The 243,793-nt window shown below is 45.6% G+C and overlaps 8 protein-coding genes across 11 annotated transcripts; 3 read left to right on the top strand and 5 right to left on the bottom strand.

The window, feature by feature from the left end:
• The first annotated feature begins 4,541 nt into the window (after nt 1–4,541).
• On the top strand, nt 4,542–36,490 carry LOC132576558 (aldo-keto reductase family 1 member B1-like). 2 transcript variants are annotated; one of them, XM_060245806.1, is made up of 10 exons: nt 4,542–4,868; nt 12,834–13,001; nt 14,931–15,047; nt 19,702–19,779; nt 21,004–21,126; nt 30,378–30,484; nt 32,020–32,101; nt 32,251–32,334; nt 33,523–33,605; nt 35,768–36,490. In XM_060245806.1, exons 1-10 carry the CDS (start codon nt 4,803–4,805, stop codon nt 35,808–35,810), a joined length of 951 nt encoding a protein of 316 aa, XP_060101789.1. In that variant the 5' UTR covers nt 4,542–4,802; the 3' UTR covers nt 35,811–36,490. The 2 variants fall into 2 exon arrangements, with proteins under 2 accessions (XP_060101789.1, XP_060101790.1); XM_060245807.1 differs by having other exon boundaries at nt 4,757–4,868; nt 12,844–13,001.
• Nucleotides 36,491–48,040: 11,550 nt separating this feature from the next.
• Nucleotides 48,041–62,226, top strand: LOC132576557 (perilipin-3-like). The gene is made up of 6 exons (XM_060245804.1): nt 48,041–48,352; nt 49,370–49,452; nt 57,293–57,557; nt 59,331–59,518; nt 60,573–60,701; nt 61,673–62,226. The coding sequence occupies exons 2-6, from the start codon at nt 49,390–49,392 to the stop codon at nt 62,018–62,020; spliced, it is 993 nt and encodes a 330-aa protein (XP_060101787.1). The 5' UTR covers nt 48,041–48,352; nt 49,370–49,389; the 3' UTR covers nt 62,021–62,226.
• A 1,449-nt stretch (nt 62,227–63,675) lies between these two features.
• LOC132576559 (aldo-keto reductase family 1 member B1-like) lies at nt 63,676–89,798 on the bottom strand. Its single transcript, XM_060245808.1, has 10 exons — nt 89,692–89,798; nt 86,607–86,774; nt 81,727–81,843; nt 78,768–78,845; nt 77,466–77,588; nt 76,235–76,341; nt 74,603–74,684; nt 71,761–71,837; nt 70,047–70,136; nt 63,676–63,747 (listed from the first exon to the last, which is right to left on the bottom strand). The coding sequence occupies exons 1-10, from the start codon at nt 89,755–89,757 to the stop codon at nt 63,705–63,707; spliced, it is 951 nt and encodes a 316-aa protein (XP_060101791.1). The 5' UTR covers nt 89,758–89,798; the 3' UTR covers nt 63,676–63,704.
• A 6,962-nt stretch (nt 89,799–96,760) lies between these two features.
• On the top strand, nt 96,761–115,704 carry LOC132576563 (aldo-keto reductase family 1 member C3-like). Its single transcript, XM_060245820.1, has 9 exons — nt 96,761–96,854; nt 103,638–103,805; nt 104,182–104,298; nt 105,285–105,362; nt 106,724–106,846; nt 110,135–110,244; nt 111,114–111,279; nt 113,937–114,019; nt 115,611–115,704. The coding sequence occupies exons 1-9, from the start codon at nt 96,768–96,770 to the stop codon at nt 115,651–115,653; spliced, it is 975 nt and encodes a 324-aa protein (XP_060101803.1). The 5' UTR covers nt 96,761–96,767; the 3' UTR covers nt 115,654–115,704.
• Nucleotides 115,705–117,571: 1,867 nt separating this feature from the next.
• USP18 (ubiquitin specific peptidase 18) lies at nt 117,572–139,970 on the bottom strand. Its single transcript, XM_060245803.1, has 11 exons — nt 139,676–139,970; nt 130,780–130,959; nt 129,702–129,798; nt 128,642–128,787; nt 128,057–128,136; nt 126,202–126,348; nt 125,517–125,612; nt 125,094–125,264; nt 123,508–123,639; nt 121,270–121,319; nt 117,572–118,552 (listed from the first exon to the last, which is right to left on the bottom strand). The coding sequence occupies exons 1-11, from the start codon at nt 139,917–139,919 to the stop codon at nt 118,504–118,506; spliced, it is 1,392 nt and encodes a 463-aa protein (XP_060101786.1). The 5' UTR covers nt 139,920–139,970; the 3' UTR covers nt 117,572–118,503.
• A 19,464-nt stretch (nt 139,971–159,434) lies between these two features.
• Nucleotides 159,435–179,088, bottom strand: LOC132576553 (tubulin alpha-8 chain). The gene is made up of 5 exons (XM_060245801.1): nt 179,019–179,088; nt 170,371–170,593; nt 168,607–168,755; nt 163,397–164,077; nt 159,435–159,780 (listed from the first exon to the last, which is right to left on the bottom strand). Exons 1-5 carry the CDS (start codon nt 179,019–179,021, stop codon nt 159,487–159,489), a joined length of 1,350 nt encoding a protein of 449 aa, XP_060101784.1. The 5' UTR covers nt 179,022–179,088; the 3' UTR covers nt 159,435–159,486.
• Nucleotides 179,089–183,513: 4,425 nt separating this feature from the next.
• On the bottom strand, nt 183,514–195,758 carry LOC132576555 (tubulin alpha-4 chain-like). Its single transcript, XM_060245802.1, has 4 exons — nt 195,537–195,758; nt 194,091–194,239; nt 188,080–188,760; nt 183,514–183,822 (listed from the first exon to the last, which is right to left on the bottom strand). The coding sequence occupies exons 1-4, from the start codon at nt 195,562–195,564 to the stop codon at nt 183,529–183,531; spliced, it is 1,152 nt and encodes a 383-aa protein (XP_060101785.1). The 5' UTR covers nt 195,565–195,758; the 3' UTR covers nt 183,514–183,528.
• An 11,747-nt stretch (nt 195,759–207,505) lies between these two features.
• PEX26 (peroxisomal biogenesis factor 26) lies at nt 207,506–219,754 on the bottom strand. Of its 3 annotated transcripts, XM_060245798.1 has the most exons (7): nt 219,655–219,754; nt 218,860–219,031; nt 217,722–218,170; nt 215,357–215,497; nt 212,937–213,250; nt 210,567–210,713; nt 207,506–208,635 (listed from the first exon to the last, which is right to left on the bottom strand). In XM_060245798.1, the coding sequence occupies exons 3-7, from the start codon at nt 217,946–217,948 to the stop codon at nt 208,538–208,540; spliced, it is 927 nt and encodes a 308-aa protein (XP_060101781.1). In that variant the 5' UTR covers nt 217,949–218,170; nt 218,860–219,031; nt 219,655–219,754; the 3' UTR covers nt 207,506–208,537. The 3 variants fall into 3 exon arrangements, with proteins under 3 accessions (XP_060101781.1, XP_060101782.1, XP_060101783.1); XM_060245799.1 differs by lacking the exon at nt 219,655–219,754 and having other exon boundaries at nt 218,860–219,260; XM_060245800.1 differs by lacking the exon at nt 219,655–219,754 and having other exon boundaries at nt 218,710–218,939.
• Between the last annotated feature and the right edge of the window lie 24,039 nt (nt 219,755–243,793).

Here is a 243,793-nt window from a genome sequence, read left to right as displayed (position 1 = left end):
GAATTTTATAAAAAATTCAATCTTTCCCTGGTACCTCACCTTACCACTGTTTGCAATCTTGTTCTGGACTCCGGCTGTATGCCTCCCTCCTGGTCCCAGGCGAAAATAGTTATGATTCCCAAAAAAGACAAAGACCCATTAAATGTTAAATCTTACCGCCCCATTTCTTTACTAAATAACGATTATAAAATATTTACTTCCATTTTGACTGCTAGATTGAACACAATCATAGGGCTCTATATTCACACCAACCAATCAGGATTTATTCCGAATTGCGATATCACGGACAATACTAGACAAACAATTAACTTAATTCAATATTGCACTTTTCAGCCATACGACTCCTGCATTCTTGCCTTAGATATAGAGAAGGCCTTCGATAGTGTAGAACCTCTCTTCCTTAAAAAAGTCTTACATCACATGGGTTTCGGACCTAGGTTCAGAACGGTTATAGATTCTTTGTATTCCTGTCCATCCGCGTTTATACAAATCAATGGTCAACAGTCCCCTTCACTTATCCTAGAAAGAGGGACTCGTCAAGGGTGCCCCCTATCACCACTGCTATTCGCCATTGTCATAGAGCCCTTTGCAAATTTGATACGGCTTTCTTCAGAGATCTCTGGTATCTCTGTCCAAAATTCTACTTTTAAAATAAGTTTATTTGCCGACGATATAGTCTTATATATTACAAATCCACTACAGTCTATTAAAGCCGTTTCCTCTCTCCTGTCTGATTATAGTAAACTTTCAGGTCTTTCAGTTAACCACTCGAAATCAATTCTCTACCCGATTAAAATTTCTGATACTTCTAAAAAAGACATAGTTGCAAACTACCCCTTTCATTGTGTCTCTGATTCCTGGTCCTATTTGGGGCTGAAAATCCCCTTAAATATAGCTGGCCTATTAAAAACTAACTACACGGCCACGGCTTCTGAGATTACTACCACGCTCAAGCAATGGGATAAGTTGCAACTATCCTGGATGGAAAGAATCCATGTAATTAAATCCTTTATTTTTCCCAAGTTTTTATATATTTTTCGGGCTCTTCCTATTGAGATCTCTCAGCCTACTTTAAAATCCTGGCAACAAATACTGACCTCCTTTATCTGGAAATATAAAAAGCCTAGAATCAAAGTTTCAACTTTATGTCGATCAAGACAAAAAGGTGGCCTAGCAGTTCCCGACATTGCAAAGTATTATAAAGCTACTATTTTATCCCAGATGACCAAAATATTGTACCAACATCCCCCGCCGCCGTGGACGCCCATAGAGGAAGCTCACTTTACCCCACTGAAATACTACGAACTATTATGGCTCAAGAAAAATGAACGCCCACCGTGGCAATTCATGAACCCATTCCTCAGGGCGCTCTTGTCAGTATGGAATTCGGAGCGTCATTTTCTGGCTCCAGGACTCTCTACTATCTCATCTTTTATAGGACAAAAATATTTCCTTCCTGCCCAACTACCCTTTTCTTTCAAGGTCTGGAGAGACTCCTCAAAAGTTTTTTTCTTTAATCTTCTTTCATCTTCTAAACAACTTCTACCTAAAAATGATCTAGACCAAGTTTTGACTAAGCCAGCACCTTGGTTTGAATACTTTCAAATCAGGCACTTTCTTCAGGATCCTAAAGTGATCTCTTCATTTTCTCGCCCTTCATCTGACTACGAACATCTGGTTCTTCATTTTCACAAAGAGAGAACGCCTAAAAGTCTCATTTCACGGCTGTATCGAATCTTATTGTCTAAACTCGAAGCAACCTTACCCTCTTACACCACCCAATGGCATAAAGACTGTGGCATCATCCTTTCTCCCGACCAATGGGACTCTATACCATTATAAATATATCTCAACAAAACTTTAAATTGATAGCACGTTGGTACCTTACTCCTAACCAGTTCTCCCATATGACCCAGTTAGGCTCTTCAGATTGCTGGAGAAACTGTGGGCTCAAAGCCTCTTATTTTCACTGCTGGTGGGACTGCCCCAAAATCAGACCATTCTGGACCTCAATTTGTGCCCATCTCTCCTCCCTAACTGGGGTCTTGATCCCAGATGAACCAACAAGGATACTTCTCAATCATTGGTCCGATACCCGTCTTTCATCTTCTAAAAAATCCTTGATAGTTAAACTCCTGACAGCCGCTAAAACCACGATTGCGCAGTCCTGGAAAAACTCATTGAATTTGACACTTGACAACTGGCTACTTAAAGTCTGGGAACACATTGTAATGGATAAAATTCAGGCAGCCATAGACCACAAAGACCCATACCAAGCCTACGCTAAATATCTGGCAACTTGGCTTCCCATTCTAGAAAAGCTTGACACTGATCCATTTTATGCTAACTCTTATTCTAAAAATAAAATGTATAAGGATTTCCTTTTGCTATAAAATTCTCTTAACAAGTTAATTTCAAGTTATTTAAAGTGTATTATATCTTCCTTTTTCCTTTCCCTGATCTTATTTTATTTTCAAATACTGTGTTATTATAATTATAATTACTATTACCTTCAGTTTGTATTTTGTTTTTAAAGGTTATTTTTGCTCTGTATTCTGTCTATTAAGCTTACGATGTTATTTCTGTTAATCTTGACGGTAAACTTCTTGCGCTATGGATTGTAAGCTACTTTTATGCCTTAATAAAATGTTTAAAGTTAAAAAAAAAAAAAAAGAAAGTGACAAGGAAGAGGGCCTTCTCGATTACAGCACCCCACTGGTGGAATCAGTTGCCAGAAGAGGTACGGGCCTTGCAGAGCCTTAACCAGTTCCGCCGGGCCTGCAAGACCACCCTCTTCCAGCTGGCTTTTTAATGTGGAATGTTACCGTCGTCATATAAAAACTGTGTTATATCAAGATCGTAGCACCAAATTAATCTGTGGTTTAAATTGTTAGTTTTAACTGTTGGTTTTAAATGTAATAGTATATTTAATTAAGAAATAGAATTATGATGTAATTGGGGTATTTTATTATTATGTCATTGTAATACTCGTATTTTATGCTATGTAAGCCGCCCTGAGCCTGCTTCGGCGGGGAGGGCGGGATATAAATTAAAAATTATTATTATTATTATTCACCAATATCACTAGGCTTCACATTCCATTCATAGCAGCAATGGAGTATCCACACGGGGATATTCTCCGTATTTTCCTCTGTATCCCATCATAGTCACCATTTAACTCTTCCATGCAGCCAGAGGGTTTTTAAAAAGCCATAGTTATTTTGCTATAGCATTATAATACTACAGTGATATAACAACTACCAATTTAAAAAAAAAGCTGGCAAAAACTCTAGTGGTGTGGGACAGAAACAAGGAGATAGGATGGGAAAATGGCACCAGTATGGGTGGGGAGGTTCACAAAACAACAGCTTCTTATTAACATGCTAGGTAAGCCCACTTTGATATCAAGCTTTCTGGAAAGAAAGATTGGACCAACACCGGTTTGGAAAACATGGGATCAAATCAGAACAGACCATGGAAGAAGACATAAGGAGGATAGCAAAATAATGTGACTGTTTTAAAAAAAATCCACTCTAGTTTAAGTGCCAGGGTAAAGGAAAATATTCCTGTTGAAGCAGTCAAATTTTACATGTTTCTTGCCTTGGCTGAGCATGGTTCAAACCCATCCCTAGACAGCCAGCTGGATCTCTGGCCATTAATGCTTCCAAAAACTTGAATGTTTTGCTTTTGTTGGGGATGCCTAGCTTGTGTAGTTCTTTATCCATACGCCAGAGGTCTGGTAGTGCAAAAAAAAAAAATCCTAGTACTAAAAAAAAATCCTGGTAGGTCTCTTTTGGAGACGCTGCCTTCAGCACACACAACTTGTGCTGCTCTGAATACATATGTGCTTTACCTTCCTGCATGAACACTCATTCTTAGTTGGGCTGCGGAGAGTAATATACGATAGCATTTGGAAGCCTAGAGGGGACTATCTCCAGAACTAGGAGTATGACAAGGGAATGCAGAAAGCGTTTACATTCAGGCTTCACCCCAAGAAACATCAAGAATTCCGACACATCCTGGAGTCTCGGGGGGCGGGGTGAAGTATGTATACGCCCCTTGAGAACAAGAGAAGGAAAAAGATGCACAAACACAGGATACCAGACCCTGTGGCTTCAATTCACGGCACGCCGTTCTTAGAGAGCAAAGTTGCATAAGACACCCCACGTTGCAGCATGATTTCCTTCACCTTCATTGAAAAGCAGTGGCCTCTACATGGACCTCTTTGGCAAAGCGAGGGAGAGAAATTGGCTACATGGCCTGGGGATCTAAAAACTCTCGACCGTTCATTTCATTTTTTCACACACGTCTCTTTTCCCATCGGTTAATCGTAAAATGATTTTTGCACGGCTTCTTTTTTTTTAATGGCGCAAAGTTTTGGTGTGGCGTATTTCCCTCGTTTCCCTTGAACAGCACATTCTGCATCCGGTTGGTGCTTACTTTGATATTGAAAGCTTTAAAAAAAAAAAACCCTAGGCAGTTACAAGATTTGCAAATTCAGAATCCCGCATGAACCTGAACGCAATAGGATTGACCCCAGCGCAACCGCGACGCACGAGAGCGCGCCATGCACCTCACAAGCTCCTGGCGGCCTTTTCAGCACAAAGCGGCTGCCCCAAACAATATGGGGGAAAGCGGGCGCCCAAAAAGACTTATTAGCAATGCAAAATCTGCCCCCGACTCCAGCCTAGCGCCTCCCGGGGCGTGGCCAGATCTAATAAAACGGGCTCGCTTTGGGGGGCGGTGTCGTTTGCCGCTGCGTTTCCAGGCCTAGTACTGCTGTGTGTCCGAGGTGAGAAGCCATGGCCAAGTATGTGGAGCTTTACACCAAGGCCAAGATGCCCATCCTGGGGCTGGGCACCTGGAAGGTGGGTGTTTGCAAGCGCGGCGGTAGGATGCGTGCTTGAGGAGGGGGGTATTGCATCAACCATCCGTTCTTCTGTTCCTTCGGACTGCATTTGCCGATCTCTCTTTCTGCTTCTCGCTCGCTGCTTCTCTCCAGCTGTCGCTCCCTCGACACAAAGCTTTCGATTGTGTCTGCAAGAAACCCCCCCCCACCACCACTGAAATAATGGCTTTCCTTGTGCTTGCAGCGTCTTTCCTACGAAAGCAGGGCGAACCGCTAGGCTGGTAGGAATTGGTGGCTTAATTTGAAATCTGCTTTCTCTGGGGTCCCGTTTGCTGGTTTCGCTTCTGTATGGGCTCTGTTCATATGCCAGTGGGAATTGGGGGCGGCAGAGAAGAGCGGGGGAGAAATTCTATAAATACTCTTTTCTGGTATACTGCTTCGATAGTCCAGCTCTACCTTTCAGCAGTTCTGTTTCCCCTGCATAGTTAAGTAGTGTTGCAGAAACGAAATTTCATTTATCGTCCCGCCTGGTCGTCTTCTCTTTCTTTTCTTGCTTTGACAGCTTTCTTTCTTTCTTTCTCTCTCTCTCTCTCTCTACAATGATGCTTTCAGCTTTTGGGACTGTTCCAAGGTGGCACATGTTTCCGCGAGGAGCTATTGAACTTGGTGAAACTTGCGGCATCCTCCCCCGTGCATTTAGCAGAGTCAGAAATCCAGCAAATAAAGAGTTGAACTTCTGCATATCTCTCAATTGTTAGGAGCCCAGGGTCTAAACAGGAGGAAAATATGGTAGCAACACAGCCTGGTCTTATGCAGTAGGGTTGCTAACCTCCATCTCCCAGGGCTGCAATTACACCAGTCAGCTTTCCTGGAGAAAATGGCTGCTTTGGAGGGTGGACTCTATAGTATCATGCCCTTGCTGAGGTCCCTGCCTTCCCCATGCTCCATCCCCAACATCTCCAGGTATTTCCCAACCCAGTGCTGGCAACTCTACAGATGGGGTCTGGAGACCTGGAATTACGGTACAACTGTTTCCTAGATTATATAGACCAGTCCACCTGGAGAAAATGGCTGCTTTGGAGGGTGGACTCTATGGCATTATGCTTTGTTGAGGTCCCTCCTTTCTCCAAACCCCAGCTTTCCCAAACTCCACCCCCAAAATCTCCAGGGATTTCCCACCTCTTGAGTTGGTAGCCCTAATTATCCATGTTTACTGGAAAGAAAAAAAATGACAGTTCAGTTTGCCTTTTTGTTGTTGTTATGCTGTTTTCAAGGAGAATACTAAAAACAGTGAGAGCTAGATCTTTACCCTTAGAGTGCTATCAATAGCATTGAGTCAATTGTTCTGCAAAGAAACTGTATTTAAAAGCAGATCTTCACGTTCCTTTTATTTCTTTGACAGAAATATTATAAATACTCTTTTTTTTTTAGAAAATTAAACATAGAATGCTTGGGACAAATAGTGAATTATGTACTCAAGGAGCAGCTAGGTTAACTGGAGATAAAGTTTCTAGAAAGTTCATTGTGTTTCCATTTATATTCCTGGGGCAGCTTTCATTTTCTTCCAGATAACGGGTGTGTGCACACATCCACTTTTTGTACAGGCCTACTCCACCCACAGCCAAACAAGATAAGAGAGCCTCAAATGAAAAGAAAAAAAAATGAAAGATGCCTGCTGTATACTCATTAGCCACCTGATTTCATCAGAACATGGAAGCTAAGCAGGTTTAGCCACATTTAGTACATGGATGGGAGACCACCATGGAAGACTGGGGTTGCTGTTGTCATCTGCTGCTTTGAAAACCCCATGATCCTGGGGTGGCCAAGCCATGAGTCCCTTGTGATTTGATTGCATGTGCTTATTTTCTTAATCCAAAACCCCCCAAAATCTCATCTCTATATTCATTTGGGATCTCTCGAACACTGCACGTGTATAAAACATTTGATCGTTTATCCAGAAATACTTGGATAACTTTGACATTTTTTCTGGTTGACAACTCTTTGTAAACCAGCATTTCTGGATTGGTGAGTGACTGCTGCCAATATTTTTTGCTATTAATATTCTGGCTGCAGTTTAGCAAATCTTAAACGATTCCATGAAATGTTTGTTATGAACTCTTGCAAAACTTCCAGGGAGCCATATACAGAGAAAACTTGGTTGCTCATTTGTGCAATGAAGTTTATAATTTTATCCCCAAAAAGTCTAATACTGACGTATTTGTACCATGTAAGTTTTTTAAAAATCCTCCAGTTCTGGAAAACACCTATTTTAACCCATATTGGTCTAAAAGTAGTTCTGTTTTACACAGGGATCGCTTGGTAGAAAAATAGGTGGCGGAGCTCATCCAGGGATTAGTATGTAGCTGCACCTACTATTCAGTGGGCAAGGTGGGGAAGAGGAGGTTCAGGAGCTGTGCTCCTGTGAATCTGAGGCCTGGTTTTACAAATTAAAAAGAGCATTTGCAAATGGATTATAATCTAACACCATAAAACACAATGTTGATAGGAAACAGCAGGGGAAATAAATAATGCCAATAAAAATGAAGTGCTGTGAACATGAAAGGAAAAATAATATCTTACTGATTGCCAGTATAAACATTTCTTTGGGTGCTGGAAGGCTGAAGAGAAGGGGTAGATATTGAGAATTTTTGTGGCTATCATAACTATCATAACATACAGGAGGAACTATGTTAATAGAGTTAAACTGTTGTATGTCATGTGCAGCTAAGGTTGACAACCATTGCCTAGCAACCAGTGGGAGGAGGCAGGAGCAAGGGGAAGGAGGTCACACCATTTGCACACCATCACTTCCTCTGCAAACCTGGAAGCGTTGTCACTCCTTCGCTGTGCCATTTTACCATAAGATTTTCGGGGGATGCTATAGTGTCACTTTTGAGTTTGGTCTGAATGTGGCAGCATAGCAGCACACACACCAAGCAGCAATGAGAACAGCAGATGGACAGTGGGAGGTCTGCTACCACATGTACCCCCTACCTTTCTTCCCGCCCCCCCCCCCCCCACTTTTTGCAAGTTCCCTTCTCCCCAGTATCATGCCCTTGGTAGTCAAGATTGTAGGTAAAAACCCATAGTGTGTCACCTGGGTTCTTCAAAGATTGTAAAGTGGAATCGTTATGTTAGTATTTAACTTGCAAGTTGTTTGATAAGATATGTTGTACATCAGGGGTCTCCAACCACCGGGCCATGGACCAGTATTGGTCCATGGACTACTAGCAACCGGGCCGCAAAGCAAGGCAGAACAGCCCCGCCGCCCCTTTCGCCTGGGACCCAAGCAGACAAAAGAGACAGTGCGACCTCGCTCCAAGGATGCCTCCCCTTGGTGGGACCTCCATTAACCAGCCACAAGCCCTACCGGGCACTGTTCTCGCCTTATATTTTCTTGGAACGTGGGACAGGTGCCATATTGAGGAGCAGAGCTCAGAAAAGCCACTCTACTCTGACCTCAGTCACCAGCCAGAGAAATAAAAGATGTTGGGAAATTTTACTTGGCCACTTTCTGGAAGAACATCATGGGAAGTTTCAAGTTTTCAAGTTTATATCAATTTATATCCCGCCCTTCCCACCGAAGTGGCTCAGGGCGGCTCACAGCATATAAAATCTAACATAAATTTTGAATTTAAAACATCTTACACAGTTAAAACAATAAAATACTAAAACATATAACAGCGGTCTATCAGAACTACACTCAGTTTCCAATGCCAGTTAGTTACAGGCCAGCCGGAAGAGGGCTGTCTTACAGGCCCTGCGGAACTGGCCAAGGTCCCGCAGGGCCCTCACCTCTTCCGGCAGCTGGTTCCACCAGAAAGGAGCCATTACAGAGAAGGCCCTGTCCCTGGTGGATTTCAGGCGGGCCTCCTTTGGCCCGGGCATAACAAGCAGATTTTGAGATCCCAATCTCAGTACTCTCTGGGGAACATGTTGGGGAGAGACGGTCCCTAAGGTAGGCAGGTCCTAGGCCATATAGGGCTTTAAAGGTAATAAGCAGCACCTTGTACCGGACTCGGTATATTATTGGCAGCCAGTGCAGAATCCGGAGCCCCGGCCGAATGTGCTCCCATCTTGGGAGCCCCAATAACAACCAGGCAGCGGCATTCTGCACTAACTGCAACTTCCGGGTTCAGCACAAGGGCAGCCCCATGTAGAGGGCATTGCAGTAGTCCAACCTCGAGGTAACCGTTGCATGGATCACCATTGCTGGATCGTCACGCTCCAGGAAAGGAGCCAACTGCCTCACCCGCCTAAGATGAAAAAATGCGGACTTAGCAGTGGCTGCTATCTGAGCCTCCATCGTTAAAGAAGGCTCCCAATAGTACCCCCAAACTCTTGACCTTGTGCGCCGCTGTCAGTGGCGCACCGCCAAAAGCTGGCAGGGGGATTTCCCCTCCCGGACCACAACGACCCAAGCAAAGGACCTCTGTCTTCGCCGGATTTAGCCTCAGCCCGCTCAGCCTGAGCCACTTAGCCACGGCCTGTAACGCAAAAGCTGGCAGGGGGATTTCCCCCCCCCCGACCACAATGACCCAAGCAAAGGACCTCTGTCTTCGCCGGATTTAGCCTCAGCCCGCTCAGCCTGAGCCACTTAGCCACGGCCTGTAACGCCCAGTCCAAATTTTCTGGGGCGCAGGCCAGCCATAAGCAGATAGAGCTGGGTGTCATCAGCATACTGGTGACAACCCAGCCCATACCTTCGGGCAATCTGGGCAAGGGGGCGCATATAGATGGTAAATAACATCGGGGAGAGGACCGCCCCTTGAGGCACTCCGCAATCAAGCATGTGAAGACCGGCCTGGCCCAGCCATCAACTAGAAAAGCAACAATCTCAAGGAGTTTTCTTCCCCTTCCCTGATAGAAATCCTCCTATTTCAATTGCCAGTTGCCGTAAGGCTGGAGAAGGAAGGGGAAGGCAAGCAGGCTTTGTCACTGGCCAGAAGGTTATAGGATAGATACACTGCTACACCACATTAACCCCTGTGAGCTCAACTTGGCTCAGTTGCATTATAAATTCTAAATGTCTGATCTCCCTTCTACCTTTTTCCCCTTCACTTTCCTCCCCTTGTATGTCTTTGTCTTTTTAAATTGTCCATCTGTGTCTAGTTCGGGGGTTGCCAAAATTGCTTAAGAGCCGCATAGAATAAATGTTAGATGTTTGAGAGCTACAAGACTTGAACATCAAATGTTTGAGGGAAGGCAGGCAGGCAAATAGATGGGGAGGGAGAAGTGGAAAGAAAGCAGCATTAACTTTAAATACATTTTCCAAGCTGCTGCCTGGCTTCGCTTGGAGAAATTATTTAAGGAGAGAAGTACCTTCTCCAATTCAGCCGATGGGGTGGTAGGGACTTTGAGAGCCACACAGTATGTGTGCAAGAGCCACAGTTTGCCTACCCTTGGTCTAGTTATTGATGTAAGTCATTTGGGGGAAAGATTTGTCGAAAAAGTGGGATATAAATAATACATAGGGTTGGATTTAGCCCACTTTTCTGCTAGTGAAAAAGGAGGAGGGTGTTCCTTTTGATCCTCCCAAAGGGCTTTTTGAGGGGATGTGGGTCCAGAAGGGATAAAAGTCTTGGGGGACAGAGGCTGTGATAAGGAGGGGAATTGGGGGAGAATGAGTGAAAAAGTTGTCTGAATCCAACCTGGAGAGATACTAGTTGAGACTGAAGAATGGGCTGAAGAAAAAATGTCAGGATGAAGGAAGGGACAATATATATTGGCTGCTGGATGAAAGGGGCAGATAAAGTAAAGAGACATAAATAGGGGAAAGGGCCTTTGGGCCAAACTTGAATAAACTGATCAGCTGAATGGAGAAGATTCATGAAGGTGCACAAACTCTTTCAGAGAGACCTGTCTTCTGTTCTCAGGGACCTCTGGTCAGAACCCCGCAAAGCTTACAAGCATGGTTTGAAAATAGCTGATGCAACAATCTTTTTTTGGTTCTGTACTTGGCATTTCCTTCCCGGAAATTAGTTTCCATGTACAACGCACAAGTTGCTCATGCTTCAGCCTAATTTAGTTTATCATTTGCATCATATATAAAAGGGGAAAAAAACTAAGGGAGAAAAAGGGATATTATTCCTTCCTGCAAACTATAATCTTTTCTTTGCTCTTTGTTCTTCTCAATAAATTACAGTTGCAGAGCAACCCCAGAGGCAAATACCTGCTGTTGATTAGCACAGTGACAGGGAATCAACTAGACAGAGTCTCTGGATGTAAGGACCATCTGTCCTAATCAGTGTCTACTTCTGGTTCTAATTCCTTAGAATAATACTGCAGGCTTCAGATTTTAAAGGTGAAGTCTAGACATCCTTTGTTGAATGGGCCTGCAAAGTAATTGCTTTGGGTTGTTTATCCCTGAGGTGTAGCAAGACAGGTCTGGACTAAAAGTTCCAGTAAGCACTCGATGTTTTAAGCTTACTTGTAGAAGAAGAGGAGGAGATTGGATTTATATCCCACCCTTTATTACCCAAAGGAATAGCTTACAATCCCCTTTCCCTTCCCCTCCCCACAACAGACACCCTGCGAGGTAGGTGGAGCTGAGAGAGCTCTGGAGAGGATCAGCTCTGACAACTTGCAGTTGACTCAAGGTCACATCAGCAGGTGCATGTGGAGGAGTGGGTAATCAAACCCAGTTCTCCCAGATAAGAATCCGCGCACTTAACCACAGCTTTCTGTGGCCCCCTTAGATGTGAAATGAAAAGTTCATGCTTAGCAGGCTTAAGAACATAAGAGAAGCCATGTTGGATCAGGCCAATGGCCCATCCAGTCCAACACTCTGTGTCACACAGTGGCCAAAAAAAAAGGAGGTCCTCGAGTGGGGCTAGAAGCCCTTCCACTTTGCCCCCCCCCCAAAAGCACCAAGGCTTTAAGACAAGGTTAACCACATGTGCCGTTGGGATACACATTTTTATCTTTCATACATTGGAACACCCTCCTAGAATGTCTGTGTGAAGCTACCACACTGGTTTCTTTTAGGTCACTCTTCAAATACACCTTCTTCCTTAATATCTTTGGCATACTTCCCTTAGCCCTTCTCCCCTGCCGAAGCTAAGCATAAGAACAGGCAACCAGAATGAACATTGTGTCCTTTCCCACACATTTATCTCTGCCTTTGACTTTCTTCTTTTTAGGACAGAGCTGCCAACATCATCTAGTTTGACCCCAATTGATGACACATTCTTTGGTATAACTTGCTATTCTTTAAGCCCATGCGTTTAGGATCATTTCTCTGTTGGCTTCAGAAACCTATGATTAGATGCTCAGATCACATCTCAAGGTTATACAGGAAGGAAGATACACACCAATTCACAATTAAGATGGCCTTTTAAAAAGATAGCTTCTGTACAACAAATGAAGAGGAGTTGGATTCACTTGGGGTCTCAGAGCAGCTTACAATCTTTATTCCTTCCTCTCCACAACAGACACCTTTTGAGGTAGGTGGGGCTAAGCGAGCTCTTGAGAGAACTTGTGACTGACCCAAGTTCACTCAGCTGGCTGCATGTGAAAGTCTGGGGAATGAAACCTGGTTCTCCAGATTAGAGTCTGCTACTTTTAACCACTACACCAAGCTGGCTGTCATGGAGACGTCTGGGCAAGTTTTTTTCTTTCATATATGATGGAAATGGTTAACTAAATCAGTGTTGACTTTGCTGTGTATACAACACTGCCATATATGGTGTTAGACCATTGGTCTATCAAAGTCAGTGTTATCTATTCCGAGTGGTAGCAGTTATTCAGGATCTCAGGTGGAGGTTTTCCACATCACCTGTTTCCTGAGCCATTTTATGTGGGAATGCTGGGGATTGAACCTGGGACCTTCTGCATGCAAAACAGTTGCTCTGCCTCTGAACCAGGACACCTCCAAGATCCTGTACCTGAGGCAGGATTATTATAAAAGGTTTGGAGTGAAACAAAGATGTTTGACAAGATAACCAAATGAGATAATTGAACAGGGTTTCTCTTGATGGTTTAGTCTCCCCCAGGGAAAGTAGCCGATGCCGTGAAGAAGGCCATCGATGTGGGATATCGCCACTTTGACTGTGCCTATGTATATCAGAATGAAGATGAAGTTGGCAGCGGGATCCAAGAGAAAATCAAGGCGGGTGTTGTGAAGCGCGAGGACCTGTTCGTTGTCAGCAAGGTATTTATTTTGTATTATTTAAATCTGTGCCCCTTTGCTCTGCTGGTTTAGCTGCAGCACAGTCCCAGTCGGAGTTCTTGCTCAGACATCAGCTGTGCTTACATCTTGTCTTTCTACAACAAGATCTTCAAGGCAGCCCACAAAGGTTTAAAAAGGAGAATCATAATTTTTTTAAAAAAGCTCAGAAAGATAAAAACTGTTTGTATCATAGCCAAATGAGCAAAATACCTAAACAGGAAAAATCCTTGCAAGGACATCAGACACAAAATCCTCTCTGAAAAAAACTCAGAAGTGACTTAGAATGCTGAACAGCCAGTGGGTTTGGAAGCAGCAGACATCAAACATCAAGGCCACAGAAAGCGGTGGAAAAGAGGTTTCTGCCGACATGTAAACATTTCCAAAGCAAACCTGATAAATCTGGCTCCAGAAAAGGATCCAGTTTATAGTGGAAGATAGCCTCCTTGCAGTGGCATTTTACATTTGGGTGGGTATGTACACATGCACCATTTATGAATGTATAGGCCTTCTCTGAATTGAAGCTGTGGAGGAGGGAAAACAATTGTTGACAGTTTGTTAACAGGTACTGTTTTGGGATGTAATGGCTATGCTTTTTATTACAGTGTGGAGTTTTTACTTTACCCCTAAGATTAGGGAGCTTGGGAATTCCTTTAATGTGTCTGTTGCTGTCAAATGAGATTAAAAAAAAAAACCTGGGGACAGAGAGGAAAGAAATGTTTGGCCTACAAGGCTTGTGGTTATCCATTCAATAACGGAGTGTGACAGATCTTTCTGGGCATGCCTTGTTGAGACTATTCCATTGTGTAGGAATGGACAGACAGGCCGTTAATTTGTTTTTAAACAATTCTTTGTTGCTGCTCTGGGTTGTCTAGACCCTTTGCAGGTATCTGTTGCCTATAATAAATTTGAGAGTCAGCATGGTGTAATAGTGAGAGTGTCGGACTAGGCTATCGGAGACCCGGGCTCAAATCCCTACTCTGCCATAGAAGCTCAATTGGTAATCTTGGGCTAGCCACATTCTCTCAGCCTAACCTACCTCTCAGGGTTGTTGTGAGGGCAAAATGGAGGAAAGGAAGATGGTACATTGTTTTGGGTCCCCACTGGGAAGAAAGGCACGATATAAATGAAGTAAATGAAATAAATACATAAAAGAAAATCCAAGTCAATGCTGTTCTGAAAATTTCCTGAAAAAGGCAGCTCTGCTGTTTCAGAAATGGGAGCACTTGCTATACCCATGACCAAAGCTTTTTTTTGTAGCAAGAACTCCTTTGTATGTTAGGCCACACTCCCCTGATGGAGCCAATCCTCCTGGAGTTTACAGTAGGCCCTGTAAGCTCTTGGAGGATTGGCTACATCAGGGATGTGTGGCCTAATATACAAAGGAACACCTGGTACAAAAAAGGCTCTGCCCATGACTCTTTTAAACATTTGTCTCTGGGTTGTCCACTACAAACCATCTACCAGACCTTGCTACTCTAGTTTTCTAGACCTGGGACCCACCTTAAACCTCAGGTGGCAGTGCAGAATCCACTGAATTGCCAGTGCAGGAACTTGCGTGACATCACAGTTATGGGGCAGGAAGAAGAGGAGCTGGAGTCTCTGAAGCTGCCTGTGCTAAAAAGGAATCCTGTGCACTGCTGCGTGAACTCCTGACGAGCAGTAGATATCAAAGAAATGCGGGGGGTATATGATGCCCATGGTCTCTGCATATTAACGTTAGCAGCAGGCCTTTCCAAAAGGAAACTGCTTTAAGGAACTGCTACCCAGCAGGTGGGGCTCTGTAGTTCCAAGCCATAGGTTGAAGTGTTCTATGAATGCAATCCAGTAGCCAGTTCGCATGCTAGACCTTTCACTCTGGAGCCACGCTAAATACCTTCGGAGTGAACAATGATTTCTCTCTTCCCTCCACAGCTTTGGTGCACATTCCATGAAAAACACCTGGTGAAGGGGGCATGCAAGACAACCCTGAAGTCCCTGAAACTGGATTACCTGGACCTCTACCTCATTCACTGGCCTGTGGGATTCAAGGTATGACGAATGTCTCCCCTTCCCCATCTTACAACCCTCGGCCTGCTTAGCAGCTTTATGGCTGACCTGGGGTCATCTTGCAGAAAAAGAGGTGCTGGAGCTCATTAGCAGAACTCATTTGCATATGCCACACACCCCTGACATCACCAGAAGGTGTGCTAAATTATATCATCTACCTTAAAATGCTTCTTTTAATTATGATTGTCATAATCAAACCTACTTCCATCATACTTTTAAAATTACTTTTTCCTATGTAGCCACAGTGGCATGAGGAAGATTTCCATCTGTCTGCTTTGTAGGTTTTGGTTATTTTCCCATTTTTTTTTGTAGGGGAAGAAAATATTAGAAAGTTTGTCAAATCTTAGAGTTCAGCAAAATTCTCACAAGGGATTTGAACAATGGAGCCTAGAAGCAAGTATTTTTTTTTTGGGGGGGGGGGGAGGTGGTTTAAGAAAGAAAGAGCACAATAAGATTTAGAGGTTCCGGAGCTCCACTCATAAGAGCTTCTGCCCAAAATGAGGCCTGACTGTCTCTCCAGGCAAGATTGCACTGGAAGACTCTTTGCCTTTTCCTCCTTGGACTCCTCCCATCAGTTGCCTCTAAGCCCTGGAAGCTGTAAGGTCACAAATTTTGGTCGGCCCAAATGGCACGCTGAAATTTCGGCTGGCTGTGGTGCTGGGTCTCCCTAGATTCCAGCAGATTTTTGTCTATGCCCTGAGGTGCTCTGGAGCTCTGCAGCGTCCATCCTGTTCATTGCACGGGTCTCTCCCAGCAATTCTAGAATTTGGCCAGGCATGTAGTTTGCAGGTAGAGTTGCCCTAAGGAGAGCTTTGTGGGCTACCATTTTCTTGGACACCATCAGACATCAGTTACGTTACTGTAACACTAAGAGGGAGAAGGAGACTGGTCTTTCTGAAATGGACCAAGGTTGCTTGTCTCCATGTTGGTCCAAAACGAAAAACAAAATCCTTGCAGTACCTTTTAATCTCTCTGCCCATCTAGTACATTTTTAAACTGACCTTCTTCCAGAGAGCTCACGTTGGTTTCCAGACCAGTTGGGCATTCCCCCTAAATACTAATGTCTGTTTTTTCAATCCACTCAAGTTTGGCAGAAGGATGCAGGCTCCTGTACTCCCTAGTCAAGTAGTCCGGAGGAGGACTGTTTGATTGGTTGATCCAAGTGGGCAGCCGGGTTGGTCTGAAGCAATAGAACAAAGCAGTAGACAAGTGGCACTTTTAAGACCAACTAAGTTTTATTCAGAATGTAAGCTTAGTTGGTCTTAAAGGTGCAACTTGTCTACTGCTTTGGTTGATTGTGTTTAGTGTAGCCAGATTGTCTGTCTGCCGGAAGTTCTAGCTGCATAGTATTATCCAGGGTGCCAATATGGTTACATATTTTATGTTACTATATACTTCTTATGTGTAACTCTGCCATATGATGAATAAATAGGGAGAAGTCTTATAGATCATAGTAACTTTTTTCAGACCTTACGTGTATCAGGAGTGCATGCTACCTATGATCTTCCCAAAACTTGCTATTATGTTGTATGAATGGGACAGTATGTGAATTTTGCACATGGTTGCAGTTGGTATACACACTACACAAACCCCTGATCTTTTAGAGTTCTCGTTTGGGTGTACCAAAGCTGGAAATCCATGCTTTGCCCTTTTGGTGTATGATTGCATATGGCACTGTTTTATACTGAATTAGACAACAGTCCACCAAGGTCAGTATTAGACTGGCAGTAGCTTTCCAGGGTCTTGGGTGGAGATCTTTCACATCACCTACAACCAGTGTTCCCTCTAAGATGAATTAGTGTGACCTAGCTGGCCATTTTTTAGCTTCCAGCTCACACTTTCCATCTTCACTCAGGAAGGATAGCCTCAGAGCAAACTAATTTATGCAGTAGCCAGATTGCTCGCTCTCAACTTTAATGCCAGTAGCTCATGAAGTAGAATTTTAGCTCACAAGACTCCACAGCTTAGAGGGAACATTGTCTACAACCTGTTCCATTTTAACTAGAAATGCTGGGGATGGAACCTGGGACTTTCAGCATGCCGAGCAGGTACCACTGAGCCATGACCCTCACCCAACATGGCAGCCAAACATAGCAGGAGGACCTCTGTGCTTTTATCATCCTCCCAGTATGCATAATCTGTAATATCTTGAAAGGGCTATGCCAGGCCCCATAAGGGTCATCTCTTGGAGTAGTGTAGTAAAACCGCAAGCCTCTAATCTTGTGGCTTTGCAGAGCACCCCTTAAAACTGGGTAATGGAATGAGCATTCTACAATGCATTAGTTGTCTAAGCAGGATTAATGGAGGATCAATTTATAAATTGCTACTAGACAACTAAGCTGAAACTGGAGCTTCCATGTTAACAGGCCATATAGCTGATTGGAAGGTAATGGAAACTGACAATGAAAGATGACTTGGGACCACTGTTTCAACCAGAGTACCAAATTAGCCAGGCTTTGTGGTGAACCAGCAAGAGAATTAGAATCATATAGTTTGAAGGGACCTCCAGAGTCATCTAGTCCAACACCCTGCACAATGCAGGAAATTCACAAATACCTCCCCCCAAGAATTGTATGTGTTGCCCCCAAGAATTGTATATTGAGAGCCAGTTTGTTGTAGTGGTTAAGTGTGGACTCTTATCTGGGGAACCGGGTTTGATTCCCAACTCCTCCACATACACCTACTGATGTGACCACGGGTCAGCCACAAGTTCTTTCAGGGCTGTCCTGCTCAAGTAGGCTTGCAACTTTACAGACACACACTTGAACAACACCTGAACAGCATACTTAAGATTGCTACAGCACAGACATTGTCTCCAGATTTTGATGCAATAATTCAGAGCAAGAGGTGTCAATTATCAGAAACTGTTAATTATCAAAATATTGCAAGAGTGCTAATCTTTAAGCATTTTATTACAAGTTTTTAAAGAATCTTTAATTGTGTTTGTCTGTGTCCTTTATAAAATTTATATCTCCGATACCCGGCATTACATTTTATGACAAACACAGTCTGACCCAACAAGGCTTCATTTATGTCAGATGCAGTCCTCATAACAAATGAGTTCAGTACCCCTAAAAGGATCCTTTAAATCAGGGGTGTCGAACTCATTTGTTATGAGGGCTGGATCTGATAAAAATGAGACCTTGTTTGGCCAGGGGTTGGGCCGAGCCATGTCGGGCCAGGCCATGTGTGTACCTATTAAGATTAGGTAGAGATATAAATTTTATAAAGAACACAAACACAAATATATTTTCTTAAAAACTTAAAACCCGCTTAGAACATTAGCACTTGGTCTTAAAGGTGCTTTCTTTGTATTTCTCCCATGGAATCCAAGGAACTGAGCAAAGGAAGCTCTGGCTTTTTCCCTCTCTCCCCAGTCAATAGAAGGAAGAGAGGTTTGGCTCAGTAGCTCTGCTGTGCAATTGAGCAAGCCTTGCAAAGCAATATTATGCAGAAGGAAGCAAGAGAGAGGGAGAAGGAAGCAAATGACAGCCAGTTGCTTGGGGGCCTGATAGGAGCCCTCCGGGGGCCTGATTCGGCCCCCAAACTGCATGTTTGACATCCCTGCTTTAAATAATTTCAGAATGCCTAATTGTGGTCAAACCATGCATCAAGCAGCCTCAACATGGTGAAGACCCAATTGGGTCTGAATTTAGATTTTACAAAAATCATATTTCTGGCAGGGAAGTATTGAAAACCACTGAGTAGTTCTTTCTGCTTAGGTGGTAAAAGCGAAGGAATCTCGTTGACTCTTTTTTTGGTCAAGGGCCTTCACTCAGCACACTTTGCAGGCTGCTGATAGGGTTATTGCATGGGCAGTAGTTTAGTATTAGATTTCAAGGCTGTCTCTGGAAGCCAGAGGAGGAAGTGCTGTGGTAATCTTGTCAGGTATGTTTGTTTCAAAATATTACAGTTGCCTGCTCTCCAAGCCTCATGAATTCTTACAACTGAAGATTGGCAGTCTGATGTCTGTTTCAGCTGCCTTCTGGATTTAGAGCAGAAAGTTAAAACAGCTGCTTGTTTGATTGGTTGTTTGACTTACAAGTCGTAAGGTCCCCGGTTTTTTCCCTGGGGTTGGAGGAAGTCGGGCAGCTATGCCACTCTTTGGAAGAGTGCAGGAACATTCCTTAGCATCTCTTAAAGTTCCCAGCCTTTCCAAGTTGGACAACCCCTTTCTAACACAAAAAAAAAAATCCATGGACCTTCCATATGATAGTAGTAGCTGTATTATTAGTATCCTTTTATTGAGAAAATATGTGACAGATCAAAATGACTATGTTCAGTGCAGGGGTGGAATTCTAGCAGGAGCTCCTTTGCATATTAGGCCACACACCCTTGATGTAGCCAATCCTCCAAGAGCTTACAAAAAAAAGCCTTGTAAGCCCTTGGAGGATTGGTTACATCAGGAGTGTGTGGCCTAATATGCAAAGTTGCTCCTGCTAGATTTCCATCCCTGGTTTAGTATTCGCAGACACATTGAATAACCTGTGCTCACACCCTCATCCCCAGCCCCTGCCCCACTATCTTAAAGGATCTTGCTCAGAAGGATTGGGAAAGACCAGTAGTCTGACTGGATATATGTACATCTTCTTATGTTTACAGTAAACACACTGAAGTTTGTGCTTTATGTTAACAGGCTGGCGACAATCTGTTTCCTGCCGATGAACAAGGCATGACCATACCTAGCAATACAAACATTCTAGACACCTGGGAGGTATGACCACCTACAGTCAAAGTTTCTGATTGCTTTGTGTAATTGTTTGCATGTCCGGTCTTGCTGTTGCTTGCAACTATTCCATTGCAAATGTTCCAGGTTTCTATTTGTTAAGATTGTGCTGTAAACCCAGGGCTGTAGTCAGGATTTTAAATTTGGTGGGGCCACAGGCAGCATTTTTTGTCTAGGGGGGCCAGGCTCTCAGGGTCAACACTCAAAATATCTCCTGAATGCCCCTAAAAAAACAAATGCCATGTTATCCCTTTTATTATCACAAAATTATACACAAGCTTTCATCTTCCCCTGCGCTTTTTATTAGGCTGGATGGCGGAGGGGGGTGGGGAGAAAGGGGTTAAGGCGAACAGAGTGGCAGCAAGCAACAGGGGATTGATTAGTGGGGTCAGAAAGGTTACACAGGGGTTTGATTGATGGGCCCCTGGATCCCCAGGGCTCCACTGTAACTACAGGCCTGTGTACACCTTGCTTGGGCAACCAACCAGCACAAGTTTTCCACTTCCCAATAAGTCAGATGTAAGAACTGAGCTGGGGGAGGAGGGTACACTCTCTGGCAGATCTAGAACGATATACATGGAAAGCAATTCACTTGTAAATTTGGATGGAGGCCTCATTCCGCACACTGGCTATGAAAAACTAGCTGCCCTGTGAGGGGGATTTCTTCTACAGGGGGAGAGTTCCCCATTGTGCCCTCTTGGTGCTACTGCAGGGACAACATATGATGCATTCACATTACACTAAATAATGTGTTTTGCAACTGGATTTTTACTGTGTAGGAATAGCAAAAATGCAGTTGCAAAATGCATTATTTAGTGTAGTGTGAACGCGTCCAGTGATTCCCATACAGAGGAATTCTCAGTGGTATCCTCCTATGCCCATTTCCACTCACCGTTAGAGTGCTTTTTACTTGTCAGCCAGAGCAGACACAACTGTATATTTATTTATCTGTGCTCTACCACTCCCTGGACTATCCAGGTCAGAGCAAAAGCGCACTCTCTGGCAAAACTTGCAGAAGTGAACAACACCCCCAGGGCATTCATGTCATCTAACAACACGTTCCACCAGCATGTGTCCATCACAGGGAAGGCCTCAGTAGAGGGGAGGAGAAGCAACTCAAAGGCCAGGCACCCCCAAAAGATTTCAGAGAGCATTCTGTTTTGTGGCGTATATCTTCTCTGTGTTAATGTCTGACCTTTGATCTGCTCTCAGGCAATGGAGGAGCTGGTGGATGCTGGGCTAGTGAAAGCCATTGGCGTTTCCAATTTTAATCACGAACAGATTGAGAGAATTTTGAACAAGCCTGGACTGAAGTACAAGCCAGCAAATAACCAGGTAAGATGCTTACAGTACTGCTCTAAACCAAGTTAAAGCCTTCTACATCTATTTCAGGGGTCCCCAGTCTCGTGCTTATGGGCACCATGGTGGCTGCTGCCAACTTTCCTGGTGCCCACCAAGTGTTTTTAGAAAGTGGGTGGGACCATTTGCTGAGTAAAGCTTCTGATTGTCCGTCAGAGATTTGGTTGGCTGCTCAGAATCTTAAAAACATGGTTTGGGCAGTAGCACAAGGATGTTCACTGTGTGACTGAAAGTATGGTGTGGCAGCCATTTTGAAGCTGGCTATGCCTCCTGCAGCAGCCATTTTGTGTGTGTTCCCACCACATTGTGTCATAATTCCTCAGGTGTCCAACAGCTCTGAAAGGTTGGCAACCATGACCTATTGACTTCAGTGGATTTAGAACCGCCGTAGGATTACAGTGTTAATGATACAAATCAGGTATCTTCCTAAAGATTGTACTTAAAACTGCTGTTAATGAGATGGATACAACGCCCATAGGAAAGACCTGGATGCACACCTGCATGGCTTATCTAGAACTGTTTTTGATAATTTTTGTGATAATTTTCAGCACAGAAAGTACTTTATAGTTCTTATACCCTCTGTTGGTATACTCTGGGTTAGGCCCACAGACCACCATAAAACACCAATTTTGTAAAGGGAAACATCATTTTACAAAAAAGAGTCCTAAAAAACAGCCGAGCACAAAAACATGTAAAAGTTCTTGAACAAAGGGAAAATAAAACAAGTGGTAAGAGTCCCCTCTCCTTGAGTCTTAGGCCTATGATGAAGTAGACAAAATCTTTAATTGACCAGATTTTTATTTACTTCATTTATACCACTCTTTCCTTACCAGCTGAGACCTAAGGTGACTTCCATAGTTCTCTTCCATTTTATCCTTACAACAACCCTGTGAGGTAGATTAGGCTGAAAGTATGTGATGGGGTCACCCAGATTTCCAGTCTGGGTCCTATTTAGGACTCTTTCCCAACCATTCCTTGAGTCTCTTGACTCTTGAAGAAAAAGAGCTAATTTTATACTGCACTTTTCTCTGCCCTAAGGCGTCTTTTCCTTCCTGTCCCCACAACAGACACCCTGTGAGGCAGGTGGGGCTGAAAGAGTTCTTTCAAGAACTGCCTTTGAGAGAACAGCTCCAAGAGAACTGTGACTGGCCCAAAGTCACCCAGCTGGCTTCATACAGAGGAGGAGTGGGGAATCAAACTTGATTCTCCAGATTAGAGTCCACTTCTCTTAACCACTACAACAGGGGTCCTCAAACTTTTAAAATAGGGGGGCCAGTTCACTGTCCCTCAGACTGTTGGAGGGCCGGACTGCCGTTACTGTACAAGGCCGCGGGCCATCAGTTCTCCGTCTTCTGCATCTCTCTCCCTTCCCCACACCACACACCCCAGCCTGGGAACTCACCTCACCTCGGTATCACCTCACACTCTTGTCTCCGCCGCCTCAGCCCAGTGCCGGAAGTGTGCGTTGCTAAGGCGAGTTTAGGTCAAACATCACTTCCAGTCTGATTTTGCCATAACCCGGCGGGCCGCATAAACGTCCTCAGCGGGCCGCATCTGGCCCGCGGGCCATAGTTTGAGGACCCCTGCACTACAACATGCTCTTGAAGCTTGCTTTCCCATTCCAAAAACCAGTGTTATCTCATTAGTTCTTAAATTCTTCCTTTTCAAAGAAAAGACAGAGTTGTTCCCTGACAGATTCCCTCCCAGTAGGTCTTAGTGCTACAGGAAATGTCCTTTTGTTCACTTGGCTGCCCCACATTAACATACAAATGGGCATCTTGCCAGGCTAGGTTTAAAAAAATCTACAACCTTTTGTATCCTTGTGAAGGTGGCTTTCTGTTGACCTCTGAGTAAATTAAACATTTACCTGGCAAAGTTAAAATTGTTTTTTACACGTGCCTAGAAATTTGATTTCCCTACATGGGCAGCAAAGCTTAAGAAGCCTTTCACTGTCCCTAAAGAAACTGATTTTTGGCCCCAACCATTTCTCCCACACTCTTTATCAAGTAGATTATACTTTGCATTGTACCTCTGTATCCGACTCCCTTCTTTTCAACACCCCTTCCACCTTCTGACGGGGATCTCTAGTTCCTGCTTGTATCAGACAAAGGGAGCATTGGCTCTCTGAATATCTTGTTGGTCTTTAGCATACTACTGGCTAGCTCATTCACTGCAAAACACCAGTTACCCACATAGAACTTCCTCTATCTAGTGCAAGACATTGTTCCTCACAGTATCTGAATGCTTTGGTTTCTGCTTTCCAATAGTGTTTTAAGCCACAGAATGCTAAAAAATTACTTAGAGAGGTGCTGTTGGCTCAGCTTTGAAATTGGCTCCACTATTGTAAAAATATTATCTCTGCCTTCACCCTTAAATGCAGGAAGATCCTTTCAGACAACATGATTTCACAAGCTTCAAACCATAAAGGGATTATAAAATAACAATAACATGTAAAACTTGGCATTCAAAATCAACCTAATTGTGTTCAAAAGGGTGACTGAAATGTGTGAATGGGAAAAATAATCTTGGGTCTGCCCTTAAGAGCAGTGTAACTCAAAATTAAAGTATCGTGTGACAGAGGCACCAAGATATTTCAAGGATAACATTTCATTCTAAATATAGCTTGTAAGATCTACATTCACATCTGTGCACTGATGCCACACCACCAACCCCCAGTTTATGTTTCCTCCTACAAGAAAGTGACTTTCTCAATATTGCTGAAGCAAAGTATCCATCTTTATTTGTTCAGTTGTGCCTCAGGCCAGGGTGAACTGGTGACTAATATTTAAAACATGAATGTGGGAGTTCTGGGAAGCTTCTCCCTCAGCAGAGCCCCACAGCATGGCCTAGAAATAAACTTCAGGAACTGTAACTCTATCCAGTACATTTCAGCCTCCTTGCTTGCTTGTTACCAAGACAAGATAGAATCTGACTAAACGGCAGAGAATGACACTAGTTTGTTTCTCAGTGTGTTGAAGGAGGAAAGAAAAGAGTATTATCGTCCTTAGGTTAGGGATGTCTCTCTACTAACTGGATGTCACCACAAGAGATGGCAGTGAGGCAAAGTATTTTTTGTGTTGGTTAGAATCTGTGGTTTTCAACGTTAGAGTCTTCAGTTTCTTTTCATGATTCATTTTAGGCAGCCATTAAGGCAGGCCATTTCCCTGTCAGCATACAGTGAAACATTTGATGCTTACTTCTGAAGAGATATAGAACTGGGGGGGAGAGAGTGGGGGGGGGAGATAAAGAACATGGACCAATGAACAATTGTGTAAAATTTTGATTCAACTGCCAGCTAATGGTAAAGAGCAATACCTCACAGCTCATGTATAGATGCAACTACAAATACTGTTCTTTTTTTTTTTAAGTTGCATTTATTCATTTATATCCCGATTTTCTTCCCAGTTGGGCTTAGGACGTCATTCTCCCCTCCTCTGTTCTCTCCTACCACCTCTGTGAGGTAGGCGAAATGGAGAGTGTGTGATGGGCCCAAGTTCACCCTGGGTAGAAGTGGGCATTTGAACCAGAGACTAACAGGAACCTAGTCCTGAACTCTATCCGCTGTGCCATGCCAGCTCTGTTTCTTTCAGTCCTTAAGCCCTTAGCTCAGAAGCTTCCAGCCTTGTTGAGCTGATGGGCACTTTTGGAATTATGAGAAATAGTGGTGATGGCAATGGAAAGTTTTGTCAAGTCAGAGCTGACTTATGGCAACCCTGTGGGGTCTTCAAGGCAAGAAACGTTCAGAGGTGGTTTGCCATTGCCCGTCCCCATGTCACAATCAATACTCCCTCTAAGCTCTGGAATCTAGCGAGCAAAAATTCTACTTTGTGAGCTACTAGCATTAAAGTTGTGGACTACTGCTTAAATTAGTTTGCTCTGGGACCATCCTTCCTGAGCTGAGACAAAAGGGTGTGAGCCGGAGGCCAAAAATCTGTGAGCTAGCTCACACTAACTCAGCTTAGAGAGAACACTGGTCGCAATCCTGGTATTCCTTGGAGGTCTCCCATCCAGATACTCTGCTTCATTTCCAAGATCTGACAATATTGGCTAGCCTGGGCTGTCCAGGTCAGGGTGCTGAGAAAGAGTAGTAAGTGCCATCTCAAAACTTTTAAAAGTGTATTTGAGCACAGATTTGGGGCAGGCCAGCTGTTGGTTGTTCCCCAGTATCCTCCCCCTGCGTATTTTTTCAAATAAAGTCTAAAAGATTCAGAGAAGGGGAAATGGAAGAGTTCGGGTTTTTTGGAAGTAACCAAGTACATTTTCAAGTGATGTCGCTGTTAAGAAACTGTGAAGGGTTGCCTTAATTATTGTCTGCCAATTTCTGTGAGATCATGGGTGCTTGATAGAGGAATCCAGTTCTTTGGGGTTCAGAAGCCAGTGTCCAGCAGACTTTCTTTGGGGTGGGGATACAAAGGTAGCCTGGAAGATTTGCAAGATTATGCATGGGATAGAGAAGGTAGAGAAAGAAGTACTTTTCTCCCTTTCTCACAGTACAAGAACTTGTGGGCACTCAATGAAATTGCTGAGCAGGTGGGTTAGAATGGATAAAAGGAAGTACTTCTTCACCCAAAGGGTGATTAATACACAGAATTCACTGCCACAGGAGGTGGTGGTGGCTACAAGCATAGACAGCTTCAAGAGGGGATTGGATAAACATATGGAGCAGAGGTCCATCAGTGGCTATTAGCCACAGCGTATTGTTGGAACTCTGTCTGGGGCAGTGATACTCTGTATTCTTGGTGCTTGTGGTGGTGGGGAAAATAGTGGGAGGGCTTCTAGTGTTCTGGCCCCACTGATGGACCTCCTGATGGCACCTGGATTTTTTTGGCCACTGTGTGACACAGAGTGTTGGACTGGATGGACCATTGGCCTGATCCAACATGGTTCTCTTATGTTCTTATGGATGTGGTGGATGATCAGAGGTTGGAATGAGTTCTGCAGACTAGAACTGACAGGATGTGAATACTCCATGTCCTCCTTCACCTCTTTTCTTGCCTCTTCTGGCTCCTCCAGTATTTTCATTTATTTCTTATAGTGAATATAGTTTTAGGTGGGTTACTGTGTTGATCTGCAGCAGAAAAGCTAGATTGTGGGCGTTTTAGCATTAGCGTTTACCCCGGGGTGGCATCCCATTTACCTCCAGATCTTTTGCTTGATTTCGCACATGTTGCTCCGCGGTCACGGTTTGATCCGCGGCTTCAGCGCTTTCACCGCGCAGTATCTGGATGCGCATGTTAGCGGAGTTTCCTAAAACCTGCGGATCCACTCCACAGTTTGTTGTGGGAAACTCATCCCGTTTCGCATCGACTGCCTTGGGGGCGGCACCCTCTTCTGCCTTTCAGTCCTCGCACTCCATCCCCCTGGGACGTGCAATGCAATGCAAATCATGAATGCTGCTGGCCTGGCCAATCATCAGCCATATAACCTAGTAGTGTGTGTTCGTGGTGCTTCCGAAACGTGCCCGCCCGGCCATTTTTTTTCTTCATTTTAGTTCCTTGCGTAATAGCAATATTTCACAGCTACGAAATTCCGAAACAGCATACACAACACATGCGTGATGCATTCCGTTAGATCGAAGTCTGAGGGCAGCATCCACAGCTTGTTTTGGGGAATCCTGCTTACTACTACTTCGATTGATATGCATCCTTCAGATCACACATAAGTTGATGGCAGCGGTCAGAAGCAAGCGTGCATCATTGCCGGTTAGGCGGTGCCTGCTGTTTTTTTCCCCGGCTACTTCTATTTGATTGCGTTACTGCGATATTTCACAACTACGGAATTTCGTCATATCCTTAATGCAGTGTTATCATACATCAGGGTCGATCGCTGCGGACATAAGTGTTGGGGGGGGGGGATCTCGCGAGAATTGCGACTGCTGTACGAGGATCTCCTTGCATGTGCATTAATGAGTTGGCGTCCGGCGTACAGGCACAAAAGCAAAACCTCCACTATGGAATAAAGACACGCCACAGTCTCGTTAACCAGATTCTCCATTGCGAATGCTTTTTTATTTTTTTTATTTTTATTTATTTGATTTGATTTATATCCCGCCCTACCCCACCGAAGTGGGCTCAGGGCGGCTCACAGCATAAAAGTTCTAACAATAAAATTCAGAATTAAAATACAATAGCATTAAAATACAGAAATACAATAGCAATTTACATAATTAAAACATTAGTGACAATACATCAATCCAACAGCTTCTGTCAATACATAAAGGGCTGTGGAGGATGCTACAGCTGCAGCCAATCCTTAAGCATAAGCAGCACACGTGATGCGGTTTGCCTGCGAAAAAAAGGGGGAGGAACAGCGGTGACATGTTACGTTGTTACGCAGTAACGCAACCGGCCATGCGCTTTAAAAAAAAATTATTGATGGGGCCTCGAAGTCAAGTCGATGCTAGTGCGAAAACGATTTGACACGGGCTGCATGGAAACCGACTATGCAAAAGAGACCATCGTGCGAAAATGGGGGAAATGGTCCGGACAGAATTCCTCCGCGGAATAATGGTAGCAAACGCTAAGTGTGAAAACGCCCTGTGAGTCCAGTAGCACCTTAAAGGGACCAACGAGATCTCCAGGGCATAAGCTTTTGAGAGTCAAAGTTCCCTTTGTCAGATCTCACAAAGGGAGCTTTGATTCCTGACAGTTTAGACTGTGGAAATTTTGTTGGCCGTTAAGGCGCTACTGGACTCAAACCTAGCTCTTTTTGAGCACATGGCAGAGCTGTTATGGCAGCATAGCCACAAGCAAACACACCCTCTCAGTGAAAGCAACAGGAGCAAGCTATATGATTCTGTTCACCATAATAGGTTTAAATTAAGGCAGGAAGTTAACAGCCAGAATTTTAGGAGACACTTTTTTACAGCAAAAGTTGTTCAGTAGTGGAATCAACTACCAAGGGAGGTGTTGAGTTCCCCCTGGCAGACTTGAAGCAGTGCCTGGACAAACACTTGTCAGGGATGCTCTAGGCCAGGGATGGCCAAACTGCAGCTCTGGAGCCACATGTGGCTCTTACACACATCTTGTGTGGCTCTCAAAGCCCCCACCACCCGGTCAGCCAGCTTGGAGAAGGCATTTGTCTCTTTAAATCACTTAGTCAAGCCAGCCGGCGGCTTGGGGAATGCATTTGAAGTTAAAATTGCTTTCTTTCCACATCTGACATTTATTCTGTGTGGCTCTTAACATTAAACAAGTTTGGCCACCCCCGCTCTACACTGACCCTGCATTCATCAGGGAGTTGGACTAGATGGCTTGTATGGCCCCTCCCAACTCTGTGATTCAAGCAGTACACTTGGGTGCCTGTTTCTCCATTACAGTTACAGCCGTGAAGTAGGAGTCTTGTCTGTCCCCTTCACTGCCAATCCTATCGTCGCTGCCCCAATCACACCATTTCCCTATCACGTTAGTACTTCTCAAAGCCAGCTAAAGAAGTGCTGTGGGGTAGAGGTGTAAAAGACAGAGAAAGAGCAGTAAACAAGGGAAGGAAAAGATGAAGGAGTTGGAAAGGAAAGAGTGTGAGCAAGTTGACGGAGGTCAAAGTGAAATGGAGGAACTTGAAAAGGAAGGGTCAGGATGTGGGTGTCAGGGAGCACTTGCTTAAAAGGCGCTATGGCAATTACGAGTGCCACCCTGAGGGATCTCATTAAAATTAAGAACAGTGAATGTGCTGTCATAGGCAAGACAATCTGTGCTTTATCGTATGTGTTTTTTGCCTAAACAGCTGCTGCAGCGTTTGGTTTTTTTTTTTAAGCTAATCCATAAACAATGACAAACTGCAGTTTCTCAGTCTGGGAACTCGATCCAGTGCTTGATTTTCAGAATAATGGCCCTTCTGTTGGGCTGCAGATAAAATCTCCTATGGAGAGGGATGACCTCCCTAGTGTGATGAATACGGTTTCTGTGAAGGCATTTCTGTCAGTCTCTTATACAAGACAAATTTTTTTTTTATCATGCCGTGGATTTCACACTTTTAACTGCATCTGTCTGTTCAGCTCGGAAGCTTGGGGTTTGCCAGCCCAGAATGCAGCCCGATATCCGCAAACCAAACGGCTTCCTCAGGAATAATCATAATTGCGCCTTTTTCTTAGAACTTCAGTTCTAACTCCAAAAGTTAAGCCTCTCTGTTAACTAACCAGAATAAACTGAAGTTTGGCCATCTGTTTTAACACTAGCTGTGGTCTGGATGGCCCAGACTAGCCAAGTCATGTCAGATCTTGGAAGCTGACCAGGGGTCAGCCCTGGGAGATCACCAAGGATGTCCAGGGCTGCTAGCTACTTGGAAGAAGAGTTTGGTAAAAATGGAATAGATTTCACTGCATCTCAATTCTCAGGATGAGCCTCATGGCACAGAGTGATAAAGCTGCAGTACTGCAGTCAGACTCTCTGCTCACGACCTGAGGTCGATCCTGGCAGACGCTGGGTTCAGGTAGCCGGCTCAAAGTTGACTCAGCCTTCCGTCCTTCCAAGGTCAGTAAAATGAGTACCCAGCTTGCTGGGGGGGAAGTGTAGATGACTGGGGAAGGCAATGGCAAACCGCCTTGTAAAAAGTCTGCAATGAAAATGTCGTGATGCGACGTCACCCCAGAGTCGGAAACGACTGGTGCTTGCACAGGGGACTACCTTTACCTTTTATCTTTAATTCTCAGGACCTCTTGTGGTCATTCCAAGACCTACAGCTGAAACAACCCACCCAGTAGATATAGATGGCTAGAAAATTTATTAGCCTCTTACACTATTTACTCAGATACAGAACTTGGTTTCCCCCCCTTCCAGATATATTAACAATTACAATCTTATATTTGCATACAATTTACAATTATGTCCACTAATACATTTTTGGTGTGCATAACATTTTTAAGGCGATCATCTAACAAACATTCAGAACTGTCTTTTATCAAATATGGTCATTTGGACCTGGCACCTGTGCAGTTTTGGATGACTCTTCGATTATATGTATTCTGGCTGCAGCTACAGTATTTCTGGACGGGGAAGGGGATCATAAATAACTCCCAAAGACTTCCTTAATTATAAAAATGCCTGCTTACATTGTTTCTTGTCTGCTGCTGCTTCTTCAACATTTTTTTTCTTCCAATTACTTCCTGAATTAGTCACATGGCTGATCCTGACCATTCTGGGGTCACATCCTGAGCCTGTTTATTAACATTTGCAGTTGGATGTACGGGTGGCTATTTGCCTGAATGCCCATCTCTCCGTTTGTACTTACAGATTGAGTGCCATCCATATCTCACCCAGGAAAAGCTCATCAATTACTGCCAGTCCAAAGGGATTTCCGTCACAGCGTACAGCCCCCTCGGCTCTCCTGACAGGCCATGGTGAGAATATTACGGAGGCTTCTTTTAAGACTTGGCAAAATGTACCATGAGTTTGGGACTCCCCAGTTATGATTTGTTCCTCTTTACCCATCCTGAATAAATGGGTGCTAAAAACAAACAAAAGGGACACTTACCTGTGTGTAGCACTTCTGTGTATGTAAAAACACAGGTTTAAGAGAAGCCATGTTGGATTAGGCCAATGCCCATCCTGTCCATTACACTGTGTCACACGGGCCAAAACCCAGGTGCCATCAGGAGGTCCACCAGCAGGACCAGAACTCCAGAAGCCCTCCCACTGATGGCCCGCAAGCACGAAAAATACAGAGCATCACTGCCCCAAACATAGTATCCCATACCAATTATAGACTTCATATGTTTATCCAATTCTTTCTCAAAGCTGTCTGTGTGCTTGCAGCTGCCACCACTTCCTGTGGCAGTGAATTCCATGTGATAATGACCCTTGGGTGAAGAAATTTGTTTGTGTAGTTGTGATGAAAGAAAAGAGTGTTAAGTTAGTCTGAGTGATGAGAATTGAAGCAAAATAGGATAAGACTTCTCTATCTTGACTAGCTATATACCAGAAGGAATTTCAGCATGCGTAGCTTTCCTTGCACGAGGGAAGGGAAGAAGCAGACTTGGTTTTAATATCCGGCTTTTCTCTACCTTAAAGAGTCTCAAAGCGGCTTACAGTCGCCTTCCCTTCCTCTCTTCACCAGAGGCACCTTGTGAGTAGGGAAATCTGATCACCGTAGTGATTTTATACATTCTCCAATCTTGTTAAGCCCTATAGGTGTTTTTGGATGCTGAGAACAGGGAATGCCGCCATATATTGGCTGCCAAGATAGGTTTGTGGCCAACCACACAACATCTGTTGTGGGAGCTGGGACCAGTCACAAAATGTTGGGACTTCTCAACCCAAGCCTCATCTTAAGCCAGACTTGTAGGGTTGCCAGCCTTCAGGTGGGGCCTGGAGATCTCCCAGAAGTACAACTGATCTTCAGACTTGCACCAAGAATACAGAGCATCACTGCCCCAAACAGAGAGTTCCAACAATACGCTGTAGCTAACAGCCACTGATAGCCCTCTGTTCCATGAGATCCCTCAGCTCCCCAAATTCTGCCTTCCCCAAGAACCACTCCCAAATCTCCAGGAATTTCCCAACCTGCAGTTGGCAATGCTGTGCCATGTTTCTGTGTTGAAACAATGCTATTTCCACACAGGTGCTTTCTGCAGATACAACAGTGACATCTCCTGGGCATATTAGGGAACTGCCGCTCCAGTGAGGTGGCGGAAAGCCAGGACTGGCTCTCTGCTTTAGGGAAGGGATGCTTTCAGGAGGAAGAAAGTGGCCTGGAGGAAATAATGTCAGCAGGCCCCATGACATCACAGACGCCATGCTGAGGAACACTTATTCTTACGTCTTATTCCAATACTTACTCCTGTAACTAATAAATACAAGGCTCCCTTTCTCTCCACCCGTCAAATTTCCTATTTTTAAATAACTGTTGGCTTTTCTTTTCTTTTCTTTTTGGCAGGGCCAAGCCGGAAGATCCATCTCTCCTGGATGATCCCAAGATCAAAGAGATTGCTGCTAAGCACAATAAAACTGCAGCTCAGGTGTGTTTCTTTGAAGTGTGTCTGTGTACACAAGTGAGGAAAACATCCATTTTGTCCATTGGACATCTTGCATATTTTTTTTCTTGTCAACTAGCCCTTTTTAGAAAGCAGGAAGACTGACTCTGTTTTGGTCTTCGTTGTGTTATTAGGTCCTGATCCGATTTCATATCCAAAGGAATGTGGTTGTGATTCCCAAATCTGTCACCCCGGCTCGTATTGAGGAAAATTTCAAGGTAAGAATGGAAGTAACATCAACAGATTGGACCCATCTGTGTGTGTGTTGACATCTCAGTGGAGAAACAGAGGACTCTGTTTGCCATCTTAATGGCCAAGGCTAGTTATTGTGAGTGGAATAGTAAATATCTTTTCACCTCTGCAAGACTGTTTGTCCACATGCTCCTGAATTGCTTTGCCAGCATGGGAAAGATTTTGTGCAAACAAAGAGAGGGAAAAGTAACAGTCCCCTTTTTCAGATATTTTTCAAATATTAACATACCCGCATCCCAATCTTTCCAACATACTTTGCAGCCTGCACTAAGCTTAGAGAGAGCATAAGAGAAAAATGCAGTAAACAAACTGGGAGGGGTTGTGGCTTAGTGGGAGAGTGTCTGTTTCACATACAGGACGTCTCAGGTTCAGTCCCTGGTATTTCCAGTAAAAACTATTTGTTAAGAGATTATGTAAAAGGCCTGTTAAAAGCCAGGGAGAGCAGTTGTCAATCTGAGTAGACAATGCTGATCTTAATGTTAATGCATAATATTTAGCATAATCTTTAATCTTAGTGCATAATCTTTAGTTTGGAGAAGCGTCAACTGAGGGGTGACATGATAGAGGTTTACAAGATTATGCATGGGATAGAGAAGGTAGAGAAAGAAGTACTTTTCCCCCTTTCTCACAGTACAAGAACTCGTGGACATTCAATGAAATTGCTGAGCAGTTGAGTTAGAACGGATAAAAGGAAGTACTTCTTCACCCAAAGGGTGATTAACATGTGGAATTCACTGCCACAGGAGGCGGTGGTGGCTACAAGCATAGACAGCTTCAAGAGGGGATTAGATAAGCATATGGAACAGAGGTCCATCAGTGGCTATTAGCCACAGTTTGTCGTTGGAACTCTCTGTCTGGGGTAGTGATGCTCTGTATTCTTGGTGCTTGGGGGGCACAGTGGGCAGGCTTCTGGTGTCCTGGCCCCACTGGTGGATCTCCTGATGGCACTTGGGGTTTTTGCCCACTGTGTGACACAGAGTGTTGGACTGGATGGGCCATTGGCCTGATCCAACATGGCTTTTCCTATGTTCTTATAATGGACCAATGGTCTAATTCAGTATAAGGCAGCTTCATGTATACATTCAAATTTGCTTCCACAAATCTTGCAAACCTCCATGGAGTGCTTGGTATTGATTAGAGATTCTTCTGGCCAGGTGTTTGACTTTGAGTTGACCAAGCAAGAGATGGAGACCATCCTTAGCTTCAACCGGAACTGGAGAGTGTGTGCCCTGAGCACGTAAGTAGCCACGCTTGAAAAATGTTTAGTAGGGAACACCCCAGATGTTACATTCCGAGTTGACTTAGAATTGACCTAACGTGTCTAGTCAGTTAATTAGTTAATTGACTACCTCTTTGATCTTGCCTCACTAACCTGTTACATTTCTTTGAGGGGGTGAACAAACATGTGGACAAAGGAGACCCAATAGATATTGTTTACCTTGACTTCCAGAAAGCTTTTGATAAAGTTCCTCATCAAAGGCTCCTTAGTAAGCTCGAGAGTCATGGAGTAAAAGGACAGGTCCTCTTGTGGATCAAAAACTGGCTAATTAATAGGAAGCAGAGAGTGAGTATAAATGGGCAGTCTTCACAGTGGAGGACGATAAGCAGTGGAGTGCGCAGGGCTCAGTACTGGGTCCCATGCTCTTTAACTTGTTCATAAATGATTTTGAGTTGAGAGTAGGCAGTGAAGTGGCCAGGTTTGCAGATGACACTAAATTGTTCAGGGTGGTAAGAACCAGAGAGGATTGTGAGGAACTCCAAAGGGATCTGTTGAGGCTGGGTGAGTGGGCGTCAACGTGGCAGATGCGGTTCAATGTGGCCAAGTGCAAAGTAATGCACATTGGGGCAAAGAATCCCAGCTACAAATACAAGTTGATGGGGTGTGAATTGGCAGAGACTGATCAAGAGAGAGATCTTGGGGTCGTGGTAGATAACTCACTGAAAATGTCAAGACAGTGTGCGATTGCAATAAAAAAAGGCCAACGCCATGCTGGGAATTATTAGGAAGGGAATTGAAAACAAATCAGCCAAGTATCATAATGCCCCTGTATAAATCGATGGTGCGGTCTCATTTGGAATACTGTGTGCAATTCTGGTCACCGCACCTCAAAAAGGATATTATAGATTGGAAAAAGTGCATAAAAGGGCAACTAGAATGATTAAAGGTTTGGAACACTTTCCCTATGAAGAAAGGTTAAAACGCTTGAGGCTCTTTAGCTTGGAGAAACGTCAACTGCGGGGTGACATGATAGAGGTTTACAAGATTATGCATAGGATGGAGAAGGTAGAGAGAGAAGTACTTTTCTCCCTTTCTCACAATACAAGAACTCGTGGGCATTCAATGAAATTGCTGAGCAGTCAGGTTAGAACGGATAAAAGGAGGTACTTCTTCACCCAAAGGGTGATTAACATGTAGAATTCACTGCCACAGGAGGTGGTGGTGGCTACAAGCGTAGCCAGCTTCAAGAGGGGGTTAGATAAAAATATGGAGTAGAGGTCCATCAGTGGCTATTAGACACAGTGTGTGTATATATATAAAATTTTTGGCCACTGTGTGATACAGAATGTTGGACTGGATGGGCCATTGGCCTGATCCAACATGGCTTCTCTTATGTTCTTAGGTTCTTATCACAAAATGTTGGATAACGTTTTTAAAACACAGATAGATCAACATGAGTCGTTGTGTTCATCTGTCTGTAGTAATAGAAAAGAGCACGAGTCCAACAGCACCTTGAAGATAAACAATATTTGTGGCAGGGGATTCTTCAGATACAGAATGTTGGACTGGATGGGCCATTGGCCTGATCCAACATGGCTTCTGATCCAACATGGCTTCTGATCCAACATGGCTTCTGATCCAACATGGCTGTATCTGAAGAAGTGAGCAGTGACTCGCAAAAGCTCATGTTAGTCTTTCAAGTACTAATAGACTCATGATACTTTTAAAAATACATTATTGTTTTTAAAAAAAAACTGACCCAGAAGAGGCGTTTTGTCTCTCCCCTCAGACAAGAAGGAATGCCTTTCCTAGGATTATTTGTTTCCAGGGGTGGAATTCTATCAGGAGGTCCTTTGCATATTAGGCCACACACCCTGATGTAGCCAATCCTCCAAGAGCTTACAAAAAAGAGCCTTGTAAGCTCTTGGAGGATTGGCTACATCAGGGGTGTGTGGCCTAATATGCAAAGGACCTCCTGATAGAATTCCACCTCTATTTGTTTCCATTGTTTTTTGCCTCTGTGTAACAACCCTGGTATTCCTTGGTGGTCTCCCATCCAAGTACTATCCAGGGCCAACTCTGCTTTGTTCCCAAGATCAGATCGTATCCAGGTCAGGGCAGCATAATATAACAGCAGATGTAAAGATTTGATTCAAGTTTCTGTTTGCCTCTTTCCTTAGGTGTAGCAATCACAAAGAATATCCTTTCAAAGCTGAATATTAAAACCCCGTTCTCCTGAAAGTCACAGAGAGCCGGACGCCTGTCTTCAGCCATCTTGGCTTGTTCATCTGTGCTCTTTCCACTGCATCAAGAAGTCTTCACTTCGCCAGCATAGCTTCAATATATTCTGAGCCACAGAATTTGGGGGCATGAGTTGTGCTGTCCTCCTTATTAAGCAGAAACACCTTTGCTAGAACTAGCAGCTGGGCTATTATGGAGGTGAACAGCAACTTTCGGAGTTCTTTTTCATCACTTCTTCTGACTACTTGACAAAGAGGCACGTTTTCACATCTTGTGCAGAAATCAAGGTTCAGTGTCTTTCTGTTGAAATTACTGTGTCATACTCTACTGCCGTTTTGCTAATGAAAGAAGGAAGATCTTCCCCATGCCTGTTTCCTCACTGCAGCAGCCCAACCAAGAAAGCTTTTTGTTCACAAAGATCCTCCGTTCCTAGCAGTGTCTTTTCATGTGCCACAGGAGGAGGGAGGGAAAAGATCTGCTTCCGTCATCAGAGTGTTTGTAGGATATAACTCAGTGTTCCTACACTTTGTGTTCAAATGGGGAGTTTTTGTAGTTACAGGTATGCAGTTTGTGTACAGTTAGCTCATGATTTGATCTTCCCAAAGATTTTGGATTGTATTTTTCAGTCCGTGTTGTTTCCAATAAAGCCTGTCTAGTTTGCATGTTGTTTGTTTGTAGCACATCGCTGTTATTCAGATTTCAATTTCAAACCTTAAATAATGTTAATTCTAAAGTTTTTATATTCACTATATTGTATGTTTATGAAATGTTGTTAGCCGCCCTGAGCCTGCCTAGGCGGGGAGGGTGGGATATAAATAAACTTTTATTATTATTATATTATTATTGATTGCATAGCATAAGATACAGGGGGGGAAATTGGATAAGACAAGATAAGTCAGGATTGAACTTAGGTTATTTATTTCATTTATTTAGTATATTTTTTTATTCCACCCATTCCCCATAGGGCTCAGGGCGGAGTACAACATGATAAAACAATAAAATAGAATAAAAACATTTTATAAACAGCACTCATTTTATAAACAGCACTCATTTTATAAGCTCAACAGCACTCAGAAAATAAACCATAATCACATATTGCCCAGCCTGGCCATCTCACATCATGATATCCCATGAGATGGCAGATATTATTCTGTTTGATAGCACAGGTGACAGTACTGGCTGAGGAGGCCAACCAGATCAAGAATAGACGCCCACAGCCTCAGCTAAAAGCCTGGAGGAACAGCTCTGTTTTACAGGCCCTACAGAAGGCTAATAAGCCAGGTAGGGCCCGGATCTCTGTAGGGAGCTGATTCCACCAGGCTGGGCCAGGTCTGAGAAAGCCCTGGCCCTAGTTGAGGCAAGGCGGGCGTCTCTTGGGCCGGGGATGGCCAACAGGTGTTGGGAGGCCAAACGTAATGACATCCCGGGCATATATGGAAGGAGACAGTCCTGCAGGTATGTTGGTCCCAGGCTGCATAAGTCTTTAAACGTTAAAACTAAAACCTTGAAGCGGATCCGGTACTCAATGGGCAGCCAGTGCAAACTGCGGAGCGTCGGCCAAGTGCCCACCCGCAAAGGTGGTTAGACATAAAATCAAGCATAGCCAGAGTTGTGTTGGAGAATGGTGGCCAAAAATTTTGCAAAAGCATAGGTAATTTCTGAATTAGTGTCATTCAGCAGAAATCAGCAGAAAGACAAATCGTTCTGATTGACAGTAGGAGGGGGGAATCTCCGAAAAAATTCCTGACAGAGTTTTTCATATAGATGACAATTATTCAGTAAGTAAAAAATTGTATCAGGGAAGTTTGTACTGCAGAAACAGAGTCTTTCATGAAAAGGAATTTGGAGATATCTCCTCTGCAAGACCTTGGAGGGAAATGCATTCAATCTGGCCAACATAAAAGCCCTACAATATGTAGGGATCACTAAATCATTTAAATATCTGTGCATCTTACCTCAACAGATGTCCAGACCTAAGGTAGCTGGAGAGCAGACATTAGGGTTAGCTGGGCATAATTTAAGTTTCTCTGAATCAAGTAATTTTTTTAATACAACTGCTATGTTATTCCATAAAGTCTAGCCAGAAATTCCATTTTTAATATACATTCAAATTTAGGAAGTTTACTTTGCTCACAGGATCTTTCTAGAAACGGTTAATGTAGAACTTTTGTTGACCAAATTGTTAATCAGTTCAGGTTACTTCAATCCCAAACGGTCAGGCAGATTCAGTAAACTTTTTTATAAATCAGAGATGGTTAGATTTAAATCTTGGCAATTCAAACCATAATTTTTTTTAAAAAATGTCAATTTAAATCAGGTATTTTCAAGAGTGTTTGTGTGCTGCTTGTTTCTAACTACTGACACAGGCTAATTTAATTAGGGACTGAAAGTCAGACAATGAAGAATGCTGACAGGAGGAAAATGGATTCACTTGAAATGAATTGGTGAAGGAGAGTTTTATAAATCACTCGGATTGCCACAAAGACATTGCGGGTTCACTTTGATCACATTATCAAAAGACAAGAGTCACTGGAAGAGACAATAATGTTAGGAAAAGTTGAGGAAGCAGGAAAAGAGGAAGACCTGACATGAGATGGATGGACTCAATCAAGGAAGCCATGACCCAATCAAGGAAGACCTGAGAAAGGCAGTTAATGAGAGGATGTTTTGGAGGTCAGCACGTCCTTTCCTTAGCTTAGGACACTGGTAGCCAAACTGGCTCACGAGCCACATGTGGCTTTCATACATATTATGTGGCTCTCAAAGCCCCCACTGCCCCATCAGCCAGCTTGGAGAAGGCGTTTCTCTCTTTAAATCACTGCCAAGCCAGCCAGTGGCTTGGAGAATGCATTTAAAGTTGCTTTCTTTCCACCTCCCCATCTTCCTTCAAACATCTGACGTTTATGTCTTGTGGCCCTCAAACATCTGACATTTATTCTATGTGGCTCTTACATTAAGCAAGTTTGGTCACCCCTGACTTAGGACCTTGTTTTTAATGAGTACAGAAAAACAGTCACTCTTCCATATAAATGAAGTTGATGTGCTGTGGAGCTAACGAAACTTTTTATGCTCCAAAAACAGAACACAGTGCTGTCATGTGAAAGCAAAGACTGAGATAATCCCCTCCTTCCCCAACGGTAGAGTCTCAGCCAATGGAGAAAGCAGATGCTTTATTCTGTAGCTCAGGGGTGGCCAAACTTGCTTAATGTAAGAGCCACACAGAATAAATGTCAGATATTTGAAAGACATAAGACATGAATGTCAGATGTTTGAAAGCTGGAAGGAAGGAAGATGGGGAGAGAGAAGGAGAGGTGGAAAGAAAGCAACTTTAAATGTATTCTCCAAGATGGCTGACATGGTTGTGGGGGTTTCGAGAGCCACACTGTAAAAGACCCACGTGGTTACCGAGCCGCAGTTTGCCTACCTCTGCTCTAAACCTTTTTCTAAAAATCTCTCTGAACATGGAAATTGCACCTAACCATCAAGCCAGGTGGACTCCAATGGACTTCTCCATTAATATGTCTAATATTTATTGATAAGAATTGCGAGACCAGTCAACTCTAGCCCTGCATGTGCCCACTGGCCCCAGTAGGGGATAGGGGGAGCAGGGTTGCTAGACCCAGGTTGGGAAAGTCCTGAAAATTTGGAGATGGAGTCTGGGGAGGACAGAGACCTCAGCGGGGCACAGTGCCATAGAATCCACCCTCCAAGAAGAAGAAGAATTGCAGATTTATACCCCGCCCTTCTCTGAATCAGAGATTCAGAGCGACTTGTTGTTCAATCACACAGTTGAGTCCGACTCTTTGCGACTCCATGAACAAAGTCACGCCAGGCCCTCCTGTCTTCCACCATCCTCCGAAGTCTGCTCAAATTCGTGTTTGCTTACCATTTCCTATATCTTCCCCCCCATACACAACAGACACCCTGTGAGGGGGGTGGGGCTGAGAGAGCTCTCACAGAAGCTGCTGTTTCAAGGACAACTCTTGCAGGAGCTATGGCTGACCCAAGGCCATTTCAGCAGCTATAAGTGGAGGAGTGGGAAATCAAACCTGGTTCTCCCAGATAAGAGTCTGCACACTTAACCACCATACCCAAATAGTGCACAATTGTGTCATTCCAAAACCATCACCCCCACCCCAGTCCGTGGAAAAATTGTCTTCCACAAAATTCGTCTGGTGCCAAAAAGGTTGGGGACCACTGTTCTAACCCATGAGGTGTATTTCTCTGTGTCCACACTAGAGGGATCTCAACACAACATTAACCAATTTAAACAACTCTCCAGTGTTGTTAATATAAAGTTTCTGCTTTGCTCTCAACCTTTTTAAAGGGTTTCGAGAGCACAGAGATGTTCGATCAACCACTGGTTGTCATACTTTCAGCTGGATGGCTTCTATTGTTGCTTTGTATTCTCAGCATACCATGGCTACAATCTGGTATCAGCTGGGCACACCTGGGCCCTCTCTAATCAGCAGAACATCCTAGGTAAAATAGCAGCCAAAAGTAGTAGAGACTTACAGCATCTTTATAATAATAGGGTCTAAAGGGGGGATTTTTAAAAGGCCACTTAAACATGGAAGAGGTAATAGGGGGAAGAATTTTGAGTGGAGTCAATAAGAGGACTTTGGAGCACTGACTTTCAGGAAGGGAGGTGGCGCAGAGAGCTAAAGCTGCAGTGCTGCAGTTCTAAGCTCTGCTCACAACCTGAGTTCAATCACCGGTGGAAGCCGGTTTTCAGGTAGCCGGCTCGAGGTTGACTCAGCCTTCCATCCTTCCGAGGTTGGTAAAATGAGTCCCCAGCTTGCTGGGAGAAAGTGTAAATGATTGGGGAAGGCAATGGGAAACCACCCCGTAAAAAAGTCTGCCGTGAAAACGTTGTGAAAGCAACGTCACCCCAGAGTCGGAAACGACTGGTGCTTGCACAGGGGACCTTTCCTTTCCTACTTTGAGGAAGGGAGGTGGATCAGGTGCAATGGCGATTATACACAGGGGTGGAATTCTAGCAGGAGCTCCTTTGCATATTAGGCCACACCCCCTGATGTAACCAATCTTCCAAGAGCTTACAAGGCTCTTTTTTGTAAGCTCTTGGAGGATTGGCTACATCAGGGGTGTGGCCTAATATTAAAAGGAGCTCCTGCTAGACTTCCACCCCTGATTACTTATATATTTGCCAGAAGTGTTCTTATTCTGTTGGATATTCTTAGATAAAAATACTATTTAGCAGAGTTTGAAATTAGCCGCACAGCAAAGAATATGCAGAGAAAGTGTATGTTTAAAGGAATATGATCGCTTTACTTAAAACTACAAGGGAAGGGCAAACTGGGAAGAAAATGACAGACACTAACGTCTACATCTTTACTGCTGGAGAACAAAACTAAGAATGGCTTCTCTTCTCCAAACTTAGACAAAGAGAGGAAGTAGGCTTGCCAACCCCCCCGCCCTGGCGGGGGACTCCAGAATTTATAGCCTCCTCCCCCGGTCTCCAAAAGTCCAGAAGCGGGGGGGGGGGGGGGAGGGGGGGAACTTCATGCCACTCTCCGGAGAGAGCCTGCCTGATTCCCTGCACCCACCGAAGGCTCAGCACTGGAGTCCAGTCCTCACCCAGGCATGCTAAGCAAGAGCCGAAAAAGAAGGGAAGGGAGGGTGTGTGTGTGTGTGTCCTGTCCTGTTAGTAAAGAAGATTTGTAGAGGTGGTTGGTGTGTAAATAAACATTCCTTCCAGGCACAGAGAGAGGGAGATCTAGCAAACATTTTCTCGTCACACAAACCTGCTCTGTGCCTTCACTGCAGAACAGAAAGGCATGAGGTGCTCTTGATGAGATTTTGAATGATGCATGAACTGATAAACTGCCTTGCCCTCAACCTGTCAGCAGCAACTTCTGCAGAACTTTGCATTAGAATACTTATTGAGAACTTTTGGGGTTGTTTTGCCTTTAAGAAGAAAAGCCTCTCTTCCAGAACAGGAAGTGCAGGCAAGGAGTAGTCTTCTGATGCTGTTTTGCTCTGCGACTAAGGTGCTTTCTAAAGCTTGATTTTAAATGATTTAAGGTATCCGTTTAGAGTGCTTAAGTTTTCGTTTTATGTGCTTCTCAGCCGGGCTGGGCTAAGCGCAGTCCCAGCCTTGTGTTCTTGTGGAGACTGTTTATTTTTTCATTGTCTTATCTGATTTATTGCCTCCTCTGCTTTTATTGCCTTTGGCTACCCCATGTTCAGCTTAACTTTGGTATATGCTGGCCCGGGTGTCTGGAACATTCTGAAGAAATTTGTCTTAATTTTTAAAACCTTGCTAAAACTTTGAACCAAGTGGCACCTTTAAGACCAACAAAGTTTAATTCAAGGTATATTTTTTCATATGCAAGCATATTTATTCAACTGATTTGCAGTTTACAGAAGTCATTTTCACTTGAGAAAATGGGTGTTAAAACTAACCTATTTTTATTTGCTAGCATTGTTTTGCTGAGTTAATTATCCTGCTCTCCTCCCCCCCCCTTAAGATATAGCAGGTTTTTTATCACAACAAACACACCAAACAAACCAATCCTATAACGACTGGGGGGAGGGATTTTCCAGGTAAAGATCAGATAGTTTGACAGGAATTGTATTTTTTGTGAAAAGGAAGCAATATAGTTTATTGCATTATGAATATGTTGGTTCTAGATGACTTTTAAACATATTTTTGAGCAATGTTTCCTCTAAGCTGAGTTAGTGTGAGCTAGTTCAGTTTTTAGTCTCCAGCTCACACATTTTGGTCTTAGCTCAGGAAAAATGGCCCCACATGAAACTAATTTATGCAGGAGCTCATGACTTCAATGCCAATAGCTCACAAAGTAGATTTTTTGCTCACATGACCCCACAGTTTAGAGGGAACATTGCTTCTGAGTCTCAGGTGTTCTAAATGCAGTACTGCAGATATTGTTTTGATATTGTGTTCTTTTCTAATCCCACTAAATGAAAAGATGAATAACTGATACTTGAAAGTATTTCCTGGAATTATGGCATATCTCCAGATTACAAAGTCAATTTCTGCTGGAGAAAATGGATGCTTTGGAGGGTGGACTTTGGGAGCATTGTAATCCACTGAGTTCCGTGTCCTCCCCAGGCTCCACCTCCAAGTCTCCAGGAATACCCCAACCTGGAGCTGGCAACCCTACTCCTGCCTCTGGTCAGTGACAGGTCCTGGCAACCCTAGAGCTATTCTATTACATGATGGTAACCAGAGCTGCTTATTAGGATTTTTGGTAGGGGTGATATATGCAAACCTCCACTCCCAATTGCTAGACATAGAGGAGGACATAATATGCTCTAGTGTGCATATAAGAATTTTCTCTGGTGTGAATTATCTTAAGCTTCCAAATTGCCAAGCATAAAGAGCTACAAATTCTTTTTTGTGGCAAAGAGAATGCAACTGAGAAATACCTGACCACAGAATTACCAGAGGTATGATAGAGCTACTTAGGCTTGTAATTGTGTTTGACCTGAGAAGACAGCAGTAACTAAGTCTTACTAGGTTGGGAATGGCCTCCACTGTTTAAGAGGGAAGCCCATATCTGTTTTGAATTAAGTGACATTATTTAGCAAGCTTTCATCCAAATTTGTCAATTAGAATCTTATCATTTGAATTGAGTCTAGCACTAAAGTCTCTCCCCCCCCCCTTTAGAATCAGGTGTGCTGGAGTATCTAATAAAAGTTCTTCAATAAAAAATTCAGATTAATTACAGCACCTTGCTATATCTGATCATTTTTGCTGGGGAGGGATATATACATTTAGTATTAGAAGAGACCCCATTTTGAAGTGTAGGAGGATAGCCATTGCCCATGGGTTTGAATTTTTTAGATGGACACATTCAATTTAAGTGATGTAGAAATTAGGATTCCTAAACCCCCATGAAGGGTTTTAGAGGTGGGGTTTGATGCAGTGTGCTGGAAGTGATATAGAGGAGTGAAGTTCAGGAAGTGACATCACTTGACCTTTGACTTGGAAGTGATGTCACTTCCTTGCTCCTGGCTCCACCCCCAAAGTCTCCTGGCTCCACCCCCAAAGTCCCCAGATATTTCTTAAATTGGACTTGGCAACCCTAAGAGGAAGAGAACCATAAAACGCAGAATAGCCAATGCATTGATTTCCAATCACAATACTCAGTTCCCGGTGATTTAACTAAGACCACCTACAGACATTCCCTGGCTTTCTCTTTAGCTAACAGACAGGTTACAGTAAACACATGTGACTTCCTGTTGACTAACAAAACAAAATTAACTCTATAATTACTGAAGTGTTGCAAATTTGCTAATTCCAACATATTCTAAAAAGAAGTTCTTTAAGAGGGAGCATCGCATCAATAAGCCTATTTAGGGTTTTGGTGGGTTTTTAATGGCATCTTGCTTACTGGGACCACCTTGGCTATACCTGCTGCAGACACCAGATCTGATCCAGAGAAAGAGAGAGACTGTCCCCCAAGACACTTCCTCTTCAGTCCACTGAAAGCTCTGCTTATCCGTGGTGTGTGTGTGTGCGCGCGCCCCAAAACTGCAAACTGCTGGTTCTCTGCACTTGTCACCTTCCATTCAAGGGTAATGCTGTCTTCAAACACTGATAGGCAGGAGAGGAATTCTAGCAGGAGCTCCTTTGCATATTAGGCCACACACCCCTGATGTAGCCAATCTTCCAAGAGCTTACAAAAAAGAGCCTTGTAAGCTCCAGAAGGATTGGCTACATCAGGGGTGTGTGGCCTAATATGCAAAGGAGCTTCTGCTAGAATTCTACCCCTGCTGATAGGCACCAGGAGATCCTCTCATAGAATGAGCTCCAACTGAGGAAATATCCACAGCCTTTCAACAAGATTGACATGGGGGGAGGGGGTTGCCAAACACCCTGACACACATCAAATGGTCAGACCACAGTGCAGTAATCACCCATCTGCAATAATCAGCCAGACACTTCCACAGTATTTGAGAGCAGCAGAAAAATGCATTTGCCCTGCTAGATAAGACCAGAGATGCATCTGATTCCAATAGCAGCAAAAGACCTCCAGTATTTCAAAAGCAGGGCACAAAAATGCATTTTTGAAATCCTTTTCTCAAAACTGCTCCGCTAATCTTTTCTGAAAGCACACAGTTGAAGCACAATTGGGGGTTCCACTGGATAGGAAGTGGGCACTTCTGAAGGCCCCACCTACTACTACTACCTCCATTATTATCACCATCAACAACATCATTTATAATCTGCCTCTCTCAAGTCGGACTCAAGAGAGATTCCACAGAGCGAGTGTGGGACATTAAATAATACGATTAGAGTCATAGAACCCAATCAGAATTTGAAAGACAGAACTGAAGCTAATCATAAGCCTTAAGATGAAACATTAAATGATACAAGAATTCCATAATAGGGTCCTAGTCAATGTTCCCTCTAAGCTGTGGAGTCTTGTGAGCAAAAATTCTTCTTCGTGAGCTACTGGCATTAAATCTGTGAGCTACTGCATAAATTAGCTTGCTCTAGGACCATTTTTCCTGAGCTGAGACAAAAATGCGTGAGCCAGAGGCTAAAAATTGTGAGCCAGCTCACACTCACTCAGCCAAGAGGGAACACTGGTCCTAGTTACAGTAAGCTAAACACAATAAGCATAGACCACTGTTCTTAATAACTTATGTAAGTACGTAACTGTGTGAATAGTTTAGTACAGAGCACCATTTTTCTTCCCTCAGCCCAAGAGCCACTATCTTTTTCTGCCATGATGTCAGAGTGTTTTCTGGGAGCTTTACACACACACACACAAAGATAATTGCTATAGGGTTAGAGCAATTACAGATTTTCTTAAAGCCTTCAGATTACACCCCAGTTCTCAAGTGGAGAAAATTTTAGGGAAATAGCTATTGATGGAGAAAGATGTGCTGTGCGAACGTTCTGTTGCCAATGAAAATTCCTCTGAATTGCTGCTAGCAGTGAACTCAAAATGGAGAATACTGTGGCAAATGTCTCTATGAAGCCAGAAAATGGAAAGCAACCCAGACACAAGGACAAAGTGGAAAATGTGAAATAACTGTATGACGTGTAGAAATACTACTTGCAATCCTAAGAATATGTCCAGTCACAAACTCCATAGCTAGCCATCTCTGGTCATAAGATATGAGGCCAGACGGTTACCTTTTTTCCTTATGGAGGCTCCCAACTCTTTAACAGACATTTGGTAAGAAAAATTCAACAATGAAGCTTTTTATTTTATTTCCAACATTTATTAGCCACCTTGCAGAACTTGTAAACAAAACAACAATGGCTATTTAAAAAAAACCCTATATTTAAAATCTCAGAACTGCAAATAAATAAAATGCAGTCCTAATCAAAGTGGCTTCAGCTGCTTCCTAAACAGGGTTGCCAGATATCCACACACACACATGGCCATCAGTGGGGAATGGGGATAGATGGGGCTGCCAGCTCCAGGTGGGGAAACTCCTAGAGATTTGGGGGTGGAGCCTGGAGAGGACAGGGACCTCAGTGGGGTACACTGCTATGCAGTCCACCCTCCAAAGCATCCATTTTCTCCCAGAAGAACAGATTTCTATAGTCTGGAGATGAGCTATAATTCCCAGGGATCCCCAGGTCCCACCTGGAGGCTGGCATCCCTACTACTGAAGATCAAATGTAAGGAGGCCAGTCGCACCTCCCTGAGGAAATTGCTGCAAAATCATGGGGCTGCCACTGAAAAGGCCTTTTCTCATCTGCCCACCAGACAAATTTCATTGGTTGAAGGGGCAGTCAGGAGGGCCTCTCCCTGGTTTTGGAAAGTGTGCCTTCCTACTAAGAAAAGCTCTGCTGGTTGAAATGCAGCTTTGCTTGCTGTTCTTAAGGGTACTGGAGCCCTGACAGGAAAAAAGGTGGCAACCTTAGTTCGTTCTTGCTGTTTCTATTTGATCTGATTTCTTTCCAAGAAAGGGAAATGAGGTTGCCTTGACGACATTTAAACTAGTTCCTCTAGCTCAGGGGCAGCCAAACTTGCTTAGTGTAAGAGCCACAGAATAATCATCAGATGTTTGAGAGAGCTACAAGACATGAGCATCAGGTGTTTGAGGGAGGAAGATAGATGGGGAAGAAATTGGTGGAAAGAAAGCAACTTTATTTTATAATGCATTCCCCAAATTGCCAGCTGGCTTGACTTGGCGAAGTGATTTAAAGAGAGAAATGCCTTCTCCAAGCTGGCTGACAGGGTAGTAGGGGCTTCAAGAGCCACACAATATGTGTGAAAGAGCCACGTGTGGCTCCTGAGCTATAATTTGGCCACCCCGCTCCAGCTATTCCTTTAGCATCAGTTTGATCTGAAACTAAAGTGTGATTATAGTGGTTAAAGTGTTGGACTGGGATCTGGGAAACTCCAGTTCAAATCCCTGCTCTGGCATGGAAGCTTGCTGGTTGACCTTGGGCCAGTCACGTCCTCTCAGCCTGACCTACCTCACAGAGGAGTTTAGAAGATTAAATGGTACCGAGCACCATTTTTCTTTCTTCAGCCCAAGAGCCACTATCTTTTTCTGCCATGATGTCAGAGTGCTTTCTGGGAGCTTTACACACACAAAAGATAATTACAGTTGGAATTGGAAGAGAGAAGAACAATGGAGGCTGCTTTGAGTCCCAACTGCTTTGAGTCCCAAGAAGGCGGGATAGAAATAAATCCATATAAATAAATAAATACCAAGGGGTATGCTTTAGCTCTATGCTGTGAATGAATCATAGAGTCACAGAGTTGGCAGGGGCCATACAGGCCATCTAGTTCAACCCCCTGCTCAATGCAGGATCAGTCTAGACTAACATCCCTGACAAGTGTATAGAAAGACTTCAACTACCCATTTAAGAACACTGGAACATAAGAGAAGCCATGTTGGTTCAGGCCAATGACCCATCCAGTCCAACACTCTGTGCCATCAGGAGGTCCATCGGTGGGGCCAGGGCACTAGAAGCCCTCCCGCTGTTGCCCCTCCCAAGCACCAAGAATACACAGCATCACTGCCCCAGACAGAGAGTTCCAACAATACACTGTGGCTAATAGCCACTGATGGACCTCTGCTTCATATGTTTATCCAATCCCCTAAAAGCATTTCTTGCACATTAAAATGTTATTAAAAGCACAGTTTTCTCCTGGGCCAGTCGTGGCCACCAAAAGAAATGCTTTGAGCAGGAACTGGCAACAGATAAATTACAATCCAGCCTGATCCCTTAGGACTAGACCAGAAAGAACAACACAGGAACTCTGGAGACTAGTACCTTACTAGGGAGTATCTTAAATGGGTGTAAAGAACCTTCCTGCTAAACTGGGTCCCTGAGTAAATGGATCCATCCTAATCACATGTGGCAAACTGCTCCATCCTTAGCAATCATCAGCTTCTCCATCTGCCTCCTATCCTCCCCTGATTAGGAAAACAATAATTGGTTCACCAGCTATCAGTCTTGGCTTCGGGTGCCTGCCTTCATGACATGAACATTGATATTTAAAAGAAAAACTAGAGAGGAAGTTTTGCATGTACTTTTTGCAGATTTTCTCCCATTGGTGAGTTAGTTGGGGGCAAATGGTAACTGTCAGGTTATTTGGGTCAGTTCTTAATTAATGGCATGTTATCATCTCTGCTGAATGTATTCCCATTTTGCTGTGATACCACTGTATAATGAATTTGGTGTTAGTTTCTATAGTTAACAATTAACCAGAAGTTTTTCAAACAGCTGTATAGAAACAGGAAACTCTGTGCTCCATAATGTTCTTTTCTTTAGAGGCCAAAGGGGTATTTCTAAACCAGCCTGATCCATCTTGTCCTACCTAATGGGATATTTTTGTAATATGGATAAACTGGTAAAATTGCACCAATATGCAAGTATTTGCCTAATATGCATGTCCTGCAATGCGAGGTTTTGTCAACTAGGAGGCAAGACTTTGCTGCTTAATAAAACTGTGTAGGATTGTAATGACCAGTTCCTGCAACTTGGCTTTGATTCTTGCCATCCATCTATGATGCTCCTCTGTTTTTCTTTAGGGAGCCAGTTTGGTGTAGTGGTTAAGTGCATGGACTCTTATCTGGGAGAAGCTGGTTTGATTCCCCACCCCTCCACTTGCACCTGCTGGAATGGCCTTGGGTCAACCATAGCTCTCGCAGAGATGACCTTGAAAGGGCAGCTTCTGTGAGAGCTCTCTCAGCCCCACCCGCCTCACAGGATGTCTGTTGTAGGGGAGGAAGGTAAAGGAGATTGTGAACCACTCTGAGATTCAGAGTAGAGGGCAGGGTATAAATCCAATATCATCATCATCATCATCTCTCAGCTGCACAGCAATTCTACAGGTGCAATTGTTTCTTTCATCAGCACTGTAGTGATGGAAACAGCAGCTGCCTACTGAACTTCCTAGTACTGGAGTTCCTAAATCTCAGCACATTGCAGGACAACGCTAAGAAGCTACTAGACAAGCAGGTTGTCCTGTCTACAACTCTGTCGTCATTGGACCCAAAGAGTTTTGATGTTCATATTATCTATGTGGTGAAGGGCTGATTTCCTCTTCCATCCCCCGCCCCCCTCCTAGCCCCTCTTGACCAGCAGACTATGATGTCTTCCAGAAGCCAAAGGAATCCCTCTTCCTCTGAAAGAAAGGACTGTGGAGAGCAGGTGAGTTCAGAATGGGCCTGTGAATAAGGGTGTTGCCCCCAGGGAGTCTCCCAGGCAGTTGGTATTCTGGCCCTTTGTGCTTGGAAAGGTAGAGTCATAGAGCTGGCTTCCGTGGATATTTTGGTTCAAACTGCCCTATGGTTTGTCTTAAGGTTGCCAACTTTTGAACCGGTTCCTGTAGCTGTTGGGTCAGTATTAGTTGGAATAGTGGCAATTAGCATCTGATGCCATGCCATTAGAAAGTGTTAACTGCACATTTCTGTATATTTAACTTCTGTTAAAGAGACAAGACATTTTTTTTTCCCCTGGCCAGGTAGCAACATTATTTGTCTTGCCACCATTGATGCTCTTAGTCACCCTTTGTGCAGTTCAATCAGTCTGAAGTTCAACAGGTGAAGATCCTCTGGCTGCCCCTGCATCAAGAATGGCAGAAGGGGAACCCCTAATTGAAATGGTAATTGGCGAGTCTGGAATATTTCAATTATGGGAGTTTCTATCCACAAAACCAGCTGTCTGATTTGAATGTTGGCTGTGAGCCATTTGACTCCATCCCCATAAAAAGAAGAATCCTTCATCTTCACTTGGGGGAAAAACTGTATGTTTTGGTGTAGTGGTTAAGTGTGCGGACTCTTATCTGGGAGAACAGGGTTTGATTCCCCACTCCTCCACTTGCACCTGCTAGCATGGCCTTGGGTCAGCCATAGCTCTGGCAGGGGTTGTCCTTGAAAGGGCAGCTGCTGTGAGAGTCCTATCAGCCCCACCCACCTCACAGGGTGTCTGTTGTGGGGGAGGAAGGTAAAGGAGATTGTGAGCCGCTCTGAGACTCTTCGGAGTGGAGGGCGGGATATAAATCCAATATCATCATCTTCTTCTATGTTAGGCTTAACTGGAAAGAGGGCTGCCTAGTGATTACTTTGGGTTGTCCCTGTTGATGCATGCAAACAGGTGGAGTCTGGCATCCTGCGGCAGCTACTGACAAGGCTGTTCCATGTCAGAGGAGTCACCTGATGCTCCCACCCATAAACGGGGCTGGCCTTAGACTATCCGGCAACCTAGGCAAGGCTAACTTCTGGTACCCCCCCCCCCCCCGCAATGATAAGCAATTTTTTAAAAACAGATGCATTGTGGGAAAAATGAAAAGCACAATTCGGCGCCCTCAGAAGACCGGGTCCTAGGCAGTCACCTAGTTTGCCTAGTGGCAGGGCCAGCCCTGCCCATAAAGGTGGCTCAATGGCAGCAATCAGGAAAACTAGCCTGCCCATCTGGACCCGGCATTCCCACTCCTCCATACAAAGACAGGTTGCTTACCTGTAACTGTAGATCTTCGAGTGGTCATCTGTGCAGTCACACTTGTGGGGATACTGCGCCTGCGCGGGTCCCCGATCGGTATCTGTAAGAAGCCCAGGAATTTTCCGCGGTCGGCGCCACTGGGCATGCGCAGGCGTCCCATTGCGCACGCCCAACGGCGCCACCGCGGTAATCCCGCCAGTTCCTTCATGACCGCTGAAAAAAGCCCCCCATAAGAGGGAGACCGTCAGCAGTGGGGAAGGAGGGCGGGTAGTGTGACTGCACAGATGACCACTCGAAGATCTACAGTTACAGGTAAGCAACCTGTCTATCTTCTTCGTGGTCTCTGTGCATCACACTTGTGGGAGATTAGCAAGCAAGGCGTACCTGGAGGTGGGAAGACGGTCAACCGGAGACGACAGATTGCAGCACCGCAGTCCCCAACCGAGTCCTCTGCTGAGCATGCACGTCCAGCGCGTAGTGCTTCATGAAGGCATGCGGGGAGGACCAGGTAGCAGCTTTGCAGACGTCCGCCAAGGATACGCCTTTCAGGAACGCCACCGATGTCGCCATTGCTCTGGTGGAGTGCCCTCGAACAGGTCCCGGCAGCGGCCTCTTTGCTAGGAGGTAACAGGTCTTGATGGTCTCCGTCAGCCACTTCGAGAATCGCTGTGAAGAGATCCTAGACCCTAGCCTGGGCGAAGTATATGAGACGAACAGCTGTTGGTCCCTGCGAAAGGCTTTAGAGCGCTTTAGGTAAAAAAGTAAGGCACGCCTGACGTCTAGGGAGTGCAGCCTCCGCTCCTCGTCCGAGGAGGGGTTAGGGAAGAAGGTGGGTAGGCAAACCTCAAGATTGAGGTGGAATTGGGAGGGTACCTTGGGGAGGAAGTTGATATCTGGGGCCAGGGAGACACCAGATTCTGTAAAAGCTAGGTAGGGGTAGTCACAGCGCATCGCCGTGAGTTCCCCCACGCGACGAGCAGAGGTGATAGCCACGAGGAAGGCAGTCTTCCAGGACAGGAGCTGCAGAGAGCACGTGGCCATAGGTTCAAAGGGACGCCTGGTTAGCATGTCTAGGACCAGAGTCAAGTCCCACAGATGAGTGGGAGGTCTAGATGGTGGATGTAGTCTAAATAGTCCCCTCATAAACTTTTTGGACTGAGGGTGGGCGAAAACTGAGTATCCGCCCACAGGGTCGTGAAAGGCAGATATTGCTGCCAAGTAGACCTTGATGGACGAGAAAACTAGGCCTGCGTCGACTAGAGACAATAGGAAGTCGAAGATTGCCGGCAGGCCTGCCCTCTGTGGTGTGCCTGGCCGGTCGGCCAGAAAGTTGGAGAATTTCTTCCACTTTCTATCGTAGGAAGCCCTGGTAGAGGGTTTTCTGCTATTTAGTAGGACTTCCTTGACCCTGATGGAGAAGTCTAGGGGTCTATGAGCCACGCTGTCAGTTTCAGGTGTGGCACATTGTGGTGCAGCACTAGCCCCCCTTGAGATGACAGGAGGTCTGGGTCCGCTGGGAAGTGGTAGAAGTTCCTCCCTGACATGCGTAGTAGGGAGGAGAACCAGTTCTGACGTGGCCACCAGGGGGCCACTAGGATGCAGCGTGGCCTGTCCCTGGCTATCTTGTTGAGTACCCTCGTCAAAAGGGGGAGGGGCGGAAAGAGATAGAGGAAGCGGCCCTCCCAGGAGATGAGAAGGCCGTCCCCGAGGGATGCCGGGTCGGCACCCCCTCTGGAGCAGAAACTGGGACACTTCTTGTTGTGTGCTGTGGCGAAGGCGTCCAGCTGAGGGTAACCCCACAGCTGGAAGACTGGCTGCAGGAAGCGCCACTGGAGTTCCCACTCGTGCGGTGAGGCCCCCCCTCTGCTCAGGGAGTCCGCCTGTATGTTGAGGACCCCTGGGAGGTGCGCGGCCTTGACGAAGATGTCCTGCTGGATGCATTCCGCCCATAAGTCCATTGCCAGTGCGCAAAGGCGACGGGACACTGTTCCACCCTGTCTGTTGATGTATGCCAGGGCGGTGGTGTTGTCTGTGAGCAGAGCCACCGTCTTCCCCGTCAGCTTCGGGCGGAATGAACGCAGAGCAAAGTGGATTGCTAACAGTTCCAGGTAGTTTATGTGTTGCAGGGCCAGCTTGGGTGGCCACTGGCCCCCCACGCACAGTCCTTCCATGTGAGCGCCCCATCCCCACTGGGAAGCGTCCGTGGTGATGGTCACTGTGGGGGCCGGAAGGTGGAAGGGCGCTCCTTGGCAGATGTTGTCCTTTGACCCCCACCAGTGAAGCGAGTGGAGCGCCATGGGGGGAATAGTGAACCTCTTTCGAGGTGAGTCCCTGGTTGGGCGGAACTGACGTAGGAACCATAGCTGCATGTTCCTCATCCTCAGTTTCGCGAAGAGAAGCACGCTTGTCGTCGCTGCCATCAGGCCCAGCATCCGCTGGATCTGTTTGACTGTGCCCCATCCCTGCCTCTGGAGCAATTGTACAGAGCTGGTAATGTCTTTTGCCCTTTGGGCGGGTAAGAACGCTCGGTGCAGGTTTGTATCCAGCACTGCTCCTATAAACTGCACTGACCTTGATGGGGTGAGTTTCGATTTTTCTAGGTTGACCTGTAGGCCCAGGGCATCCAGGAGGCGTAGCGTGGACGTGATGTGAGCAGATAGGCTTTCCCTTGAACTGGCTACCAGGAGCCAGTCGTCTATGTATGGGAAGACCATCACCCCTTGTAGCCTGAGGTGGGCAGCCACTACGCTCATCATTTTTGTAAACACCCTGGGTGCTGTGGAAAGTCCGAATGGTAGGGCCGTGAACTGGAAGTGCTGTGGGCCTACCGCAAACCTTAGAAACCGTCTGAACTCTGGGTGGATGCTGATGTGGAAATAGGCATCCTTGAGATCTAGGGTGGCCATCCAATCGCCTTGGTTGATGAGGGGCAGGATGGATTGCAGTGTGGACATCCGGAACTTGCGGTATAGGATGAACTTGTTCAGATTCCGAAGGTCCATGATGGGTCTCAGTCCCCCATCCCTCTTGGGAACCAGGAAGTAACGGGAGTAGAAACCCCCGGGACTGTCCTCTGGAGGTACTTCCTCTATGGCTTGTTTCTGTAGGAGGGTGGCCACCTCTGCCAGCAGCGGTGGGGAGGGGGGGGTGGTAAGCACCACGGACTGGTTTGGAATCTGGGCAAAGTCTAATTTGTAGCCCTCTTTGATGATGGAGAGAGCCCACCTGTCTGAGGAGACCTGCTCCCAGGCAGGGAGGAAGGGGCGGAGGCGGATGGTGCAGCGGGCAGGGGCGACGATGCGTGGGACAGAAAAGTCAAAGTCCCTGCTTGGAGGGGCGGGCACCCTTAGGTTTGCCTGAATGCTGGGTGGTGTAGCGCCCCCTGTTAGTGTTATTGCCCGAATAGGCCTGCTTGTCGGGCTGCGAAGGGCGTGGGCGCCACTGTTGGTCTGTGGACGGCTTGTGGGAGGGTTTCCTAGTCCAGGATCTACTCCACTGTCTAGCCCTGGGCTGTCTGGAGGGTGCCTGCACTCCCAGGCTCTTGGAGATCTTAAGGTTCTTATCTAGTTCCTGCAGGGCGTTATCTGTAGTGGAACTAAAGAGCCCGTCCCCTTCAAACGGCAGGTCCTCGATAAGTGCCCTGGTGTCCTGCTGCAGGGCGGTGGACCTCAGCCAGGAGTGCCTGCGGATGGCGATAGCGGACATGATGTGTGAGGCAGAGACGTCCACTAGGTGCTTTGCAGTTGTCAATTGCTGCTTGGCCACCTTCAGGCCCTCCTGCTGCAGTTTCTTGGCAGCCGCTTTTTTGTCCTCAGGCAGGGCGGATAGGAGCGGGGACAACTGTTCCCACATGGCGTATTGATATCTCGCCATGCAGGCTGTGTAGTTGGAGGCCTTGGCACCCAAGGATGCTGCAGAATAGATCTTCCTGCCCATGGAGTCTAGTTTCTTCCCCTCCTTGTCAGGGGGGGCAGAATGCACCTTGCGCGACCTCGAGGAAGACGAGACGATGGCTGAGTTGGGTGTTGGATGAGTGAATAAAAACTCAGCCCCCGCCTCCTGGATCTTGTATATGTGATCCAACTTCCTCGAGGACACCGGTGCCGATGATGGCTTTTTCCATGGGTCCTTGAGTGCCTGCAACATGACCCTGGTCATCGGTAGGGCTATGGCTGTGGAGGCGTCGCGTTGGACGATATCGAAGACGCTATCGTCCACCACTGGCTTGGGTTGCGAGATGGGTAAAGCGATGGTCGATGCCATCCTCTTGATCATCTCCGCATAGGAGCTCAGGTCCTCGGAGGGTGAAACCGGGAGGTCCTCCGCAGTATTTGGGTCGGGCGAGGGTTCCCAGGTCCTCCCCTCGTCGCTCTCCGAACCCGATGGCTCGGACTCTTCACAGTCCGAGTGTGTCGACAGAGGTGGTGTTGGCTCCCTCTGCTGGATCGGCGTCAGCGGTCGGGTCGGGGGGTCTGTCGCGGCGGCGCGTTCCTCCGGCGGGATCGAGAGTGATGCCGATGGTTGCCTGGGTCGGTGCGATGTCCTAGAGAAGGAGGACGTATCGGACCGACGCTCCCATTCCTGGTGTTCCGGTGGCTGGTACCAGTGGTAAGGCGGGCAGCAGGGATACGAAGGCTGCCATCTGTGCTGTTCCCAGGGGGGCATAGATGGGAAGCGGCGCGGGTCGGCCGATGGGTCCCTTCGTCTCACGCGCTCGACCGATGGGTCGGTTCGCCTCACGCGCTCGACCGACGGGTCCCCTTGTCTCGGTCGCTTGGGCGCTGCAGGCGTCGCCTCGTCAGCCGATGGTAGGGGCTCGACGTCCGATGCCGAGTCGATGCTCCTCCGACGAGAGGCCACCGAAGGGGATCGACGGGTTAGGTCGATCTCCGCTTCTGGTGCTGGAATGTGCTGCCCCTTAGCGCTCGGGTCGAGGATCGGCGAGGTGTGCTGCCGATGAGCGCTAGCCCTCGGAGTTGAGGGACTGCGCGGCCGATGGACGCTAGCCCGCTGAGTTGTAGGGCTGTGCGACGTATGCGCGCCGACCGCTGGAGTCGAGGGGCTGCGGAGCGGAGAGGGAGGAACCCTTCTGCGCGGCTCAGTGGCGGTCGATGCCGCCGTGTCCGGTGGCGGAGGAGAGGAGCGAGGTCGCTTTTTCTTTTCTTTACTCTTCTCCTTCTTGGAGGACTCGCGGCCCGCTTCCTCGCGTCGCTTCTTCGACGGCTTCTCGGTCGATAGCTCGAGGGACCGTTTCGCCGAGTGCTGATCTCTCGGCGTTCCCGTGTCGACTACGGGGGCATCGACCGATGGACCCGTCGACAGTTGGGCATTTGCCATTTTCGGTACCGAAGCCGAAACTGGAGGTCTCAGTGCCGAGGCAGTTAGCGCTGCCGAAAGTCTTGCCGCCCTGTTCTTCCTTGTCTGTTTGGAGAAGTGCTGGCAGTGTGGGCAGGTCTCCACGCGGTGCACCTCTCCCAAACAAAGAAGACACAGGGAATGGCCGTCGGGAGGGGCGATCTTCTTCCCGCAGGCCTGGCACCTCTTGAAGAAACCCCAGCGACTGTCCATAGACAGTGGTCGCTAGGAGGGTCCTCTCAGAGTCCTCTGAGAGGAGAAAAAATTTAGGGAGCAGGGGAGGGGGGGGAGTCCCGGAGGACAAACCCCGCGACACGCACCCTGAGAAAAAACAACTTTTTTTTTTTTTAACTAACTAGCTAACTACTAAGAACTAACTACTATTCTAAGAAAAACAATAAACAGGCTAATATATATACAGCGGCTAAGGGGGAAAAAAGGGTGAAAAACCCCGAAGCTCACCGACCGGGAACACGATGAAAACGCAACTTCTTCGCGCAGCGGTCAGAAAGGAACTGGCGGGATTACCGCGGTGGCGCCGTTGGGCGTGCGCAATGGGACGCCTGCGCATGCCCAGTGGCGCCGACCGCGGAAAATTCCCGGGCTTCTTACAGATACCGATCGGGGACCCGCGCAGGCGCAGTATCCCCACAAGTGTGATGCACAGAGACCACGAAGAAGATTCTGTGCTGCTGCAAGATGACAGAACATGTTCAAGAGCAGGACCTCCTTTTTTCCCGTTTTAAATATTTATGGTTTATTAAAGAGCAGGACCTCCTTAATGTTAGCTACTCACCTGCCATCTTTCTGGGTGAACAGGTAGTTAACAGGAAAGGCATTAAAAGCCAAGATGCATAAGAGTCTCCTAAAATCCAAAGCTGACCCAGGAACCAGGGTTACAAAAAGCTTAAACACTGTTGCAAAATTACTCCAGAGTTCACCAGCATCATTGAGTCTGCATTTCTCACTGAGACTCAAAGTGGATTAGATAGTGCAAGTTACATCAAACACAGTTAGGGTTGCCAATCCCCAGGTGGGGGCAGGGGATCCCCCCCCCCCCCAAAGCTGCTGTTTTTCTCCTGGGGAATTGATTTCTGTAATCTGGAGGGAAGCTGTAATTCTTGGAGAATGCCAAACCCCTCAGGTTGGTAACTCTATTTTGCGTCAATGCAAAGAACATTATATTGCCTTGTAGATTGTGTCGGGCACAAAGGAGACAGTGTCATCCACAATGGCAAATGCCAAAGATGCCCTTGCCAATAAAGTGTCCGGAGTCCTGGACATGACCAAAGAGGCTGTCCAGGGCAGTGTGGAAGCCACCAAGTCCATCGTCAGCCACAGCCTGAACACTATTGTGGAGTCCAGAGTGGGCCTGATAGCAGCTGGAGGTGCTGAGGCATTGCTTGGGAGATCTGAAAAGCTGGTGGATCAGTATCTCCCCATCACATCCCTAGAACTGGGTATGTAACTTAAAGGGTGGTTTCAAAAGAGTGATTGGTCTCAAAAAAGGTGATTGCTCCAGGAGTTCTGCAAAAAGCTTGTGAGACTAATTCCAAATTTCTGAGAACCATTTCAAATTTTAAAATATCCTCAAGGTAGTGAGAACGGCAGCTAATGTTGTATTAAGCACCTGAATACAACTAAGTTCCAGCCTTTCTGCAGCACTTAGACCTCTGTAATTCAGTTTAGGCCCAGCAATACTGCCTCTAAACTGTAGAGTCCTGTGAGCAAAAATTGTACTTTGTGAGCTACTGGCATTAAAGTTGTGAGCTACTGCATAAATCTGATTATAGGTTTGGAACACTTTCCCTACGAAGAAAGGTTAAAATGCTTGGGGCTCTTTAGCTTGGAGAAACGTCGACTGCGGGGTGACATGATAGAGGTTTACAAGATTATGCATGGGATGGAGAAGGTAGAGAAAGAAGTACTTTTCTCCCTTTCTCACAATGCAAGAACTTGTGGGCATTCAATTAAATTGCTGAGCAGTCAGGTTAGAACAGATAAAAGGAGGTACTTCTTCACCCAAAGGGTGATTAACATGTGGAATTCACTGCCACAGGAGGTGGTGGCGGCTACAAGCATAGCCAGCTTCAAGAGAGGGTTAGATAAAATATGGAGCAGAGGTCCATCAGTGGCTATTAGCCACAGTGTGTGTATATATATGTATGTATATAAAATTTTGGCCACTTTGTGATAAGAGTGTTGGACAGGATGGGCCATTGGCCTGATCCAACATGGCTTCTCTTATGTTCTTATGTTTGTTCTGGGGCCATTTTTCTTGAGCTAAGACAAAAATGTGTGAGCTGGAGGCTAAAAAACTGTGAGCTAGCTCACACTAACTCAGCTTAGAGGGAACACTGGGCCCGGGCCAAAAGTCCTCCTTTTGCTTTCTAGTTTCCAGTGTCCCTCCCATATTGCATCTCCCGCAGTAGGTAGTATTTCCAGCTCCACAGTTTATAGCTGTTACTGTATCTAAGACACCACATCTTGATAAAGTACCCAGCCCTCTGGAGTGAATGTAAATAGTGCAGTGAGATCTTTTATGCCATAGCAGAGGCTTCTGTTTGCGGCTGTTATGAGGAGCTGGTGTGCTTCATGAATGGCTTATTTACACAGGGGTGTAGCTAGAAAATTTTGGGTGGCAGGATGTTGGGAAGTCCTGTGGGGCAGGGGAGCCAGGGGAAAAGTGATAAAAATAAGAAAGTTGGAAACTGCTGACAAAATGGCTCTTCCTCTCCCGCCATTAGCAAAAATCCAGTTGCAAAACGCATTATTTATTGTAGCGTGGATGCATCCTTAGCCATTTCACCACAGCAGACAAGCAGCACAGCACCACAGTTCAATATCAAGTGGAGCAACAAGTCAAATTAACTACTACAACCGCACAGACTGTCGAAGGGAGGGGCTGTGGTTCAGTGGCAGGAAGTCCCAGGTTCAATCCCCGGCATCTCCAGTTAAAAGATCTGGCAGTAGGTGGTGTGAAAGACCTCTGCCTGTGACCTTGGAGAGCAGCTTCCCGTCTGAGTAGACAATACTGGCCTTGAGGAACCGAGGGTGTGATTCGGTATAAGGCAGTTTCCTGTGTTCTGATTACCTGCCTGCTTGCTCAGTGGCAGATGTGATTTCCTTGCAGAAGAGAGGTGTCTACAGTAGAGCATTTACAGGCGGTTGACAATGAGTGGTTAGCATGTGCCCTCTGATCCCTCACAGAGTTGCGGTTCTCCATTTCTTAGCTGAGCTTGCCACAAATCTAAAGGAAGGTGACGTTGTTCCTGTGCAGCAGCATGAATATCTGGTGCGCCTGGGTGCCCTTTCAGCCAAACTCCGCAACAGGGCCTATCAGCATTCCCTAAGAAAGATAAAAGTAACCAGACAGAACGTCTACAACTCTCTCTCCCAGCTTCAGCAGACTCTTGACCTGGTAAGAATTTACCTCAGAACGAAATCTAGTGAAAATTACAACTTCTGTTGTTCATTTTTGCTTTACATGGACAGAGATGACACCATGATAGGTTTCTGAGGGCCCTTATAAAGCTAAATTAGACATATATGGCTCATGTTGATGATTTTTTTTAAAATGTCAAGTCACAGCTGCTTTATGGTAATCCCATAGGGCAGGGGTGGCCAACGGTAGCTCTCCATTGGCCATGCTGGCTGGGGCTGATGGGAGTTGTAGGCAAAAAAACATCTGGAGAGCTACCATTGGCCACCCCTGCCATAGGGTTTTCAAGGCAAGAAAGGAACAGCAGTGGTTTGTCATGTCTCTGGTATTCTTTGGTGGTCTCTCATCCTGGGCTTTTTTTTGTAGCAGGAATTCTTTTGCATATTAGGCCACACACCCCTGATGTAGCCAATCCTCCTGGAGCTTACAGTAGGCCCTCTACTAAGAGCCCTGTATGCTCTTGGAGGATTGGCTACATCAAGGAGGTGGGGCTTAGTATGCAAATAAGGCTAACCTTGCTTAGCTTCTGAGATCTAACAAGATTAGACTAGCCTTGACTATCCAGGTCAGGGCTGATACATCTTAATGTTGGCCTGTTGAAAAGTTTTTCAAGATGGTATGGCAGTAAGGCCTTTTTAAGAAATCCTCAGGTAACTTTGCCTTGTAGGAGAGTTCTAACTTAGGATCTGAGTTCTAACTTAGGATCTGGGAAACCTGGATTTGAATTCTCATTCTGCCATGGAAGTTTGCTGGGTATCCTTGGGTAAGTCGCACACACTCAGGCTAACTTACCTCACAGGGTTGTTGTGAGGGAAAAAATGGAGACAATATAAATTTGCTTTGGCTCCTCATAGGAGAGAAAAGCAGGATATAGAAGCCAATAGTCGATTCAAGAGGTTCAACTCATGGGAGTCTCAGTCTCTTACTTTGTGAGAGTATAACTGGAATATTCATGATGTAGGGAACCCCACAAATCAATATGTACTAGACAACAGCTTTCTTTTAAAGTCTGTATCCATGTATTTCCCATCAGATTGAGCAACTGAAACAAGATGTGGGCAAAAAGTTGCATGGGAGCCAAGAAAAGCTCAGCCAGTTGTGGCTGGAGTGGAGCAAGATGAATCCAGAAGGCAAGAAGGAAAGGAATATAACTCAGCCTGAGGTATGTGGCTCATATTTTCTTAGGGATGACAACCTCCAGGCGGCACCTGGAGATACCCCACTATTACAGTTGATGTACAGGTGACTCCTGGAGGAAATGGCTGCTTTGGAGTACAGATTCTACGGTACTATACCCTACAGGAGGGTGAATTATATGGCATTATACCATGCAGAAGTTCCGTCCCCTCCCCAAACCCCAGTCTCCAACCACAAAATCACTACTGTGCTTTTATTGTTTTCCCTAGTTTCAATTGGTTTTAGTCTATGTTTTCATGGGATTGTGTTGTACACTGCCCTAGGCCTAGGGTTGCCATGTCCAAATCAAGAAATATCTGGGGACTTTTGGGGGTGGGGCCAGGAGACTTTGGGGGTGGAGCCAGGAGCAAGAGTGTGACAAGCACGCTTGAACTCCAAAGGGAGTTCTGGCCATCACATTTAAAAGGACCAAGCTCTTTTTAAATGCCTTCCCTCCATTTGGAAATAATGAAGAATAGTGTCACCTTCTTCTGGGGCTCATAGAATTGGATCCCCTGGTCCTTTTTGAATTTTGGAGGGTGTTTTGAGGAGAGGCACTAGATGTTATGCTGAAAATGTGGTGCCTCTATCTCAAAAAACAGCACCCCCCAGAGCCACGAATACCCACAGATCAATTCTCCATTATACCCGATGGGAATCGGTCTCCATAGAGTATAAAGGAATGCCCAGCAGACATTTCCCTTCCCCCCTTGCTTTCTGATGACCCTGAAGCAGGGGGAGGGCCTCCAAACTGGGGATCCCCTGCCCCTACCTGGGGATTGGCAACCCTACCTTAGCACAGTTCTACTGGGGAGGGTGGCTGATAAATTCAATAAATTAAAGAATAAATCTCCACTTATTTCCCAACCAACAGCTGGCAGCTGTATGGTTTCTGCAAATGGGGTGACTCCCAGCTAAAACAAACAGGGTTCTTAATGGCTTCTTTGTCTCTTGCAGGTAGAAGCTCAAACTCTGACCATGTTCCACAAGATAACCCAACAACTGCAGGCCACTTGCCAGACACTGGTGTCCAGCATCCAAGGATTCCCTTCCAGCCTGCAGGATAAGGTGCAGCAAGTCTGGCAAAGTACTGGTGAGCTCCAGACTTTGTTCTCAACAGCTGGCTCCTTCCAAGAGCTTTCCAGCTCCCTCCTCACGCAGAGCCGAAAGAAGGTGCTGAAGGCCCAAGGATACATGGATGAAGTCTTTGACTACATTGTCCGCAACACCCCCCTCTCCTGGCTGGTGGGCCCCTTTCTGCTCTCTGGCAGGCTACCTGCTGAAGTTGACGATCCAGCCCAGTGAAGAAGCAAGATCGGCCCCATCGTCCTTTTTGCTGACTTCTTGGTTCCTTTAGCAGGGCAAAAGATGCCCTCTTGAAGAATAACTTTGGTTCTCCAGCCAGACTTAACCTTTGCAAACAGCAGTGGTTTTTGCAGTGGTACTTATAATGGCATGTTCCCTGTCTGCCAAGACAAAATAGCATCTGGAATAAAATGGCTAGCATAGAAGTGATGGGTTAAGCGTGCTTTGTCAATACCAGCTGTATTGCTGGAATACTTGGCTGGAGAGCTCACCCTTCAAAGCAACCAGTTTCTACGGAGGAACTAATTACTATAGTCTGGGAATTGATTGTAATACCAGCCCATCTGAAAGTTGTCAATCCTATGCAGCAATTGTGCCCTCTTTCCTCTTATTTTTAATAGAAATGTATGGGCTTTTTTTTTTTTTTAGCTGAAACTCCTTTGCACATTAGGCCACACCTCCCTAATGTAGCCAATTCTCCAAGAGGTTACAGTAGGCCCTGTACTAAGTGTCCTGTAAGCTCTTGGAGGATTGGCTACATCAGGGGTGTCTGGCTTCATATGCAAAGGAGTTCCTGCTACAAAAAAAGCTCTGATGTGAAGATTATTAAGAAATCTTTCTTGAACACACTAATCATGATATATTACTGGCCAGTCAAAATGTGGCAATGAACTCATGGACGTCACAAGTTTGCTGTCACCATTTTAGAGTGATTTTAGAATGCCACACCTTTTCAAGCATCAAAGCAGCTGCTCTTTTAGCACTTGAAAAAGCTCAAGATTGGGGAGGAAGGAACTCCATGCAGGATCAGCCCCTCATAGCATTTGTAAAATTACTTTAAAAGGGTAACTGAACTCCCGGCAGCTGTGAGACTGCTGTCATGTATAGTTTAACCTTCTATCACACTACATTTCTGTATAGTTCATTAGTGGCAAATTTAATACCTTCCACATGTAAGGCCATATTATGCTAACATGTCATACCAATAGTATTACCAATCAATCAATCAATCTTTATTGCATTAGCGACAAAATGCCATAGCAAATAACAACAAAACTTAACAGTAGGAAAAAACTTCAACCAATCCCATCTAGGTTTTTAAAGCCAACAGGCTGTTTGACCAGAAAAAGACAGCAGCATAACAAAATTACTGCTTTTCATCATTCGTTAAAATGAACATTTAATTGTTGCAACTATATATTTACAATCCACATCTGATGTTATACCAAAATCCAGGTCTGCTAACTAAGCCATTAAAGTGATAGTGAGAAGAATATAATACTATTATACTAATACGAGTGGCCATTAGTCTTTGGAGAACCTTCCAGCGAAGTTTTTTAGTGTAAATCCAAGTTGGCAGAGCTTTAGCTTTCCCCCCGCTGTGAAGGAGCTGTCCGTTTGCACTGCTGAGTCCGTGTCTGGCTGGGATTCTCTTTAACTGTTGCATATTAGTTGAAGGCAAGGGTAGAATTCTAGCAGCAGCTCCTTTGCATATTAGGCCACACACCTCTGATGTAGCCAGTCCTCCAAGAGCTTGCAAAAAAGAGCCTTGTAAGTAAGCTCTTGGACGATTGGCTACATCAGGGGTGTGTTGGCCTAATATGCAAAGGAGCTCCTGCTAGAATCCCACCCCTTGAAGGTGCATAATGGCAGGAAGACCATCTTCTTGTGCCAAAGATCCTTGTCAGTAATCTTCCTTGAAAGGGTAATCTTTATGGTTCCGGCACCTGCAAAGGAAAAAAAAGCTTGGTTTTATGCCTTATGCATGAATCCGCAATAAGTGGTCACAGAGAGGGTTAAAAAATGTGAAGATTTGTTTTTTGTTCTAGAGTTTAATAGCAGTGATGTGGGGCAGTTCCCCAATGCGGCACCTGAACAAACTCCTGGTAGCAAAAAAATAAACCCTTCTAATTTTGAAGCAGGAGTGGTTAATGTGCTAAGAGATACTAAATGCTTCTGCTTTAGGCTGTTAGTTATTTCTTGAGGGGCTTTTCTTCTCTTGTTAATTTTATTGGCTTTCTGCAGGGGTCATTTTGTGGAGAAATAGGTGGTGGAGCTCATTCAGGGATTGTTATACAGCTGCACCTACTATTCAGTGGACTAGGTAGGTACGTAGGGAGGAGAGGGGCATCAGAAAGGTTCAGGAGCTGTGCTCCTGTGAGCTCCTGCTGAATTCAAGGCCTGACTTTCTGGCTATTACCCAAGGTCTTCAAAAATCTGATATGAAATTTCCAGAGGTAGTGATGGTACAGCAGCAGCTCACGTGAGACTCTACTTTTTTTTTTTAAGTGTGTGTGTGCGTACTGGCATGCCTGGAAGTCATGGTGACTTTTGGCAACTCCGAGGGGGGCTAGGATTTCAGAGAGGTGGCCTGGATATTGCCTGGCTCTATCTTTTAATTATACAAAAAGTTTCCTTCTGAGCATCTTGCTGCCTGCTACCAGAAAGATAATACAAAGATAACTGTAACACTCTGGAATACTTGGATGACAGCTGGAAGAATAGTTGGCATTAATTAACCATACCGTACCAAACCTTTAATGGCATAACAGTTGCAAATAAAAATACACAGAATACAAAAATTTAAACATTGGAGATAAAATCAAAATAAAACCGAGCTTATAGATGCATTCATACATGGTCAGATTTAAATTTAAGGATGTCAGTCACAAATTTTGCCACAGCCTCACTAACCTCCCCCTCAGTATCGTTTAATAAATAATAACAGGGTGGCAGAATAGACAAATCTGGGGAGAAAGAAAGCTTGCAAAATAAATCTATATGGAGATTATGATAAAAGGAACAATCAAACAATATATGCCGAATTGAGTCAGGAATATTCGCTCCACAGGAACAGAGTCTGTCGCCTAAAGGGACTCGATATCTCCCTTGTAAAACTTTGGAGGGAAACGCATTTAGTCTAGCCAACATAAATGCCCTGCGATGACTTGGAATGGTTAAGTCTGATAGATAATGGGGCATTTTGCCGCAGAAAGCATAAAGACCTAAGGAAGCTGGGGAGCAAATATAAGGGTCTGTTGGACGTAGTTTTGTTTCCTCCAACTTCAACATTCTCAATTTACCGTATTTTTCGGACCATAAGATGCCCTTCCCCCCCCAAAAAAAGTGGGGGGGAAAGTGTGTGTGTCTTATGGAGCGAAGGGACGATAGGACATACCTTCCTCGGGGGGGGGGCGTGAGCCACTGCCTCCGCCTCCGATCCCAGCGCTTCCCCCGCGCCTGCCTGCCTGGCTCCAGCTCTGCTTCCAGCAAGCGCTGGGATCGCTCCACACTGCCCCCACCGCAAACCCAGCGCTTTGCGAGCGCCGGCTGCGGAGGGGGCAGCGTGCTTCCTCCGTGCCTGTCTGCCTGGCTCCAGCTCTGACGCTTACAGCAAGCACCAGGATCGCTCCCTCCGCCCTCCGATCCCGGCGCTTGCTTTAAGCATCAGAGCTGGAGCCAGGCAGACAGGCACGGAGGAAGCATGCTGCCCCCTCCGCAGCCGGCGCTCGCGAAGCTGGAGCCGGAGCCAGGCAGGCAGGCGTGGGGGAAGTGCCGGGATCGGAGGCGGAGGCAGCGGATCGCCCCCCAGGAGGAAGGTGCGTCCTAAAATCCGGAGCGTCTTATGGACCGAAAAATACGGTAATACATCTGAAGATATATGACTCATCAGAAGTAAAGAAATCATCAGCCTCTATCCTCAACTGGTTAAGTTTGGACATAAGAACTGCTGACCATTAATTAACTAGAACCAATGGGTTGAAATGAAATCAGAAGAGCTTCCCACTCAACACTAGGAAGAACTTCCTGACAGAGTGGTTCCTCAGCAAAACAGGCTTCCTTGGGTGGTGGTGGGCTCTCCTTCCTTGGAGGTTTTTAAACAGAGGCTAGATGGCCATCAGACAGCGATGAAGATCCTGTGAATTTAGGGGGAGGTATTTGTGGGTTTCCTGCATTGTGCAGGGGGTTGGACTGGATGGCCCTGGCGGTCCCTTCCAATTCTATGATTCTAAGTTTATCTAGAACAAAGTAGGAGTCAAGTCACCTTTAAGACCAACAAAGTTTTATTCAGAACTATTTATTTCATATGCTCCAAGCACACTTCATCAGATGAGGAATTGGGTACAATGAGCAGGGCTATATATAGCTGGTAGGCAGTGGTTTAGAATGCAAAATGGTACAAATTTAAGTTCTAATGACAGAATAGTAAAATTCACAAATTGAGCAGACCTTTTGATAGCCCTGCTCACTCCGCCTGATTCCTCGTCTGATGAAGGGTGCTTGGAGAACACGAAAGCTTACGTTCTGAATAAAAATGTTGTTGGTCTTAAAGGTGTACTTGACTCCTACGTTGTTCTACTGCTTCAGACCAACACAGCTGCCCACTTGGATCCAAGTTTATCTGTTAAGCATAAATCAGCTGAAGGTGCTGAAACAGACCGATTGCAGCTGTGAGACAGAAAGGGTGAAAAGAAGAAAAGCCAGCAAACAAGAAATATGAAGAAGTACAGGAAAAGATCCCCAAAAAACTCTGACTCACCATCATCCATTCCGGAATCAGCAAAACAACTGCCCACAGATTATTCATTCCAGAAAGAATCAGTGAGTGACCTACCTACCTCCTCTACTAACAATTTTAAGGCTTTGGGAAGCAGCAGAAGAACAAAACATTCAAATGCCATCTTCCTTGCACAGACTGACACGGTTGGGGGAGAAAGGGATGAAGCTGTATACCACCAAATGGCTAATTTGGACTTGGCTGCTTTCACGAAAGTGTGGGAGGAAGATCATAGGTGACCAGCGTTTGCTAACTGCACACATGCAATGGTGGCTCTTTTCCAACAACTCAATCGCATTTCCACAAAGTTGGCTGCTTTAAGAGATGTGCTAAGAAGTGACCTTGGGAAGCTGGATATAGTAAATCAGAAAGGCATGATTGCTGCCTTCCCAGGAAAAGTGCAGAGGAGGGGGAAATTACCAACAGTTATTCTTAAATCTCAAACTAATAAATCAGCGCAGCCAACTACAAGGGCAATGGGCAACTTAATCTTGCAAAATAATCAAATTGCTGTTAATTGCCCAAAACGCCCTGAATTGAGGTCACTGGGTGAACAATAGGAACAAGACTTGCTCATAGAGCCACATGTTGTCAACCTTGAGCAGACAATGAGACTTCCTGACAACACCGTTGGCTACAGAGTGTTATTAACCACTGTTTCCCTTATGCTGTTGAGACTGAGATTTCTTTGCTTCCTTTCATATGTGCCCTGTCAGGGTGCTTGCTGAGGAATAGAAGAAAGTGAACCACTACTGTCAAGGGCTGAAAATAAAGTGCCTCTTGTAGGATTCATCTGGACTCTTTAATGAGCATTCATCCTTACTAGAAAAATTCACCAACTGTCCAACATTTGGACACAAGGAGAAGTCTTCCAAATCAGATCAAAAAGATCCTTATTGATACATACAAAAGGGACAACCCAGAAAAGATCCCCCGGTCAAAGAAGATAGAGAAATCCATGAATAACTTGCTTAATACTGAGGAATCACTAAATGCATTGGTCTCAGTTAATTTTCAGCCAAACGGTGAGACAAACATCTGCTCCCATGCACCTAGTGCAACTGAACTTTCCCCCAGCATGAGACAAAAATCGATAAACCTCCTGAGCCCTCAAGAACCCAGCAATGAGACATGCTTGGAAACCATAATTTTGGATAATTGGCTTCACCTTCCATCAAATCTACAAATCAGAAGGCTTTTTCTTGCCCCTCAACAGAACCATCCCAGCTTTTTGATCCAACTTCTCCAAATCTAACCAACACATTAAGTAACTCCAATAACAAAGACCTAGATCTTTGCAAGAACACAGAGAATTATTGATATGAGACCTAAAACATCTGGAGAGTTAGTATGGTGTAGTGGTTAAGTGTATGGACTCTTATCTGGGAGAACAGGATTTGATTCCCCACTCCTCCACTTACAGCTTCTGGAATGGCCTTGGGTCAGCCATAGCTATCACAGGAGTTGTCCTTGAAAGGGCAGCTGCTGTGAGAGCCCTCTCAGCCCCACCCACCTCACAAGGTGTCTGTTGTTGGGGGAGAAGATATAGGAGATTGTAAACTGCTCTCTGATTCAGAGAGAAGGGTGGGGTCTAAATCTGCAGTCTTTTTCTTCTATTAAATGCATTAAGATTCTACAGATAGATTAGCTCTCCAGTACTAAGTCACACAGCCAAATCCAAATTAAGTTAAAGAAAGTTCTTGCCAAGATAACGTGTTACGAATAAACAAATCTTCATAGTAAATGAATTATTGTTGTTTAGTTAAAGAGAAGGGCTTTTCTTTCTAAAATGGAGATTACCTCATAAACAGTCAAAAATATCTATCCATTCATTTCACTATATTATCCGTGCCACTATGCAGTCATTGCCCTATACTTTCCAATTTTTTGAGTGAAGAGAGGAAGACAATTCAACCTAGAGGATCTCTTCTCTTGATCTGCAGAATAAGATCTGGACTCTATAAGCATTTCTGAGAGAATGTGGCATCTGGCCTTAATTGGCAAATAGGGTTTATAATCCTGAATCCAAATGGAAGTGATCCCTTTATCTCACATATGAAGAATCCCAATCTGTGAACAATTTGGACCACCTCTAGACCAGCAATTCTGTGAGCATTGATCTCAGTATGAACGATGTTGGATTTGGTATTCTATTACCCTAGCTTGCCATTATCTGCAGGGGTGGAATTCTAGCAGGAGCTCATTAGCATATTAGGCCACACACCCCTGATGTAGCCAATCCTCCAAGAGCTTACAAGGGTCTTTTATGTAAGCTCTTGGAGGATTGGCTACATCAGGGGTATGTGGCCTAATATGCAAAGGAGCTCCTGCTAGAATTTCCCCCCTGATTATCTGTGTGTTTGCACTGAATTTTGGAGATATCAATGTTCTATAGTGGCCTGCCTCTAAGCAAATACAGGTGATAATTTTTAACAGAAAACTGATGTTTACACCATTCAGAAATGCATTTGAATACATCTTAGGGATGTTCTTTAAATGGGCTGAGATCTTCTAACAGTTTTATTTGGCTTGTTTTATGTTATCTTCTCGTATTTTGTAAGATTTGGTCTGGGACAATCTGACTCCAAACACAATTGCAAATAACAGCCTGTTTGAGGAGTCTATTGCTGATGTAGTTGGTGGAAACCCACTTTTTAGGGGGAGGAGGTTTTGCCTTGACAATTTTCATCATAGTCCTTATAGCCTGTTGTAATGCGATAAATAAATTTTGTAAAATATTTAAAATAAAACATTTTTAAAAATCTTATATGGAATTTCTTTTTAACTGGCTATCATTCCCAAAGATGCCAGTTTGATTCTACAATATTCAGGGCTTTTTTTGGTAGCAACAACTCCTTTGCATATTAGGCTGCACCCCCCTGATGTAGCTCTTCTTACAGGGCCTACTGTAAGTTCTAGGAGGAATGGCTACGTCAGGGGTGTGTGTCCTAATATGCAAAGGAGTTCCTGCTACAAAAAAAGTCCTAGATTTGATTCTACAATAGTTTCCTGGGGTCAGAATTTTGCTTTTATTGCAGTCAGCAGGGGTCATTTTATAGAAAAATAGGTGGTGGAGCTCATCCAGGGTCAATATAGCTGATATTCTTGACACCAAAGCTGTAGGCAACTGATGTGTCCACACCATTTCATGCCGCACTGAAATCAACATTAAGTTAAATGGCTTAACCTGTTTAAATTTTAATCTGTTTTAATTGTTTGATTCTGTTTTATTGTTGGCTTGATTGTTTTATTGTGTTGGAACCCGCCCTGAGCCCATCACGGGATAGAGTGGGCTATAAATCGACAGAAATAAATAAAATAAATTATGCAGCTGCACCTACACTTCAATGGACAAGGTGGGAAGGAGGAGGTGGAACTCTCAGAAAGGTTCAGGAGCTGTGCTCCTGTGAGCTCCCGCTGAATCTGAGGTCTGGCAGTCAGTGTCTAGAGAGTCAAGAAGGCACTTACTCGTTTAGTGTACAGATTCTCTCTCTCTTGTTGAAGTTAAGTAGAGTTTCCATTTCTTTCTGGCTTAATTCAAAGTCAAACACCTGAAAAGTTCAAGGAGAAAGATTTAGCCCCCAGTGGAGCAGTAACTGTGGCTGATTCCACACTAACCTTCTGATTCCGCACCAGGCTTCTGTTTCTCTTTGGAGCAAGCTAGTGATTTCGCACCAGCTGCTCTGCGCTGCCATTTTGCATGGGGAAAAACCACACTTTGTTGCACCGAAGCATAAACCTGAAAAAACAGGTTTGTGCTGCGGCACGGCAAATCGTAGGTTTTCCCAGAGCAAAACGGTGGTGCGGAGCAGTTGGTGCAACGTTGCTAGCTTGCTCCGGTGTGAAACAGATGCCTGGCGCAGAGCAAGGTTAGTGCGGAATCAGCCTGCAAGCACCTCTGCACTCAGATTCGTCAGTTCTAAATCATTCTATGCCAGAATACATTCTTGTCCTTAGATGGAAGGAAGAACTCAAGCTACTATTTTGAAAATGTAACTAGAGCAATGGCAGTAATGAAGGCATGGGGGGATCCTAGTGGAAGTTATTTACTTTTAAATTCCAATACAAAGTCATTTCCCAATTATATTTAGCAATGAGATAATTAAAATAAAATGTTTGTTTGGCCAGAATCAGATGGTGGCTGTTGCACAGCCTCTAAATTGGCTCATGGTCACCAGGTAGCTTTGCCAGCTCCAGGTTGGGATATTTCTGGATATTTGGGGGTGGGGCCCAGGGTATAATACCACAGATCTACCATCCAAGGCATCCATTTTCTCCAGGAGATCTGATTTCTGTCAGCTGGAGATCAGTTGTAATCATCAGGTCAATATAAGGGTGCTGCCATTGCTCTAGATGAAGCCTGAGCACTTAAGAAGATATTGGATTTGTATCCCGCCCTCCGCTCCGAAGAGTCTCAGAGTGGCTCACAATCTCCTTTACCTTCCTCCCCCACAACAGACACCCTGTGAGGTGGGTGGGGCTGGAGAGGGCTCTCACAGCAGCTGCCCTTTCAAGGACAACCTCTGCCAGAGCTATGGCTGACCCAAGGCCATTCCAGCAAGTGCAAGTGGAGGAATGGGGAATCAAACCCGGTTCTCCCAGATAAGACACTTAACCACTACACCAAACTGGCTCTCCACTTACAGAATTATAGACTCACAGAGTTGGAAGTGGCCATACAGGCCATTGAGTCCAATCCCCTGCTCAATGCAGGATCAGTCTAGAGTAATATATAGAGCAAAACTTGACTATAATGTTTGCCTGGTCATGATATGGATGTATGGTGGATTCCTTATGTCTTTTAATAATGCATACATGACAGCCCACTCTTCAAGGAAGGACTATTAGTAAGATGCCTATCTGGCTTTGAGCAAGAACTCTTGGAAGCAGATTCAGTGTTATTTCCAAAACAGGACCCTGGTCTCCAGCAGCACTCTGCAGTTGATGTGACTAACTTTTGCCAACTACTGGACTGTTCCTCCCTTAAGATCATGTAACATTTGGTTTAAAAAAAATCAAAAGTTAGACGTTTTAAGAATAAGGTCTACAACTTTTTAAAAAGCTAACCAATGGTAAATATAAAGTGAATGGACGAGAAGCACTCTAAGCAGGGTTCTATGCTAAGATCATTTCCATGTAAAATGAGCAAGGATATCATCTTATGAGCAGCCTTTCCTCAAAATTCTCTTTAAGGCGATGTGCAGTAATCGATTTGGGGATGACAGCCACATTCCTCTGAATCTGGAAACGGAGCAAAACCTAAGGGAGACAGATCACAGCGGTTAAACATAAGAAGAACCCCAATGGATCAGGCTAGTGGTTCATCTTGTCGAACACCCTGTCTCATTCAGTAGACAACCAGTTGTCCTGGAGGGCCGTGGCTAGAAGCCACAGATAGCCCTCTCTTCTATGAATCAGCCTAATCCCCTTTTAAAGCCGCCTTTGCCTGAGACCATCGCTACATCCCCTGGCAGCAAATTCCACATTTTAATCACTCATTATATAAAGAACTATTTCCTTTAAAGGGAGATCTACTTCTCCATCCAAATGGCTACTTGAGGAAGTACAAAATCAGGAATGTACCAATAAAGCACCAGGTCTCTGTCTATTCTATACCATCAACGTGGACGGCAGTGAAAGACATGGTTTATGCCCAGGGGTCATTTTGTAGAAAAATAGGTGGTGGAGCTCATTAGCATAACTCATCCAGGGATTGTTATGCAGCTGCACCTACTATTCAATGGACAAGGGAGGAGGGGAGGAAGAGGGGGAACCGTCAGAAAGGTTCAGGAACTGCGCTCCTGTGAGCTCCTGCTGAATTCAAAGCCTGCTTATGCCTATGGTTATCTCCTGGGCCTTTGCCACCACCAGTTAGGTCTGAGGTGAGTCCCTAAACTGCTGCTGGGATAACAAAATAACTTGAACCAATCCCAATTAAAAGCTTATATTGTGAGGCAAAAGTACCCCCTTTCTAGGGTTGCCAGATCCAACTCAGGAAATATCTGGGGACTTTGGGAGTGGAGCCAGGAACAAGGATGGGACAAGCATGACTGAACTCCGAAGGGAATTCTGGCCATCACATTTAAAGGGATTGCGCTCCTTTTAAATGCCTTCCCTCCATTGGAAATAATGGAGGATAGAGGCACCTTCTGTTGGGGCTCATAGAATTGAACTCCATGGTTCAATCTTTTTGAAACTTTGGGGGGAGTGGTTGAGGAGAGGCACTAAATGCTATGCTGAAAAACTGGTGCCTCTACCCCCCAAAACAGGCTCCACTAGAACCCCTGATAACCACAGATCTATTCTCCATTAGGGACTGGTCTCCATAAGGTATAATGGAGTGCCCAGAGGACATTCAACACCCCCCCCCGCTTTCTGATAACCCTGAAGCAGAGGGAGGGCCTCCAAACCGGGAGATCCCCTGCCCGCAACCGAGGATTGGCAACCCAATTCCTTTTACTGTTGTGTATATATGGCTCCAGTAGTGTTGCCAGCCTAGAGATCTCCCACTTTTACAACTGATCTCCAGCTGGCAGAAATCAGCTCCCCTGGAGAAAATGGCTGCTTAGAAGAGTGGGCTCTATGGCATTGTACCATGCTGTGGCCCCTCCCCAAACCCCACCCTCTCCTGGATCCCCACTCAAGTCTCCAGGTATTTTCCTACCCAGATCTGGTAACCCTAGGTTCCAGTGTTGACTCTAGTCAGTCTATATTTGTAATTAAATACAAAAACAGTGATGCAAGAATGTAGGCCTGAATTGGGTAATCAATTTGGGCCTACACATGTTGGATTTTACATGAAAATAACCTATTCAAGCATTACATCCATAATTAGGGTTGCCAAGTCCTCTTCATCCCCCGGCAGTGGATATTCGCGCACGCGAGACAAATGATGTCACCCTGAAGTGATGTCATCAAAATGCTGGCACCCATGCGGGGCCACTCTAGGCATTTCTGGGAAAATTCTATGGTTTTCCCAGACACTCTAGCCATTTGGGAGGTTAAAACTCTATGGTACAAAAGTACCATAGAGTTTTAACCTCCCAAATGGCTAGAGCATCTGGGAAAGCCATAGAGTTTTCCTAGAAATGCCTAGAGCGGTCCTGCACGGGCGCTGCCAATTTGATGACATCACTTCCGGGTGACATCATTGCAGGGGGAGGTTCCCCCTGCCGGCCCGATGTGGGCCAGCGAGTTGAGAACCTCCTGGGCAGGAGATTCCCCTCCCGGACCAGGGGGTTTGGCAGCCCTACCCATAATGGAGGTCTTGTGTTTTGAGAGGAAGGTTTAAGTTTGCCTTCTCCCCCCACCTGTAGCAGGTAATTCCTCACCTCAGCCCCAATTTTGTGCAATGATAAGATCAAAGAGTCTACTCTTATCCAAGCCTTGGTTTTTGTATTAAAAAAAAATAGAGGTAAAGGCGCAAGCACCAGTCATTTCTGACTCTGGGGTGACATCGCATCACGATGTTTTCATGGCAGACTTTTTAATGAGGTGGTTTGCCGTTGCCTTCCCCAGTTGTCTACACTTTCCCCCCAGCGAGCTGGGTACTCATTTTACCGACCTTGGAAGGATGGAAGGCTGAGTCAACCTGGAGCCGGCTACCTGAACCCAGCTTCTCCTGGTATCGAACTCAGGTCGTGAGCAGAGAGTTTGGACTGCAGTACTGCAGCTTTACCACTCTGCGCCATGGGGCTCCTTGGTTTTTGTATTACAAAGGCCAAAATAACATATTAGAATTACGTGGATGCATTGTTTTAAGCTCAGAAGTAGCCCAAGGAGTTGAATACTTGACTTTTGCCTTATCAGCCCTAACAGCAGCTTGTGGGTGAGAGTCCGCTGGAGGGAGAATTAATTCCCCATGCCAGCACCCCAGACCACATCACAGCTGCTTTTCGTTCTTAAATCTTGAAGATATCACTGATATTCTCTCATTCATGATGACAATAGGGATAAAAGGCATCTTACAACTGCTGAGGCCCGGAAATGCCAATCAATAAAGAATGTGTATTAAGAGGAGATACCTGAGCTGCTGTTTTATTGTGTTTGGCTGCAATTTCTTGGACCCTGGGATCATCCAGGAGGAGAGGACCCTTAGGTTTATCCCTACAAAAGCAGAATGCAGGTTTTCATGATTAATGGCTGTTCTCTAAGGGACCGCTGGAATACTTCTGAAGTTTATTATTCATTTATTATCAGCAGAGTAAGTTTTTGTTCCCTAAAAACCATGCTGGAAAATGTGGCCAGTTAAGCAGAACAATTTATTAAGGAATTTATTTACATAAGTCGATAGAGAGGTTTAAGTTTGTAGCTATATGGCTGACAGGAAGAAAGGTCTTGGTGGAAGGAAGTGAGCCCAAGAATTGCATTCTGAGGTTTGTTCAGTTCATTTCCTCACCACCACCATTTATTTCCAAACAAATGCACATGCATAATAAATATAAATGCTACTGTTATGTCGGCGCTTGTCACCTAATGCTTTGCTGTAGTGGCTCCTAAATAGGCCTGCCTGGACTTGTTCTCCAGGAGCCTTAGAGGAGCTTGGAGTTCCTGAACTAGGGTTGCCAAGTCCCTCCTGTGCTGCAGCAGGGGACTTGTTTTTTGCACATGCAAAGAACGCATAGTTTGATGATGTCATCTGGAAGTGATGACATCACACCGGGGACATTGCACAGAGACCCTCTAAGACTCATGCAAAAAACCTCTATGGTACCATAGAGTTCTACCATGATTCCTAGAGCATCACATGGAAAACACTCTAGGAATCACGGTAAAACTCTATGGTAACATACAGGTTTTAGCATGAGTCCTAGAGAGTCACCATGTGACGTCCCTGGCACAATGATGTTACTTCTGGGTGACATCATTGCATCAACAACAGTGCATGCCAACAGGACTCTTAGGTGGCGGGGATCCTTATGGACGGAGAATCGTCTGCCCCCAGCGGGAGCTTGGCTGCCCTATCCTGAACAACAGATCACCAGGATTCTGGAATTTGCCTGCTGATTGGGCATGCAGTGGCTGACAGCCAATAGGGAGCAGAAGGGTAGTTCAGACCATCCAATAGTTTGGGGAGTTGGAGGAGTTGAAGGGCTGTCATATAGAGAATTATTTTCTGTGGCCCCGGAAAGTAGGACCAGAACCAATTGATTGAAATTAAATCAAAAGAGTTTCCGACTCAACATCAGGAAGAACTTCCTGACCGATTCCTCAGTGGAACAGGCTTCCTCGGGAGGTGGTGGGCTCTCCTTCCTTGGAGGTTTTTAAACAGAGGCTAGATGGCCATCTGACAGCAATGAAGATCCTGTGAATTTAGGGGGGGGGGGTGTTTGTGAGTTTCCTGCATTGTGCAGGGGGTTGGACTAGATGACCCTAGAGGTCCCTTCCAACTCTATGATTCTATGAGTTTAAGTGTATATAACCAGGCTGAGGCCTGCATGTGCACGTTAAGTGAAATCAGTAATAAACAGGGCTGATCACTACGCCTGGCGTCTGTCCTCTGATCGAATCCAGTATTTAATAGATATTCTTAAATAACCAGGGCTTTCTTTTAGAAGGAACGCACAGGAACGCAAATGAGTTCCTGCTGGGCTTTTCCTTCCAACCCCACCCCCTAACAGCAACAACATTTATGAAGTTTCACAAAGCATTCTTACCATATCCAGTTGGGAGCTCCAAGAGGACAGTAAGCAGTCACAGAAATCCCTTTGGATCTGCAGAAATTCACCAGTTCTTCCTGGGGCAGGTACGGGTGACTCTCGATCTACAGACACAAATGCTAAATCACTGTTCACAATAATAGATCAGGGACAGTATCTGGCATTTGACTGCCAGAACATACAGTGGTGTTGGAAACTGCTGTCAAGTCACAGCTGACTCATAGCAACCCCTGGTAGGGGTCTTCAAGGCAAGAGATATTTCACCATTGCCTGCCTCTGCAACCCGTCCCTGGTATTCCTCGGAGGTCATCCATTCAAACACTAGCCAGGACCAGTGTTCCCTCTAAGTTGAGTTAGTGTGAGCTGACTCTCAGATTTTTAGCCTCCAGCTCACACATTTTTGTCTCAGCCCAGGAAGGATGACCCCAGAGCACACTAATTTATGCAGTAGCTCACAACTTTAATGTCAGTAGTTCATGAAGTAGAATTTTTGCTCACAAGATTCTGCAGCTTAGAGGGCCAGCCAACCCTGCTTAGCTTTCAAGATCTGACAAAATCAGGCTTGCCTGAGCTGTGCAGGTCAGGACACCAAAATATATGGGGGACGGTAGCCTTTGGTATAGTTGAGTGCCCAGGAATGAAGCCAGTTTTCCCAAGGAACATCTTGCTATTGATCAGCAGCGATCCTTCTCCTATAAACATTCTATTTTCCTTAGGCTATATTCAGCCAAACAAAGGCAAATGATGGAAGACTGATAGGGGTTTCTCAGGAAGTTGTGCTATATTTTCCTCATTCTGGTCATAACTTGTATCCCTGTTCAATGTTTATTTACTTTGACTTCCTTTCTCACTGTAAAACAAGGCAACCAAATAGTGTGAGATCTCTAATAAGCCATGCCACAGGGCTGGGATTACAAAAAACAGAAACAAAGCCTGGACTATCCCGGTCAGGATGTAATTACTATACAGCTGTCAAAACCACCCCTGCAAATCCAGATACCCACCGAAACAGCAGAACCAGGGCTTTTTTTGTAGCAGGAACTCCTTTGCATATTAGGCCACACACCCCTGATGTAGCCAATCCTTCAAGAGCTTACAGTAGGCCCTGTAATAAGAGCCCTCTAAGCTCTCGGAGGATTGGCTACATAAGAGGGGTGTGGCCTAATATGCTAAGGAGTTCCTGCTACAAAAAAAAGTACAGAGCAGGCAGCACTATGTCTAAGCATACCTGATTATTTGCCGGCTTGTGTTTTAACCCTGGTTTGTTCAAGAGTCTCTCTATCTGTCCATGGTTGAAATTAGAAATGCCAATGGATTTCACCAGGCCCGCATCCACAATGTCCTCCATAGCCTAAGGAGACAAGGGAAGGGAAGGGCCATCAAGTCACAGCTGAGTTCTGGCAACCCCTGGTGAGGTTTTTGAGACAAAAGACATTGTGAGGTGATTTGCCATTGCCTGGCTCTGTGTAGCCACCCTGGACTTCCTTGGAGGTTTCCCATCCCAGTTCTTGCCAGGACAGATCCTGCTTAGCTTCTGAGATCTGATGATGTTGGGCTATAAAAGTCAGGATTGGAGACAAAAGAGGTAAGTAAACCAGGGCAGGGAAACATTTAGAGCAGAATGTAACAAACAAATCAGATCTGCAGCAAATCAGCTTCCGCTCTGCAGAATAAAAAACACAATAATCAACTGTCACAATCTGCTGGGAATGTGTCCTGAACGCAATGACCATTTCAAGGCAGTGCACAAGAGGAGATGGTCCTAACTGACCCATTCAGTCTCAGAGTGCATACAGACGTACCTAGGGTTTATTTTGTTGCAGGAACTCCTTTGCATATTAGGCCACACCCTCCTGATGTAGCCAATCCTCCTTATAGTAGGCCCTGTAAGAAAAGCCCTGTAAATTCTTGGAGGATTGACTGCCTCAGGGGTGTGTGGCCTAATATGCAAAGGAGTTCCTGCTACAAAAAAAAGCCCTGGACGTACATAACTTCAGCCATGCACCTGCTGTGGAAACACACTCATTACATTTGGGGCACACATACCATCTTCTAATCAAGCTTAGTGGAATCCTGCTCTTCTGGTTGGCAGGAGAAGCTGGATTTGTGTAGTACTGATTGGCCAGCATTTGTGTCAGTCACAAAAGCACCAACTCCACTTCCTGGAGCAGTTTTTAAAGTATTATTATTATTATTTAAAAATGTGTTGAGTAACATTAAGCAGATAAACTTGCTAGACACGTAGGAATAAAGCAGAGGACTGTTGGCCTAAAGGATGGGAGCCATACTGAGTCTACAGGATGTATACTTCATTATAAAGTAGAATTTACCTCACAGGGGGAACCCAGCCAATACCCCACAATATCTACCCCCTGAACCTACTCCTTTTTGAAAGTTCATCTCTTTGTTGGTTTCCAAACACGTTCCTCAGAGTATTTGCTATCAAGATTCAAAAGAATTTTGAAATTCCAGACCACAATTACAAATGACTATTGAAAGCATGCAAGCTGAAGGGAACCCTCAGACCTACCTCCCAGGTGTCCAGAAAATCTGTATTGCTGGGCAATATCAAGCCATTTTTATCTGTGGGGAACAATTCTTCTCCAGCCTGTCATGAGAAGCAAGAAAGGTTAACAACAGTAGGTTATCCCTGCAGCTCCCATTTTGGATAAGGAACTACAGTTCACATAAACATTTCTCCAGGAGCTTCCGTTTTTCCATGTCATGTGTAAGTAAGACACCACAACTGGTGTTACTTCTAAAAGGCCAGTATCCAGTAGCCACAGCAAAGATGGAATTTTTGGCAACGGCCCCCATCTATAGAAGCTGTTCCCACTTGTGATTTGCCATAGGCAGTTTCAAAGGGCTTAAAGATCTGTTTATTGATCCAACTTTTAGTAACTTAGGTACCTGGAGCTTTATGCTGACTGCTGCTTTATCTCTTTGACTGATTTTTTTTTTGGGGGGGGGGAGTAAGCTAGGAATGCACATGCCCATGCTCCATGGGAAATGTTTGGAGGTAGGGCCTGGTAGGGGAAAGCCTCACTGATGTTTCGATGTCCCTCCTGGGCAAAGGTCCAGAAGTGACATCACTTCCCATGATGCTCTAGGAATCCTCCAAACTCTACGGTAAATACCATAGAGATTTGTTCAGACCTGAAGGTAACATTGAAGAGCCAGAAGGGACTTCAAAGTATCAACAACACTGACCAACCCCACCATATTTTCCTCCTGTTGCTCACCAGAGAGCAAAGGCAAACAATAGAGGGCAGGGACAGGAATTCCTTCCCTACAGTGGGCACCTGGAAACCCTAAAGGAAGCCCTACTGAATAACAGAAGACTTAGACTTGAGTAGGTCTACTTAGGATTGCTCCATTTTGCAATAGACATTGCCAACATTCTGGTCAAGGTTTTGGTTTGTTCTCCCCTGGGTACCCTACAGTGAGAGCCTTAGTTGCCTCTGGTACATTTCACAGTTGAATCCCATTGCTGGCCATCACACCAGCTGGATGCAGAGGAGATGCTTCTCATCATCAATAGAAGACAATCCTCTTCCTCTTCAGAATCTCCTTGATATCTTCCCCATAATGGTTTCATGTGGCCAGATCCAGTCAGCCTGCACTGTTGCTATAGTTCTTCTCTGCTATTGCCATACCTCAGCATCACATTCAAGATATCATCATCACTTCCAAATGACTAATCCTGCATTGCACGCCTGTGTCAGCTCCCACATGGGTTCATGGCCTCCTAAGAGCCTCCACCATTTAACAGACTTCTGGAGACCAAGCCTTGTGAGAACCGCTGAGTGACTTGGAAATGCTCAGTCTGGAGAAGGGGAGATTTTTTTGGGGGGGGGCATGATTGCTCTCTTGAAGTATTTGTAGGGCTGCCACTTAGAGGAGGGTGGGGAGCTGTTCCTGTTGGCAGCAGAGGAGAGGACTCGCAATAATGGGTTCAAATGAAGGGCAAGAAGGTACCGGCTGGCTATTGTTGCAAGTAAGAGTTGTTCAGCTGGGGAACTGGCTGCCTATGGAGGTGGGGAGCTCCCTCTCACTGGCAGTCTTTAAGCAGCTGCTGGACGAACACTTGCCAAGGATGCTCTAGGTTAGGGATTGGACTAGATGGCCTTTATGACCCCTTCCACCTCTGTGATTCTATGAGTACGATCACACTGGAGATTAGGTGCAGCATTAGCCTGACTCTGAAAAAGCCACTTTTCTTTTATCTGTGCCCCAGCATCCACACAGCCCCTGCTCTGCTGCCAGGAGGAGTCTTCAGACTGCTTATGCACATACCGGGTGGGCACAGGGCAGGTGGTGCACGCCCAGCCGTTCAGCCAGCCAGGAAATGCACCCTACATCCGGTTAGAATCAGATCCTGTTAGAGATCCGGGCCCTTACTGAATTGTTACCTTTTTGTAGCACCTGCAAGACGAAGCTATTCTGCCAGGTTTTTGGTTGAGGCAGTGAGCGTCCGTCCCATCCTATTGGCTGGCCCTATGCTGCTGAAATACTGGTTTCATACTATTTGCTGTTTGAGACTCTCAGTATCTTACGATGTGCCCGACTGAGCTGCAAAACTGTATTGTTCACATTTATTGGTTTTAACTGTCATTTAATACTGTTTTTAAAATGCTCTCTGAGCCTGTTTGGGAAAGGATGGAATATAAATGATCTAAATAAATAGATAATTTTTTGGAAGAAAAATGCTTCCCCTTTTTTGAATATATTAACACCAGTACGGAATTTAAATCTTCTATCCCTAAAAAAAAATCTCAATTTTTCATTTTACTGACACTGATTTGTGTTTCAAATATGACATTGATTTGTGTTTCATTTCTGTGTATGGTAAACAATGATAATGTTAAGATATGATGGTAGTGCTTTGTGAGTTAGTTTATATTCTTATTTATTTTATTATAAAAATGTTCATTACCACTGTGACAAATAATTGTGAAGAAGATAGTTGTTGTAATTGTGTTGTATATTTTTGAAAAATTAATAAAGAATTTATGTAGTAAAGAAAAAAGATAATTTTATAGGTTTGCTACCTGGAAGTTCTCAGTAGCTATTTAATCTGGTCCCAGCCCATCCTCAGACAAGGTAGGTACGGGTGGGACTTGAGAGGCAGATGCACTCATGTGATCAAGCACATTAAATCTGGATGGGAGGCGTGGCTAGGTCAGGCCAATGTCACAAAGTTTATTTATGATCTACAGGCCTGCTGCCAATGACCACTCATGGGCTACGGCCCTATGGGAACCAAAGAACTTGGTTCCATAAAGCATCTGGTATAGCTTTTCTGAAGTACACTGCTAAGAGCAAGAAACAAAGGAAAAGAAGTCTGCTTGTCAACCAGAATCCACTTTTCTATAGACGCTCAGCAGATCCTACATGTAGCTGGTTTTCACTCATCCTCCGCTGAACAGGAGAGGTAACACAACTTAAAGAAGGAATCCAGGTCTTGAGAAGATAAGAAAGCAAAGTACCTTGAATCCTATGGGCCAGTGCATGAGGTAGAGGTCCACATAATCCAGTTTGAGAGAGGTAAGCGTTTTTTCACATGCTCCTTTCACCATGGATTTCTCATGAAATGTAGACCACAGCTGCAAATTGACCAACATACCACCCAAATAAGTGCCTCAGAACAACTTCAGGGAAGTTCATCCTATGAAAATCCAAATGTGCAGGATTTTGCACAAAGCCAGATGCCTAGTGTGGATGATTCTTCAGAAGTTTAGGGTTTAAGCAGATACAACACAGAGGATCTGTGATTAGATGAACTTTTTATTGCTTCTAAGTGAATAAAAGTGGAAGTGATACTTAATGCTTTTCTTCAGGGCCTTTCCCCAAGAAATCCTATTAGCTCCAAGGAGGTGGGGGGATGTGGGTACCATAAAGGTAAAGGTAATGCCCTGTGCAAGCACCAGTCGTTTCCGACTCTGGGGTGATGTCGCATCACGACATTTCCTTGGCAGACTTTGTAATGGGGTGGTTTGCCATTGCCTTCCCCAGTCATCTACACTTTCCCCCCAGCAAGCTGGGTACTCATTTTACCCACCTCGAAAGAATGGAAGGCTGAATCAACCTTAAGCCAGCTACTTGAACCCAGCTTCTGCCAGGATCGAATTCAGGTCGTAAGCAGAACTTGGACTACAAGACTGCAGCTTATCACTCTGTGCCACAGTAAACTATTTTTCCCCACTAGGGCAAATGGTGGTTTCAGGAGGTGATTTCAACTGGGGAAAAGGCTCAGGGGGGAAATGGTTATGTACCCCTTCTCCAGTACCACTACCCTGATTCAGTTTGATGCCAAAGGCACCAAGAGATCCAGTGACTGTCGGAGCGGGAGTAGCAGAGTGAGGGAGATGACTTGCCCGACACAGGGCTTCAGGAAAGAAAATCAGGCAGACACGTGCAACTAGTGCCAAAAGGTGTATTAACATATATACACAACAAGTGCTCTCTTGTGCAGTCTATACAATATCACCTCCACGGACAAAGTGCTTCGCCTAACCACCATCTCACAGGGAGAGACCTGTGTGATGCACACACAGATCATATATAGTCCAAGCGGCCAATCCTGGCCGTGCTGACTCAGCAGATTGCATCACTTGGCTTCTGCCGGCTCAAGCCGGTCTGCTGATCAGGTCACTGTGACCTAGCCTGGCAGCTAGATCACCAGCTGTCATACTGTAGCTGTCAGACTGGGTTTATGTAGATTCTTGCTCCAACACACCTCCTAATCTATTTAAACCCAGTGCACCAAAACACTTTACACAGTTTACATACATGTCCACCAGCAACATTACAGTTCATATTTACGTAGCTCGGAACCCTTTCCGGAATTCGTTCAGGAACTCATCATGATTGTAAAACACATCATCGTGTTCCTGTTCAGCCAGCTCTTTCAGACGCTTGGCTTCAGCCTCCTTCTCCCTTGCCTCGCACTCTGCCACCCAGGCTTTCCATTTCTTAGCCTTTTCTTTTAACATTTCCTCAAATCCGGGTGGGTCTGGATTGACAGTCAGAGTGACATAGGGGCACTTGTACCTAGCGGGACGTTGGCCTTTGGTGGACCTGGCAGACACCCGTGGCCCTGTGCTTGGACCAGCTTTGTCTTCTTCGGGTTGCTCTGTTCCCACCTCCTGGGCTGGTTGCTCTGCCCCTGTAATTGGGTGTTGAACCTCCTGACTCTCACACTTTACCTCCAGTTCCTGCATTTGAGGCTCTGCCTCCTGACTCTGCTCGTCAGGCTCTGTGCCAGCATTCGGCTCACCTTCTCCAGCCCCACTGGGTGCCACCTCCTGGGCTGGAGTTCTGGGCTGCGCTCCAACATCGTTATCGCTACTTGGCAGCAGGACAAATTGTTTCTGCAAGGAGTGCAACCTTGGCCAGCTGCTTTCTTCATTGAACTGGGCACTCTTACTAAGTGTTATCTTGCTTTTGCTATTGCAGAAACGATAACACCTGGCCCTTGGCTTGTAGCCCAGAAAAATTAGGCTCTCTGCCCGGACATCCCCCTCCCCGCTACTCGTGGAGTGGATGCCAACCCGAGCCCGTGACCCAAAGACTTTTAAAGAACTCAAATCTGGGGTCTTGTTCAACAGTAACCTGTAAGGCACATTTTTCACAGTATTACACCAAACCCTGTTTTGCAAAAAAACAGCTGCATGTATGGTTTCTGCCCAATAGGTCATTGGCAGTTGTGCATCCTCTAACATGCAATACATCACATTCTGCAATACAGCCCCATGCCCATTTTCTCGGGGCGTTGCCGGGTTCGTCAGACGGTGGGCAATGCCCTTGTTCTCCAGCCAACGTTTCATCTGGTTAGATAAGAATTCCCCCCCTCTGTCGGTTTGTACAGCTAGGAGATTAACCCCTAATTGTCTCTCCACTGCTTTGACCCACTTGGTGAATGTCTTATACACCTCAGACTTATGCACCATGGTGAAAACCCACGCGTACCTCGTGTGGTCGTCGGTGGCCACCAAGCAGTATCTCCTCCCCGACAGACTCTTTGGCAATGGGCCAATAACGTCTAAATGGACTAGTTCCAGGGCTCGTGTGCTTTCCCTTGAGCTTTCTTTAGCAACAGCACACGCCTTGCTTTTGGTCTTCTTGCAGACCTGGCAATCCAAGTAACATTTGCAAGGATTTACTTTCAAACTAGGCACAAGCTCCAGGGTTTTCTTTAACGCCCTAAATCCGCAGTGCCCAAGTCTCCTATGGAGCAAATGTATACAATTATTGTGCACAGGCTCATTCGACACCTGAGCCACCTGGGCACAATCACTCTGGACCACATACAGTTTACCTTCCCTCTTTCCTGTCACAAGCAACTTTCCCCCACCTCCCAGGATTTTGCAGCAGGTTTTCTCAAATCTCACCTGGTATCCCTGGTCAAACAGTGTGCTAACACTCAACAGGTTAGACTGCAGTGAGGGTACATACAACACATTTTGCAACATACATTTCAGTGCAGGAAATTCCACATTGCCTGAGCAAACAGAATTGGCAGTGGTCCCATCAGCCAATCTCACATACTTATGCTCAGGACTGTCAATGTTTTTCAACAACTCCTTCTCGCAGCAGAGATGGCTCGTTGCCCCGGAGTCTAAAATCCAAGCAGACCCTGTGCTCTCTACTGCAGACGTGACCAGCCGGGTTGCTTCCTCACACGGGCTGGCGGTCCTCCGCTCTCGCCGCACACGCCCCCGCCTCTTCTCCCTCTCAGGGCAAGCTCGGAGCAGGTGCTGCGACGACCCGCATCCATAGCAGCGACGGACTGCAAACGCAGTCGGCTCCACTTCCTCCACCTTCGGACGCCTGCCAGCAGCAAAAGCTGGCTCATTCTTGGCTGTCTTCCCGGACACACCGATAACAGCACGCTGCCCGGCCGACACCCCCGGACAGCTCACGGCCGCAATTCTCTCTTGGAAGTCAAGCAGGTGGGCACAGACGTATTCCATGGTCAGGGTCGCTACGTCCACCGTCTCCAGAGAAGTTATCAGGGGAGTGTACTCAGGTGGCAACGACGACAGCAAAATGTACACTCTGTCGTCTGGAGCTACAGTCTTGCCTCTTGCCTCCAGCTCAACGAAACAGTCCGTTAGCCGTTTGATGTGATCTTTCACACACCCTCCAGCCGGCATAACGGTGCGGAACATCCTCCTTGTCAAGGCCATGAGGGAACCAGCAGTGGTGCTAACATGCACCGCACTCAACGCGTCCCAGGCAGCCTTGGGAGTGTCCTTCCCTCGCACATAAACCAGCTGGTCATCTCCTATAGACAGCACTATGTTGGCCAGTGCCTTATCCGATAACACAGTCTCGGCAGGAGATAAGTCAGCAGGGGGGTTACTCACGAACAGCCATTGCCCTTCACGCTTGAGGTAGTGTTGCATTCTCAGGCTCCACACCGCGTAGTTGGCTGAGGTGAGCTTCTCAACGGCTACTCCAAGCTGTTGCTGAGCCATCGTGCCGACTCCTCCTCACGGCTGGCTGCCGACGTCCCTCTGGCTCTCAAACAGAGAACGGTGGTGCTTCTGTGTCCTTCACCGGCGTTCCTCGCCTCCGGCTCTTTCCAAACTCACAGTCAGCTCAACTCTCAACTCTCTCCTCCGCGCAGCGGAACCGCCCTGGGCCCATAACCCTGTCGGAGCGGGAGTAGCAGAGTGAGGGAGATGACTTGCCCGACACAGGGCTTCAGGAAAGAAAATCAGGCAGACACGTGCAACTAGTGCCAAAAGGTGTATTAACATATATACACAACAAGTGCTCTCTTGTGCAGTCTATACAATATCACCTCCACGGACAAAGTGCTTCGCCTAACCACCATCTCACAGGGAGAGACCTGTGTGATGCACACACAGATCATATATAGTCCAAGCGGCCAATCCTGGCCGTGCTGACTCAGCAGATTGCATCACTTGGCTTCTGCCGGCTCAAGCCGGTCTGCTGATCAGGTCACTGTGACCTAGCCTGGCAGCTAGATCACCAGCTGTCATACTGTAGCTGTCAGACTGGGTTTATGTAGATTCTTGCTCCAACAGTGACATCCTGTATCATGTCTGGTTTTGCTTTCCACTTCCTTTTAAAAAAAACCTTTCCTCTCTTTTGCACATGTATAAGCAGTCACTGGCACACAGAATTCTAGTCACTAAATTTGCACAAAGGCAGCAGTTCTTCTGTTACAAAAGAACTTGTGCGTGCAACTGCTTTCTCTGCTGAAATGAGTGGAGCATCCCTGGTAGATGGGGAGCTCTGCATATGGACTGCAGAATAATATTCAGAGCATAACATTTAAAGCTCCCCCACCCAATGTTTTCAGTTTCCTCAGTCCTGTTCTTTGATGTGGCTGTACCTTACTGACAACAAACAGATCCTCTCGTGCCACAGCCCGTTCCTTTATCTTCTCTTGGATTGCATCTCCAATCTCGCCTTCATTCTGGTACACGTAGGCACAGTCGAAATGCCGGTACCCAATGTCAATCGCAAGCTTGATTGCGTCTCTCACTTTCCCTAAAGGAGACTGAAAGGAACAATAAATTGGTGTCAGAGCTTTCAAACAACTTTTCAATTTCCCTTTAAGACAGGATAGGAGAAGATGCATCACCACTCCACAGTGGATGACGTGTCCTAAAGAGAGTTCTACTGATCCACTCTTTTTTGTTGCAAAAATTGAACCTCCACTATGTGGCTGCCTCTATCATAGGGGATGGCCAAATTTGCTTGACATAAGAGCCACAGAGAATAAGTGTCAGATGTTGAGACCCACAGGACATAAATATCAGATGTTTGAGAGAAGGAAGGAAAATAGATGGTGAGAGAGAAGGGAAGAAGAGGTGAAAAGAAAGCAACTTTAATGTTAAATACATTCTCCAAGCCACCAGCTGGCTTGGCTTGGAGTAGCGATTTAAAGAGTTTAATGCTTTCTCCAAGCCAGCCAATGTGTCGGAGGGGGCTTTGAGAGCCACACAATATGTGTGAAAGAGCCACATGTGGCCCCTGTGCCAGTTTGGCCACCCTTGCTCTATCATGTCACATTTGGCCCTGAGGAAGAGCTAAGAATAGGCTAGGGATAGGGCTGTGGCTCAGTGGTAGAGCACCTGCTTTGCACGTAGAGATCCTGGGTTCAGTTTCTGGCATCTCCAGCTAGGACTGGGTAGGAGATTATATGAAAAATCTGAGACCCTCTAAGCAGTGTCGGATTAAACCCTGCGGAGGCCCCTAGGTCAGTGGTGTCGAACTCATTTGTTATGAGGGCTGGATCTGACATAAATGTGACCTTGAGGGGCTGGGCCATGTCGGGTTGGGCCATGTGTGTACCTATTTAACATTAGGTAGCAGAGATATAAATTTTATAAAGAACACAGACAAACACAAATATATATATATATATCTTTTAAACTTAAAACATTAGCACTCATTGGATGCTTTCTTTTTATTTCTCCCATGGGATCCAAGAAACTGGCAAAAGGAAGCTCTGGCTCTTTCCTTCCTTCCCCAGGGGACTGGTGGGGAGGAGCCTCAGCCAATGGAGAAAATAGAGGTTTTGTTCTGTAGCTCCTAAGTAATTGAGCAAGCCTTGCAAAGCAAGCTGTTATGCAGAAGGAAGCAAGATATAGGGAGAAGGAAGCAGATGACAGTCAGTTGCTTGGGGGCCTGATAGGAGCCCTCCGGGGGACTGATTCGGCCTTCAAACTGCATGTTTGACATCCCTGCCCTAGGCAGTCAAAATTTTGAGGGACCCCTCACCAATTATCTCCTAATACGTTTTTAATTTTACCAACCAACAATTTTAATAAGCTAATTTTATTACGCAAATCAAACATTAACAACCGGGGGAAACCCGGAAGTGGGGAGCCAGCCTGGGACCCCTAATGGCATGTGGCACTGAGGCAGGCAATGGCAAAACACCTCTGTTGGTCTCTTACCTTGAAAACCTTTGGGGGTTACTATAAGCTGGCTGTGAGTGGATGGCACTTTCCACCACCAGAGGTAGTTTGCTGTTACTCGTCTTGCTTGGCTTGACTTTCCCTGGATTTGTCTCCTTTCTTGACTCCAACTCCCCTCTTCTTACCCGGTCACAGCTCCTTCCCCCTGACTTGCTCCTTCCCCTGATTCCTGTTTCTGCCTGATCATAATAATGTATCTTCACCTCCTCTGACAACATCTTCCAAAGACTCTGCAGCCCTGTTGTATCTCTTTCTTCCAGGGCTTTTTTGGTAAGGGAAAAAACCCTGCAGGAACTCATTTGCATATTAGGCCACACCCCCGGCAGCTGTGATGTGTTACTGCAGAACTGATGCAGACCAGAATGCTCTGTGGAAGTGTCAAGGGTAGGTTCCTTTGCACCAGGACTGTAGCCAATGGTGACGCTGATAATTTGCCTTTATCAAATCTGCAAATCCCCACACTGAATTTCCTTTTGAAAGGGAAGCTTGGGAAAGATTGAGTGAGGGTGCTGCAGATTTGATAGGGGGCATCAGCCCCTGTGCCCCCTGCTGGCTACAGCCCTGCTTTGCACAACAGTTGAGAGGTAGGTGTACGGGAGGGAATCGCAGAGTATGGTTGTTACACAACAGTGGCTGAGAAAGAAATAATCCTTGGCATTGAATTACAATTTATTCGCTGCTTAGCATTACAAATGGTTGAGAACTAGGCCCCGGGCGGGGGGGGGGGGGGAACCCTGTCATGCATATATGCCAGGGGGGCGAAGAAAGAAATTCTCATGGGTGTAGCTTTGACTGAATAATCCCTGTGTACAATCATATAATACCAACAGCCAATGTCAAACACAAGAGTTAACGCTGAAGTGCTAACAATGCAATCTATGCACCATTCCTGTAGTCAAACCCTGCTCTAGGTGGCACTAACTCCGCAAACCCAGGTTCAAACATCTCAATATTGATTTAAGTGGGTCACAATGAAGTTTCAGTTTCTCTGGAATGGGCATCAACTTTCCACCACCACTGTCCCCGGGAAGTGCTGTCATTCCACAAATCTATTTTGTGAGCATCCCAAACTACCACATCAGAGCAAGAAACAGAGTGAAACTAGCAGAAGAAACAAGGATGAGGGTTTCCCAAGACCAGAAGTTTCCCCCCCACTCCCAAGAGCAAAAGTTCCCCCCCCCCCACCCAAAAGCAAATTTTAACTTGATAAATGTTAATTTGCAAAAGCTCTGCCCAGTGCTTGAAGGGGACATCACTTGGGTGGTACCTGCTTTAACATCTGGAATCAGTTGCATAAAGAAGAAGAGAAATCACAATAAGCTAACCCATTCTTCCCACAATGTTCTATCCGGTGAATATTCTGCTACAGTACGCATTTGTGTGGAATGAGAAACCACAATAAGCTAACCCATTCTCCCCACAACGTTCTATCCGGTGAATATTCTGCTACAATACAAATTCATGCAGAATGCTGGCAACCCTGCCAGTTACCTGCCACGTGCCTAATCCCAGGATAGGCATGTTTGCCTTGTTGATGAGTTTCAGGTAAGGTTGCATGTTGCATCTGTTGAATTCCCTCTGCAGAGAAATCCAAGGCAGAACAGCCTGTGTGACTTGTATTAAATAGCCTCCTGTCCAAACTACCTGATGATTGGCTGCCAGTGACAAAAAACACCACCCAAGAAGGGGGAAGTGTCTGAAAGTGGCACCTTCTCTTTGCCCCCTCCTTCTCCTCTCCAGGTTTCGTTTCATGAAGGGCAGGTACACTGATAATCCCTATGGAATTTTTAGAAAATCCCCACGGCAACTCAGTGGAACACAGATCAGTAACAAGCATGTTGTTGTCATCTGCCCTGGGAGCTTTATTGTTTACTGAAGGAAAACAGTGGAAGTTAATTGGCTCTTCTTGGGGATTAGGGTTGCCAGTGTTGGGTTGGGGAATACCTGAAGGTTTTGTGGGTGCAACCTGAGGAGGGTGGGGTTTGCAGAGGGGAGGAACCACAGCATGGTACAAAACCATGGGTTCACCCTCTAAAACCGCCATTTTCTCCCAGTGTTCCCTCTAAGCTGCAGAGTCTTGTGAGCAAAAACTCTACTTTGTGAGCTACTGGCATTAAAGTTGTGAACTACTGACATTAAAGTAGTCATCCTTCCTGAGCTAAGACAAAAATGTGTGAGCTGGAGGCTAAAAATCTGTGAGCTAGCTCATGCTAACTCAGCTTAGAGGGAACATTGGAACTGATCTCTGTTGTTGGGAGATCAAATGTGAAAGCTGGAGATCTCCAGGCCCCACCTGAAGGCTGGCTACCCTACCAGGATAATGTTTACTAATGTGTGTGAACATTGTAGGTCTTTTTATTGCACTCTTTGTTGTGTTATTTGAAGCTGTTTTATTGCATTGTTTATTGTTTGTATTATACTTAGGCTTCCCAACCCTCCCATCCTGGCGGGGGACCCCAGGATTTCCACCCTCTTCCCCTGCTCCCCAAAAAAATGGAAGCGGGGGGAGAGGGGGGAAACGGCACCAGGGAGCGAACGAGGCCGCCGCGCCGCACCGCTGCCGCCCCCTCCCCGCCCACCGCAGCTGCTCCTCCGAGATGGGCCCAGGCTGAGCCCATCTTGGAGGAGCAGCCAAGAGGCAGCAGCAGTGCAGGGGAGGGCGAGGCAGGCCAGAAACATGGCAAGCCGCGAATCCGGGCCCTTCTAGGACCCGGACTTGCGGCTCGCCACGCCCCCGGCCTGCCTCCACCCCCCCCCTCCACTTCCACCCCAGAGGCGGAGCGGGCGAGGCCGCCATGCCGCTGCTGCCTCTTCTCTGCTCGCCGTGGCTGCTCCTCTGAGATGGGCTCAGGCCATCCACCCCCTGGCTCCACCCCCAAAGTCCCCAGATATTTCTGGGGTTGGACTTGGCAACCCTAATTATACTTTTTAAGGCATTATTAATTTTATCTGCCTTGAATCTCAGCAAGAGATAATACAAATGAAGTAAACCAATAACATGCAGGTGACAATGTCCTAAAAGGGCAACATGATAGAAAGCTGCCACTTCTCTGTAGGCCAAAAAACAGTGCAACTAGAGCACGGTTTTTTTCTGCAGGAGGAACAGTCAATAGAATTCTGGAATTGTGTTGTGTTTCTTTCTATTTACAGAAAGAAAACAGTAAACGGTAAGTGTCAAGGTCTTTTTTGAGCAGAAATGCAGTCCCGGCTGGCTTGCTGTCAGGGGGTGTGGCCTAGTATGTAAATGATTTCACGTGAAACAATGGTGAAAGAATGGTGATGTCAGGAGGTGGGGCCTAATATGCAAATGAGCTCATGCTGGTAAGTGTACTTTCAGAACATTGCTTCCTGATGTGAAGGTGAGAATGCCAGTTTTCACCATTGTCCAGCTTTCACAACCAGGGCCAGCGCATGGGAATAGGTGTGATAGGTAGCTGCCTAGGGTGCTACCCCACCTGGGGGCACCATGAGGCGCTCCCTTACTCCCCTTGTCCCTTCCTGGGGCCTTACTCCCCTTGCCCCTTCCACTCAGCCTTAGAAGTCTCCGAAGAGCGCAATGTTTTAGCATTGCCCAGTCGCTTCACGCGGACAAGACAAAAACTCTAAGGGAGCTTCTGGGGAGGGGGCACAGCGCAGGGGTCTGACGTGAGTGGCAGAACCCCTAGCACCAGGCCTGTTCACAACCATAAATAGTAACGTAAAACACTATAGTATGAACAGGCCTCAGATTCAGTAGGAGCTCATAGGAGCACAGCTCCTGAACCTTTTTGATGGCTCCTCCTCTTCCTCCCCACCTACCTTGTCCATTGAATAGTATGTGCAGCTGTATAACAATCCCTGGATTAGGAGAGTGGGCAGCCAGCCACCACCAGGGGCTTTGCCACGCCCCCAAGAGCCCTCATTAATCCCTGGAGAAGCCTGTACCACCCTTTCTCCACTTCTTATATGATTTTGGGCGGTGGGTGGCTTGCTGGCCTTTGCGGGGGGTGGCCCAGAAGAGCCCCAGGCGAGCGAGGCCTGCTTGGGCTGGCTGGATCTCTAGCCAGCCCAAGCAGGCCTTGCTCACCCAGGGCTCTCTTTTCTTGTGTTGGGTTGCTTCTGACTGGGGGGAGCATATGCTAATGAGCTCCACCACCTATTTTTCTACAAAATGACCCAAGAATGAATCATCTTGATCTTGGACACCAGTGACATATCTTTACACTTTACACTTAAGGATCTTTTCTACCTCCTTCATGGCTGCTGTTCCTAATCTCAGTCTCTTTCTGACTTCTTGCAAGGTCCCTTTTTATTGATGATTCAGCCAGGAGATAGGCAATCTTTTAACAAATTCAGTTCCTTCATTATCAACCTTGTACAGGCATGTGGAGGAACTGTACTGCAACCTAGCATGTTCTTTAAAAAAAAAAAAAGGGCCGTACCTGCTTCAGCAGAAATTTCTCCTCAGTGAGGCTGCTGACACACACACTAAATAAAAAAAAAGGGCCGTACCTGCTTCAGCAGAAATTTCTCCTCAGTGAGGCTGCTGACACACACACTAAATAATCCACTTTCAATGCGCTTTCCAGCTGGATTTTGCCAGTTCACACATTAAAATCAAATTGCTGAGTGCACTGCAAGTGGATTGAAACTGGATTATTTAATGTGTGTGACCACAGCCTGAGTCAACAGAACACCAGTGCCCAATCAGTCTTGTTGTTAACCTCAACCCAATATAACAGGGGGATATAACAGGAGGAATATAACCATGGGATATAATTCCAGAGCATAATTCTTTATTCAGAATTCTGCAATTTTTTGTAGACAGATTAGATGGGCAGTTTTCAGGTTACAGCTGGCCATTTGGAACTTTGCCTTCTGCTATTTGTTAGGAGTAAAGAGTAGAGGAACCAGTTCTCATCCAGTTTGCCCTGAAACTAATCCTTAGTTTAATCCTAATCCTTTTGCAAGATGTGTCTTTCATAAGTGATATATTACAGGAACATTTAATTGTTCAAAATTTGTACCCCAAAACAAAACACACTTGCTGAAATATTCTGTTCTTCCTGATATTCTCCCCCTTCCCAATTAATGGAGTTGGCGCGATCAGTTCCCTCCAGGAAGTGCAGAAAATTTGTGATTTAACTCAGGAGAGAGCAGAAGGTCACTCACAAGTGACAGGTCACTCGAAAAGCAAAACAAAGTAGCTCTCTGCCCCTCTGCTGGTGCTGCTGAATAGTTTCCTTATCCTTCCCTAAAGGGATTTCTTTCCACTGTCTTCTGTGCAAAGGCTGTACATGCTCTGTAAAGGAAAAACAATAGCACCTGTATCTTTCTCCAGCTCTTCCTCCTCCATACACCCATTTAGGGTTGCCAGTCTATTACCCCAAACCCCTTAGAGGCAGGGGAAAGGGCAGATAGTACTATCATATTCTTTTGCAGGAATGATGTCTAAAGCAGGGGTGTTAAAAATTTTTTATTTATTTATATTTCGATTTATATCCCGCCCTTCCCACCGAAGTGGCTCAGGGCCCGGGGGCTGAATCAGGCCCCTGAGCAACTGGCTGTCATCTGCTTCCTTCTTCCACTCTCTTGCTTCCTTCTGCATCACAGTTTGTGTTGCCAGGCTCGCTCAATCATACAGGGGCTACAGAGCAAAGCCTCTATTTTCTCCATTGGCTGAGGTTCCTCCCTAAGGGAGGAAGGGGGGAGGGATAGCTTGCTACGCCAGGCTCTCTCAATCGCACAGTAAGCAATAAGCAATATTAAAACAATAAAACAATCAGATAAATCGCAATGGTGTTACTTCAGGCACATAATATTTCCTTTCTCAGTGCGTACAGATCCTAGGCAGTTAGTACTAAAGTGCAATAGATCCAGATTTATTTATTTATTTATTACTTTCAATTTATATCCCGCCCTCTCCGCAAGCGGACTCAGGGCGGCTCCACTTTCAATGCGGCTCCACTTTCAATCCACTTTCAGATGTGGTGGCAGCCCTCTCCTGTTAGATGTCATATGCCATCCGAAACAGTTCAGTCTTGCAGGCTCCGCGGAACCTCAGTAAATCCCGCAGGGTCCTGATGGCTTCTGGGAGGGGTTCCAGAGTATTGGAGCTGGTATTTTTGAATACTTAAATCCAGTGACTGGAGCTGTGAATGGACAAGACAGATTTCTACTAACCTGAAAAGCACTAGGTTTGCAGGAAAAAATTGTAAAATCTAAAAAAAAAAAATACATTGTGAAGCTTTAAAAAAATCTGAAAATGATAAGAAGCACCTGTAGCTTTAAGCAAGGGTTTCTCTCAGTGGGTGTTGCTAGGCAACCACAGTATTCCAAGCTGGGTTTCTGTGAGTAACAGGTGGGGGGAGTGGGGAGGCAGGCCCCTTTCTAGACCTGCTTAGGGTGACTGACTCAGGTATGCAGCTAATGGGTTAGAAAATCCTGGAGATTCTGGGGTAGAGTCTGAGGAAGGCAGGGTTTGGGCCTCAGCTAAATATAATGTCATACAGTCATTATCTCCAGAGGGACACATCTCTTTTGTCTGAAGTTCAGTTGTAATTATGGGATATTTCCAGGTGCCATCAGGAAGTTGGCAACCCTTGGCCTGGAAACAACCTCTGGGTGACTTGATACAACCCGGAAGTGATGTCACACGGGGACACTCTAGTTATTTGAACAAAACTCTATGGGAGTTTTGCCCTCAAAAGTTTGCCCAAATACCAGAGTGTCTCCCCACAACAACCCTAATGCTATTGACATCACCTGAAGTCCCTGTTTAGGCGAAGAGTTTCCCCTGCCAGCCAACCAGCTGGCCTGCAGCAGAGAGGATCCTAAAGTAGCTTATAACATTCTCCTCTCCACCATTTTGACCTCACAACAACCCTTTGAGGTATGTTAGGCTGAGTGACTATGACTGGCCTAAGATCACATCTGAAGAAGTCTGCGTGCACATAAAAGTTTATACCTCGAATAAAACTTCGTTGGTCCTAAAAGTGCCACTGGACTTAAATGTTTCTCTGCTGATTCAAACCAACACGGCTACCCACCTGAATCTAAGATTACCAGCTACTTCCATGGCATGAGTAGAGATATGAACCCAGGTCTCCCTGATACTACTCCAACACTCTTAACCGCTACACCCATCACCTTAGTTAGTGTTTTAATCAGGATTCTAACAAGTATCTGAGCTGCTTTATTGGGGTAGTATGAAACAAAAAGATTAAACCTGGCTATGTGGTTTCAGCTAAACCTGAAACTATGTTTTTGAACTGTTGGCAAGACCCATCTATTCCTACAATTTGTCGTGATCTCATGATGGAACTTCTGTCAGTCACCAAATCTGTGATTGCTGCTAAATGGAAGGACAAAAGACCCCCATAAATCGCCTGGTGATATAAGAGGCTGTGGGACCATTTCTTAATGGAAACAAATTCAGGCCAGATTATCCAATCAGAGGCTCAATTGGTTCAAACAAATTTTATGGAAAATTTGTTATCACTATTGGAGTCCTTAGCAAACAATGGCAAAATTAGCAACTCTCAAGTGGCTAAGCATTTGTATAGCTTTCTTGCATATTCATCAGACCAAAGTGAATTTATTTTCAAGCTTCTAAAGTGCTAAACTGCAGAACTGAGTTTGATCCCAGCAGAAGCTGGGTTCAGGTAGCCAGCTCAAGGTTGACTCAGCCATCCATCCTTCCGAGGTTGGTAAAATGAGTACCCTGCTTGCTGGGGGTAAAGTGTAGATGACTGGGGAAGGCAATGGCAAACTACTCTAAAAAGTCTGCCGTGAAAACGTCATGATGCGATGTCACCCCAGAGTCTGAAACGACTGGTGCTTGCACAGGGGACTACCTTTAACAATAGCCACATCAACAGAGTCACACAATTTATGGGAAACTGTGATAAAATTGTTTGAAATGTTAGCAAGTAAGTTTAGAATATTTCTTCATAATTGTTAAAGGTTGTCTGTATTAATCGGAAGTTAGTTGTTACTTGTGATTGTTATGGTCCCCCTTTTAGAATGCTGACTTGTTTTTGGTTTTGCTTATATTTAAATAGTTCCAGGGGCCATTTTGTTGAAAAATAGGTGGTGGAGCTCATCCAGGGATTGTTATGCAGCTGCACATACTATTCAATGGACGAGGTGGAACTCTCGGAAAGGTTCAGGAGCTGTGTTCCTGTGAGCTTCCACTGAATCTGAGGCCTGAATAGTTCCATAAATAAAGTCTGGGGGAGACACGGTTTGCATCTTTAATCTGTCTTCCCCCTCGTGAAAACGTTAAGTCAGCAATCCCTATGTCAAAGTGACCCCTGTTGCAAGTCTTGAAGCATCCACAGTGTATGTGCCAAAAGGCATAAAGATACCCTTTGCTGGACTCTGTTCAGATGCTAGTAATATTTGACAAACCTCTGGCTAATGCTAGGCACTTCCCCCACCCATCTCCTAAGAGCCTTTGCTTAGCCACTCCTGTCCTATAACTGCTGTTGTATCAAGCCTCACCCTTTTCTCTCTGGAGTCTTGTTTTCACAGAAGTCTGGTGAAGTTTCAGCATTCCTCAAAGTACTGAACGGGCACTTAATGAGATGGCGCTGAGCAAAGATCTTGCCATTAGGATGAATGATGGGAACAAAATCCCTGTGATTGGATTTGGTACCTATTCCCCAGATGATGTAAGTGTCCCATTTGTTTCTTATATTCTAACAACTTGCGTTTCTTATTATCACTACCAAAAATGCCTATTCTTATGATAGTTGGGGTGAGTGCCAAGGAAGATCTTGAGTAGAATGACAGTGCCCTTCATTGTTTCCCTGTGGTGCCACTGTGATAGGGTTGCCAAGTCCAATTAAAGAAAAATCTGGGGACTTTGGGGGTGGAGCCAGGAGACTTTGGGGGTGGAGCCAGGAGACATGGGGGTGGAGCCAAAAACAAGGATGTGACAAGCATAATTGAACTCCAAGGAGTTCTGGCCATCACATTTAAAGAGACAGCACACCTTTTAAAATGCCTTTCTTCCATAGGAAATAATTAAGGATAGGGGCACCATCTTTTGGGGCTCATAGAATTGGACCCTCTGGTCCAATCGTTTTGAAACTTGGGGGGTATTTTGGGGAGAGGCACTAGATGCTATACTGAAAATTTGGTGCCTCTACCTCAAAAAATAGCCCCCCCCAGAGCCCCCAATACCCACGGATCAATTTCCTATTATTCCCTATGGGAATTGTTCTCCATAGGGAATAATAGAGTGCCCAGTAGACATTTCCCTCCCCCCCCCACGCTTTCTAAAGGGGGGGGAGAGGGCCTCCAAACCAGGGAATCCCCTGCCCCCTCCCTCACACACACACACACACACACACTTACCAGTTCTTCTTCTGGAGAACTCTTGCTGTGGAAACGAAAGCAAAAGAAAGGGCGGGGCAGTTCTCCCAAGCCCTTCCTGCTTCCTCCCCAGCCTTAAAGGGGCAGAAGCAGCCCTTCCTGCTTCCTCCCCAGCCTTAAAGGGGCTCAGGAGCTCTGCAACATGAAGCCTACAGGTATGTTCTCCCCCCCCCTCCACCCCCCACCCCCGCCTCCAGTGTTTTGAAGAGCGGGAGATGAGGCTGTGAACCCAGAACTCTCCCGCCAGAGCGGGAGGGTTGGGAAGCCTACACTGTGAACAGTTTTGGTCTATTGATTACTGATATCATGCAGTTTATATGATACACAGCCAGGGCTTTTTTTGTAGCAGGAAACTCCTTGCATATTAGGCCACACCTCCCTTTATGTAATTACTCCTCCTGGAGCCTATAAGAAGAGCCCTGTAAGCTCTTGGAGGATTGACTACATCAGGGATGCAAAGGAGTTCCTGCTACCAAGAAAGCCCTCCATGCAGCCACTCTATTAGCTCAGCCTAGCCTGCTTTCATCAGAATTTAGGGTTGCCAAGTCCCCCTGAACACTTGTGGGGAGAAGGGCGGAGGGTTGCCAGATCCAAGTTGAGAAATTCCTAGAGGTTTAGAGATGGAGCCTGGGGAGGACAGGGTAGGACACAGTGACCCAGAATCCACCCTACAAATGATCAATTTTCTCCAGGGGAACTGATCTCTCCAGTCTGGAGATAAGCTGTAATTCCGGGGGATCCCCAGGTCCATCTGGAGATTGGCATCCCTATCAGAGCTCCAAAGCTAAGCAGGGTTGGTATTTGGATGGGAGAGACCAACAAGGAAGATTGGGGCTGCTATGCAGAGAAAGGCAATGGCAAACCGCCTCTGTTCATCTCATAGGATTGCCATGGATAATTTGGCCCACTTGAGCTTTATATAATGTACAGCATGTATTATGCATAGCACTGATTCATTGATGGACAATAAAACTGAAGCAAGTGAATTTTACTGGACTTATTTGTGTGAAGAAACAGAAAACAGCACAAATGTTTGGTCTTTAGTCTTACAGGTTCAGTTCAGAGAGGAGAAACAAAATCACAGTGCAGATACCGAATCTGAATCGAACCAACAAGTTTGTGAAATTCAGTAATCTTTTAAAGAGTTGATTAAGGCAAGAAATGACATCCAGTGCCCTGTTTCTTCCTTGGGTCATCCAGGGTGAAGGGTGGAGGACAGATTTTGCATACAATATAATTTCCAAATGCACTGCCTTATTCTACTTCATGCCCTGACCCGGATAATCCAGGCTAACCTGATCTTGTCAGATCTTGGAAGCTACGCAGGGTTGGCCCTGCTCAGTATTGGGAAGGGAGATTGCCAAGGAATATCAGGGTCACTACACAGATTCAGGCAATGGCAAACCACCTCTGAACTTTTCTTGCCTTGAAAACCTTGTGGGGTGACCAGGGCTGGTGCATAGTAGGTGGGGTAGGCAACTGCTTAGGGCACCACCCCACCTGGGGATGCCACCAGGTGCCCCCTTACTCCCCTATGTTTTAGCGGCACCTGGCAGCTTTCAACCTGAAAGCAGCAGGGCACTGCTAAAACACCGCACTCTCCGAAGAGCGCAGAGTTTTTAGTGGCACCTGGCTGCCTTTGGGTTGAAAGCGGTCAAGTGGCACCCTCATGGAAAGGCACCACTTAGCTGCTTTCATCTTGAGAAAGGAAGGAAGGAAGGAAGGAAGGAAGGAAGGAAGGAAGGAAGGAAGGAAGGAGAGAGAGAGAGAGAAAGGAAGAAAGAAAGAAAGAAAGAAAGAAAGAAAGAAAGAAAGAAAGAAAGAAAGAAAGAAAGAAAGAAAGAAAGAAAGAAAGAAAGAAAGGAAGGAAGGAAGGAAGGAAGGAAGGAGGGAAGGAAGGAAGGAAGGAGAGAGAGAAGGAAGGAAGGAAGGAAGGAAGGAAGGAAGGAAGGAAGGAAGGAAGGAAGGAAAGAAGGAAGGAAGGAAGGAAGGAAGGAAGGAAGGAGAGAGAAAGAAAGAAAGAAAGAAAGAAAGAAAGAAAGGAAGGAAGGAAGGAAGGAAAGAAGGAAAGAAGGAAGGAAGGAGAGAGAGAGAAAGAAAGAAAGAAAGGAAGGAAGGAAGGAAGGAGAGAGAGAAGGAAGAAAGGAAGGAAAGAAAGAAAGAAAGAAAGAAAGAAAGAAAGGAAAGAAGGAAGGAAGGAAGGAAAGAAGGAAGGAAGGAAGGAAGGAGAGAGAGAAAGAGAGAAAGAAAGAAAAGGAAGGAAGGAAGGAAGAAAGAAAGAAAGGAAAGAAGGAAGGAAGGAAGGAGAGAGAGAAAGAGAGAAAGAAAGAAAGAAAGAAAGAAAGAAAGAAAGAAAGAAAGAAAGAAAGAAAGAAAGAAAGAAAGAAAGAAAGAAAGAAAGAAATATCTCATCAGTTCAGTTTTTGTAGCAGGCCCTGTACAGTAGCTTACAGTAGGCCATGTAGGAAGAGTCCTGTCAGCTCTTGGAGGATTGGCTACATCAGGGATACGTGGGCAAAAACAGGTGGGGAAGGAAGAAAACTGGTTCTTCCTGAAAAAGCATTTTGCCTCAGAATGGATTTGGTGAACATTTACAAGAGTTGATTGGTCATGACAGTTCACCAGCGCACCCCTTTCAGAAGTGAGAGCAGCACAGACTGTTTAATTGGAGTGCATACATGACATGCTGGTGGTGGTGGTGGGGAGGTCTAGGGCTGCAATAAGCCTTGCAATTTGGTGCTAAAGGACTGGAGAGAACTCTCAGGCAGGCCTCAAGAAACTCCAAGACAGCCCAGAAGTGCAGAGTTTAGTTTTGCCGGGAATTTATGACACCTTGGGGAAAGTGTCAGAAAAGTTACCATAATAGTCTAATTGGGGGCATGTTCACTCTTCTTCCCAAACAAGGAAATACCTGCTCTGCGTTAGGAAATACCTGGAGAGTCTGAGGGTGGAACCTGAGAAGCGGGTGAGGCATAGTTGTCTGTTTGCTCCCCTTCTTTTCGCTCTTACAGAGTCTGCTCAAGTCCATTTTTTTGTATTTTACATCCTTGGACTCTACCATTATACATGAAACACCTAATGCCTCCCCCACACATGCCTTATTAGGGCATTTGCTTTAGCTCGCCTTAATGCCATCCCCTCTTAAATATTACAGGGCAGATGTTTTCCTATTCAGATCGTCTCTGTTCTTGTGGTCAGGGTACAATTGACTCTGTCTCACAGTAGAAATGTATGGCTGTGAGAGTTGGACCATAAGGAAGGCTGAGGGCAGAAGAATAAATGCTTTCGAATTGTGGTGCTGGAGAAGATTCTTAAGAGATCAAATCAGTCAGTCCTAAGGGAAATCGACCCAGACTGTTCCAGGGAACAGTCAAATGCTGAAGCTGAAGCTCAGATACTTTGGCCACCAAATGAGAAGGGAGCACTCACTGGAGAAGATCCTGATGCTGGGAAAGACAGAAGGCAAAAGAAGAAGTGGAGGGCAAAAGATGAGTTGGCTGGACAGCATTACTTTTGTAACTCACATGAATCTGAGTGGACTTCAGAGGACGGTGGAAGACAGGAGGGCCTGGCGTGACTTGCCACAAAGAGTCAGACTCGACTGTACGACTGAACAACAACAACTCACAGAATACTGGAATGTCAGTTTTTACCACTTTTAGTCACCTTTGGATCTCACCACGTTTAACACACTCTTTATTTAATATACTTCAGGGGGATAATATTCCCTATCTGATGCTAGACAGTGATCCAAACACAACATACTTGGTCACCAAATTTCTATCTAACATATTTTCCTTTAGAAAAGAATGTAATTTTTTAAAAGTAATTGCTCGAGGTGATTTGATCACAGGAGCTCTGAAAAGGAAAGTAAGTAAGACTGATGCTGGCTGGAAATCTCCTGGGATTACAACTGACTTCCAGGTGACAGAGATCAGTTCAGCTGGGGGGAAATGGCCACTTTGGAAGGTGAATTCTGTGGCATTCACCCCACTGAAGTCCCTCCCCAAACTCTGCCCCCAACATCTCCAAGAATTTCTCAACCTGGAGCTGGCAAACCTACTGAGGAGCAGGGCATTTTTTGCAGCAGGAACTGCTTTGCATCTTAGGTCACACACCCCTGATGTAGCCAATCCTCCTGGATCTTACAGGGCTCTTATTCCAGGGCCTACTGTAAGCTCCAGGAAGATCAGCTACATTCAGGGGTGTGTGGCCTAATACTCAAACAGTTCCTGCTGCAAAAAAAGCCCTGCTGAGGAGTAATCCTTGGCAACCCCCACCCCGTCACTTCTATTGGAAGGGGGAGTCTGAAAGGGTCAGGGAGTGTTCACAAGGGGAACAGAGATAGGAAGGCCTCATCAGCAAAAGGGAACCTGGAGATGCTCACAAGAGATTAGGAACCTACCCAGCAGTCGCATCAGAGCAAACTAAAAATGACTGTTGTGTAGGCTTCCCAACCCTCCCGCCCTGGCGGGGGACCCCCGAATTTTCAGCCTCCTCCCCGCTCTTAAAAATCTGGGGGCGGGGGGAGATAGATACCGTAAAATCTGGGGGCGGGGGAGAGAGAACATACCTGTAGGCATCATGTTGTTTACAGCTTGGGATCCATTTTTAAGGCTGCACAGGAAACAGGAACGGCCCTTTAACGCTGCACAGGAAACAGGAATGGCCCCTCCCTTTCTTTTCCTGTGCAGCCTTACTTTCGTTTTCCTAGCAAGCACATTCTGCTGAGGAAGAAGACCAAGTACGGTAAGTGTTTGTGTGTGTGAGAGAGAGAGAGGGAGGGGGCAGGGAGTGGGGATTCCCTGGTATGGAGGCTCTCCCCCCCCCTTTAGAAAGCGTGGGGGGGAGGGAAATGTCTACTAGGCACTCTATTATTCCCTATGGAGAACGATTCCCATAGAGAATAATAGGGAATTGATCCATGGGTATTGGGGGCTCTGGGGGGGCTATTTTTTGAGGTAGAGACACCAGATTTTTAGTATAGCAGCTAGTGCCTCTCCCCAAAATACCCCCCAAGTTTCAAAAATATTGGACCAGAGGGTCCAATTCTATGAGCCCCAAAAGATGGTGCCCCTATCCTTAATTATTTCCTATGGAAGAAAGGCATTTAAAAAGGCATGCTGTCCCTTTAAATGTGATGGCCTGAACTCCCTTGGAGTTCAATTATGCTTGTCATATCCTTGTTCCTGGCTCCACCCCCAATGTCTCCTGGCTCCACCCCCAAAGTCCCCAGATTTTTCTTTAATTGGACTTGGCAACCCTACTGTTGTGGTACCTGAGAAGTTAACTAAACTTTATTCAGAACATCCTTTTGTGCACAACAGTTCACTTTTTAAAGAAGCAACGATGTAGTTAGTCTCTAGGTGAGGTCTGGAGTTCTCCTGGAACTGCAACTGATCTCCAGAATACAGTTTTCAGAATACAGTTTTCTCCCCTGGAGAAAATGGCAGCTTTGGGGGACAAACTCTCTGCCTTCTAAGACTGCTGGGCCCCTTTTGGGAGCCCCACCTCTGGCCCTGCCCTTCCCACTGCCAGAAAGAGAGGCAGACCTAGGCTGTTGTTGCTGGCAACACGATGGTGTCACCAGAAGTGACATCATCACATCACTGGCAACACTCTGGTATTTGGACAAAAACTCTATGGTAAAAATGGCTTCTACCTTAGAGTTTTTTGCCCAAATACTGGACTGTTTCTGCAACACTGAAAGTCATGTCTCTACATCACCAGTGACATGGCAAAAGCCTCCATCATGACACTAATAAGTCCCTTTTCCTCACACCAACTTGGAACCTGACAACTTGACATCACATCCTTGCTGAGCTCTCTCCCCTCCCCAAACTCTGGCCTTCGTCCCCAGGCTCCACCCCCAAATCTCCAGGAATGTGCTAACCTGGAATTGGCAACCCTAGGTTGCCAGTCTTGCATCTTCCAAAATGGAAACCTAGACTAGCCCAGACCTGACTGACTTCTCTCAAAGAACAGATGGGATCATATGGGAATAGGCATATCTTTAAATGTGAAGTAACGCTGAACCACAAACATTTACTGGCAAGTCTTCCTTTTTTAACCCGCAGGCTGAAAAAAGTAAGTGTGAGGAAGCTACAAAGACAGCCATAGAAGTTGGCTTCCGCCACATTGATAGTGCTTATCTATACAACACCGAGGAACAAGTTGGACGAGCTGTTCGTGAGAAGATTGCCGATGGGACAGTAAAAAGGGAGGATATTTTCTATACTGGAAAGGTTAATGAATTTGAATTGTTATTGTAATCTTTTTCAGGTCATAAGGAGAACAGACTTTGTCCAGAAAACTGAAAGTGGAAAGACAGAGGTAGTCTTTGGGCTGGGAAAAAGCCAACCATTATGAATAACACTAAAGAAGTTTCATTTTGTGTAACAGGATAGTTTGACTCCAAAGAATAGAAATTCTGATTCCTTTTCAGAATATGGTTCCAGTGTGACCTTCAGCGCTATTCTTCTTTGATAGACTCATCAGTTTCTTCTGTAGTTGAGGTGTATAGAGAATCCTGTGTCATCCAGTCTGAACTGTTTGAACCCACTGGAGGCCCTAAAAGGCAGTGGTTATGGAAAGGAATGAATCTGTGTCTATTTCTAACAGCTGTGGAGCACCTTCTATCGTCCTGAATTGGTTCGGACAGGCCTAGAACAATCCCTGAAGAAACTCCAGTTTGATTACATGGATCTATTCATAATTCACAACCCTTATGCCCTTCAGGTAAATGTTTCTTGAAGTTGGAATGCAAGCACTGAGCCCAATATTTCCGTGAGGATATGGCAGTAGTCTTTCACATAAACTACTGGCAGATCTTTTTAACTGGAGATGCCAGGAATTGAACCTGGGGCTTTCTACATGCCAAGCAGACGCTCTACCACTGAGCCACTGCTCCTCCCAAGTTGAGTGACCACTCTTCTTCGGTGGAATCAGCCCCTTCTCTGAATTTTTCACAAGTACTAAGTGCTAAAGAAGAAAAAAAGTGAGAAATCACCTGTGAGGTCATTTCGTAGAAAAAGAAGTGCCAGAACTCATTAGCACAACTCAAGTGCATAAGTCATTTGCATATGCCGCACCCCCCTGACATTACCAGAAGGTATATGAAATTATATCAGCTCAGCATCTACCTTAAAATGCTTCTTGGATTAGAATTGTCATCATAAAACCTTACTCCCATCCAGTGTTCCCTCTAAACTGAGTTAGTGTGAGCTGGCTCACAGATGTTTAGCCTCCAGTTCACACATTTTTGTCTTAGCTCAGGAAGGATGACTCCAGAGCACAATAGTTTATGCAGGAGCTCACAACTTTAATGCCAGGAGCTCACAAAGTAGAATTTTTGCTCACAAGACTCTGCAGCTTAGAGGGAACATTGCTCCCATCAGACTTTTGAAATTACTTTCTCCTATGTGGCCAAAGCAGCATGATGAAGATTTCCATCTGTCTGCTCTATGTTGTGGTTTTTTTCCCATGGGGGAAAATATCAGAAAGTTTGTCAAATCTTAGAGTTCAGCAAAATTCTCACAGCGGGTTTGAACAATGGAGCCCAGAAACAAGTATTTTTTTTGGGGGGGGGGGGCGGGGTGAGAAAGAAATAACACAGTAAAATTTAGAGGTTCCAGAGCTCCACTCCTGTGAGCTCCTGCCCAAAATAAGGCCTGCCTGTGCCAGTCATTTTTCAGTCACAGCTGTATTCCTCTTTTTCTTTTCAGCCTGGGCCAACTCCACTTCCTTTGGGAAAAGATGGAAAACTTATATATGACAAAGTAGATCTTCGTCAGACTTGGGAGGTAGGTGCTTGATGTTGCCAAGCTCAAAGCTTTTTTGGGTTCCTGTGACTTTAAAAAAATTGTGTAGAACAAAGAATCCCAGCAAGGGTGCCTTTCTGCAGCCAAGTGCCCAAGTGTTTGGGAAATCTCCTCTTCCCTTGCAAGGTTAAAGGTAAAGGTAGTCCCCTGTGCAAGCACCAGACATTTCCGACTCTGGGGTGACGTTGCTTTCACAGCGTTTTCACAGCAGACTTTTTACAGGGTGGTTTGCCATTGCCTTCCCCAGTCATCTACACTCCCCCCCCCCTCCAGGAAGCTGGGTATTCATTTTACTGACCTCGGAAGGATGGAAGGCTGAGTCAACCTGGAGCCGGCTACCTGAACCAGCTTTTGCTGGGATCGAACACAGGTCATGAGCAGAGGGCTCCAACTGCAGTACTGCAGCTTTACCACTCTGCGCCACGGGACTCTTACTTGCGAGGTTACATGTACCATAATAGAAATATGGCAACCATTCCAGCCATTGTAAAACATCAGTCGTGCCTTAAGAATGGTACTGTACTGCATTTTTCTATCCTAATCTGTAAAATGGAAACATGGTTATCATGAGAATGAATAAAATAAGAATCAAGAACATACTTTGAAGAAGGTGCCTCTGCATAGTTTACTATTCTGGCTGTGCCGATCATCATCTGCTAGAGGAGTGGGTAATTGTGACATTTATTTTTATCAGAACATTCAGTGCAGAAACACCCAGAATTATCATATGAACATATGAAGCTGCCTCGTTCTGAATCAGACCCTGGGTCCATCAAAGTCAGTATTATCTACTCAGACTGGCAGCAGCTCTCCAGGGTCTCGAAGTTTTTCACACCTATTTGCCTGGACGCTTTTTAGTTGGAGATGCTGGGGATTGAACCTGGGACCTTCTGCTTGCCAAAGCAGATGCTCTACCACTGAGCCACCATCCCTCCCTCAAGTCCTAATCAGTCCTAATAGGAGGCAGATCTCCCAGCATTGTAACTGATCCTCAGATGGCAAACATCTGAGGGAGAAAATTACTGTTTTGGAGGGATGACTTTATGCCATTACACTCCACTGAAGTCCCTTCTGTCCCCAAACCCTTACCTTCTCCAGGTTCCGCCCCCAAGTCTCCAGGAGTTTCCTAACCCCGAATTGGCAATCCAAGTTCACACTCTAAAAACATTTTTTAGTAAAGAAGCACTCCTAAGCAGGTCTCCTCAGGTGTAAGTTCCATTTAATTCAAGGTGGTTTACTGCCAAAAGAGCATTCCTAGAATTGTAACCAGAGCAACAGAAGCGTGCCTCCAGATTAAAAGCATTTCTGTTTGAAATGAGAGAGGTGTTGCTATTCTTTTGTAGGCGATGGAAGCATGTAAAGATGCTGGCTTAGTAAAATCTATTGGAGTCTCCAACTTCAACTATCAGCAATTGGAAATGATCCTCAACAAACCAGGATTGAAATATAAGCCCGTTCTAAACCAGGTGAAATGGATGACCTTTTGTGGATTTTGCAAACTTTGATTGAATGTTCATTTATTACACATCTGATCTGAGGACCATTACACACTAGAGCAGTTACCTGAAAAAAAGTTACCCGAGAGTCTCATGGCACTTTAAAAACTTAACATGTTTGTATTCCAGCACAAGCTTTTGTAGAGCTCAGTCAAATGCATGAGGTGGATCCTCACTTGGCAGGCAAGGTTACTAAGTAGGGTTGCCAGGACAACCATGGGATCTCTGAGGTGAGAACATGGAGGGGTGCTGGCATCACATACCAGAGGTGAGGAACGTCAGGCCCGAGGGCCATTTACAGCCCTTGAGATCAGTTGGTCTGGCCCTCAGTGGTTGCTAGGCCAAGCCCCACCCCCTCTCGTGGACATTGTGAAGAACTGTTGCTGGGATATGAGGGTGCCTTTAAAGGTCTTCTGGGAGCAGCTGAAGGGAGGGTGGCAGGGGTGGGGGGTGAGAGCCAGCTACCACCAGTTCAGTTTGCATGTGATATCCCAGATGGTGTGACCTAATATGCTAATATTAGGGGATGTAGTCCAATGTTCCCTCTAAGCTGCAGAGTCTTGTGAGCAAAAATTCTACTTTGTGAGCTACTGGCATTAAAGTTGTGAGCTCCTGCATAAATTGGTGTGCTCTGGAGCCATCCTTCCTGAGCTAAGACAAAATGTGTGAGCTGGAGGCTAAAATTCTGTGAGCTAGCTCATGCTAACTCAGTTTAGAGGGAACCCTGATGTGGTCTAATATGCCTGGACCTAGGCATTTGCCTAGGGCGGCAGGCCAGGGTGTGTGTGTGCATGCTGCATTAGGCTCTCCTCATGTGACTTCAAATAGAAAAACAATTATTTGCATTAATTTTACCGCCCTGAATTGTTCTCCCTCAGTGGAGCACTGTTTTTTAAGGTGATCATTTTGTATTGCCCGCGAATGGTGTTATAAATATCCAAATGGCCCTTGGCAGAAAAAAGGTTCCCCACCCCTGACATATACCTAGATGTCTCTCCCAAGGGGAGATGGAAGTGATGTTATGGTACTCTCGGATTCTGCAGAAGCTATAGTGTTCCTGCTGAATCCTAGAGTGACATGACATCACTTCCAGGTTCACCTTGGAAGTGATGTCATGTTGTTGCTGGGTTTTGCCTTTTTTTTTTTTCATACCAGCCTACCGAGTAGTGGTGGGAATTGGAGTAGGGGGCTGTTGGTGGGTGGTTTCCTGCTATAATAACCCAAACAGTTTGCCTCAGGTTTTTGTTTTCCTAAGTTTTATAACATTGGTAGTGTTCCCAGTGCTCTAGTGAAATGAAATTGTATTGCAGTAAATAAAGATCTTTTCCCCTTCTCGATATCTCACCCAGGGCATCTGACAGTTCCTCCTCACCTAGGGCTTTTCTGCGTTCTTGATTTCCTTACTTGGAAGTTCCTGTTTCTTCAGAGAAGGCTTTTTTTCTGCATGTGCTTTGCTCTCTCTAGTGGTCGATTTGATATTACACCGGTTTATGACTGGCATATTTTCCTGCAGATTTTTAATGCCAGACATAAACCAGTGTAATATTGAACTGACCACTAGGGGGAGCAAAACACATGCAGAACAGAACCCCCATCCTGAAGAAACAAGAGGAAAAGGAGAATGTAGAAACGGCTGACTGGGCTAAAGCCAATTAGCGCATAGGAGAGGAAGGGGTGTGAAGCAGTGCACATGCACACCTGTAGCACCTAGAAAAATTATGTGGACTTAAAAACAAATTAGTCTTTAAAGTGTGACAAAATTCACGTTTATTTTTGCTGCTACAGACAAGTAGGGCTGCCCCTCCACGACTGTATCTCTCTGTGTCATGACTCAGGGGGGTAATATCAATTACTGCCACCACTCTGGGTAGGGTTGCCAAGTCCAATTAAAGAAAAATCTGGGGACTTTGGGGGTGGAGCCAGGAGACTTTGGGGGTGGAGCCAGGAGACATTGGGGGTGGAGCCAAGAACAAGGATGTGACAAGCATAATTGAACTCCAAGGGAGTTCTGGCCATCACATTTAAAGGGACAGCACACCTTTTAAAATTCCTTTCTTCCATAGGAAATAATGAAGTATAGGGGCACCATCTTTTGGGGCTCATAGAATTGGACCCTCTGGTCCAATCGTTTTGAAACTTGGGGGGTATTTTGGGGAGAGGCACTAGATGTTATACTAAAAATTTGGTGCCTCTACCTCAAAATATAGCCCCCCCAGAGCCCCCAATACCAACAGATGAATTCCCTATTATTCCCTATGGGAATCGTTCTCCATAGGGAATAATAGAATGCCCAGTAGACATTTCCCTCCCCCCCCACGCTTTCTAAAAGGGGGGAGGGCCTCCAAACCAGGGAATCCCCTGCCCCCTCCCTCTCACACACACACACACTTACCAGATCTTCTTCCGGAGAACTCTTGCTGTGAAAATGAAAGCAAAAGAAAGGGCGGGGCTGTTCTCCCAAGCCCTTCCTGCTCCCTGCCCAGCCTTAAAGGGGCAGACATTTTACAAACGGCTCAGGAGCTCAATAATGAAGCCTACAGGTATGTTCTCCCCCCCCTCCACCCCCCACCCCCCGCTTCCCACTTCTTGAAGACCGGGAGATGAGGCTGCAAACCCAGGGGACTCCCGCCAGAGCGGGAGGGTTGGGAAGCCTAACTCTGGGTTAAGGGTTCCCCTTGAGAAGGCCCAGAGTTCCCTCCCAAGCCCTTCAGGCCTCCTTTAACTTAGGCCAGAATGAACAACAGAAAATGAACAACAGCAGAATGAACAACAGAAAAAAAAGATTTAAAAGATCAGTCAGTGCGATATAACAAACAAGGTGCATTAACCAGTAAAAGGGGTGAAGGGAAAATAAACAAATGCCCTAACACATCTGGATTTACTGTCCCTAGACTGTCTCAGTCAGACCTAGGCCCTTCCTCTAAGGGTGAGGGTCTCTTCCTTGCAGCAGCTCCTCCTCAGCTTTGCCTCCTAGGACAAGAACACCCCCTGCCTGAGCTTGGCCTTTTTATGTTCTCTTCCCAGGCCCCACCCCTCTCTGGGACAGTTTCCCTCCAAAATCTTGTCACCCAATTAGAGGGACAGAATGGATCCTGGGAAATGTAGGCTCTTTTGTAACTCCTAGGCAGGCTTCTCTGGGGCCTGCAGGCCTCACTAGGCCCAGGATCGTGGCACTTTGTATCCAGTAAAAACACTTTCTTCTTTCTCACAATGCTTTTGTTCACATCACTGGAATTATTTTGTCTGGCGAGGGTGCAGGTTGAAAGCCACCCTTACCTGAACCAGAGCAAGATGCTGGCGTTCTGCAAATCAAAGGACATCGTGCTGGAAGCATATAGTGTCCTGGGGTCCCAAAGGAATGCTGCATGGTAAGGAGAGAAGCAAGATGACATAATTCAGTAAGGAGGCCTAAAGAGGGACAAAGGCGATAGTACTGTAGGGATACAGAGATGCTAAAATCACATCAATGAGACCCACTCTAGGGATTAAATGAGCCTAATATAACCACGGTGACCATGTTGTCACAATTACAACTATTTGTGAATGTGTGCTTATAATATGTAATGTGGAGTTTTGCATAGAGACATCACAGATTAGACCTCTTCCATGGCCTGACTCTGTTGAGAATGTTCTTCCTTCCGTATCTGGTAAATGTGTGTGTACTTATAATTTCCTGATGGATGGTTCATGTGTTTCTTTTTAAAAATTTTCAAAGATTTTATTGATTAACTATATTGACAATGCAGAATAGATATAAGGAGAAACATTTTTAAAACCTCCAATATAAATTACTGAGCATAAAAGCACAATATATCCTATATAATATAACTAGAAAAATTCAACATAATAATATCATCAAAAGTAAAAGTCTACTTCTTGTAACCAAGTTTACAGGTTCATGCATTGGAAGAAGTGGCCTCAAGCCCACAAACACTTGTGCAGGTTGCACTTCAAGGCTACAATAATCCTTTTTGGTTTAGAATTTAATACATAGTTGGGATTGTCAAGGCAAAATCAAAGGGCGACATTTATGCCAGAATCAAATATGAAAAGAGCAGCAGCCCAGTTAAGGGATGCAAGTTCTTGAGCAGGCCAGTCAAGTAGCTCTTCTCATTAGCCTTTCGAATTGAAATTATGGAGGTTTCTTCATTGTAAGGGCCCAGCAGTGCATTAATTCAGGTGATTCTTCTTCTCTTGATAATGGAAATGCTCCTTTTCCTGCATGGTTCTCTTGCAGGTTAAATAAAGAGACCCCCGTTCTGCTTGAAGACCCTGTACTGGCTGCTGTTGCCAAGAAGTACAACCGAAGTCCAGCCCTCGTGGCTATACGCTACCAGCTGCAGCGTGGCCTAGTGGTGCTGGTGAAGTCCTTTTCTAAAAAGCGGATAGAAGAGAACATTCAGGTAAAGCAGTGGAGAGTGGACAACAGTGCAGCTGGGGTGGTATGGCTTCCTAGGTTGTACCTATTGCAAAGTGAGCTCAATCAGCTCTTAAGTAAGCCGCAACACTTTATTCAAGAAGAAAGAGTCACAAAACAGCACGGGCAACTCCACTCAATATATATACAGTGACTGAGTTAAACACACCTCCTTTAGTTGGAGGCAATCCCTCCTATTGGGTCTCTCCAGGATTCTTCATTTGCATTTCCTGGAAGAATCATTACCCAATCATTTCCCGATTGGCTGGCTCTTAGAGAACAGCCAATCAGAATGTAGGCATCAGGATCCTGGAGAGTAATGGAAGCATGTTTCAAGCGCAAGCCTACTAACACAGCAAATATATAACAGTACCCCTGCTCGGGCTGCGTTTTGAAAGGTTTTCAAGCTGGAATATCCAAAATCACTTCATTCCTTATTATCTTTGTATTATTACCTTATTACTCCATCCCTTTCCTCTTCTCTCAGTATTTTATCCTTGACTGTCCGCATTTAGATTATGGGTTCCCATCATGGTAGCTGTGCATTCCATGGTGCCTGTCAACACCTTTTCTGGAGTCCACCAATGGGGTTTTTTTGCCCAGCAGGCTTTCTGATTGGTCACTGGAGATCTAGTTGGTGTGTATATTTTTTAAAAAGTTGCTTTGGCAGCAGCTGCCACCACAGCACGTGATTCATTTCATGGCTAGCAGTAAGCAAGAAAATATGTTTAAATAATATGTTACATTGTAAGAGACATCCCCTTAAACAGAGCTTCTGCCTGAAATGTTGAAGAGTTATAGTTATGCAGGGCTTTTTTTTTTAGAAAAGCCCAGCAGGAACTCACTAGTCTGTGATACACCTCTGACATCACCATCATTTGCATACTAGGCCATACCTCTGGCATCACCATCATTTGCATACTAGGCCATACCTCTGGCATCACCATCATTTGCATACTAGGCCACACCTCTGGCATCACCATCATTTGCATACTAGGCCATACCTCTGGCATCACCATCATTTGCATACTAGGCCACACCTCTGGCATCACCATCATTTGCATACTAGGCCATACCTCTGACATCATCAAAAGTGCTATAATATATCTTTTTTTGACGTGTGGTAACCACATCTCAAAAAAGATATTCTAGCATTGGAAAAAGTCCAGAAATATATAGCCCCATATATATATAGAGAGAGAGCCATCCCTAAAATATAGTTTGGTGTAGTGGTTAAGTGCGTGGACTCTTATCTGGGAAAACCAGGTTTTATTCCCCCCTCCTCCATTTACAGCTGCTGGAATGGCCGTGGGTCAGCCATAGCTCTTGCAGAAGTTGTCCTTCAAAGGGCAGCTGCTGTGGGAGCCCTCTCAGCCCCACCCACCTCACAGGGTGTCTGTTGTGGGGAAAGAAGATACAAGAGATTGTAAACCGCTCTGAGACTCTGGTTCAAAGAAAAAGGCAGGGTATAAATCTGCAGTCTTCTTCTTCTATTGGTTTTTGCTGTCTTGGGACTTTGCTGATACAATCTCAGCTTCTGGCATGGTAACATCCAGTAACTTTAATGTGTAGCTAGTCTTTGAATTTATTTACTGTTTTTGACTCCTCACTGCCAAGTTATTTTTGATATATTCTTGCACAATTAAAATATATATATATTTGTGGTGTTTTGTTCTCCAGACATCTTCAACCTTGTGCTCACCTACTAGGTTAACTATTGTGAGGAAACTCATTCTGCAAATGTCCTACCCTGCAGGGTTGACTTTCTGATTAATCCCCAGAAAAAGTTAGAAGCTTACCCAAAAGAGGGCCTGAAAGACTAACAGATCTGAAAGAGCAACAGAAAGTGTACTTTTGCAGACCATGATATACTCCTTCAGATGCAGAAGTATGGGTTGATGTATACGTGTGTGTGCATTGATATTTGAGTTTGCTTCAGGATTTGGTCCCTGCGCTTATCTTTGCTAGATAGCCCAATGTTGCTGATTAAGTGGGGATTTCTTTTTTGTAGCATGAATCATTTGCATATTAGGCCACACACCCCCTGATGTAGCCAATCCTCCAAGAGCTGACAGGGCTTAGTACAAGGCTGACTGTAAGCTCCAGGAGGATTGGCTACACCAGTGGTGTATGGCCTAATATGCAAAGGAGTTCCTGCTACAAAAAAAACTCTGACAGACCTGTTGTCGTCCAAAGTGGACTGTAGCTCTTTGGTGGTACTTTAGAGAGCTCTCACTTCCACTTCTGCTGTTGCTCTTTCACCTTATGAAGGGTTCTTACGTTTTCCAAGTTCTGAAAGATATCTAATAGAAGACTCTCAGCATTTGGAGAAAAACTCATAAGATACTGCAATATCCCATTATGCACAGATTCAGCCTGTGTCTTATGATTCAGCCTATTATCTTATTAGTTTTTCTTATTATTAGCTCCCACTGATGGAACATCATGAACCACTTTATTGGATTATTAACCAGCAACAACAGCCAGCTGCTATTGAACCACCACGAGAGTCTGAATTCAAGCCTTTGAATGAATGTGTCTTTGAACTCTGTATTTGCTGTCTGAAATGCCTGATGTGCAATAGAATGTGTGATACAAGAACACAGTGATGACTTAACCTGCTCTCTCTCTCTCTCTCTTTAGGTGTTTGATTTCCATCTCTCTCAGGAGGACATGAAGACCATTGATGGCCTTCACAGAAACCAGAGATACTTAAAACCAGATCCGTGAGTCTTTCATTTTTTAAATACATATACATTCAGAGAATATCATGCTAAGACTCACAGTAAAGGAGCAGGGAAAGGAGGGGAAAATATTAAAGTAATCACATGCATAATTAGGTGGAATCCAGTTTTCAGAGAATCCTACAGCCATTCAGTGTTAGAATTAAGGTTGCCAGCTCTGGGTTGGGAGATACCTGGAGATTTTGGGGGTGGAACCAGGAGAGGGCAGAGTTTGGGGATGAGAGGGGCCTCAGCAGGGTACAATGCCATAGGGTCCACCCTCCAAGGCAGCCATTTTCTCGAGGGAAAATGTACGGATCAGTTCCCCTGGAGATTGGTTGTAAAACAAGAGATCAGTTGTAAAACGAGATTTCCAGGCTCCACCTGGAGGTTGTGCAAAAATACCCTAACACTGTTACATCAAACCCAGGAGGCGTGCCATCACCTTTCTATGCTAAAGCGCAAGAGAAATTACCATTGGAAATTGACCAGAGTCTTCTATATGAACTTCTATCGAAAATGGGGTTTTAAATCTTACTGACTTTGGGAAATGTAGCATTGTATATATAAACTGCATAAGCATGTGAATTCATTTATAACACGTTAATATAAGCAAGTTATACAGTGTTAGTTTTTTGTGTGTCTGCTCCACCTGGAGGATGGCAACCCTAGCTTAGAATTAGTTTGCGACAACCGGTTATTTTATATGCCAAATTTTGTATCACACTTATATGCAGTGTACTCAATTGTTGCAGCTGATTCTGGCTTTGCCACCGTGTGTAACAACATTGGAGGTAAAGAGCTACCTGGAATCTAAACTCTGAATATGTCTGCCTTAAGAGAAGGCACTTCTAGGTTGGAAATCGGCAGAAATCTACATGTAGCTTGTCACGTTGGTCCTGTACAAACTGGGAATTTGAGACTGGCCTCCAGGCGTCCTGTTATTTATTTTTTTAATTTTCAACAATTTTTATTGAGAAATGTCAACTTCCATATACAATATATGTAGACATTAACTTAAAAATACACTTTGTAATGCAATAGTAGAAAATACAAAGAAATGAAAATCTGGAAGTTTAAAACCCCATATTAAAGTGAAGAAATAAAATAAAATAAATTAAAATAACCCCCGCCCACCCAGCTAGTCAAAGTACCCTCCCACCTCCCTCAACACTAAAACAAAATCAAAATAACGATAATAATGATTATTGAGAACCTCTTGAAGTGTCTAACAATAAAGCCTCATGGATACTGTAGCTACTAAGGGTAAGTCACAGTAACAAAATGTCCTTCTAGATCTTGTGTTTATTGATAGAGTTAATATATGTAGGGTCATGGTCAAGTTTCTCCAAAACCAGGTACCAAATTGCTATGTAGTCAGAGTATGCCTGATATGGATCAATTTGATTTAAGCCTGATGAGATTTTGTCCATTACAATATGGTCCCATACCTTATCCAGCCAGGCGTCCTATAAACCCTGAACTGCTCATGCAAAATGCAGAAAATGCCCCCCTGGGAACTAGTTTAGCAACAGGGCAGTTTGTTGAAACTCCTATTTCTTGAAGTTCCAAGTATAATTTCTCTTTCTTCTAGATTTTTTGGGCACCCACAGTATTTACCACTAGATGAAGACTAGGATGACAATAAACGACATGATCCAAAATGAATCTTTAAACTTGGAAGAAAAACATGTGCAAAATACCAGTAGATTTTTGACTCACACAGCCTTGCAAGAAGAGCTTGATAACAGGTTTCAGCCCCCAAAACCTTAATGTTTTTTTTTAAAGTTTGTGTTCACATTTTACCAAATGTAATATGAAAAATGCAATATTGGTAAAGAACAGCCCTCTATTATACTCTGAAATTCAGGATTCTTTACAGAAACAAAGAGGAAAGGAAGAAGGAATTGAGAGCAATTACAAACACACAGCCTGTGATAATGAAACTATTATCACACTGAAAGCTGTTTGCAGTTATCTTTACTACAATCTTGTAAGGCCCAGCATTTTTTACCTTCATGTGGAATGTAAAGGGTAAAAGATAATGGAGGGAGATGGGGAAGCAGGGACCCCCAACACAGTGCCCATGGGTGCAGTGGTGCCCACCAAGTGGTTTTTAGAAAGTGGGCAGTGTCAGGGGGAGCTTTGGCTCAGCCAGGCTTCCGATTGGCCACTGGAGATTTAATTGGCTGTGCAGATTTTTAAAATGTTGCTTTGGCAGTAGCTGCCACTACAGCATAAGGATCTTCATAGTATCACTGAAGCTATGGCAGCCATTTTGTGGCTACCTCCACCTCCTATGGCAGCCATTTTGTGCCTGGGCCCACCGTGCTGTGTCAGAATTCAAAGGAGCCAGTAGGCTCAAAAAGGTTAGATGCTCTCTAGGCACACCAGCTCAGCCTTCCAGGGAAAGAACATGCCCTTCCTGGGCATGGCCCTTTTATCTTCTCCTCTCAGGCCCCACCCCTCACTGGGCCAGTTTCCCACCAAAACCTGGCCACCCAATCAGAGGGCCAGAACGGATCCTGGGAAATGTAGGCTTTTCAGTATAACTCCGAGGCAGGTTTCTCTGGAGCTTGTAGGCCTCACTAGGCCCAGGATCATGACAGACGAGATCACTCCTGGACATACACAGAGTGCCAGCACTGCGTCACTGCATACCTGCAAGGCATGCCCACTTATCTGGGATTAAAAAACTGAGCACAGCCTGCAATTTCTAATGGTTTGACACTACTTTAGAAGGTGAGCACTCTTTTGGAAGCCTTTATTCTGCCTGGTGGAAGAGTAAGAAAAAACTGCGCCTGGAAGCCTTCCGCAGGCTTTGCCAATGAGTGGTGCTATGTACAAATAGCCATCAGCATGGGGGCAAGGCAAGCAGAATAAAGAGAACATCCTTTACATGGTCAAAAGCAGTTCTATTATGTAATAAAGACCAGGCAGGCAAAGAATTATGAGCTTGCTGGAAGAAGCAACCGGAAGATGTGGGCAAGCTGTTGTTGAGCCCCCTAATAGCATCTGTCAAATAACATTGTTACAGAGTTGATAGGCTACCCCCAGCTGCTCTAGGTTGAAGGAGTGTCTAATCGAGCACACTGCTTGCTCTCCTCCCCTCTGCCTGCTTGCTGAGAGAAAAGGATCACTCCCCCGTACCACTCCAGTTTACTCTGCAAATCCATGGTTTATTCAGAACTCAGCTCTGCAGCTCAGCAATGCCTTCTGAGAAGCTGGCATCTCCCTGCCCCCCCAGATACAGACAGTTTGAAAACCTTCGTTGTCGTAAATGAAGAGTCAGTCCTCAACCTGTTCCTTGGATGAAGGCCCAGTAACGTCATTGGGAAGCAACATCTAAATAAACCTGCACAGAACTGCAACCTGATTCTGTATCACCTGTAATTCCCCAAGGCTAACATCTTGAAAAGGTGAGTCTGGAGTTGATATACACCCCCCTTCCCTTCTCTCTCTCTCTCTCTGCAATACCAGAAAAGGCATATTTCCATAAAACAATTTTGCTGCATTCAGATTTCTATGAAAATAAGATACATGGCAGTACTATGGTTGCTTTCATAAGTTACCATTTTATTTCTCAGGCGATATTTTATATTAAATAAAATACTGTCTTCTCCATGCCACTCATACTGATAACAATAATAACAAGATCACACCAATTTCATACATCTTAGTAGGTAATAAATAATGAGCACATATGACACTGATAAGTTAGAACTGAACCATTGTATGCTCAGCTATCTGTACTCACTGATCATACATAGTGCTTTCCACCCTTAAAGGCAATGGAGGGCCAGATAAAAATAACACTACCTTCCTGGAGCAGTGTATGGAAAGATGACATTGGATGCCCAATAATAGCAACGGCTTTGACATTCATGAGTAGGGCGCAACCTTTGGGTTCCTTGTTCCATTCAGTTACACGGGGGCTCTTCGCACTGGGTGCCTGTTGAGGCTCGAACAGTAGGAGCCATTTTATAAAGAGGCTGGTCGGGAGTCTGTGTTGGCAGAGATCGGATGCTGAAACTGAGGGCAGATCTATCCTCCCGATAAACTGGTTTTTATCCCATTACCCTTTTCAAGGAAATCCTGGAGTCCAATTCTGTGAAGGGATAGACCTCTTAACAGAATTCTCCCCAGACCGGAACTACTAGGCTTCTCCTAGTGAGAACCTTGTAACTGTCAATCAGCATAAAACCCATTTGAAGTTGTACTGCAGAAGCACCCTAAGAAAATGCCGAAAGGTAGTGTTCAGAGAAGACGTAAGAGCCCCCTTTCCTGAACTGCTACATCTTGTTCTTGGTCCTGCAGAGGAAGCGACTGCTTCAGCTTTAAAGAAGGCCCTCTGGAAACCAAGATGGCACAGCTGTCCCGAGACGGTCTGCAGGGAGAGGTGCTCCGTATGCCATCTCCATCTCCTCCTGAGCGTAGTCACACCTGAACCATTCAAAGTTATCAGTGCATGGAGAAAACCATGTAGATCAGGCAGACTCTTTTTTCTGATAAACCAGAAGATAGGCAGTTTCACTCCTGTAGGAAGAAACAAGAGCAAGTCTTAACCAATTAGCTCACAGATTAGGCTGCGGCTATTCCTCAGATTAGGATTCTACAGTGTGAAAAGTGGATGGCTGACAAAGGCAGCATACATCAGAGGAGGCTGCTATTAACTCAGCCCCACGTTGCACATTGCACAGCAAGAATGCTTACAGTTGTCAGTGACATGAAATATAAGTGGGCACAGGAAGCCAGCCAATTAGGGATCCTAGGCAGCCAGCCAATAAGTGATCCTAGGCTCCTATCTGCTGGATGCCACCCCCCTTTGTTAAACCTGCATTATATTTATGAGCTTTGCTCCTGCAAACATATGACAAAAAACATTTATATGAAAAGAGATCAATCAGCTCTAAGCCTGGCCACATAAGAAAAGTCACTCGGCCTTCAGGAGGATTCTCCTGTACGACTTCCTGAATTGTGCGGTCTAATAAATGAAAGTCAACATAAAAATTCAATAAATTTATTTTATGTTGCTGATAGTGATTCACCCTCACCCTGCTTCCGGAGAGAACAGGATATAAATCCGGTAAGTCAAATCAAGCTGGGGGATGACCTTCTTAACCCAAGAGAATAAGCAGCCCTATTCTAGACCGAATCAAGAATAGCCGGCAGTCGGAAGTTCCAAGGTTGGAGCAAAAGGGTCCAAACAAAGGATTCCGCTGGCTTTTCTGGTATTGCCAAAGGCAGTGCAGCCCACTGGATGCCTCTCTCCTCTGCCTGTCTTCAGCCATAAAAGAGAATTCCTGCTTCTGTTACCACCCTCCTCCAGCAACAGCCAGATCTCAGGACTCCAGTTAGCACTGCAATAATTCACTTTTGAATATGTCTCTGAATCTGCAGAAAGCCACTTGGGAGGGGAAACATGTTGGGACAGGGAATGAAGTGCGGGGACACTAAGGCTGAGGTCAGATGCACATAAACTGACTTGGGCATGGATGAAAGCCGGATGGATGTCGGATTTTATGCGGTTGTTCAAACATCAGCATCCGGCAATGATCGTTGGCTTGTTCGTGTCCCGTACTGCCGCGACTGGGACACAGACTTTTTTGGTAGTGCATTAAATCCGGACCAAGAATGCGTCTGACGACTCCCGCACGTACTTTCTATGTTTGAACGCTCCATTGTAGCCGACTCGTCGCAAACGCACATCCGCTTCCCTCCGAGAGCCCACTCCAAATGATATAATTGCGCCAGCAATTGTTGAGTCAGCCTTCCAACCTTCCGAGGTCGGTAAAATAAGTACCCAGCTTGCTGGGGGGAAAGTGTAATGACCGGGGAAGGCAATGACAAACCACCCCGTAAAAGGTCTGCTGTAAAAACGTTGCGAAAGCAGCGTCACCCCAGAGTCAGAAACGACTGGTGCTTGCACAGGGGACCTTTCCTTAATGGGAGGGAGGCAGATTCCCTGTCTTTGCTGTCTCCCTGCCAGGCGGGGAGATGGCAAAGGCAGTTCCTGGGCTTCCCACCCCCCCTTTAAACACCCAGGTGGGGTGTTTAAATGTGGGGGAAAGGCAGATCGCCCATCTTTGCCTTCTCCACACCAGGTGGAGAGATGGCAAAGAGAGTTCCCATGCTCCCCACCATTTAAACACCCTGGCGGGGTGTTCATGTTTTTTGTGACAGTACGTTGTTTGATGCCCATTCCGGCCTGTTCTGGCTTTTACCCTGTCCCGTTTAAATGGGGGGGGGGGGAGATGATCCACCTTTGCCGTCTCCCCACCAGAGACAGATGATCCACCTTTGCCGTCTCCCCGGAGAGACAGCAAAGAGAGTTGCCGTGCTTCCCACCCACCCCCATTTAAACACCATGGTGAGGTGTTTAAATAGGGGGGGGGGAGGAAGATCACCCACCTTTGCTGTCTCCCTGGCCGGGCTCCCGGGCTTCCCCTCCCTGGCCAGGTGTTTAAATGGGAGAGAGGGCAGATCGCCCACCTTTGCTGGCACTTTTTTTTTTAAGCCAAGCATGATATCCCATGGTACTGTGCTTATGCGAGTGCGGAATGCCATCTCAAAAAACGAGGTCCGGTTGAGACCTCTGATCAACCAACGAAGCGACCCACGCGGCTTAGAACTGAAGGATGGAGGGATGTTTGATCAGGAAATTCGTTGTAAAAAAGCTGCGGAGTATAATAGCGACGCGTTAGGGATGGATTTAATGGTGAGTGTGACCGCGGCCTAAAAGGATTAAACATGTAACACTCCCCCACCACCATATGAAACTGTTTCTTTAAATACCAGTGGGGCTCAGCTGTATACCTCAGGTGTCATCAACCCTCCCCACCCCCTGCCCACTGAGAGCCAGTTTGGCGCAGTGGTTAAGTGCGCAGACTTATCTGAGAGAACCGGGTTTGATTCCTCACTCCTCCACTTGCAGCTGCTGGAATAGCCTTGGGTCAGCCATAGCTCTGGCAGAGTTGTCCTAGTAATGGCAGCTTCTGGGAGAGCTCTCTCAGCCCCACCTATCTCACAGGGTGTCTGTTGTGGCGGGGGGAAGGCAAAGGAGACTGTGAGCCGCTCTGAGATTCAGAGTATAGGGCAGGATATAAATCCACTATATTCTTCTTTTCCCTATGTGATCAACTGTGCCGATTTGGCATTTGGGGAGAAAGATGAAGTCGCAGTGTGCTAGCTGTCCTCCTAAGGTCCTTGGCCCTTGCACTCAGAATAAGAGAGAAAGAGATCGCCCTCCTTACCAGCGGAGACCCGCATGGCCATAGGTACACATGACATCATCCCAAGACACCTGCAGGGCAGAGAACACAAGCAGCAACTGAGCAGGGATTATTCAGAGCTTCGATCACATCCATCCTGACCGGGTGTCAATGCATGGGACAATGACCAAACTTTTTCTCTTAAGAGGATTTTGAACAGAGAGATATTTACAAGTGGGGCCCTGACCTGGGCGGCCCAAGCTAGCTTGATCTCATCAGATCTCAAAAGTTAAGCCAGGCGAGCCCTGGTAGAAAAAGCCCAGCAAGAACTTATTTGCATATTAGGCCACACCCCTGCCATCAACATTGGCTGCGTTCCTATGCGTTTAAAAAAAAACAGCCCTGCTGGTTGGTACTTTGACACGAGATCACTAAAGAACTCCAGAGTCACCATACACAGAGGTAGGCAATGGCAAACCACCTCTGTTCATTCCTTGCCTCAAAAACCCCACAAGTCGCCGTAAGTCGGCTGCGACTTCACAGCACTTTCCACTTCCATACTGCCAGCGGCCTCGATCAAGCGATTCCTGCGACCTGTGCAAGTAGACCTCCTTCCCAGCAACAATGTCCAGCCCAAGGAAAACAAGTTGCAGGGCTTTAGGGGGGGGGGGGGCAAAGAGAGACAGGTGCAAAATTGTTTTTTCTTCCATCCTCGCCTCACTGACCTGCATGGCAATTACTTTTTTATTTTACGAAATTTATGTCCCACCTTATAAGGGTCACCATGGTGGCTAACAGATTTTTAAAAAACACATACACAATAAAATTACATCTTAAAATTACCAACAAAAAGCATATCATTAGAACAAAACAAAACCGGAGCTAGAAGATATACAACATAAACCAAGGATTGAAGCGTTGGGCAGGAAGGAGGGATCACTGAGCGAATGCCAAGGGAAACAAACAAAAAGTCTTCGCCTGTTGTATTACTCTACATGAGTCCTCCCACTTTCCTCAGGAAAGGAAGGGCTGCTGGGGTGTGTGTGTGTTATTTTTATTTATTCATTTATTTTTTACCTTTCTCCCAAGGGCTGTAGTAAGTCTCCTCTCCCGGCCCCTCCATTTTATCCTCACAACTACTCTAGTTAGGCCGGAGTGTGTGATTGGCCTAAGGTCACCCAAGTGAGCTTCTATGGCACAAGTGGGGATTCAGGCTCTGCTCTCCCAGGCCCTAGTGCCTTCTGCTCACAGATCACTGGATCCAGCTCAGTGCTGGAATGCAAGCTGCTGTCTTTGATAGACAAGCCAAGTCGACCCACTGAACTGATGTCTGTAAATCAGTCACCTCAATTAAGGTCTGACCCAGTGTAAAAATCAAGAACATGCATCCCAGAGAAGATACGAACTAGCAGCGATGTAGTGCTTTGCAGGGGTTGAATTCTAGCAGGAGCTCCTTTGCAATATTAGGCCACACCCCCTGATGTAGCCAATCCTCCAAGAGTTTACAGGGCTCTCTTTTTTGTAAGCTCTTGGAGGACTGGCTATATCAGGGGTGTGTGGCCTAATATGCAAAGGAGCTTCTGCTAGAATCCCACCCCTGGTGCTTTGCATAGCACACATGTTCTGGCATGTGGCTGAATGGCAAGAGCCAGTTTGGTGAAGAGGTTAAGAGTGCTGACACGAGTCCTCCCACTCTCCTCAGGAAAGGAAAGTGTTCTTCCTCTAAACTGGAGAACTGGCTTTAATTCCTCCACTCCTCCCCCCACATGCAGCCAACTGGGTGACCTTGAGCCAGTCACAAGTTCTCTCATAGCCGTTCTCTCAAGAGCAGTTCTTACAGAGCTCTCTCAGCCCCGCCGTCCTCACAGGGCATCTGTTGCGGGGACAGGAAAGGAAGGAGATTGTAAGCCGACCTGAGACTCCAAGTGAAGAGTGGGGTATAAATCCAACTCTTCTTCATCTACCTTTTCATGCAGTGAACTGTCTGCATGCAGGGCTTTTTCGTAGCAGGAACACCTTTGCATATTAGGTCATACACCCCTGATGTAGCCAATCCTCCTGGAGCTTACAAGGCTCTTAGTACAGGGCCTACTGTAAACCCTTGGAGAATTGGCTACATCAGGGAGGTGTGGCCTAACATGCAAAGGAGTTCCTGCTACAAAAAAAGCCCTGCCTGCCTGTGACTACAACTGAACTGGGCCCATCATCTGGTACACTTTTTTGGTAGATCCTGGGATGGGGGAGCTGGAGCAGATCCAGATGTGGGTCCGGTTTCCTGACCTGACAGACGCTGGAGTCGTTGAAGCAATACCACTTGCGTTTCATGAGATGCCAAATGTAGGCGCAGTAGTGGCCACAGCTGGCTGATCCTGAGTGGGCGACAACTGCAAAGAGATCATACAGGCCACTATCCTGCAAAAAGCCATACAGAGAAGCTGTCAGCACAAGCACAACCTGGATTCACAACTTTCCAAGAACTGAGGCTACACTCATAGGGAGATTAGCTCATATCAGAGGATAGTGCTTACACTACATCCGTTCTTTTAAATTTTCATTTCTCTGCTACGTGTTTCCGCCCAGTTTTTTTCTGTGCTGCTCCTTAAGGGTTTGCATTCCAGAGTGTAGCACATTTTACAAGTACCTCTGACTGCTGAACCTCCACATTCAGAGGCATTAATCCTCTGAATCCCAGAGCTGGGAAGCAACATCAGGGAGAGGCCTCAGCCTCTATGCTCTGTTGCTGACCCTCCAGAGGAACTGGCTGGCCACTGTGTGAGACATAATGTTGGACTAGACCAAGGGTTCTCCAAACTGGCTTAATGTAAGAGTCACATAGAATAAACATCAAATGTTTGAGAGCCACAAGACATGAACAGATGTTTGAGAGAAGGAAAGAAGGAAGGAAAGCAACTTTAACTTTAAATGCATTCTCCAGCTGACTTGGTTTGGTAAAGTGATTTAAAGATACTTTAAATGCTTTCTCCAATTTGGCCAATGAGGTTACAGTGCTAACTGGAGTCCTGAGATCTGGCTGTTGCTGGAGGAGGGTGGTAACAGAAGCAGGAATTCTCTTTTATGCCATAACCAACCCTCCTTAGGTTCTCAGGTCTGATGAGCTGCAGCTAAGCAGGGCTACTGTGGCCACAGTGATAACGATGGATCAAATAAGAACTTGTGTTGTTAGGACTACTGCTTTGCTATATGCAACTGCACAGTGACAACTGGGCTGGGCATGGTAGACAATGATCCATCTTTCAGCCACCTGAACAGTCAGCCCAGGTTAGGAACTCTGCTTGATAAACTCAGACCAAATGCCAAGGCACCTCCTAAGAAGCAAATGAACTAGCCATTAACTACAGTTTGGTGTAGTGGTTAAGTGCGTGGACTCTTATCTGGGAGAACTGGGTTTGAGTCCCCACTCCTCCACTTGCAGCTGCTGGAACGGCCTTGGGTCAGCCACAGCTATCGCAGGAGTTGTCCTTGAAAGGGCAGCTGCTGTGAGAGCCCTCTCAGCCCCACCCACCTCACAGGGTGTCTGTTGTGGGGGGAGAAGATATAGGAGATTGTAAGCCGCTCTGAGTCTCTGATTCAGAGAGAAGGGCAGGGTATAAATATGCAGTCTTCTTCTTAACCACAACGTTCTACCCTTCCCCCAAGAAGCTCAAGGTGCCCTACCAAGTTCTCCTTTCTCTCCTCCATTTTTATCTTCACAATGACCCTGTGAGGTAGGACTATGCTGAAAAATGTGCAACTGCAGATCATCCAGCATGGGTTTCACAGCTAAATGGAGGTTAGAGTCTGGGTCTCTTTATTCTTCACCTATGCTGCATTCCTAGCGAGAATTATGATGGAAATAAGTAACCCACCTCCTTCGGAAAGCCTGGCTGATATTGGTCTGGCGTCAGAATCTGACTGAAATCGAGATGCTGAGGGAAGGACAAGTAATGACTGATCTTCTGAGTGCTGTTGCCGTGCTTGGAACAGAAACGTTTCAGGTGCAATGTCAAGATTCGAGGGAGACAGGTTACTTTCATGCCCTGCAAGTCGGCAGACAGAAACAATCAATAGCAGAGAATGCAATCAGCAGGAGAGAGCCATAAGGCAAGAAAAGATTAGCAGTCTATGTCAGAAGACCTGGATCTTGTCTTCATCAAATCAGCACTGGTGGTTTCATGTACGGTATTTGTTGGGCCATAAGCTCACCCTAAAAGGGAAGAGCCGTGAAGTGCCAAAGAGGAAGTCTTTAGAGGACATGCCTCAGCAGCACTTGGGGTGGATACCCCGTTTACCTGCAGACACACAGTTTTCTTGTCACACCGCTTGCAGTGACACATGTTGTCCTCTGTCAGGAATTCTGGTGCAAAGAAGCAGCGCAAGGAATCTTCCTGAAAGCACAGTGGGAAGATTGTATTAGACAAAGAGCACAGCTCCACCCCCTGATCTTACTTTGCTTTTTTCTTCTGTACATGCTCAACAGGCTAGAAGAGAGTGAGTGGATGTGTGTGTGTGCGTGTGCAGGGCTTACTTTGTAGCAGGAACTTTTTGGGGCCGAAAACTGTACTTTGTGAAATGTGCCTTTTCTGTCGGTGATGCACTTTATTTCATTTTATCATTCAACTATTTTGGTTTTATTGTATTGCTTTACATTTGAATTGTAGGTTTTATTGCCTAATTTATGCTGTGATCTGCCCTGAGCCCGTTATGGGAAAGGGCGGAATATAAGCCCACTAAATAAAATAAATAAATAAATAAATAAACTCCTTTGCCTATTAGGCCACATACCCCTGATGTAGCCAGCCAATCCTCTCGGAGCTTACAGTAGGCTCTGCACGAAGAGCCCTGTAAGCTCTTGGAGAATTGGCTACATCGGGGTGTGTGGCCTGATAGGCAAAGGTGCCCCTGCTACAAAATGAGCCCTGTGTGAGTGTGTTTGTGTACATACACTCTGCAACGGAGCAGAAGCACTAAACTTACCAAGGTCCTGACCCGACGAGAATCGTGATTGAACATGGGGAGGGGGAGCATCAGCATGCTGCTGCTGTTCTTCGTCTCCAGCAAGCATTTCTGACACACCAAATTCTCTTGCAAGTTGATGGTGTACATATCTGTCAAACTTTCAGCCTTAAAAGGAAAGCAGGGAGGGGCAAGAGAAGCACATAGCAAGTCAATAACACTATCTGAGGACAATAACTGCAACAGAGCTAGGAAAGAGCAAGACCGATTTCCCACTAGCCTTTTGCTGCTCTCACTCTCCTCTTCTCCGCAGGGATTCTGTCAGATTTCACACTATCTACCCTGGGGCTGCAACTTGCTCCACATTTTTTGTGCAGCAAACAAGATCTTCTAAAAACCAGTTTCTGTTTGTCATGTGAAAAAGGCAAGGCGAGTTGTATCCCTGGTGCAGATAGTGTGAAATGCAACGGAAGCCCCGCAGAGAAGAGGAGCGTGAGAGCAGATTAAGGCTAGTGGGAAATCGGTCCAAGACTACCAAAATTTGTGACGGGGAGGAGCTTTCGTGAGTCACTCCTCTCTCCTTCAGATAACATTCTAGCTGTATGAAGTGTGTAGTGACTCTCGAAAGCTCACTCCCTGCCACAGATTTTGTTAGTCTTTAAAGTGATACTAGACTGTAGCTCTTTTCGACTGCTACAGACAGACTAACATGGCTACAACAGTTTATTCTTTCATATGCTGCCTCAAGACCCATCTGAGAAATGCCTTCACATTTGCTTGATTCTAAACTTTTCAAATTTTTACTGCCAAGTAGGGTTGCTAACAACTTGAGAGGAAACCAGAGCTTTTTTTGTAGCAGGAACTGTTTTGCATATTAGGCCACACCTCCCTGATGTAGCCAATCATCCAAGAGCTCACAGGCCTCTTAGTACAGGGCCTGCTGTAAGCTCCAGGAGGACTGGCTACATCAGGGAGGTGTGGCCTAATATGCAAAGAAGTTCCTGCTACAAAAAAAAAACAAACCCTGGAGGAAACCGTCCTGTAGCTTTGTCTATATAAAGTGCTGTCAAATCACAGCTGACTTAAGCAACTGGAGAGATTTTCAAGGCAAGAGACCAACATAGGTGGTTTTCCATTGCCTGCCTCTGCACAGCGACCCTGAGCTTCCTTGGCAATTGCCCATCCAAATATTCACCAGGGCCAACCCTGCTTATCTTCTAAGATATGACAAACTCAGGCTAACCTGACCTATCCAGGGCAGGGCCTGTCCCTTGAATAAATGCTTAATTAGTACAAATGGGCAGCTGAAGTTTTCAAGGCACAGAGGTAAATTACATTCTCTGGTAAATAACATCCCATTTAGCTTTCATTAAAGGTTGTTGGCAACCCCATCTGTGGGGAAGAACCATTCAATGAGACTGTACAGCAGGGGTCTCCAAATGTATTGTCTCTCCCAAGGGATTTTAGAAAGTGGTCTGGGCCATGTGGAACTTTTCCCCTGGTTGGCTGTGTACTTTTTTTTTTTTTAAGTTGCTTTAGCAGCAGCGACCACCACAGCACAAGGATCCTCACTGCATCACTGAAGGTAAACTGTGGCAGCCATTTTATGGCTGTGCTCGCCACAGTGCGGCAGAATTCCAAAGGCGCCCTCAAGCTCAAAAAGGTTGGGTACTGCAGCTGTATTAATACCACTTAGGGTGTAGGCAGCTACTAGCAAAGCTGTAACTTTCATGAGGTCTAGAATATTGGTATTGATATCAAAATTACTAAGAAAGAGCACAAATATTACACAGAACCTGGTCTGATTCCAAAACTCCTAAAAACAAAGACTGAGATTAGCAATAGCATGTTCCTCTTTACAAAACCAGGAACTTACCAGATCTAAGTCTGTGATTTGGCTCTTAATTAGGTTCCAGAGGATCAGAAAGAGTTGAGAAGCATCATAGAGAACAAACACTGAACAAACAAAAGTTTAGCGTCACTCTCTGTTTCCTGAGCACCTCCCAAATGCCAATATTCTACCCCTCTACTTAAGCCTCCCCCACCAACCCATCCATTAAACAGAGCTCCTCCACCTTCTCATTTTCATCACTTTTCTCTATTGCTTATTTTTTTTTCTTTTCTGCATGTTTTGCTCCCTTTAGTGGTCTGTTCGATATTACATTGCTATATGTCCGGAATAAAAACCTGCAATTTAATTTGGCAAGGAAATAAGCTAGACATACAGATGTGTGGTATTGAATGGACCACTAGAGGGAGCTAAACACATGCAGAAAAGGTCCACCCCTCCCAAGCAAGAGACAAAAATGAGAATGTGGAAGAGCCCACAGCCTAAACTGTAGTATCTTGCCACCATGCCCAATCGATTACATTTCCCCATTCTTCAGGTTACATGGGGTAGAGAATAAAAAGCAACTCTGTCCTGCTGGCAAGTGGAAGAAACCCTCCAGTTGCTCCTTACATCTGACTTTATGCTTTGCAAGGCAATTGGCAAGACCCACGGGGTGCACTGATCTGTGTTTGCTCCGCTGCATCGCCTCCAAGAGCAAGAGCATTTGGTAAGGGACGCTCCGTTTCTGTTCCGCAGCTTCAAACGGCACTTTAATCCTGCAACAGAGAGGACAGGGACCATGACCAAAACATCCCAGTCAAGCAAAAACCAGGCCCCTTCCCTAAAGGCTGTACTTCTAACTGTAACCTCCTTGGAAAATAACTGGACTTGCTCCCAAGTAAGCATACTTAGGGAACACTGTAAGAAGCAGAAAATTAACACACTCCCTTCTGTAGGGTTGCCAGGTCCAATTCAAGAAATATCTGCGGGCTTTGGGAATGGAGCCAGGAGCAAGGTTGCAATAAGCATAACTGAACTTCAAAGGGAGTTCTGGCCACCACATTCAAAGGACCGCACACCTTTAAATGCCTTCCCTCCACTAGAAATAATGAAGGATAAGGGCACCTTCTTTGGGGGCTCATAGAATTGGATTCCCTGGTCCAACCTTTTTGAAATTTGGAGGGTGTTTTGAGAAGAGGCACTGGACACTATGCTGAAAATTTGGGGCCTCTACCTGAAAAAAATAGCCCCCCAGAATCTCAGATTCCTGCAGATCAATTCTCCATTATACCTATGGCAATCAGTCTCCATAGGGAATAATGGAGTGCCCAGCAGACATTTCCCTCCCCTTTTTTGTAGAAAAAGCCCAGCAGGAATTAATTTGCATATTTGACCACACACCCCTGATATCACCATTATTTCACACAGGGTTTTCATATAGGAACTTATTTGCATATTAGGCCACACCCTTTGATACCTGACCAGATGGAACTGCACTCCTGCTCAAGAAAAGCCCTTGGCTGGGATCATCCACATAGTGAATGGCTTTTATTCCGTGCATCTGCCACACAAAACCAGCTTGAGACAGCAAATGTTTTATTCTCAGTTTTCACCTGGGGGAGTCAAGGCTGTCTCAATGGTTCCCGGGTTTCTTTTTTGGGGGTACAAAGAGTTTCCTGGCCTGGCTCACCTCCGGAGTATTGCAGTGAAGTGTCTGTTCATGAAGAAAACCTGAAGCAAGGAGTTGAGGCAACAGCTGAATCCAATATTGTACAGGCCAACAGCTTCTGAAGGCAAACGGAAAAACGAAACACGAAGGTTGTACAAAAGGGCAAGGAGAAAAAAGATGCTCATTTAAGCGGCTGCTGTTCTATTCGTGACAAAACCAACCAGAGATGCTATTTAAAGGGAGAAGAATGGGACGGGGGGGGGGGGGTGCAGGGTCCCACCCACATGCTCCAAAGTATCTGCATCTAGCGCATTATCTGCCCCCCCTCCCCAATCTAGCCACAAATCTCAAGTTATCTGCACACTGCTTACCCATATGCCTAATTTATGGCCTCTGGAGATCTTTGGAATGACAGAAATTTGTTATGGTCTGCAAATAGAACAACTTAGCTTAGGATGCCCTCAAGGTGGAAGGATGGACTGGTGGGAACCCTGTGCCATTTATTTATTAATGTACTGCATTGGTATCTTGCCTTTCTCCCCGCTGGGAGCAGTTTATATCATTCTTCTCCCCTCCATTTTGTTCTCTGAACAGCCCTGTGAGGTAGGTTAGGCTAAGAGCGTATGACTGGCCCAAGGTCACCTGACAAGTTTTCATTACAGAGCTAGGATTCAAATCTGGACCTCCCAGAACCCAGTTGGACATCCCAACCACTACCTCACATAAGATTCTGTGAAAAGGGAGACCCTCTTAAGTCCACAGCTACAGACTCAAAGGAAAAGGCAGACTTCTTTGAAGAGATTCCTCCCAAACCAAGGAATACAAGATTTGCAACAGAGAGGCAGGCAATGGCAAAAAACCACCTCCAAACATCTCTTGTCTCATGAGGTCTCCGTAAGTCAGCTGCAAAATCAGACATCTCTTGATATCAATACCTTTCTGAGTTGCAGCCTCCCAACAAATCTCCTATAAGTTTCCTTACAAGCACTTGAACGGAGCACATCTAAACTACAAGGACAGAAAAGAGGAACATGGTGGAGAGAAGGGAGAGACAGACAGAAGACAGACAGACCAACAAAAGCAGGCATTCAACAAGTACCGTTCTTTAAGTCGGCCAGTCCACAGATGGCTTTCAGCTTCTGCTTGCGCTTCTCTGCAGCATCCTCGATACTCTCCGCCGCCTCCTCCTCTTTCTCCTCAGCCGTCATGGTTTGATACTCTTCCAGCCTGACGCTCTTGATTCTCTCTGGCCGTCCCACTCCCTGGCCCATCAACTGTGCTGGGCAACCCAGAGGAACAAGTGGCTTAGTTTACTTCAGGCAACAGCTCGTTCTTTAGCATAAAGAATAATGTATTTTGGGGAGGGGTGGGGAGAGGGACACTTTCAAATCAAGTTTCTCCTCTCTTTCTCGCTCTCTGTCCTTAAAGGGGTAGGGCCGTGGTTCAGTGGCAGAGTATCTGGGGCTGGGGGGGGCTGTTTTTTGAGGCAGAGGCCCCAAATTTTCAGCATAGTATCTGGTGCCTCTCCTCCAAAAACCCTCCAAGTTTCAAAAAGATTGGACCAGGGGGTCCAATTTTATGAGCCCCAAAAGAAGGTGCCACCATCCTCCATTATTTCCAATGGAAGGAAGACATTTAAAAGGAGCACAGCACGTCCAGGGGTTTTTTTTGTAGCAGGAACTCCTTTGCATATTAGGCCACACCTCTCTGATGTAGCCAATCCTCCAAGAGCTTACAGGTTTCTTAGTACAGGGTCTACTGCAAGCTCCAGAAGGATTGGCTACATCAGGGAGGTGTGGCCTAATATGCAAAGGAGCTCCTGCTGCAAAAAAGCCCTGAACACATCCCTTTAAAATGTGATGGCCAGAACTCTCTTTCGAGTTCAGTTATGCTTGTCATTGCTCCTGTGGCTCCACCCCAAAGTCTCATGGCTCCGCCCCCAGATATTTCTTGAGTTGGACCTGGCAACCCTATCCACAATAAATCAGTAACTGCTCTACTTTGCACTTCATGTGCTAGAAAAGGATTATTTGGAAAAGGAGGGGAGGGGAGGGGGGAACCATCCTTATCAGGAGCCACCAGCAGGAAACTGCCTGCAACACTTGGCAGCTGGACCCCACCCCACTGGTCCTGGGGAGAGCAGATGAAATCATCTGCATTGACTTTTCAGCAGGGCTGAGTATAATTGAATAAATACTCTGATTTTATGGAATTTCTGAATTACTTCTTGCCTTCTAGTTTCAGAGGGTCACCACACTGGTCTGCAGTAGAACGGCTAGACTGGAGCTCAGTCACACCTTAAGAGATCAGCAAGAGTTTCACAGGGTGTGAGCTTTCACCTTCCCCAGACATGAGAAATGAAGCTCTCCGAGTCACGTGATGCTTTCTGGTTCCCCCTCCACATAAATCCAGGGAAAAGGAAAGCAAAGTTTGAGTCCAGGGGCACCTTTAAAACCAACAAAAGTTTGGTATAAACTAGGTATAAGCTTTTTTTTTGTGCGCACACACTCCTCCAACCTTGTTCTGTTGCTTCAGGCCAACACGGCTACCCATGGGAAGGTTGTTGCACAAAGCGATGTAAGTCTAAAACATGAGAGGGGGTTTCTTTTTCTTCTAAAAAGGATGATAATATGGAGGAAAGTTGAAATGTGTGCAACACGTACTATCTCACCTGCCTTAAGCCCAGATCCTAAATGCATCCCTGAATCCATCCATGCTATACACATGTACTTGGGATGCAGGGCTCTTTCTAGCAGGAGCTCCTCTGCATATTAGGCCACGCCCCCGATGTAGCCAATCATCCTGGAGAGTACAGTAGGCCCTGTACTAAAAGCCATCTAAGCTCATGGAGGATTGGTTACATCAGAGGGCGTGGCCTAATATGCAGAGGAGCTCCTGCTAGAAAAAGAACCCTGCAGAGTAGAGCTAGAATTATAGGTTGCTGGGCAGCTCCAAATACCTAGTAGATGTGTCTCCGCTGCACAGCTGCATGGCAGAGGGGCCATTTGGGACGGAAAACTTGGGGGGAGCCAACTGGATCTGCCATCCACTGCACTGACCCCTCCCCCCAAGGGGTCATTTTGTAGAAAAAAGAAGTGCTGGAGCTCATTAGCACAACTCATTTGCGTAATCTATTTGCCTATGCTGCCCAGGAGTGGAAGCAGAGCATTTGTTTCTTAAATCCCTGCTGCCAGCTCCTTAAGCCAGACTTGGCCCCAATCAGCATTTAGAGAGACTGCCAAGGAAGCCCAGGGTCACTCTGCAGAGGTAGCCAATGGCAAACCAGAGGGAGGCAGAGGTCAAACCAAGGCAGATGTGTGAACTGCTGCCGGCTGGGGGGCTGTTTCCTTTACCGGAATGCTGCTGCAGTGGAGGCTGCGGGTTTCTCTGTTCTGTGACTCCCCTCTGCTGCTTTACGTATGAAATAGTTCCATCCCAAGCCAGACCACTGCAATATCCACCCCAGCAGCGGCTCTCCAGCTCAGTTCTTTTCACATTGTCTACCTCATCTGGCAAAGGGAGCTTTGACTCTCGAAAGCTTATACTGCAAAACCCATGTGAGTTTCTAAGGTGCTGCCCTCTGAAACTATCGATTTACGGTTGCCAGATCCTCCCTGGTCACCAGTGTGGGATGGGGAAGGTAAAGGTGCCAGATCCAGGTTGAGAAACTTCTGGAGATTTGGGTGCGGAGTCCGGAAAGTGTGCAGGCCCCTAGCTACAGTGGGACCCAGGGGGGCAGACCCCTTCAATCAAACCCCCATTTCCATGTATGGCCCCTCTAATCAGAGCTGGATTAACAATTAGGCCAAGTAGACACTGGCTTATAGGCCCCTGTGCCTTTAGGGGCTCCAGTGTGGCATTTCCCCTGTTTCCCCCCTTGCTTGCAGCCCTCCCAGCCTGCACGCACAGCCAGTAACTGAGCTGCTCTTTGCCCAGCTTGCCTGGTGCGGCTGCTCCTGCCGTTGTTGCCAAGTTTGCCTCTCTCTGCCTCTCCCCCGCAGCTTTGTCAAAGGGGCTTTTGAGAAGGTGCCTGCCTGCAGGCTGCAGCGGGGGCCATGGGTGGTGGGGCAGGCACTCCAACTCTGAGATGATTTGCAAGGGGGTCCCTGAGATTTTGACTGCCTGGGGGCCTCCACAGGGTTTAATCCGGCACTGCCTCCAATCAGTCCCCCTTCGCTCACCACCGCAGCAAGGGTCATGAAAGCAGTGAGGGGCAGACGCTTGTCCTCTTTCCCTGCTTGCCCTGGCATTTCCTTCTCTTGTAGTCCCCAAGCAAAGTTTCCTGACTGTCCTAGCTCCCTTCCCTTCCCCGCAAGTGCTCAGGGTCGCGCTGGACTGAGGTGTGTCTCTGGATGCTGCGCTCTGCCGCCCTTGCCTCTACTTCCTTGGCTGGCTGGCTGGCTGGCTGGAAGGAGTCTCTCGCAGTCCCAGGCAAAGTTTCCTGTCTGCCCTGGCTCCCTTCCCTGCAATCGTTTGGGGTCATGCACCTCTGGATGCTGGGCTCTGCTGCCTTCACCTCTCCCCCCTCGGGAAAATTCGGGATTGGCAAAGGAAGGTCTGCAGGCAGGCAAGAGCTTGTCGGTGAGAAAATATTCTTGCTTTTGCTCTGTGAAAAACACGCCCCCCCCCCTTCATCATTTATCTTGTAGCCGGCTGCCCGGGTTTTTTTTTTTTTTTTAACAAATTTTGACATTTGTAATGTCACTTTTGGCCCCACAGCCCCGCCCCCCCCATGTAATATTTTATCCCCGGCCCACCCCCCACATAGTATTTTCTAGCTATGGCCCTGCTTCTGTGGGATACAATGACCTTCCAAATCACCCCTTTTCTCCAGTTCATTAGTCCGAAGATGAGCTGTATGTAATTCCAGGGGCTCCCCAGGTCCCGGCTAAAGGGTGGCACCTATAATATAGTGGGTTCTTAGGCACTGAAGAGGCAAAGCGGTAGTGATAACAAGCCCTTTAATGAGTACAGCATGGTGGGTGGCGGCACTAACTCAGTTGGAGAATGGGGCCCGCTGGGCCAACTATATAAAACACTGTGTGCCCATGCTAGCATGTGATTGGGTCATTCAAACCAGCAGGGGGCCTGTGATTGGAGCAGGGCAGTTAGGATTTGGATCCTGCTGCCCATTGTTCCCAAGTCCCCAAGCTCAGTCCTTCAGGCTCCAATGAGCCAGGCAGGAACACCATTTGGTAACACATGGATTCACATACATAACAGCACCCAATCCTTGTACGCTGAATTGAACCAGGGACTTTCTGCCCAGGATGCAGGTGCTGTGCCAATGAGTCAAAGTCCTTCTGCGTGGGCTTCCCCACTCAAAAGGGGAAATGCAAGAGGAACCCCTTAGCTCTTTCTTTCCAAGAAAGCAAGCAGCTTAAGGAAGGGATTTTGAGCGGGGTGTGTGTGTGTGTGTGTGTGTGTGTGTGTGTGGAATCCTGTGGAGGAGGGGAAAGGGTTTGGCATACCTGCTCTATATGTCTGCTCCTCACCTCCCTCCAGCAGCTGTTTTTCAGGTCAAATGAAGACTGGGAGGCTGCTGATGCATCACATAGGGAGATCCTGATGTAGCCAATCCTCTAAGAGCTTACAGGGCTCTTAGTGCAGGGCCTAACTGTAAGCTCCAGGAGGACTGGCTACATCAGGGGTGTGTGGCCTCTAAGCTGAGTTAGTGTGAGCTAGCTCACAGATTTTTTAGCCTCCAGTTCACCCATTTTTGTCTTAGTTCAGAAAAAAATGACCCCAGAGCACAATAATTTATGCAGTAGCTCACAACTTTAATGGTGGCAGCTCACAATTTTAATGCCAGTAGCTCACAAAGTAGAATGTTTGCTCACAAGGCTCTGCAGCTTAGAGGGAACGTTGGGCCTAACATGCAAAGGAGTTCCTGCTACAGAAAAAGCCTGGGTGCCCACATTAGGCACAACCCTACTGTACTGAATTCTATGCCCTCAGAAGTTAGTTACATTAAAAAGTAAAAGTAGACCCCTGTGCAAGCACCAGTCATTACCGACTCCAGAGTGACATTGCAGCATGACGTTTTCACAGCAGACTTTGTTACAGGGTGGTTTGCCATTGCCTTCCCCAGTCATCTACACTTGACCCCCAGCAAGCTGGGTACTCATTTTACCAACCTCGGAAGGATGGAAGGCTGAGTCCTGCTGACTGTCCGCAGTCCAAAAATTCTGGTTTTTCTTGGGGGGAAATTTCTGTTACTTTGTCTTTTACTTTATTGCCAGTATAGCTGAGACAGAAGGGCTACTATATAAGCATTTTATTGAACCAGCTGGGCACCAGAGGGCTGCCCGCCCCAGAATTCTGTTTTGTGTTAAAGGTTAACTTCATTTCCAAATAAAGTTTATATTGTTGCATGAGTTTAGCCTTGCTTGTTTCACTTCTAGCTAGCCTTAGATAGTACAAAGCACTAGTGTGATAGCTCTAAGATGGACACATTTTCTAATATTCATGCACACACACACACACACACACACACACACACACACACACAAAGGGGGGAAATAACCAAAACAAGCAGACAGATGGAAATCTTCATCATGCCATTGTGGCCACACAGAAGAAAGTAAAGTATGATGGGAGTAAGTTTCTACACTTTCCCCCCAGCAAGCTGGGTACTTATTTTACCGACCTCAGAAGGATGGAAGGCTGAGTCAACCTTAAGCCAGCTACCTGAACCCAGCTTCCGCTGGGATCAAACTCAGGTCATGAACAGAGAGCTCGGACTGCAGTACTGCAGCCTTACCACTCTGCACCACGCAATTACATATTGGAATCCAGCACCGCTTTAGAGACCCACAAGAATTCGGGGCTATGAGTATTCAAGACGAAGGAGGTTTTGAATCTTAGAAGCTTCTACCATGAAACTCTTGTTGGTCAAGGTACTCCTGGACTGGAATCTAGCAGCCTGTCGGCAGAATCAAACTGTGTGTAAGCCTTCCCTCAGCTGTTAAGAGAGATGTCTATAGATTTGGGAAGGGAGGCCAGCTTGAAAAGACATAGAAGGTTTTACAAAATGCAAAGAACTCTGGTTTTACAAGCAGTGCAGTGCTTCAGATGTTTGTTTGGAAGTAAATCTTATAAACTTGTTGGGTGGGATTGCATCCTCCCAGGCTTGCACGCAGGGAGGATTTAAATCCAGCTTCTTGCATGCTTTGGCTCTAACCCAACAAGGAAAGTCAGGAAGGGAAATACTGTACTGCACTTTTCCTGACGCAGTTTAGGGCAAGAACCAGAGCAGTCTGCATGCTTGGGGCCAGGGAAGGGAGCCCTGAGGGTTAGATTCATACCTCCCCCCCCCAAAAAAAGATAGATGATCATGCTATATATTTGAGTGTGCTATTTTTTTTTTAGTCTGCACACGGTACAGACGGGGATGACAGGTGAGAAAGTGGCTGAAATGGACCCTCCATCTTTCCTGAACCAGTAAGATATGTACGTTTATTTCACCCCTGCATGCAGCTTTAACTCCCAGGTCAGATTTTTTCACTCTTGGAAGGGCACAGCATCTTTTGGCATGGGGGATCAGGGCAGCTCTGCACATAGATGGAATACTTTTTAAAAAATGTGGAACAGAAAAGAGAATCAATTGAAGACTGCAACCCGATTTTCTGTGAATATGCAGAAACACACTTACTTTGCAATAACACCTCTGTGGTGGGTTCACCTATGAAGCATAAATCACTGTTAGTGCAGACTCAGATGGCTAGATACTTATGAATCAATTAGATTCAAGTCCAATAACACCTGAAAGACCAACCGCGAAGGAACGCTCCCTTCATCAGGTAGCAGTCACTCTTGAAAACTTGTTCGCCAAAAACCTTGTGGGTTTCTCAGGTGCCACTGGACTCAGCACAGCTACCATCTGATGATTTTCTGAATCAATGTGTCTAGACGCCCACCAAACTTACTCTCAAAGCACATCTGCTCTGTATGTTCCAATGAGGAAAGAAATGCAGGATATCAGCATCATACAGAATCCTATGCAAGTATCTTTAGTCTCACATATCTTCAGTCTCTTTAGAGCCAGACTGGTGTAATGGTTAAGAGTACAGACTCTGTGCTCTGGGAGAACTGAGTTTGATTCCCCACTCTTCCACATGGTGTGACCTTGAGTCAGTCACAAGTTCTCTCAAAGCTGTTCTCTCAAGAGCAGTTCCTGTCAGAGTTCTCTCAGCCCCACCTGCATCACAGGGCATCTGTTGTGAGGATGGGAAGGGAAAGAAGACTGTAAACTGCTCTGAAACTCCGAGTGAAGGGCAAGCTATAAATCCAGTCTCTTCTCTTTTTAACATTACTAGGATTTACTGATGTACAGGACTGGACTATATATTTCTTTGTATCTAAGGCAACAGGCAGACATCTCCACCATGTTTACTAGCCAGTATATTCAGTGGGCTTACTTGTGAGTAAGTGTCCAGGTGCTTACAGTTAAACCCAAAAGTGTAACTCCTTTGCAGGAAACCAGTACTTAAAACAATGTCAAATCTTATTATAGCATCAGCTTTCATGGACTACACCCACTTTTGGTTGCAATCAAAGGACACTTCCTAGGAATTAACCCCACTGAATAACGTGGGGCTTACATCTGAGTAGACCTGATTAGTATTGCTCCTATTGTCTTCCCAAGGGAGGAATGACCTCATGTATCTAGTCCACAAAAACATGCTGGAAGAAATGTTATTTAGATCCCCCCCCCAAGTACTAAGAATTAAATGACCTCCATAGACAACCAAAATGGTATTCACACAAAGGGGAAAAAAGGAGATACCATTTCCAAAGCCAGTAGACATTGTATTTGGGTAGTTCTTGCATAGGGTGAAAAAAAATTATACAGAAAAATAAATATTTGTTGTAAAAATATCCACATTTTTTATTTAGCAAAAACAACCCCTCCAACCCACCCACCCCCAGTTTTGCTAATCTACCTCTGCAATCTTCCACATCCCTACTGGACAGTAAAAAAGGTAAAGGTAGTCCCCTGTGCAAGTACCAGTCGTTTTCGACTCTGGGGTGACGTTGCTTTAACAACGTTTTCACGGCAGACTTTTTACAGGGTGATTTGCCATTGCCTTCCCCAGTCATCTACACTTCCCCCCCCAGCAAGGTGAGTACTCATTTTACCGACCTCGGAAGGATGGAAGGCTGAGTCAACCTCGAACCGGCTACCTGAAAACTCAGCTTTCGCTGGGATCGAACTCAAGTCGGACAGCACGACCCTTAAATAAGCAGACAAACAAATGGTCTGCTTTGGTTTGCTGTGAGGATTTTGTTAAATTCTTGATCAGACGGTCTCAGTGTCAAAAACAAATTCTGCATCCAGTTGCGCCTTTAAGGCCAACGTAGTTTTATTCAGGGTATAAGCTTTCGCATGCGTGCACACTTCTTCAGATACGTGCAACAAAACTTCCTCCGTCATTGCATATACAGGTAGAGAAAAGGTTCGTTGTCAAGAGGTCGGACTGATTAGAATCAAGACGCATAAGCGATTAGTATCGCTGAGCCAGAATTAAAGCAATTGGTCCCCCCCCGCCCCAACCTATATGTAATGCTTAAAGTCATCTTCTGTATCAGAGGAAGCGTACATGCAGTATACCCAGAATTAAACGTTGATCTTAAACGTGCCACTGGAGTCAAACTTTCTCCTGTTGCTTCAGACCAACCCGGCCACGCACCTGAACCGATCTCAAAAAGGCACCTTCCAGCGGTCCATTGCTCTGACCTGGGTGCCCCAGGCTAGCCGGATCTCGCCTGTTCTCAGAAGCTAAGCAGGGTCGGCCTATTTGGACGGCGAAACACCAAGAAAAATCCAGCGCTGCTTTGCAGAAAGGAGACAATGGGGAAACTACCTCTAAACGGATTGGAGAAAAAGGTCGCCGGTGGGTGAATCCCCGCGGAACAGGCTCAAGGGCTAAGTAATCACATCGGCATCGCGTCGGAAGGTGCAAGACTTGAGCAAAGCGGGAAGCGCAACTTACTGCGAGCGACGGAGCTCGGCGCTTCCGAACTCCACTTCCCTTCAGTTTCCACGAGCCGGCGAGGACAACGCTTGCTCTTGCTGCTGCTGGCTCTGCTAGGGGGCAGAGCTGGGTAGCGCCAATACACGCGCCTGAGTTTTGATTCCCCGCCGCTGCAGCAGCCGAAACGGGAAGCGAAACTTAACTGAGGCATGCTGCAGCCGGCGCCAGCCTGCGGAAAGCTAGAGAGCCTCGCCACCCCCATCCCCGTCACAAAACTGGAGGAAGCGCGGAGGGCGGGGCAGCCAGCTCCTCTCCATAGGTACGGGTCGTCTTGACGTGTAAACTGAACTGTATGCAGTGTCGCTTTCCCGATGTGCCTTTACTTACGAAAAAGGCTGTTCTCCTCCCCACCCCGCGAGTTCAACGACCGCGCTTACTTCTGTGCAAAGATGCACTGGTGTGTGTTTTTCCCTCCGTCCAGGGCAGGGGTGGCCAAACTTGTTTCATGTAAGAGCTACATCGAATAAACGTCAGATGTTTGAGAGCTGGAAGGCAGGCAAGTAGGCAGGCAAGCAAATAGATAGGGGAGAGAGAGGTGGAACGAAAGCAACTTTAACTTTAAATGCATTCTTCAAGTCGCCGGCTGGCTCAGCTTGGAGAAGTTATTTAAAGATACAAATGCCTTCTCCAGGCTGGCTGATGGGGCAGTGGGGGCTTTGAGAGCCACACAAAATGTGAAAGAGCCACATGTGGCTCCCGAGCCACAGTTTGGCCACCCCTGGTCTAGGGGAAACTGCTGGGAGAGAAGCGTGTCCCTGAGCATGCACAGAATTCCGTCGAATATCTTTTTTTTTTAACCGTCATGCAGGATTACCTTTTAGTGTTGCATGAAAGGCAGAAAATCAGGGAAAAAGGTAAAAGTCGGATCTACACGGATCTTCATGAATTCATATGATTTTTACATTGAAATGAAATCAAACCACTTTAATCCTATAGATCCTGTCTTAGACTATAGGCAGGCCCACAAAAATCATGCCTCCACGAATTGGTGGCGCCTCAGCAATGCAAAACCTGGCTTCCAAAGCACGGATCCTCATGAATTCATATGATTTTTATGGAGAAATGAAATCAAACCACCATCATGTTGTAGATCCTGTCTTAGACTATAGGCAGCACCAGAAAAATCATGCCTCCACGAATTTGTGGCGCCACAGCACTGAAAAAACATGTTTCCAAACCACGGATCCTCATGGATCCTCATGATTTTTGCTTTGAGCCACCCCAAGATAACCAGCCAATCACATATCATGTCCATGGGCAGATGTTGCACCACAGAAATCGTGGATCCACGTGTTCGTGGCAGCGCCAGGGACCAAAAACTTACTTTTGGACCACGGATCCTCATGGATCCACATGATTTTTGCCTTGCATCCCCCCAAGCCGTCCATCCAGTCATATATCATGTCCATGGGCACAGTTTACACCACAGAAATCATGGATCCACGGCTTCGTGGCAGCGCCAGGGACCAAAAACTTGATTTTGGACCACGGATCCTCATGGATCCACATGATTTCTTCTTTGGATCCCCCAAGCCCTCAAACACATCACATATCATGTCCATGAGCAGAGTCTGCACCACAGAAATCATGGATCCACGTCTTCGTGGCAGCGCCAGGGACCAAAAACTTGCTTTTGGACCACGGATCCTCATGGATCCTCATGATTTTTGCTTTGAGCCACCCCAAGATAACCAGCCAATCACATATCATGTCCATGGGCACAGTTTACACCACAGAAATCATGGATCCACAGCTTCGTGGCAGCGCCAGGGACCAAAAACTTGCTTTTGGACCACGGATCCTCATGGATCCACATGATTTTTGCCTTGGATCCCCCCAAGCCATCCATCCAGTCATATATCATGTCCATGGGCACAGCTTACACCACAGAAATCATGGATCCACGGCTTCGTGGCAGCGCCAGGGACCAAAAACTTGCTTTTGGACCACGGATCCTCATGGATCCACATGATTTTTGCCTTGGATCCCCCCAAGCCATCCATCCAGTCATATATCATGTCCATGGGCACAGCTTACACCACAGAAATCATGGATCCACGGCTTCGTGGCAGCGCCAGGGACCAAAAACTTGCTTTTGGACCACGGATCCTCATGGATCCACATGATTTTTGCCTTGGATCCCCCCAAGCCATCCATCCAGTCATATATTATGTCCATGGGCACAGCTTACACCACAGAAATCATGGATCCACGGCTTCGTGGCAGCGCCAGGGACCAAAAACTTGCTTTTGGACCACGGATCCTCATGGATCCACATGATTTTTGCCTTGGATCCCCCCAAGCCATCCATCCAGTCATATATCATGTCCATGGGCACAGTTTACACCACAGAAATCATGGATCCACGGCTTCGTGGCAGCGCCAGGGACCAAAAACTTGCTTTTGGACCACGGATCCTCATGGATCCACATGATTTTTGCCTTGGATCCCCCCAAGCCATCCATCCAGTCATATATCATGTCCATGGGCACAGTTTACACCACAGAAATCATGGATCCACAGCTTCGTGGCAGCGCCAGGGACCAAAAACTTGCTTTTGGACCACGGATCCTCATGGATCCACATGATTTTTGCCTTGCATCCCCCCAAGCCATCCATCCAGTCATATATCATGTCCATGGGCACAGTTTACACCACAGAAATCATGGATCCACGGCTTCGTGGCAGCGCCAGGGACCAAAAACTTGCTTTTGGACCACGGATCCTCATGGATCCACATGATTTTTGCCTTGGATCCCCCCTAGCCGTCCATCCAGTCATATATTATGTCCATGGGCACAGCTTACACCACAGAAATCATGGATCCACGGCTTCGTGGCAGCGCCAGTGACCAAAAACTTGCTTTTGGACCACGGATCCTCATGGATCCACATGATTTTTGCCTTGGATCCCCCCAAGCCATCCATCCAGTCATATATTATGTCCATGGGCACAGTTTACACCACAGAAATCATGGATCCACGACTTCGTGGCAGCGCCAGGGACCAAAAACTTGCTTTTGGACCACGGATCCTCATGGATCCACATGATTTTTGCTTTGGAGCCCCCCAAGCCCTCCATCCAGTCGCATATCATGCCCATGGACAGAGTTTGCAGCACAGAAATTGTGGATTCACAACTTCGTGGCAGCGCCAGGGACCAAAAACTTGCTTTTGGAACACAGATCCTCATGAATCCTCATGATTTTTACTTTGGGCCACCCCAGTCTGGTAGGGTCCTAACCACAGCAGAGTAAAGTGACACAATCACTGAACATGATGTGGACACTTGGTTTTTGGTGATAAATTGTGTTTGCCTTGTGTGGAATTGTTTCCTGTGGCCCTGGAAGGTAGGACCAGAAGCGGTTGAGATCAAAAGTGGTTTCGGCTCAACATCAGGAAGAATTTCCTGATCGTTAGCAATTTCTCAGTTGAACAGGCTTCCTCCTCGGGACGTGGTGGGCTCTCCTTCCTTGGACGTGTTTAAACAGAGGCTAGATGGCCATCTGACAGCAATGAAGATCCTGTGAGTTTAGGTGGAGATGTTTGTGAGTTTCCTGCATTGTGCAGGGGGTTGGACTATATGACCCTGGAGGTCCCTTCCAACTCTATGATTCCATTATTCTAATTTGGTGGCCTCTATCTAGTGTGCAAGATGTTTTGAAGTCAAAGATAAGACCATTACAATATCTGCCTTGGATAGTTTGCAACTCAGTGGCATCAGAAAGTTCAGAATGCAGTTATTTACAGTGAAAGGTATGGACATGATTTTGATTTCTCATGTTACTGTGGTGTCCTTGATAAGGTAGAGACATTACAGATTTTTTTTGTTTGGTCATCCTGTAGACATTGGTGTGATGTCATAATGCACAAGCCTCAAAGTAGCTGAAGCAGTGTTTGGCATCTTGGCAGTGTTCTGAGGTTTTCGTGGGTTATTCTGTGGTCATGGACGTGCTGTGTGATGTGAAAGAAACCTCAGGGGGACCATGCATGATGAGCCCAACTATTCAAAAATGAAAAGTCACAGAACTCATGAAGATTAAGTGTTTCAAAGTATGTAACCACACTGTGACATCATACAAGGTACTCGAAATCCAATTTGTATTTTGCAAACGCTGGACATAGACGTGACATCTGGATGGATAATGAGTGTGGTGAACAATAAAATTGTGAATGTGTGATAGTTGTTCAGCAAGCTATGACCATGGATGTTACATGTGGTATAATGTCGAGTTTTCCTTGATCCAACGCAAATAACTTTAAGATCAAGAAGGATCCGCACTTCAAAACCATATTTTGGCTCCTTGGTACCGGCAAAAAGCCATGGACCTGTCATTCCTGTGGTGCAAGGTCTGCCAAAAATCATGGTGGAATCCAATGCAAAAATCATGTGGATCCATGAGGATCCATGGTCCAAAAGCAAGTTTTGGTCCCTGGCGCTGCCACGAACATAAGAACATAAGAACATAAGAGAAGCCATGTTAGATCAGGCCAATGGCCCATCCAGTCCAACATTCTGTGTCACACAGCGGCCAAATATATATATATATATATACACACACACACACACACTGTGGCTAATAGCCACTGATGGACCTCTGCTCCATATTTTTATCTAACCCCTTCTTGAAGGTGGCTATGCTTGTGGACGCCACCACCTCCTGTGGCAGTGAATTCCACATGTTAATCACCCTTTGGGTGAAGAAGTACTTCCTTTTATCCGTTTTAACCTGTCTGCTCAGCAATTTCATCGAATGCCCACGAGTTCTTGTATTGTGAGAAAGGGAGAAAAGTACTTCTTTCTCTACTTTCTCCATCCCATGCATTATCTTGTAAACTTCTATCATGTCACCCCTCAGTCGACGTTTCTCCAAGCTAAAGAGCCCTAAGCGTTTCAACCTTTCTTCATAGGGAAGGTGTTCCAGCCCTTTAATCATTTTAGTTGCCCTTCTCTGAACCTTCTCCAATGCTATAACATCCTTTTTGAGGTGCGGCGACCAGAACTGCACACAGCACTCCAAATGAGACCGCACCATCGATTTATACAGAGGCATTATGATACTGGCTGATTTGTTTTCAATTCCCTTCCTAATAATTCCCAGCATGGCGTTGGCCTTTTTTATTGCAAACGCACACTGTCTTGACATTTTCAGTGAATTATCTACCATGACCCCAAGATCTCTCTCTTGGTCTGTCTCTGCCAGTTCACACCCCATCAACTTGTATTTGTAGCTGGGATTCTTGGCCCCAATGTGCATTACTTTGCACTTGGCCACATTGAACCGCATCTGCCACGTTGACGCCCACTCACCCAGCCTCAACAGATCCCTTTGGAGTTCCTCACAATCCTCTCTGGTTCTCACCACCCTGAACAATTTAGTGTCATCCGCAAATTTGGCCACTTCACTGCTCACTCCCAACTCTAAATCATTTATGAACAAGTTAAAGAGCATGGGACCCAGTACCGAGCCCTGCGGCACCCCACTGCTTACCGTCCTCCACTGCGAAGACTGCCCATTTATACTCACTCTCTGCTTCCTATTACTCAGCCAGTTTTTGATCCACAAGAGGACCTGTCCTTTTACTCCATGACTCTCAAGCTTTCTAAGGAGCCTTTGATGAGGAACTTTATCAAAAGCTTTCTGGAAGTCAAGGTAAACAACATCTATCGGGTCTCCTTTGTCCACATGTTTGTTCACCCCCTCAAAGAAATGCAACAGGTTAGTGAGGCAAGATCTTCCCTTGCAGAACCCATGCTGAGTCTTCCTCAATAACCCGTGTTCATCAATGTGCCTACTCATTCTGTCCTTGATAATGGTTTCTACCAACTTTCCCGGTATTGAAGTCAGACTGACTGGCCTGTAATTTCCCGGATCTCCTCTGGAACCCTTTTTAAAGATGGGGGTGACATTTGCTACCTTCCAGTCCTCAGGAACGGAGGCAGATTTCAATGAAAGATTACAGATTTTTGTTAGAAGATCCACAAGTTCAACTTTGAGTTCTTTCAGAACTCTCGGATGTATGCCATCCGGACCCGGTGACTTATTAGTTTAGCCGTGGATCGACCAATTCTGTGGTGAAAACTCTGCCCATGGACATGATATATGACTGTATGGAGGGCTTGGGGGGATCCAAGGCAAAAATCCATGAGGATCGGTGGTTCATAACCAAGTTTTTGATTTCTGGAGCTGCCACGAAACTGTGGATCCATGATTTCTGTGGTGGAAACTCTGCGCATGGACATGATATGTGATTGCATGGAGGGCTTGGGGGTTCCGAAGCAGAAATCACGTGGATCCATGAGGATCCGTGGTCCAAAAGCAAGTATTTGGTCCCTGGCGCTGCCACGAAGCCACGGACCCACGATTTCTGTGGTGCAAACTATGCCCATGGACATGACATGTGGCTGTATGGAGGGCTTGGGGGGGTCCAAAGCAAAAATCACGTGGATCCATGAGGATCCATGGTCCAAAAGCAAGTTTTTGGTCGCTAGCGCTGCCACGAAGACATGGATCCACGATTTCTGTGTTGCACACTCTGCTCATGGACATGACATGTGGCTGTATGGAGGGCTTGGGGGGGTCCAAAGCAAAAATCACGTGGATCCATGAGGATCCATGGTCCAAAAGCAAGTTTTTGGTCGCTGGCGCTGCCACGAAGACATGGATCCACGATTTCTGTGTTGCACACTCTGCTCATGGACATGATATGTGACTGGATGGAGGGTTTGGGGGGATGCAAAGCAGAAATCATGTGGATCCATGAGGATCCGTGGTCCAAAACCAAGTTTTTGGTCCCTGGCGCTGCCACGAAACCGTGGATCCATGATTTCTGTGGTGTAAACTGTGCCCATGGACATTATATGTGACTGGATGGAGGGCTTGGAGGGATCTGAAGCGAAAATCACGTGGATCCATGAGGATCCGTGGTCCAAAAGCAAGTTTTTGGTCCGTGGCGCTGCCATGAAGCCGTGGATCCACGATTTCTGTGGTGCAAACACTGCCCATGGACAAGATAAGTGACTGGATGGAGGGTTTGAGGGATCCAAAGCAGAAATCATGTGGATCCATGGTCCAAAATCATGTTTTTGGTCCCTGGCGCTGCCACGAAAATGTGGATCCACGATTTCTGTGGTGCAGACTCTGCTCATGGACATGATATGTGACTGGATGGAGGGTTCGAGGGATCCAAAGCAGAAATCATGTGGATCCATGAGGATCCGTGGTCCAAAATCAAGTTTTTGGTCCCTGGCGCTGCCACGAAGCCATGGATCCACGATTTCTGTGGTGCAAACACTGCCCATGGACATGATAAGTGACTGGATGGAGGGTTTGAGGGATCCGAAGCAGAAATCATGTGGATCCATGAGGATCTGTGGTCCAAAATCATGTTTTTGGTTCCTGATGCTGCCACGAAGACGTGGAGCCATGATTTTTGTGGTGCAGACTCTGCTCATGGACATGACATGTGGCTGTATGGAGGGCTTGGGGGGGTCCAAAGCAAAAATCACGTGGATCCATGAGGATCCATGGTCCAAAAGCAAGTTTTTGGTCGCTGGCGCTGCCACGAAGACATGGATCCACGATTTCTGTGTTGCACACTCTGCTCATGGACATGATATGTGACTGGATGGAGGGTTTGGGGGGATGCAAAGCAGAAATCATGTGGATCCATGAGGATCCGTGGTCCAAAACCAAGTTTTTGGTCCCTGGCGCTGCCACGAAACCGTGGATCCATGATTTCTGTGGTGTAAACTGTGCCCATGGACATTATATGTGACTGGATGGAGGGCTTGGAGGGATCTGAAGCGAAAATCACGTGGATCCATGAGGATCCGTGGTCCAAAAGCAAGTTTTTGGTCCGTGGCGCTGCCATGAAGCCGTGGATCCACGATTTCTGTGGTGCAAACACTGCCCATGGACAAGATAAGTGACTGGATGGAGGGTTTGAGGGATCCAAAGCAGAAATCATGTGGATCCATGGTCCAAAATCATGTTTTTGGTCCCTGGCGCTGCCACGAAAATGTGGATCCACGATTTCTGTGGTGCAGACTCTGCTCATGGACATGATATGTGACTGGATGGAGGGTTCGAGGGATCCAAAGCAGAAATCATGTGGATCCATGAGGATCCGTGGTCCAAAATCAAGTTTTTGGTCCCTGGCGCTGCCACGAAGCCATGGATCCACGATTTCTGTGGTGCAAACACTGCCCATGGACATGATAAGTGACTGGATGGAGGGTTTGAGGGATCCGAAGCAGAAATCATGTGGATCCATGAGGATCTGTGGTCCAAAATCATGTTTTTGGTTCCTGATGCTGCCACGAAGACGTGGAGCCATGATTTTTGTGGTGCAGACTCTGCTCATGGACATGATATGTGACTGGATGGAGGGCTTGGGGGGATCCGAAGCAGAAATCACGTGGATCCATGAGGATCCGTGGTCCAAAATCATGTTTTTGGTCCCTGGCGCTGCCACGAAGACAAGGATCTACGATTTCTGTGGTGCAGACTCTGCTCATGGACATGATATGTGACTGGATGGAGGGTTCGAGGGATCCGAAGCAGAAATCATGTGGATCCAAGAGGATACGTGGTCCAAAATCATGTTTTTGGTCCCTGGCGCTGCCACGAAGACGTGGATCCATGATTTCTGTGGTGCAGACTCTGCTCATGGACATGATATGTGATGGGTTTGAGGGCTTGGGGGATCCAAAGAAGAAATCATGTGGATCCATGAGGATCCGTGGTCCAAAATCAAGTTTTTGGTCCCTGGCGCTGCCACGAAGCCGTGGATCCATGATTTCTGTGGTGTAAACTGTGCCCATGGACATGATATATGACTGGATGGATGGCTTGGGGGGATCCAAGGCAAAAATCATGTGGATCCATGAGGATCCGTGGTCCAAAAGCAAGTTTTTGGTCCCTGGTGCTGCCACGAAGCCGTGTATCCATGATTTCTGTGGTCCAACATCTGCCCATGGACATGATATGTGATTGGCTGGTTATCTTGTGGTGGCCCAAAGCAAAAATCATGAGGATCCATGAGGATCCGTGGTTTGGAAACATGTTTTTTCAGTGCTGTGGCGCCACCAATTCGTGGAGGCATGATTTTTCTGGTGCTGCCTATAGTCTAAGAGAGGATCTACAACATGATGGTGGTTTGATTTCATTTCACCATAAAAATCATATGAATTCATGAGGATCCGTGCTTTGGAAGCCAGTTTTTGCACTGCTGAGGCGCCACAAATTCGTGGAGGCATGATTTTTGTGGTCCTGCCTATAGTCTAAGACAGAATCTACAGGATTAAAGTGGTTTGATTTCATTTCAATGTAAAAATCATATGAATTCATGAAGATCCGTGTAGATCCGACTTTTACCCAGACCCGAAAATCAGCAGGAAAAATCTGCAAAACCGAACTCATTCTCTGGTGGATTTCCTGCTTCTCCCACAATAAGGAGGAAGCCCGTCAGTGAAATAGTAAGGGAATAAAAAATAAATAAAGGGGGAACTTTGTAGGTGCTCTGAGGTACTCTGTGCTAAAGCTAAAAGAGGAAACGCTTCAGTCGCAGTTGATGCATGGATATTGAGGTTTCAGCAAGAAAGAAAAGACAATAAACAGGAGCCAGTACATCAATGAATAAACCCCTGGAGCTGGGATTGCCATTTTACCTACAATCGGGTTATTTTGTAGAAAAACAAGTGGTGGAGCTCATCCAGGGATAGGCTTCCCAATCCCCAGGTCCCAGCGGGGGATCCCCTGGTTTTACAGGCTTCCCCCCTTCCCCAGCCAGCTGGCCGGCGGGGGAAGCTCCACCCCCAAAGCCACTATGCACCTCCAGGAACGATTCCCATAGGGAATGATGGGGAATTGATCCGCGGGTGTCAGGGGCTATGGGAAGGCTGTTTTTTGAGGTAGAGGTGCCAAATTTTCCATATAGCATCTAGTGCCTCTCCCCAAAATACCTCCCAAGTTTCAAAAGGATTGGACCAGGGGGTCCAATTCTATGAGCCCCCAAAGAAGGTGCCCCTATCCTTCATTATTTTCTATGGAAGGAAGGCATTCTAAAAGGTGTGCTGTCCCTTTAAATGTGATGGCCAGAACTCCCTTTGGAGTTCAATTGTCCTTGTCACATCCTTGCTCCTGGATCCACCCCCAATGTCTCCTGGCTCCACCCCCAATGTCCCCAGATATTTCTTGAATTGGACTTGGCAACCCTATCCAGGGATTGTTATGCAGCTGCACAGACTAGTCAATGGACAAGGAGGTGGAACCCTCAGAAAGGTTCTGGAGCTGCACTCCTGTGAGCTCCCACTGAATCTGAGGTCTGCCTATAACTACTATTCCTCTCCTGCCTTTTAACAGCAGTTTTAATTTACAGACATTTGCAGATGATAACCTTTATTCCCCCCTATTGTGCAAAGCTGCATCTGTTGATTTCTGCAGAACAAACTGCTGTTAGAGCCACAGGAGCAGGCAAGGCCAGGTCTTGGACTACTCAGTAAGGTTGCCAACTTCCAGGTAGGAATTACAACTGGCCTCCAGATGACAGAGGAAGTCCGTTCCCCTGGCAATAATCGATGGGTGGACTCTATAGCACTCTACCCACTGAGGGCCCTCCCGGTCCCAAATCTCCACAAATTTCCCAGACTTGAGCTGATGAGTCCTTGCTCATTTTACATCCTGCCATGGCCTTAATATTCAGAAAACCACAATCCCCTGTGCATATACCCGGAGGAGTTTCCAGTGAGAAAGCATGCAGGTTTAATTCCAGATGTGTGCTGGATTAAGGTTGAGGGAGATCAATAAATATTCTATGATTCTTTGTGGCTTTCTATGATTCTGTGTGGCTGAACAAACACTTGTTAGGGATGATCCTGCATTGAGCAGGGTGGTTGGACTAGATGGCCTGTATGGCCCCTTCCAGCTCTGTGATTCTATGATTATTTTTTTTTTAAAAAAGAGATCTTTACTCTGCAATTCTGTGTGTCTGTGATCACCCTTTCTGTGAATTTGCTGGATTCATCAGCCCCACTGTAATTGCTTCCATACAGAGCCCTGTCTCCCTTTTGATATGCAGACTGAAGCATCCACATGCAATCACTCTCCCTGAGGGTCCGGTTTCTGAGTTTCAGTGGCGTAGGGCCCCAATCCTGTGTGCGCATAAAGCATCTCCTCAAGCCACAGCCCATTTATGGCAACTCTATAAGGTTTCCAAAGGAAGAAACGAGCAGAGGTGGTTTGCCCTTGCCTGCCTTTGAATTTCAAAGCTGGGATTTCTTGTTAGTCTCCCATTCCAGTTCATCCAGGGGTGACCCTGTATACTTCCCAAGATGGGGCAAGACTTGGCCATCCGGGGCAAGGCCACAATCTACTAATGCCTCAACTGGCAAATTTATAGACAGGAGCAAAGGCAGAAAATGGCATCAGGATGCTGCAATGCGGCAGTGATGAAAGCTGCACAGGGATTGTTGCCACCTAGCAAAAGAGTCTAAGGTTGCCAGGTCCAACTCAAGAAATATCTAGGGACTTTGGGGATGGAGCCAGGAGACCTTTGGGGGTGGAGCCAGAAGCAAAGTTGTGAAAAACCCAATTGAGCTCTGAAGGGAGTTCTGACCATCAGAGGGACGGTGGCTCAGTGGTAGAGCATCTGCTTGGTAAGCAGAAGGTCCCAGGTTCAATCCCTGGCATCTCCAACTAAAAGGGTCCAGGCAAATAGGTGTGAAAAACCTCCACTTGAGACCATGGAGAGCCGTTGGCAGTCTGAGTAGACAATACTGACTTTGATGGACCGAGGGTCTGATTCAGTATAAGGCAGCTTCATATGTTCATCACATTTAAAGGGCCTGCACTCCTTTTAAATGCCTTCCTCTGTTGGAAATAATGGATAGGGGCACCTTTTGGGGGGATTCATAGAATTGGACCCCCTGGCCCAAACTTTTTGAATCTTGGCAGGATTTTTGAGGAGAGGCACCAGATGCTGTGCTGAAAATTTGGTGCCTCTATCTCAAAAAGCAGCCTCCCCCTGAGCCCCAGATACCCACAAATAGATTATCCATTATACCCTATGGGGACTAGTCTCCATAGGGTATAATGGAGTACCCAGAAGACATTCAAACCCCCACCTACTTTCTGATAACCCTGAAGTGGGGGAAGGCCTCCAGAGCAGGAGATCCCCTGCCCCCAACTGGGGATTGGAAGCCCTACAAAACGCCCTTGTTTTGCTGCGATCTTGTTTTCTTCTGCCTTATTCGGATCAGTTCTGGTGACAGAGTTCATCATGTGAAATGTTACTTGACACTTCATAACAATTTTGTCCAGCACTCTGGGTCCTCTCTTCTCATGGTCTCTAGTTGCTGGACACGTCCTTGACGTAGGAGTGGACGGTTTGTATTATGATGTGAAACCAGCTGAAGGTAGCCCCACCCCGTTTTCTTGCTGCTGAGGACAATCCTAGAATCAGTGGAAACGAAAGTTTGAAAAAGCAGTGCAAGGAAGGGTGGGGAGGGAGAGAAATCTGCAATGCCCCAGGGGTTGCTGTGCATAGAAATCCCACTTCAGCCTGCTAGTCTACAAATGTTTCCAGGCAAGGTAATAAAATTCACAGCATGCCGTAGGTGAAGACGTGAAGTCTAAGGTCTGGAAAAGCAAGAAAACCCCACTGCTTTCAAAGCTGTGGTTCTTCAAAAAGACTCCTGTAGTACCTTAAAGACAAACAGCCATAAACGGTGGTCTTATGCACGCTTTGCTCAGAGGTAAACCCTGTAGAGTTTAATGAGACTTTGCGCATAATATTTCAGTTTTATTACAGTACGGTTTATCAGGGTTCAGAAAATGCAAGACATTCAGTCTGTACATTTTTGATGCAAAGATAAACATTTGCATTAAAATAGCTGCTTCTATCCTGGAATCTCCCTATTTATTTAATCTCAGAATTATACATAGAATGCAGGAAGTTCCCTTCCCCCCACTTTTCAAATCCGTATGACATCATGCTTCCTCCCTGTGCAATGGTACGGGCCCCAGTATTATCATTATTACTGCTGCTGCTACAGCCAAATTTATCCTTGGACAGATGTTTCCAGAATGCTGGCTTGCAAGGATTGACAGTTACCTCCTGTTGTTCATCACCAGGATCTCTTGCTCAGAGGTAGACTGCCTCTGATCATGGAAGCTTCATTTAGATATTGGCATTAAAGGGGATGCCAGTCCGTGGGGGAAACAGAGCCTAAAAGCATTAGGGGTAACTATGAGGATTGCCAACTGATCGGAAGAAAGGGCATGTCCTGTTCTTGTACCTTTTCAGCTATTTACATTTGAGAAAGGTGAAGGCTTTCGAAGCATGGGGTTTGAGGATTATCACCTGCTAACGGATGTAGCCCAAGCAAATGCCTTGAGCCAATTGAGAGTTTGGTAGAGATTTTGTGTCCCAGTGGAGAGTGTTTCCAGTCATTGTCTATATTGACCTTTTGATGTTTCTTTTTTTATATCGGAGTCTGAAGCTGTCAAGTAGAAGTGGTATTTCCAACAGACTTCCCAATGTGTCCATCATTGGGGATTTTCTGTCAGTGATCTGTATATATGGAACTCATCATACTGCTTGGGGTCATCGATTGTAATAAGGTTGTAATAATAATAATAAGATGATGATATTGGATTTGTATCCTGCTCTCCATTCAGAGTCTCAGAGCGACTCACAATCTCCTTTACCTTCCTCCCCCACAACAGACACCCTGTGAGGTGGGTGGGGCTGAGAGGGCTCTCACAGCAGCTGCCCTTTCAAGGACAACTCCTGCGACCGATAGCTATGGCTGAACCAAGGCTATTCCAGCAGGTTCAATTGGAGGAGCAGGGAATCAAACCTAGTTCTCCCAGATAAGAGTCCGCACACTTAACCACTACACCAAATTGACTACACCAAACTGGTAATAAATTTGCATGAATGTCTTTACATTTCATAGTAATTATAGTCAGTGACTGTTTTGTGTTTTGTTGGTAGGACCCAGGAGCAGCCATTTAAATCTAGCTGCATTCCTATGCCCGCTCCTATGGTTTATATAAAACATGTATTAGCTGTCTTTCTACGTTGTGGAACCTGAGGTGGCTTACAGTCAGTGTTAGCTTGAGTTACTGTGAGCTAGCTCACAGTTTTTTAGCCTCTGTCTCACACACTTTTGCCTTAGCTCAGAAAAAATGGCCCCAGAGCAAGCTAATTTATGCAGTAGCTCACAACTTCAATGCCAGTAGCTCACAAAGTAGAATTTTTGCTCACAAGGCTCCACAGCTTAGAGGGAGTATTGTTTAGAGCAGGGGAGGCCAACAGTAGTTCTCCAGATGTTTTTTTGCCTACAACTCCCATCAGCCCCAGCCAGCATGGCCAATGGCTGGGGCTGATGGGAGTTGTAGGCAAAAAACATCTGGAGGGCTACCGTTGGCCTCCCCTGGCTTAGAGTGTAGATACAATCATAATTTTAAAAAAAATAACAGCAACTAAAAGACCACGATTTAAAATCTCAGGAAGGACTGCCAGTAAGTAAAAAACTAAATGAGTCAAATGGATGTCAAATTGGTAAAAAAATGAAATGAGTCAAATGTGGTCTTAAATCCCAAGCTGGAAAGTAAAGGAGAAGAGGGCCCTTCTGTAACTCCTGTGCAGCTGAGTGGACTTTCCTTCCCAGTAAATGTGCCTAAAATTGGGCACAGGGTTGCCAGCAAGCCAGGAGAAAAACATCCTATCCCTTTTGGCCTGAAGTTTAATAACATCACCTGGTAAGTAATACTACCCACTCGACCTCTGTTAAAGACTTTTTGTTTCCTTCCAGGAAGTTGGCAACTATACATGAACAGCTTCAGGATATGCATTCACAGGAATTGGAACATGTTTTATGGTAGACCTTTGTGTGACCAAAAAAACAGTTACTGCTTTTAAGAGGACATCTAATTTGGACAGATTACTACATAGTGATACATTTTGACCTGTTAACCCACAACAAACCTTAGTAGGGTTGCCAGGTCCCCCTGACGTGGATGGGAGGGGGGGATAGGATTGTCAAGTCCTGGTTTAGAAACTCCTGGAGATGTGGGAATGGAGCCTGGGGAGGACAGTGGCGTACAATCAGGGCTTTTTTTGAGCAGGAACGCACAGGAACCCAGTTCCGGCCGGCTTGGCATCGGGGTGTGTGGCCTAATATGCAAATGAGTTCCTGCTGGGCTTTTTCTACAAAGAAAGTCCTGGGTACAATGCCATAAAGTCTACCCTACGTAGTATCCATTTTCTCCAGAGGAACAGATCTCTGTAGTCTGGAGATGAGCTTTAATTCCAGAGGATCCCCAAATCCCACCGAGAGGATGGCATCCCTACACTTTACCAGAATTTCATAGAATCATAGAGTTGGAAGGGAACTCCAGGGTCATCTAGTCCAACCCCCTGCACAATGCAGGAAATTTAATTTACCAAGTGGTCGTTTTCCCTGTAAAGGCCACCTATTGCAGATTTCACGAACTCTGTGAAATATTTTATCAACCCACATGATAAAAGCATTTTACAACATGCAGCTCTGATTAGGCGGTTTATGGGTTCAGATGTCTGTGTGACAAATTCTGTGCAATAAAACAAAAGTGAAGCTTAAGGTGTGCATTGGGGAACATGAACATAATATCTTACATTAAAAAACAGGCTCACCATTGGTACATTTTTTAGAACATAAAGAACTGATTTCTTCTGGGTTGCATATAGATCTGATTGTCAGAAGGAAAAATTATTAGAAAGGAAGCTGATTGGATTCTTCTGTTGACAGCTGTGGTACCACATAGGTTAAATGAAAATTTCCTGGCTGGCATTGACTTTACCAATTGTAGAGCAAGATAAAAAAAAAACCTTGAAGCTGGTTTAGTGGAAGCATTGCTGCTTTTGTATTCCACAGGTCAGAACAGATTATTTGGTCATAAAGGGTTTATTCACTCTAATAATTTTTGAAATTAATAGCTTTGGAGTTCTCTTGTTCCACAAGCCTGCAATAATTGTTCCAACATTATTCTAAGTTCCAAGCAGTATTTTAGGTAGCTTTTGATAATTAAGTATTCCTTGTATGTGCTCGGAAGTTCTATTTTTTAAAACATTTTTAATCATTGTCTTTATATATTTTAACGATATTAGTAAAACAGTTGAAAGACAATAGTTAACTTTTTTCCTCTTTTAGAGACAGACAGACAGATAGATAGATAGATCCCCTTGTGGAAGCTTAATGTAAAATGTGTAGGGGACAGGGGTTATTAATATTTTAGAATAAAATTGTATTCTGCACCTCTTTGTTCTGGTTGGTGCAGCCCTTTTTTCATTCTTGAGATTTTTCTTGGCATAGAGATATAACACCACTTGATAAATAACATCTCACTGAGCCTCTGTTAAAAGTAGGGGGGTTTTTCCCCTCTCCAGGCAGTTGACAGGGAGAGTCACTCTGGATACTGCTGGCAAGCCAGTGGCGCAGGGGTCATCTGGATAGTGTTTAATAAACTGCCTGGTGAAATGGCAAGGGATATCAGCGGAAGTTTGCAACCAGACCTCTGTTTAATGAAAAGGAGCAGATATAGATGCTAGCCTCCAGAGGGGACTTGGAGTTCCCCCAGAATTACAGCTCCTTCCAGACTACTGAGATCAGTCCCCCTGGAGAAAATGGCTGCTTTGAGTGTGGATTCTGTGGTGTTGTATCCTACTGAGGTACCCTGTCGTCCCAGACTCCACCTCCAAATTTCCAGGTGTTTCCCAACCTGGATTTGGCAGACCAGTGTGTTTGTGTGGGGGGCTTCTCCCCCCCAAAACTTCTCTGCCTGTTTTCCTGCCTTCCGGTGTGTTGCCAGGTGAGACAAAAATCCTCTCTTTAGCGCACACATTAGTTGGCTTGTCATAAGTTTCGTTTCAGCACTAGGATGTGTAAAATGAGAGCATGGGTGCTGTTTTGGCTGTGCATTTTGAAGTGGGGTTATTTTCATGTCGCTATTTTAGTCACAGGATGCGTAAGACTGATACAAAGAAAATCTGCAGGAACGATTATTCAACTAGTAATTCCAGAGGGGCAGCTCTGCATTAGGGGGAAGGAAGCTGGCATGATACAGCCCTCTCATCAGATCTCAGAAGCTAAGCAGGGTCAGCCCTGGTTAGTACTTGCACAAGAAACCACCAAGGAAGAATGTGGGAGGAGGCGATGGCAAACCACCTCTGCTTCTCACTTGCCTTGAAAGCCCCTTGCTGGAGTCACCATAAGAGGGACCTTGTGGGAAGCTTAAAGACTAGCAAAGGTGGGTAGAGGGCCTGGCAGAGGATCAGTTTTGTATGGAGAAGATCCCCAGACAGTTCAGTCCCCGGCATCTGCAGTTAAGAGGTAGCAGGTAGAAAGATGTCCACCTGAGATCCTGGAAAGCCACAGCCTCTAAGAACAGACCATACAGACTTGCTAGATGAAAGGTCTAATTCAGTAGGAGGCAGCTTCGTGTGAAATTCAGCATTTATTCCAGTGTATTCAGCCTTCCGAGGTCAGTAAAATGAGTACCCAGCTTGCTGGGGGGGAAGGGGAAGTGTAGCTGACTGGGGAAGGTAATGGCAAACCACCCTGTAAAAGTCTGCCAAGAAAACGTCATGATGTGACGTCACCCCATGGGTCAGTAATGACCCAGTGCTTGCACAGAGGACTACCTTTACCTTTTTATTCCAGTTTTTGAGGACTAGACCCCCTCATCAGATGCAAGGGTAGACCCTCACCAGGCTATTGAGTTTTGCTAGGATACCCATCAATGGCATTGAGTGTCAAGTTGTCAAGCTGGCTATATCAACCGAAGACTCTGGTGTGGAAAGCTTCGCATACTGACTCCTATATACCCAGCTGCTGTTAAAGGCCAGGTTTCCACTAGCCAATCAGCAGCCTTAAGGGCAGAAGCATGGCACACATTCCATTTCAGTACTGCACAGTTCTCAGACTATTTTTAAAGCCTATTTGGTTTCTTTTCCAGTGTGGGTACCTTTTTGCAAGAAGAACTGTTGGGTGGGAGAGGAGCAGACAGGCTCTTCAACCTTTTTCCACCCTACCCTTTTCCTGTCAGAAAGTTAGCACCATCACCCCTACTTAATTCTCCCCCCTGCAAAGGGAAGCAAGCCAAACTGCAGTACCCGTAGAACATCTCCCTGCTTTGTGAAATGTGCAAAGGTGGATGGGCTCCATCATGGAAGCCATGGCTCTCTGTTTGCAAGACCTGAGCAAGGTTGTTATCGATAGGATGTTTTGGAGATCATTAATTCATAGGATTGCCATAAATCAGAGGAGATTTCATGGCACCTAACACAGGCACACACACACACACACACACAATAAAGTGAAGCTTGCTACGGTCTTGCCTTTAGCCTTCGAAGCCAGACAGCAGCACAAAATGGTTCAACAGGACAGATCCTGTGCAATACCTCCGACCAGATGGGTCACAGAGCAATAACAACTGTGCTGCAGGTCCCTTTGCGGCAGCCATTTTTTGACTGTGTTTCAGAAGAACTGCTGTTAGTCTGCATCCACAGAGGACAAGGGTGACGTGCCAAGATGAACAGTAGGACAATCAGGCAAGATTACTCGGCAGTGGAGGGAATCTTCCATACCTCTGCCCATGGGATTGATTCTTCCTCAGGACAACACAGCATATATTTTCCATCTCTCACTTTCTTGCTCTGCTGTCTATGGTTCTAGCCTTGACACCAGTGAAATTATAACTGCGCCCGCGCTTCCTATCACATGAACTTGATGTCACAAAACTTCCTGTCATGTGTTTACTGGATCTGGGATGGCTGAAGACCATTGCCATGGACCTTGCTGTTCGGGTTTTAGCTTCTGTAATGTTGCAGGTGAAAATAAGGACACCCTTGTGTGCTAACACCTCTGTCTCAACACAGAGGATCACTGCCAGAGTGTGTGCGCACAAGACCTGGCTATCGTACAGTGTGGAAGATTCTTCTACATCTACACTGTCTGCGTGGTCTCCTGTCCCACAATGGTTTCTGAACCAGGGTTTATTAGCGGGACTTTTTTGGTAGCAGGAACTCCTTTGCATAGGACCCAGGTATCACTCCCCCATAGGGTTGCCAGTCTCCAGGTGGGGCAGGGGATCCCCTGTCTTGGAGGCCCTCCCCCCACTTCAGGGTCATCAGGAAGCAGGGAGGGGGATGTCTGCTGGGCATTCCATTATTCCCTAAGGAAAATTATTCCCAGAGGTTATAATGGAGAATTGATCTGTGGGTATCTGGGGTTCTAGATGAGTTCTTTTTTGAGGTAGAGGCACCACATTTTCAGCATAGCATCTGGTACCTCTCCTCAAAACACCATGTTTCAAAAAGATTGGACCAGGGGGTCCAATTCTATGAGCCCAAAACGAAGGTGCCCATAGCCTTCATTATTTCCAATGGAGGGAAGGCATTTAAAATGTATGCGGTCCCTTTAAATGTGATGGCCAGAAGTTCCTTTGGCATTCAATTATGCTTGTCACAACCTTGCTCTTGGCTTCACCCCCAATGTCTCCTGGCTGCACCCCCAAAGTCCCCAGATGTTTCTTGAATTGGAGCTGGCAACCCTACTCCCCCAACTTCTGCTGCGCATCTGCCATTCCTTTCAAGGGGTCTCACACACGAGCCCTGTGGAATGAATGGAAGCTGCACAGCAAAGAAACCTGTGAGTGGCACCCTGATGGAAAGAAGTGCCACTGAGATGCCTTCAGGCACAGTCAAAAGCAAAACTGTATTTTAAAATTCTTCTCCATCATTTTCCTCTTCGCAGGAGTCCATCCCAACTTCCTCATAGTCCTTCTCCAGTGCAGCTAAATCTTCTCGGGCTTCGGAAAACTCTCCTTCCTCCATGCCTTCGCCAACATACCAGTGGACGAAAGCCCGCTTGGCATACATCAGGTCAAACTTGTGGTCCAGCCGGGCCCAAGCCTCGGCGATCGCTGTGGTGTTGCTGAGCATGCAAACAGCTCTCTGCACTTGGGCCAGGTCACCCCCGGGGACTGCGGTGGGAGGCTGATAGTTGATGCCAACCTAGAAATGCCAAGGAGAATGGAGCTTAAACAAATGGAAGAACGTGAGATGAAGAAAAAGTTTCATATGTGGCAGAGGAATGCAGGAGGTAGCTCATAGCTGATCTCATCAAAAGATACAAGACATTTGTCTTTTTAATTGCTCTAACTCTGGGGTCCCTAACATGGTGCCAGGGTGCCCGTTAAATCTTTTCTGGCACCCCACAAAGTGTTTTTAGAAAGTGGGTGGTACCAACTAGGGCTTTTGCCCTGCAGGGTTTCTGACTGGCTACTGGATGTCTGATTGGTTGTGCAGATTAAAATAATATTGTTTTGGTGGCAGCAGTGGTGGCTTTACTTTCTCTCGCTCCTTGTTCTCATATTTTTTTAAAATTACAACCATTGTACCTTGTACTTTGGGCTTCCCTTGTATTTAAGTGTGTGTTGCTGCAGCAGCCATTTTGTAGCTGGTCCTGCTTCCCACAGTGGCCATTTTGTGGTTACACCCACTGCCCTGTGTTAGAATTCCAATGATGAGACAAAGAAAAAAAACCCTAAAATATAGCTATGCATTCAAAAGCAGGGCTGGATCTACATATTTTTGAGTGGGGGCAAAACCAAAAAATGCTGCCCCCATTCAAAAAAGGAGGAGCCTGGGGAGATCGGATCCCCCCCCCCCCCATTTAAAGACCCCACCAGGTCTTTAAGCACACCCTCTGCCCCGCTAGATCCGGCCCTGTTCAAAAGTGCTAAAATATCATTTAAAAACCACAATCCAGTTCTGCATATGAATACTTAATCCTAGTATACAGACAAATGTTCAAAGGGTGGTGAACTAACATAGTGCTGATTATGTTCTGTTTGTACCTAAGCTTTCTGTTGCAACTTTGAGCACTACGGATTGGGCCTAATTAGGTAAATATTGCACCATTTAGGGTTCCCCGCCCCCCGGTTAGCTACTACATATCTTTTGTCTTAAATTTAGGAGACTTCTTAATTTGCAGTTGTTTCGTCATATGCTGTATTTTAGATCCATGGGCATATGAAATATTGTACATCCTGATGAGTCGCCCTTGTTACATCTCAAGAACATTTATCACCACTTACTCCACAGGTGAACATCTCAGTGTAAATAAAGTAGCTATCCCAGTTCCATGTATTTCAAAACATTTACATTTTTAAAAATCGTTATTGCTTAACAGACATATAGATAATTATTTTTCTCCTTCCCTGCCCCTTTAATTTTAGGCCCATTCTGGTACGATGAGTTTTATGTATATTTTTGTTAAATTTATGGAGTACTCAGTTTGAATATTACCACTGAGGAAGGCATTTAACCGAAACACGTTTGGTATTGGTTCTTGCATATTGTACCTTTTAAACTGTATATATATATGATCAGACATTTTTTTTTTAATATTAGGATTAGGTACTAATATGAAGAACCACAGGATTGTGGTTTTAAATGATATTTTAGCACTTTTGAATGTATAATTAAATTAGGTATGATATTTTGTACATTAGCACTACATGCATGGCTGTATATTAGTTTCTTTGTCTCAACCTTTTGGGTTACCTTTCTCATGTAGGGTTGTGCTTTTCTCCCCTTTTTTGGGTAGCACCAGAATTCCAAAGATGAACAGAGGCTCAAAAAAAGTTTGGGATCCCTGCTGAAACCACCTTGCTGGCTTCAAGTATTGTTTGAATAGATTTTAAAACTAAATCATTCTGGATTTCCTGTCCAGGTCTGCAAGTGAATCACACACTTACCTGGCTGTCAGTCTGAATGGACAAAGTGGGACTTAACGCTGTTTAAGTACTATTAGGATCAACCTCTCTTTTTAGTAGCAGTAATAAACAGGAGCCAGTATAGTTCCTGTACAGATTCTTGCATGTTTCTTTGAGAGTAAGAAGCACCCGTGAAGAAGACGACGACCTTGGATTTATATTCCACCCTCCACCCTGAATCAGCGTCTCAGAGCGGCTCACAATCTCCTTTATCTTCCTCCCCCACAACAAACACCATGTGAGGTGGGTGGGGTGAGAGGGCTCTCACAGCAGCTGCCCTTTCAAAGACAACTCCTGCGATAGCTATGGCTGACCCAAGGCCATTCCAGCACGTTCAAGTGGAGGAGTGGGGAATCAAACCCGGTTCTCCCAGATAAGAATCTGTGCTCTTAACCACTACACCAAACTGGCTCTCTTAATGGCACTTGCTTCTGGATAAATGAGGAAACAGGATGCATAAGTGAATCCTCTTGGAGGAGGGGTGGCATTCCTCCAAATATTCCTTTCCCTAGAAGAGGTGGGCAAATTAAAAAATTACCGAAACAGCAAACAGATCTGCAGAGCTCAGAGCCTCCCAACTCATTACTCTGAAGGATTCACAAATCCTTGTTGCTAGTCCCAGACCTGTTGCTTGCGTTAAATTACTGAGTGACTGATTTCAACTTCCCTTCTTCACTAATTATTGGAAATAAAATAAGAACAAGAGTTCTGCACTCTTATTTTACAGTTTCATTTTGGACGTGGCCACAAGCTTTGCAGAGGGAGTAGTTCCGCCTCCCCCACCCCCAAGTATGTATGGTGCCCTTCCCTGATTCTTTGCATTTGTTGCCCCCACCTAGGGTCACCACCAGCTGGGCTGCCAGTGCTGAAGGAAAACATTCTGTACTTTCAGTACAGAAAGTACTGAAAGTACAATCATAGAGTTGGAAGGGACCTCCAGAGTCATCTAGTTCAACCCCCTGCACAATGCAAGAAACTCACAAATATCCCCACACACCCCTAGTGACTCCTGCTCATGCCCCAAAAATGGCAGAAAAATTCCAGGGTCCCTGGCCAAAAAATTGCTTCTTGCTTCGTGTCCCCAAAGTGGCTATCAGCATTTCCCTAGGCATGTACGGGGCCACGAAAACAGACTGTATTTTCCAGTATATTCCATACTTCCAGAGAGGTAACTGAGTTAGTCTGTTGCAGCAAACTTCTTTTAAAAGTCTAGTTGCACCTTACAGATGAACAAAAAGGCATTAACCATTGCTCACTGTGTAATCCTGCCAAAAACAATGGAGTGGGTATCCCCTTAAATCCCACTGATTTCAATAAGACTTAACCATAATGTTAGATTTACTCACAACCATGTACAAGATGTTTTATCATGAGTAAATCCTATGCAGCTGAGGTCTGTATATATGAAATTATGCAATCATGTAGGCAACACCAGTTGTGCAGGCCTTTCCAATAAAATGAATACCCCAAAATGGGGATAGAACATTCAGACATTTCCTCCATCTGCATAGGATTTGTTCACGAAAATGCAGCTCCAATTTCACTGAAGTTTAGGGCAGCTTCGTTACAACAAAATGTTGCTGTGTTGTACCTTCTAAACCAGGGGTGGCCAGACTTGTTTAACGTAACAGCCACATAGAATAAGCATCAGATGTTTGAGAGCTGGAAGGGAAGGAAGGAGTGGAAAGAAAGCAACTTGAACTTCTCCAAGCTGTCCAACAGGGCAATAGAGGCTTCAAGAGCCACACAATATGTGTGAAAGAGCCACATGTGGTTCCCGAGCCAGTTTGGCCACCCCTGTTGTAAACTAAAAGCCCTATAAAGGAAAACCAAAACATGTCCCTCCTCACCTTGAATCCAGTTGGGCACCAGTCCACAAATTGGATAGACCTCTTGGTCTTGATGGCAGCAATGGCCACATTAACGTCTTTGGGCACGACATCCCCACGGTACAGCATGCAGCAGGCCATGTACTTCCCATGGCGGGGGTCACATTTCACCATCTGGTTGTTGGGCTCAAAGCAAGCGCTGGTGATTTCTGCCACAGAGAGCTGCTCATGGTAGGCCCTCTCGGAGGAGATGATAGGAGCGTAGGTCACCAACGGGAAGTGGATGCGAGGGTAAGGCACCAGGTTGGTCTGGAACTCGGTCAGGTCCACGTTGAGGGCACCGTCGAAGCGCAGGGAAGCTGTGATGGAGGAGACGATCTGGCTGATGAGACGGTTCAGGTTGGTGTAGGTGGGGCGCTCAATATCCAGGTTGCGACGGCAGATGTCGTAGATGGCCTCGTTGTCCACCATGAAGGCACAGTCGGAATGCTCCAGGGTGGTGTGGGTGGTCAGGATGGAGTTGTAGGGCTCCACCACGGCAGTGGAAACCTGCGGGGCTGGATAGATGGCAAACTCCAGCTTGGACTTCTTGCCATAGTCCACCGACAGGCGTTCCATTAGCAAGGAGGTGAATCCAGAGCCTGTGCCCCCACCAAAGCTGTGGAAAATCAGGAATCCTTGTAGACCACAGCAGGAATCAGTCTGAAAAGAAAATCACAATTATATGTAATCTGTTCAGAACTCCTTTGACCACATTCCAATTTTTGCCATATTGGGATATTGTTTCTTCAGTTCAAGCCAAGTGTGTTCAGTTGGTTAGAATTCCAACATTTATCTTTTTTGCATTTGTTCAATGTAGGGTTGCCAGGTCTCCTTTTTGTCACAGAGTGGGAATTTGGGAGGCATTCTGGGGTGGGCAGGACATCATCTCATCATCAACATTGGAGGGAATGCTCTGGTTTTTTGGGCAGAACTCTTTTTTTTTTACTTCAAAACCATAGAGTTTGCCCAAAAAACAGAGTGTCACCATGCAATGTCTGCAGCATGATGACATCACATTGCATTGGGGACATTGCATGATGATATAAATATCTGAGGCAGAGTTTCTCCCAACAGCCAATTGGCCGGTGGCGGGCCAAAGCCCCCCAAAGTAGGGAAACCTGGGGGTTGGCAACTCAAGTTGAATGCCATTTTCACCTCCTTTCAGGTGCTGCTTCAGGACCATCTCTTTTTTCTTTTAACCCCTCTCCTCTTGTTGTTTACATTGGGGTCCCCAATCCCAGGGTCATAGACCTGTCTGTGGCCTGTTAGCAACCGGGCTGCAGAGCAAAGCAGAGGCGCCGCACCACCCCTTTTGCCCACCCAGGACCCAGTAAGATGAAGGAGGCAGCACAGCCTCAGAGCGAGACGGAGCAGCCCTGCCACCCCTTTCACCCAGCTGATCGGCAGGGGTCTTTAAATGCAAGGGGGAGGCAGATTGGCTGCTTCTGCCACCTGGCCGCCTAGTGGGGAGGTGTCAGAAACAGCCTCACCCTCCCCATTTAAAGCCCCAGCACCCCCACCCACTGGTCCGTGGAAAAATTGTCTTTCACGAAACCGTTCCCTGGTGCCAAAAAGATTGGGAGCCACTGGTCTACATGATCCAACCACTCAGGTGTCACACAGCACCCATGTTGATATCACAACACCCATGAAACAATGCATTGCCCCAGGTTGTAAGGGTGTTAAGGAGCAAGTGTTCAGGGAAACTTTAGCTTTAACTCAGGTCAGTGTACTGCGCATACACACTGGAGCATCCATAAGCTTTTAAAAAGACAGTCATGTACTCATGTTGTACTCCGCATGTTCAGTTCAACACCAAAGCTTAACCAATCAGTGTGTGTCAGCAATAATTAATTAGTGCCTTATTTGGAAATGTTTCTATCTAAGAGATATGATTGGGTAATCAAACATGAGAATGTAATAGTATATAAGCTTTGGTGTCTGAGCTCTATGGAGTTATTTGGGCAGAGCCTCAGTGAACTCACACATGTATGTAAAACTATGTAATAATCTGAAATTGCAGCTTGCCGTTGATAATAAACTGCCTAACCTACGCTTTTCCAAGGTGTTACCGGGATTTTTAGTAACCAATCATGCCAAATACTAATTTCTGAGACAACTGGAAGCATAGCAAATCATTTTGCTACTGTTTTCAGCTCCTTTCCCATCGCTGAAAGCAGAGAGGTTCTCAGAACAAATGAAAATGTTTTTATAAAAATCTCCCTTCCTAGGTCAGGGGTGTCAAACATGCAGCACGGGGGCCAAATCAGGGCTCCAAAGGGTTCCTATCAAGCCCCCGAGCAACTGGCTGTCATCTGCTTCCTTCTCCCTCTTTCTTGCTTCCTTCTGCATAACAGCTTGCTTTGTAAGACTTGCTTAATTGCACAGACTACAGAGCATAACCTTTATTTTCTCCATTGGCTTAGGCTCCTCCCTTGGGGAGGAAGGATAGCTTGCTTTGTCAGCCTCTCTCCGTCGCAGAGCTACTGAGTCAAGCCTCTCTTCCTTCTATTGGCTGAGGCTCCTCCTCCCTTGGGGAAGGAAGGAAAGAGCCAGCGCTTCCTTTGCCCAGCTCCCTGAATCTCATGAGAGAGCTACAAAGAAAGCACCTTTAAGACCAATGAGTGCTAATGTTTTAAGCATGTTTAAAGTTTGTTTTTGGTTTTTTGGGGTGTTTTTTTTTTTAAAAAAAACTTTAATTGTGTATGTCTGTGTCCTTTATAAAGTTTATGTCTCTGCTACCAAATCGTAAATAGGTACACACATGGCCTGGCCCAACAAGGTCTCATTTATGTCAGATTCGGCCCTCATAACAAATGCGTTTGACACTCTTGCTCTAGGTCCAATGGGGCTAGCCAGTGTTTATGAATGGAATGGCTGATCTAGAATATCCAGGAAATGAAACCCAAATGAGACAAAATGTTGCACAAGCTTTTGAGTTCATTAGAACCATTCCTCCATTCCTTCATTAATAAATGAAGAAGGGAAAAAGCAAAATTCCCAGATCCGGAATATGCCCAGGAATGTTCTTTGACACAAAGGGTTTATGGGAAGTATGGGTCACCCATGACATTTTCACATTGACATATTATTTCTGTTAAAAGGTCTAGAATTTAGGATCTAGGGAGCAAAAGGTCACAGAACGTGGGCAGTTTTTAAAAAACAATTCCACATATGCTTAGGGGTCCCAAATCCCCCGCTAGGCCTGGAGACCCCCGATTTGGAGCCTCCTCCTCCCGCTGGCCATAAAAGGGAAAGCGGGGGGGGGAAGGGGGAGAACGGCAGCCCTTCCCACCCAGCCCCGATCGCAGCAGCCAGAGCTCTTCCGTTTTCTCAGGCTGCTTCCCGCCCCCAGTCAGCTGGCTGGTGAAGGGAGGGGAGCCCAGCCACGCCCCCAAAGGACCATGTGCCTTTGCACCTCCGGAGGTGAGTGAGTTCTGTCTCCTGCATCAGATTTCCCAGAAAGGGGGGGGGCGGGGTGGAGGGGGGTGGAGAGGGAAACGTCTTCTCATAGGGTATAATGGGGAATTGATCTGGAGGTTTCGGGGGCTCTGGGGGAGCCGTTTTTTGAGGTAGAGGCACCAAATTTTCAATATAGTATCTAGTGCCTCTCCCCAAAGTATCCCCCAAATTTCAAAACGATTGGACCAGGGGGTCCAATTCTATGAGCCCCAAAAGAAGGTGCCCTTATCCTTCATTATTTCCTATGGAAGGAAGACATTTAAAAAGGTGTGCTGTCCCTTTAAATGTGATGGCCAGAACTCTCTTGGAGTTCAATTATGCTTGTCACACTCTTGTTCCTGGCTCCGCCCCAATGTCTCCTGGCTCCACCCCCAAAGTCTCCTGGCTCCACCCCCAAAGTCCCCAGATATTTCTTGAATTGGACTTGGCAACCCTACATATGCTGGCCAAGCCATAAGGCAGCTGTTGTTTATCTAGTTGATTCCCTTCCCGCCTGCTGCTCTCCTATTAGAAAAAGTAATTTAGGAGAGAGATCAATGTAAACAGGGTTGTACTGGGTTACATATGGAAGGGTTGTTCTTCTGCAGACAAGATATATGGAAGTAGTTCCCTTTAAGGAGGACAGTATGCAGGGCTGGCCAATCAGGCAGTCCTAGGGAGCTGCCTAGGGCACAGCCCTGGGAGGGGTGCCAATTTGGCCCCTCCCCCGCCTCCTTGGTGAGTGAAATGGGCAAGTGTGGTATGGCTCCTGCACCTCAGAGCATAAGAACATAAAAGAAGCCATGTTGGATCAGGCCAGTGGCCCATCCAGTCCAACACCCTGTGTCACACAGTGGCCAAAAAACCCCTGTGCCATTAGGAGGTCCACCAGTGGGGCCAGGACACTAGAAGCCCTCCCACTGTCCCCCCCGCCCCCAAGCACCAAGAATACAGAGCTTCACTGCCCCAGACAGAGAGTTCCGATGATAAGCTGTGGCTAATAGCCACTGATGGACCTTTGCTCCATGCGCTTATCCATTCCCCTCTTGAAGATGTCTATGCTTGTAGCTGCCACCACCTCCTGTGGCAGTGAATTCCATGTGTTAATCACCCTTTGGGTGAAGAAGTACTTCTTTTTATCAATTCTAACCCGGCTGCTCAGCAATTTCATTGAATGTCCACAAGTTCTTGTATTGTGAGAAAGGGAGAAAAGTACCCTATTTGCTGGCGTATAAGACTACTTTTTTGCCCTGAAAAACATGCCTCCAAGTGGGGGGTCGTCTTATACGCCAGGTGCACTTCAGTTGGGATAGACATAGCTTCCCATAGTGGCCTTCCGATGCTCGCCCACCTCATTCTACATACTGTCCAGTATCGCCCAGTCGTCTTATACGCCGGCAAATACGGTACTTCTTTACCTTCTCCATCCCATGCATAATCTTGTGCACCTCTATCATATCACCCCTCAGTCAACATTTCTCCAAGCTAAAGAGCTGCCTGACCACCATCACTCAGCCTTTCCGATCTGTGCTTCTGGAAGCAAGGGTGGGGGAAGGGTGGGGCCTGAAGCCCTGAGGCCAGCCCCGACAATATGAAGAATGCTGGCCTAAACAATTAAATGGTATCCCTCAAACCCATCATGAACTAAACAACTGTGAGTGATGAGAATTTCCAGCAGTCCAGATTGCTGTCTTTTCCTGCTCCCAAACCTAATCTTTGTCACTCTTGATGGAATCATTTGTACTTACCAGTTTACGAATACGATCGAGGACCATGTCGATGCACTCCTTGCCGATCGTGTAGTGGCCACGAGCGTAGTTATTGGCCGCATCTTCCTTGCCAGCAATCAGCTGTTCGGGGTGAAAAAGGTGGCGGTAGGTGCCCGCCCTCACTTCATCTGGAAACAACAGGAAATGAACACCCTGATGAAGTTGGCGGGGGGTAATAATTTGAGTCACATGGAAGACACTATTTGACAGACAGCATCAGGGGTCTTTTTTCTGGGGTAACATGATGAAACAGAGTTCTAGAACTTCTTCATGGAAACAAAATTATCAAAAAATTTCTCCATTTCCCTCGTGAGAGTTCCTGCACCTCTTCCCGCCCCCCCCCCACCCCCCTAAAAAAAGCTCTGGGTAAAACCACAGCATGAAGGAAGGTAACATGATGCAGCCTGATCTTCTCAGATCTGGGAAGCTAACCAGGGTTGGTACTTGGAAGGGAGACCACCAAGGAAGACTTTGCAGAGGAAGGCAATAACAAACTACCTCTGCTTTTCACTCACCTTGAAAGACCCTTACTGGGGTCGCCATATGTCTGTGGTTGTGACTTGATGGTACTTTTTACCAGAGGTGGAATTCTAGCAGGAGCTCCTTTGCATATTAGGCCATACATCCCTGCTGTAGCCACTCCTCCAAGAGCTTACAAGTCTCTTTTTTGTAAGCTCTTAGAGGATTGGCCACATCATTGGGGTGTGACCTAGGACACAAAGGAGCTCCTGCTAGAATTCCACCCCTGCTTTTTACACACACACACACCATATGGGACTTGGTGTGATGTCTCCTATGAGACCATCTGTAGCGTGGGAGTTGCTGTCATATGTGGATGACACTTAGTTCTATATTTCATTAAGGAAGCTTTCGGAGCCACAGAGAAGAAATGTTATGGGCCACAGAGAAAGATGTCAGATGTTTGAGAGCCATAAGACATGAACATCAGATGTTCAAAGGAAGGAAGGAAATAGATGGGGGAGAGAAAGGTGTAAAGAAAGCAACTTTAAATGCTTTCTCCAAGCCTCCAGCTGGCTTGGCTTGGAGAAGTGATGTAAGAAGTTAAATGCCTTTTCCAAGTCAGCCAACAGCATAGTGGGGGCTTCACAATATGTGTGAAAGTGCCACAGTTTGGCCATGTCAAACTGTGAGAGTCAGTTTGGTGTAGTGGTTAAGTGCGCGGACTCTTTATCTGGGAGAACCAGGTTTGATTCCCCGCTCCTCCACTTGCACCTGCTGGAATGGCCTTGGGTCAGCCATGGCTTTCACAGGAGTTGTCTTTGAAAGGGCAGCTGCTGTAAAAAGCTCTCTCAGCTCCACCTGCCTCACAGGGTGTCTGTTGTGGGAGAGGGGAAGGTAAAGGAGATTGTGACCGCTCTGAGACCCTGAGATTCAGAGTATAGGGCGGGATATAAATCCAATATCATCATCATCATCATCTTCTTCTTCTTCTTCTTCATGCCTGTTCTCGTGGAAGCTGTATTGCTCTTTTAGTTGGGATGAGTTTGTTGCGTATCCCTTTAGAATTGTCTTTCTTGTTAGAAAGACTATTGCAACGGCAAAGAATGCTTTCCCTCAGCTACAGATAGCAAGGAGAAGGGAGGCAGGCATTCCACCAAGGATGGAAGGTATTAAAGGTTCAGCCATCTTGGCTGCCTTTATGTCTGTGCACTCCCCCCCCCCCCACTCACACCTAATATCCATGCAGTAGGCACCTTGGCATTTGCTTCTGTTCTCACTGACCTACTACAGTGGGTTCCAGGTCCACCATGACAGCCCGTGGCACACGTTTCCCCATGCACGTTTCACTGAAGAATGTAGTAAAAGAATCGTCGTCTGTAAACTTGTTGGGTTGGCTCTGAAATGTACCATCTGGCTGGATGCTGTGCTCCAAGCAGAAAAGCTCCCAGCATGCATTGCCAATCTGAACTCCAGCTTGTCCGACATGGACAGAGATGCATTCACGCTGTGGAGGGGGAACAGAGAAAGGTCAAAAAGGAGCAACAAACATTACTGCCATTTGTTCGTCCATCCCGGCGTTCTTTGGATGCATAATCCTGGGTGGAATATCACTAGCAAGAAATCTGAAAGACAGGTTTGGCTGTTCTTTTGCAGTACCAGATCCAGGACTAGAGATGAACATTTCCAGACTATCAGGAAATCCTTGCCTGCTGAGAAACCATGTGAGCTGCAAATAGGGTTGGCAGGTCCAATTCAAGAAATATCTGGGGACTTTGGGAATGGAGCTAGGAGACTTTGGGGGTGGAGCCAGGAGCAAAGGTGTGACAAGCAAACTCCAAAGGGAGTTCTGGCCATCACATTTAAAGGAACTGCACACCTTTTAAATGCCTTCCCTTCACTTTTGGGGCTCATAGAATTAGACCCCCTGGTCCAATCTTTTTGAAACTTGGGTGGTATTTTGAGGAGAGGTACCAGATGCTATGATGAAATTTTGGTGCCTCTACCTCAAAAGACAGCAGCCCAGAGCCCCAGACACCCACAGATCAATTCTCCGTTATGTCCTACTATGTCTCTCCATAGGGAATAATGGAGTGCCCAGCAGACATTTCCCTCCCCTCCCCCGCTTTCTGATGACCCTGAAGCGGCAGGGGGGGGAGGGCTTACCATCTGGGCAGGGAAGTGTGAATTTTCAAAGGTCCCACCAGCTGTGATGCCATTGCCTTCCACGAGACTCAGAGCCTTAAGGCCCCTGTTTCCCCTGTTGCATCATTGGTGGGCTTTTGGGGTGGGGGTGGGGTTGTAAAAAAACCCTCAGTATTTGCTAAAATGCTATACCATATACCAATGTTTAAAACTCCTCAAAATGCACTCTGGTGTGGCAGGGAAAATGCAGGAGTAAAGGTGACTGATGGAGGAAAGTGAACAGAAAGGAAGAAGAGATTGGATTTATATACCCCACCCTTCACCACTCAAAGGAGTCTCAGAGTGGCTTACAATCTCCTTTCCCTTCCCCTCCCCACAACAGACACCCTGTGAGGTAGGTGGAGCCTTCAAAGTAGCCATTTTCTCCAGGAGAGCTGATCTCTACCAGCTGGAGATAGTTGTAAAAGCAGGAGATCTCCAGGCCCCACCTGGAGGCTGACAACCCTAAAAGACAGCTGACAAGTAAAAGAGTCTGCTTCAAGCACAATAGTCAATATAATTCTAAAGTTTGCAAACTCGATCTATATTCTCTGAGTGTCTCCTTGCGGAAGGTGCATAGAGTTGGGCACAAAGTAGTCATGCCCTGCAATAGCTCTCTTGGGAAGGAGACTGTGCCAAGTGGTTTTATTTTTACTTCTGACTGGGACTTCACCCAGCTCAACAGAATTTCTCCACTGTGGTGTAACTCAAGAAGGCCAGAGGGCCTTTTCAGGTTGCAGGACTGACTACAGCCCTCCAAAAACATTTCTCTCTACCCCTCTGGCCTCGAAAGCAGCTTAGCTTCATGAATCGCAGGAGATGAATGGTCAACCTATTACAGCAGAATAATGTCAGAGTTCCACTTAAAGTTATGCTATTCACTCCTTTCTTTTGCCTTGTGAAATTTCTGATAAATAGGAGCCAGGGGCGTTAGTGAGAGGGACACAACTTCATTGCCAGAGGTTTGTAATCAGATGACTCCCACTATGTCCTCATAGCAGCTTGCCAAGAAAAGGAACAGCAATAACAGTTCTTGCATAACATTGGCAACAACTGGAGGAATATGTCCTATCTTAAGTACATAAGAGAAGACATGTTGGATCAGGCCAATGGCCCATCCAGTCCAACACTCTGTGTCACACAGTGGCAAAAACCCCCCAAAACCCCACGTGCCATCAGGAAGTCCACCAGTGGGGCTAGAAGCCATTCCACTGTGCCCCCCGCCCAAGCACCAAGAATACAGAGCATCACTGCCCCAGACTGAGAGTTCCAACAATAGGCTGTGGCTAATAGCCACTGATGGACCTGTGTTCCATATGTTTATCCAATCCCCTAAAAACCAGTTTCTTTTTGCTGCATGGAAAAGGCAAAGCTAGTTGCATCCCCAGGGCAGATAGTGTGAAATGGAAGCCCCACAGAGAAGAGAAGAGTGAGAGCGGCAACTCTGCCTGGCCCAGGGCTTTTCTAAACACAGTCTCCAGAATCAAACCTGTGATCGCTTGAGGTCGCATCTGGATAGCATCGCACAATGCAAGCTCTGTCATAGAAAGTTTATCCACAGTACTTAGTCTTTAAAGTACAAGTCTCTTCCTTGTTTTGGGTTTGGTAAAGTACCAAGGTTACTCCTCTGGAATCTAGATAGCCATTTCCTGCACTCTTCAGTCTGCACAGCTGCACAAAACCAACGTTCTTCAACTTTTCCATTCTCCGGGACTAGGGCTGGCAGTTTCCCGCCAGGGGTGGAGTGCCCGTTTCCCACTTTTCTTTCCCTCTGCCTCCTCTGTAGCCAGTGGGAGAAAAATTATCTTAAAAGATGGCTGTTATACAAATGCATGAGGTTACTTCCAGAGAAACCCAAAAGTGATGTCGATCTCCTCTAGAAAAGACTGCAAAGTGTGACTTTACTGATCACTGGTACTATTTTTATAGGGTTGCCAGGTTCAACTCAGGAAATATCTGGGGATTTCTGAGGTGGAGCCAGAAAACTTTGAGGGTGGAGCCAGGAGCAAGGTTGTGACAAGCACCCTTGAACTCCAAAAGGAGTTTTGGCCAGGACATTTAAAGAGACCGCACTCCTTTTGAATATCTTCCCTGCACTGGAAATAATAAAGGATGGGGGCATCTTTTTTTGGAGCTCATAGAATTGGACTCTGTGGTCCAATATTTTTTTTCCCCTTTCAAATATATTTTATGGTCCAATCTTTTTAAAATTGGGGGAGGGAGGGTTTGAGGAGAGGCACCAAATGCTATGCTGAAAATTCGGTGCCTCTATCTCAAAAACAGCTGCCCCATGTCCCAGATACTCTCAGTCAAAAACAGCTGCCCCAAGCTCCAGATACTCACAGATTGACTCTCCCATATATCCTATGGGGGACAGTCTCAATGGGGTATAAAGGAGTGCCCAGCGGACGTTCAAAACCACCACCACCCCTGTTTTCTGATAACCCTGAAGCAGGGGGAAGGCCTCCAAACCAGGATCCCCTGTCCCAACTGGGGATGAGCAATTCTAGGAGGGAAGGGACCAATGCTTCCTCTAAGCTGTGGAATCTTGTGAGCAAAAATTCTACTTTGTGAGCTACTGGCATTAAAGTTGCAAGCTTCTGCATAAATTAGTTTGCTCTGGAACCATCGTTCCTGAGCGAAGACACAAATATGTGAGCCAGAGGTTAAAAAACTGTAAGCTCACTCACACTAACTCAGCTTAGAAGGAACACTGGCAGGAACCTCACTGGTATATAATACCATAGAGCCCACCCTCCAAATAAGCCATTTTCTGGTGCCCACTAGCATCATAACTAGGGTTGCCAAGTCCCCCATGGCCTCCGTAAGTGATGTCATCATGCTGGGGAAGTCATGCACCAGCCGCTCTGGGAGCTTCCGGGAAAACTCTATGGTTTTCCCAGATACTCTAGCAATTCTGGAGGAAAAACCTCTATAGAGTTTTCCTCCCAAATTGCTAGAGCATAGAGTTTCCCCAGAAGCTCCTAGAGCTTTTCCTCCCAAATTGCTAAACATAGAGTTTTCCCGGAAGCTCCTAGAGCGGCCAGCGCTCCAATTATGTTGGGAGGGGATTCCCCCCTGCCAGCCCACTGCAGGCCAGCGGGTTGGGGACCCCCAAAGCAGGAGAACCCCTGCCCCACTCGGGAGCTTGGCAGCCCTTACTGTAACATGTACAGAGAGTCTAGAAATCATTTGGTTCTTCAGCTCTCCACAGTAATAAATGATGGGATAGCTGGAGCTACTTTTATAACCCTGACACCACAATGCATAAAGTAGAAGTGGCTGCACACAGACTGACCTGTTGGGCTGGTACAGAGTACTTTAAAATAGATAGTAGGGTGCAATTAATTAATATTTCAGCAGGCTTTTTAATTCCATTGGTCTGATTTAAGTTTCTTTTTGTAATTTACACTGAGCCCTCCAAATGATAGAATTTTTTTTTTTAAATAAAGCCTAGTGAACATATAAAGCTGTCATATACAGAGTTAAGATCCCTGGTCTACCAAGGCCATTGTCTTCTCTGACTGGCAGCCAGTTTCCGGGATCTTTCACATCATTTGCTACCTGATCCTTTTAACTGAAGATCCTGGGGATTGAACCCTGAACCTTCTGCATGCAAAGCAGAAGCAGCTCCTTCTCCACAGGTAGTGTAGCTGCAATCTAAATTGGGCACCACATGTGCAGGAACTGAAGAAGACCACAGCTCACCTATGATTGTGTTTGATTAGGGTTGCCAGCCTGCAGGGTGGGGCCTGGAGATCTGCTTTTACAACCGATCTCCAGCTGGCAGAGAACACCCCTGGAGGAAATGGCTGCCTTGACGGGTGGACTCTCTGGAAGTGCACCATGCTGAGGACCCTCCCCTCCCCAAACCGCACCCTCTCCTGGATCCACTCCCAAAGTTTCCAAGTATTTTCCAGCACAAACCTGGCAACCCTATGTTTGATGCCAATGCATCAAACATCGTAATGTGCAAAGAGAGGGGACTCTAAGGCCGTTTTCGCACTAGCGTTTACTCCGGCGTAGCACCCCATTTACCTCCGGATCTTTTCCTGGTTTTCCCACCTGTTGCTCCGGCGCTGCGCTTTGCTCCGGCGCTTCAGGGGTTTCACACCGGAGTATGTTTTTCAGCATGCTGCCGGAGTTTTTGAAAACCTCCGGATCCACACCGGATCCACTCCGCGGACTTTGCAGTGGGAAATCCATCCACGCCGGATCGACTGCTGTGTGGGCGGCACCCTCTCCCTTTCCGTCCTCCCACCCCATCCACCCCCTTGGCCAATCATCAGCCTTTCGCGGCGCTTCCCCAAAGTGCCGGCACGGCCATTTTTTTTTTAAACTTCACAGTTTTGCGTAATAGCGATATTTCGAAATTAACAAATAGAAAAAAAAAAAAACCTCCTGGAATAGCCTCAATTGCCACTTCAATTGGTTTCGTTAGAATTTTTTTTTATTGACTTTAGTTGCGTTATTTCGCTGTTGCGTTATCTCGATAATGCGAAAACGACCATTGTTGGGGGGGGGGAATCTAGTGCCGGTGCGGGCCAAAGCGTTCATGTGTGTGTGTTTTAAAAAGGGAATGCCTCCCTCAGCTGTGCCACCAGGATTTCTGGACCTGCACAAAATCGCCATGTATAAAATGGGAAGTTGGAGTCCTGCATTCTTCTCCCTGGCTACATTCCGCTCGGTTAGAAAATAGACGCGAGCTCGCTCTTCACACGCGCCACAGAAGGGGAAGGAGAGAATGGGGCGGGGGGGGGAGCTCTGGCAGCAGGAATCAGTCAGGTCCCCGTTGCAAGCGCCAGCCGGGGAGGGGAAAGAGAGCGGAGGAAATTTGGGGGGGGAATCTAGTGCTTCAGAATTTGGGGGGGGGGGGAATCTAGTGCTAGGATTCTCCACTGTGAATGCTTCTGTTAATACATAAAGAGCTGTGGAGGATTCTACAGCTGCAGCCAATCCATAAGCAGCAGCAGCACACGTGATGCGGTTTGTCCACGAAAAGAAGGGGAGGGAACAGCTCGATGTTACGTTAGTACGTTAGTACGTCATAACGCAACCAGACTTGCGCTTTAAAAAAAAATGATTGACAGGGCATCAAACTCAAGTCGATGCCAGTGGGAAAACGATTTGAGCCGGGGCTTCAGGGAAGGCGACTCCGCAAAGAGTCACTAGTGGGAAAACGAGAAAAATGATCCGGACATAATTGCGCCGCGGAATAAGGGGAGCAAACGCTAAGTGCGAAAACGACCTAAGTTTACTTGTCCATAGGGCAATGGTTTTCAAAATGGCGGACGGATGAAATGTTATATGAGGCAAACAGGTTCCCAACAGGGAGTGAAGAAGCCTGCAGGGGTCCAGACTCAAGAGAGTTGCCCAAGAGAGGGGTCCAGACCCAAAAAAGGCTGTATCCACATATCACTGGGTATGGCACTATTGCCAGCCTTCAGTAATTATTGCAGCTGGATTTTCCAGTGTAGATTAAAACAGCCCAGATGTCAATCTCTGATGTAACTTGACAGTAGCCCCAGATCCTATGACATGTGCATGCCACTAGAAGCAAAATTTGCCTTCTTAGGGAATCATTTCAGAAACATTGTACTAGTATTTTGTCTTGAGTAGGTTAACTTCAGCTATTAAAGGCTTCTTTCTGCCCACTGCACACAGGTTGAACCATTCACAAGATCAGGGTGCATTTGGATATCAGCTGTAGCATGGCTGCATCATTGGACAGCAAAGAAGGCATTTGTGAAAATCCTGCTCCCTGTGGTATTCTCAGAAAAAGAGAATACCAAAAGATTGCTCCATGATTAGCAGACCTTTGTATCAGTATAATTTGATCTTCCTGCTGGAGGAATTTATTGTTTTATTTTGTTTTTTATAATATGTTAATTATTAACGGTGGAGAGGGCAGGGTATAAATTTAATAAAACCTAAAACGTAAACCTAATTGTGCTGTTGTACTTTTTTTAAAAAAATCTGTATAAATCTCAAGAACCTCCCTGGTTAGTTTACAGAAATATTTAATTATTTAACAATACCCTTAAAAGTGAGCCTTGAAGGGAATAACAAGGCTATCGCTAATAATAACAAATGCTTTGATAATATTCAGTAATGATTTCCCTAAGTTCTCACAATTATTGGTTTTTTTACAAAGTACACTAAAGACTATGATTGCCAGGTACCCCATGGGCACTGGCAGGTGATGGGGGTGAATTAATTTAAACTGATTAAGCAGTTTAAACAAATTTGAAGTGTTCCAACTTCCAGATGGATCCTGGAAATGTTCTAGAATTTCAGCTGATCTCCAGGTTCCAGAGATCAGCTCCTCTGGAGAAAATGGCAGCTTTGGAGGATAGACTCTACGGTATCACATCCCCTCTGAACTCCCTCCCCAGATACTCCCCCCAAGTCCCTAGGAATTTCAGAAGTAGGAGTTGACAACCCTAATTAAAAACTACTTCTGTAAAAGAACTCTCCGCATTTTTATTTTCAACAGGACTTGAAAATCTTTATCTATTTCTAGTGATTTGTAGCTCCTTCATGAAATTCCTGTCCTCAGTTTATTTTTTTTATTTTTGTTTAAATTTTTAAAAATTTTATTGTTATATATTCCAACACCACTCCACCTCTGTGAGAGTCCCAGGCCATAGATACATTATAATATTCCATAAATTTATAACTATTAACATTTCATCCAAATACAACTCCATCACTCTATTTAAACATCTTGTCCATTCATTTTCTTATTAACCAACCAATCGTCTTAAATTGTTTAAACTTTTCCAAATATATCACCATCTTCCTAAACCACCCCTCCTCCTGTTCCCTAACCTTTAATCCATTCATTCTTCGTATCTTCATCGTTAAATACTCCAAAATAATTATAGTATTCATTTTATCCCTCCAATGATTAATTGTCAATTCCTCAGCTTCTTTCCAATTCCTTGCTATCACTTGTCTATCACTTCTTTCCAATTCCTTGCTATCCTGTCCTCAGTTTAGCTCCTTTGGTCGAAGAGTTGTGGCCACTCAAACTGCATCAGGAATTGGTTTAAAATTTAAATGCATGCTATCAGGGCTCTCTGCTTCAAAGTCTGATTTTGCCAGAGGAAAGGGTTCAGAGTCAGAATATGGTTCCACAGGTAAGGAATTGTTCTTTGACCTGAGAAATTTAATTTGAAATTCCACCTCAGTCCTGGACTGTGACCCAGCAAATTACTGGTGGTGCAGTCCTAAACAGAACTACACCCTTCAAAGTCAATTGAGATCAATGGGTTTACAAAGGTAGAACTCTGTTTAGAACTGCATTGGATCACTCAGATTCATCTGTCAAACGGGCATATTACAAGCCTCGTTGCTCTGCTAGGGCAATAAACAAATGCAGTATTGTACCCCCCCTTCTCAAATAGATGGAGTAGTGTTGTACATCTCTCCATATATAAATATTTTATTTAAAAACTGTATTTAACACATTCATATGCCCACTTTTCTCCCGAGTTTCTGAGAACCCAAAACAGATAGAGCACGATGAATTTCCTAGGTTTTATTTTGGGATAGAAAGGATCAGCCCAGTCAGTTCCCCAAGTTTGCTATCATGGGGCTATCAGAAAAAAAGAAATAAATAAGTTGGAGGGGGGGAATGATTCCCTCTGCTACAATGACCACTCAGTTCTCACAACAGAGCCAGCGGCTGAGAAACAACCTCCCCACCCCTGTCTTTTTCTGTTTCCCATATTCCCACTACTTACCATAATGTTCTGACTGATTCTAACTTCCCCTTTTGGTCAGCAGTTCGGCAAAGGAGAGCTCTGTCTCGTCTCTGCTCTCTTTCCTCCAGTACAGCTTTGAGCTGTCATGCAAGAGCGCAGATCTGGGGCTGGTACCAAGCAGCTGCTAGTGCCCATCAGTGTCACAGAGCAGAGGAGGAAAGAGGTCATAATTACCACCCCAGACCCATTCACACCCCTGCCTGCTGACATCACGGGTAGCCCTTTGCAAGAATTTATCTCCACTGCATGTTAGGGTTGCCTGGTCCCCCTGGGCACTGACAGGATGTGGGGAGTAGGGTTGCCAGATCCAGGTTGAGAAATTCCTGGAGATCTGGAGGTGGAGCCTGGGGAGGACAGGGACCTCAGTGGGGTACAGTGCCAAATAATCCACCTTCCAAAATGTGCATTTTCTCCAAGGAAACTGACTTCTGTAGTCTGGTAAAAAGGTAGTTCCCTGTGCAAGCAAGCACCAGTCATTTCTGACTCTGGGGTGACGTCAAATCACGACATTTTCACTGCAGCCTTTTTTTAATGGGGTGGTTTGCCATTGCCTTCCCCAGTCATCTACGCTTTCCCCCCAGCAAGCTGGGTACTCATTTTACTGACCTCAGAAGGATGGAAGGCTGAGTCAACCTGGAGCCAGCTACCTGAACCCAGCTTCCGCCGGGATCAAACTCAGGTTGTGAACAGAGCTTGGACTGCAGTACTGCAGCTTTACCACTCTGCACCATAGGTCTCTGTCTGTAGTCTGGAGGTGAGCTATAATTCCAGGGAATCCCCAGATCTCACCAGGAGGCTGGCATCCCTATGACAGCATGCTAATCCCCATTTACATGGGATGCCGAATTAATGGAGAGATGAAAACATGTATTTGGATGTTTGGAGGGAGGGAAGGTACAAATCTCTGCATATAGATCACTGACAAAACAGGAGCATGAATTATGAAAATATTTTACTTAACATCGGGGAAGGGGTTCTGCCTTCAATATTATTTATTTGCTCACTTTATTTGCCCCCTACCTTTCTCCCTGGTGGGGACCCAAAGCAGCTCACATGGTTCTTCTCACCTCCGTTTTATGTTCACAACAACCCTGTGAAGCAGGTTAGGATGAGAGTTTGTGACTGGCCCAAGGTCACCCAGCAAGAATCCATGGCATGAGTTGAGATGTGAGTTTCCCAGGTCCGAGTTTGACACTTTAGCTACTACACCACACTGGCTCTCTATGCAGGTGTTTAGGCTTCCAAAGGGAGCTTTATTTAATTTTAATCCTTTGTGCAAACCGACTGTAGTGTTTTAAGAAAAAATTCAATCACAAAGTATGAAACCTAGCCCTGAACCTAGATAGCCCAGGCAAGCCCGATCTCGTCAGATTTCATAAGTTAAGCAAAGTTGACTCTGGCAAGTCGTTGGATGGGAGACCTCCTTAGAATCCATCCTAGCAGCTGGGAGGACAGAGGAAGGCTTTATTTGGCCACCGCGTTGAATATCCTCCATTCTCCCAGAAGAGGTCAGTCACTAGAGGTTGCCATGGCTTCCAGGTGCATACACACTCACATATGCGCACACACAACACACATTTTCAAAAATACAAAAAACACTCCAACTCATAAAACCATCCGAACTTCAGAGACAGGCTTGATACGTTGCTGTGTTCCAACAGATGCTGTTTGCAATTCTGAACAGATGTATTGAAAAATATTCCATTCGGTTTTAAAGGGCTATGGAATTAGTAGTCTGGATTGCATTCCTCAGTAACTGCAATGATATTCTATCTGCCAAGAGATTAGATGTTGCTTCCTTCTCCTCTCCATTACATAGGGGCCCCTTGGAAACCCTGAATCACCCTATTAAATGGGTCCATCCTATGTCCCACTGAGGCTCAGTAATGATCAGGTCTTGCAAGACAATAATATAACCTTTCCGGCTATTCAGGAATCCTTTGGGGCTATTCAGACATTTCCTTTACAACCCAGCTTCTTCCAGAAACCCATTTCCTGGCTCATTAGCACCTCCCTTCCTCCCCTTACAATGCAGAAATCTATCCTCTGTTCGCCTCCTGCTTAATTATTCATCTGGAAATTTAGTCAATGGCAGAATTAAGAACAATCTAAGCCTCTCCTGGCCCATTAGCACCTTCTGGACACTCTACTGGCCCAGCTACCTCGCCTTCATTTCATTAGCATCTCGTACAAAGAAAAAGGTTCAAATCTTCCTTTGACAGCTTGGATGCTAGCATTTTTTCCTAATGGGAAGATGGATTTAATATTGCTCCAATCAAACAGTAACCCCCCAATACACTATCAGCAACTAGGATCCTGAAATGTGGTCTAGTAAGAAAGAAGCGTGCTCAATGATTTTTGGCATCAAGTAAAAACTGTGTAAGAATTGTGCCCCAAAAACCAATCTAATTCCAAGATTACTCCTCCAACAGCTGTACTGTGGGCCAGAGACTCCCATTTTCCGTCTGAGTCCTTCTCTTGCTACTTTGAACATTTTGTCCTATGGGATCAGGCAACATAATGAAACTGTGGACTTAGTGCTCCTTGGACATGCTGTGGAACAGCTCCTGCTCATTTCAATTGGGTGACCTGGAGAACTTCCTGGTGGGGCTGTACCAGGAGGCTGAGCTGTCCTACACAATCACTGTGCTGCTGAGATGGGAAGCCAAATACAAAGAGAATCACAGAAACAAGAACTGTGTAAATGGACAAATCCGTGAAAAATAACTGATACTTGTGCGCGTTGTGAAGAAATATTAGAAGAATTATTGTGGTCTTATAAAGCTTTTTTGTAACACAATTCTGAACTTTACATGTGAAATCAGGATTATATTTATTGATTATAATTTTTTGCATTAGTTATTTTTCACGTTTCATGTTGCATTAGTCATTTTCAAATGTGTCCATTTACACAATCTCCAGGTGGGGCCTGAAGTTCTCCTGGAATTACAACTTATTTCCAGATGACAGAGATCAGTTCTCCTAGAGAAAGTGTCTGCTTTAGAAGGTGGGCTGTGTGGCATTGTATCTTAAGAGAACATAAGAGAAGCCATGTTAGATCAGGCCAGCGGCCCACCCAATCTGACACTCTGTGTTACACAGTGGCCAAAAAAACCCAGGTGCCTTCAGGCAGTCCACCAGTGGGGCCAGGACACTAAAAGCCCTCCCACTGTGACCCCCTTCCCACCAAGCACCAAGAATACAGAGCATCACTGCCCCAGACAGAGTTCCAACAATACATTGTGGCTAATAGCTACTGATGGACATCTGCTCCAAATGTTTAGCCAGTCCCCTCTTGAAGCTATCTGTGCTTGCAGCCGCCACCACCTCCTGTGGCAGTGAATTCTATGTGTTAATCACCCTTTGGGTGAAGAAGTTCTTCCTTTTATCCATTCTAACCCGGCAGCTCAGCAATTTCATTGAATGTTCACGAGTTCTTGTATTGTGAGAAAGGGAGAAAAGTACTTTGCTGAGGTTCTTGCCCTCCCCAGACTCCATCCCCAAAATCTCCAGATGTTTTCTAACCCAGGGGTAGCAATGCTTGAGGGTAAGGTAGGATTGGGGGCGGGGGGGGGGGAGATGCATGTCATTTGTGTTCATCAAAAAATAAGTCCCTTCATTGATCAGACCAGGAAATAAGCCTGATCTACAAGATTTTAGAGGGCTCAGGGAGCATCAGTATCCATCAAACAAATTTTTAAAAAATTGCCTTTTCTTTAAGGAGCTCAGGGAGGTATACATGGTTCTCCCCTTTGCCACTTTATTCATCACCTGTGAGTTAGGCTAAGCTGACAGTGAGCCACTCATCCAGGAAAATCCATGTGTGAGAGAGGATTTGTATCCAGCTCTCTCTAGCTACAGGCTTGGGTTTGACCCACAATGTCACATTGGCTCTCACTTTGGCTTACCCTTCCCTCTCTTGTTCTCCATCCCTCATGCTTGCTTGGTAGAATGGTGGGAGAAAAAGTCTGGAAAGGATGACAGCACAGTGTCCATAATACTCCGGGAACTTTCCAAATCTTTATGGCATTTTCCATAGAAATGGAGGAAATTCCTAGAGCATCATGGGTGCCATGATGTCACTTCTGGGAGCTTCAGTGACACTCCCACTCCCTAGACTCCACTCACATCTGACTGACTCTGACTTACTGGCTGCTGTTTGTTCATTTTCCTTTTTTGGGCAGAACTGGATGGTGGCATACAGGGGTGGCCAACGGTAGCTCTCCAGATGTTTTTGCCTACAACTCCCATCAGCCCCAGCCATTGGCCATGCTGGCTGTGGCTGATGGGAGTTGTAGGCAAAAAAAAAAATCTGGAGAGCTACCATTGGCTAATCCTGGATAGAAGGTGAATCCCTATCATACTTCAGGGCACTTGGACACGGCCTGCTGGGGGCTTTCGGTCACAGATCTGGCTTCCCACAAACATAAAGTGCAAGGGCAGAGAGAGGCAGAGACCACTTGATGCACAGAGAGGAGCAAACTGTATTTTAAATTTCGTCACCATCCATTATTGACTCAAACGAGTCAGTTGCCACTTCCTCATAATCCTTCTCCAACGCAGACAGATCTTCTCGAGCCTCTACAAACTCCCCTTCTTCCATGCCTTCGCCGACATACCAATGCACAAAGGCCCTCTTGGCGAACATCAGGTCAAATTTGTGGTTCAGTCGGCCCCAGGCTTCGGCAATGGCGGTGGTATTGCTGAGCATGCAGACAGCACGTTGAACCTGGGCCAGGTCTCCTCCTGGGGTGACCGTAGGAGGCTGGTAATTGATGCCAACCTGTTTGGGACAGAAAAAGCAATTACAATTATTCCATAGACAAATAGCTCTGCTCGGTTAGACAAATAGCTCAGAAATAGCTATTTCCATAGACAAATAGCTCTGTTAGTGCCTATTTGTCTCCTGCTCTGAAGCCAGATAGTTTTAATTGTTTTAATTAATTTAATTGATGTTTTATTGATCTTAATTGTACTTGACTTTGTTGCAATCTGCCCTTTCGTGGGTCAAGGTGGAATGGAAATCCACAAAATAAAATAATAAAATAAATATCTCTTTAAACCACAATGCTTAAATTTACCTGTAGAGAGACAACAAAAGCCTAGAGCAGTGATCCCCCCACCCCATGTGGTACTTGGGGGCACCATCATGGCTGCTGATGTGTTTCCTGGCATCCACTTGCTTTTCCCCCATAACAAAGAGCCAATCTTGGCTTTCTCCACCTTGGTGGAACAGAAGGGGGGGGAGAGAAGGAGGAGGAGGAGATTTTATATCCCACTTTTCACTACCTGAAGGAATCTCACAGCAGCATTCCTCTCCCAACAACAACCACCCTATGAAGTAGGTGGGGCTGAGAGAGCTCTTAGAGAACTGTGGCTGACCCAAGGTCACCCAGTTGGCTTCATATGGAAGAGCAGGGACTCAAACCTGGTCCACCAGATTAGAGTCCACCACTGTTGACCACTACACCAAGCTGGCTCTCCAGCTTAGCCTGGGACCTCACAACATTTTGTGAGAGACATCCATGGCAGCCATTTTGTGACTAGTCCAACCTTCCATGGCAGCCATTTTGTTAGTGCCCATGTGCTTAACTAGGAATTCTCAGCCTAGAGTGACCCACGGGTAACAGCTGAAGTGTCATTTGCCAGGATTTTTAACAATGTGTACAGACTGACATTGTATAGTGGAAAGTCTTTATATTTTTCATAGGAAGACGGAGTTGGTGAGGCCTCAGATCCTCAGATCAAGGGAGCTGGATGGCTGCATCAGTCCCTGTGATTAACCGACCATATCAGGCCTCCAGACTAGCTGAACCAGATATCAGTGTCTGGAAGTTGATGTGCTGCCATCATCTGGTCAACAGAACCAAATGCACTCTGTCTTATGTCTTCAGCTGCTGCCGCTGGCTGCAACTGGAGAACACTTAAGGACCTGAGTAAGCACATATTAAAATCCTTGTGTCCCCCACGGCTGTCCTCTGTCCTATCAAACATGACATGCTCTGAGACTTTCCCGCTCAGATTGAGACCCCAGCATGAGGGGAGAGTTGATGTAAGCCTTCCCCTCTGTGTAATTTTCCCAAACTGAAACCACCCCAGGGAGTTATTTATTTCACTTAGGAAATTTATATGTAGGGATGGGCAACATGTAGGTTTTCCCAATGGAGAAAACAGAATCTCTGTTGAGCTATTTCAGGCCAGGAAAACAGCATGGAGGGGAAGACTTAAAAAGCTTCATCTCTGCCTGCTTGGTCTCAATCCAAAATAGGGATGCCATCCTCCAGGTGGGACTGGGGGATCCCCTGGAATTACAGCCAGTGTTCCCTCCAAGCTGAGTTAGCGTGAGCTAGCTCACAGATTTTTAGCCTCCATCTCACACATTTTTGTCTTAGTTCAGGAAGGATGACCCCAGAACACACTAATTTATGCAGTAGCTCACAACTTTAATATCAGTAGCTCACAAAGTAGAATTTTTGCTCACAAGACTGCAGCTTAGAGGGAATATTGATTACAGCTTTTCTCCAGACTACAGAAATCAGTTCCCCTGGGGGAAATGGATTCTTTGGAGGGGTGGACTCTATTGCAGTGTACTCCACTGAGGTCCCTGTCCTCTCCCGGACCCACCTCCAAATCTCCAGGAGTTTCCCAACCAGGGTGTGGCAACGCCATCCCCCACCTCCCACCAGGAGTCAGGGGGGCTGGCAACCCTACAGCTGCACAGCTTGGAAGTTCTGAGCACGGAGTTCCCAGACCATATTTATTGACAGGACTTTGGGGTGGATGCGGGGGACACAAGAACTGCAACATGTGCTTAGGCCCAGGACTTTTTTTTGTATCAGGAACTCCTTTGCATATTACGTCACACACCCCTGATGAAACCAATCCTCCAGGAGCTTACAGGGCTCTTTGTACAGGGCCTATTGTAAGTTCCAGGAGATTGGCTACATCAGGGGGTGTGGCCTAAAAGGCAAAGGAGTTCTTGCTACAAAAAAAGCCCTGCTTAGGCCTACACAGACTTTAGATTTGCAGCCCTGGCTCCAGACAATCAGCTGTTACACTTGGAGGAGATGACAGTCCAAGGCAGAAGAGAAAGTGAAGGCAATTCTGGCCCTTTCTGAAGTCATTTGAAAGAGGAAGAAAGAACACATCTGTTTTCTCTTCGTCCTCACATATGCCAGCCCTTCTGAGAAAGCCAAAAACAGGTGCAGAGAAAAATGGCAATGCACACTTGTCTTCCAATATCCGTATTACTCCTTTCTTGCAAATATTAACGAGGGCATGGCGTTCAGCCTTTACAGAAAATTGACTTTGATCACAAATACTTCAGCCCAAGACAGCAGAGTCTGTCTGTTTAGGGTGATTTCAGACCTTCCTCAATTATACAGCTTGGGATTTCACCACTCATCATGCAGCCTGGATTTTGTTTCTGGCACACTACTGAAGGACACATCGAAAGCCAAATTTTGCCCTGGATAGCCCAGGAAAGCCCAATCTCGTCATATCTCATAAACTAAGCAGGGGCAACTCTGGCAAGTACTTGGATGGAAGACCTCCTTGGAATACCAGCAGTCGGGAGGACAGGGCAGGCTCCATTCAGCCACTTCTCTGAATATCCTCCAGGCCCCCAGTAGGGGTCAATCACCAGAGGTCACCATGACTTCTAGGTGCAGATACACACACACTCGCACAAAGTATGAAACAATAAGCCAAAGGCCAAATTCAAACAATGATAGCATAGGCACACGGCTGCCTCAACAAGGATTGAATCCAGAACTAGGGGAATGGAAGGAGCTTCTGCAAGCAGATGATCCTCACCTTCACACAGCAAGTCCTCCCCACAACACATCCCAAAATTAATGTGCTGAGAATCAGAGGCTCCTTGTAAACCAAGAAACACCATGCCACCAGAAGCCGTAGGGAAGAGGACCAGGCAAAACTGCCTTCTTTTGCTCTTGCCTGAGCACAGCAAATTTAGCTCAAGGAGAGGTGTGATGTCACTTAATTGCCCCTCCTTGCTGCAGCTCCCAGTGCTGATGTGCTCTTTCTTTTCCACATACACAATGCATGATTTTCAGGGCATACTGAGAGCTGTGATGAGAAGGGGAAGGAAAAGGAAAAACTGTTTTTGCCAGCTCCTTCTGCTTGCATAAGAGCCCTGTGGTGCAAAGCGGTCAGCTGCAGTACTGCAGTCCAAGCTCTGCTCACAACCTGAGCTCCATCCTGGCAGAAGCTGGGTTCAGGTAGCCAGCTCAAGGTTGACTCAGCCTTCCATCCTGCCGAGGTCAGCAAAATGAGTACCCAGCTTGCTGAGGGTAAAGGGCAGACGACTGGGAAAGGCAATGGCAAACCACCCCGTTAAAAAAGTCTGCCATCAAAACATCGTAATGCGACATCACTCCAGAGTTGGAAACGATTGGTGCTTGCACAGGGGACTACTTTTACCGTTTATATTTGTATAAGTCTGACTGCATTCAACACTTGGACCTATAACTTTCAGTTTTATTAATTAAAAAAAAGGCCACAGATTTAAGAAACCAGCTATAAAAGACACTGATTAAAGAAAAAAGAACTAGTAAGAATAACATTGATAACTGAAAAGGGTATTTCTAATTATACAGTAATGCCTGTACAAATTCAGGAACACACCTGTCCAACAGACAGACCTGGAATTACAGCTCTTCTCTAGATTACATAACTAGCTCTTCTCCATTCTATACACCAGACACTACACACCTTCCTCTTCTCCAAACTCCACACCTATCTAATAGATAGATAACTAATAGATAGACCAATGTTTACATTGACCTGGGGTTGAATCCAACCAGCGTTTTCACTCTGTCTTGTCAAATTTCCCTATTTACTAGAGCTTTAATTTCACTTGCTGTTTGTGTATCTAAGTCTCATGATCTCCAATGTAGCATCTTTGCATGGTCAAAGAGGGCAGCTCCTTCCTTTTTCACTAGCAGAAAATGGTTGGATCCAACCCCTGGTTTGCATGTCAGTACCCCTGGAAGGCAGAAGAAAACTGGACTCTCCTCACCTTGAATCCAGTTGGGCACCAATCGACAAATTGGATTGACCTCTTGGTTTTGATAGCAGCAATGGCCACATTAACATCTTTGGGCACGACATCCCCACGGTACAGCATGCAGCAGGCCATATACTTCCCATGGCGGGGGTCACATTTCACCATCTGGTTGTTGGGCTCGAAGCAAGAGCTGGTGATTTCTGCCACAGAGAGTGGCTCGTGGTGGGCCCTCTCAGAGGAGATGATGGGTGCATAGGTCACCAATGGGAAGTGGATGCGAGGGTAGGGCACCAGGTTGGTCTGGAACTCGGTCAGGTCCACATTGAGGGCACCGTCGAAGCGCAGGGAAGCGGTGATGGAGGAGACGATCTGGCTGATGAGACGGTTCAGGTTGGTGTAGGTGGGGCGCTCAATATCCAGGTTGCGACGGCAGATGTCATAGATGGCCTCGTTGTCCACCATGAAGGCACAGTCGGAATGCTCCAGGGTGGTGTGGGTGGTCAGGATGGAGTTGTAGGGCTCTACCACGGCAGTGGAAACCTGGGGGGCTGGATAGATGGCAAACTCCAGCTTGGACTTCTTGCCATAGTCCACTGACAGGCGTTCCATCAGCAAGGAGGTGAAGCCAGAGCCTGTGCCTCCACCAAAGCTGTGGAAAATCAGGAATCCTTGTAAACCAGAACATGTGTCTGCCTGAAAAGAAGACCATAATTAAATGCTAGCTTTCCACATGCAGCATTTGTCTGTTTGCCTATCTTTACCATGGAGGGAGGCTTCAAACATGAGATACTCTCCCTGTGTTCATTTCCCCCCTATTATTTATTAGCCTAGCAGGAACTCATTTGAATATTACACCATACCCCCTGATGTCACCATTATTTCACACAGGACTCTTTTTTTAGAAAAAGCCCAGTGGGAACTTATTTATATATTAGGCCACACACCCTGATGCCAAGCCTTTCTGGAAGTCAAGGTAAACAACATCTATTGGGTCCCATTTGTCCACATGTTTGTTCACCCCCTCAAAGAACTGTAACAGGTTAATGAGGCAAGATCTTTCCTTACAGAACCCATGTTGCGTCTTCCTCAATAACTTGTGTTCATCAATGTGCCTACTCATTCTGTCCTTGATAATGCTTTCTACCAACTTTCCCGGTATTGGAGTCAGACTGACTGGCCTGTAATTTCCCAGATCTCCTCTGGAACCCTTTTTAAAGATGGGGGTGACATTTGCTACCTTCCAGTCCTCAGAAACGGCAGCAGATTTCAATGAAAGATTACATATTTTTGTCAGGAGATCCACAAATTCACCTTTAAGAACTCTTGGATGTATGCCATCTGGACCCGGTGACTTATTAGTTTTTAATTCATCTATCAATTGTAGGACCTCCTCTCTCGTCACCTCAAGCTGACTCAGGTCTTTCAACACCCCTTCCAAAATTAGCAGTTCTGGAGTGGGCAATCACTTCTCATCTTCCACAGTGAAGACGGAGGCAAAAAATGCATTCAGCTTCTCAGCCATTTCCCTATCCTCCAGTAATCCTTTGACCCCTTGGTCATCCAAGGGCCCCAATGCCTCCCTGGCTGGTTTCCTGCTTCTAATATATTTGAAGAAATTTTTATTGTTGGTCCTTATGTTTTTTGCAATATGCTCCTCATAGTCCCTTTCTGCCTGCCTGTTCACAGTCTTGCATTTGATTTGCCACAGCCTGTGTTCCCTTTTATTAATCTCACTTGGACTAGCTTTCCACCGCTTAAAGGAGTCCTTCTTACCTTTTACAGCTTCCATTACTTTGTTTGTTAACCATGCAGGCCTTTTCTTATGCCTGTTTGTGCCTTTCCTAACTTGTGGTATATATTTTATCTGAGCTTCTAGGATTGTAGTTTTAAATAGCCTCCAAGCTTCCCCGAGGGTTTTGACTATTTACCTTTCTTTTCAGTTTCCCCTTCACATGCTTCCTCATCTCAGAGAATTTACCCCTTTTAAAGTTAAAAGTGGTTGTGCTGGTCTTTTGGGGCAACTCCCTATTTATACAAATGGTGAAATCAATAACATTATGGTCACTGCTCCCAAGCGGTACAATCACTTTTACATCTCTCACCAAGTCTTGGGCATTACTTAGGACCAAATCCAGGATTGCCCCACCACTGGTAGATTCTGTGACCATCTGCTCCATAGCACAATCACTGAGAGTGTCTAGAAACTCAATCTCTTTCTCTTGACCAGAACACATATTGACCCAATCAATCTGTGGGTAGTTAAAATCACCTATTATGACACAGTTTTTACGTTTAGCCACTATCTTTAATCCTTCTATCATATTATAATCATCCTCTATATTTTTATTTGGTGGGCGATAACAAACTCTCATAGCTAAATTTTCTTTTGGGCCCTCTATTTCAACACAAAGCATTTCTAGAAGGGAATCTAATTTTCTGACCTCAGTCTTACTGGACCGTATACCACCCCACCTCCAACCCTTCCCTCCCTATCCTTCCGATATTACTTATATCCAGGAATCACCTTGTCCCACTGATTCTCCTCATTCCACCAAGTTTCTGAAATTCCCACAATGTCTATGTTTCCCCCCAACACTAAACATTCCAACTCACCAATTTTACTTCGAACACTTCTAGCATTTGTATACAAACATCTGTAATTTCCAAGGCCCGCAACCTTCCTCCTGCTGCCTTGAGACTTTCGCAGACAGTCCATACTGTTTGTCACCATCTCCGTGGACAACTCTGATCCATTACCCGGTAGAAAAGTAACAGCTAACCCATCATCTCTTTGAGATGAGTCCTACCGAACCAGAGACATTTCATCTCCTGTCGGCTTTCGCCCAAGATTTAGTTTAAAAACTGCTCTGCCACCTTTTTGATTTTAAGCACCAGCAGCCTGGTTCCTTCTGGGGACAAGTGGAGACCATCTCTTTTGTACAGCTCCCGCTCATTCCAGAAAGTATCCCAGTGTCTAACAAACTTAAACCCTTCCTCCCTACACCATCGTCTCATCCACACATTGAGACTTCTAATTTGTGCCTGTCTCTCCAGCCCTGCACGTGGAACAGGTAGCACTTCTGAGAATGCTACCTTGGAGGTCCTGGCCTTAAGTTTCCTGCCTAGCAGCCTAAATTTTTCCTCCAGGACCTCATGACTGCATTTCCCCATATCATTGGTGCCAACATGCACCACGACCACTGGCTCCTCCCCAGCACTGTCTATCAGCCTATCTACAACACGTGTAATGTCCGCTACCTTTGCACCAGGCAGGCAAGTCACCATACAGTCAGTACACGGTTTCGCCACCCAGCTGTCTACTTGCCTAAGGATCGAATCACCAACTACCAAGACCCACCCCCCCTCCCTGCCCAAGGATGGTTCCTTGGCACAAAAGGATACCCTCTCACCAACTGAAGACGACGTTCCTTCTGAGGGCGCATTCCCCTTGTCCTCAGTACGGTGCCCTGTTCCCTCTTGACCCTCATGCTTCCTGGAAGCAACGGTGCTACCATGTTCACAGTGGGGCTCATCTAACACGTCCCCGAGAGTCTTCTCCGAGTGCCTAACTGACTGTCTCTGCTTCTCCAAGTCCGCCACCTCAGCCCCAAGGGTACGAACATCGAGCACACACCCAAGACTTCTGTCCTGTGGACAGATAGTCATACATGTAACACTCAGTGCAAAACACTGGAAAGCCCCCACTCCCCTGCTGGCATTCTACCTTCATGATAGCTTTTTAAAATATACAGTCCCCCTTTAAATCCTGTTGTGTTTATGTGGCTCTCCTCTGCTTATTGGGAACACAAGGAAAATAGGGATCCGGGTTCCTGGTCCTTACAGAGCCCCCAGGCTAAGAGCCACAGGCCAAGAGCCCTTTAGCTCAAGCCACTGGCAAGCCCCTTTAGCTCAAGCCTCTGTAGCTTAATAATGCAAGGAGGGTGGGGTCTCAGCCTGCCCCAGGAACACAGCCGCTCCCAGTCAATCAGCAACAATCATCTACAGCCCCCTCAAAACAAACAGCAGTTCCCCAGCAACCACACAAAATCAGAAATTCTCAGCAATCACACAACTCAGATTTCTAAGCAATTTCCCCAGCTGTTTAGAAAGCCAATCCTCACCCTTATAGCCTTCTTATCCGCTCTCTCTCAGAGCTCTCTGAAATGTGTTCCTGTGTGTTCCTGCTCAAAAAAAGCCCTCACTTTAGGAGGGGGGATTTCATAGCTCTTTAGAGCCATTTTTCTTCATACTTAATTGAAATTTATATCTGTTTTGTTCCTGCCTGTGCTTTTTTTGTAGAAAAAGCACATCAGGAACTCATTTGCACATTAGGCCACACCCTCTCATGTCACCATCATCTCACACGGAGCTTTTTTGCAGAAAAAAACCAGCAGGAACTAATTTGCATATTAGGCCACAAAACGCCTGATGCCAAGCAAGCTAGAACTGTGTCCCTATGCGTTCCTGCTCAAGAAATGTCCTGAGTTCCCACAATGAGAACCAACATCAGGTTACAACATCACCCTTCCCAAGGGTCATTTTGTAGAAAAATAGGTGGTGGAGCTCATTAGCATAACTCATTAGCATATGAAACCACCAGCCCAAAGCAGCCCAATGCAAGAAAGGAGAGCCCCAGGTGAGCGAGGCCTTACTTGGGCTGGCTACAGATCCAGTCACCCTAAGCAGGCCTCACTCACCTTGGGCTCTCCTTGGCCGCCATCCACAGTCAAAAGGCCAGCAAGCCACCTGCCACCCAAAATCACATACAAAGTGGAGAAAGAGTAGTGAGGGCTTCTCCAGGGGTTAATGAAGGCTGCTGGAGGTATGGCAAAGTCCATGGTGGCTGGCTGGCTGCCCACTCTCCTAATCCAGGGATTGTTATGCAGCTGCACCTCCTATTCAAAGGACAAGGTAGGTGGGGAGGAGGAGGGAGAACCCTCAGAAAGGTTCAGGAGCTGTGCTCCTGTGAGCTCCTGCTGAATCTGAGGCCTGACTCTTCCCTGCTCTATATTATCCTGGAAGCAACCACCCAGGGAGGAACATTAGGCAGAGAGAGAGTGACTGTCACCAAGAGAGATTCTGTGGCACAGAGGCAATCTTGAACCAGAGCCTTGCAGATCCTAGGCTGACCCTAACCACTATACCACTCTGTGAGGCAGATCATGAATATTCCTGTTTTACAGATGATGTGGTGAAAGGGAGAAGGTGCAAGCAGGTACACAGGACTGGCAGAATGTTGTGCACTGATCTGGAAACACTCAAAGGAACTCTGCCGAAATGTGAAGGGGCTGCGGCTTAGTCATAGAGCGTGGGTGGCCAAACTGCGACTCAGGAGCCACATGTGGCTCTTTCACACATATTGTGTGGCTCTCAGAGCCCCCCACCCCACCCTGTCAGCCAGCTTGGAAAAGGCATTTGTCTCTTTGAAACACTTCGCCAAGCCAGCTGGCAGCTTGGAGAATGCATTTAAAGTTAAAGTTGCTTTCTTTCCACCTCTCTTTCCCTCATCCTTTCCCCATCTATTTTCCTATCATCCTTCCTATCTCTCTCTCTCTCTCTCTCTCTCTCTTCCTCCCTCCCTCCCTCTGGCTCTCAAACATCTGATGTTTATTCTATGTGGCTCTTATGTTAAGGAAATTTGGCCAGCCCTGTCATATTGTATCCACTTGGCAGCAGGAGGTCCCAGATTCAATCCCTACAAGGATCTGGTGGGAGGTAATGTGGAAGACCTCTACCTGAGACCCTAGAGAGCCACTGTCATTCTGGGAAAACAGTGCTGACTTTGAGGGTCTCCAGGCCAGTTTGGCCAGGGATCCTGGAGGTTTTTTGCCATCTTTTGGGCATGGAGCAGGGGTCACTGAAGGTATTGGTGGGGGAGAAGCATTTGTGCAGGCAGCGAGACGAGATGGCCCTGGAGGTCCCCTCCAACTCTGTGATGCTACAAATGGTTTGATTCAGTACAAGGCAGCTTTGTGCATTCCTCCTAAAATGTACACTATATATTGAAGGAACTGAGCTCTTACCAGTTTTCGAATGCGATCCAAGGCCAAATCGATCCTGTCTTTGCCAATTGTGTAGTGGCCACGGGCATAATTGTTAGCTGCATCCTCTTTGCCGGTGATCAGCTGTTCTGGATGGAAAAGTTGTCGGTAAGTCCCAGCTCGCACTTCATCTATAACAGGAAAAAAAAGGTTAATTCTTGAGACATCAGCAAAAAGACGAATGCATCTTATAGAGCCCTCATCCACAGGGTGTTCTAGGCAAAAGACAAGCAGAGATGGTTTGCTCTTGCCTTCCTCTGCAAAGCAACCCTGTCTTCTTTGGCGGTCTCCTCTCTAAGTATTAACTGTGGGTGACCCAAGCTAAGATTAAGCAGGGTTACTCAGGCTGCTCAAAAGAATTAAGCACTGTCAAGTTACAATCAACTCATGGCAGCCCAAGGACCAAGGGGCTTTCAAGGCAAGAGGTAAACAGAGGCTGCAATCACACACACTAAATAATACACTTTCAATCCACTTTCCATTTGGATTTTGTTATGTATCTCAATAGATTTATTGAATTTTCAGATGAAAAGGAATGGGAAAGGGAAATAAAAGCGAAGGGGAAAGGGTAGGGTACATTAATTAAAAACTTGTAATTAATAGCATGGTAATTAGTGACACAGAGTGTCACTATGGGCCATTGGCCTGATCCAACATGGCTTCTCTTATGTTCTTGTAGTATTTCTACTTATACATTGTTCATTTTATATCATCATGTGAACTGGCAGAATCCATTTGGAAAGTGCACTGAAAGTGCATTATTTAGTGTGTGTGATAACAGCCAGAGGTGGTTTGCCATTACCTGCCTTGGCACAGAAACCCTGGGCATCCTTGGTGGTCTCCCATCCAAGAAATAACCAGGGATGACCCAGCTTAGCTTCCAAACTCTCATGAGACTGGGATACTCTGAGCAACTCTTATGTACAGGGATAGCCAAGTTCATTATTCTTGGTGAGCAAAAGCTATATTTTGCTCCATTCCAAGAAGCTTTGCAAGCAACCTTGCCAAGGAGCTGTAGTGTAAGAGAGCTGTTTGCTCGTAAATCATTTAGTATTTTGTTTTTTTCATCTTGTTGCTGCTCACTTAGTGGTTATCTGATGCTTAGCATTTTTCTGTTTATAATATCTGCTGCTGTTTTTCATGGTTTTTATCCTATTTTAATTGATTGGTTTTACCCCATGTTCATTATTGCAAGGTAACATTTTTATGACAACACTTGTTATTGTCTAACATTGCTTTAATTTATTTATTTTTTGATAAACCACCCCTGGAACATTCCAGTGGAGAGAGCAAAGAAAATGGATTACACTGATTACCCTAGCTGAACCTTTCAACCTTCATGGCTGACCCAGCTCCCTCGGCAGCCATTTTGTGGTGGTACCCACTACCTGCTCTCAGCCAGTTTTGAGAACCTTCTCCTAGACTCACCAACAACTGTTTGCTCCAAATCCACCATGATGGCCCGTGGTACGTGCTTCCCAGTGCCCGTCTCTCTGAAGAATGTTGCAAATGAGTCATCATTGTTGACAATGGGGGTTTCGCCAAAGGTGCCATCTGGCTGAATCCCATGCTCCAGACAGAAGAGTTCCCAGCATGCATTGCCAATCTGAACTCCAGCCTGACCAATGTGAACAGAGATGCATTCCCGCTGGAGAACAAAAAACAAGGTTATAGGATGGGGGAGACTTGTCTTAGCAATAGTATGTGCGAAAAGGATCTAGGGGTCTTAGTGGACCATACGCTGAACATGAGAACAGTGTGATGTGGTGGCTAAAAAGGCAAATGCAAGTTTGGGCTGTATCAACAGAAGTATAGTGTCCAGATCACATGAAGTGATGGTATTGCTTTTCTCTGCTCTGGTAAGACCTCACCTGGAGTATTGTGTTTAGTTTTTGGGCACGGGGCGTGGCGTCGCACGCATAGGGAATGGACGCCTGAAAACAGAGCTCCTTACTTACCCCTGCCAAATCCACTTAAGCAAGCGCCCAGCGTTGTTGTTTGTTTTCTTTTTTTTCTTTAATTAGTATGGGAACAGTAGATGGTCAAAAATCCAGATCAAAAAGAAACTCAAGGAACTCTGTTAAAGACTATTTTCCCAAAAAGCCTAAGGCCAAGGCCTCAGGAAAAGCAAGCAGCCCTGCAAGCAAGATGGCGTCGGGAGAAGGGGAAAACACAGCAGCAGACCTAGCTTCATTTCGTTCTGAGGTAATGGAGGCTTTTCAAAAACTGGAAAAAAATATGACTGACAAAATATCTGCCATAATCCAGCCCCTTTCTGCTCAGTTGGAGGGTTTCAAAACGTCCTTAGAGAAGGTGGCAGAGACTGCAGATTCTGCTTTTAACATGGCATGTGCTGTGCAGGAGGACACTCAGTATTTTTATAAAAGAGATGAATGGGCCACTGATAAAATTATTGCACTTGAGAACCAACTGAAAATGGGGAATGTTAAAATTCGCGGGCTCCCCGAGAACTCTGCCTCTCCCTCTGACCTAAAATCTCTTATAGCCTCCTGGCTATCAAAGGCATTGGGTTTTTCTGAATCTGATCTTTGTGCCCTGGAGGCTGCATATAGAATTGGCCCTTTGCGCACACAGAAAACTTCGTTGCCTAGGGACATTTTAGTCCGTTTCTCTTCTGCCTCAGTTAAATCCAAGCTGCTGCAAAAAGCCCGGGCTATAAATCCACTTCTGCTAGGAGATTACAACATCCAAATTCTACAGGATTTGTCTTCTGAAACCTTGCAAAGGCGGAAAATTTTGAAGCCAATTATTGAAATCCTGAACAGGGAAAACATCAGATATCGATGGGTTGCTTCGTACAAGCTGCAAGTTACTGTACAGGATCGGTCGTTTGTCACTGGAGGCCTTGACTCAGGCCTAAGCATGCTGAGAGATTTGAATCTTCCTGTTCCCACCGGCCTTATAGAAGCAAGCTCACATGTTCACTCAATAACTTCAGACACTAGATGGCGTCGTGTGCCTATGAACCGTCCTGATCGGCCTGTTTCTCCTAGAAGCTAAACGCTGGAACTGTTGCTATGCAGAAATCTTCCCTTTTTTGTGTGGATTCTTGACGTCCCCCCCCCTTTTTTTTTTTTTTTCCCCTGACATATAAGCTTTGCCTACTGAACTGCTGACTTATAAGCTTTGCCTACGTGTAACTCTGTCACGGCTTAGAAATATGCTGATTGTTTCGTGCCTATGAAGCAATGTTTATATACGAAATTGGGGGGTCCCCCCCTTTTTTTTTTTTGGTTATTTATATCTTTTGAACACAATGTTATGAATGTGAGGGAGTTATTAATTCAAATCAACTCATTAAAGGAAATCTTCTTGGTTGATTGGGTATGCATGATTGGAAGAATGGGGTGACTTGGAATATATGGTTTGAGTAGGAGCTGGAATGGGGAGGCTGGGTGTTGAGTGAGGGAGTGGGAGAGAGGGAGGGAGAGAGAGTGAGTGAGGGGGGGTAGATCAGAGTGAGAAACTTGAATAGTATGACTAGGGTTTTATATCAATATATTTCTTTCTACTATGAGTTAATGAATTGTCAGGACCTTTTCCCTTCCTGTGTGAATTGTTGAATGGAAATGAATCTGTGAGACAGAGGGTGGGTAGGGAATGTATGTGTGTGTCAGTTTGTGCCTTATGCTACTATGAAGGTTTGGAAACTTGTTTCCCTCACCATCATATCTCCCTACATAGGCTTATAAGTGGCTGAAGGATAGTTGGTGGGGAGTGTTTGGGGAGACCAGTATTTAATAGCGTTCATAGTTCTGTTTAAAGTTTCATTGTATTTTTATCATAGTGTCTTAAGTCTTACAATAACTTTGTGATCGAGATCTGATGCTGTTACACATGGTATATTAGTTTGCCTGTAATTATCTTTAATTCACTAACCTGAGTTGGTAAAAGGCACAGGTTTTATTATATGTGGCTTTCTAGGCATTTTAGCCTTGACTCGATCAGCTTTGTTTGGCCTTTCATTATAAACTTTCTATACATTCGGCTCTGTTATTCTGTTTATAAATTTTATTTTTGCTGGGTTGATAGTGTTAAATATAAGCATTTTTGGCAGAGAGGGAGAATGGAGAACTTCAGTTTTTTTTAATTAGCTCCATTTGGTAGTTGTTGCTAGTTGTGTGGTGTCTTCAGTAACGAAGACTTCCGCTTCAAATTTATCCTTTTAAGTAAATAGTTGTTGTTTTCCCAAGTTTGGGTTAACAGAGTTGGAGGGTGAGTTAGTGGCTAGTGTCTGTTAATGCTAGACCACTGGTGTTGGTTATGGTTTTTTGTTTGTGTTACGGGCAGCGTAACTGTATTGAATTATTATGGATTTAGTTGGAAGTTTTTTAAAGCCTTTGATCTGAAATCTGTCCTCATACCTTTGAAATTTGATCTACAGGATTCGCCTCTAGCTATCCTGGTGGCACCTGGGTTCAAAGCTATGAATTGCAATAATTTTGATAACCTTGGTTATTTCCTCTTTCAATTATGGCAGAGTGCCACTTGAAATTTCTATCTCTAAACTGTAATGGGCTAAATAATTTAATTAAGAAAAAACGGGTTGCCTCTGCCATCTCTCATCAGAAACCAGATATAGTTTTTTTGCAAGAAACTCACCTTAAGGGTAACCAGCCCAAGGTCTTCCAGTCAAAATTTTTTGCTCATCAATTTCAAGCTTACGGGTCCTCCAAAGCAAGAGGTGTGGCCATCTTAATAGGTAAATCAGTCCAATTCACTTTTGAAAATTCCTCAATTGACCCTAGGGGTCGGTATATTTTTATCAATGGGGTCTTTAATGGTAGCCCTTATACTCTGGCATCGGTGTATGCTCCAAATGATGGACAAATTGCATTTATTAAAGATACGTTGTCACAACTTCAAACTTTTCATAAAGGGCCCATTATTTTGGGAGGAGATCTCAACTATGTTGTCAATCCTTCTTTAGATAGATCTCAAAAAAGCCTGTTACCTCTATCTGCCAATAAATGGTCTCAATCAAAAGATTCGAATGGCCAAAATGATTTAGCTCAAATCTTTCAATCCTATAATCTGTCAGACATTTGGAGAAGCAGGCATCCAAAAGAAAGAGACTATACCTTCTTTTCTTCTCGTCATCAAACTTATTCCAGAATAGATTTTCTTTTAGTTTCGGATTCTATTTCTAACCTTTTTTTTAAAGTAGACATTGGCCCAATGATTTGGTCTGATCATGCATGGTTGGAAGGTTATATGTCAGGAATCACTGAAAGATCTTTTTCTTTTAATTGGAGATTGGATAGTAAACTTCTGTCTATGAAATCGGTTACAGATTCCATTGAAAAAGACATTAAAGAATTTTTTCAATTCAATACTGAGTGTGGAGTACCTCAGCATATAGTTTGGGACTCGTTTAAAGCTGTAATTCGTGGCAGATTTTTGGCTATTGCCTCTTCGTATAAAAAAGAAAAAGACAAAATTAGATCAGATTTGGTTGCCAACATTACCAAATTGGAAGAGAAATTTAAAAAATTTGGTAGCAAAAAAACTTATTCAAAACTTCTTATAGAAAGGAAAAAATTAGAATCTTTTGACGTCTCCAAGATTCAAAAACAAATGGCTTATATAAAACAAAAATATTGGTTTCGAACTCCTCAATCCCTTAAACTCCTATCATGGAAGGTTAAAAAGAGAATATCCTCAATGGCTATTTCTTCCATTCGTTCTAAATCCGGTACCTTGAAACATTCCACTAAGGATATTGTAGGAGTTTTTAAAAAATACTATTCATCTCTATATTCCTCCCAGCATCCAGCATCAGACCTTACTTCATCTTTTTTAGACACTCACTCAGTTATTAAGCCTGTTTCTCCTGAGGTTAAATCCCTTTTGGACAAACCTTTTACTGCACTTGAAATACAGGAGACTATCAAGTCTATGAAATCCAATAAATCTCCAGGCCGAGATGGCTTTATACCAGAATTTTATAAATTTTTTAATACTTTGTTGGCTCCCATCTTGGCGGACGCCTGTAATCAGTTTGTACAGTCTGGTTCTTTTCCAGTTACTTGGTCACAGGCAAAAATCATTCTTCTTCCAAAGAAAGACAAAGACTTGCTAGACCCTAGTTCATACAGGCCGATATCGCTCCTTAATTGCGATTACAAGATTTTTACAGCAGCCCTGGTGGCTAGGCTTAATACTTTTATAGGGAACTACATTCATCCTGACCAATCGGGCTTTATCCCACACCGTGAGTTAACGGACAATACTAGAATGGTCCTTGATGTTATTCAATACTGCCGGAAATTTAATATTGAGTCTTCCTTTATCTTGTCTATTGATTTTGAAAAAGCCTTTGATTCCGTTGAAGTTCCTTATCTTACAACCTTACTGCAGAAAATGAATTTTGGCCCGAATTTTCTGAAGATAATCCATTCTTTATATAAGTCGCCTTCTGCTATTCTTTCTATTAATAATTTGGATTCTGAAGAATTTAATCTTTTCAGAGGGACGAGGCAAGGTTGCCCCTTGTCTCCTCTGCTTTTTGCAATCGCAATTGAACCTCTTGCTAATGCTATCCGTAATACCAATATTATTGCTGGTATCCCTATTAGAAAGAAACAAATTAAGGTGTCTTTGTTTGCAGATGACCTAGTGCTTTTTGTTACAAAACCTAAGACTTCTTTACCAGCTGTCTTTGATTTATTATCTGTATTTTCTTCTATATCGGGTCTTCGAGTAAACCCATCTAAAACCATTCTTTATCCCATCACAATTTCAGATGCTCTCCAAGATTCCATCTACTCAAATTATCACTTCAAAAAAATGGATAGATATTGGACATATTTGGGGATCAATATACCTTTAAAATTGGGAGATATTTTTAAAGTCAATCATCATTTATTGATTAAGGACATTCTTACTATGCAAAAGAATAAAAATTCTTCACTCATTCCCTGGAATGAAAAAATTCAGATTATTAAATCTTTTATTTTTCCCAAATTTCTGTTTTTATTTCGAGCCATTCCTATTCTTATTCCTGAGGACTTATTTGTGGGTTGGCGTCGTTCGTTCTTAAGATACATTTGGAACAAGGGCTTATCTAGAATAGGGTATGCAACTCTTATTCGTTCTAAATCCTCAGGTGGTCTGGCTCTTCCGGATCTGCATAAATTTTATGAAGCTGCCATTTTAGGAGGCCTTGTCAGATACCATGATGCTGATTTAAATTCAGGCTGGAAGGTCCTAGAAGATACCTATCTAAATAACAAATCGTTTCAATCTACATTATGGGAATTTCCAAAGAAGAGACCTCCTAATATCTCCTCCAACCTTTTCCTTAAAGCCATTTTTCAGATTTGGGACAAACGCCGCCTCTTTTTAGCCCCTCCTATGTCTCCACTATCTCATTTTATGGATGTTTCTTGGTTTCAACCGGGGTTTTTTTACAAGTCTTTTCCAATTTGGAAAAAATATAATCTTTATAGGTTTGTGGATATTTTGTCCAATGGAAAAGTGCTCGACAAAAAATCTTTAGAAGAGAAAACTGGTGGGACAAAAATCCCATGGTTTGAATACTTGCAAATTAACAACTTGGTGACATCACTCTCAAAGAAATACAATTTCAATCGACCTCTTACTTTCTTTGAATCCTTGCTACAATCTCCTTTTTTAAAGCGGAAGGGACTGATTTCATTTATCTATAAGGGTTTGCTAGACATTGATGCTGTTGATTTGTTATCCTATCAAGAAATTTGGCAAAGGAATAGTTCAATTAATTTTCAGGAGGATGTTTGGCAACAAATCTGGTCATCTCCTTCGTTTGTTTCAGAATCATTGAATATACAATTACAAACTCAAAAAATTTTGTTCCGGTGGTATTTAACACCTCAGAGATTAAGCCATATGGCGATAAATCAATCCTCCAAATGTTGGAAAAATTGTGGAGAGGTGGGCACATTTATACACTGCTGGTGGTCTTGCCCGAGGGTGCAGTCGTTTTGGGCAGTAATTGTGGCAAAAATCAAGGATATCACGGGCTATAGTTTACCCTTAAGATTGGAACTCATTTTGCTTGACTGTTGGAAAGGTATTTCTATTACTTCTCTCAATAAATCCCTGATATCCCTTTTACTAGCTGCTGCTAAAATGGTGTTAGCCCAATTTTGGAAATCTCCCAATATTCCTCCAGTTAAAGCCTGGTATGCTAAAATCTGGGAGGTCTATGCTATGGACAAGATAGCAGATAGTTTATGCAACATAAATAATTCAGAAGGTAATGATTCTCTGATGTACAAGTGGCTTCCATTTCTTAAATTTTCTTTTAGTCCTGTAGATCAGATGCGTACATGTATTCCTGGTAGATATTATGACATTATTAATTTGATGTAATTAACATATGGACAGAGTACTTATTTTTTAATTCAGCTGCCAAGTATGTATGTATGTGTGAATGTATGTATGTGTTGTTTTGTTTGTATTTTGTGTATATATATATATTCTGTTTTCTGCTGGTATGCTATGCTTATACACAAAGAATGATTGCAGATACAGTCATTGATTGCTTTATTTGTATGTTTACTAAATTCAATAAAAAAAGTTTTTGGACATTAAAAAAAAAAAAAAAAGTTTTGGGCACCACATTTTAAGAAGGATATAGACAAGCTGGAACGGGTCCAGAGGAGGGCGACGAAGATGGTGAGGGGTCTGGAGACCAAGTCGTATGAGGAAAGGTTGAAGGAGCTGGGCATGTTTAGCCTAGAGAGGAGACGGCTGAGAGGTGATATGATCACCATCTTCAAGTACTTGAAGGACTGGCATGTAGAAGATGGCGTGGGATTGTTTTCTGTGCCCCCAGAAGGTAGGACCAGAACCAATGGGTTGAAATTAAACCAAGAGTTTAAGGCTCAACGTTAGGAAGAACTTCCTGACTGTTCGAGCAGTTCCTCAGTGGAACAGGCTTCCTCGGGAGGTGGTGGGCTCTCCTTCCATGGAAGTTTTTAAACAGAGGCTAGATGGCCATCTGACAGCAATGAAGATCCTGTGAATTTAGGGGGAGGTATTTGTGAATTTCCTGCATTGTTCAGGGGGTTGGACTAGATGATCCTGGAGGTCCCTTCCAACTCTTATGATTCTATTATTCTAAGAGAGGGTGAGAAGAAAATCTGCACACTGCTTATCCTTCTCCCCACTGCCTCAGATAGTTCCATTTATCTCTGTTAAGGAACAAGGCAGAACCCTGGATTCATCCAAATGTGCCCAGGCAAACTAAGCAACAGCCAGAATCAGTAGTAGGAACTGGCTTGACTCATTCAGGGTTTTAAGTCAACATTTCTGAAACTGGACCTGTTGCAACTTTAGAATTTTTGGCCGTTGTGAGAGGCGGGGGGGAAGACCTGTGTTATTTTGCATCCTAAAATATGACCCAAAAATGTAGAGTTACCAGCTGTCTGGAGAGAAAAAAATGTCAACTCCCTTCATCCCTTTACCAGAGGCTTAAGGAATGCGACAAAAAGCTACAGCTGCCCATTTCCACATATTAAGATTCTGTAAAAGAGATCATAGCTCTCTGAACGGCTCAGGTCAGATCCAGGGTCAGCCCTGCCACTAGGCAAACTAGGTTGTTGTGTATTATGGTTGCCAATCCCCAGGTGGGGGCAGGGGATCCCCAGGTTTGGAGGCCCTGCTCCAGACAGTTAGCAACCTTTGCAGCAGCTTGTCAGGCAATACCAATTACACTCTTTTAAGCCCACTGTCTCCTATGGACTGAAGGGTGTGACTCTGTTTAGGACTGCTTCAGTTGATAAAAGTCAGGTGTTGGAGAAGTCAGACGGACACAATGACTTTAAGCAGAGGCTGGAAGATCTATCTGTTCAGGACAGGGATGGGCACAAACCTAAAAAGGACTTCCCATTAACTAAACCCCAAACCGAATGGACCCCATAAACCAAAGCGATCTGGCAAGTTCAGTTCCCCCTTTCTTCCAGCCTTAACTTGCTGCACCTGGGAGAAAAGGGACGGGTTTCATTTAACCATTCGGTTTTGCTCTTCCTCCCTCCCCTCTTGAAGCAGTAGGGAGCAAAACCAGAGCTGAATGGTGGACCTCACATTGCTCAGGCTTATATGGCTGGCCTTGAACAGCTGAACCAGTCAATAGTCCAGTAAATGTTTGGTGAATGCACCTTCCCCAAACATCAGTTCTTGAGCTCCAAACTGACTGAACTTCTGCCCAAATTCCAGCTTGTGATCTGGTTCATGCCCATCCCTAGTTGGGGATGCTACAGTTGTTTACTCCTGCATAGACTGGGATTAGGTGACCTCCAAGTCCTTTCCAACTTTAACACTCTGTGATTCTGAGATCTAGCATTAACCGGAGGCGGGCGGGGAGGGGGGGGCAGGGTCAGCTTTGAGGGCAATTAAGTGAAATTGAGGCCTGCAATGTGAGCTCTCTCCACATCTGTATAGGTAACGGTAAGCATTCTGGGAAAAGGAAGAAGAATCTGTGAATGTGTTTAAAGGCATGCTGGCATTTTGTTTTTTAATTAGTACACTTACAAAGCCACATTTTGAGGCGTACTTGGGGAATTCCTGGAGTACATGAAAGCTCTTCTGTTGAGCAAAGTGTTTTTGATTAGAAAAAAAAAGTGGTTTTGATGCCTTTGATATCTGTGCAGGTCCACTTCCCAATTAGGTCTAGCCATGCTAACACTAACAATGATGGTGTTTACCACAGATTTACATGGTACTTTGCAGAGTTTCTTAAGTAAAGGATACAAGCCCCCACCTCCAAGGAGTTTAAGTTTTGGCACTGGGCAGGCAACAGAAAGAACATGACATGGAAAGCAGAGACGGAGGAGACAAGTTGAAATGTGGAATTTGTTTCAGTTGCAGGAGATGGGGTTAAGCTGGGCCATGCAGTCAAAGTTCATGTAGATCCCATTTTTCCTTCTTAGGAATGCGATGGTTACGCTTATAGGGAAAGCTATTGACTACATGGCTGCAGCAACTGGTGTCAGGTGAAGTGCCTGCCAGATGTGGTTCAGAGCTCTTTAGCTGTTCTTACTTTTACCACCTCTGCATCCCGTTGCATGCTGTAGAGGAGAGACAGTTATGCTTCTTCTTTAAGGACTGTACCAATTGCAGTCCTTTCCCTTGTGCATGAGCAGTAAGAAGCATCATTCATACAAACTGGATACAGATTCATCCTCCCATAGTCATATGTGGCCATTAGCCAAACACCAAATTAAGGTAGTCCCTGCCCCCCGAACTTTTACATTTCTACCTAACTGCATTGATTGCACTTTGATGCTGCTTGGGCCTGCATTTAAGTCCTTCCATCCTTCTCCCACCCTAGCAGGATTTTCCAAGTGTTTTCCTGCCACACCCACAACATGCCCAGTGGCAATGTGAACAGGCTTTTCCTGGTCTGACCATCTGCATTATATCCATTATCTGGCTGTTGGTGTAGCCTGCTGTTCTTGAGCAGCAGGCTGTTATGACATTAGGCGATCCCACTCCACATTCTATCCATCCCCCAGTCATTCTAGAACAGGCGGGGCCAAACTTGCTTAATGTAAGAGCCACACAAAACAGATGTCAGATGTTTGAGAGCCACAAGTCAGGAAGGAAGGCACATAGATGGGGGGGAAGGAAAGAAAGAAAGCAACTTTAACTTTAAATGCATTCTCCAAGCTGCCAGCTGGCTTGGCTTGGAGACGTGATTTAAAGAGAGAAATGCCTTTTTGACAGGGTGGTAGGGGCTTTCACAATGTGTGTGAAAGAGCCACATGTGGCTCCCGAGCCACAGTGTGGCCACCCGTTCTAGAACCTTAGGTTGCCTCCATTCTCGTTCCTTTGCCCCAGACCCAGAGCAGAACAGTTGCCAAAAGCAGTTTCTTCCTTGGTCCTGCTTCTTTCGAACGGAGAGCCAGTCATTGCCAGAAAGACCCTTCTTACCATGGTGCCTGAGTGGGGCTCCTTCCCCCTTCCTGATCAAGCGCAGCAACTTTGGGTGCTGATGTTCCCACTGCTGCTTCGATCTCAGCAGTTTAGTGCTAAGGCCCCTCAGCCAGGCATGGGAGTGCCCTGGAGCATCACAGTGCAGTGGGGGACAGAGGTCATAATTGGCCCTTGGCAACCTCCATGTCCCTCCTGCTGCCCCCTCTGGCTTCGCTCACTCATACTCAGAGATTGGCTCAGCCAAAACCACATGTGTACACTCCAAAGACGATGGAATCTGCATCCATACTGGAATCAGTAAGCGAGTAAGGAAATTTCCTGGACTCTTATGTCATACTGGAAGTCAGGTTTCCCCACCGTTAAAAACAAGTAACATCCAGCACACAGAAAAACAATTAAGATGGCCAAGGCTGAACTTTTCCTTCGGACGTTTAAATTTTCTACAGGCAAGGATGATTCTCCACCCAAATACACACAACTTTCAAGTGTGCGAATGCACAGCTGCATAATCCCGGAATCCTGATAACCCCTTGAGTAAACCAGGATGTAGAGTTTTATGACTAACCGACATGAGATGCAGAATACTGTACCTGAAGTTTACAACACTTCAATATACAAAGTTTAGAAAAAGCAAGCTAAAAATGAACACACAGTGATCACCCTCTGGCAGCAAAGTTCCCTCTAAGATGTAGAGTCTTGTGAGCAAAAATTCTACTTCATGAGCTACTGGCATTGGTTGTGAGCTACTGCATAAATTAGATTGCTCTAGGACCATTTTTCCTGAGCTGAGACAAAAATGTGGGAGCCAGAGGCTAAAAAAGTGTGAGCTAGCTCACAGTAACTCAGCCTAGAGGGAACACTGTCTGGCAGCCATTTTGAAAATCAGCAAATGACACTTTGGTTCTTCATAACTCTTCCAGAGCTGGATTTCTGTAACTTGAAGTCTTTAGGGAAAATGGGCACCATATTTTGGCCATTCTATTATGGAATTACCTTAGGGATACAGTCTTGATCAAGATGTAGTACAGCCACTGTCCAGTTACTATACTTGCATCGTTAACCTGTCCTCTCCTTGGCAAAGATGCCTTTCCTCTAGACCAGGGATGGCCAAACTGTGGCTCTTTCACACATATTGTGTGGCTCTCAAAGCCCCCTCTGCCTCAATAGCCAGTTTGGAGAAGGCATTTCTCTCTTTAAATCACTTCTCCAAGCTAAGTCAGCTTGCAGCTTGAAGAATGTATTTAAAGTTGCTTGCTTTCTTTCTATCCCTACCTCCCTGTTTTGCAGCTCATAGACATCTGAGGTTCATGTCTTGTGGCTCTCAAATATCTGACATTTATTCTTTGTGGCTCTTACGGTATGTTAAGCAAGTCTGGCCACCCCTGCTCTAGACAGTTGAAATCACTTTATGCATCCACTTCCAAACCCTCAGCACTAAATATCCAAATGCAGTCTTTAAAAAATGAAATGATTTTAATGTATTAATTAAATGCAAGGTAACAACTACTTTAAAATATCTTTTTAAAGATCACAACATCTTTACAAACACTTCCACCTCCCCGAAAAATAATGGAAAACAGTTCTTATCAAGCTGTTTCTTTCTTCAAACTAACCAGCACACATGCTGATAAAGTTATAGCACTCCTTCATACAAAAACGACATTATTAATTTGTGGAATGCCCCAAGAATTGCCACTTTTTCTTTTGGCAAGGCTTCTGTACCTTTTTAAATGCCTTGGGTGACAAACAGAAAAATAAAGCAGATAAAGTTTTGTCTCTTCTTTTTATCCACTTCATGCTGTGAAAAAGACTTAGCTGCTGAATTCCTACTTAACACATATAGATTGTTAAATGCACAGGAGCTGCAGCAGATTTTTTTTTGCAAGCTGGGTCATCTTAATATTGAAAAGGGTGGCTAAACACACCCTGCTTTCCTTGGTGTTCAGCCAAAGTGAGAGACTGAAAATATCGTACAGTTGTCAAGCTTTGTTTCCTTGGGGAGCAAAATGGCTTATGACTCTTGAAAGGATAACACAAGTTTCCTAGCACACAGCAGAAGTCACAGTAAGCAGAAATTGAGATGTCGCTTCAGAAGATGGCGGTTGAACCAAGCATTTAAATAGATGTAATGCTCCTGATCTTAAATACATTTAACTCAGGGGAAACCCCACTGCTCTCAATAGAACATGTTTATAAGTAGGGTGTTTGAGGAGTACACAAATTTTGGTGGGCCACTAATGAGCTTGTAGGTAACTGCTTAGACTGCTCAAGAGATGGATAATTGGAGAAAAAAATCAGTGAAGATTGTCTTCAGGCCAGATGCATCAGCAGATAAGATTTTAAGGACTTGAAGAAGCTTCCACAATACTTGCAACCTTCCCTCTGCTCACAGCAACAGGATCGCTCCAACTGGATTACAGGGCCTCTTTTCAGGGGTTCTGCAGTGTGTAGAGTTTCATTACAGAGGAAACTGGCCTTGCTTAACCTCAAACTGCAGGCCTGTGTTGTGGGGAAAATACAGCCAAGCGGGCTTGATGGAAAAGCTGGGTGAGTCTGTAGACGAAGGGCAGGGAGGTAGGAGATGCTGAGGAAGAGAAGAAGAAGAGCACATTTAATTTTTCACCTATACAAGGCAGCTATTTAGTTCAGCCACAATGTTAAGCAGTAATAATAAAACCTGTCCTCCAAATTCTCATGTAGCTAAAATAAACCCTCACCACAGGTGGAACCCCACTGTGACAAAAAGGTATTTCTGTCAACCAAACCCTTTTCACTATTTCTTCATCCTCACTGGCCTATCAGGAGCCACCAGCACTGCAGTCATCAAGACCTTACTGAACATTCAGTCTCCCCTTGTGGCTATCATAGAAACAAACATTCTGGAGTGGCACCTAGCAACCAAAGTGGACCTGCTCCAGCAAGGTAGGTGGGAAGAATATCTAGGCCGGGGGTCCTCAATGTTAGCCAGCCAGCCTGTGGGCACTTTTGGAATTTTGAGAAAAGGGAGTAGATGCTGTCACAAAATGGCTGCCATGGGGTGCAGCAGCCAATGGAAAAAATGCTTGGAGGCTGGAAGCCAAGCATCCTCCTATGATAGGAGCAGCTGTTCTTGAATTAGTGCTGCCTGCAGACACAACCATGATCCTCCTGGGTTCATCTGAAGCTAGGGTTGCCAATCTCCAGGAGGCAGACTGGAGATCTTAGTTCAAGGTCCTTGTAGTTTCAGAGATATGCATAGGCCCTACATTGTTGTGGGGGAGAGGAAGGGAAGGAGATTGTAAGCCATCATGAGACTCTAAGTGAAGGCCGGGATATAAATTGAATTTCTTTTTCTACATCCTCCCAGAGCTCTCAACTTGAACCTGGGAGCAGAAATATGTAACCTTAAACTTGATTGGGCTTGGTTTTAGTTGTCCCTTGTCTTCCCTTACTCTTGGAACCCAAAAAAGTTTAAATCCAGTGGCACCTTTAAGTTCAACAAAATTTAATTCTGGGTGTAAGCTTTCATGTACATTAACACTTCTTCAGATACCTGGAATCCAGGTAGAGTCCATGAGCTGGAAAGGAACCTTGAAGATCAAGCAATCAAAACTGATTTACTTCAATATTTATACTCTGGTTTCCTTCCCAGTGAGTTTTACAACAACCTTCTCCCTTCCTCCATTTTAACTTCACAACGACTATCCTTGTGAGGTGTGTTAAGCCATGAGGTACATTATGCTGAGAGACAGTGAAAAAAGGAAAGTTACCCAGCAAGCTTCCATGGACATTTGAACCCATCGCCATCTTCAAGTACTTGAAGGGCTGTCATTTAAAGGATGGTCCAGAGTTATTTTTTGTTGCCCCAGAAGGGCAGACCAGAGCCAACGTGTTGAAATTAAATCAAAAGAGTTTTTGGCTCAACATTAGGAAGAACTTCCTGACAGCTAGAGCAATTCCTCAGTGGAACAGGCTTCCTCAGAAGGTGGTGGGCTCTCCTTCTTTGGAGGTTTTAAAACAGAGGCTAGATGGCAATCTGACAGCAATGCTGATTCTGTGAACTTAGGGAGAGTTATTTGTGAATTTCCTACATTGTGCAAGGGGTTGGACTAGATGATCCTGGAGGTCCCTTTCAACTCTGATTCCCCCAAATCCTGGCCTGGTGCTCTAACCACTACTCAACACGGGCTCCATCCCCCAGATCAGTGCAGGCTAGCTCCACCAATGGAGGCTAGCTCCTATCATGTGCAGCTTCCCCAAGAGATGGCCTCCCAGCTTCTGCCTGGAGATCTGGTGCCCGTATTCTGGCCTCTTTCAGACCCCTGAAGCCTGACATTATCATCACCAGCTATCTGCACAGCTTCAGCATGGTTCTAAAGACCCCCACAATCCCAATCCTCACCAAACACTCCAAACTTAGACTATGCTGCCTAATAACTCAGCCCCCTCCCCCTTTCTAAATTCAGTTTTGCCAAATCTCTGTGTCAGTCAGAGGTTTAATTAGTAACTGTCTGAAAGCATCTTCCCTTCTCATACCTGGGTCAAGTTTCACAACGATGAGAAACAGCATGAAAGCTGCTAAAAGAGCCGTTTTGTAGGGGATGGAGCCAAGCTGGCCTGCCAGGGACCCCAGCACTCTGCCCAGCTGCGCCAAGATGGTCAACACTTTCTTGGACACCGAGCCTACAAAACAACAAAAAGTCACAGTGGGAAAGCAACGAAGAGAAAAAGTCACAATGGGAAAACAGCAAGAGAGAGATTTTCCCCAATGATAGCCTGCAAGAGTCTTTTGAGACAGTATGCATACTGCAGCAGTGCAAAAGGCAAACTCTATATATGCGTTCACACAGCTTTGCAACTGGATTTTTACTGTGCAATTTATTGATTTGATTTGATTTATATCCCGCCCTCCCCACCGAAGCAGGCTCAGGGTAGCTCACAGCATAAAATCACAACAGACAATTAAAATCAATAAATATTAAAAATTACACATTCAGCAGTTAAAACAGAATATTAATTTAGCGCTATTTCAGTGGCGACGGCATTTCTTCAAATTCCCTGAGATAGAGGCGCCGTGTCAGTTAAACACCAGCCAGAAGAGAACAGTCTTGCAGGCCCTGAAGGCCTTGAAGATCAAGCAATCAAAACGGATTTACTTCAATATTTATATTCTAGTTCGTAAGAATAGCAAAATGCACTTGCAAATAGCCACTGTGTGAAAGCACCCTATGTTAGAGATTATTAGGAGAGGGATCAAGGATAAAATGGCCAATAATGTAATGCCCCTGTATAGATCTATGCTGTGGCCTCATTTGGAATAATGTGTGCAGTTCTGGTCACTGTTTCTTATAAAGGACATTTTCAGAACTGGAAAAAGTACACAGGAGGGCAACCAAGACGATAAGAGGTTGGAACACCTTTCCTATAATGAAAGGCTGAAGAATCTGGAACTTTTCAGTTTAGAAAAGAGAAGACTAAGGGGGGACATGATAGAGGCTTGTAAAATTATGCATGGAGTAAAGAGAGCTGACATCGAAAACCTTTTCTTTCTCTCCCAAAATACTAGAACTTGAGAGCGTCAAATGAAGCTGAAGGGCACTAGGTTAAGGACAGACAAAAGGAAATACTACTTTACACAGCGAGTGATTAAAATGTGGAATTTGTTGCCAGAGGATGCAGTGATGTCCATAAGAATAAGCAGCTTTAAAGGGGGATTAGATAGAATCATGGAGGATGTCTATCAATGGCCACTAGCCATGGTGACTGAGGGGAACCTCCACATTCAGAGGCACTAAACCTCTAAGCCCCAAAGCCAGAAGAAACATCAGGGGAACGCCTCAGCCTCTATGCCCTGTTGTTGGCCCTCCAGAGGAACTGGTTGGCCACTGTGTGAGACAGGATGCTGGACTAGATGGACCACTGGTCTGATCCAGCAGGGCTCTCCTTATGTTCTTAACATCCCATAGAAATATTACTGGGAGAACTTATAAATGCTATTCTTCCCCAACTGCAGCTTGTAATGTCGCTTATACATGTCCTCATTGGCCAGATATATTATTAACCTGTTTGAAGGCTGGAGCAACAATTCCAACACAAGAGAAGTACTAACTGGGGGTGGGTGAAATTTGTCTGGGAACCTGAGAAATTAGGAACAGCAAGGTAGTCCACACAAGACCTTCACTGAGGTCTTTACTTTGCTTCTTTCAACATAGCATGATTAAAGTACTTCTTTAGACAGAGAATGATAAAAATGTGGAATTCACCGCCACAGAACGTAGTGAGAGCCACAGAAATAAACAGCCTTAAAAGTAAATTAGATAAAGGATAGATCTATCAGTGGCTACTAGCCATGGTAACGGAGGGAAACCTCCACATTCAAAGGCACTAAACTTCTGAATCCTAGATTCAAAAGGCCACATCAGGGGAAGGTTTCAGCCTCTATGCCCTGTTGTTGGCCCTCCAGAGAAACTGGTTAGCCACTGTGCAAGATAGGATGCTGGACAAGATGGACCACTGGTTTGATCCAGCAGGGCTCTTCTTACATTCTGTATATTCTGTAACCTATCAGAGTATCTCCTAGCAGTAAGGACGGAGAATAAAAGGCGAGATTGGTTGCAATGATTAGTAGTCAGAGAAAAGGAGCAAAGCACTACAGGTAAAGAGGAAAATAGATATTGGAAGTTTCATCCCACAACACGAATGGGAATGGTTCTGAGAGAATATCTCCAGAAATATAGTTACCCTGAACTACAGTTAACAATTGTTTAACAGTTGCACAGTTAAGGCAGTCTCTGACACCATCACAGTGGAAATATATGCACACAACAACTTTATGTAAGTATCATGAACATAATTGGGTCACCATGCTTTCTACTGCAGAAGAAGAGGGTTGAAAAGAAACTTTACCCAGTGGTGCCTTCCATGCTGTTTCTGCCTGCTCCTCAGAATCTGGGTGCTCCTTTGTCTGCTGTAACCACTGCTGCCTCTTCTCTTTAATGACCCTGCGGGCCTCCAGCCGCTGCTCCTTGCTTAATGTTTTACAGCCTTCGACCATTTCCTGGGCTTCGGCAAAGTGCCCAAGGGGTAACAGAATGTGAAAGAGATGCAGCTGAACCAACAGGCTGTAAGTCAGCAGGTGCTGATTGGCTGAGGCATGTAACCAATCACTCGCAACATCCAGCATCACGTGAGGCTCTTTCACTTTACTATGGAGGAGGATGCTAGGGGAAAAGGAATAACAAAACAGTGCTTTAATGTACAAACAGCTTCCATAGGTCTACTCCGGGTAGTTCCCAAAACACAGGACATATTGAAGGCCAGCAGGAAGAGAGAGTTGAACTCTGCTGGGGAGACTGGATTCTTGGTCTGCTGTGAAGCTAATGAATTGCCAAGTGACTCTCACCAGCCTCATTTATCTCACTAACGTGGCCAGGGACCAACATACCTATGGAACTGACTCTCCTCAAATGTGCCCCAAAGAGCTCTATGCTCAGCTGACCAACATCTTCTGGCAGTTCCTGGTCCAAAGGATGCCCCTTTTCAGCCCTGGGCCTGGCCTGGTAGCACATGCTCCCACTGGAAATCAGGGCCCTGCACGATCTATTACAGTTCCACAGGGCCTGTAAAATGGAGCTGCTTCACCATACCTTTGGCTAAGGTAGCAGACGTCTAATTTATCTTGGTCTCTCCTGCTTGCACTGCCCACTTGGATCATACTGCTGCAGTGCTATTCTGTTCTACCCAGCTAAGAGATCAACAAGTACTGTTGGGTTGCTACATATGACTTCCTTCACTAGCCTCCTTCAAGAGCCGCCTGAACTCCCAGAATCAGGCTGCCATCTTCAGGTTTTATTAGAGTTTTATTGTTATTTATTAACTACTGTGTTCTAATGTTTTAATTGTATTATGCATTATATATGGCTGTTGTGAGCTGCCCTAAGCCCCCATGCGGGGGGAGGGCGGGACGGAAATCAAATAAATAAATACGTAAGTTGTTGCAAAGCATGCTTCTGTATGGTGTCCTGAGCTGGAAGGGCAGATATAAAGCTTACAACCAAATCTAGGCGAATACTTTATGCACAGCATGTGGTCTCAATGCCCCAATTTCTGGGGGATGCACATTTGACAAAATTGTTTGATGTTAGCACAACTGCCGTTTCTCCTGGGGTGCTCCAAAAAAGATAGCGCCAGCAGCAGATAGTTTTTGCAGGTACCTTTGTGCTTCTGGACAGAAATGACTGGGTAGGATGCCCATTTCATAACCCCACCCTACACATGAAAGACAATCAGAATAGGCTGATGTAACCAAATGACTGAAGCCTAGGGAAGAAAGAAGCTGGAATCCCGGCCACCTAGAGCCTGTTCATTCCTGCAGAGAACACTCAGCTATGTGAACCTTGGAATGAATTGGCAGAGCTCTTTGCACGTTCTTAAGCATGAGTGCCAACACCACCAGGCATGCTTCACATGTGCTTTGGTAAGGAAACTCGAGTATGCACTTTTGCTTTACAAATTTAAAATATATATCAGTAGACTCTGTAAGCCCTGAGCTGAAGGGCCAGTCTTATCCCATCACAGAAACCAAGCAGGGGCAACCCTGGTAAGCACTTGGATGAGAGACCACCAGGCAGCCCAGGATTGTTATGCAAAGGCAGGCAATGGCAAACCACCTCTGAATGTCTCCTGCCTTGAAAATCCTACAGGGCTGCCATAAGTTAGCTGAGGCTTGACAGCACTTTCTACCACCAAACTTCCAAGATTGTAGGAGGAGGAAAAAGCAGTCCATTCCCCCATTTAAGTAAAATTCATTTGGACGAAGAAGACTGCAGAATTATACCCTGCCCTTCTCTCTGAATCAGAAACTCAGAGTGGCTTACAATCTCCTATATCTTCTCCCCCCATAACAGACACCCTGTGAGGTGGGTGGGGCTGAGAGAGCTTTCACAGCTGCTGCCCTTTCAAGGACAACCCCTGCAATAGCTATGGCTAACCCAAGGCCATCCGAGCAGCTGTAAGTGGAGGAGTGGGGAATCAAACTCGGTTCTCCCAGATAGGAGTCTACACCAAACTGGAAGAAGTAAGCATGGTAAGATCATTATGGGGCTTCCAAGAACCATACAAAAATGCCCTGAATAAAGAAAGCTAGTGTTTAGGGAAAAGACTATGCTAGAATACTTGTTCCTGACATCTAGTTTTCTGAACACTTCGAATCATTTTGTATAACCTTCTATAATATCAGCCCTTCACCTGCCGTCTGAATGGTATAGTCCAAGAGTGGGCTTACCATTTTAGTGAGAACTAGACCTGTATACAAGAGGGGAACTCACCACAGTTCCAGAACTTTGGGAGGCAAGTATGCAGGAGCTTGGTAGTATTGCAGGACCCATGGGAGGACTTCTCTCCACCTGTTCATTTCACTGAGGGCCTGGATACCAACGATGCATAAAGAGCATTTCAGTTCTTCACAGCTGGTTCATGAAAGAAGACACAATAAATAACAGAGAGAGAGGAATGTTATTGTTGTAAGCAACATTTCAATTTTTTTTTGGGGGGGGGGTATTTTTGTATGTGTGTGTGCACATGCACTTGGAAGTCATGGTGACCTCTGGTGACTGACCCCTACTGGGGGCCTGGAGGATATTCAGAGGGGTGGCTGAATAAAACCTGCTCCCACCTCCTGACATTCCAAGGAGGTCTCCCACCCAAGTACATGACAGGGATGGCCCTGCATAGCGTCCAGTCTGGTGCAGTGGTTAGGAGAGCCAGTTTGGTGTAGTGGTTTAAGTGTGTGGACTCTTATCTGGGAGAACCGAGTTTGATTCCCCACTCCTCCACTTACAGCTGCTGGAATGGCCTTGGGTCAGCCATAGCTCTGGCGAAGATTGTCCTTGAAAGGGCAGCTGCTGTAACAGCCCTCTCAGTCCCACCCACCTCACAGGGTGTCTGTTGTGGGGGGAGGAAGATAAAGGAGACTTTAAGCCACTCTGAGTCTGATTCGGAGAGAAGGGCAGGGTATAAATCTGCAGTCTTCTTCTTCTTCTGAGATCTGATAAGATCAAGCTTGCCTAGGCTATCCAGGCCAGGGCCAGAATCTCAGTTTTGGGGGCAGATCCCCAAACCCCTCCAATGACTACAGAGAAAATGAAGATGTCCTGCCTACACCTCACAAGCTGTTGTAAAGCTCTATTTTATTTTTACGAGAGGACTGAAGCTCAGATCTTTTCCCCCTCTTCAGGTGGAGTTAAAGAGATTAACATTCGCAAAGAGACACATCCTGGGCAGTATCTTAAATAACTTTGCTGTAAGCACTGAAGGGGTAACTTGATGTATCATCGGTTCAGAAGACTGGGCTCCCCACCACCACCTACACATGACAAAGCACAGGAGTTCTAGAAAGCCACTATACAGATAATGTCACATGGATGCACTCCTGTCCCCTGCTTAAGCAAGCAATCTACCCTCTTGTGGCAAAGGAATATATACACACTGTATACAGGGGTGTTAAACTCATTTGTTATGAGGGCCAGATCTGACATTTGTCGGGCCGGGCCATGTGTGTCCCATTAGAGAGCAGAGATATTAACTTTATAAAGGACGCAAACAAACACAATTAAAGATTTAAAAAAAAACTAAAATAAAACAAGATTAAGACATTAGCACTTTTTGTTCTTAATGGTGCTTTCTTTGTATCTCTTCCATGGGATCCAGGGAACTGGGCAAAGGAAGCTCTGGCTCTTTCCTTCCTTCCCCAGGAGACCAGGAGGAAGAAGAGCCTCAACCAATAGAAGGAAGAGAGGTTTGGCTCAGTAGCTCTGCTGTGCGATTGAGAAAGCCTGGCAAAGCAAGCTATTCCTCCCCAAGGGAGGAGCCTCAGCCAATGGAGAAAACAGAGGCTTTCCTCTGTAGCTCCTGTGCAATTAAGCAAGCCTTGCAAAGCATGCTGTTATGCAGAAGGAAGTGAGAGAAGAAGAAAGAAACAGATGACAGCTAGTTGCTCGGGGGCCTGATAAGAGCCCTCTGGGGGCCTGATTCATCCCCTAGGCCACATGTTTGACACCCCTGCACATGTGACATTGTACTTAAAAGGGGTATGAATACAGGTTCACTCTCAGAAGATTGAAGCGCCAAGGCTCAGCCAGGCAACGCAAAGATGACAGCACCTCCAAGCGTGCATTCAATGCCCTTTTCCCTACCATGCAATAAAACACAGCTCATCGCATCGCTCTAGGGAAGAGGGCTCATACAAATAGGCCTGAGCCTCCAGCACTCTCTTGGTTTTGGAAACCTCCACATCTGAACCTTGTTGCATGATCCCCAGTTGCAATCTGGAAGTCCATTTGCCAGCCATGAGCCCAGGGCTGACCCCTGCCACTAGGCAAACTAGACGATTGCCTAGGGTGCCAGCCTTCTGGGGGTGTGACAAATTGAGCACCCTTCTTGTGTCTTGGTGATGTTATCAGTGTGGGGAGGGGGGCACCAGAAGTTAGCCTGGCCTAGGGTGCCAGACAGTCTAGGTCCAGCCCTGCATGAGCTGCAAAACAAGCACCGTCCCTCACTCCTCTGCCATACAGACAATTGCCCAAACACACCGGGGGGGGGGAGGGCCTTTAACACCCCCCTTCCCAGCAACTGCAGTCAGCTCTGCCTAGTTCTTTTGGATGAACATCACTAGTCATGAGGTTCAATGCATACCTTCTGGAGTCTTCACTCGCTAGCTCACCCAGGAGGCTCTCACAGCCCTTCTCGCAGCGGTCTACCACAGCAGCAAAGTCCATGTGCACCACCAACAGATCTGCCGCTTCTTCCAACAGGGAGGCTGCCTGGGATGCCACTGGAGACAAGGAGGCAGGCTCACTGCTCCGTAAGATGCTCCCTGCCCCACTGACACCAGCGAAGGCCACTGACAGGTCGTTCCTCATGGTTCCGGGATCACGATGCCTCCGCCTGCCCCGATCACTCCAGCTATGCGATGCCCGTGAAGACCTTGACACTTTTCTTGTTTGCAAAGCCCATGCACAGCATCCAGATCATCAGCTGGGGGAGGAGGTGGTGTTGCTTTTTTGAATGGGTCTTTATGGTGATTATATCTGTGTTTTTCTCCTTTTCAGCGACTGGATCTTGTCTTTTCAATAATGCGCCAACTAAAAAAAGGAAGGGGGAGGGAAAAGTAACCTAAGTTCTGTAACAAATAATAGGGGGTGGGTGGGTTTGCAACACCCTCCCCCCTCCTATCTAGCACAGGGATGGCCAAACTGCAGCTCGGGAGCCACACGTGACTCTTTCACACATGTGGCCCTAAGTCATGTGTGCTAAATAATGCAGTTTCAATCCACTTTCAAGACATTTTGAAACTGAATTTTGCCAGTTCGCATAGTAAAATCCAGTTGGAAAATGCACTGAAAGTGAATTGGAACTGCATTATTTAGCATGTGTGATTGCAGTCATAGTGTGGCTCTCAAAGCCCCCACTGCCCCATTAGCCAGCTTGGAGAAGGCGTTTGTCTCTTTAACTCACTTCTCCAAGCCAAATCAGATGGTGGCTTGAAGAATGCATTTAAGGTTGCTTTCTTTCCACCTCTCCCTCCCCCCATCTATTTCCCTGCCTGTCTGTCTTCTCAAACATCTGACGTTCATGTCTTGCGGCTCCCAAACATCTGACATTTATTCTATGTGACTCTTACGTTAAGCAAGTGTGGCCACCCCTGGGCTAGGAGAAACGTTCCAAGCAGCAGTTCACAATTCCGTCTCCGATAATACAAGAGGCAAACAGGGAAGTGCAATTTATATGACTCTAAAACCTATCAAATGCACCCAAAACAGAAGAGAGAGACCTTTTGAAGCTCCTAAAGACGAGATCTTCCTATACAGTCTGCTGCAAAAAGAGGGTCACCCAATCGCCGCTGCCTTCGCTGCGAGCCGATGCCCTTCCTGCTTCTCTTACTCGCGTACAGAACCTCGCAACGAAAAGCATTCTGGGGGTTGTAGTTTTGTGGCCAGGCACCGCTGTACGGCAGGAGGAAAAGATGACGGTTAAAGATTGAGAACGCCGGACTACAACCACCGCAATGCATCCTGCTACAGGAAGCAACGTGAACGTTGTCCTAGAAATGCTTTGTTGCTGCGGTTGCCAGTCTCCAGGCAGCACATGGAGATCTCCCGCTATGACTGTTGATTTCTAGACTGAGAAAGATCAGTTCCCCTGGAGAAAATGGCAGCTTTGAAGAGTGGACTCTATCATAGAGTCTCTATGGCATTATATCCTGGGGTGGTCCCTCCCCAAATCCTACCCTCCCCTAAATCTCAGGTATTTTACCCAGAGTTATCTGTCAACCCTGTTTGTTACTGACTTGAGTCAGCGTTAGTTAACAGGAGAACTTCCCAAAGGGAAAACTGAGCGTGAAACGGAATGATTAAAACCAGGGGTGGGGGGTGGGCAGAAAAAGCCCAGCATGAACTCATTTGCATATTAGGCCACACCCCTGACGTCACCATTGTTTCACGCCGTGCTTTTTCTTAAAAACCCTAGCAGGAACTTATTTGCATATTAAGCCACACCACTGGCGCCAAGCCATCCAGAACTGCGTTCCTGTGTGTTCCTGCTAAAAAAAAAAATGCATTTCTCTCACATGCTACAGTTATCAGCACAACCAGCCTAGCAGGAGTTTCTTCTCATCTGCTAACAGCTCTGATCTTGTATACTTGTGCTTGGTATCATTCATCTGGTCTGGAGAGAAATGGCCTGTCTCTTTAAAAGGGGGTTAATATGTGGAAATGAGCCAGTGAAATCTCCCAGAACTTTTAAGGTAAAATAGTATCTCATTAAGCCCCTGTTTTTCTCCAGGTCAGTTTGCAACCATAGCTATGAGAAGTATGAGGAATACTGAGTTTGGTGGCACTGGGAGCAAAACGTCTCCAGGGCGGGTCCTAATCCTAAACCACAGAAGGTTATAGGGCAGGGCACGTAAGCACCAGATGGATCTCCTTCCGGAACTGGATGTCCTTTGGCGACTGCCCTTTGCATCTTTGTCTTTCCTGAGAAGTGTGAAAGAATACAGGGATTTAACATGATTGGCAGATAAACCTGTTTTTTCTGTTCACAAGAGGTCGCTCAAACCCTGCATACTTTTGGTTTAATTTGTAGCGCACAGGAGAGGTTTAGAAGGAGGAGTTTAGTTACAGTTTAATAACAGCAGTCAGACAATGCTGGGGTTAATAAACCGCTTTTCGGGGAGATAAATAGTACGGCTGCTATCCAGAGCTTCAGGTGCAAGCACCTGGTTGGCACTGGGGAAGGAGGAGTGCTTCCTTCAAAAATCAAGGATGCATGTCAGGAACTTGCTGAAGATGGTGTGCTAATATTCCTAAACCGACCATTTCTCCTTTCAAGGTGTTTTTTTTTTACAGGAAAAGCTGCCACTCCCCAATTTCTTCCATCTGCTTAGCAGCCCACAGAGGTCCTGCCTAATGGTCCAGATATCACAATTTGAGAGAAGGAGCCAGTTTGGGCAGATGGGGACACAGCAAAATAAAAGTGAGTCAGTCCACAAGACTTCCCCACCCTCTTCTACTTAGGGTTGCCAACTCAAGCATGGGAAATTCACAGAGATTTGGAGAGGGTGCTTTTGGGGGGGGAGGTTTAGGGAGCAATATTTCTTGAGATGCAGTCACATAATTGGTTTACATTTAAAAGGACCACCAATCAGCTGATTGGCAGGCTCTAAATTAGCATGTGAGGGATGGCAGGAACAGCTACCGGCCTCCCACATGATTTAAAGGGCCCACCAATCAGTTGATCGGTGGGCCCTTTAAATCACACAGGAGGTGGGAGGGAGAGGGGTGGCCCCCTCCCCCCATGCCTTCCCATGGCTTCTCCCCCTGCAGCTCCTAGCTATGGGGCTGTGGCAATCCTATGCCCCCTATTCCCTGCCAGTAGCCAGGGGAGGCCTGGCAACCCCATATATTGAGCTATAGAAACCAGAGCTCTTTTAAAAATAATATTGCATTGATGTGTCAAAGGGAAAGAAAATAAGGCAAACTACAGATTTAAAGCAAAAAAAAAAAACCCAAAGAATTTTTGTCCTGGTGCTTTTAATGAGAACTACAATTCCCAGTATGCACCATGAGAGAGAAGATTGAGTTATACCAGCTTGTGCCCAACACAAATTCCCAAATATGGAGAAGGATTGAATTCTGACAGTTGCTAACTGTCGAAAACTGGTCCCCTACTGTGAATGAAGAAGAGGCAGAGTCTGAGAGAAGCCAAATGTGAGGTAAGTGAGAGCCTGCAAAACATTCTCCTCAAACATGTTTCTGTCTGGAAGATGGCCAAGGATATTTGTGCACAGGGGCCGGGAGCAAAGCTGCATTGGGGATTGGTTACTGTGGAAATTGGTCTGAATTTTGAAAAAGGACTGTTGTTTCAGGTAGAAGGGACGATCAGGACTTTTTTGTGTGTAAAAAAGGTACTGGAACTCTCAAGAGGGAAATGAAGGAGAAACACATGGGTGCACATCATGAACTTTGTTTCTACAAAGGGGTTCCAGAACTCTTTCCCACTGCGTTCCCCAAGGGGGGAAGCCCTGGGATTAATATAGCCTCAGGAAACAGATTTGCCCCTAAAATGAATCACATCCCTCCTTTTCAGTTCTGCAGCTTCCAGTAAGGAACAAGGGAAAGAAATATTATTCAGGCACATATTCCTGCTAGAGAAAAGCTACACAGTGGCTGAAGGGCCAAGGAGGCACAATCCAGCTGTGAATTTCAGTCAGAAGGTGCATAAGGCTGAACATGTGTGCATATTTACTAGACAGACACACTAAACTCAATGGGATTGACTGGGCTACAAATCTTTAGGGTTGCCAACAGCCTGGAGAAAGTCCTGCCCTTTTGATAGGGGCTTCATATGTGGAAATTAGCAGTTGAAACATTTCATAGTATGGAGGTACGTAACAAATGGAGCAGAGGTCCATCAGTGGCTATTAGCCGCAAGATATAGATGGAATTCTCTGTCTGGGGCATGTGATGCTCTGCATTCTAGCTGCTTGGGGGGCAGCAGTGGGAGGGCATCTAGTGTCCTGGCCCTACTGGTGGAGCTCCTGATGGTGCCTGGGTTTTTTGGCCACTGTGTGACAGTTTTGGACTGGAAGGACCATTGGCCTGATCCAGCATGGCTTCTCTTATGTTCTTAACATTACCTGCCAAATGACAGCCCCATCGTCATTGTTTCACACAGAGCTTTTTTGGAGAAAAATCACAGCAGAAATTTGTTTGCATATTAGGCCACACCCTCTGATGCCAAGCCTTGTGTTCTGTAAGCTAAAATGCCCTCAAAACAAGGATGGGGAATTGTCAGGTGGGCACCTGGCTTAATCAGGATCTTTTATCTATGTATACAGGATCCACATCCAGAAATTAATGCTTAAATTTATCAGGGACTCTAAGTAAAACAATTAAAATTTATTCCAGAAAAATATAGGCATACATACAAGGAAATGTGCTCATGAAACATACATACAGTCCTAAGAAAAATAGAGAGAGATAGAGACAACACATGGATAGACAAACAGGGTGATAATTACCTATCATAGTCTTCAAGGAAGGCTCCAATGGCGACGAAAGAGGATGGAGGAAATAGGACCCTCAACTGATCAGGAATCGGGGATGGATCTAGACAGCGGAACTGGGGTACTGCTAGATACACACATGTGGGGAGCTGTGTCACAGGTTATAAGGACTCCCTTGAGCCCTTAAGAGATGGGAGGTGCAAGGGTGGAAAAAGGGGAGGCTCTGCAGTGACCATAAGAGCTGGACTTCTGCAGTAGCCAATAGCAAGTTAATTGGTGGCACCTAATTGGGTACCCATAACTGACCAACCATACCTGATTGGACTTCCAGGTAACAATGGGCCAAGGTGGGGATGCTCCAGGATGACCGTTGGGGAGAAGAATGGGGGAAATCACTGGGTGGAGGGGTACTTAAGACTATTAAACTTATCTAAAAAGATGACAATAGATGGCCAAATTGCTACCTAAGGTAACACCCGGTTTACACAAAGGAACTTGGCTCGCTGAAGATGGTCTTCCTCTTCTTCAGTGTTCTTCTATTGGTACCAGTCTTTGTCCTTAGTTCCATTGGACAAAGACTTAGGCGGTCCGGCAGGGTCCACGCCTAGATAAGCTTGATGGCCTCATGGTTGGGTGACATCTGTTGAGTACGTGAGCCTCCCGCTTTGCTAAAATGGAGTTTTGGCACTGCTGGAAGATAGCTGGTGTTAGCCTCCCAAAGTGGATTCTATGGTCAAGGCTGAAAACCGCATCACCTGGATAGCTCCTAGCAGCGCACCTTCTTCTGCTCCAAGGATAGAGATGGTGTCCACACGAAGCGACTATAAACCATCCGTTTTTCTTGCTGGCGCTCCTCCAGAAACACGGAATGCTGCTTTAGCATTGTGGCTGTTAGTACTCATAAGTCCTTTCCGGTCTGGCAGCCAAACCCACGTTCTTCTAGCAGATGTGTGTGAGTTCAGTCTCCAGGCACCCTGGCAACCAGGCGGGTGACTAGGATGTTCTGAATATTAGCGGTATTTTCTTACACTTCCTGATCAGAAAAAGCCCTGCAGGAACTCACATGCATATTAGGACAGTTCCTTAAGCCTCTATTAAAGGGACAGGACCTTTTCCTCCAGGACTGTTGGCAACCATAGCTAGATCATTCCTTAAGCCGGTTCATAAATCCTTTTCCTTAACATCAGAGCAGATAAGTTGAATTTGTGTTGAGAACATAGAGGGTTCCTGCCAGAACTGCAGTAAGAAGACACAACCATCATCTTATTGTTATATGCAATAACTACTAATGGGCATTGTAATGTCAAGCAGGGGCATGATACAGGCAAAGTTATGCAATTTTAAGCCCTTTTGTTTAGGGTGAGAGATAGGTGTCCAAGGGTGAGAGAGAAAGGAGTCTAAATTCTCACCTCGTAACCCACCTATATCTGAAGAACTCTGTGTAACTTAAATGCTTGCGTTCAACATCAGAGGAGATGTTAGATTATTTGTTTTAATGCCATCTTGTTTAAACTGTTTGAATTGCTTCATTGTGTTTATGTCATTGGTTTTTATTGTATTTTTACCATGTTGTGAGCTGCCCTGAGCCCCTTTGTGGAGTAGGGCAGGATCTAAGTTAAATCAATATATAATAAATAAATGAACATTGGTTGGCTTTTTAAGACACTACCTCACCACTTTTTTTTAATTTCTTGCTCAGAAAACTGTCTGGTAAAAAGCAATAGTGCTTGCAACCCAGCCCAAGCAAAAGTCTTCTCAGTCTCACTTATTATCAGTAGGAAAGAGCTAAGCACAAGCTTAATGGCGCAATCCTGGGAGCAGGGCTCCTTTTTTTAAAGCCCAGCAGGAACTCATTTGCATATTATAACACACACCTCTGACATCATCATTGTTCCACACAGAGCTTTTTTGGAGAAAAAGCCCAGCAGGAACTTATTTGCACATTAGGCCACACCCTATCTGATGCCAAGCCTGTGTGTTCCTGCTCAGAAAAAGCCCTGCCTGGGATTCTGGAGTTAGACCTACTTGGGCTTGCTTTCTAAGCAATGGAGCATTAATGCAGGGCCCATTGAGTTCAGTGGGCTTTTTTCTTTTTCTTTGCTGTCAAGTTTGCAGCTGACTTATGGCAACCCCAAAGGGCTTTCAAGACAAGAGGCTTCAGAGTTGTTTTGCCATAGCCTGCATGTATGTAGCGACCCTGGTATGCCTTGGTGGTCTCCCACCCAAATACTAACCTGGGCCAACCCTGCTTAGCTTCTGAGATCTGATGAGATCAATCTAGCCTGAGCTATCCCGGTACTTAGAAAGGTGCAGTTCTACTTAAGACTGCATTGTAAGTTTCCCACTACAATTGATGGTATCCTACTCATAGCATAAAGTGACAGTTTCCATTATAACATCAGACAGGTTGGAGGGGATTGTTTTTGTATTTCTCTCTAGAGGCCTCTGGGGGTCAGTGTGAAGCTATCAAGGTCCAGTCTTTCTCAGTTTTCCTGCCTCCCCAAGTAACTTGATAGTCAAGACTTATTTGAATTTCAGGAGGTGAGCAGCAGTAATGTGACTGGTAAATATGTTCCAGGGACAGGCATTTACTTTTGAATTCAATCAACCTGCGATAGAAACAGAGACAACAGCGAAATCGTTAGTGCCCCTGTTCTAGAGGTTGGGGGAGGGCTGATGACAATGCATCTCTGTCACTTGCTAATGCCCATAAAGTGGGGGCAGACAGAGAACGGACTCTATAAATCAAATGTGCATTTATCAAACTTGATGCAGACAATGCAAAACTATAAAAAGCATCAGGTGTTATAAGAGGCCCTGGGGGAGTAATCTCAAGGAACAGAAATTTAGGAAGATTTTTTTCCCTTCTACAAAGCAAATATTGATTTACTTTTAAAAATTTATTCACTTCATATAGCTAGGGGTTGCCAATCCCCAGGTGGGATATATGCAAACAACAAAAACAATCTCTGTTATATGAATAAAAACTACCAAACGTTTTAATATGTTTAAAAATATGTTTATATACTTTTTAGATATAAAACTGCTTCATACTTAATATGTTTAACACAAAAGTTCACATTGACCATCATAAAAAAACAATTAAATCCTTGTAAACAGAGCCCATAGTGATTAACTGATACAGCATACAAATAACTAGTTAATAATATAATAGATGCGTTTCGTGTTTCCCACTTCATCGGTATTATGATATCTTCCACTTGTGCTGTATATTACAAGGGAATAAGCCAGTTCCTTTCAATAGAAGCATAGCAAAGCCTTCAACTCCATTGCTGGCCACAAAACTCTTCATACAGATTGGATACAAACACTGAGGCTTCATAAAGGCACCGCCTTGAAAATACAACTAACAAAACTCTAATATTAGTATTATTAATATTAGTGTTTATGAACTAATATGATACATTTCAAAGACCCAGGGGTGAAACCAAAACTTTATTCTCCAAACAATATAGCTGTTACAGGAAGCATGCACTCTTAACACTCACCCATTGTTGCAATATATTTCTTTTCATTTGGAACAAGCCTCTTGTATATCTGGTTCCAAACCTTCACTCCTATGTATGGCATAATGCTCTCCAATAAATTTAGTTATGCAGCAATGAGACCAAGTATGTATAAGAAGTAAATTATTTTTCATTACAGCAGGACCAAAGTCTGTCTTTATTTGCTGGCAAAAAGGCTCTAAAGATACTGCCTACTGTTGGTCCTTTTCAAGTGCATGAACTCCATAATTGCCTACAGCTGGCTGGCTATTTATGTATGTATGCATGTATGTATGTATGTATGTATGTATGTATGTATTTATTTCTCAGATTTCTATCCCACCCTCCCCGCCGAAGCAGGCTCGGGGCGGCTCACAACAGTCAAACTAAAACAATAAAACAGTAAATAAACAATTAAAGTTTTAACAATTAATTAATACCAATTAGATAATTTTAAAACAGTTTAAAACGGTTTAAAACAATTTTGGTGCTAGTGTTGATTTCATTAAGTTCAGCGATGTTGGGCATCTGCTTATACTATAATTCAGCTAAAGGCAAGTCGAGATAGGACTGTTTTACAGGCCTTGTGGAACTGAGGAACTGCGGAACTATGCAGTCTCATGGCCCCAAAGGTGTACAGACCTTAATCAGGGTTGCCAACTTATTTATAACACTTTAATATGATTTCTTTAGTTCTTTAAGGCAACCTAATGTTTCATACAACACCAGCTGACATAAAAAGTTTGTTTCATATTTACGTCTCCCTTACAATTAATTTTAAGTATGAAGCAGTTTTATATTTAAAAAGTATATAAACATATTTTAAAAGTATTAAAAAGTTTGGTAGTTTATTCATATCACAGAGATTGTTTTTGTTGTTTGCATAAATCCCCAGGTGGGGGCAGGGGATCTTCTGGTTTGGAGGCCCTCCTCCCACTTCAAGGTCATGAAAAAGCTGGGGGAGGGGAGAGAAATGTCTGCTGGGCATTCCATTATTCTCTATGGAGACCAATTCCTATAGGGTATAATGGAGAATTGACACGTGGGTATCTCGAGCTCGGGGGGGGGGCTGTTTTTGAGGTAGAGTCACCAAATTTGCATCATAGCATCCAGTGGTTAAAAAAAGCCCAGCAGGAACTCATTTGCATATTAGGCCACACCGTTGACATTGCCATTGTTTTTCACAGGGCTTTTGGTAGAAACGCCCAGCAAGAACTCATTTGCATATTAGGCCACACCTCCTGACACCAAGCCAGCTGGAACTGTGTTCCTGTACATCCCTGCTCAAAAAAAGGCCCTGATTGTTAGGATAAAACAGAGAAGACCTATGTAAGCCACTTTTGGTTCCCATTGGGGAGAAAGGTGGGATAGATAGAAAGAAAATAAATAAATAAAAACAACATTCTCTTATTAGGTTTTTAAAGCTGTTTTGCTTTCTGTTGTCTCCAGATATCCCCCCCTCCTTTTCCACATTTTATACAGGGATTCTGGGAGGAGGCCCATCAGGGGTCTTTAGGCCAGTCATGTACCTATAGTTGTGTGTAATGGGTTTTTGTCATTTTTAAGATTTTCTGTTTTAACTTGTGTCTTGATGTAATCTCTTATACTGAATATATTAAGACAGCTGTCCATCCTAATACTTATTATAGTATAGATTTTATCTTCTGTGTTGAAGATTTTAAATTTGTGGGGGGGGGGGTTAACTTGGTCTGTGACCGTAAATAAACTGACTGTGTGGGATTAGTTGCATGCATATAAGCAGGGCCTTTGGCCCTGCAAGGCAGTTCAGTTTTTACCTTGCTATGCTGAATCACTGAATAAAGGGCTGAATTCACTACCTCCTGAGTGTCCTTATGCTTTGAACTCAGTACTTTACACTATCATAAAGCTTCTCATCTATATTCCAACGTGGAACATTTTGGGTGTGGGTTTGACCCCTCAGTGAGACTTGGGAGGAGGAGAAATGAATAATGTTATGAATAAATACAACTTAGAAAGAGTCTTGCTGGGTCAGACCAAAGGTCCATCTAGTTCAGCATTTTGTTCAGGACTGGCTCAACAGTGTTTTGAGGTGCTTGCAGATTCTGAGGAGTGGCAGCCTCCACAACTTGCCCTCAGCTTTGTTGCTTCTCCTTCCATTCCCACAACACAAGAGTTTGGGAAGGCCTGTTGGACAAACACAGCTTGCTTGCCGTGCTGAGTTTAAGATGCCTGAGGAATGAGGGGGTGTTGGCTGTTTTGGCTCCTGGGCAGGGGTGAGGAAAGGATAGGATGGGATGAGGGTAGCACCAGGCAGCAGGATGTAGGTATGCCAGACTCCAGGTAAGACCTGGAAATCCCCCAGAATTATAGTTCATCTCCAGACGACAAAGATCAGTTCCCCTGTATAAAATAGATGCTTTGGAGGGTGTACCCCATTGAGATCCCTTTCCTCTCCAAGATCCATCCCCAAATCTCTAGGTGTTTCCAAACCTGGATCTTGCAACCTAGATCTTGCCCTCATCTCCTGCTTGTGAGGGTTTGGGTTGCCAGCTCTGAGTTGGGAAATACCTGGAGATTTGGGGGTGGACCCTGAGGTGAGGAGGGTTTGGGGAGGGGAGGGACCTCAGCAGGATACAATGCCACTGAGTCCACCCACTAAAGAAGCCATTTTCTCCAGGGGAATTGATCTTGATTATCTGGAGATCAGTTGTAATAGCAAAGTGGCAGGAGATTCAAATGGATTTTTTCAGTTGCAAGAGTCAGTTGGGAGAAGCAGTTGAGAGTTGACAGTTAGGAACTGACAGTTGACTGGGAAGGAAGGCTAAGAGATTGTGAGAGAATCAAGAAGGATCTTGGGTTAGGGAAATGGGAAGCTTAGCCCAAGTCTGAGGGAAATACCTCCTAAAAGAAAGGGGTGATCCCTAGCCTTCGGATAAGGAAGGGAATTGGAACTTGTTTGAATGTTCCTGCCTTCACCAACTCAAGTATCTGTGAGACCAAAATGCTTATGCAGGGCCTGCAAAACTGAACTGTTCAACAGGCCTTTAACAGCTAAGTTGGGAGAGGACTGCCACCCCACATCGCTAAAGAGTTATGATTACTATACGATTACCATTAGAAAAGAAGAGCCTGCCTATATTGAAGTTGTACAGCACCATGGAATGTTTTAATTGTAATTGTATTTATTGGTTTCAATTGTAAATATAACATCTGAACAGACTGTGAGCCACCCTGAGTCCGCTTGCCTAGAGGGCGGGATAGAAATTTAAGGTAACAAAATAAATAAAATATAAATTATGCTCCTTTATGTAGGAAAAACTACCAAGAAATCTCTCTGCTCAAGTTTTAAAGACCTGAATAACAAAAACAGTTACTTGTTGATGACACATTATCTGGTGTTACTTGTATACAAAGCTACCTCATTCCTGTTGTCTCTTCACCTTAAGTCCTACCCCTGATTCAAACCTGATCATTTCATAAAAATATAAGAGACACCATGTTGGATCAAGCCAATGGCCCATCCAGTCCAACACTCAGTGTCACACACCTAAGTTAAATAAGTTAAATAAAACAGACTGTTATTTTTAACTACCATCAGCTTCTCATGTGCCATTTTCAAAACAGAACAAGAAGAATTTTAGTCTCTCCCCTCAGTTCCCTAGGCTGAGTCAGTATACATATAAATACATTTAAGCAACTGGATAGGACGGCCAGAAAGAAAACCAAGAAGAGGGAAAAGGAGCTTTTCAGCCAGAACAAAGAGGACAATTTCATCCTCAGCCATGGATGGACTTTATGAATATATCTAATCCTCTTTTAAGGCTGATTAATCTAGTGGCCCTGACCACAACTTGTGACAGTAACTTAATTTGATTTGTTTTTAACTCAGAGGATTCACAAACATAGAAGATACTGTGGCAGTGAGTTCCGATGGCTTGTACAGTGACAGCATGGAGAAACACTACCTAACTGCAAATGAAAGTAGGGTTGTCAGGTTTATGTTGGAAAATACCTGGAGGCTTTGGAGGTGGATCCGGGAGAGGGTGGGGTTTGGGGAGGGGAGGGGCCTCAGTGTGGTACTATTTTATTTATTTATTTATTTGGGATTTATATCCCGCCCTTCCCACGGATGGCTCAGGGCGGCTTCCAACAATTAATCAACATAAAATTTAAACAATTTCAGGTATAAAACAATTAAATATTTAAACAGTTAAAACTTTAAAACAGAATATTTCAATTTACTGTAAACAGATGGCTGGCCAGTTACATCAGTTGTCATTCTGGCTAGGTATAGGCTAGCCGGAAGCGGTTCGTCTTACAGGCCCTGCGGAACTGCGCCAAGTCCCGCAGGGCCCTCACCTCTTCCGGCAGCTGATTCCACCATACAGGGGCCATAACGGAGAAAGCCCTTTCTCTGGTGGCTTTCAGACGGGCTTCTTTTGGCCCGGGGATAGTGAGGAGATTTTGTGTTCCTGACCTCAGTGCTCTCTGGGGAACATGTGGGGAGAGACGGTCCTTCAGGTAGGCAGGTCCCAGGCCATATAGGGCTTTAAAGGTGATAACCAGCACCTTGTACCGGACTCGGTATATCACTGGAAGCCAGTGCAGAGTCCGGAGACCCGGCCGGATGTGTCCCCACTTTGGGAGACCCAGTAACAGCCGGGCCGCGGCATTCTGCACCAGCTGCAGTTTCCGGGTCCGAGACAAGGGCAGCCCCATGTAGAGGGCATTGCAGTAGTCCAACCTTGAGGTGACCGTAGCATGGATCACTGTTGCTAGGTCGTCGCGCTCCAGAAAGGGGGCCGGCTGCCTTGCCCGCCTAAGATGAAAAAATGCGGACTTAGCAGCGGCTGCTATCTGAGCCTCCATCTTTAAGGAAGGCTCCAATAGCACCCCCAAGCTCTTGACCCTGTCCGCCGCCATCAGCGGCGCACCGTCAAAAGCCGGCAGGGGGATCCCCCTCCCCAGGCCGCGGCGACCCAAGCAAAGGACCTCTGTCTTCGTAGGATTTAGCTTCAGCCCACTCAGTCTGAGCCACTCAGCCACGGCCCGTAATGCCCGGTCAAGATTTTCCGGGGCGCAGACAGGCTGGCCGTCCATCAGTAGATAGAGCTGGGTGTCATCAGCATACTGGTGACACCCCAGCCCATACCTTCGGGCAATCTGGGCAAGAGGCCGCATGTAGATGTTAAATAACATCGGGGAGAGAACCGCCCCCTGGGGCACACCACAATCGAGTGTGCGCCTCCGGGATAGCTCCCCCCCCAATTGCGACCCTTTGTCCCCGACCTTCCAGGAAAGAGGAAAGCCACTGTAAGGCCAACCCCTGAATCCCCGCGTCGGCGAGGCGGCACGTCAGTAGCCGATGGTCGACCATGTCGAACGCAGCCGACAGGTCTAACAACATCAGCACCGCCGAGCCACCCCGATCCAGATGCCGTTGAAGGTCATCCACTAGGGCAACCAACACCGTCTCCGTCCCGTGTCCCGGGCGAAAGCCGGACTGAAATGGGTCAAGGACGGAAGTGTCCTCCAGGAAAGTCTGTAACTGCATCGCCACTGCCCACTATGACATATACTCCACCCTTCAAAGCAGCCATTTTCTCCAGGGGAGCTGATCTCTGCTAGCTGGAGATCAGTTATAAAAATAGATCTCCAGGCCTGGTTGGCAACCCTAAATGAAAGTTCCTTTCCATTCTCCTCAAAGTGGTTTATTTTACACCCCCATGTCATATTTCCTCTTTGCATTTTCTTTTTTGAGCAGAAAAGACTCACCTTGCCAGGGGGGCAGAGGACATTTCTTGCTGCCAATAAAATTGTGGGGTTAGTGTTTGCTGTTCCTTTTGTATCTGTTAAATCCCTTTGGAGGTGGGGCTATAGCTACCAGAATCTAGGGTTACCAGCTCCTGGAGATTTGTGGGTGGTGCCTAAGGACGCAAGGTCTGAGGAGGAGTGAGACCTCAGCGGGACGCCACAGCAGCCTCCAAAGCAGCCATTTTCTCCAGGAGAACTAATCTCTCTAGCCTGGAGATCAGTTGTGATTCCTGGGAGACCTCCTGGCCCAGCTAGAGCATCCACAGAAGGGTCTGATGAATAGAAAGGTGACTGGGGCTCTTTGCAATCATTGTGTGTGGCACAATGCAAGAAATGGTGAAATTCTGAAAACCAATGCAACTCAAAGGGAATTAGAAAAGGCCAGTAACTGCAACAAGGCCTCTGGGGCAAATCACCTCTCACATGTTAATCCTGTTCAGAACAGGGCCTGGTCACAGGGCCAGCGGACAGGGTGGGCCGCCTCCCTTGCTCCAAGTCTCTCTTCTGTGCTAGTGGGCTCTTAATTGGAGATTAGCAGCGCTAAGACGTTTAGCTAGAAGGAGCAAGGCCACACAACACAGTCGTAAGAGGAACATGCCATCTCGGGTTCCCTGTGTCCTAGAGGAGCGGCAGGCTATACCAGCCGCAGCCCTGGAGTGGAAGGAGGGCAGACTGCAGGGCAAGTACATGGCCTAGAATGTTATAGTGAGTGAGGCTTATGGACATCTTGCTCTTTCAGTCTCTCCCACAGGCTGCCATTCCCAGGATGCAATGCTCCATGTTGGTTGTTTGGCTGCAGTATTGCTGCTCTTTGGCCCCATTGTACCTCAATGAGAGAAGATTATAATATGTGTTGTTCATATTTGGCAGGTGTACCAGGTGTGGTTTTCAGTAAGTGCGCTGGATTCATAAAACCTGGGGACATTGGCAGTCCTTCTCTGCTATTTACAAAGAGGGCAACCTGTAGAGCAGGAATCCCCAGCATAACACCCATGGGCACTGTGGTACCCACCAGCACCTTTCCTGGCACCAAGATTTTTTAGAAAGTGGTTGGAGCCACTGGAGATCAGATTGGCTGAACAAATTAGGTTTATTTATTTATTCAATTTCTATCCTGCCCTTGCTGCCAAAGAGGACTTAGGGCAGGTCACAACATAAGGGTCATACAACCATATTGATTAAAGATCGCATTGGTTAAAACCAGGGCTTTTTTTGAGCAGGAACACACAGAAACGCAGTTCCAGCTGGCTTGGCATCAGGGGTGTGGCTTAATATGCAAGTGAGTTTCTGCTGGACTTTTTCTACAAAAAAGCCCTGTGTGAAACAATGGTGATGTTAGGGGGTGTGACCTAATATGCAAATGAGTCCCTGCTGAGCTTTTTCTACAAAAAAAAGCCCTGGTTAAAACCTACAGTAAAAAAAAATAACATTGCTTCAGAGGCACCTGCCTTCTCTAGTGCATTTGTTAAATTACCCCTCTTCCTCCCTTAGGCTTCCCAAATCCCTCGCCTGGGCAGGGGACCCCCGATTTGGAGGCTTCTCCCCCCCGCTCGCCAAAAATCTGGAAAGCGGGGGGGGAATGGCAGCCCTTCCCACCCAGCCCCGATCCCAGCAGCTTCTCCTCGTCCCTGCCCTTCCTACCCTTGAGGGCAGCCCAGCCAGCGGCTCCAGAGGCGGTGGCGGCGCCAGGCGTGCCTCACTCCCGGCTGGCTGCCCGCTGCTGCTGCTTCCGAAAGCGTGGCTGGAGCTAGAGAACATAGAAGATATTGGATTTATATCCCGCCCTCCACTCCAAAGAGTCTCAGAGCGGCTCACAATCTCCTTTACCTTCCTCCCCCACAACAGACACCCTGTGAGGTGGGTGGGGCTGGAGAGGGCTCTCACAGCAGCTGCCCTTTCAAGGACAACCTCTGCCAGAGCTATGGCTGACCCAAGACCATGCTAGCAGGTGCAAGTGGAGGAGTGGGGAATCAAATCCGGTTCTCCCAGATAAGAGTTCGCACACTTAACCACTACACCAAGAGGCGAGCCACAGCGCTTCCCTGGGGCCCTGCCTCCTGCCTTGCCCTCGCCTTCGGTGGCTGGAGGAGCGCCGGTCAGGCGTCGCGGGCACTGTCGGGGAAGGTGCGCGGGGACCAAGCGGCGGCCTCCCTGCAGTCTTCGCTGCTCAGCCAGGCCAGGGGGAGGGGACCGCAGAGAGAGCTAAGGGCCGGGAGCGGAGCGGAGTCCGGCTGGGAAGGCGGCGCGCAGCTGGGCTAGCCCTGCGACCGAAAGGCTCTTGTGGCACTGCAGAGAGCGAGGGGAATTCCTGGAGATGTGGGGGAGGGAGGCTGTTTTTTGAGGTAGAGGCACCAAATTTTCTAGTGCCTCTCCCCAAAATACCCCCCAAGTTTCATAAAGATTGGACCGGGGGGTCCAATTCTATGAGCCCCAAAAGAAGGTGCCCCTATCCTTCATTATTTCCTATGGAAGGAAGGAATTGAATAGGTGTGCTGTCCCTTTAAATGTGATGGCCAGAACTCCCTTTGGAGTTCAATTATGCTTGTCACAGCCTTGATCTTGGCTCCACCCCTAATGTCTCCTGGCTCCACCCCCAAAGTCTCCTGGCTCCTTCCCCAAAGTCCCCAGTTCTTGAATTGGACTTGGCAACCCTATCCTCCCTGCACATGTGATTTCTCTGTGTGTGCAGCTCTGCTTCCTATGGCAACCATTTTGTAGTTGGCTTCATCTATTGTGGCAGCCATTTGGGGGTTGTGTCCAAATCACTGTGTCAAAATTCCATAGGCTCAAAAAGGCTGGGGAGCCCTGCTTTAGAACTTTTTTTGCCATATTTTGGATATCTCCTTCTCTTTTGGATCTCTGTGTTACATGCCAGTAAACAGCTTGGAGCGAGGAGGCCTTAAGTCTCCATTCAGTTACCCTGTTAATAAATTATTACATTTGGCTGCTTAACAAAAGGCATTTTAGTTTCTATTTGGTTACTGGGTATTGGTCAATAAAATAATAGTTAGTTTGAAATCTCCTTTATAAACTTAAAAACACTACACCTGCCCCTGATGAGAGTCTGCCAGGTTTTGTGGCTCTTTTGTCTTAAACTGGACCAAAGCAGTCAAAGGCAAAGCTTTTTCTTCTCTTTACAAAGCAAAGAATAGCAACAGAAGGGGAAAAGTGGAGCCAAAGTCCTTGTGGGTAAATATATTAAAATAGAGGCATCCATGTGACAACTGTTCAATTTATGGTGGAACTTCTGGCACTTGCTAGTTGCTGGGAATCTGGCAAAGAATGCTGGTCCTCCCTCCAAAGCTAGAAGACAGTGTTTCATACAGTTATATTAATAAAAACAAGAACAAGCTAGCCAGATGAGACTGTAGTCATCCCATCTCTGCATTAGAGAAATTCTCAGAAATGAATACTAGTTTCTGTGCCATTGTTTAGCTGCTGTGGTTCAAGAAAATACTTGTTTAGAGCTAGTTTGGTGTAGTGGTTAAGTATGCAGACTCCTATCTGGGAGAACTGGGTTTGAGTCCCCACTCTTCCACATGCCACTGCTGGAATGACCTTGGGTCAGTCATAACTCTCTCAGAGCTGTTCTGCTCAAGAGCAGTTCTGGGAGAGCTCTCTTCCTCCTCTTCTTCCTCTTCTAAATTTATGATCAGATAACATGTTGTCATTGAATTAAACCATTTTAACTTCATAGATGTCCTTCTATTTGTGCTCCATTCCAAATGGATTGATGTTTTAGGAACAAGGAGCACCTAGACTGATCTACAATAATAAGATGATACTGCAGTTGTAATCTGTTTTCCTTTCTCGTATTAAATAGGCCTTTAATTATTTCCTAGGGGTTTACTAGATTGGCACAGAAAATGGTTTCTTTGTCTCTGATGGTAGTCAGAGAACCGAAAAGTAAGTAGCCATGTTGCTCCATAGTAAAATCCCCCCCCAAAAAAACCCCATGGAGTACATTTTATTAAGACCAATCAAAATAACACAATTCATTGTGTGAGAGCCCCCCCCCTCTCGAGCTTGCATTTCTCCCCTCCCTGCACAATTTTGGGGGTTTTTTTGTTTTGTTTTTTAACATCCTGTCTGATAAAAGAGTTCTGGAGAGCTCAAAAGCTTGTGCATTGTGTGAGGTTGGCTCCAGGCTTGAATACAATGGTACTGCTGCTTTAATAGAGCTTTAATGTTGGACATGTGGAACTGAAGCTTTTCATGGCATGGAGATAAGTAACATCCCTTGATAAATAATCCCACTAAACCTCTATTAAAGGGATAAGAGATTCCCTCCCTCCTCCACAGTCAGTTGGCAACTGTACACCATGTTGTGTTGTTTTTTATTGCTCTTAATAAAAGGTATGACATGACTTTTGTTCCTTTGCAGCTGGAGAAATAATTCATACAAACAGATCAATTTCTTGGGCTGCAAGCCTTTCCTGCAGGAGTAAGCCCCACTGAACAAAAGGCTTACTTCTGAGTAAGGCTTTTTTTTCTGAAAAAAGATGTGCCAGAACTCTCAAGAAAGAAATGAAGAAAAAACACACAGGTGCCCCTCATGAAGTTTAAAACATTTTTTTTAATTTTGTTTCTATTAAGAAGTTCCAGAACTCTGTTGCACCACATTCCCCCAGAAAAAAAAAAAAAAAACCCTGCTTCTGAATAGACCTATTAGAATTGCTCCCTAGGTCTCAAGTGGCTTGATCAGGGCTTTTTTTGTGTGTGGAAAAAGCCCTGATAAGGAACTCATTTGCATATTAGGCTTCACCCTCAGATGCCAAGCCAGCCAGAACTGTGTTCCGGTGCATTCCTTCTTTAAAAAAAACAACCCTGGGCTTGATTAGTCAGAACCTGGTGACTCACAACTAAAGGGAATGCAGGGGAGCAAGAATTGGTGGAGGGAGTAAAGACTCCAAAGTTTCTAGTCCATTTGATCTGGGATAATGTTAATCTAGAAAGAAAGTTGATAGGGCTAATCTGGACACAGTTTCCTGCCTTTAGCTGTGATAGTCTCTGGTTTCTCACAGAAAATGGTTGGAGAAAATGGGGCTGGTTGGAGTTCCTAATCCTGAATATACTACAATTTATTTAAACTGTTTTCTATAGATAGGTCTTCATCCATTGGTTCTCTGATGTGAAATTCAGAGCTGGTGATCTTCTGCATCCCTGCTTTGGTGCCTCTGTGAATTAGCACTGGAACTTTTTACTGTTGCATAGTCCAAAGGATGGAACAATTTACAAACTAATAGAGGGAAGGTACATCTATCTGTCTCGCTGCCTGTCACTCCTGATGCAGTTAAATGAAAGAATGTTTTGTATAAACTGGCAGTTCTCAGCAGTTGCTAGGCTACAGTCCCCTGTACTCAAGAAAGGATCAGTTAATTAAAGGTTGTTCTGATGATTAAAAGTTTCTGTCTCAGTGCCTCATTGGTTTTTGTTGGTGTCAGTCCACTTTCTGCTTGGGGAATCTCTGCATGGAATTCTGCAACCTGCCAGATACTACCATAAAGGTCTTTTTTTGAGCAGGAACGCACAGGAATGCAGTTCCGGCTGGCTTAGAGTCAGGGGGTGTGGCCTAATATGCAAATGAGTTCTGCTGGGCTGTTTCTACAAAAAAGCCCTGTGCAAAACAATGGTGATGTCAGGGGTGTGGCCTAATATGCAAATGAGTTCCTGCTGGGCATTTTCTACCAAAGAGAGCCCTGCTTCTGTAACTGTTTTGTCTTGCTTGGGCAGGTGTTTGTTGTTGTTATTGGAATAGGCAATATCTGGTGTATGAAGAAGAGAAGGCCCTGCAGGGGGCAGCAAAAAGACAGATAGGATAATGAGGTCAGCACCTTCTCTCCTGTTAAGTGTCATTCCCAGGGCTTTTTTTGTAGCAGGAACTTCTTTGCATATTAGGCTACACCCCCCCCCCCATTGTAGCCAATCTTTCAAGGGGCTACAGAAGGCCCAAGAGCCCTGTAAGCTACATCAGGAGGATGTAGCCTAATATGCAAAGGAGTTCCTGCTACAAAAAAGCCCTGGCTTTCTTTATTACAGATTGTTGCTCTAGGGCAATACCCTGTTTGTTCTGTGAAGCTCCATACTCAGTATATTTCTCTCTCTCTCTCTCAGCTAGTGATGTTGACCTATCTCTGTTTCTCCTCTTTACTATCAAGTATTTTAGTTTCTTAATAAAGCTTTGTCTATATTTTGATCAGGTTGTACACTTTTGCAGGGCTGGATCTACCCGTTTTTTGAGTGGGGGCAAAACTAAACAATGGTGCCCCCACACAGAGCACCCCCAGTCTTCCATGGTCCCACAAGTGCCCACCCCTTTTTTCCTTCCTGGGTCTGTGCACAGACCTGGGAAGGAAAAAGGGGTGGGGGGCAGCACCACGGCGTTTGCACTGTCCTCGCCTCCGAGGACAGCACAAACACTGCCAGGATGCCCTCTCTTTCTCCTCCTCCGGTCTGTGCACACAGACACCGGCGGGGGAGGAGAAAGGGGCGGGGTGGCATTTGCGCTGTCCTTGGCTCTGAGGATGGCGCACATGCTGCCAGGATGCCCTCACTTTCTCCTCCCCAGACCCGGGGAGGAGAAAAGTGGTGGGTGGGGCAGCCAATTTTGTGGGGCCCCCCCCAACGGTGCCCGGGGCAGGTGCCCCCTCTGCCCCTGCACTTTTGCTGTGTTAATTATTCTGCCAACATTTTTGTCCAAATAGCTTAATATTAGATCCAGTTACTGTATTCAGAAGTAAATCCCAATGGTTTGAATGTTGGATTTTGTGAGGAGGAGGAGGAGATTGGATTTATACTCTGCCCTTCACTACCCAAAGGAGTCTCAGAGCAACTCACAATTTCCTTTCCCTTCCTCTCCCCTCCTCTCCCCATAACAGACACCCTATGAGGTAGGTGGGGCTGAGAGAGCCCTCCAAGAACTGCTCTTGAGTTGAACAGCTCCGAGAGAGTTATGACTGACCCAAGGTCACTCCAGCAGTTGCATGCAGAGGAGGAATCAAACCGAGTTCTCTCAAATAAGAGTCTGTGCACTTAACCACTACACCAAACTGGCTCTCATAGAATGAATTGGGGTTTGTAAATTTGCAATTCCTGGGGACAGACATACCAGCAGGCTTAGAATGTTTTTGCTCCTTCTTTTTAAAGTTATGTTTGCACATTTGGACTTTGATCTTGACAGAGAGAGAGAGAGAGAGAGAGAGCTGTACTCAGTATATTGCCTTTTCTTTTAGTGGCAGATTTGACGCCATTTCAATCCCCTAAGTCTTCAGCCTCAATAAACTCTTGGATCAAACTGGATGTAGATGAAACTGGGATTAGATTTCTAATAAACTGTCTCTGGGCACAGTTGTTTACTTCTTTGCAAAGGGGAAGGGAAGGCCAGAGAAATCTAACCCTCATCTTCTTCCCCTGCCTTTGAGCTCCTGAAACCTGAGCTCTGAAGCATAGACGTTCCTAGATCCCTTTAGGCAGGGCTGTGTATATACATCCGATTGAAATTGTATGCAAAAATATCCTGTTTTGTACCAAGAACAGCTGGATTCTGTGACATGGCTCAGTTATACCAGTGAAGGTGATTTGCATGTAAGCACTTATTTTGCATAATTCAGACCACATCAGCAGAGGTCCTGCACAGGGAAGAGCAAAGAGGATGCAAATCAAGTGTTATCCAAGCATATTTCCAGTCCTACCTTAGAGCTTGGGTTTTTAAAAGCAGCAATGATGGAAGAAGAAGACTGTCGATTTATACCCCGCCCTTCTCTCTGAATTAGAGTCTCAGAGTGGCTTACAATCTCCTTCTTCCCCCACAACAGACACCTTGTGTGGTGGATGGGGCCAAGAGGGCTCTCACAGCAGCTGTCTTTTCAAGGACAATCTCTGCGAGAGCTATGGCTGACCCAAGGCCATTCCAGCAGCTGCAGGTGAAGGAGTGTCTCAGGATGCCCTTAGTAATTCTTTCTGTCTTTTCAGTAAGCTTTTACAATACCTGGCTTTGGAATGCATCCTTAAATACATGAGTTTTATAGGGAGGCATGGTGGCTCAATGGAAGAACCAGGCAGTATGTTATGTGAAAGGCCTCTGCCTGAATCCTGGAGAGCCACTGCCAATCTGAGTAGACAAAACAGACTTTGATGGACCAAGAAGCCGATTCAGTATAAGGCAGCTTTGTGTGTGTATCTGTGAGTTAAATTGGAAGTTGGGTACAGAAAGCTGTGAAATCATTTATTCATTCCTCTTTGCCCTTGCCACTGTATACTGGAATTGGTTCGCTGAAAAAAAAGGTTGGTTCCCTTTTGGAGTGCTTGCCGGTGCTCCTGATCAGTGCTTTTCTCACTCAGTCAAGTGACGCTATATTTGCATGCATGAAGTTCCTTTATCAGCCGGCCTCATAACAGCTCTCCTTGCAGCCTGTTGTGTGAAAGCAGGCATGCCACCTCCTCAAAACTCAGGCATCATTAATAAGATCGAGGCAACCTGGAAGCCATAGAAGCAGGCCCAGGGGAAAGACTTGCTGACAGGCAAGATCACTCTCTTCTGTATGACTCAGATGACCTATACGTTTGGCTGTTACTTGAGCCAGGGCTTAAGCCCAGAGAAAATTAGTTCTATCAGCAGTGGACAGGTGCATCCTGGGGCAGCTCAGGGACTGCTCTAGTAATACAAATTGTTCAGAACAGGAAGCTATGTACCTTCTCTTAAAAGCAATCTGTGCTCCATGCTTTTTTTCTTTTTATTATTTTCTCCCCAGCTTAGTGAAAAACAGTCTTAAAATGTCTGGAGAAACAGTGTTGTGAAGAGTGAGTGACTGGGCTGAAATCACACCTCAGCCGTAAAGCTTACTGGGTCATGCCCCACTGAGGTCCCTCCCCTCCCAAATCCTGCCCTCCCCAGGCTGTACCCACAAATATCCAGGAATTTCCCAACCTGCAATGCCATCCACTCTCTCTTGCCTTAAACTGACTCATGGTATTGTTAGAATAAAATGGAGCAGGAGGAAATCATTGTGTTTCCCTGAGTTTCTCAGGGGAAAACCAGGACAAAATACAAAAGGGAGATCCATAACGCGGCCTGTTAAGAAGTTATAATTTGTGTATGCGCAACTGCTGTGCAGTGTGTGTCGGCAACCATCTTTACACAGCCCTTAGATCAGACCTTTGCGGCTTGTTTGACCCACCAATCGGAATGCTAAAGTCGTTCTTGTGGCCTGGTGTGACATGTCAAGTTTTGAAGCGCTTAGGCCCGAAAGGGGAGATTATCTTATTTGGGAACTGCCTTCTGTTGGTGACCTGCCGCCTTTCTGTGTGGTATACCATATTAGGAATGCTGTGCCCACACTCTTTGGCCATTCTGCACTTCAAAAACATGGAGAGAGATGACAGCTCGAGTTCATTTCTTTCCCTTTTGATTTCCCAACTCAGAAATAATCTCTGGGCTAGGCTGCTGTGGGCCAGACAGTGAGGAAAGCAGCTTTAAGAGGCTTTATCCTGTCTGGAGCTGCCATTTGCTGTTTCGGTGCCTCTTGACAGGACGCTTCTCAGATCCTCCCAGAAAAGAATGAACACTGTTACCATTTTGGTGTTTTAATCCTAAAAACATGCTCTGACGGGGGGGTGGGTTCTCCACAGGTGTGGAAACAAACACTGTACTGAAGTAGTTTATTTGTGATTCTTCTGAGAAGAAAAATGCAGACAGCAGAATTTACCTCTCTCATTTGTTTTCCATAGTTGACCGTGTGGTTCAAGGTCACCCAGTAAGTTTCATGGCCCATGCAGTGACAGCATGATGTTTCAGTAGGTTCTGGTCTTAGGGAGCCTGCTGCTGGATCCCACCTTTTATGATAAGATCATTGGTTAGGTTCTGAACTCAGGATCAAGTACAAATTAATAAATGGTACATAATCTGCTGTTCTATATGTATAACACTTGTCTTCACAACAGCTCTTTAAGGTAGATTAGGAAGAGAGGATGACTGACCCGTTGTCATCCATGGAAAGTTTGGAGATTTGAACCCAGCCGCAGGGGTGGAATTCTAGCAGACGCTGCTTTGCATATTAGGCCACACACCCCTGATGTAGCCAATCCTCCAAGAGCTTCCAAGAAAGAGCCTTTTAAACTCTTGGAGGATTGGCTACATCAGAGGTGTGTGGCCTAATATGCAGAGGAGCTCCTGCTAGAATTCCACCCCTGAACCAAGGTCTCCTCAGTGTAGTTTCACAATCTACTCACTACGCCTCTGTATGAAATAGCAAAACATTTAACTGCTGTTTTGCAGTGGTATAAAGAAGTCTTCCTCATCTCTCTTCATCACTTTGTACCAGGCTACGTAGCCATTCCTGTGTTTAGGCTGTGTGTGAGGTTTCAGTCCCACACAAACCAGCCTTGTACTACCTTGTGGCAACTGTGCTGATTTTATATTCCACAACTCAGACTTCATCCTCAGTAGTCAGAATGTTTGAGGACATTCTGTGACATCTTTGGCTCAGATACAGGGCGGAAAGATAGAGGACGGTACCATATTAATCCAAAAGGAAGCTGACTCTGAATGTAAGATGACTCCCTCCACAAAAAAGGTTATAGAAAAGTGTTTTTTTTAAACAAACAAACAAACACATACATATCAGTAACATACATAAGACCTTTTCTTGTTTTTCCTGACAGCACACCTGAAAAAATATATACTCTTACTTTCAGAGAAATACAGTAATTTCCTTTTGTATATACAGAGTAAATAAGTTGGTTTCTGCTAGCCTGCATTGATTCCCAACACTAGTAATAAATTAACTGCTTAAGCTTTATTTTAGGATGGAATTTGATATCACAACTCCTTTGAGCTGATGGAGTTCAGCCATCCCTGCTTTTTGTTGTTACACCATGGGGGATCCGTTTGCCTTCTGCTCTGGGTCACCGAGGTGCAAGAACTGAAAGCAGATACCTACAGTCAAATGGAAACCTGAGATAATGTTATTGATTTCACCGTTTGTATAAGTAGGGAGTTGTCCAAAAAGACCGCCACAACCACGTTTAACTTTAAAAGGGGTAAATTCTCTGAGATGAGGAGGCATGTGAGGAGGAAACTGAAAGGAAAGGTAAATATGGTCAAAACCCTTGGGGAAGCTTGGAGACTATTTAAAACTATAATCCTAGAAGCTCAGATAAAATACATACCACAAGTTAGGAAAGGCACAAACAGGCATAAGAAAAGGCCTGCATGGTTAACAAACAAAGTAATGGAAGCTGTAAAAGGTAAGAAGGACTCCTTTAAGCAGTGGAAAACCAGTCCAAGTGAGATTAGTAAAAGGGAACACAGGCTGTGGCAAATCAAATGCAAGACAGTGATCAGGCAGGCAAAAAGGGACTACGAGGAGCATATTGCAAAAAAACATAAAGACCAACAATAAAAATTTCTTCAAATATATTAGAAGTAGGAAACCAGCCAGGGAGGCAGTGGGGCCCTTGGATGACCATGGGGTAAAAGGATTACTGAAGGAGGATAGGGAAATGGCTGGGAAGCTGAATGCATTTTTTGCCTCCGTCTTCACTGTGGAAGATGAGAACTTTTTGCCCACCCCAGAACCACTAATTTTGGAAGGGGTGTTGAAAGACCTGAGTCAGATTGAGGTGACAAAAGAGGAGGTCCTACAACTGATAGACAAATTAAAAACTAATAAGTCACCGGGTCCGGATGGCATACATCCGAGAGTTCTGAAAGAACTCAAAGTTGAACTTGTGGATCTTTTGACAAAGATCTGTAATCTTTCATTGAAATCTGCCTCCGTTCCTGGGATTGGAAGGTAGCAAATGTCACCCCCATCTTTAAAAAGGGTTCCAGAGGAGATCCAGGAAATTACAGGCCAGTCAGTCTGACTTCAATACCGGGAAAGTTGGTAGAAAGCATTATC

Source organism: Heteronotia binoei, chromosome 8, assembly GCF_032191835.1.
Source record: "Heteronotia binoei isolate CCM8104 ecotype False Entrance Well chromosome 8, APGP_CSIRO_Hbin_v1, whole genome shotgun sequence".
Classification (NCBI taxonomy): Eukaryota; Metazoa; Chordata; class Lepidosauria; order Squamata; family Gekkonidae; genus Heteronotia; species Heteronotia binoei.
The sequence above is the reverse complement of the archived record's forward strand: the minus strand, read 5'-3'. Positions and strand labels throughout refer to the sequence as shown.

Bases quoted from the DNA above. Each gene is read 5' to 3' on its own strand.
- LOC132576559 (XM_060245808.1), bottom strand. From the start codon at position 89,757: ATGCAACCTTACCTGAAACTCATCAACAAGGCAAACATGCCTATCCTG. The intron at 81,844-86,606 runs GTACAGCCACAT...GTCAATTTGCAG, and splicing joins ATCTGTTTGTTGTCAGTAAG to CTGTGGTCTACATTTCATGA. The intron at 77,589-78,767 runs GTAGGTCTGAGG...TTGTCTCCTTAG, and splicing joins ATTTTCTGGACACCTGGGAG to GCTATGGAGGACATTGTGGA.
- USP18 (XM_060245803.1), bottom strand. From the start codon at position 139,919: ATGGGGGTGGCGAGGCTCTCTAGCTTTCCGCAGGCTGGCGCCGGCTGC. The intron at 129,799-130,779 runs GTACTTGTTGAA...GTTTGCCTTCAG, and splicing joins ACTGGCCGACTTAAAGAACG to AAGCTGTTGGCCTGTACAAT. The intron at 121,320-123,507 runs GTCAGGAAACCG...TCTGCCCTGCAG, and splicing joins ACGACTCCAGCGTCTGTCAG to GTGTCTTGGGATGATGTCAT.
- LOC132576553 (XM_060245801.1), bottom strand. The intron at 168,756-170,370 runs GTCAGTGAGAAC...TGTTGTTTCCAG, and splicing joins CCTGGAACCCACTGTAGTAG to ATGAAGTGAGGGCGGGCACC. The intron at 159,781-163,396 runs GTGAGGAGGGAC...TGGCATTTCTAG, and splicing joins GGTGCCCAACTGGATTCAAG to GTTGGCATCAACTATCAGCC.
- LOC132576557 (XM_060245804.1), top strand. From the start codon at position 49,390: ATGATGTCTTCCAGAAGCCAAAGGAATCCCTCTTCCTCTGAAAGAAAG. The intron at 57,558-59,330 runs GTATGTAACTTA...TCCATTTCTTAG, and splicing joins CATCACATCCCTAGAACTGG to CTGAGCTTGCCACAAATCTA. The intron at 59,519-60,572 runs GTAAGAATTTAC...ATTTCCCATCAG, and splicing joins TTCAGCAGACTCTTGACCTG to ATTGAGCAACTGAAACAAGA.
- LOC132576563 (XM_060245820.1), top strand. From the start codon at position 96,768: ATGGCGCTGAGCAAAGATCTTGCCATTAGGATGAATGATGGGAACAAA. The intron at 105,363-106,723 runs GTAGGTGCTTGA...ATTCTTTTGTAG, and splicing joins ATCTTCGTCAGACTTGGGAG to GCGATGGAAGCATGTAAAGA. The intron at 111,280-113,936 runs GTAAAGCAGTGG...CTCTCTCTTTAG, and splicing joins GGATAGAAGAGAACATTCAG to GTGTTTGATTTCCATCTCTC.
- LOC132576558 (XM_060245806.1), top strand. From the start codon at position 4,803: ATGGCCAAGTATGTGGAGCTTTACACCAAGGCCAAGATGCCCATCCTG. The intron at 4,869-12,833 runs GTGGGTGTTTGC...TTGATGGTTTAG, and splicing joins TGGGGCTGGGCACCTGGAAG to TCTCCCCCAGGGAAAGTAGC. The intron at 13,002-14,930 runs GTATTTATTTTG...TTCCCTCCACAG, and splicing joins ACCTGTTCGTTGTCAGCAAG to CTTTGGTGCACATTCCATGA.
- PEX26 (XM_060245798.1), bottom strand. From the start codon at position 217,948: ATGAGGAACGACCTGTCAGTGGCCTTCGCTGGTGTCAGTGGGGCAGGG. The intron at 213,251-215,356 runs GTGAGTTCCCCT...CTTTTCCCCTAG, and splicing joins CCCAAAGTTCTGGAACTGTG to CATCCTCCTCCATAGTAAAG. The intron at 210,714-212,936 runs GTAAAGTTTCTT...GTTGTTTTGTAG, and splicing joins AGCATGGAAGGCACCACTGG to GCTCGGTGTCCAAGAAAGTG.
- LOC132576555 (XM_060245802.1), bottom strand. From the start codon at position 195,564: ATGGTGGATTTGGAGCAAACAGTTGTTG. The intron at 188,761-194,090 runs GTAAGAGCTCAG...TCTTCTTTTCAG, and splicing joins TGGATCGCATTCGAAAACTG to GCAGACACATGTTCTGGTTT. The intron at 183,823-188,079 runs GTGAGGAGAGTC...TGTCCCAAACAG, and splicing joins GGTGCCCAACTGGATTCAAG to GTTGGCATCAATTACCAGCC.